We start from the raw sequence: 288,358 nt of genomic DNA, 5'->3' as shown, positions 1-288,358 counted from the left end.
TTGCGATGATGTGGATGGAACTAGAGGGTATTATGTTAAGTGAAATATGTCAGTCAGAGAAAGACAATTATCATACGATCTCACTGATATGGGGAATTTGAGAAACAAGAGAGAGGATCATAGGGGAAGGGAGGGAAAAATGAAACAAGATGAAACCAGAGAGGGAGACAAACCGTAAGTGACTCTTAATCTCAGGAAACTAAGGGTTGCTGGAGGGGAAGGGAGTGGGTGATGGACACTGGGGCGGGTATGCGCTATGTTGAGTGCTGTGACCTAAGACTGATGAATCACAGACCTGTACTCATGAAACAAATAATACATTACATGTTAATAAAAGAAAAAAATTCACTTTTCCAGTAAAACCAGATTTTTTTTTAAAGTCGGCTCCACACCCAGCCCAATGTGGGGATGGAATTCAGGACTTTGGGATCCAGACCTGAGCTGAATCAAGAGTTGGACACTTAACCGAGCTATTCAGATGACCCTAGATTCCCTTTTTGATTTCCATTTACTGATACTTAATCTTTGGTATCGGGGTTAAGAATTCAATCACCCAGGGCGCCTGGGTGGCTCAGTGGATTAAAGCCTCTGCCTTCAGCTCAGGTCATGATTCCGGGGTCCGGGGATAGAGCCGCGCATCGGATTCTGCTTGGCGGGGAGCCTGCTTGCCCCTCTCTCTCTGCCTGCCTCTTGTGATCTATCAAATAAATAAATAAAATCTTTAAAAAAAAAAAAAGAATTCAGTCACCCGATTTCTTCTCTATTTTCCCCATAAAAGTTACCATTATATCCCATGTTTTTCTTTTGTAATGTCTCTCGAATCTACCTGACTTGAGCACTTGGGTTTGGGTTACTGTGGTGGCCTCCTAGTCTACTTTTAGTTTCTCCCTGCTCCAGTCCATCCTGCATTTATTAATTCGCTTGCAAAGCAAGGCCCAGAACAGAGCTTAATCATGTCTCTTCCTTTCTTTGCTATCTACAGAATAAAAAGACTTGTGAAGCGATGTTCATAATGTGGCCTCAGCCTGCCTTTCCAAGCCCTCTCCTACTCTTCCTTAAATAAAACTTTACATTTCAGCCAGAATAAGCCACTGTGACTTCCTTCCTACACACCTACACAATGCACTGGCTTCTTTTCTAACACTGTATTGTCAGTTTTCTCCTTCTCTTTGTAAAAGTGCTCGAAATTTCATTAAAATTCCCTGGAGAATTTATAAAATCCCATATAATGAGATATCCTCATGAGGGAAACCATGCAGACCTGATTTCAACAAAGTGGAGGTGCTGATGCAAGGACTCACTGCTTCCTGGAGAATCCACAAACCATGAAAATGGGTTTATTTGCTACTACCAAGCCTACTCAAAGACAGAATACCAACTAATTAATTAGTTCACTGCCAAAAACGTGCAAACAAGATTTACTTTTTCTAGACTGCCTGCCTTCAGTCCTCACTTGCAAATCCTTTCTGTCCTTTGTTCCTTAATTCTGCCGAGGATTCCCTCTTGTGACAATAATTTATGTAAAAATAACTGAAGGCCCAGTTTTTAAAAGAGGCACAGAGACAATTTTGTTTACATTTACAAATGTTTTATTGATTCATAAAATAAATCCATTTTCTTCTTATATTAAAGAATCCAACTGTTCATTTTATGGAATTAATGTATAAGTACTCTTGCCATTGGTGAGTATCAGAGCACTTTTGTATTAATCCATTTCCTTCTATGAGGTCCTAAGCCACAGTAGGCTATCATTTTGATTTCTCAGTGATACAATTCACTTCTGACTCTTCAACTCACCTGCATATAAATGACTCAACCAATTTCTACCACTTTATATGGGTTTCAATGCTAGCGAGACACACATTTCTGCCACATAAGATGGAGATTTCCCCAAAGGTTTCTACTAATTTAAATGGTAACCTTCAATGAGTCAGTCTCTAGAACCACAGGTCCATGTACCTCAAAAATAAGAAATACATTATTTCAGAAGATCGCCAACCAAAATCATTATTTTTTTCAGATTTCTGGCTTCCCAAGTATCTGCCTGATCACTGGGTTATTTTCAACTCAGTTCTGAGTAGGACTGAACACAGAAACTCTTTACTAATGACGAGTTAATGCAGCCCATCACGTTCTTTAGAAACAAACAAAAACCTCTAGTTTATTTCATCCTCCCAAATTATTTAGTCTATAGGCATTACTAAGCCAAGTGTTAACTATAATGTTTTGTCTATAAGTACTTTATATCTATGTTTATATATTAGTTAGCTACAACTGCTATAACAAAGTACCACAGACTGGAAGGCTTAATCAACAAATCTATTTTCTCACAGTCTGGAGGTCAGAAGTCCAAGATCGAGGTTTTTGGAGGTCTGTTTCCTTCTGAGGCCTTTCTCTTGGGCTTGCAGATGGCTGCGCTCTGCTCTTTCTTCAATCTCTCCTCCAAGCATATGCATCCCTCAGACCTCTGCACGTCTTAATTTCCTCTTATACAGTATAGCAGTCAGTTTGGATTAGGACTTACCCTAAAGGACTCATTTAATCACCTCTTTAAAGGCTCTCCAAAAATATACATATTCCAAAGTACTGGAGTTAGGGCTTCAACAAATGGATTTAGGGAAAAGAAAATCAGCTCTTTAACAGTTTCCTAACAAAGAGAGCCAAACTGGGTGCCTGAGTGGCTCAGTCGGTTAAGCGTTTGCCTTTGGCTCAGGTCATGACCCTGGGGTCCTGAGATGGAGCCCCACATTGGGCTCCCTGCTCAATGGGGAGTCTGTTTCTCCCTCTACCCTTCCCCACCATTTGTGCTCTCTCTCTGCTCTCATTCTCTTAAATAAATAAAATCTTAAGGAAAAAAAAAAAAAAAGACAGCCAAACTTGTAATTTATGATGTCTTAAAAGATTTTGGCTCTATCTTTTGGCTCTATACTTGACAAAGCTATCAAGTAGCTTTGTCAATAAGTGAGGCTCCTATAGATCAAATGAGGAAAAAGCATCCAAGTGCAAAGTTTGCCTGGAAATCAGACATTTGTTCATGAGCACCTAGTTTGCTTGACTATCCTAGTTTTATGCCTAATTCTTAAATAGCCCTTCCTCTTGGCCCAATGGAAGGTGTGGGCAAAAATAAGCATTTAATGTTTCAGGTCCTGGGTAAAGTATTTTCCATACATAGTCTGTGAATCAGGGATGATTCCCCATCTTCCAGAGAAGGACAATGAATCTCAGTAGTAACTTGCCCCAAATCGTTGAGGCAGAACCAGAGCCTGGCTACTTAGCAGTGTGGTCTCCTGGCTCCTGTGCTTTTCTCAGGTGCAACCGTGAGAACCACAATTCCACTTCTGGGTACATACCAAAAGGCAGTAAAAGCAGGCACTTGAACAGGTATTTATACATCAATATTAAAAGCAGCATTATTCACAATAGCCAAAAAAGACAGAAACAACCCAAATATTCACTGGGTGAATGGATCAACAAAACGTGGAAAATACATGTTATGGAATATTATTCAGCTCTAAAAAGGAATAAAATTCTGATACATGTTATAATATGGACAAATCCTGAAGACATGTTAAGTGAAAAAAGAGGCACTAAAGGACAAGTACTGTAACATGATTCTACTTACATGAAGTACCTAGAACAGTAAAATTCTTAGAAACAGAAAACAGAAAAACATTTACCTAGAAAAATGGGCTAAAGGAAGAGAGAGTGGGGAATCACTGCATAATGGCTAGTTTGTTTGGAGGATGTAAAGTTCTAGATAGTAGTGATGGTAGTGTAACAGTGTGAATGTTGTTACTCATCTGCACAACTTAAAAATGGTTAAGACAGCAAATTTTCTGTTGTATATATTTTACAATAAAAAAATGTGGCTAGTGTGAAGAACTGAATTTTTAAGTTTAATTAAAGTATGTTTAAAATCCAATACTTGGGGCACCTGGGTGGCTCAGTGGGTTAAAGCCTCTGCCTTCGGCTCAGGTCATGATCCCAAGGTCCTGGGATCGAGCCCCACATTGGGCTCTCTGCTCTACAGGGAGCCTGCTTCCTCCTCTCTCTCTCTGCCTGCCCCTCTGCCTACTTGTGATCTCTGTCAAATAAATAAATAAAATATTTTTTAAAAAATTAAAAAAAAATAAAAACTAATACTTGATTCAGTTATTAGAAAATGTTTAAGTGGGGCGCCTGGGTGGCTCAGTGGGTTGGGGCCTCTGCCTTCGGCTCAGGTCATGATCCCAGGGTCCTGGGATCGAGCCCCATATTGGGCTCTCTGCTCCCTGGGGAGCCTGCTTCCTCCTCTCTCTCTCTGCCTGCCTCTCTGCCTACTTGTGATCTCTGCTGTCAAATAAATAAATAAAATCTTAAAAAAAAAAACCAAAAACACTAAAGTATGCTTGATACATGTATGAAATTTTGTAGTCTCCCACTATGTAAAGAATCTGTTACTTGAAGTAAAGGAAAATATAACCTCACATATATTTGAAATGCCAGCTGCTTCCAAGACTGGGGCAATGTTAATGTAGCGTTCTCCTTTCACTACCAGGAGAAAAGCATATTTTACACCTCAAGCCTAATTTTACATTGTAAATTATAGAGCCTTTAAATAATCCTAAGTATTTATCTAAATACAGAATACCTACAGAAACGAGTTATGTTCATAAAGTATATATTAAATCAAAAGTACATGTCAATACTACCAAAATGGTTTTATTTTTGTCACTGACAACATGCATAATGGTATCATCAACTGCCAATTGTATCATCACAATTTGTTTTGATTTTTTTAAATAGTACTGAAGTATGCATTAAAAATATATGTTTACATTTAACACTTAAAGAAACTCTCTGTAAACATAATGCCTTCTCAATATATTTTCCTGCTTTGTATCATACATAAATAACCTACAAAATAATAAATAAAACTATTAACTCTTGTGGCCTAAGAGTATATATCAATTCTGGAGCTTGACAAAAATGTTCTCTTTATGATTTTCTGGGTAACAACATACAGAACTTACAGTGTTTACTACCAAATAAATGACTTACCACAAGTCATTATTGTCTCCCAACTGAGTCTGCCAATAATACACCTTCCAGGGTCCTTGGTAAAGATGCTAGGCGCTTACAAAGTCTAAATAATCACGACTAGATTTTACAACAGAAGGCTGTCACTTAATTACTAATACTAAGCCTTACTTTGTCTGAAGTACAAAAATGCTGCTAAAGAGTAAAAACTTGTACTATCATTTAAATGGAAGCTAACAAAATCTAAAATAAAACCAGATTAAAATCCTATCACTCTTGGATAAAATATTCTATCGAGATTTTGCTACAGAACAGAATTAACACTATCCTTCATTTTCCAAAATTCATTTTGAACCATCGCTTTATCTAAAACTTTCAGGGAAAAAATAATGACACAAAACGTGACCTTGGAAAGGAATACTTATAATTCCTGATACACAACACTTGATTATATAGTTTTTGTTTAATGAACAGACTCTTTATTCCTTCAGAAAATATTATTTGTTGACAGATTCTTCCTATTTAGTGATTATTAGGTAATAATATATTAGGTATATTAGGATATATTAGGTAACTACTCAAACTATTTTTATGTAATAAAATTAAAGAATTATGCATATTGGAAATATTTCATTATGCATTGTTTTTTAGGCCATCATTTACAGAGTATAGAACTTAGAAAGAAAAATATTACCAATTAATATTTTCATTAAATTTAAATGGTTCAAATGACAATAATGAGCACTATCATTACTTTTAAAATCTAAGTTTCTAAGTTTTATTTTTCAGTCAATACAAAAAATGATCTGGTTCTTATTGTTAAGGGCCAGGAAAACTTTCATGTTTAAAAAACTAAATATTCTTTAAGGAGAACAGGTTAAAACAAATGATTTCTGTGCTCTTATAAAAAAGATTCTGATATACGCTGTAAATCTAAATCAAATTTCACAAATGGTGGCTGAAATTCTGTCAACTTTTAGCCCAATACAACACAAATCCACAGTTATTTTGCATAAACAATTCAAAATTAAATTTTATAATGGAAATGTCAACAAGTCATAACTACTACATTACTTCTGATGGGTTCCACTATACTTTAACCAGGCACAGCAGATGTGCACATCTGATAGACAGACTGCTTAGAAAATTAAAGCTATCAGAGCTATAAATAAGGAATACATAAATATGAATACAGCGATGCCAACGCATTAGAGCTGTTAAAAAAAAGTAGGATGTGATATAAACACATCTGATAGTTCTCTCTGTAAGCCATTTTCCACTGATTTATAAAGCTATGGTTTTATAATTCTTTTAAAAAGGAAAATGTTTCTACAATGCTACATGCAGTAATTTCATTGTACATTCCTGACTACAATGCAATCTTCAAATTCTCTTGAAGAGCTTGACGTATCTCATCAGGATTTCTCCAGAAAGTCAGCTTGTCATATTTTCAGCAGCCTAGAACAAGAAAGTAAGTTTCATTATAATAAAACCACGAAAAAAGAGAAACCATGGAGATATATTTGTCAATACTGCACTGTCATTAACAAACGATGCCTCCTCCACATATCCACTTTTAGGAGGATAATGCAGTGAGGTTTTCACTTTTTGCAGTACATCAGAACTACCTCTTGAACTGACTGCTAGGCTAACAGTGGAAAATTGTTGCATCGTATTAAATAATACAATTAATATAAAAATACACTGCTATCTGAAAAACTGACCCAAGCAGACCTTCTCCACACACTGTATCCACCTTATCCAGTCTTTATTGGCTTGTCTGTTTCTGCATGTTTCATTATAGCGTGAAAAGGGGATTAAGAATGAAAAAAACCTGTTAGAAAGTAGAGGAAAAAAGGGGAAAAGGGAATAATGGGCACAGGGCTAACCCTGGTTTACCTATACCATGAACTATTATACTTTCTCTGATTATTCTGCAGAAATTTTCAGACACCATGTAAGTCATCGGTAAATGATTTGAGACATTTCTTTTCCCTCTTAAAAGATTTATTTATTGATTTTAAAGAGACAAGAGTGACTGCACACATATGCGCTCAGGGAGGGACAGAGGGAGAGAAGCAGACTCCCTGCGTGGCTTAGTTAGCCTGGTAAGGAGCCCAGTGGAGGCTTGATCTCACAACACTGAGATCATGAGCTGAGCTGAAATCAAGAGTCAGATGCTCAACTGACTGAGCCTACCCAGGCGCCCCTTGATACATATTTCTAAAAGATAAGGATTTAAACAAGTAATTTCCTAATGCCAAATATGAATATGATGGTTTTAGCTAAGTTTAATTTTAGAGATACACAGTAAACTTTTAATTCATTTACATTTCAACTTTTTTTTTTTTAAGATTTTATTTATTTATTTGACAGAGAGAGATTACAATTAGGCAGAGAGGCAGGCAGAGAGGAGGAAGCAGGCTCCCTGCTGAGCAGGGAGCGTGATGCGGGGGGCTCGATCCCAGGATACTGGGATCATGACCTGAGCCAAAGGCAGAGGCTTTAAGCCACTGAGCCACCCAGGCGCCCTACATTTCAACTTCTTAATTAAAACTTTTAAGTTAATACTTTTAAGTTTAGCCTAAATTCAGAGCCCTTTCATGAAAATCCCTTAACATGCTGGGAAAATTGTAGTTAACTCAATCTGAAACATTCTCTTTGCAATCAGCAGAACCTACCTTGTTTGCCCATATAGTTGGCTACTCCAATTAGCCTTTTGCTTCTTTGGGTTTATTATTTACAAGGATTAGAAACTAGTTTGGAGAAAATCTCCCTCTTTCCAAAGGCTTCTTATTTCTTTCTACCCTTAAAGGTTCTTACATTAGCTTTAGCTGCAAACCTTTAGTCTCCTTCCTAACCCCATTCTCAGTATTACTTACTTCAAAGAAGACTTGAAATAATATAAACAATTTTAGAATGTTTTAAAAATTAAAATACCTTAATTCTAATGCAATTTAATTTGTCTGGTCCCATTCCATTTTCATACTAATTTTAGAGATTCTCCTCCAAGAAACAGACAATGAAACAAGTATTTTCACCTAAACTAAGAAAGCCATCAACCTTGTACAGCATTCCTCTTATAGGAATATAGCACTCCTCTGTTTGAAAGGAAAGCAAGGGCTTCCTAAAGAGCTCCAGTTACCATTAGACTCCAAAATTTCATAAGCATCGGCCCTGGGAAAAACCAACTTTAGCAGTCTTCCCACACTTTGCTTTCCTGTAGAAGTTTATTCCCTCCTATGGGAGGATGGGTAGGAACACAAGACTTATTAAATCCCTTATTTCTCTCCCAACTCCAAATTGTACAGCTCCAGTGTCCTCACACCATTCAAACCTTCCTACAGCGAGGAGATGCATCACTGCCCCTAGGAACAGTGATCATACAGGACAGCTCCAAGAGAAAGGGCAAGGCTTATTAGTGTAAAGTGTATCAATAATAGTCCATTTCAAGGCACCTTGGTACTAAAGTAGAAGATACATGAAGAAGGTTTTGCCCAAAATTTCTGAAGCCACAATATGTAAATGATTGCCTATACATAAATATTAGCCTTGAGAAGGCAATACTAAAGTTCAGTGTTTGATAGAATCATTCATAAAAATAAAGCCTATTTTACCTGTAAATGTATTCATTAAAAGACATGGAAACCGAAAAAAAGATAGTCTATTTTTAAGAACTGTACCTCAATTAACAGTCCTACTTATGCTGTGGGAGATACATACAATGTGACACATCTACTGATGCAAAGAAACTGACGCATGTGACACACAATCAGCTTCTTTTAGTATAAATGATTTAACAATATCAATATACAAACTGTGAGGAAGACAAAACAATTAATGAAAAACTGTTGCAATTTTCTACATAGTTAACTAAAGAACAAAGGAAAAACTGGATATTTTAGAACAATAGCCCCTTGCAATATTTCAGGATGTCCTTGAATTATTCTATTTATTTGACAGACAGAGATCACAAGTAGGCAGAGAGGCAGACAGAGAGAGGAGGAAGCAGGCTCCCTGCTGAGCAGAGAGCCCGATGCGGGGCTCAATCCCAGGACTCTGGGATCATGACCTGAGCCAAAGGCAGAGGCTTTAACCCACCGAGCCACCCGGATGCCCCTATTTTACACATTCTAAAAGAGAGGTTAAGTACCATGTAAGGAAATTCTAATCACTAGGATTTCTAGGCAAAGGCAGTAGAACACAACAGGGACAGTTTTTCCTTACTCTATTATTAGTTCTGAAAGAACCAGACAAAAAATAAAGTGAGAAATTAATTAGCAGCATACCCAAAAAGGAGAAAACCACCATCTGCTTTAAAAGTCTAAAGGGTGGCCAAGAAAAGCTAGGTATGGTTCACAGTGCAGCTCAGAGCTAACCAGCTCCCAATCCCAACCTACCAGTAGCAAGTAAGAGAAAATAAGCACATGTGAAAGGTTATTCCTTAATCCATGAAGTGTATTATTTTTTATTTTTAAAGTAGCATGACAGAATGGTGTTCACCAAATGTTGCTGATTATCTCTTGGGTGGTTCTGAATTATTTATTTCCTTCTTTATATTTTGGTATTTAAATACTTTAAAATTATGAGCACTTTTAAATAAAAATTATAAACAGATTTCAAAAATTCCTTTAAAGAAAAAAGTTCTAAATTAACAGATTTTTCTTCTTTGCTAGGCACTTTTCAGAATTCTCCTCCCCATCTAGTTTTAATGAGAAACTGGCATACTGGCTGCTGTTTATGGAGAAATATGTTTGTGTGTGTCTGTGAGACTAATCTTCCATTCAACGGGTAATGTGTTCTGATTTTGTTTATCTTAATTATTGATTTTGCCTCCTGTACCTCACTAAAGTCCACTATTCTCACTATGGTCCACTATTCTCACTATGGAGTAACTAGCATGTTCAAAGCTAAAAAAGCTATGTCAAGTAAGTAAATTCTGAATCTCCTATCCTAAAATCTTGAGTTTATTTTGAGGAAGGAAGTGCTATGCCAAAGCACTTGTCAGTTTCTCTTTTATCCCATCAGCTAGGTTATTTATCTCTGGTTCCTGTATGGCACTGAAAATGCATTATAATATGAAAACTTCATGCTCTTTTGCCTCCCTCTGCTCTGACAAATTCCAACATAAACAACAAAAATTCAAGCAGTTGTGTGAGATGTTTATTAAATAAATTATTTTCCAATAGCATTTCAGAAATTTACTGATCAAACACTATGACGTTGCATTTTATTTTGAATAGCAGGATTATGAGAGAATACTAAACCAGGGAGTGTTCCCATATATCAGTCCATTATTCTAATCACATTTTACCCTTTTTCAAAAAGCAGGCTTAGATATTTTTTTAGAACTTATTGTAGGTAAAAACTTAGTAGTTAACAGCTCTGAAGTCAGAGTCCAAGTTCAAATCTCAGCTCAACTCCTTCTCAGTAAGTCCTTGGGAGAAGCTGGCCACCACAAGCTTCAGTTTCCTCAGCAGTAAACTACTAACAGCAGTAGCAGTACACTATCATTGCTGTGACTCAAAGTACCCAGAAACGTTATTTATTCTTATAGTATTCAGCTATTTTTCTTTCTGTCATATGAAAGCACAGTTGGGTTTAAAAAGAAACAAAGTTTGAATAGTTCCTATAAAGATTTAAAAATATTACTAAAAGAAATTAGCAACCTATATGCACATTTAACAAAGGGTTCACATTCAGAATATTTAAGACTACCAATACAAAAGAAAAAACAGACAACCCAGAAAAAAATGGAAAAACTACTTGAAAAGTATCTCGTAAGAGAAAATGGCCAAAAAACATGTAAAAAAACACATTCAACCTCAGGGCCCTGGGATCCAGCCCTGTGTCAGTCTCCCTGCTCTACAGAATTGCCTTTAATGTCCCGAGTTCTACCAACACTTTCTTCAATGAAATCTGGGTCCTTTCTATTAAGTATGTAAAATTTTCCAACTTCTACTCAACACTTAACTCCAAAGCCACTTCCTGACTTGTAGATACCTGTTACAACAGCACCTCACTTGCTAATAGTGAAACCTGTACTAGCTTTCTAGGGCTGCCATTACCAACTGCCATAAACTGGGTGACTTAAAACAACAGAAATTTATTTTCTCGCAGTTCTAAAGGCCAGAAGTTCCAAATTACAGAGTCAGAAGGCTCTAGCAGAAGATCCTTGCCTCTTCGTAGCTTCTGATGGCTGTCAACAATCCTAGGCCACTACTGCAATCTCTGCCTCCACTGTCACGAGGCTGTGTCTGTGTCTGGGTCTCCACATGGTGCTCTCTTGGGTGTATCTGTCCAAATTTCCCTTGTCGTATAAGGACATCCGTTATCCATTATGATCTTATCTTAACTTGATTATACTTGCTGATAAACAATTTCCAAATTAGGTCACATTCACAGGTACTAGCCTTGTACAAATCGTTTTGGGCACAGACACAATTTTACTCACAAGGAAAATTCTAAACATACCTGGAGACTTCTGTGAAGAGAAAATGTGGTCCATGATAGTAGCAATTTTTGTAACTGAACATCTGCTACTAAGTTCTGTTTTCAGAATTTCTGATGGTGACAAAAGCTAGTTTAATAGTATTTGAGTAGGATCTTTCACATAAACTCATTAACCACCTTCTAAACAAAAGAATCTTTCTTTAGAATGAACTAACACACAAACTCTAACCTTTAGTGCTTCAGTGGCCTTGCGAAGTTCCTTAATAACCGACGATAAAGCTTCTGGATTAATTCCTTGTTCACAAAGCCGTACACAAATAGACAGAGTTTCCATATCTAAGCCAGTATTCAAAATTCTTGAAATTTCCAGCAGAACTGAAAAAGACACAGAAGAAACTTCAAAAAAAATTACAGTAAAAAAATGTATACAACAATACGTTGGTTTTAGTTCATAGAATACTGCACAGTACCAAAGAACTAGCACAACATCACTAGATTTTGAAATTGTCATGTAATACAGAAATACACTTAAACCCTACCTCCACATAACTGCTCTTTTACACTTTGATTTACAGTCTACCATTTACTACTTAAATATATGCATCATAATCAGGATTATTCTGAACATTTCTCCATTTTTAGTACGCTTTTACAATGTAATTTAGTTTCATAACATCCCGTTTTATGAAAACACATACATTACTTAACTATCCTATTTTAAGAGTTAAGTGGGTCTCATTTTTCCCCACTGAAATAATCCTATGATAAGCATCTGTACATGATAACTTCATTTTATTTCATTAGGATAAATTCCTAAAAGTGGAACTGCTCAGTAATATACATATTTAAGCCTTTAAGAGTACTTAGAATCTTCTACAATTTGACAAAGTAACCATGTCCATTAAAATCTAATAGTAAAAAATGAAAGCTTATTTTTTAACTTCATTTTTTATAATACTTCATTTTACTATAGTTTATAAAAATAATTGACATAAGAAACACTAGCAAAGAGAAGCACAGAATATAAATACATCGGCTTCATTAAATTTTGTTTTATGGTGGTTGGTCCCCAGAGCATGTTTAGAATTTGTTAAAGTCAATGGTCAACATGTTATCTATGGCTTCCTGTAATATTTTCCCTTGGCATTATACTTAGAAAGTTATTCTCCATGCAAAGATTATATAATTATCCACCAGTATTCCCTTCCATCACTTCAAAGTTTATTTCCTGCCTGCCTATAAACATTTAACTCCCTGGAGTTTGGGTAGAAGATAGGATCTAACCTCACCTCCCAAAAATAAGCCAATTTCCTCAACATTATTTATTGAGTGATCTCTCCTTCTACTACTTGGTTAAGATGTCACTTTTATTACATAGTAAATTCCAATTTATCTATGGATCTGTTGCATCTCTATCTTATGTCAGAACCATGATTGTAATTACAAACATTTATCAACATACAGAAGGTTAAACATTCTTTGTTATCTTTCCTTTCACAAGCTTCTTTATTCTTTCAGCGAACTTAAAAGATCTTGATCAAGGGGCACCTGGGTGGCTCAGGTGGTTATGCATCAGACTCTTGATTTCAGTTTACGTTATGATCTCAGTGTTGTGAGATCCAGCCCCGCATTTCGGCATTTCCTCCCTGGGCGCGGAGCCTTCTTAAGATTCTCTTTCTCCCTCTCGCTCTCTGCTCCTCCCCCTGCCTCTTTCCCTCTCTAAAAATCTTAATCAATTCCAAGCACGAAGTCCATTTGGATTCTGACTTGAATTGCATAAAAACTATGTTATTTTGAGATGAATGGGAAAGTTAACAATTTTGAAGGATACATGAAGTCCAACTCCTTCAAAAAACTAACATCCAAGAAAAACAAAAAACAAAAACCATCCCATGATGTTTATGGGATGGGTCCTTCTCACTTCTTCATATCAGACATTTATTTTCATCTCCAGAATCTCAAGGTTTTTTTTTATTTTAAATGTCTTCTGTGCCTATACTTAACTTTTTGAATACATGGGAATACAGTTTTAATGCCCTTGTCCATCTAATTCTAATATCTGTGTAAGTTTCAGGTCTGTTTCAACTGACTGATTTTTCTATCATGGCTTGTATTTTCCAGCTTTGCATACTTAATAATTTTTAATTAGATGCTTGACATTGTAAATTTTACCTTGCTGGTTGCTATTTTTATATTTCTATATTCTTTTTTTTTTTTTTTTAGAAAATTTTTTTTTTTTAAAGATTTTATTTATTTATTTGTTAGAGAGAGAGAGAGAGAGAGAGTGAGTACAGGCAGACAGAGTGGCAGGCAGAGTCAGAGGGAGAAGCAGGCTCCCTGCAGAGCAAGGAGTCCGATGTGGGACTCGATCCCAGGACGCTGGGATCATGACCTGAGCTGAAGGCAGCAGCTTAACCAACTGAGCCACCCAGGCATCCCTCTATATTCTTTTTTAGAATATTTTCAAACATATTCTTGAGCTTTGTAATGAGATGCAGTTATCTCATTATTTCATGACGTTTGATACTTTTGAGTCTCTTATGATTTATATAGTCAGGATCAGAGCTCTGTTTAGCATACAGCTAATTGTTTCTCATCACTGAGGCAACACCCTCCTGAGTGCTCTACTAAATGCCTCATGAATTACGAAGTCTTTCATTCTGGCTGGTAGATACAAGCAGTTTTCAGCCTTTGGTGAGCACTGTGTACTGTTCCCTCTAATTCTTCCGGATGCCTTTCCTAGCTTTGTAGGTACTTTCCTCACACACATGTGCTAATCAAAAGCTCTGCTCAGTATTTGAGGGGGACCCTCCGACTGGTCTCCAGAATTCTCTCTCTGTAAGCTCTTTCCTCTCAGGTATTCTGTCCTACAAACTCTACCTGCTTTGGTCTTCCTGGATTCTGAACTCCTTCTGCTAACCCTGGGGGTCCACACCACTCCCCAACTGCGCTAAGGCCTGGAAACTTTCTGAAGGTACCAAGAGCAGGCAACGATTGGGCTCTCTTCATTTACTGTCTCTGGGATCACTGCCCTTTACCATCTGATGTCCAGTGCCCTGAAAATCATTATTTTGTCTGGGTTTTTGTTTTTGTTTTTTCCAGGTAGAAGTGTAAATCCAGTTTTGTTACTCCATCTTGGCTGGAAGCTGACAGTCCTTTCTGTTTCATTTCTTCAGTTTTGACAAGCCGACATATCAATACTGCTCTTCAGCTATATGCAGGTGGTCATTCATGTTATCTGCTGAATTTATTTCAATAACTCTATTTTAAGATTTCTAATCCTCCCCCATTAATTTCTTGTCCTTATTTCAGTTAAATGCTTTTTTATAACCACTTATTTTGTGGCTATTGTTTCTGCCTTTACTTACTGAAGCTATATTCTTATCTTTGGCCATTTCTGAGATCTGTGTTTTCTGTTTCTTCAAGTTCAAGCAAGCACCAAAAGAGTGGTAAGGGTCTGCTCTCTACAGCACCTGACTTCAAATTTCACCTTCATTACTTGGTAGGCAAGGCTACCTTTCTTTTATTTATTTTTTTAAAGCTTTACATAGGAAGAAAGAAAGAGAGCAGCCAGCAGAGGGAGAAGCAGACTCCTGGCTAAGCAAGGAGCCCGATTTGAGATTCAATCCCAGGACCCTGGGATCATGACCCGAACTGAAGGCAGACACTTAGCCAACTGAGCCACCTGGGTGTCTCAAAAGGTAACCTTTCTGTGCCTTTACTTTATCATACTGTGAAATAGGGCTAATAGTACTTCTTTTACAGGATCATTGTGAGGATTATAAGACATACTCAGAATGCTGTGTCCACTGGCATCTAGTGCACAAAGAAACAGCTATTATTACTACCTTCTCTTTTTTCAGTTCTCATGCGAGTTGTTTGTTTTTCAACTACCTTAGGTACTTAGTGATTTCTGCCTGGAAGCTCCTCTTCAACAGGAGATTCTTCTTGCTGTTCTGAACAGGTGAAGCATCCTTGGATGGGCAGTCTCACACTGGTCTCAGGCCTCTGGCACAGACCTAGCGGAAGCACACTGGCTCCAGAGCCACAGACATGCGGACGGTACTTCCCAATTCCTGGCCATGGCAGATGGTACATTTCTGGCCCCAGCTTCACTCAGGCAGGGCAAGTGGTTTGTCAGGTTCCATTCCCAGTCTCCTACTGTGGTTCCCATCTGCTCCTCTTTGGGGGAAAACCTCTCCCCTTCTAACCAGGAGATTTCCCTTTCTTGTTTTTGAACATGGCTGCGACAATAACTGCATTTTTGTATTGTTTCCTGTCATTTTTATATGCTTCGAGCAGAAGGTTTTAGCCAAGTGCTCCATCATCATCAATTCTGGTAGTGAACCACCGATTTCTTTAATTTTGAGTTCTGTCTTCACAAATGCATTCTACCTTGCTTTGGTATATTCTAGGTGATTAGTGTAAATGTTCTAGAATATGACTTATTTTTATTTTGTAACCAGCCACCTTAACAAATTCTACTGAAGTTTTTCAGTTAATTCTCGTTTTCTAATTAGATAATCATTTTACCTATAAATAATAGTTTCATACCCTTCCTAACAGTCTTTTCCTTTTATAATCCTGCATTATTTGCTTAAACTTTCATATCAGTGGTTAGAAAAAATTCAGTGAAAGTAAGCATTTCTAATTTTATTTGGAATGCTTTCAACACTAACATTAAGGATGATGGTAATTTCATACAGCTATCCTCTGGCGTGTTAACAATGTACTATTGTCTTTTGCTAACACTTTAAAATTAGAGAAAAAGTACCGAGTCTTATGAATACCTTTTCATCAAACACTGAAATAACCAGGTAGCTTTTTCCCTTTGACAGGAATGAAAGAACACATTACACTGACAGACTGTATTCACAGCTGAAGAACAGTGAGCATGGGAAATCCCTACTTTTAAAGTCAGCAGTTAGCAAACTTGCTCTTTATATGGAAGTAGCTGTTACCTTATCCCTCAAGTTGTTCACTGTAAATAGACTGCTGAGAAAGAGAAGGAAGAAAGAGAAGCCAGGGCCTTGCCTTTTTGGCCTGCTGAGCAAGAACGTAGGGGTATGACCAGGGCTCAAGCTGCATCTCCCAACAGTGACACTGCAGGACTTCTGACACTTAAAGAGGCGATAGAGCTTCCGTTGAGGCACTCTCCCTTGCAACCCAGCCACCAAGTGGGAGGAAACCCACATGTTCCAGACAACAGCCCCTGCTGCAGGCATGTCAACTAGAAGACTGTGAGGGAGGAAGATTCAGCATTAACTGCAATGCATTAGAAGCCCTCTATGAGAATTACCCTGGTAAGCCTAGTCAACCCAGAACCATGAGAGACAAGTAATTGTTGCTTTATACAAGTCTGGGATGGTTTGTTATGCAGCAGCAAACGAAAACATGTACTCTCTGACCCTACTCCAGGTCTCCAACATTATCACCATCATCAGCATCACCATTATCTGTTGCTAAAATTCTCCTTTCCAGTTTTCTCTTCATGGTAGACCCCATCTATCAATGCTCTGCTTATTCCTGACTTCATGCCTTAGTTCATGCTTTTCTCCTGTGTCTTTTCTCTTTTCTCCATGTAACTCCATGCTCTCTTTCAGGTCCATCTCAGGACTAGTATTTCCTTCCTTTAAGCTTTCTTGTAAAATGTATGTAGATCTTTGCCTCCTAACTTCATAAGCCATCTATAATAAGTACTTCTGCAGTGCCTACTGTATAATTGGCCCTTACGTGTATTCTGTGCCTACTACACTACTGCTGGGAATATAGTAGTGGAAAAGACAGATACAGTCCCAATCAATCCTCATGGAATTACATTCTATGAAAGAGAGATACTAAATAATAACTGATCCTATTTAAATGGGAAAGAGGGATAAGAAAAGCACACCTCCAAAACAAATTAGAAGGGTGTCTTACATAGTTGTGAAAGATAGTGTTTAGGCAAGACTTGTGTGAAGAAGTGACAAGTAAGTTTACACTTCAAGAGTGACAAGAAATCAACCTACCTAATGCAGAGGTAGGAAGAAGTGCTAGAAGAGTGAGAGGGAAAAAAACAGTTTGTGCAAAAGTTCCCTGACTAAAAAGAACTTGGTAAAGAACCTTTCATAGATCCAAAAGGTTCTTCATGTAAAGGCAATGTAATTACAGGAGCAGCGTAAGTGTAAAATATGAGAAAAGACAAGACACAAACACCCACTAAGGCTCTACTAAAGATTTTAGAACTTCAGGAAGCTATTAATGAACATAAAAATGGGAGTATGACAATCAGATTTTCATTTTTAAAAGACTCTGGTTGCATAATAGGGTATGGATCTTGAAAAGAGACAGAAAACCCACGGAGAGGGAGTCGTTAAGTTACTGCCATCTTGGGGACAGATAAGTAGATGGCATGGACAGGAGAGATTAGGACAAGTGGTCAAATCTGAGATGAAGCAAGAACTGAAAGGGCTTAGTGAGAAACAGAAGGTAGGGGAGGTAAAAGAAAGCAATAAAGATTCCTAGCTTTCCTTCCCCCATGAGTAACTAGACTGACAGCCTAGGGACCATACATTTGTTTCACCGACACCACCGTATACACTGTGAACTCTCTTAACTCCTTCTTCTAGTTTACTACCTGATCTATAATAAAGTAGCCCTACACTGAAACCCTCTGGTAAGGAAGAGGTTCATTTTTATTATAATTATAAAGAACATGATTACTAGTAGTAATTGGAGGCACAAGGAAAATTTTAAAATATACAAAAATAACAAAGTATGAAACTATTAATATAGTATCTAAAATTTCAAAACTTTGAAAAACAAGAGGCAAGTGAGTACACTGGAGAACAGAGAGAGAGGTAGTAGAAAAGACCAACATTTTAAAGAAGGAATCTGGAAGAGAATGTTGAGGACTAAAAAATGAGAGCAGGGGATTGATACAAGAGCTTATACTAAATCAGGGCTAGGATGAGTCAGGTTCCTTTCAGACTGAGCCACACAGATATATTAAAAAGTCTACCTATTTTTGAAATATCATTATCAAAATGCTTTCATTTCACAACAAAAATATAAGTGTTTATAGCTGAGTTTTACAACCCTGAAATCATTCAGATCCATTAAAAGATTAAATTACGGGGGCACCTGGGTGGCTCAGTCAGTTAAGCATCTGCCTGCGGCTTCGGTCATGACTGGGATGGAGCCCCGCATCGAGTTCCCAGCTCAGCGGGCTGTCTGCTTCTCCCTCTGCCATTCACCCCACTTATGCTTGTGTTTACCCACTCTTTCTCTTCCTCTGAAGTAAATAAAAATCTTTTAAAACCAAAAAGATTAAACTACTGTTAGCCGACTCTAGTACTGATGGGAGAGAAGTAGTGAGGAAGATGAGAATATACTAAATCTTGAAAGTGCAGAGTCAGACTCAAACTTCTGACTCTCATGGCTAGATTTAAGTAGAGTGAAACCCCGCATTGACAAAATTTCAAATAATAATGTTATTTAGGTAGTTCTGTCTAGCCCCTTGGCTGCGCTAAAGTTTTATTTCTGGGAATGAATGTGGAGGAACTTGGGACTATAAAATGATAACATGGGGACACCTGGGTAGCTCAGTCGGGTAAGCATCTGACTTAGGCTCAGGTCATGATCTCAGGATTCTGGGGTTCCCCGGAGAAGGGAATCCATTCCCAACAGAGAGTCTGCCTCTCCCTCTGGGCACCACTCCACTAGTGCATGGCTGTGCATGTGCTAATAAATAAATAAAATCTTCAAAAATAAAATAAAATGACAACATGTAGAATTTTTCCAGTTCAGTGTATGGTCAATTATTTACAGTGTGCTTCTGTGTCTACCTTTGGGCTTCAATTATTATAGACAACATGGAACATCCATTAACTTTGGAGTAATTCAACTTCTCATTTTATGAGACTCTCCTGGACTTCAATTATGGCATGACAGCAGGGATTTTCTAGAAGTTCAGAATTCTAATGGACATGATAGTCCCTAGCTGCCACATTTAACAAATGATGATTCACTGCCAACTGGGGTCTTCCCATCTTGAGGTTTGTAGGTGAACTGTGTGTTAGAGGAGCAGTGTTCTCTAAGAAACACACTCTCATTGAATTTTGTTTTAAATCTGTTATTTCTTCACTTTGTCATGTTCTTACACTCAATAATCTTCATTTTACATATACTTCTCTCAGTAAAAATCCTGATCCAACCAATACAATCAGTCCTCATTTGTACATCAATAGTTCCACCAGAGATTAAAATGGGAGTTTCCATCCAAATGGGATCCTATGGCCATATAATAAGGAAGCTGACATAGCTAATAAAACCTGACAGAAGTGAGGCCTCATACTCTCCATTCGTTTAAAACAAACACTGACTTCCAAGCAAAGGTGTAAGTCAATACAACCATCACCCACTTTTTGAAAGTTTGTCTTACTCCACTCTGCTTGTACAGAAGATTTATATTAGTAGATATTTTTGCTCCAAAAGCAATCCGAGTTTTCACTTTTATGAAAAAAGGCAAAAATGAAAATAGTGTTCAGTGTTTATTTGTGGTAAGCCATCACAGGGCATGACCGTAGCACTTAGAGTGTCACTGCCAAGCTCCTTCCCCAGGAACTACATTGAACATCTCACCATCAAGCTGCCAGAGCTCTGAACTGTGTCTGGGAGCATCTGTGCTTTATCTGTATTTATTTTGTGCATCTGTTAACAAGATATGTCCTAAGATATCAGAAAAACCTAAGAAAGGTTATTTTTTTGGTCTGAGAACACTCAAAAAATTTTTTTCCATATGAATCAATACTAACTGCTTCACTCTACACCATTTTGGCTTTAGGAAAGATTTCATGGAAATGCTCTGCTTTCAGACACTGGGGAAACGTATAATGTGGTACATCAAGAAGGAAGAGAAACAGGATTAATATGGTGTTAAGAATAAAATCTGCGGCGCCTTGGTGGTTCAGTCAGTTGAGCGTCCAACTCCTGATTTCAGCTCAGGTCGTATCTCAGGGAGGTGGGATGAAGCTCCGCCCCCCAAGAGCGGAGTCCACTTGTACCTCTCCCTCTGTTCCTCACCCCTTCTAAAACTAATGAATAAAATAAACAATTAAATTCTACTTTTGGAGAAACAGCAAAATAGATATTTGGTATGTAAAAAATGAGATGCAAATGTTCCAATAATATAAGTAGGTCTGGAAAAAGAAAGCACCAACCCTTGCAGAAAAAGCCTAAAGTCTTACTGGAAGCCCCATAAGGAGTGGCTGAATCAGTAAGTGGAGCCTACAGTGAAACAGACCGGGAGACAGAGCCGGGAGGCCGACACTACCGAGTGAGAATTGCAGTTACGTTTCAATAGAGATGGAGACTAATGTCAATATCCCCTGGAAAATGAAAAAAAAAAAAAAAAAAAAAAAGGCAATATTTAACACCCATCAAAACCATCTAAGTGGATGTGAATAATATGGAGACAAAGGAGTCTGCAAGTGGGACGTACATGTAATATAACACAAAGGTAATAATAACTATCTTTTGATTCATTATCTTCGATATGCCTTTACCTGGTCTATGGGTATTTAATATCCACAAGAACCTTAGGAGGAAGTGACCTCATTTTATAGAAAAGAGAGACCCAGGCTCACTGGAGTAGTCGTAGTAGCTTGTCCAAACTCACCCCCAGGAGTAGAAAGTGGCGGAACCAGCATCAGAGAGTAGAGAGAGGGTAACTCCAGGACACTCCATCTTCTAGCACGTGTGCGCGGGCTTGACACCCGCGACCCTTGGGGCGCGACCACAAGTAAATACACCTACAGCCTCGGACACCGGCGTCGCGGGCTCCAAGACGAAACGGAGCAATTCCGCAGATGGGGCGACCTGCTCACTCGCCCCTTATTTAAGAAGAGCCTAGTTTAGGGCCAGAGACAAAGGACAGCGGCGACGAAACACACGAGGCTACGGTCCGCACGAGGCTTACAGTCTTGAAGAGGGGTTCCCGCTCGGGATAGAGAGAGACAAGGGCGCTCTCCGCACCCCGCGCCGCGCCGCACCTGAAGCCGGGCCCCCAGGAAAGCACGCCCGGCCTCCGCCGCGGCCGAGGGGCGTGGCGCGCGGGGAGCGGGAGACGCGCGAGTTCCGCGCGGGAGGCACGAGGCGCGCGCCCGGCTGACGTGAGGGCTGGAACGTCGTGCGCGCGACAAACTACGCAAGAGCGAAGAGACAACTCTCAAAGGATGGCATCATCCGCACTACGGTCCTGGCGGGTCCCGTGGGAGGACCCCCAAGGATGCCCCTTGGGGCAGGAAGTGTACCCCAAGTCATTCTTGGCTTACCGCCGCCTGGGCGCCCTGGCTGCGGGACACGGAGACAAGGTAAAGGGGGAGAAAGAGGCACTCACCGTCCATGGTCTCCCTCACCGCGTTCAGATTCGCCGCCGCTGCCGCCGCCGCCCCGGCACCGCTGCTACTCGCCATGGCGGAGGCCGAGGGAGGCGGGAGAAGGGCCTGACCCGGAACTGGAGCGCCTTCCTTTCTCCTGGGCAATCACACCACGCGTCCCCCGCTCACGCCGGGCAGGCTCCGCCCCTCGCGCTCGTCGCCGGCGTGAGGCTGCGTTGATTTAAATTTGGAGCCTCGTTACTCTGCGCGGAATGCGAAGCGAGGAGTTGCCATTCGAACTTACTACGCGGCCTCGATGTCATTGGTTGGTTCGCGGACAGCGGCTCGACGCGATTGGCCAGTTCCCCTCAGGGCCCGTGCCCTGGTTGGCCTAAGACAGCGCGGAAGCGGGGAGTTAAAGAGTCTATGCCTGTCGTGGAAGCTGGACTGGCCCCTCGGGAGCGCCCAGGAGTCGCCTGTTTGGGGGGCTGCCTTTTTATACACAACACTAGGTACGTTCTTTGTCGTCCCTGGCCTTTCCTCCTGTTTTGAACCGGAGAGCCCACTTTTCCTTTCTCCCGACCCACCTGCCCGCTGTCCCCGGGGTGAATGGGAGCAGCGAGGGAATAGGTGCGGAAGGGGATGGGGTGGGGGGCGCCGAGCAGTGATCGTGTGGGCTTGGGAGTGACACTGGCGTGAGTGTCCACCTCTTCTCTTCTCCCAAGGAAGCCAGCTGCTTCAGCCTTCCAAGAAGTAGATTCTTTCTCCCTAGTCTTGTCCCCCTTTGACTGAAAGTAAGTGCAGTCTCGCATGCTACCCTGGGTTTTTAGCGGAAAAGAGGAGGTTTGAGGAGAGGCAACCAAAGGAGGCGGTTAATTTCCCTGCTCTAATCAGTCACACTTCTTGAAGCGGGGCTGAAGTGGAAGTGGAGGACACACGCGCGTGCACAAGCTTCCTCGTCACGTATTTGCTTGCTACCAGTCATTGTTGTTTAGCAACTGTAGTTTAAGAGGTAATTGTTGGGATATCCGAAGGATGTTTAGAGTCTTTAGAGACTTGCAGTAATGAATAAAGAAACTATAGGTAGAAGTCTTTTCGTTGAAGAGTTTTGTGTCTGCTCCTTGAGTTGCCTCGAAAGCAGACCTGAGCTTATTCATATGTGGTTGACTGCTGCCTGTGTGCCACTTAACTTTCTGAGCCTAAGTCTTCTGCAAAATGATATCACAAGTAGCGTACGTCTCTAGCTTTTAAGATTATTTCAAGGGTCGCTTTAGAAAATGTATGTGAGGCCTCTTTGTGAACTGTAAAAATAATAATAATAACAATAAGACCCCCAAAGCGTTAGATTTTGAGGATTTTTTTTTTTTTTTGCGAAGTATGTTTCTTGAATACATTTTAGTTGTCAAAAATCAATGTGGAACCTTGTGGTTTTATTGTTCATAATTATTTCTTTTTAGTTTTCTCTCTCTGCTATGGGAGATGTCAAAGAATCAAGGATGCAGATAACACCGGAAACTCCAGGAAGGATCCCAGTTTTGAATCCTTTTGAAAGCCCTGGTGATTATTCTAATCTCCATGAACAAACTCTCTCCAGCCCTTCTGTTTTTAAATCAAGGAAATTACCAGTAAGTTATTCTTGACTAGTGTATACGAATTATTTTAAATGTAAACATCTTTCTTCGGAAGTTAAGGGAAAAACTTCCCCTGGAGCACATATGTTTGAAATGTGCTCTTTTAGCTGTAATGTTCACTATAGTGTGTGATTGGGCTAAATATAAGTTAAGTAGATTTTTTTTTTTTTTGAGTTAGAATTTTTCTTTTTTTTTCTTTCAGTGGATAACGTGTTGACTTCCTGAAACTGGGTGTAGCTAGATACTATGATTGGTGATATGTTTATTAATACTATATTTGAGAAGAAGCTGTGTCATCTAATTATCTATTCTCATTTATTCAGCAAATCTATTTGAATGCTGTTGTGTTAGATAAAGTACTAGGCATAGAGAAGTAGTGAGGGTCATTAGACACAAACTCTCAAGGAGCTTGTATTCTAATGCAGGAATCAGCAAGCTTCTTCTGTTAAGCGCCACAAAGTAAATATTTCAGGCTTCGCAGGTCATCTTGTTGCTGTTACAACTAGTCACCTCTGCCTTGTATCACAAAAGCAGCCATAGGCAATAGGAAAAGCATGAAACCTGGCTGTGTTTCAATAAGCTTTCTTTATGGACATTTGAATTTCATGTAATTTTCACATGTCATAAAATAATAATTTTTTAATTTTTCTTTTTTTAAACTTTATTTTATTTTTTTTCAGTGTTCCAAAATTAATTGTTTATGCACCACACCCAGTGCTCCATGCAATATGTACCCTCCGTTATACCCACTACCAGGCTCACCCAACCCCCCACCCCCCTCTCCTCCAAAACCCTCAGTCCGTTTCTTAGAGTCCACAGTCTGTCAAGGTTTGTCTCCCCCTCTGATTTCCCCCAACTCTAGCTTGCAGTTGTATAAAAAGAAGCCAACATATACTCTAAAGGAAAAGACATAACTAATCTAGCAACTTCAAAACAATGTATGTGGTATTAGTGGTTAGGGCGATCAAGGGTGATATGGAAAGGAAAGTGCTCTTTTGTAGATTAGGGAAGACTTTGTAGCTTTAGCTTATTTTTATTGTTATTTGCTACACTGGAGTTCTTTTGAAGTATGATCTTTTAACCTAGTAAATTACCTGGAAAAACTGCCAAGTGCATTGCTGTTTATGCTATGCTTTCATATCTGTTAAACTAAGAGCAAGTAAAGTTTTACAGTTACAGACTTTATATTGTCATAAATCTGACCTCATGATTTTTGATTGAACTGTATTAAATTTTAGTTATCTGGTAATCTAGAATAAGTAGATTAGCTGCAAAATAATCCTCAAAGCCAGAATGTGTGGAATGTTGGATTTTTAAGCCTGATTTTATTAAAAATGCATTAGGAATTACAGATTAGGATTTGGGTAAATTTTTGGTTCAGTTGGATAGTTGAATGCAGAAAAGCAGCTGTGATTACCATTTTCATAATTATTTTAAGTATCAACTGTTTTATGAGTTTTTGCAGGCACTTCTGTACTTAGGACTTCATTCAGTTCATTCTTAGTGAGAGTAAAGAACTTTGATAACTCTATAAGAGATTTTTACTTTTACTTTGGTATGTTGCGTCACTGATGAGCAATTTCTCATTAACTGATGAGGAATTTCTATACCTTTATACTCTCCTGTGATTTTTTTTTCCCCATTATTACATGATTTTAAAAATCACCCAGTTGGGGGGCGCCTGGGTGACTCAGTGGGTTAAGCCGCTGCCTTCGGCTCAGGTCATGATCCCAGGGTCCTGGGATCAAGCCCCGCATCGGGCTCTCTGCTCAGCAGGGAGCCTGCTTCCTCCTCTCTCTCTGCCTGCCTCTCTGCCTGCTTGTCATCTCTCTCCGTCAAAAAAAAAAAAAAAATCACCCAGTTGGGACACCTGGGTGGCTCAGTTGGTTAAACATCTGCCTTTGGCTCAGATCAAGTCCCACACTGGGCTCCTTGCTCAGCAGGGAGCCTTCTTCTCCCTTTGCCTGCCACTCCCTGCTTGTGCACATGCGCTTGTGTGCGCACGCTCTCTGTCTCTCTGACAAATAAATCTTAAAAAAAATAGTTTAAAAAAAAACAAAAATCACCCAGATGGAAGATTTGGATATTTTAAAATACAGTCCTGTAAGTTGATTTAGTGTGATTTGATTACCATTTACCATTTAATTTAGTGGTAAAGACAAATTTTAAAATACAAGGTTTGAAATACTTTTGCATTATAACCAGTCACGTTATTTCCGAAGCTGACATCTGTTAGCATTTTGATGAACTATTTTAGTTTGCTTTTACTCATAAGTTCACTTTCTTTTGTTAAGACTCCAGGGAAATTTAGATGGTCTATTGATCAACTAGCTGTAATAAATCCTGTAGAAATAGACCCAGAAGACATTCATCGTCAAGCTTTATACTTAAGTCATTCTCGGTAAGTTTTCCTTTTTTGTATCTAAGTATAATAAGATATTCTTAAGTGAAGAGAGATGGGAAATTCCAAAGGTTGGATATATTTATATGTAAAGATATCAGGGAGGAAAAATTCTGAGACAGATTTATTGTATCTAAATGAAGAGTGAGTTCAAAGAGCTCTATCCAGAAAGAGATTTCCTTGCAAACCTTAGTAGGAATTTTTTTTTTTTTTAAGAGATAACTTTCCTCTGCTACTTATGGGATTATGGGATAGCTGTGCTTTCCAGTACTTGGTAGAGGGAAGAATATTTTGAAATTTGTACCTTTCTACATGATTGTGGCTTCTCCCACTGAATTTTTTTATTTTTCTTTATGGTGGTATGGGGTAAAGCAAAATGCTCTTTCATTGCCATCTATGTTTGGGGAAGCCTAAAATCTCAAAAGCACATTGAATGAAAGGGTATTCATTAGCAACAGAGAGAGCTTTTCTAGATATCACCCAACTTTGATATAACACCCTTAGGAAATCTAAACTACATTGTATTGAAGTCAATCTATTAATCAGAGCAGCCTTAACTTTTTGATGTGTTACGTAGATTTCCAAGCACTGGTGTGCCTCAGACTGGTGGCAGTCTGCTTGATGATGTCCAGTGTAGGGAGAACTTGCACTTCTTCAGTGGAACAGACCTAGCTTTTGATTACATATTACTGTAATTTATAATTATAAGTAATAGTGTTTGTTAATAGTTTGGGGAATTCTTGTTGATGTCATTTGTATAGTCTGATGTTTTAAATATTTGAAATAATTGAACACTGGTGTGACCAGCTTTTAATTTTTATCCCAAGGTACATGTTGTCAGTCCAAAATAATGGGTGATTGGTGTATTTCAGTAGGTAGATTTGTAATACAAAAGAGGAGAAAAGAGTGAGAAAGATCCTAATTTTAATTAACTAATGTAATTCAGTAAATGATTACGGCTTCCCCAGTGGATAGTGAGTACATTCTCAACAAAACATTCTGATTCATTCTTAGAAACAAGCAGTGACTTCTAGTGTCTCTTCCTATCTAATCCGAGTTTCCAATTTCAGTGCTTCCCACTCTTTATTACTGCTCCACATAAAAAAATGATAACTGTAAGGCAGATGGGTGTAAACAAATGAGTCCATCCATACGGAAGGTGAGCGATCCTGAAAAGGCCCTCCCCTACTCAGGATCCATTCAGGGTATTCCTGTAATGGGTATGCGTCATGCTGGTGTTCTTGGATGTAATGGTCGGGGTACTCTGTCCTCCTTGACTTCTGAGAACCCTCAGTGATCAGGTTCTATAATATTTGTCTAAACTAATTTTCAGGGCTGCTAGCAATTGCCTGAATATTTCAGGTTCTTAAAGTCCCTCTGATGAAGCAGAAAATGTTTCTGAATGAGGTGATACTAAATCAGAGCTTAGTAAATATTATAGGCTATTATTATTATGCACTGTTATTTTGACCTGGCTTATGTACATGAGATACAACTGAGTTATTTGTCCCCAAAATGGCTGTTGTTCAAGCTGAGATATATGGATTATCATTGTAACGTATTTTCTCATCATTCCTTTACTTGAAAAATTCATTTGATTTTAATTTGTGAAACATACATTCTTAGATAAGGTTTGTTAAAGCCACAAATACATATGTGAAACATTTTGAGTGACAATCATTTGAATTGTGAGAAGAAGTATTTTACCAATTTATTAACAGAAAGCAAATAATCTTCCTTGGGATAGATTGAAGTGGTCCTCCAAGGCTAGCTGCTTAGTCCTTGGCAAATCTATGCCTTGTGCTCGAGACCCAACATTTTATGTTAAATCTTGTAGCTAATAAGTTTGTGTTGTTATAATTGCAAATTGTATCAAAGTGGGAAAAAAATCATTTGGACAGAATTCTATATTGTCATTATTTCATAATTAATATTTTTTCATCTTTATTCAGAACTGTAAGGGTGATAGTTTCTTTTCTTCTATTTCAGAGTAAGAGTTGATTCTAAAATTATAGCTATGATAAGCTTGCTATAACTGAAGAAAGAGAATCCGGACAATTTTTAGATTTCTGTGGAATGAAATACTTCTTAATTTACGATGGTTAAAGGACAAAGTTCATTCAAATTACTTTATGTTGTTAATAGTAATTTAAAAATTTTATCAATGTAAGCCCTTTAACAGAAAATACTATTCCATTCAAACTGAATGGGAAAGAGGGAGGTAAGCCTAACAGCACAATGTCAAATACCTAAATACTGTCATTTACTGAATGTGATAAGATACCAATTTTGCTCTTAAAATAAGACTAACATTTGCCAGTTTTCAACAGAATGAAATTATTTCTTTGAAAGCTTATTATTTTAAATGTTCAATCAGCTGAAGTAATGGCATGGTTATGTTTCTTCTTTATCTCTGTATAGAATAGATAAAGATGTGGAAGACAAAAGACAAAAAGCCATTGAAGAGGTAACTTAAAACTGTTACTGATCATAAAGCCAGTTAAGCATCAATTCTGCGTGCACATCACCTCTTTTAGGAAGACTTCCTTCAAATCCTTTACTCTTCCGGATCGCCACCAGCCTGGCCTGTCCCCAGCTGTGTCTGGTTCCCTTCTGTGCTCCCATAAAACCGATGTTCAGCTATGCCAGCGCCTGTCATAGTGCTCTTGTGATACTGTAATGATTTGGTTTAGTGCTTCTTTCCCCTAGGCTACATTCTTTTTTTTGGCCAGTGTTACGCTTTATTTATCTTTTCATTTTCAGGGTTTAGCCAGTTTGTCTCTTCCTTGTGCCTTCAGCATACAGATGAGCACAAACTTCTGTTTCATCTTGGAGTTTATATGTAGAGAAAGTTGAATCTTTTTAGACCTTGAAAATCGAGATTGGCTTTGGCAGCAATGTTGTTGTTAATGCTTTGAATTTTTAAGGCATAGAATATATTTCATGAAATAAAATACCTTACTAAAACATAGTAAAAAGTTTATTTCAAATGTAGGGTTTTTTTTAAATAAAAAATAATAAATTAAGTTTTTCACTTTTTGCTCCTTTGATAATCTCCTCTTAGAGTGCAAGCCAGGCTTATTTATCTAATTATTGCCCAGAAAATCTTTATGTCATGGCAACATCTGTTTTTCCTTTTTCCCTTGCTAGCCCCCTCTACCCATCTCTATTCCTTAGCTATATTTGGCTCTTCTACATGCCAGAAGACTTCCACTATGGACTATGTAGAGATTAAATGATGCTCTGGCCCCTCCTGCACTTATTTTTCTAGTGTTGGCTTGGGTTGCAGATACAGCATATTTCTTCAAAAACCACTGCATGTGCTTTACTCCTCTCAAACATTGTACTTCTTTATATAGTAACTTCAGAATTTTCATTCTGATGTAATCACATGTTTCCACCACAGTTGAATATTCTCAGACTGGATCGCATTTCCCAACATTTTAGAAAATATGCTTTCCCTTTAGAATCCTCAACTTTAAAGGGAAATTCAGCAGAAAATTTAAGAAAATGAAGTCAGAGGGAAAATTAGGGTCAGTCTCAGTGTATCAGAAACAAGTCAATGATCAGAAACAAATATTTTCAAATATATAAATTTTTGAAAGAATAATTATGTGCATAGTCAAAAGAAAACAAAATTTACACTTCAAAGAAAAATTACAAAATGAAAATGAAGAACTTCTTGTTTCCCCTTACTTACTAAAAGTAACTATGTGACTTTTATACTTTCAGATTAATTTTATGTATATAACAATAAATGATCTTTAACAAATAGGATTATCATTCTCATATTGTTTTGCATCTCACTTTTTTGCTTAATAACGTTTCATAGGGTTTTTTTTTATTATTATTAACACATACTGATTTTTAGTAACAGCATAGTATTCCTTTGAATGACTGTGTTATAACCTAACTCAGCCCCTACTGATAGATACATAGCTTGTGTTTGGTGTTTTGCTATCACAAATAATGCTTCAGTGAACACACTTGTGCATATATCTTTGTGTAATGGCAACATACTTGCTAAGTCAGGAGGTTTGTGTTCTCAGTTTTGGTAAATTTTGCCATACCGCCCTCCCAAAAGGTTATAGCAGTTTTTACTCCTGGCTGTGTTCTGATACATGCTGTTTTTTCATGCCTACAATAATGGTTATTATTCAGCTTCTTAATTTATATTCTTATCACTTTAAAAATTTCATCTTGTTAATTTGGATTTATATGTTTTTCATTTTGAGTGAACTAAACATATTGCTTTGTTAGTTGGTGGGTCCTTTATATTTTTTTCTGGAAATTGTACTTATCGTAATCTCTGCCGCTCCCCCCTTTTTCTTTTACATCTTTCCTTGTGTCAAGGAAATTGTTCTTTACCACATGTATAGCGAAATATAAAGAAAATGTTTTGGGGATGCCTGGCTGGTTCAGTCCTTAGAACAGATGACTCTTGATCTTGGAATTGTGTGTTCAAGCCCCACATTTCCAAAAAAAAAAGGAAAGGGAAGGGAAGAAAAAAAGAATTGTTTTGAGTTCCTTCCAAAACAGAGAGAGGAAAGGGAAAAATACTGTGTTAGACTTTATTTTATACTGGAATGCAAAAAGGAAAGACCTGTATCCAAATGCTCTTTTCTCCATTTGAGTATACTGGTGTACTGGTTTAACAGCTAGCCCTCTGCAGGAGGAGTATGATTTCTAGCGATTGCTGTTATCTCTAATGTAAATACCCAGCCATGGCCAGTTTCAAATGAGTGCTGGGACGTTACCCAATGGTAAAGGAAGTGCCACAGCCCACAGTATATGTGGGAGTCCCACCATGCTGTTGCAAAAGCCACTATGAATCTCAAGAGCATGGATACTGGGAAGTGTTCAGTAATTAGTGAATAATGAGTTAGGGCGTTTGTTACCTTTTTGTTTTATATATTGTAAGTTTACAAGTTTTTAGCATTGACTTTAACAAGTGATGCACAAAATTCCTGAAAATTTAATAATTAGATCTTGAGAGCCAGGATAAGCCTTTTCCAGCACACCATTCATACCTGCTTGTATACATCTATTTCCATTTATTGCTGCTTTCTTCATCCTCTCTTTTGTTATCTTCACCACCCTCCCCAAATTGGGAGGGATTAAAAATATTTCTCTATGATCAATGCCCTTAGATTAATTTGCAAGTTTTAAGTTCCAATGGTTGAAGTATTAACAATTCTCTTTATCTATACTTTACATTTCTTCTATTTTACTTTTGGTCATTTGTGCTTTTAAGTATTAAAATTTTTAAATGTTACTATAAAGTCTATGTAACATGTTTAATGATTTTTTTGAAAATAACATGGGTACTTGTTTGTATTTGGGGGGAAATTATGCCTAATTGTATGACTTTAATTTTTCTAGTTTTTCACAAAAGATGTCATTGTACCCTCTCCTTGGACTGATCATGAAGGGAAACAGCTTTCAGAGTATCATTCCAGTAAATGTGAGTGTACTAAAAATCATATGAATAAAAATCGTAAAAATCATATAGTCGTAAAACTTAGTGAATGTAAAGCAATATATAGTGAAGTGTCAGCTTCTCTGCTTTGATAAGGATACATGCTAGATTTCTGGATACCAGAAGATGTAACCTTTTAAGGGTCTGGTTTTCAAGTATGAACAAGTCGTGAGTATAAAAGGCACAGCATAGAGAATATAGTCAGTGATATTGTAATAGTGCTGTATGGTGACAGAGGGTAGCTACACTTGTAAGCAGAGCATAACATACAGAGTGGTATAGAGTCGTCAAATTACTATTTTGTACACATAAAATTAATATAACATTGTGCATCAACAACAAAAAACTGCTTAGAGGTTACAACTGAAAATGTGAATAAAATGTACAGAATTCTTACTTTTGGGTGTTTTATTCTGAATTTAATTTTTTCTTCATGACATTTGTGAATATCAGTTATGATGGTGATAGAGGATCCACTGATGCAGAAATAGTTGGTACTGAATCAAGAACTGAGTTGTTGGTGATTTCTGCCTAATTTTCAAGGTTAATATTTAAAATGAAGTTCTTAAATTGCTTTTTGCTAATTTGCTGATTTCTTATAAAGGCAGAGGAAATGTGGACACTTGACCTCTAGGGCAGTATAATATAGCTGATTATATACAAAATTAATAAGGAAATTGAAGGACAAACCAGTAATCTTTTATTTTTTTGACTTCAGGAAATAGTTATCTTTTATTTGCTCTCATTGTCCCTTGAGTTGTGAGCAGTGTTCAAGTATCACTTGTGTATTTCACTTGTACATTTCAGTGAAATTGCCCACTTTCCTATATAGTATACATTAATTATGCTCTCAGCATAAGAAGGACTGTTCCATTCTTTATCAAAAATACAGTTAATTGGTAAAATGGATTGAGCCCTTGCCATATGCCAGACAGTGCTAAGTGCTTTCAGTAATTCCTTATAATAGCTTACCTGAGGGAGGTACTCTTATGGGCCTCACTTGATGAGAAAATCTAGTTTTAGAAAGGTTGAAGCACTTGTTCAGGATGACGAAGAATAAAAGTGGTAGAACCTGGATTCACAGCTAGACGTTCTCAGCTGGAGTCTGTTCTCAGCCACAACAAACTGAAGGTAGCATGCAGTAGTGGATGGAGACCAGAACTGGAGACCTCCTGCTCCTCCCAATCTATCTCTCCCTCTCTCTCTCTATCTCTCTCTCTCTATATATATGCTTTATATGTATACTTTATATATATCACCTATAGGGGTTATCTTGATCAAATTATTCAGTCTCTTTTTAGACCTCAGCTTGTAAAATAAAGGAGGTGAACTATGTAGTTGTCTCTCCTAGATCTAAAATTTCTATCCAGGGTGACATTTTCATTGACACTGGTTTTTTTCCCCCAACTCCTTTCACGTTGATTTTTGAACAGGTGAATCTACCTTCTGATGTGGTCTTTTTACTGGTAGGCAAAGGCAGAAATGCTTTGGTTTATTCACAGTGGCTTATGCTGTTAACTTTTACTATTATTAATACTTGTGCAGCAAGGTGCTTCAGTGAATATCCTCACGTGTTTCTATTTATGGACATGAATGAGAATTGCTTTGGCATATACACATAGACTGAGAATTCCTAGCACATAGACTGTGTGTTTACCTGTTTTGACTATGCAGTGGCCCCCTTCTCCAGAATGACTGCACAGTCTACGTGACCACCAGCAGTGTCTAGGATTCCTACATCCCCACATCCCTGCCAGCACTTGGCATTATCCAGCTTTCAAATGCTTGCCTTTCCTTTTTTAAAATTAATTTTACTTACATTCAATTAATTAACATACAGTGTATTATTTAGTATCAGGAGTAGAGTTCAGTGATTCACCTGTTGTATATAACACCCAGTGCTCATTAATGCCCAACATCCAATTACCTCATCCCCCTACCTACCTCCCCTCCAGTGACCCTCAATTTGTTTCTCAAGATTAAGAGTCTTTTTTAGTTTGTCTCCGCTGATATTGTCTTGTTTTATTTTTCTCTCCCTTCCTCTATGCTTCTGTGTTTTGTTTCTTCAATTCCAAATATGAGTGATATCATATGATAATTGTCTTTCTCCGATTGACTTATTTCACTTAGCCTAATACCCTCTAGTTCTATCCACATCGTTGCAAATGGCAAGATTTCATTTTTTGGTGACTGAGTAATATTCCATTGTGCATATATACCACATCTTCCTTATCCATTCATCTGTCATTGAACATTGGACCCTTTGCATAGTTTGGCTATTGTGGACGTTACTGCTATGAACATTGTATGCTTGAATCACTGCATTTGTATCTTCAGGGTCAATACCTAGTAGTGCAATTGCTGGTCATAGGGTAGCTCTGTTTTTAACTTTTTGAGGAATCCCCATGCTGTTTTCCAGAGTGGCTGCACCAGCTTGCATTCCCACCCGCAATGTAAGAGGGTTCCCCTTTCTCCACATCCTTACCAGCATCTGTTGTTTCCTGACTTGTTAATTTTAGCCATTCTGACTGGTGTGAGGTGGTATCTCATTGTGGTTTTGATGTTGAGCATTTTTGCATGTGTCTGTTGTACATTTGTATATCTTCTTTGGAGAAATGTCTGTTCATGTCTTCTGCCCATTTCTTGACTGGATTTACTGCTTTTTTAAGATCTTTAAGATTTTGGATACTAGCCCTTTATCTGATAAGTTCCTGATGGGTTGTTTAACAGTCTAAATGATTGTTGAAGTTTTCATTTCTTTATATACTAATGGTCTTTGAAATTTCCTTTCTTGTAAAATAGCTATTTATAATTTATCGGTTATATTTTTATTGGAGTTGCTGTCTTTTTTTTTTCTTGGTAATTTCTAAGATACCTTGTTTAACAAAGTTCTATTGGTTCTAAACATTTCATATACCATCTCCCATTCTGTCATAGGTATGCCATTTTTGTTCTTGATGCTGTTGATTGCAAAGAAATTTTTATTTTGATGTACTCAAGTGCATAATTTTTTTTTCTCATTTGATTGTGTTTTAAGCTTATTTAAGTCCTTCCAGGAGGAAACAACCAAGGAAACACTTGCAATAGAGTTAAAAAGCATAGTAATGTTGCAGTTGGTGTCTTTCTGATCTAAGGAGGTGAGGGAAGGCATGCTGGTAGAAGATAATTTCAGCTGAGACCTAATTAACCAGACTAAGCAAATAAGGGAGAAAAGTCAAAATAGTATGAGAAATAGCTAAATGTGAGAGAGAACCTGGTTTCTTTATGGTGCTCAAATAAATAGTGTTTAGTTGGAGAACAACTGTACTAGAGACAGACAAGGTTTTGAAGGGCTTTCTGCGATGCTGAGGTGTTTGGACTCTATCCTGAAGATCAAGGACATTGTAGGGTTTTCTGCAGCAGAGTGCCTTGGTTATATTTGCTTTATAGGTCACACTGCTTACAGCAAAGAAAGCATTCAAATGTAGGATTTTTATTTATTTATTTTTTATTCATTCTGACATTATTTACTAGGATACTCTAATTTATTTACCCACCACCCACTTACTCATTCACCCATTTACTTATTTCAGTTTATTAGGTTACTAGACTTTATTCTATAATGTTCTTTAAGCCTTCTGGCATTTTTTTTTGTTTTTTGTCTCCTTGCCTTTTCCTTCCTTTAATTTTGTTTATATTAGTCATTTTAGTCATTGTGGTTTTTTTTAATCTCATGATTTTCAAGTTATAAAACTTAGTAGTCATTAATTTTCAATTAAAAAAAATATTTGCAGGGGCGCCTGGGTGGCTGTCATTAAGCTTCTGCCTTCAGCTCAGGTCATGATCCTAGGGTCCTGGGATCGAGCCCTGCATCAGCCCTCCCTGCTCTGTGGGAAGCCTCTCCCACTCCCCCTGCTTGTGTTCCCTCTCTCACTGTCTCTCTCTGTCAAATAAATAAAATCTTCAAAAAAATTATTAAAAAAAAATTGCAGCCCTACCTTTGATTCCTGCTATGAAAATAAACTGAACATAGTTTTACCAAACTTTAGGTTTTGTTGAAATGATCTGGCATTTTAATTCAGACAATTTATATAACCCATTTTGCAAAAGCATTAAGCAACAGAGATCTGTCTGAGGACTTTGAGGTTTGACTAACGTGCATCCTCAGTCTTTTAAGATTGACATAAATACAGAGTAACCATACTTTCCTTAAAAAGAGTTATTTGTTTCTCTTTATTTGCTGTGGTAGTTCTTCAAGTTTTATCTTTGTGCTTCTTCAAAATTTAAAAAACTAATAGAAGCATGCCAAATTATTTTATGTTCAGATACTTATTTTAAAACTGTTATAAAATGAAAGTTTTCACCTTTTTTTTTGTTTTTTTACTCTGGAAAAGGTCACCCTTAAAGTATATGGAGAATATGAAATGTAAGATTTGACACTTAAAATGTTTTATAGGTATTAATATAACTAGTGAATCTCCAGTTGGACGAAAACTGACCATCCATTCTGAGAAAAACAATGGTGAGTGTGAATATAATCTGAAATGAAGAATGTTCCACATTAAGCTACATTTGATTTTAAATTCAGTTTTTGTGATAACACTTTACTCTGAAATCAAAATTATTTAATTATGAATGAGCCATAGGAGAGCTAATGTTTTTTTTTAAAAATTAGAATACATATGTTCCTCCATGTTTTAGAAATAGCAGTAGTGTGTGTGTGTGTTACTGTTATTTGAAGCATGTGAGTCGATTTCTGGTGTTGGAAAGCATTTTTCTGAATATTTGTGAATAATTAGGATATCTGTACCCAATACACTTGATCCTTGAACAACATGGGGGGCAAGGGTACCAGCCCCTATGCACTCAAAAATCCATATATAACTTTTTTACTCCCACAGAATTTAACTGCTAGTAGTCTACTGTTGACTGAAAGCCTTACTAATAACATAGTCAAGTAACAGGTATTTTGTACGTCATGTATTATGTAGTGTATTCTTACAATAAAGTAAGTTAGAAGAAACCGTTAAGAAAATCGTCAGGAAGATAAACTACATTTATATAGTACTGTACTGTATTTATTGAAAAACATGGACATTTCAGTAAACCCATGCAGTTTAAATCCATGTTCTTTGGGGGTCAGCTATGGAGATGGGCTTCTTTTCAGAGCCAGCAGTACAACCAGAAATTAACTCTTACCACTAACACGTTTATGTCAGAGCTTGAAGGGGTGGCAAACTGCTTATAGAAGGGTGGCATGTTTTTAATAGAATGCATAAATGAAATAATTCAATTTGGCTGGAACATCATGGGGAGATGGTTGATTGGGAAGCACATGGTAAATTGCATGTAATATGCTTGCATTGATTTATCCATGTTTGTATTTATTTATCTGCTTACTTCCAGCTGCTTGTCAGACATTGCTGTCTCTTCCTGTGGATTTTAATTTAGAAAATGTATTAGGTAAGTATTGTATTTGTTTAAACCTTTAATAACTTAGACAGAAGGTTTTGTTTTGATGGCTTTTTGTAAATGGAAGTAGGTGGCAGTGTGTCTTTCTAAAGAAGTGGGGATATAGTCCTAAACTTTCTTTTTCTTTAACTTGGCCTGATTAGCCTTTTTGTCATAATGAATTTTGCTGTAGACATAAACTATTCATCAGCACATCTTATTGGTTTACTTACACTAATAATGAAGTATTCAAAAAAGAAGGAGTAATTTCATATTTCAAATGTCACCTATGCAATTAAACTTTGCCCTCTTTTTTGAACAAAATTCAAATAAATAGTACATGCTGGGTTTTTTGTTTTGTTTTCAAAGATTTTATTTATTTATTTGACAGAGATCCTAAGTAGGTAGAGAGGCAGGCAGAGACAGAGAGAGGGGAAGCAGGCCCCCACCAAGCAGAGAACCCGATGTGGGGCTCAATCCCAGGACCCCGGGACCACGCCTGAGCCAAAGACAGAGACCCCAACCCACTGAACCACCCAGGCGCCCCTACATGCTCTTTTTTAAAAAAATCACGTAACTGAAGAATAATTGCTCTTTAAAATGACTACTTTTGTCTTTACTTCTGCTATTATTAAATATAGGTGACTATTTTAGAGCTGATGAATTTTCAGATCAGTCTCCTGGAAACCTCAGTTCTTCATCCCTCAGAAGAAAGCTGTTTTTAGATGGCAACGGAAGTATTTCTGACTCCTTAACTCCAGCTTCTCCCAGAAGTCCTTGTGGTGCTCAAGCCTCACTGGAGGTTTTTTATTCGATAGATTTATCTCCTGTACGGTGTAGGAGCCCTGTGCAGACACCAAGTTCGGTAAGACGTCGTGCTTGAAGTGTGCTGTGTAGTTGGCTATAGATGGACCTGGACACTCATTTTGTGCTCAGGGACCGAATGGTTGCCTTTGGACTTTATATCTCATGAGGGTTAGCCTAGTTCACATTTTGTCATTAGTCAGGAATGTTTTGGTGAGACTCCATTTTTATATTTAGGTGTATACAGGATCAGATTAGTCATGAGTCTCAAGGAATTTCAGTGTAAGTTGTTTTCAGTACAGGTAAGGTTTTCAGTACACCACAACTGGATTGACATTAATTGAGTAATCTAATTTAAAGGTGCTCATAAGTAGCTGCTCCTATGAAATAGAATGGTTTGTTTAAAACATGGCATTTATATTTTATTTTAACCAACATACTCTATTTCAAAATGTTTCTAACAGTCTTCTTAATTGTTCTCATTATAAGATGCTTTGCCTTTTGGTGAATGACCAAAGTTTTTAATGACCTACTTTGTAAACGTGTTTTGAAGATGAAAGTAAATAGCATATGGTATAACAAATTGAGAAAGAGAATAGTATAATTTTATTTTTATCACAGGGGCAGTTTTCTTCCAGCCCTATTCAGGACAGTGCAAAGAAATACAGCTTGGGAAGTATAACCAGCCCTTCACCTCTTACTTCACCCACTTTCTCACCAATTGCATTTCAAATAGGAAAGACTCCACTCTCAGGTATGTCTCATAAGAAAATCCCTAATTTCAATTTTTACGTTTACCAACATTTGTTATTAAAGACACTCTTCTTTAACTTGTTCTAACTGTAGAGCTTCTAAATGATTACTAATCTTCAAAAATTTAAAAACTGGTGTTTTTTTGTTTGTTTGTTTGTTTTTTACAAAAGGAACAGTTTACCTTCAAAACCTGGATTCTCAACAAAGTTCTACTCTAGTATTAAACTAGAGTAGTTTAATACGGCCATCTGATTAGCAGTATTTATTATCAAGTGTTCTTGTAAAGGGAATCAAAGAAAGATGGCAAATTTAGAGTTAAGTTGATTTCTGTGTGCCTTCTGACCTGTACTTTCAGAATTTGGTAATCAGGTATTCATATTTTGTAAAGATATATTTGTTTGAGTCAGACTTTTAAGGTAAATATAGTGTGTGGAAATTTACGTGTTTCTCTTTGCAATGTGTTAGTTTCTCAGAAAAAAAAAAATTGTAACTCCTTTTGAAAAAGTTAAGAGTTATTCATAATAAAATTGGAAACCTGAAAACTACTTTTGTTAGTGTATGTATGTATATATTTTTTTGCATAAATACATGTGTACTTTTATGAGGAGATAGACACCCCATAGTTCTATGATTTGTTTTTTATTTTGTTTTGTTTTTGTTTTGTTTTTAATTTATTTATTTGACAGAGATCACAAGTAGGCAGAGAGGCAGGCAGAGAGAGAGATGGGGGAAGCAGGCTTCCCGTTAAGCGTAGAGCCCGATGCGGGGCCCGATCCCAGAACCCCAGGATCATGACCCGAGCGGAAGGCAGAGTCTTTAACCCCGTGAACCACCCAGGTGCCCCAAGTGGTCTGTTTTTTTTCACAAAGAATTGTACTGTGAACATTTTCATAGGTCTTTCAAATCATTTATTATTGTATGAAACAGTGATTTTTAATCATTGATCATGGATATCTCATTTGTTTTCAACCACTGATGAACCTTACTTCTAATTTTTTATTAAAATAATTATTTTTGTTTATACACTGTATTTAAATTCTCAGTAGATTTGGTCAAAGGAGGTGAACGTTTTTAAGGATCTTGATGAATTTTGTCAAATTTTCTTCATAAAAGGTTGCATCAATTGAAATTTTTATCAATAGTATGTAAGAAAGCCAGTTTCTCCCATTTAGAAGTACTGGTATTACCATTCTTTGTGATGTTTCTTAATTTGTTGTATTACAAAAGAGTTTCTTACTGCTTTAATTTTTGTGTCTTTGATTATGATGCTTTTGAACTCTTTCCAAATACTTTCCTTTATTTGAGGGGAGGGATTCTTAGTTCATACTTCACAGTTCATTTGTTTTGTTAAACAAATGCTTTCTTATTGCTTTAACTTCTGTATTTTTTTATTGTTTGTGTGGCTGACCATTTCATGTTTATTTGCCATTGGGAGGATTGTTTCTGGGCCCTTGCCCTTTTTTTTAAACTTCTGTTTTTGTTAAGCCAGTGAAGTTATAAGAAGCATTATATTTTAAAGCACCTTTACCATTTTGATTATTATTGTTAAGCTCTTTCTTATTGCAAATATTATTTTACAATTTTTTGCATGCCTTTTAACATTGCTTATACTGTTTTTGCAAGGTATTTACCTGCTTCATTTACCAGGTATAGCTATTAACTTGTAGCTCTCTGCTGATTTGTCCAGTATCTTCTTTGTATATGAGCACTATTACTATAGGAGCAATGTGTTTATGAGGAAATAATTCTCAGAGAATAAATTATTTTTTTTAATTAAATGGAAGTGCCAGAGGAATTCATTTTGAAGAGTCTTATCCTACTTATTGAGACACAATCATTTGTGCTGTTCTTTTTTAACCCTAAAACTTCACTTCAGTAAACAGTACACTCTTCTAGAAATCCAGTTTTTCGGGCATTAAAACCTTAGTAATGTCTTTTCCATTTGCATGTTCTTATGATGGAATTTTTCCCTTTCAATCTTTTAGAACAAAGAAAGTTTACTTTTCATTCCCCTGATAATTCGTCTGGAACAACACATTCTAATGGAATTACTAATCCATGCATCAGAAGTCCTTATATAGATGGCTGCTCACCAATTAAGAATTGGTCTCCCATGAGACTCGAGATGTGCACAGGTGGTACACAGTGTCGGACGTCCCTGATTCAGATACCTTTTGCTCTTGAAGCTCACGGGGAAGACGAAGAAGATCAGCTGAATCTTCCTTGCGCAGATGCCTCGTCACCAGCCATGGACACGGGTGGAGTACCCCTGCGGCAGGTGAAGAGTGACACTGCTGCCCATGGCGCACATTTGGTAGTGACCGCCATGTCTATTACACAGAATCAGTCCAGCACTTCTGAGAAAGAATTAGCACTGTTGCAGGATATTGAAAGTGAGAAAGAGAACAACACTGTGGATATGGTTGATCCCATAGAAATAGCAGATGAGAACACTTGGATTAAGGAGCCAGTTGATAATGGGAGTATGCCCATCACTGATTTTGTGAATGGGATTGCCTTCAGTATTGAAAACTCTCATATATGCATGTCACCTCTTGCGGAGAGCAGTGTCATTCCTTGTGAAAACAGTAACATTCAGGTAAGAAATTTTAATACTCTGGAGTCCTTTACTTTCTCCCTTATTCTTTCTTTTTCTGAGGTTATACTAAGAAAATGGGTTAAATGTAAGGACTAGAGTATTATACAACTTTTTAGAAGTATCAATACACGATGATACTAAGAGGGTTAGTTTCTTTTAATTGGGACTGATGGTGTATATTTAATAGTCACATTCACTGGTATTTTTGTTGTTGTTCTTAAATATTTATTTGACAGAGAGATCATAAGTAGGCAGAGAGGCAGGCAGGTGGGGGGGAAAGCAGACTCCCTGCTGAGCAGAGTGCACAATGCGGGGCTCGATCCCAGGACCCTGAGATCATGACCTGAACTGAAGGCAGAGGCTTAACCCACTGAGCCACCCAGGCGCCCCACATTCACTGTACTTTACATGTGTTAATTTATTGAATCTTCACAACGCTCTTGTGAAATAGGTGGACAGTTATCCCCATTTTACAGATGAGGAAACTGAGGGTCAGAGAGGTTAAGTAAATTACCTTCATTGGTAGCAAGTAGTGGTGCCAAGATTTGAATCCTGCAGTATGTATGGCTTTAGAGCTCAAGTTCCTGAATCTGAGTTTGTACTGACTCATGGTAATAGCTGACATGAACGTGGTGTTCAGTGTGTCAGGTGCTTTTCCGACCACATTATAGTAGTCAGTCATTTAATTTTCCCATCATAATTCTCCCACCTTTTCAGAATGCTAAAATTTGAAACTCACAGGAGGATTCTAAATGACCCAAAATTAAATATAATCATCTGCTCATGTTTTTATGTCTATATTGTCTCTCCTGACTTCCAAGATCGTTGCTCAGAAAAATACACTAGAATTGCTTTTATATCTGTTAGCTTCTAAATTTGGTTCCTAAGTGAAAGAGCACTTACATCAAACTTAGCCTTCAAGGTATTAACTTTTCCTCACTACTTTTTTTTTTTTTCCAGAACATTTATAAAAGAATCAAAATGCTTTCATTGAAATACACTTTAATCATCTAACTCAACTACCCATCAGAAGCCTATATCACTACTAAATTGTCATCCTCTCTATGCTTGAGTGCCTGCAGGGGAATATAATCCATTTTGGGGTTTCTCTTACCATTACAGGCCTCTGCCTTATATTGAGCTAAAATATGCTGTCTGGGATATCTACCAGTCAGTTTCAGTTTGACGCTTTGGGCCATATCGTAATAATATTTACCATTGGTAGAGCATTTGATAGTTTAGAAACTTCAGACATTCTTATTTTCCTACCACAAAGGCTACTTGAAGACACTTGAAGATAGCCATATTTTCTCAGGGCCTTTTGACTTGCTTTATTGTGGGCTGGTTAGCTTCCAACTGCGGTACAAGCTGTCATCCCAGAATGTCCCTTCACAATGGGAATTCTCTTCACCTTTCCTATGTTCTGTCTTCTGTTTTCTGCATTCCATTCTTCTCTTTCCTGGTTTACCTCTTACTTTACTGGAACACATTTTCTGGAAGCTGTGTGAAAAGGAGTACATATTTTAGATACTGCATGTCTGATCATGTATTCTTCATTCTCTCACATGAGAGTTTGGAAATAATTGTCCTTCAGACTTTGAAGGCATTGTTTCATTGATTCTATTTCATTATTGCTGGTGAGGGATCTGAAACCAATACTTAATCTTTTGTATCTGGTCTCTTTTTACCCACCCCTGGACATGTATAAAATCTTCTCTTTGTCTACAGTGTTCAGAAATTTCAGCGATTCTTCGGCGTGGGTATCTTTTTGTCCACAGTACTGGGCATTTAGCAGAGCCTAACGATCTGTAAACTCATGCCCTTCACCTCTTCAATCTTTTTTTTTTTTTTTAATAATATCTTGGATTTCTCCTCTCTCACTTTCACTTTTCTTTCTGGAATTTCCTTGTACTTCTCCAATTTTTAAAAATCCTTCCGCTATATTTTTTATCTCATTTTTGTTTGTGCATCATTAACTTCTAAGGCCTTTTGTGGGTGGAGGGGGTTGTTTTGTTTTTGCTTTTGGTATTAATTTAAAAATCTGTAGCATGGCTAGCAAAGCATCTAATAGTCTGACCTTTACCTTACTCGTCAGCTTCATTTTGTTTCCTTTTATTCTCTTCGTTCAGTCACATTAGCTTTCCAGAGTTTTAAACAAAGAGCCTTTCCCCTCCACAGCTTAGAATTCCTGTCTCTCCCACTTTACCTAGTTAACTCCTATTAGTTTTTTAGTTCACAACTTAATAATCACTTCCTCAAAGGAGCCCTCCGTGATCACACTAGCCAAGCTAGATCCCATTATATGCTTTCATAATTCCATGTACACTTTGCCTTCTTTCCATTCAGACCATTTATCGAGCAGTCATATATGTTTTTGTTTATCCCAGAACTTATGTGTAATAGCTATTTGTTAAATGTTTGGAATGAAAACAGAATAAATGTATAGGTAAGTTCAACCAGAAGGACTGTATAAAGTGAGAACACAAGCCATTTGATGTTTGGAACCCTGAGGAGACGTCAGGGGTTTGTTAAAGGAAGCAGAGCCCCCAAAGGAAACTGAGAGGGACCAGCCAGAGAGAGGGACATGAGGAAAAGCATAGTGTTAATATAACATCTTAACCAAAGAATGGTTATTGCTGTGAAAGTAAGAGCAAGGGATATGGGGCTTAAAAAGTGGCTGTTGAGTTAATAACGGAAGTAATTTGGTGAGTGAACGACGCCAGGGTAGAGTGATGAAAAGTGAGTGGAAGGAGGGTAAAGGAGGTGAAGTAGTGAAGAATTATGTGTAGAAAACTGAAGAAACTGTGTTGTGAGGGGAAGGGGTATCATAGTCAGAAAAGAACGTTCAAATCCAAGATCTTTTTGTAGTTTTTTAACTTTGTTTTTACTTTAGATGGGAGAAACTAGCATATTTAAGTTGAGAGGGAGAAGAGTAAAAAGAACAAAGAAAACTAGAAATTGGGCAGGATAATTAATAATAATAGGTATCAACTATGTATCCTTTTCATGTACCAGAGATCAGGGCAAGTATTTTAGTTAGAATCTTTTTTTTTTAATTAACATATAATGTGTTATTAGCCTCAGGGGTACAGGTCTGTGAATCGTCAGGCTTACACACTTCACAGCACCCATCATAGCACATAGCCTCCCCAGTGTCCATAACCCCACCACCCTCTCCCTACCCTCCTACCCCCAGCAACCCTCAGGTTTGTTTTGTGAGATTAAGAGTCTTTTATGGTTTTACAGTTAGAATCTAATCCTCATGATGCCTTACAGCAGATGGAATAAATATAATATATAAAATAGTAATGAATTTTATACATAGGAAACTGAGGTCTGTGAGATGGGATAGAATCTAGAGTTCTGGTAAGAGGTAAGAGGATTAACACAAGTAACCCTTCCACTTTTATAGGGGACCAAGAGGTGACAGATGGACATGGGTGTATATATTCGTAGCTGGGGTCTAGCGTGGTTTAGGGAGCTTGGGCTTGGGAAAGTGAAGTGGCAGATTTCCATTTATTTCCTAGCTCAGTTAGTTTTATCAATTTCGGGAATTGAGAGCTTCTTTGAGTTTTATTGTAATCCTCACTTTTATCTAACGGTTGTGAAAGTAACAGGAAAGCAAGTTCATAGTGGCTCGTTCACAGATTACAAAGGACACTACAAGATGTATTTTATCAAAAGGAATAGTTTAATACAGTGACAACCTTGAAGAACAACCAGTTCTGTATAGAATTACCTTTTATAGTTCTATATTTTAAATTTCATTATAATCAATATTAAATAGTATTATTAAATATGACCAGTATTAAATAGTACATTGTATTGTTTACTTGCAAATGGTAGTATTCACTTAAATATTCACTTAAATATTTTATATATTTTTATATATATTTTTATATATATAACTCTACTTATTTTATATATATACCTGTTAACTGGTATTTTATGTGAGTATATAATTCAGAAATACATTTTATATAAATATTTTTAATTTTACTTAGACATAAGAGTTCCTCTAATTTTGTGGCTGAGTTAGTTTGCAGTGTTATCCTTAGTGTTTTTTCCTCTTCCCTGGCAGATGGATAGTGGCTATAACACACAGAATTGTGGGAGCAATATTATGGATACGGTTGGAGCAGATAGTGATGCACAAAGCTTGGAAGTTGAGAGTAAATCTCAAGTTTTTAATAAGGTATGGAAAAGACAGAGAAAGCTTGATATGGTTGTGTAAGTATTTATTATATATTACTTTTTTCAGGGGCACCAGTTGGTGGAGCATGTGACTTGATCTCAGAGTTGTGAGTTAGAGCTCCACCTTGGGTGTAAAGATTACTTAAAAATAAAATCTTTTAAAATAAAAAAATTTTTTCAGTGTATTTTCCACCCATTTTGCTTAAAACTTTGTTAATCATCATCTGTTTATGCCTCATCCTAGTTTGGTTCATTTAACAGAGTATGGTGGTTTTTTTTTTTAAGATTTATTTATTTGACAGAGATCACAAGTAGGCAGAGAGGCAGGCAGAGGGAGAGAGAGGGAAGCAGGCTCCCCACCGAGCAGAGAGCCCAACACAGGGCCCAATCCCATGACCCCCAGACCATGACCTGAGCCGAAGGCAGAGGCTTAACCCACTCAGCCACCCAGGTGCCCCAGTATGGTGGTTTTTAAATCAAAACAGTTCATTTTCCAAAATAACTCTTTGGCTATGGGAGAGGTTAAGAGGTTGGAGAGGGAGAGCTAGTCCTACTTTGGAGCAGGCACCTGAATTCCTTTTCTTAAAACTAAAGAGGAATGGGAATAAGGGGTGCCAAGACAGTTTTTTTGGCCTCTAACATTATTTCAAAGTTAAACATAAAGAATTTCGATCATTAAGAAAATGATACAACTGAGAGACCACACATCAAAATAAGAACTCTCAAAAGTAAGGGCTCTTTAAAATCCAAAAGCCTTTCAAGACTATAAATAACATACCTTACCTACTAAGTATTTGTACAGAGGTATGCTTTTGATTAGGACATTTACTGTACCTTCTTGATAGGATGGTTGTAACTATATTTGCATATTTGAGGAAAAGCCATCATAATTATAGGCACTGATCAGGAGAATCTTTCATTTTTATGTCAACTTGTTCATAAACACAATAAACACCAGCAACTGTGCAACTGAACATAATTCTCTCCCAATGAATATTAAGATATAATATGGAGGCTACCTTAATTTCCTTTTCCTCCATTTTCTTGAGGTGTTTGGTTGTAGTTGTTCATTTAGAAGCAAGCAGGTAGGGTACAGGAAAAGGACTTTTTGATGCAGAACACTGATTTATAGAAATCCCTATCTTCACTGTGCTTTTAGAATTCATAAGGAAATCTGCATTTAGGTTTTAAAACATGGTAGTTGTGCCCCGCACCCTTGAATGGTCCTATTCATGCAGCAAATAAGGTATTTTCTGCTTTTTCCCCACCCCACAGGAAGACCGTGTAACACAGAGGTGTTGAATGAACACAGAAACTTCCCATCAAGGCAGCAGTCCATAGAATACCTCTCAAAGCCGAGGTCCATCACTCAGTGGCTCCTCACATAATTTTTATGCAGAGGATCAATAATGGGATCGTGACTGGGAAAAAGGTGCTTCAACTAACATGCTTAGTTAGCTTTTTTTCTTCCCCCCCTTAATGTGAAAAATCAAGGGCTTAGTGACATGGGAACAGAAAAGCTCCTGGAACTTTCAACTCATCGAAGTACAACTGTATTTTTTTTAATAAATATTTTTGTACTTACCTTGATTGATGTGTTTAACAGTAAAAAAAAAAATTTGAGAACAAGGACTTTGCTCCTATCCCACAGGGTTAGTGAACTGCCTAATAGTAAACCTTACCAACAGGACAGAATTTAGCAGTAGTTTTAAGAACATGTAGAATTGTGAGGGTACGGTTTTATTTTACATAAAAATATGTGACTATACAGATGAATTTACATTTATAATCTTTGTGAAAGAAATAAAATCTTAGATATAAAACGAACTTGAAGAGTACGAAGGAGATTAAGCATTTTCCCAGAATTTTTTAATTCTTGATTCGTTCATTTGTGTACAAATTCTGTTCTAGTTACTACTTCATTTTTTTTTTTTTAAGATTTTTATTTATTTATTTGGCAGAGAGAGGGAGAGAGATCACAAGTAGGCAGAACAGCAGGCGGAGAGAGAGAGGGGAAGCAGGCTCCCTCCTGAGCAGAGAGCCTGATGCGGGGACCTCAGGGTCTCAGGACCCTGAGAGCAAGACCCAAGCCCAAGGCAGTGGCTTAACCCACTTAACAACCCAGGCACCCCCCAACAGGGCTTTTTGAATGTAATATTCCATGTGCTGCTTAGCATAAAAACTGGCATTAGAAGCCTTTTAAATTACTGAAGACAAGGCTTTGGATGAAAATAATGATTCTGGTCATCTTGACCTATCCAATAAGAACTAATGCCTGAATTAGGCTTTCCTCCTAAATGAAACCAAGAAAACAAACATGGGAAGACCAAAGATTAGCCATTGCCTTGTTTAACCAAGAAGCCTCCCTTTCCTTCTGTTGCAAGTAAACTATGGGCTGTCAGCAAAGGATTTTTAATTGGTGGAGAGGTGGAAGTCAAATGGGTTTTGTGACACATTCAAGTTAGGAAATGTAAATTTTTGTGGGAACATAGCTGCGCTTGCTTACATCCTGTCTGCGGCTGCTTTCACGCTGTTCGAGGAGAGTTGAGTGCGACGGTTGTAACCGAGAATGCATGGCTCGCGGAGTCTAACATGGCTGTCCTTCACAGAAAAGGTGTGCGGACACTCTTGCACGTGAGCCCGCTACTTGGTACCGAGACCAAAGCCATCTTCGTTCAACTAAAACAAGTCCTGGCTCAACATGGGGGAAACTGGAACAGTCACTCAGCAATTGCTGGGGGCCTAAATGACTGTACACCGGGTCATTATTCCCATTTAGTAGACCTGTTGATTCACTTGCTGGTCCTTCTCACTGGACTGCAAGCTCCTTCAAGGCAGAGACAGTTCACTTGACTCTGCGGAGCCTGGTACGTTTTAAGTACTTTAGAAATTGAATAAGCAAAGTAAAGAGTTTTAAGATAACTATCTCAAAACATTCTTAAAAAAACAAAATAATTACTAATCTTTGTGATGAACAAGGCACACCAAGTTGTAATATTTACTTAAGACTGTTCCCTTTAATATGTTCTTACACAATCCCCCCTTTTCCTATAGAACCTGATACATACACAGTTTAAAAGCCATTCATGACCTGTGTTTTATAAGTAACATGATGCAGATGTTCAAAGTGCCATCTCTATTTGCTCTTTGAGCCCTAATGCTTTATTTTGGGTGAGATGTGAGCTAACGGTCAAGGATGATGATCACCATACTTATTATCTGGTATAAAAAAAAAAAAAAACTTATTCTAGGCAGCTCCAAATATCCTTCTTGCCTTCCTACAACATTCATCCCAAACACAGCTGTTCAGGACCACTAATAAAAATGCAGGAAGCTTTTAACAGTAAGGGAACACTTCATATAAATTAGGTACATTAAAGATGGCAAAGGACTGAATTCCTTGACAAATCTTGATGTCATTGTCTTGAAATCTAAAAACTACTATATCAAACATGGACATCTTTCAAGACTTAGAAAGAACAGATTGTTCCTGACTTCTGAAAATGTTCTATTTTCCTCCATAGGAAAATGATAGGGTTTTTTTTTTCTATCAATATTAATCAAATTACTTATATAAAATTAATCTGTTCTTTAGTGAGCAGACGAATGCTCCATTTAAATGATCTTTACAGATCCCTGAGGTTGCTATCTTGTCACTATTTAAGTGATGGATATTCAATTGAATTTTTATGCATAAATAGTTCAGTTCAATCTAGAAATGAAGTAGCAAGCATGATGGGCCAGACACAGTCAACAAACAGTTCAATAAAAATGCAAATTTTTAAAACCATTATAATGTATTTAAAAGTAACAAACTGTATCACACACTTCCGAGGTATAAAAGTGTTCTCTCAAGGTTTTTTTGTTTTTTTTTTTTTTTTTTTTTTTTTTTTTTTAAGAAAACCAGTCTTTGAAGTTTTTTTGTTGAGGGTAGCTATTTCTCACGTTTCTTCTTCTTTCTCTCTGGTTCATCAATGTCCATGTTTGGAGTATCAGCCGAAATGCTTATTCCTGGTATCTAAAGTAATGCAAAGAGAAAAAATAAGGTGAGAAAAAGCATAAAATAAGGAATAAATCTCATTCTCATCATCTCCTTCCCCACTGACACTTCAAGTTTAAAAGGATGTCTGAGAGAGGGCGAAAGGAGGTCAGCAGAGGTCTTCCACACCAGGTATACATATTTCACACACAAATATTGGCTCAAAAACGTGAATGACAGACACCATCTCAACGGGGGGAGAAAACATGTCATGTGGAGAGTGACTTAAAGAGAACAGATCCAGTCTATCCTGGCTGAGCCACTACGGCAGGCAGTATCAGAGGCCTCTGGTGATACTGAGCAAGGTTAAGAAGTAGTATCTCAGAGTGATACATACTTTATCCTCATCTTTAAAAGTGCAGATTTTAAAACTCATACAAATGAAAAGGGACCAGGCAGGCGATCTCAGACAGCTCTCTGCCTTTGGCACTGAGGACATTTTGGATCCCACAGCGTAAGGAAATCAGTGAGAAAATAGAATTTGCTACGTTAAGTATCTGGCTCCCACACTGCTTGTAAGATTTCTCTATTGAACAGAAATAACTTAAAATTGTATCGTTCTCTTTCACACAATATGTACCTTTTATACCATCACAACATAGACACTGAAGTTCAGTCTTACCTGCGGTTCTACTAGGGACATTCGGATTTTCTGATGCTGAAGATTGGATGAGTCTAGCATGATTTTCACTTTAACTTTATCAAATATATGGAACACTGTATCCTCTATTTTAAGGGAAGGTATCTAAACAAAACACATTTTATAATTTTAAATTGCTATCTAATACTTAATGTTTGTTTTAGTTTTTTACTATTCCCATTAATTTAAAAGTCTACATTTAAAAAATTATTTCCATATTTAATACACATCTAAGTGTGTATTAATATAACAATGCAATATAACAATATAACAGCTTCACATACATATGACCTATTTATGGGTATACTTCCCCCTTTCAGTAAGATGGTCTGATATATGTGTTAATTAATCTCAGGATTCTCACCCCATTAATTAGCAAATTGTTGGTCTACCAGAGGAGAAGGTACTGTGGGCAAAGTTTGCTGTTTTGTAGTTCTATTAAAGTTAGGGAAGTAGACAGTTTATCAGAAAAGAGACACTGGAAATAACTCTAAAAAATTCTGAGCTAAAAGCAGCCATGTATTCCTTTACTTTAATGCATCTGTCCAACTGTGCAAAGCATAATTTAAGTTTTCCTTAGGGGGGAAACTACATGGTGTAAAACAAATCAAGGACAACATCTGTATGTGGGAAGATATACTGAAATGAGAAATTACAAATAGAATAAGCTTATTAAATATATCTGCACATCTGCAGGATACAAAAATAATTTTATCCTTTCTAGGTACCATTGAAGAAAACCCCCTCCAAAAAACCCCAAAATCAAAACATTAGAAATACTATACCTCATCATCATAAATAAGCCTTGGCTTTGGTTTGTCCTTTTCTTCAAAAAAGACGGTACCTTCTAAACCATACTTTGGAATTAACACCACAATAGCATTCTTTCTTACAAACAGAATATAGGCTTCTTCACTTACTATTCCTTTGCTTTTGAAAAACAACTGTAAAATAACATACAGCCTTATTAAGGATTATCTTAAAATATTTTTGAAATTAACAAAAAGTATTCTGAAATTAAATTGAAAGTGAACAAAACTTCATCTCCCCTAATATTACTGACAGAAGGCAAATACCTGGGTATGAAAAGCCACTGATGCACGCTGGGCATACTGAGCCATTTTGTGCCGGAAATTGAGATTCTTACATAAATCTGCAAGTTTGTGTTTGTCTGTCAACTCTGGATAAGTACAGTCAGCCCCAATAGCCACAGCCAACAATCGATGGACGATGATGTCTGCATATCTAGAAACATGAAGGAGAAATAACAATCATGGTATGTTAACATTAAAATATCTTTTTACAATCCAAAATTAACTATTTTCTATCCCCTATAATTTTACAAGGAAAAAATACCTTCTGATGGGTGAAGTAAAATGTGTGTATATCGGCGATGCTAAGCCATAGTGATGAAAATCGTTATCCATTCCAGAGCAGAAGTACACAGCCTGCATCATACAGCGAGTGGCTAAGATCCTTAAGAGAGTGTTGAGATACGGAAAAGTCGGAGAATCCGCCCGGTCCAAAGAGTCAGCCAAAGACTTGGCTGTATCAGTTTTAATTTCCAAATTCTGAGAGTAAAGAAGAGGGGAAGTGCACCCTATTAAACGTTTTAAAATCAGTACTATCATGTCTTCAAAATACAAGTCAGAACATTTATGATGTTTTTGACCAGATAATAAGTATTTATATCTTTTGTCCTTAATCTAGGAGAACCAAAAAGAGCTTGTAAAAAGTCATGATTGTTTTATGCAACATCGAAGCTTAAAATTTTATGAATACATTTAAAGGTACTGAAGTATCAACATTCTGAAGAAGTTTCAAAGGAGAAAGGGACTGCGGTAGCAATAGCACCGATTCTCAGGGGGCGCCTGGGTGGCTCAGTGGGTTAAGCCTCTGCCTTCAGCCCAGGTCATGACCTTAGGGTCCTGGGATCAAGCTCGGCATTGGGCTCTCTGCTCAGCGGGGAGCCTGCTTCCTCCTCTCTCTCTGCCTGCCTCTCTGTCTACTTGTGATCTCTGTCAAACAAATAAATCTTTAAAAAAAAAAGCACTATTCTCAAAGCCCAATTTGTGCTTGCCTATTCTTTGGTGGGGTAGGAAAAAAAAACCAAATCAAAGCAGATCTGGATTCTTTCTAGTATGCCTGGATTTCTTCTGTAGGTATTCTTTCCCTTCCATTCAAGGTAGAAGTAAAGGCCAGAGGCAAATTAACACTGTACTAGTCACTACAGTTCAATATGCTGACACGTCAAACTAACTGCTGTCTTCTGTTTTGGGAGAGGAGGCAAAAATACTGAGATCCTCCTTCCTTTATCCAGGTCTTAGAAAGAAATAAGACAGTAGGAAAAAATTGCCCAATTTACAGTGTAAGCTTAGAGAAGAAGTTGATTCTGTTCTGATGGATAGGGATAGTAGGCCCACCATAAAGATCTGAAAAATCAAAACCGACATCATTCTGTTAGAAAAATACCTTGAGATACAACACTACTTCCAGCTGTCTTCTGGACAGGAGAGATGGGAACCGAACAAGTGATCCAAAGAAACCAATGTAAGCCATAGTCACAAGGGTAAAGGTAATTATGCCTAAATGAAGTCGAGGATATGAACCCCCTTCCTATGTTTTTCCTTTTCCTCTGTGTATGCAGTAAATGGATTTCTCTCTTAGGGACATGATACAAAGGGGGCCTAACTGAGTTGAAGATAAGAGGGAAAACAATTATTTCTAAGTCTCTGAAGTTAGGCATCTCAGAGGAGGCATGAAATAATATAGGCATAAAGAACAGGTATAAAGGCAAAGAGATATGGAAGAGCTTCATATGTTCGGGATATTGCAAATAACTTAGTCTGGAACTTCTGGCTATAGCAAACAGTGCTCTTTAAAGACATTAAAGGATTTTATTCAGCAAATGATTTCAATGTGAGAAAAGATGACTGTATCCAAGTTAGATGGTTTTTTTCCTTAATCAAAAGTACTACTAGACTATTTTTGCATCAAAAAACAATGCAACTTTCATGCAGATGTGAATACAGATTATTTAGTACAATGGACAGATCACAACTCAAATACTGATGATTTTGCAAACTATGTGACCTCACCTTGGATTTAGCTGCCTTAACAAGAATTTCATAATTTGATGGAGGAGGAGCTGGGTGTTTTCGAAGCAAGGCATGTTCTGAAAATTCTTCATGAATTTTTTTTGCAACAGAGATATTGGCCAGTAACATAAATTCTTCCACCATGGAATTTGTTTCCCTGCCAATGGAGAAATCATTAAACAATGAAAAAAGAATCTGAGGCTTTTATATATCACATTTATTCCCAGGCTACCTTTTCCACCACTGAGACAATAGAAGTATTTCCTACGTAAATATCTGTATGCCTGTGTGCACATGCGTATTTTTTATAACCTAACTCTTTCATTTCTCAGGTGCTACGCTGACAGTCTCTTACTCTGCATCTACTGCATGAGTAAATCTCATGCAAGAGACTTTTAAACTGCATTTAAATAACAGAAGCTTTACTCTTATATAAAATCTATACCATAAGCATTTTCTTCACCTTCTTTTACTAAGTCTAAAGAGATTTTTATTTAACTACAAATCCATAAAAATAAAAATAAAAATAAAGTTTACTAATATGAATTAAAAGCTATTTAGGTCATATAAATTTGGGCTAAAAATTAAAATTTTCACCAATAAATCACCAAGATGAAGAAATTATATTTGTAATAGCTCTTCTGGGTACTTATTATTGACTGGCATTGCACTATGTTGTTAAATATTGATCTATCTGTATCCATATAGAGAGAGAGATAGGTTAGTCTTGTTTTGCAGATGAGAAAACTAACGATCTGTAATATTCTCTTGCTAAGAGTCGAAGTTAGTAGTATCAAGACCCAAACTCATATAACTAAATTCAAACTCTTAACCAATTTGATATTGCTCTTCATTCTCTATAGTCTGTGTCTATTTAAAACTTAGGTTAGTAAATGATCTGTATTCTGTGTACGATGTACTATTTTCTTACCCCCAAGTCACTGAATTGGTATCATATTAATCTTTTATTCATGTTTCCATTTTTAACATCTTATAAACTTCTTGACTAGATTCTTAAAGCATATTAATTTTTTAAATATTAGGAAGATCCCCAGTCATACCTTTAAGACAAGAGACAACGTCTTAGAAATATGTTGTCTTCTTGGTAAGAAGGGGTAATGTTTTACTTTGGCAGAGTTAGATTTGACATTTTCCTCAAAAAACCTCTTCATATTAGGCTCATTGTTCACATTAGCATTAGTTTTAGTTGTACAAAGTTTTCCCAAAAGTATTTTTAAAATTTTATCTCTAATAGTATAAAGCACACACTTCCTAACAAAGAAATGAGTATATTTTCATTTTTAATCTTTGATCATCTACTAGAAAAGTATAAATGCACATTCATTTCAGAATTACCTTATAGAAGGCATAGAAAAGAGGCCCGATTTAACCAAAAATAATCTTGCTTTCTAAATCTCAACCAAATCAATTACAATGGTACCAAAAATAACATCTGAGCACTCTTCATAAAACCCAGTGAGGTAGGTACCATAATCAGCCCTGCTTCATCAACAAACAAAGGCATAAAAAGGTCAGATCACTTGTCTGGAGTTACTGGAAAGGGGATCCAAACCAAGGCAGTCTGGCTTTAAAGCACAAGGTCTAGTACATATTTGTACACCACGCTCTTCTTAATTAAATACTTAAGAAATTAACTAGGGCAATCTCTTACTTACCACACTATTACTAGTCACATTCCCACACACCACATATCAAAACCAATTTGAATTGGAAATTCTTCTATTATAATACTTACCTTAGTTTTATATAAGAAAAAAAAAAGCAAAGTCACATTTACTTCTATCTATCTGAAGTCAAAAAGATCTAGAGAAATCATTATCCTACTAGAAATAGGTATTTGGGGTACAAATAAGTTTTGTTTATTAATACAGATACTAGATATTACATTTAAAATAAAAATCCTATCTATTGCCCAGGAAAAATTTACATACCTAAGTTCCTTGGTCTGCAGATCTATAGGATCATGAGTTTCACTGTCCATGTGGAATCGAACTTCCGGAGAAGAGAGAGTCAAAGCCCTAAATAAAAATTACAGATGTAAATTTAGTAAAGTGAGCCAATAACATAAAATTCTGGAAGTGATGCTTTTAAATTAGAAAATGATCACAGCAAGTGAGTAATAGTTTTTCTTCTGAAGGCTTTAAGACCATCTGCTAAGCTTTATGCTCTATTTTCATTGACAGCTTCGCCTCTTACGGATCTAAAATGCATTTAAAAAGAGAGGATAACAGAGGCACCTGGGTGTCTCAGCTGGTTAAGCCTCTGTCTTGGGCTCAAGTCACAATCTCTGGCTCCTGAAATTGAGACCTACACCAAGTTCTCTGTTCAGTGCGGGGAGGCTGCTTGTCCCTCTCCTTCTGCCTCTCCCCTCCACTCGTGCTCTCTCTCACAAATAAATTTTAAAATCTTTAAAAAGGAGAGAGAGAGGACAACAGTAACACAACAAAATATGAGTCCTTGTGCTTCTGCAAATCTGCACCCAAACTGAGTCTTCACTAAGCTACATGGGTTTATAATTACTTTTATTTTATTTTTTTTAAGATTTTGTTCATTCATTTGACAGACAGAGATCATAAGTAGGCAGAGAACCAGGCAGAGAGAGGAGGAAGCAGGCTCCCTGCTGAGCAGAGAGCCCGATGTGGGGCTCAATCCCAGGACTCTGGGATCATGACCTGAGCCACTGAACCACCCAGGTACCCCATGTAATTACTTTTATAAATAAAGAAGGTAACTGGCAGTATTTTATTTATTACAGAAAACAATGTATTGGGGTGAGGGATGATGAAAAGGCAAAAGGGAAGCTGCCACACATAGATTAAGTACCATCAGAAGATCCACAGTTCAAAAGTATGCCCACATTCGCTGAGCCAATGTAGAGACTGATAAACTCCTACCCTGATATGTACACACACTGACGGCTGCTGATATGGAGGGCTGCGTACCAGCTAACACACTAGACCAAGGCTTTTATGGAACGGTTCACTTCATGAGGTGGAAAGTTCCCCTGTGATAAGTAAATTCCAACAAGGCGAGTCTTATGTTTCCTCACACCCTTTTTTTTTTTTTAAAGATTTTATCCATTTATTTGACAGATGGAGATCACAAGTAGGCAGAGAAGCAGGCAGAGAGAGAGGAGGAAGCAGGCTCCCCGCTGAGCAGAGAGCCCAATGTGGGGCCCGATCCTAGGACCCTGGGATCATGTCCTGAGCCGAAGGCAGAGGTTTTAACCCATTGAGCCACCCAGGCACCCTGTTTCCTCACACCTTGGTGCTATTTTCATCAGTTTAGCTTCAAACCAACTTAAAGAATTTCAGTGAAGTTGGGTAACCCTAAACAATCATGGAGGAGGCAGGAAAGTGGAAGAAAAATGATGAGACGGTACAAGCTAATTCTTCATCTTTTCCCTCAACTCTTCAGCTTTGTTAGAACTACCAAAGGAATACTAGACAGAGAATCTTGACAAATATTCTTTCTTGCCATGCAGTCTTTACAAGACTCTACACTAGACTTAGTCTGTTTATCAATACATCTGACCTAAAAAGCAAGGTATAGTAATCACATTTTGATCATTTTTTTCTTCATAAAACACCTGAAATGTTATGTCTACCATGACTTAACACTTATCCTTTAAAAAAGACATAAAATAGGGGCGCCTGGGTGGCTCATTGGGTTAAACCTCTGCCTTCAGCTCAGGTGACGATCCCAGGGTCCTGGGATCGAGCCTCATATCAGACTCTCTGCTCAGCATGGAGCCCGCTTCCCCCTCTCTCTCTGCCTGCCTTTCTGCCTACTTGTGATCTCTGTGTCAAATAAATAAAATCTTAAAAGAAAAAAACATAAAATATAAAACAAAACACAGTCTTTAGGAAGGTAAAAAATACCAATTTTTTTTACTGATTGTTTTCTTAATTTCCACCTAAGACTAAGAAGACTCAAATGACCTGTTTTTACCAGTAGATGACTCTGGTTACAAAAGGTACAGTTTTTGAAGTTAAAAATAATCTTTCCTATACTAAATAGGAGAAGCTAGTTACTAATTCTATTTTCTCTTACTGTAAAACTATCAAAATGAATTTGGGTATTTTATTCATTTATTTTTGCATTTTATTCATTTATTTTTAAAACAAACTTTCTAGGGAAGCATGAGTGGCTCAGTTGGTTCAGCATGTTTTTGGCTCAGGTCATGATCTCAGGCTCCCGGGACTGAGTCCCACATGAGGCCTCCTGCTCAGCAGGGAACCTGCTTCTCCCTCTGCCTCTGCTGCTCCCCCTGCTTGTGCTCGTTCTTTCTCTACCTCTCTAATAAATAAAATCTTAAAAAAAAAATACAAATAAAACAAACTTTCTAAAAATTATCTTCAAACTTTCTTCTGATGTCTTGCATACTGTAAACCTTTGATGAACATGTGTTGTTTTGTGTCCTTTTAAGTTTCTTTGGGTTTAACATACCCAAATTATCCTTACATAGTTGCAAGTTTTACATTTAGGATCGCACTAAATATTCCAGAAAATTGACCCATGAGTAGAGATAGAGATGGCTCAGTGTAACTACATGGAAGGGCGCTATCCAGTGGAACTTTCTGCAGCAATGGAAATGTTCTCTGTCTACACTGTCCAATATGGCAGTCACTAGCCTTAAGTGGCTACTAAACACTCGAAATGTGGCTGGTGTGACTCAGGAACTGAATTCTTAATTTTCTTTAATTTAAATCGGCATATCTTATGAAACAGCGCAGATCTAGAGTTCATACTCCGCAACAAAAGTACTTTTAGTGACCATCTGTGACCCTTCCCTGGATGGGCGTCGGAACCCAAGCCCAACATCGGAAAGGTTCATGCACTTGCTTTACTCGGACAGTTGATTATGTCTTTATAAAACAAATTTCTTTTAACTACTTTACTTCAACAAGTCTGGGGACTTGGGATACTCCTTTTTATCTTACACTATTGCAGTTAGGCAAATCCCATGATATAATAGCTGAAAGAGACACATCTGCTACTAGCTATCACATCTTTGGGAAGACTGCTTCTGTGTAACTTCGAATCATTTAAGAAATGAAGGTGTTGGATTAAACAATCTCTAAAATTGCTTCAAACTCTCAAGTGCAAGAAGTTCATCTATTTATTTAAATATGTGAAAACCAATGTTCAGTATGGAAACTCATTTCTAACTGCAATTAGAAACAACTGATAGAAAAGTCTTAAGGAGCTCTTCTTGCCTCCCTCGAAATTATCTCTAAGATCTTCGACTCTTTGGCATAATATATTACAAAGACAGAGCTAAAAGAAAAAGAATGTCTCTACCTTTCTATTCAGCTAATTAAATAATGTCAATTGTCCATGATAAAACACTTGGAAGAGTTCACAGGTTATCTTATTACCAAGATAAATAAATTAAGACACTTCTTAATAAATATTTTTGAAATGTACCCTTTTTCAATTCTTCTTTTTTTCAAAATTTTAGCTAGTTTGTTTAGTCCACGGAGACTAGTGGTAATCTCATCATTCATGGCTGCAGAATCAATTCTCATCTGAGCTTCAGCATATGTAAGGGAAGCCTAAAAGGAAAACCACATGTTAATATAATTCTTATAAAAACTGGTTTCTAGGGTACCTGGGGGGCTCAGTTGGTTAAGTGACCCACTCTTAATTTCGGCTCAGGTCATTATCTTAGGATTGTGAGCTCAAGCCCCACATGGGGCTCCATGCTAGGTGTAGAGGCTACCTAAGACTCTTTTTCCTTCTCTCTTTGTCCCTCCCTGCCCCCCAACTCTTGCACTCTCTAAAAAAAATTAAAAATCAAAAAATCTTTTTAAAATGTAAAAACAAAACAAACAACCAAAAAAATGGTTTACTATATTTGCATAGTTGTACTACATTCAATTTATTATTTTGGAAAATCTAAAATCAGTAACAAAAGAGAGATTCCTAGCTATAATATTTATACTGCAGACCTATGGTTTTTGGTTCATTAATTTGTATCTGATAAGTTACATAACATCAAAAAGCTTATGTTAAAACAAAACAAAATGGGGTGCCTGGGCGGCCGAGTCTGTTGAGCATCTAACTCTGGGTGGGCTCAGAGCATGATCTCAGGGTCATGGGATCCAGCTCTGCACTCAGCAGGAGGTCTACTTGGGATTCTCTTTCCATCTCCCTCTGTTTCTCCCCCACACTCACGTTCTCCCTCTAAAAATAAATCTTTTAAAACAAAACAAAATGGCAGTATTTATTGGTAAATTTGCTTAAACTTTACTTTCATAGTTAACAAATAAATACTTCAGTAACACTAAAACAAAGTAAAAAGGAAAGTTATTTTCCAACAATGACCGTAAAGTGAAATCCTCGCCAGATGATCATTACTTCCTTACTCAATGACAAATAAGAATACTATAATAGCCTAAACATCATGTCTTACAGAAAAACCTATGAAATATCCCAAATTAAGTATCTAAAAAAGAGACCAATCACAGTAAAAAAGATCTCAAGTAATTTCCAATTATAATCCAAACATACAAATAATGCTTCTGTTCCTATTTTGCACCTCATGGAAAACGACCATTTTTTTAGTTTATCAAAAAAAAAAAAAAAGGAGAGGCGCCTAGGTGGTACAGTTGATTAAGCATTAGGAGTCAGCTCAGGTCATGATCTCTGGATCATGGGATCAAGCTTCACGTCCAGCTCTAGGCTCAGCACTGACTCTGCTTGAGACTCACTCCCCCCTCTCTCTGCCTTCCTCCTTGCTCTCTCTCTCTCAAACAAATAAATAAATAAATAGTTTAACTAGTTAAAATCAGGAAAAGGATAAGAGGCTTAGATGATGCAGGAGGCCAGGTCAGATTCTTAGGAGAGCTAAGTTATCTACTAGGGACTGAGAGCTCCCCTTCCAAAAATGTTTTCTGTTTTATGTTCACTGAATTTTTCTTCATATGACCTGGTTACACTGAACAAATGTGGGAGAAAAATAAACTCATCCTTTTTAAAAATACAAATGAAAGAATGCTTAAGTCATTCATATATCGCTATACATCACGGTCGGTCCAACACTGCTGTCTTTTCCAAACATTAGTTCATCCGAAACTGCTGAAAGCCAACTAGATGACGCCAAACCTCAGAGAAAGGCCAAGGGCAAAGTGAGAACATAAGGGGACCCAGGGAGCTTTCCAAAAGAGAGAAGGATGAGAAGTAAGCCTGGCTCCATGCTGTCTGATGTGAAACCTCAGGCTAGTTCTGCTGAAATCCAACGATAATTTATGACATCATTTCTCTGAAAACTCGTGAATATTACAAGATGGCATACATGCCAACTTTGAAAATACTGACCACCTTATATACTGGAATAATTTCAAATAGTAGTGTTTCTGTATTAGGGCAGTAAGTCATCTATTGAGTCTTCTCAAGTATTCAGGCTTTGTGAGTTTCTGAATACAAGGCAACTACATCAAAAATTAAGCAGATAATGGAAAAAGCTAGATCCTGCTACGACACTGGGGAAAAATTTAATTTAGTAAACCTGACTTTTTCAAAACCGTCTAGTAACACTGTTAAAACAGAGTACCAAAGATTTTAAGCATTTTATATTAACCATGAAACCAACCTTTGAATTAATGGCACTTTTGGTAAACCTCACTTTCAAGATCTCAGCATTGTGATTCATTTCCCAAATACACGAAAATGCCAACCTATGGGGGAAAACAGATAGTGTTTGTTAATGGGAATCTGTTAAAATAATAAATACTATGTCCTTATGACAAAACATGCATCAATACCTGTCAACGTTACATCTTAAGGAACATAAATTAGAGCTAAGCAACTCTGGAACCATGTCAATCCTCTGGAACAGAAAAAAGAGAGTGACAGATTACTTAACTATATCCGTACATTTATTTGACATTTCATTCTCAATAGCATTAATTTAATAAGGGAGGAAAGGTGTCTGTGAACAGAACTGGGAAAAGAAGAAACAAATCTATTTCTAGAAAAGTATTTCCACACAACTGTTACCAACAGCACCCGAGAGGAAACCAGACTTCATGTCAGTGGATCTAAGACTAAGTCCCCTCCACAGCCCCCGAGCTGTCCTCCAAGTCTGCAATCTCTGCTCAAGCCTCAACGGCTCTATGACTGGATCTTTCTCCAATGCCTAACACAAACTACATGGTGTTTTAGACATACTGAAAAAGACAGCCACGGTATTTTTACAGAAAAAAGCTACATGGAAGAACTCTGACAATGAATTCATAATAGACTAAGTTTAACTTTCTCTTCTACTGTCACAACTTTTCTCTTTAAGTTTATGGGAGATTCTAAAAGAAGAAATGGTACATCATGACAAAATGGATTCATGACTAAACTTTTGAAGCAACAGAAAATATACTAGTTATTCAGAGCTAGTAAGTTAAATGCTACACAACAATTTATATCAACCAAATCTACTTGTTAATTGGGCCACTCAATAACCAAACACTCTGCATTATTTTCACTGATTTATTGCCACCTTCTTCTACCTAAGTCTTTTGGCTAATTCATGTGCTATTCCAGACTGTGCAAGAATTCAAAAGTTCTCACGGTTTTTACAAACTAACAATGCACACTCACATGATACTTATTCCTCATATTTCACTAAATACTGAGGCTGAAAACACCTTTCTCAGAAAACACCTCAGATGATTTTATTATTAGAAATAAAACAGATGATGAAAAAGTTACAAGCACGTGTCAAAATTCCATTTTAAATATAACCCATTTACCTTTTCACAAAGATAAACAGTTGTTCCCCTTCTGGCTGACTCTTGATCCAAAGCATTTCCTGGCCTAATAAAATGGCTAACATCTGCAATATGAACACCAACCTGAAAAAGATAAAAATGAAAGGATGTCAACATGCTCAATTGGGTAAATGTCCTAACAGAGATCGGAGAAGAAACTGAGCAAAACTGAAAAAGGATGGCCACACTTCCCATTTCAATTTCTGTCACAATGTCCATTAGTCTCTGTACCTGCAACTGACTAGGCATGAATAATTCACGAATTCTAAAATGGGTCAAAAGAAAATAAACTCAAAAACAGAACTACATATTTGGATAAGAATGTCACTACACCAAGAATACCTCCAAATTTCCATTTTCCAGTTCTCTACAATGTAGAGCATCATCTATGTCAGTACATCCTGGAGGGTCCACACTACAAACACACAGATGTCGCAGGTCTTCTCGGTTTTTCATGTCCTAGAAAATGCCACATTGTTAAGAAATAAAAAACTATTTCAGTAGTTTAAATAAAATACAGCTCTTATGAAAATCAACAATTTCTCTCTATATATCTTAAAATAAACTTTGTTTTATTTGTTCATAGTAACCACACGTTATGATTTGTAAATTGTGGTTTTTTTCACCTTTGAATAATTTGACATAAGCTAGTGTTGGTTCCCCAGAAAAAGGTATCTTTCAGTAAAACAAAGGATTTTTGTAAGACCTAACAGTTCTGTAACAAACTTAAATGCAGAGGACTAAAGTGGGGACTATGGTTTCTACTTATTTAATTAATTATTTGTAGACTCCATGCCCAATGTGGAGCCCATTGAGGAGTCCATGAACTCACATGAACTCACATGACCTCACATGAAGGAGGGCATGAACTCCCAAACTGAGATCAAGACCTGAGTTACAGATCTAAGAGTCAGATGCTTAACTGACCGAGCCACCCAGGCGCCCCAGGTTCTACATATTTAAAAACACATACAGAAACCAAGTTAGCTCAGATATAGGAATTTCTACATTGTTTTCAAATTACCTTTTCAGTAATGCTCCAGGGCATCTTTGGAAGAAAGCTAAGAACAGCCTGTGAAAAAGGCTGATGGGGAACGTCATGCTCAAGCAACAAAACTTCTGTTTCAGTCTCTTTATCTCCAACGTCACCTAAGTTTTTTACAAAATGTCCCTAAAACCGAAAGGTTTTATTAGAAAGGTGAATTCTATAGATTTTTGTTTAGTGTATGTTATTATGACACTATATTCTTGAACATTTATATATCGCTTCAGTATTTGTTAATGCTTCCAATGCTGCTTCTTAAAAATGAGTCCATAAATCTTAAGTGATTTATGATGGAGACTTCCTGAGGGCTCAGTTCCTACACAGCAAAGTGTTGTCTATCTCCTATGATCTCTCAAATTTAAAATGTTACTTCAAACACAGTAGCTTCAGAACTTATTACAATCTATTTAGGTTTCAAACACTATTTTTAACCACTATCGAAACTTATGTCTTAGGAAACGAGTAAAAATAAACAATTTGCACCGGAATTTCATAAGATTAATTTTCAAATAAGATATACTACTTATTAGGTAATTGTGAAACAGTCCTATATTTCAATATAAATTTTATTTCAAAATCAGATTCTGTTTTTACCAAAAGAAGAAATTTTATACTCAATTCTTAATTTAATATTCTAAAACAAAATAAATCATTCAAGCTTACGTTTGGATATCTGGAATTTCTGGGCCAACCATCAATGGCAACAATAATCCTCCTTCCTTCTAATGCAGAAGCCTGTCTGGTTTCTATTCGAATTCTAGGGATTCTCCTATCAGCAGGGGTAAAGAGATGTCTTCTTGACTAAAGAAAATTAGGACAGAAGATTTTATACACAGACAACAAATCTGAGGTTGGGGTATGGGGAGGGCTCTAAGTTCTATTTAACGGCTACCATTTTTTAATTACATAGCAACATGTGCTTTACTTACCTCTTTAATATCAGACTTGGAAAGCATGCCACAGTATGGTCTCCAATTTCTTTTTATTATTCCTACAACTCTACCTGTGGGCTTTAACATTTTTTCATTTGCAGCAGTCTTAAGCTGAGATTTAAAAAGAAAGTCTTCAGTTATTCTTCCTTTAAGTATAATGAGACAATTTCTCTTTAAAATCAGAATATGAATATGGATACTAATATTTCCACGTAGTTAATTATGACACAGTTACAGAATCTTGATGCTTTCAAAATTCTAGGTCAGAATATGCCAAAGCAAGCCATGGAAATAGTTCCATAGTAATACACTACAGAAACTTATAATCAAAAAACAGAAAAAATATAAATATAACTGAATAAATATGTCAGAATTCAACTGTTTAGTTTTAAGATGAGGATTTACACTCACACACACAGACACACGTGTGTGTCTGGGAATTAGTAGACTAGGATTTTAGCAGCAGCTTGCACTTAAATAGCCATGTGGCATTTATTAATTCACTAAAAAGACTTGTATCTTAGAAGTTATTCCTTATCCAAAATAAAAACCCATATAAAAAGAGTATTTATTAGAAATAGCTTAAAGACTTCATGCTATTTGACGTCAACACTCTCCTATGGCCTAGCCTCTGTAAGGATGATATGATAGTAAGACTCCAGAGCACTGAACAGAATTCTTTTTTATATAAAAAGGAGAACTACTAATGTCTGAATTCCAACTATTTTTGTTATTCTCATAATCCTAAAATACAGAAATAAATGGGTCATATCAGACAGACTTTAGATTATAAGAAATCTGAAAGGATAATAAATATGGTGGAAGAGAAGGAATTAAACAGACTTTTATGTAAGGGCCTCAAAGTATATCTATTATGCTGATGGGATTTTAGCATTACATAAAAACAATGCAGAAAATTTCCAATTTGTATTTACTTAAACCTCACTGATTCAGACAAACCTAATTCAGACAGATCATGTACCTGAACATCAGAATTCGAGTTTCATATTCAAGTTCCAGTCTTTTTATATTTAAACCTGTTTATTGAGCAAAATAAGATAATTCAAAAGAAAACTATTTAGATATTTAAGAGGGAAAATAATCAACTATGTATGAAATATATTAAACCCACAACTATAGTCTTATTCAGTAAACCTGAAAGCAGTGAAATTTGTTTAATTTTCTCTGAAGCCAAAACATTAATGAATTCTACAAAGCTACACAGACAAAAGATAAACCTGCTTGGTTTCATACAAGGCATTCTCTTTCCTCTTCTTTTTCCACATCATCTTCATTTTGACCTTCATCGTGTAAAACCACAGAAGATGGGGCCACCCACTGATTCTTGGGAAGAAGTTCTACAGCAACAATATCTTCATGAACAGCTCGGTTTAAATTCTTAAGTCCCTGTAAGATTATCTGGGTACAACAGCAAACAGCAGGTGCTCAGATATTTTTAATGGCAATATAATAATGGGAAGGTTCCTAACAGAAGGAAAGCTATATTGAGAGTTTCTATGTATCTCTAGTTCTCTTTTATATTTTTTCTTCTTCTCTAGTGTCCCGCCCCTTAATTTCTCAATAGCAAGTAGAGAAAACAAATTAGAAAATATGGTTGTATACATGGCTCCACCACAACTCTTACATTAGCATCAAAAGACCTTGGGAAAACTTCTCTCTAAATTTCAGGGTCCTGGGGCGCCTGGGTGGGCTCAGTGAGTTAAGCCTCTGCCTTTGGCTCAGGTCATCTCAGGGTCCTGGGATCCAGCCCCACCTTGGGCTCTCTGCTCAGCAGGGAGCCTGCTCCCTACCATCTCTGTCTGCCTCTCTGCCCACTTGTGATCTCTCTCTCTGTCAAATAAATAAAATCTTAAAAAAAAAGTGGGAAAAGCTTTAAAAAAAATAAAATAAAATAAAAAATAAATCTCAGGGTCCTGACTGGGTAGAATGAAAAAAGAGTACCCACTTTCACAGGCTGAAGGTTAAATGAAATGCAGCATTCAAAGCAGTCAGAAGAGTATCTGGCAAACAGTGAGCACCCAAAAATGATTCCTATTTGCTAAAGTGTGTGAAGCCCTCTGGAGCATTTGTATGTTATATAAACAGCATTTTTCATAACTAGGCATAATACAGAAAATAGAAACATCCTATTATTTTTTTAATTGTTGAAGATTTTTATTCTCTTAAAAGTGGGGTAAATAAAAAGTTCTCTTCTTCCATCAGCAGCTCTCAAAGAAAGTGATTCATTCTATTATCTATGACCTCTCACATAACTGCCTTTAAGCTGGGGTAGAGTAAGTTCAAATTCTACAAAATTTTAAACACTCGTGAAAGAAAATTATGAAAAGAAAATCAAGAAGAGAAAGTGTTTTACTGTACATGGAATTTATGTACACAAAACTTACCTCTTTATCGTCTTCTGTGTCTCCATGAACCCATACTGTAGCTTCTAAGTAATTTTCCCTACTTGCTCTAAATGTTCCTTGAAGGTATGTACCAGATTTTATGCCTTGCTGTAGCTTACTTAAAGGAAGATGCTCTGAAAATATTATTCTTCCACTTTCTATTTCATTCTGTGAAATGAGCAAACCACAAGATGTCATTAGTACATAAACCTTCCGTACACTCAATAAACAACTGTGATTATCTTTATCAGGTATTAAAAAAAACAAAAACAAAAAACAAAAAACAAAAAAAAATCCATGGGGTATCTGAAATAACTGTTCAACTCTTGATTTCGGCCATGATCTTGGGGTCGTGGGATGGAGCTCCACATTGGGCTTTACACTCAGTGGGGAATCTGCTTAAGATTCTCTCTCCCTCTCCCTCTGTCCCTTCCCACCCCTGCGCACAAACATGCTCTCTCTCATAAAAACAAAACAAGGGCGCCTGGGTGGCTCAGCGAGTTAAAGCCTCTGCTTTCGGCTAAGGTCATGATCCCAGGGTTCTGGGATCGAGTCCCACATCGGGCACTTTGCTCAGCAGGGAGTCTGCTTCTCTGTCTCTCTCTGCCTGCCTCTCTGTCTACTTGTGATCTCTGTCTGTCAAATAAATAAAGGAAATCTTTAAAAAACAAAACAGGGATGCCTGGGTGGCTCAGTTGGTTAAGCAGCTGCCTTCGGCTCAGGTCATGATCCCAGCGTCCTGGGATCAAGTCCCACATCGGGCTCCTTGCCCTGCAGGGAGCCTGCTTCTCCCTCTGACTCTGCCTTCCACTGTGTCTGCCTGTGCTCGTTCTCGCTCGCTCTCTCTCTGACAAATAAATAAAATCTTAAAAAAAAAAAAAAACCCAAAAGACAAATACCATATGATTATACTCATATGGAATTTAAGAAACAAAACAGATGAATATGGGGAAGGAACGAAAAAATAAAGTAAGAAACTCTTCACTACAGGAAACACTGAAGGGGAGATGGGTCAGGGTATGCAGTAATTGGGTGATGGGCATTAAGGAGGGCACTTGAAGTAATGAGCACTGGGTGTTGTATGCAACTGATGAATCACTAAATTCTACCTCTGAAACTAACAATATAGTATATACTAATTAAATTGAATTTGAATAAAAAAAATTTTTAAAAACCATCCACGTTATGATATATACAACTCTTTGAGTTTGAGAATATGGCACAGTAAAAAAAAGCACTTTCTATTCTTAGGGCAACTTATACAAATATTTCAATTTCATTACATTTCAGCATTTAGCCATAGATATGTCTCTAATAAACTCTGTACACCCCCTCTTCCCACCCCGGGCCTTTCATAATGAAGGTGTGTAGTTAAGGAGGTCAGGTGAGCAGGTGGGTAGGTAAGTGAAGGGTATTTTGAAATTTCAATTCCATGGAAAGAGTGTAGCTACTAAAGTACAAGAAAATCTATTTTCATTTTGGGTATATTACACAGTTCAGAATATGAGATAGAAGTAGGAAAGGAACTGCTTTAGGTCTACCACAGGTCTTAGAGACCTCAACATCCAAAATCCTTACTGCTTGGCTCCTTTAATTGCCTTTTTCATTTACCACAACCTTCCACAGAGATTAGTCCTTTTTTTCCTTAACTCTCCCATTTCCCTGTCCCTGCCTCCCTCTCAGATGAGTGACCGCAATCTCCATACTGAGATGCAAAAGCAGTCACTGGAGACCTGCTTCATCTTCCTGACCCTGAATCTGCCCTCCTCCCCGCATCTGTATCAAAACCTCAGCCTGGGGCACCTAGATGGCTCATTGGGTTAAGCCTCTGCCTTTGGCTCAGGTCATGATCTCAGGATGCTGGGATCAAGCCCCACATCGGGCTCTCTGCTCAGCAGGGAGCCTGCCTCCCCTGTCTCTGCCTGCCTCTCTGCCTATTTGTGATCTCTGTCTGTCAAATAAATAAAATCTTAAAAAATAAAAAAACAAAAACACCTCAGCCTTCTGCTGAGCTCTCATGCAACAACGAAGACAATGTTTCTGTTCTTTCCAGTGGGCACTACCTACCATCTCTTCTCCTCCATTCAAGAACTTGTCCTATAATCATCTCCTCTCTCCAGATACAATCTCCCTACTTCCCCTTACTACAACATTCACACCATCATATAAATTTGCAATAACATGACCTATTAAAAGAAATAAATACAGTTAATTAACTTTGGGTCTCCTGGCTGATCCTCTGTTCTGCTTCACACCAACAGGCCACAAAAATAATATCTGTAATTGCTATGTGTCTACACACAGCACTACGCACTCTCTCAGGAATAGCTGTAAGCAAGTTTCATTGTCAGTCACCAAAGCCACTGTCGTTGAAGTCGCTAATATTATCTTCGCTATTTCAGTGCTCCATTCTCTGTCTTATCAGGATTTTTTTTAATGACCTTTCCTTCCCTGAGACACTTTTGAGTCCAAATCATCATCCCGTGGGTTTCTGTCCTACTTCACCGTAGCCCCTCCTTATGTTCCTCTGCCCATATTCCTTTTCCCGATCTCTAACTACTGGAGTATCCCAAGAGTGGTTATAGGCCCTTTTCTTTACCTACCACGGTTTCTTTACCTTACCCACGTTTACTCTCGTGTCATTTTCTCCCACTTGAAACAACAAAACCTCTTGATCCCTCTTGCTTTCTGACAAACACCTCATTTCTCTCCTTTCCCACCGCAGCAACGGGAAGTGTTACCATACTATACTTTTTCTCTTCCTATTTTTCACCTATTCTATTCAGATTTCTGCCTCCCTACCATCAAAACTACTCTGGATAGTACCCACCCCCTGCAAATGTCATAATGCTAAATCCAACGATCAGTTCTCATTACTCTGACTTAGCAACATTTGACCCGCATGATCGGCCCTTCCTTCCTGAAACATTTTCTGTACTTGGATTCCAAGAACTTTACACCTGCTTTTCCTTTTACATTTCATTTGCCGGTTCCCCTCATGTTTCTGACATCTACTGGAGTATCCATGGGCTGAGCCCTTGGACCTTTACTCTTTTCTATCTATATTCAATTCCCTAAATCAGGGCTAGGCAAACTAAGGTCCATGCACCAAGTTCAACATGCTGCCTGTATTTGGAAAATTAAGTTTTATGTTCCATGCTCTTTCATTTATCTATTGTTGATGGTTGTTTTCATGCTACAACAGCAGAGGCGAGTACTTGTGTTAAGACTATAAAGCCTGCAGGGCCGCCTGGGTGGCTCAGTGGGTTATAGCCTCTGCCTTCAGCTCAGGTCATGATCCCAGGGTCCTAGGATCAGGCCTCCACATCGGGCTCTCCGCTCAGCAGGGAGCCTGCTTCCTCCTCTCTCTCTGCCTGTTTCTCTGCCTACTTGTGATCTCTCTCTGTCAAATAAATAAATAAAATCTTTAAAAAAAAAAAAAAAAGACCATAAATCCTGCACAACTTAAAAAAAAAAATTACACTCTGATTCCTCACAAAGTTTGTTTAGGAGAAAATATTTGCAAATCATTTATCTGATAAGGAACTTGAATCCAGAATATAAAAAGAACTCTCATAACTCAATAATAAAAAGACAACCCAACTAGAAACCAGTCAAAGGATCTGAAAAGACATATGCACACATATGCACAAGTTACAATATACAGGTATATATTACATATAATATACACGTGGCCAATAAGCTCATGAATAAATGCTCAACACCATTAGCCGTTAGGGAAATGCAAATCACATCAAAACCACACTGAGGTATCACCTGACACTCATTAAAATGGTTACAATGAAAAAGACAGACAAGCATGTATTGGTGAGAAACTGGGACCCTCATACATTGCTGGGAGGAATGTAAACTCCTGCACACACTTTGGGAAATAGTCTGGCAGTTCCTTAAAAAGTTAAATATAAAATTACCATATGATGGAGCAAGTCCTCTCAGACATGACTAAGTATGTACCAAAGAAAAATGAAAGCAGTCAAAAAGACCACATATTACATGATCACATTTATACGAAACATGCAGAATAGGCAAGTTTACAAAGACAGAAAGATCAGTAGTTGCTTAGGGCTAAAGCAAGAGCATTGCAGGGACAGACTGGGATTGAGTGGTAATGGATATGGGTTTATTTTGAAAGGGAAGAAAATGTTCTAAAATTAGATTTGGTGATGACTGCATAATCCTGTGACTATACAAAAAACTGTATATTTTAAATGGCTCGGTTGTATGATATGTGAATTATACCTCAATAAAACTTAAAAAAAAAAAAGTCTATCAATCCCTGCCTCACATATTCTCATTTGGTCTTACGGCTTTACATACCACCTATATGTTGATGAGATCCAAATTGTTATCTCTAGTATACCAACATCTCTAGTCCTAAGCTCCCTCATGAGCTACAGATTTGCATATCCAACTAACTGCTCATACCACAAAGCCACTGAGAGCTTTAACAGTTATCTCAAACTTAAATGTCTAAAATCATACTTGTGATTTCCACTCAGTCCTGCTCCCTGTCTTCATCCCGTGTAAATGAAGGGATACCACTCACATGGTCACTCAGGCAAGACACCGAAGGTCATCCATACTCCTCACAGCCCCTTCCAATCTATCACCATGCCTTAAAACATTGACACCCCCATGTCTGATTACTTCCGACTATCTTAACTGGTCCTACCATGGTCTGGTCCATTTTTCTGTCTTGTCTCCCATGGAGTTCTAAAATATCTTCCTAACTAGAGGACCCTGCTTCTAATCTATTCTCTTAGAGCAGCCAGATGGATCTTATTGTCTTCCCACTCAACATCTGCCCAGCACTCATGGACTAAAATCCAATTTTTTCACCCTATCTCATTAGGTCCTATATGATCTGGTGGTCTCTGTATTTCTGACTTCCTGTGTGTAATGTTTTCTCCCTTGCTTACTCCCTCCCGGGCACTCTTCCAGCTGTTCCATGATCTCGCCAACTTATTCTAATCTCAGAGCCTTTACCTGCTGATTCCCTCCGTGTAAAATGCTCTTCCCCTAGTTATTACGACGGTTAACTCCCTCACAAAATCTGGCTAAAATGTCCTTGTCTTGAAGCATATTTGCTTGGTTAACATCCTTCACATCTCTGCCTTGACATCCCAAATCTGGGTTAGGGGCTAAGTCCTCCCATAATGCTTGTTTTGAAAACATGAATTTGTTCTAATCCAAATGCTATATTAAAAAATACTAGGTGGGGGCGCCTGAGTGCCTCAGTGGGTTAAGGCCTCTGCCTTTGGCTCAGGTCATGATCTCAGGGTCCTGGGATCGAGCCCCGCATCGGGCTCTCTGCTCAGCAGGGAACCTGCTTCCCCCTCTCTCTCTACCTGCCTCTCTGCCACTTGTGATCTCTCTCTCTCAAATAAATAAATAAATAACTTAAAAAAAAAAATACTAGGTGAACGCAGAAAACTGCATCTAGCTGAACCAAAGCTACAGAGGAACCCTCAAAACAAAGTCACCTCTCAAACATCTGTCACCCCAGACTACCATGTGTTTCATGAGCCACACCAATCTTCAACTTCTATAACTTTTTGTCCAAATTTAGATAACCCAATTTCTACCACTTCACAAAGCTTCTCAGTGTGTCCCACCACATTTTCCCATTAGCTCTGCGGCTTTCATTATGAGATTTTGCAGGTCACAGTGAATCTGAAGACCATATGTGTCGTATTAGAACAGCACCACCTGTAATTTCGTCACGTCTTACACTTACCCTACCCACCACAGTCCTCAATCAAATATATACTACCAACGTTAGATTTCTTCTCTTCTCTTCTAAACCAGTGCTATCCAAAACAACTTTGTGATCATGGGAATATTGTTTTTATGGTCTCTAATATGGTAACCACTGGGTACAAGCAACTCTAAAGCACTTGAAAGATGAATAATGCAACTGAGAAACTGAATTTTTCATCTGAATTAAATCAAAACAGCCAGAGGCAACTAGTGACTGCCTGTTAGAACAGTCCCTAAATCTCTATTCTGAAAGTCAAGCCCAGTTCTTATTTTCTCACTTCCTTTTAATTTTGTAGTTGATTGAAGATAAGCAAGGATGAAGAAAATTTTGTAAAGACTGGGTATGTGTCTAATGTTCTATCCCATAAAACCTGTTTCTATAATAACGATAGGTGCCGTTTACACATACTATACATTTACTGTAGGTATGAGCAAGGCACTGAGTAAGCATTTTATTAATACTACTGTCGTTATTTCATTTGATCCTCATAACAATGCTATGAAGTCAATATTGTTAAATACATTTCACATGTAGGGAACGAATGCCCAAGGTTTATAGACTCACTTAGCAAGCCCTCTCTTCTCTACTACTGTATGGATCCCTTTACTCCTCCTTCTGCCCCTAACTTTGCCCTTGATAAAATGCATCAACTCACAAACTGACATTAAAGTGGTCTTTCAAATAAACATTTCTCATCGTTCTCCCTCATTCCTCCCAGGCCCACTCTCATCCACCCTTTATTTCTTGTAGCGTGCCATTATAAGGTATGGAGCCCAGAATCCTACCTGCTACCTTCTCTTCATAGCATGTCTTTGGAATAAGATTAAAAATTACTGACCAATAGAGTAAATTCTAGATCTTCGTTAGCTGGCCCCTACCCTTCTTGCTCTACCTTTAATGACTCCCTCCTTTCTTCCTTCAGGATTAATGCTACAGCTTTATGCTATCTCCAATGCCCACCAAGTCTTTTTTTGTCAAATACTTACACCTTATTCACAAACCAGCCACAGATTCCTTTATTCAGTCATCAAACAAATGGTGCCACCATGTGGCAGGCCCAACTCAGGCTGCTGAGGGTCTCTGAGTGAACACTGTTATTTTAGTCAAGTCTTTTAGGAATGGCATTTTGATAAGCCTATTACAGCCACTCTTGTTGCTTATAACCCAAGTCCTATTCAATTCCAGCTTACCTACCAATATTCCAATTTTTAAATTGGATTAACTATAAACAAGATCCCAAAGTGGCAATTTAATATTTTCAAGTTTCAAAAACAAAATAAAACAATTCAAACATACCCCTTCTTCAGACAAACAAGCAAGACGATCTATGAGCTCCGGGTTAGCAGTTAGGCTCTTTACATACTCTTCACCTGAAAAATAAGTTTTGTTCTTGATAAAGTTAAGTGTTTTCTTTTCTTTTTTCTTTTTTTTAAACCTGCATTTGTTGATATGGTCATATCAAAGCAGAAGTATTGAAATTAAAAAATATTTTTAAAAAAAGCAGAAGTATTGGATCAAGCATATCTATGAGTTGTTTTTTTTAAAGATTTATTTGTTTAACAGAGAGAGAGAGAGCGCACACGAGCATGAGCGTAAGCAGGGGAAGGAAGCAGGCAGAAGGAGAAGCAGACTCCCCACTCACCAATATAGGACTCAATCCCAGGACCTAGGATCATGACCTGACCTGAAGGCAGACACTTAACTGTCTGAGCCACCCAGGCTTCCCTCTAGGAGATTTTATTCCTCAGCCGATTTCGAAGGGTGATGAGGAAATTAAGAGCCACTGGGCACCACAACTTACTTGGCTGAGAAATGCTAACATCAGATGGAGTTACATAGGAATATGAAACTGTTAAATGTTCAAGTAAACATCTGATCAAGGACCTGATGGTAGTTCCTATTTGGAAATGCTTATAAAAATTAACAGCTTCTACATTTAGACTTACAGGTGAAAGCTGGTATTCCTTCTTCTATGGCTTTTTCTTTGTTTTTCTTGTCATTTGTTATAAAGATAACTTGTAGATGATTTTCTGCTGATATTTTCTTCAAATGTTCATTGTACCATTTTGCTGCTACTCGAATGGCTCTATCATTCCTGTCATTAGCATTTTCTCCCTGTTCTTGTTCTACATAAGTTTCTCTAAATATTGAAAAGAAAGTAATAAGTAAAAAAATCAATAGAAATAAGAATATATAAAAAGTCTTAGAACATAAGTGCTTAATAACCACTGAACTATAATAAAGCTTCGCAGATTTGATAAATTTTATTTGAACCGTAGATTAAGGGTAATTCCCAAAAGCTACAAATAGGATGATGCTTAATGATATGATTCTGTAGTCATTAAATACACAATACATGTAAATCATGAGTGGTAAATGCTCAAGACTGAAAGACCAAAAACAAATAATGACTGCATATTCCTTCATAGTCTATCCACACTAAAGTCCTGAATATGTCAGCATACTTTACTTTCTTAAATCTATTTTTCCATAGCCAAATTTAAGTAAAATAACAGAATTCAGTACAAAAACTCTCAACGCTTAAGAGATTCAACTTTAGAATCCTAAGCTTATTAGAAGTTTTTTGAACGGCTTCATTCCTCGCCATTAAATGCCCCTGCTAAAGCTTTAAGCTTATCAGTCGGACACTTATCATTAAACTGTGAGTTAGTTGTGGCGTGACTTGAGTAATACAATCTGGGAGGAGATGTATGCAAGTGTCCTTCAATATCAGTATTGATAAGCTCTATTCACTGCATTTAAGCAGAAAAATTGCTAACCTCTCATTAAGAATCTGATGGTAAGGCTCCACAAAAACTTGCGTCTTCCTGCACTGAAAAACAACTTTCTACTTCTGAATCTCATGAAGGTAAAGAAAAAGATGACATGACCAATGATTTTTCTAAGAATAATATTTAAATTGGGGCTACAGAAATAATGAGAAAATTGAAAAATTAAATATTTTTAAATACGCATATTTCAATGAAATTTCATTACCAGAATTCTACTGTCTAATCCACTGATGGTGATTTGCTGCCCAGGTACATTTGACAATGACTGGAGACATTTTGGATTGTTACAACTCTGTGGAAAGGGGAAGATGGGGTTGCTACGGGCATGTAGTGAGTAGAGAACCACAAGATGCTGCTAAACATCCTATGACATATAAGACAGTACATCATATGACGTATTTGTTGCCCACAACAAACAACTATTCAATCCAAAATGTCAACAGTACCAAAGTTGAGAAGCCGCAATTTAATAAAAGTATATAGAACTGGTCACAGATCATTTATGTAACATAAGAAATAGCACTATATTTTCTAAGAACACACGTTATGTTCAAAGGGCATCAATCTGAAACACAACAAAGAAGTGTTTCTTAACCCTATCTTCTTCAACGTGATCAGTTAAAAAGTATTAGTTTAACTTTTGAAAGCCCATTAATAATAAATCTGCTTTACAGTTTTAAACCTCTTTCATAAACTCTTACATTTTATCAATTTATGTCGGCTATCAAATAATACGGTATTCCAGGAACTTAGGGAAACCTCACCTACCAAGCTTTTACTGCTTAACTCATGCTGAAACCAATTCAAAATGAAAACATTTTGACATCTTCTGACAATGTCACAATTACTGCCAGGAACCCTTCCCCCAATTTAGCTAATTCTATGGTTTCCTGGTAATTAACATAATCTTCCCCCTACCTATGGTGCTCATTAGTGAACGTATAGAAATGCTTCTCCTGGTTATTAGTCACATCTCTGATTCGCTTATATACCGGAGCACTCCGATTTCGCACTTCCTGCAGAACTGTTTGTAGTACAATCACATTCCTGATGGCAGGGTCCTCAAGAACATCGATCTTAAAAAATAATAATAAAATAAAATAAGGAAAGAAAACTTAAGCTTTCCCATATTCACTGATAAACGGTCTCTGCCAAACATAAAACCCTGCCCATTTTTTTTTTTTTTTTAAATCAAAGCAGCACGTATACATTAAACTAAGGCGCTCTTATGCTACAGAAAACCTTTCAGGTCTATTAGAGAACATTACATATAAACAGACTAATTACATAACTTCGTACAATTAAGCCCACTAATAATGAAGTATGCTGGCCCACAAAGTTTTCATTCGTAGGCACTTACAAGCTGCCTGGGAGTCGCAGGCTGGAGGCCACAGAAGCCCAGGTCCCCGGCCTCCAGACACTTAAAATCTAAGGCAGAAGAGACACCAGGAGTTAGAAAATTAATCTAAAATTCTTATGACTCCAATAACTCAAAAAAAAAAATTTTTTTTTTTTCCAAAGAAGATAAATTCGGCCTGGAAGACAGGAGGCAAGGGTCCCGAGATGGGGTCTGCCTCTCCCTAAGTACGTCCAAGACTCTCCTCCTTGGGCCTCAGTTTTCCTAGTCTGTCACACCCTGCCTTCTCCTGGTAACGCCGAGACGACCACAGACAGCCCGTCGGCCGACGCACCTGGTGCAGTAGCACGTTGGTGTCCGGAAGCAAGTAGTGTGGTCGGGGGCACAGGCTGCTCGCCGGATCCAGGGGCTGCGGCTCGAGGACTGGCCCCTCATGAGCACCGTCGCACGCCGCGCACCCGGGCGCGCCGCAGCCGATGTCGTCCCGCAGGTAATGCTCGCGCACGATCTTCATCACGCCGCCCGCCCGCGTCTTTTTTAAGAAAGTCTTGGACTTGAGCATCTTGCTTGTAGCACGGAATCCTGACCCCGACGTCGCTCTTCCGGTGAAAAGTGCCAAGTAGAAGCCCTGCGGTACAACTATACTTTAACCCGAAGTTCAGCCCTTCCCGCTCCAGGGTATTAATAAATAGCTCTCGCGGGAAAACGTCGAGGCTGACGTTTGTTGGCTCTCTGAGGGCTCCGAGAATTGGGCGAAAAGGAGGAGGATGGGCGGAGCCCGGAGCTATTTCCCACAGAACCAGGGCGGGGCTGGTCTCTCGACTACAACTTCCAGCATGCACTGCTTCCCGCGTTGGGGTGGATCCAGGCTGAGTTCCGGCGGCGAGGGCGCTTGCGCGCAGTCTCTTCCTTGGTCCTCCTAGGGGCGCGGGAGTAGTTGTCTTGGTTACGGGTCTTAACGGTCCCCAATCTGAAATTCCTTCTGGAGGAGCTGCAACCTGAGTTTCTGTGTGGGGGACACTTTCAGCTCCTTGAAGAGGCGGCGGTAGTGGCTGGTCCAGCCTTGGACGTGGAGTAGTTGAATCTTTCCAGGTAGCTCGCGCCTATCCCTTCCTTTCAACGCGGGGCAGGGAATCATCCTACATTGCCAAGTTTGGCTTTTCTTCTTCGCTCCGCACATAGGGGCTTGCCCCAGCCCCCGATCCTTTATAACCAAGATGTTGCCTCTCTCAGATTTCACCTTTCTTTACCCTTTTTCCCTTTAGGAGGGATGCTGTTTGCCCTCCACACGCTTTTCTAATCATTTAGTTTAGAAAAGCTGATGTCTGCAATACCGTATATAATTTATTATGTCACGTAGTGTTGAAACGAGAATTGCTAAAATTCTTGTCGAAGGGTAAGAAGTTCGATTTAGAATACTTGAGTTTATCTTTTCTACGTTCCTGTGCTCATTTTCTCTGGAAGTCTATTAGAATGTTTTTGTCTCACTGTTTCCCTTTTTAAAACATCGTAAGTGACGCCTCATTGCCTGCAGAATAAATTGCGAACACATTTTGACATTCAAAGCTCTCGCGGTCTTGATTATTAAAGTTATATGGGTGTTTGGGTATGGGAGATAGGGCGAGTCCTACTCAATATCACAAAGGCTTGGCGCTAGCAAGGCTATCATTATCTTCTGCTATTGTGCATTTTCGCCACTTCTGTACCAACATTACTTCTTGCATGCTTTTCTCTTGTTGCTGCTCTAAATCCTTCAAGATTCTACATAGACATGACATTCTCCTGATCAACTCAGTAGTGATTTCCCTAACCTTGAACACGTGCTGCTTTTATTAGTAGCTTTCCTGGATACTACTGACTGGAGCTTTTATCCTTAATCTCGAACATTTCTTTATTTCTTACAAGTAAGATTCCTGTCCTCAGGAACCGGGCTTTTTATTCATCAAGAGCAAATTCATAGTAGGATTTAATGAGCTTGGCTTAATATGTTTGATTTGAGCAGTAATTTACTAATCTGTCCTAGATGAGGGGTCCTCTAGATTGTCTAATAACTACTGAGGCATTCATTAGTATCTCTTTAATATACTTAAGCTTTCCATAGAGAATGTTTGAATACATTTAATATTTTTAACCCGCAGAAAATTGAAATTGAATTGGAGAAGAAAACTGAGCCATAAAAAAAAAAAAAAATGTCTCGAAAAATTGCCAGGGCATCAAAAAAAGTGAACATCTCTAGCTCTCTGGAATCTGAAGATATTAGTTTAGAAACAACAGTTCCTACAGATGATATTTCATCATCAGAAGAGCGAGATGGTAAAATCAAAATCACCCAGCAACTAATCGAACGCAAGGAATTACTTCATAATATTCAGTTACTGAAAATAGAGCTGTCCCAGAAAAATATGATGATAGACAACTTGAAAGTGGATTATCTTACGAAGGTAAGATTAAGTGTAATTTTTGTTACCTTTATGCGTTATTGTCTTCAAACTGAAGATAAATAAAATTTTATGTATGTAATCTGAACTCGAAATGATACATTTATCATTTCAAAAAGAAAATTGTATTTTCTTGGATAGTTAAAAAAAACTTTTTAGAAGGAGAGGGAGAGTGAATTATACTTCTGGGTATTAAATAAAATATCTTGAAAGGGGATGATTTGAAGTTGGGACAAGGATGAATTGCTTCTGTAGGCCCAATTTTTAAAATATAGCATGGGTGAGGTATATCTTTTTAGGTGTCTTTTTCTAGCCAAGATGTTTTCTGCTTCATTGGGAATTACTCTTGTTATGACTAATTTGATAGGGAGAATCAAGATCATAATTATATTATTGAGTTAGTGTAGGCCTCTGCCCTGGAGATTCAGTGTCTTTGGTATCTCTGCCAAATAGGAAGGAATGTCCTGGTCCTTGGTTTTTTGTTTTGTTTTGTTTTGTCTGTTTTTGCCTTGTGTGGTTATACTTAAGAGTATTTTATATAAGATCTGGTAGAGTCACTAACTCTGAGAAATTTATAGTGATTTCAGAAAGACAGGAGACAAGGGGTGCTTGGGTGGCCGAGTCAGTTGAGTGGTTAAGTGTCTGCCTTAGGCTCAGGTCATGATCCCAGCATCCTTCCCTGCTCGGTGGGGAGACTGCCTCTTCTCTGTCTGCCTGCCGCTCCTCCTGCTTGGGCACAACTCTCTCTGTCTGTGAAATAAACAAATAAAATCTTAAAAAAAAAGAGAGAGAGAGAGAGAACAGGAGACACTTCTTAACTCTTACTACTTCTGTCTCTGAGAAATTTTTTTCTTTCCAATACTAGATTCTCCACTTTTGCTCTTGATCCCACCTCTTCCAACCCCTGCCTTTTGTTGTTTCAGTTATACTTTCTCTCTTAAGTCAGTCTCCTATTTTAGCTTTTGCCAGTCATAGAAATATACTTTACTATTTTGCCACTAGAAGAAAATCATTGACCATGTCTCTCTAAGAAAATGAAGTGTCCTAAGTCCTAAGTGTTCAAGGTCTTAATGAAGTAAAGAAATAATTTGGATAAAGTTATTAGAAATATTAATGGTTAACATTTATTGAATGCTTACAGCTAGACACTGTTCCATGAGCTTTTCATGTGTTCTCACATTAAACTTCACAACAACTCTGTGAAGTATAAGTGCTTTTAGTGGGATTTTCTCTACCCTTTAACATTGAATGAATCAATAGAAGTAAGAGTAGTTCCTGACATTTAGTAAGCACACAATATGAATTATCGCTGCTGCTGTCTACTAAAATATTATCCTTATTTTTCATTCCTTTTATTCTCTGTGCCTTATATACGTGTTCATAGGACTACCTGACTTTGTTGTGGTATTTGTCCCACTCAGCAGACTGTGAGGTTCATGAGGGTTTCTTTGTGGTTATACTTCTTGTATCTCCAGCACTCAGGACAGTTCCTGGCACATTGTAAGTGCTCAAATACCTTAAATAAGGGACTGAACCATATTTTGCTCTTGATGAAACAAAATCACAAGTGGTTAATAGCATACCAAGGCCATTTAGATGGGAGTGATGGAGCCAGGTAGGATTCAGACTGAGAGATCTGAAGCCCATACTCTACGCAAGTGAAATTGAAACGTTTGTGTGAGTTGCCCTAAGAATAGGAAGTGTTTTTTCTTACTGTGCCATATTCTCAAACTCTATATATCATAACGTGGATGGTTTTTTAAAAATTTTTATTTAAATTCAATTTAATTAACAAATATTATTAGTTTCAGAGGTAGAATTTAGTGATTCATCAGTTGCATATAACAGCCAGTGCTCATTACTTCAGTGCCCTCCTTAATGTCCATCACCCACTTACTGCATCCCCTACCTACCTTGCCTTTAGCAATGCTTAGTTTCCTATAGTTAGAGTCTCTTATGGTTTGCCTCCCTCTCTGTTTTTGTCTTATTTTATTTTTCTCTCCCTTCCCTTATGATCCTCTGTTTTGTTTCTTAAATTCCACATATAAGTGAAATCATTTGATAATTTTCTTCTCTGATGGACTTGTTTCACTTAGTATAATAATTACCCTGTAGTTCTACCCACATCATTGCAAATGACAAGATTTCATTTTTTGATGGCCCAGTAATATTCCATCATATATATGTGCTACATCTGACATTATTAAAAATAAATTTCCCTCACTAGACTATAGATAATAAAAGTCACAGGAAGAGTAGATTTCTGCTGACTATAAATCTATTCTTGCAATTAACATTTAAATGGCTTGATTTAAGTTAATGAGCTTCCTATCATTGGAAGCATTAAAGTCGTCCTGATTGATCAAGTGTCATGATTTAGGTATTTTTGCTGTGGAAAGTGGCTGAACCAGCTGTGCAGTGTTCTGGACATGAAGTTCAGCTGCTAGGACCAGAGGCTTAGAAGGTGGTGGCTGCTTGTGTAACACAGGAGAAGGATTTTGTTTCTCTGGTTTAATGGAAATCTGAAAGTAGGTAATTTAGATTTGGGGTGGTTACTCCTTGATATTGTTAGAAACCCAGGCCCCTTTTAACCTTCTGCACACAGTTGTTTTAAGCATGTGCTTTTCACCTCAAAGTCACAGATGGCTGATCTCCCTCCAGTATTGTATCAATATTACAGGCAAAGATAAGTAGAACAGTAATGGGAAAATGGAGCACATGCCAAAGTACTCATTCTCTCTTTTTTTTTTTTAAAGACTTTATTTATTTATTTAAGATATTACTTGTTTATTTATTTGAAGGAGAGAGTAAGCCTGTGCTACAAGGTGGAGGGCCAGAGGGGGAAGGAGCGCAAGACAAGAGAGAATCTGAAGCAGACTACCAGCTAAACACACAGCTCCATGCGGGGCTAGATCTCCCTATCACGAGATCCAGACCTGGGCCAACACCAAGAGTCAGGCTCTTAACCAGAGGAGCCACCCAGAAGCCCCATGACTCATTCCCTTTTAAAAAGCTTTCCCAGGGGACGCCTGGGTGGCTCAGTTGGTTGGGCGGCTCAGGTCATGATCCCGGTGTCCTGGGATCGAGTCCCACATCGGGCTCCTTGCTCGGCGGGGAGCCTGCTTCTCCCTCTGCCTCTGCCTGCCATTCTGTCTGCCTGTGCTCGCTCGCTCTCCCTCTCTCTGACAAATGAATAAATAAAATCTTTAAACAACAACAAAAAAGCTTTCCCAGAAGTTCAAGCCAGTGACCTCAATAAACTACAACTATATAGCATGAGCACTCTAGCTGCAAGGAGTGGGAAGGGAAGCTGAGAAATGTATATATTTAACTGGATACATTATTGTCACTTCAGAGTTACATTAGAAAGAAGAGAAGAGTTGGGTGTTGGCAGACAAGTAGCAGGTTTTTTTCCTATTCATCACAGTCTTTTTAAGTTAGGAAGTCTGTGAACCTATGAAATCTAAGGTCTTTTCCACAACAGCATGGTGGCAATACAATTTTCACATTTGTTAAAGTTTATTAGTAATGTTAGAGTTTTTTACTGTGAATGTCTTGATCCATGTTGATTTGATTTCGCCATATTTAAAAATAAGAACACATTTCTCCAAGGGAACTCAAAAGCGTTGAGTCCCACTTCCCTCTTGCTCACTGAGAGAATTTAACAGGTTAACAGCTTAGGCCAAGCGTCCTGATTGTAGAGAATTGTTAGCTTTCCATTTTTACCCCTGCCCATCGATGCCTAAATCTCCTTCCTTGCTTTACTTCTTCATTCCTTTCCTCTTCAGTCTTCATGCCTGTTAATTTTTAAATGCCAGAAAGTCTTTTTATCTTTCGCTTGAGATCTATTGGTTCCTTATTACTGAAGTAAATAGAGGGGTGCATCTTCCCAGCTTGATTATCTCTGAGTTAAGGAGCCTAAGTTAGAAGCCAGTTCAAATTGTGAAAGTTGTAACCCTGGAAAGAGTAGAAGTTTCTGTCCTTTTGGTAAGAGCATTCTTGAGATGCAAAATAATAATTATGAGGAATGTGGTTGTCTTTTGTTGATTTAAGACATTTATTGAAGCATGTTGCTGGGAATATAACTGGATATGGCAGGGTCCCTTTTTTATGTAGATGAACTTCAACTGAGATTTATGATCCCAAAACAAATCTTCAAGATCTTCAAGGTCATGTGACACAGCATCACTTAGCAATGGGATTTTTCTACTTTAGATAAGGAGTCAGCAAATTTTTTCTCTAAAGACCCAGACAGTAAAGATTTTATGCTTTGCAGGAAACATGTGGCCTATCACATATTCTTTGTTTTTTTAACCCTTTACAAACACAAAATCTATTTGCTTATGGCCTGTAGAGGAACAGGATGTAGGCTTGATTTGGCCCATTGCCATTGTTTATTATCCCTTGCTTTAGACTGTGTAATCAGAGAAGCCCACTAGCAGATTTTAGGCAATTAGAGTTACATGTTCTAGTATTTGTATTCAAAATGGCACTGAAGTAATAGACCAAGGACAGATAAGGTAGAAGTAGAAGACAGTTAATTAGGTTATTGTCTTATGTAAGACCTAAGTTTTTGGCTTCACCTACTGGAGCCATTTATTGAGAAATGGAAGGCTGGGAGAAGACTGATCTGGGAGGTAAGATGTAAGTTATGCTTTGAACATGTCAAATTTTAGATTCCTATTAGACTCCTAAATGGAATTGTCAGAGTTTAGGGGTGAGTCTATGACTCTGTATGTGTGTTTGAATGTGTCTGTGTGGTGTGGTGCATATAGATGGCACTAAAAGCTATAAGATTAGATGACATTATCTAGTGAGAGCAGAAGGCCCCAAACCACATGAAGTGGAGTCCAACATTAATAAATAGAATAGAGGAAGAGCCTGAGAAGCCTACAAGTGGCCAGTGGGTTAGGAGGAAAACCGAAGAAAAATAACATGGAATCCAAAATAGGATAGAGTCGTCTACTGTGTCAAATCATGCTGTCAAGTTAGATAAATATGCTGAAATTACGAGTGGACTGAGTATTAAAAGAGGTGATGCAGAATACTTTTACTAGAATATTACGGGAAAAAATATTGAAGTTTTGCTCTGATGGTGAGCAGAGAAATGGTACATTAGCAAAGGGAGTGGTTCGTGATCAAGGGAGTATTGTTTGTTAGTCTTTTCAGTGGTTGATAGAAGTAGTTTACTTAATGATAGGAATGATCCAGTAGAGACGGGGAATTTATTGATGTAAGAGGAATCCACTTGAATGTATTAAAGATTGGCTGTTAAATTTTAAAAGATGAGTAAGAATTACCTGGGTTGAAAGGAAAAGAAAAGAATTTTTTAATTAGACTAAGAACAAAACCCAAGTCCATGGGGGCTTAAGAGAGACCACATCATATTTGAAGAATAGCAAACACTTATTTTTCCTGGAACAGAGTATTCTTTTAAGCTAGCGACCAGAGAAGGAAGGAGCTGGCAAGGGCCAGATCAAGAAGTACTGGTACATTATGCCATGAAGTTCAAATTTATTTTGAAAACAGTGAAGATCCTCTGAAGGATTTAAAACTGGGGAAATAAATTTTTGATAACATTTTTTTAAAAGGAAATTAAGGAAGATAAATTTGGAGGTTGACAAAACTGCACACAAGGAAACAACTCTGGTGAGAGATGGTAGGGGTCTAACTGAAGACTTATCAGTGGATCACAAAGGGGATGGAGCCATTTTGACAGCTATTTATGAAGTGGACTTGACAACAACAACCACAACAAAATGGTGTCTGATCAGAATAAGCTCTGAGGGAGAAGTGGACATCAACCATGACTTGGGTATTTTTTGCGTCAGAGACTAGGGAGGTGCAAGGAGCATACGATTAGGTGAGGCTGAGGGCTAGTGTTTCTTGGACATTTGTGACATCACTCATGGAGTAGTCATTTGCAGATGTATGGATCAAGAGGACAAACGCAGGGTCTAACAAGGAAGTAATTACCTGAGTAAGGCACCAAAATAAAATCCCAGTTGTTAGTGGGCTTCTCAGTGAGTGGGCTATGAGGAAAAGCAGTCTTAATGACAGCCTGGCAAAAAACCCTTGTATGTGGCAGCAGTTTAAACCATTTGTATGAACAGACTGTAATTTGTTAATACAACCATTGCAGAGGAACCATATCCATTTTAACCCGTTGCTTTTAAGCGCTTTCTTTTTTTTTATTTAACGTTTAGTATTTTTCAGACATCTTGTAGTGATAAATTTGAAAGTTGACCATATAATTGACCTCATTCCCTTTGTTAAGATTGAAGAATTAGAAGAGAAACTTAATGATGCACTTCACCAGAAGCAGCTACTAACATTGAGATTAGACAGTCAATTGACTTTTCAACAAAAGGATGCCAGGTAAGAAAGTTTTATAAAAACAGCAATACCTATTTAGCCATTAAAAGTAATTTTGTTACCTATTTATGCATACAATTGTAAGCTAAAATAGAGCAATTTTAAGTCAGCGATGGTAATAATTTTTATATCCAAACCAACAAAAAAGGTTATTTGATACAATATACAAAATATAAAAATTTGGGGCACCTGGTGGCTCAGTGGGTTAAAGCCTCTGCCTTTGGCTCAGTTCATGATCCCAGGGTCCTGGGATCAAGCCCCATGTCGGGCTCTCTGCTCAGCAGGGAGCCTGCTTTCCACTCTCTCTGCCTGCCTCTCTGCCTATTTGTGATCTCTCTCTCTCAAATAAATAAATAAAATCTTTAAAATAAATAAATAAATTCATATATTATATATAATATATATATATAAAGTCAAAATTCAACATTCATTCAGGAAACATTGCTGATGTAAGTGATCCATAAATGACAATGGAAATTCTCTAAATTCACCACCACTTAACCTGTTGTCTGGATTTACCTTTCTTCATTTCCTTTGTAAAGCACACTAAATCTCATGGCCCGTTTTAACTCTGCATGTTTAAATTATCTTCTATTTTGCTTGCATTCTTTCTCCCAGCTCAGTTGATTATTTACAGAGACTTCATTTTGTTTACTGTCAAATGTGCCTATGATAGTCATCCTTACTGAACTATGTAAACAAAGAAATATGAGTGAAAAAAAAGATGTGCTCCTTCTATGAAATCTATAAGGAATTCTTTGAAACAATGTAATAAAAGTGAGTGACTAAAAAAAATAAACCCATCAAATTAAGTTAAAGCAAGACAGATTTGAAAGTTGGGAACAAAAAAACAAACAAATCCATAGAAAAGCATCCTCTCAGATTTCTTCCCAAGTGTCTTTTTTAAGTAAATAAATTGAATTTGGCAGCCAGGAACAATGATTTACACAAAAAGAAAGCATACCTTTGTATTTAAAAAATCTGAACCCTGTGTAGAAAATCTGACAAGTGATTGCTTCTTTCTGTGTGCTAATTAGAAGTAAATGTGTGAAGTGCTTATCTTTTCTCTTTGTAAGATTTCACTATTTAACTGATACTTAAAAAAATTATCTAACCATTGACCAAGAACTATAACATTAGACCGTCAGTTCTGAAACTTTAGTATGTATCAGAACCACGTGGAGGTCTTGTTAAAAAGGATTGTTGGGTCCCACCCTCTGATATTCTGATTTGGGGTGATCCCAAAAAATCTGTGTTTCTACCAGTTCTCAGGTGATGCTGATGCCAGTGGTCTGGGGACAATACTTTGGGAACCAGTGCATTCAGTGGTAGGGCTTCTACTGTAATTCTTAAGGCAGTTTTCAGATTAAATGATGCTGAGAAGGCAGTTGAGATGATATTGCAATAATACCCTTGATATCGATGTTAGTAAAAAGTGGTTGTTGGATTTTTAATATAATATGAAGGTTGCGCTGATGTCTTATATGTGGGGTTCAAGAGGAAAAAAGGGGTGCCTGGGTGGCTCAGTGGGTTAAAGCCTCTGCCTTCGGCTCAGGTCATGATCTCAGGGTCCTGGGATCGAGCCCTGCATCAGGCTCTCTGCTCGGCGAGGAGCCTGCTTCCCCCTCTCTCTCTGCCTGCCTCTCTGCCTATTTGTGATGTCTCTCTCTGTCAAATAAATAAATAAAATCTTTAAAAAAGAGAGAGAGAGAAAGGAATCAAGGATTGTGGCAACATTTTTGGTTCAAATAAATGGAAGGGTGGAATTGCTGTCAACTAAGATAAGGAAACCACAGGGGGAAAGGTTTGTGAGTGAAGAGCAAGAGTTCAGTTTCGGACACGTTCAGTTCAAGTTGTCATATTAGATATCTGCATGTAGGTGTTGGAAGAGTTTGGTCTAGAGATACAAGTCCGGGGGGCATTATATACAGGCATTATATAGGCATTATATACAGAGAGTATATATTTAAGTCATATGACTGGATGACTTGGCCAAGGTAGTAAATACAGAGAGAAAAGAGAGCCAAGTACTAATATTAAGACAAATCAGAAAAGGAGACTGAGAAAACACCACTGGAAAAATGGGAGAAGAATGACAAGAGTATAATGACTTGGAAGTCCGGTGAAGAAAGTGTGTAAAGGGAGAGATCAGTTGTGTTAAATAATCATAAGGTCAAGGATGAAAAGAACTGAGAATTGATCATTAGCAATCTGGATGTCATTGGCCATCTTGAGATTTCAGTAGAAAGATAAAAACCTAATTGGCATGGGTTTAAGAGGAAGGGCATCAGATGGTGAGTCTAGACAACTTTTGAGAAGTTTTGCTGTGTGGAGGAGCAGGGAGGGGGCAGTGAAATAGGGTCAATTTTTTTTTTTTTTAAGGTAGAAAAAGTAACATGTTCATATGTTGATGGATGTGATACAGTAGGAAGGGGAGAGAATCAGTTGTCCCTTCCTGCTCAAAATCTTCAAATAGGCAACTAATGATAGCAATGTCTGCTACATGTATTCGTTAAGAATGATTATGTACAGATTACTCCTTTCATCACCTCATTGGTTGAATGAATACTTTTTACAGTGGTTCAGTGTTGCCGTCTTCAAGCAGTATACCTTAAAGTATCTGGATAGAAAGAAATGAAAGTTATTTCGATGAGTAGGGTCCAAGATAGATGTATAAAATTTAAATCTTAAGAGGGGAAATGTATGATTTTATAATTTGAATTTTGGAAAAATTACTCTTTAAGAATATCAATTTTCTATTTAACAATTTATGTGGTTGCACATTTAGTAATGAGTATAGAATCATTTTGTTTTTAACTGCTTACATAAATAAGCATTTACCTGGAGCCAAAAACACTAGAGAGTTGCTTATTTCATGTTTTTATGTTAATATAAAAGGTAATTTTGAGAAAATAAATCTCAAAGATGTTTTTAAGTTTGTCATAAATTCTTTCCTAATGTAGAAAATATCAAGAACTAATGAAACAAGAAATGGAAACTATTTTATTGAGACAGAAGCAACTAGAAGAGACAAATACTCAGCTAAGAGAGAAGGCGGGACATATTCGCCGAAACTTGCGTGACCTTGAATTGACAGAAGAGCAATATGTGAAACTAAAAGATTTTCCTGAAGACCAGCTTTCTATTCCCGAATATGTATCTGTAAGTGTGTTGCATCATTTAAAAAGCTGTGTGTATTTTCAAATTAGATTTGTTAATTATGTAATAGCCATAATCTTCAAAGTACCCAGTTAATAAATTATTTTGTTATTTTCTGGCCCTGATCTGGAAATGGTGAATGGTATTCAGATCACCAAATTTTAAAGGGTCTTGACCTTTGATCTCCAAAGTCAAGCAATAAATAGGGCTACATAGTCCATAGAAATGAATCATTTTATCATAAACTGATAGTTTACATTGTTTTCAAAATTAAATTGTAGAGATAACAGATAAGTGGTTGCCGAGGGGTGGGGATAGTAGAGGAGAGAGGAGTTGGTGTGATGGAAAAGGAGTTAATGAAGGAGATCTTTGTGGTCTACTTCAGGATCTGTCACGTGTTGGTTATACAGCTACACATAGGAGTTATCTATGGCCTTAGTCTCAAATTTTTTGATGTCAGCATCCCTTTACATTCACAAAATTACTGAGGAACCCAAGGAGCTTCTAAACAGAAGAAAAGTATATTTGGGCTATATCTGTTAGTATTTACCGTATTAGAAATTAACACTGAGGGGCGCCTGGGTGGCTCAGTGGGTTAAAGCCTCTGCCTTCAGCTCAGGTCATGATCCCAGGGTCCTGGGATCAAGCTCTGCATTGGGCTCTTTGCTCAGCAGGGAGCCTGCTTTTCCCTCTCTCTCTCTGCCTGCCTCTCTGTCTACTTGTGATCTCTGTCAAATAAATAAATTAAAAATCTTAAAAAAAAAATTAGCACTGAGACATTTTTAAAACACAAGAATATATAAGCACTCATTCCATTAGCCTTAAAGGCGATGATCTCATCACATATCAGATAGCCACTGGCAAATACCACTGAACAGCATAAGAGAAGGAGAGCAAGACAGACAAAAAAAAAATTCTTAGTTATTAGGAAAATAGTTTTAATCTTATGAATTCCCTCAGAGGATCTCACATGAAAACTGCTGATTTGTGATATATTGATGTCATTTCACCCTTAAAGGCTTGAACTTTTTCATATGTAAAAGGATTGATAATAATAATAGTACCTCAAATAGCTCAAATATATTTGTTTCTGTCTAAAGTGCATTGTTCAAGACAAATGAGATGTCTCACATGCTGTCGTTGTGACTTTATCCATAGTAGGTACCAAGTAGCCTACAAATTACAGTTACACAGTTCTCTGGTTTGTTAAGGTTTTTTGTTACCTTTTGTTTTTACAGACGGTATTATCCTAACTAGTCAGTCATATACAAATTCATTGTATTGAGGACTACCTCTTACCAGATGTGGTACTTTTGCTGCTCAGCAATGTATTAAGGAATTGCAGACTGCATACCTTTATAATAAATAGACATAATTACCCTCTCCTAATTTGTTCATGGCTTCTTAATTTTATAGGAATTTGTCAGATGGAACACTTTACTAGATTAGGACAGACAGATTCCTCTGAGAGAATTATGAGTGAGAAGGAGAGATCTGAACTGAATGGAAGTAGTGATATGAAAGATCCCTTCTGATTATCCCTTATACAGCAATGATAGCCACAGGGCTTCAGCAGGAGCCCAGGATGTAGGCTTATCATATGTTTCAGCAAAAGAGATAGAGCAGGGTACAAACCAGGCAAAAATTCTGGCCTTCGTGAGCTTACATTCAAGTGGAGCAAGACAGACAATAAATTAAAAGTAAATGTAGAATGTCATAAATCCTATGGAGAAAATCCTGTGGGAGTGAAACTAGGAACTGCCTTCAGGTGGGGGTGCTATTTCTAATCAGAGGAATTAGGCCTTTACTGATAGGGTGACATTTGATCAGAGACCTAAAGGTAGTGAAAACATGAGCCATTCATTTGTATGTGGGAAGAATTCTTCTGTCAGAGGAAATACAAGCAAAACTCAAGCACTTAATGTGTTCAGGAAGTAACAAGAAGCTAGGATGGAATGGGCAGTGGTGGAAGACGGGAAGTAAGTAGTAAATGGAGTATAGATGGGAAGAAAGAGACTGTGTCAAGGGTGAAGTATAGATAATCTGGGCTTTGAGCAAACTTAATGAACATTAAGCCTTAATAAAGTATTAGTAGTCAGGGTCAGTTAATTACAAACCAAACTTGATTATACAGGCATATAATGTAAAACTTAATGCTTTCCTTTTGTTTCCTTAATATTTTTATTACTCATAATTGAAGGTACTGTAAATTAGTAAACTTTAATTGCAACTTGGGATTCTAAAACTGCTTATTAATTTGATTTTTGTTTTTAAAGATGAGGTTCTATGAACTAGTGAATCCATTAAGAAAGGAAATCTCTGAACTGCAAGTGAAAAAGCATGAACTATCAGAGGAATTAAGTGAAAACAAAGGCCACTTGAAACAACTAACAGAGGTTTGTATGATTTTGATCACTGGTGGGAAGAAGCTCCATGTTTTATTCTAGGGAGTTCCTCAAGATTTGTGAGCAGGAATATAAAAGTCAGTGATAACAAAATGGGACTGGGGGATGCTGACTACACTATTATTCAGGCAGTGTGAAGGTTAAATTGGAAATAGTCATCTTAAAGATTGACAGGGTAGATCTGTGATATTGTCCTCTAACCCATGGTTGAGCATTTTGTTGTAACTCCTTCATTCTTGGTTCTTCATTACAGATTAGCCTTGTTTGTGATATGAACGGGGAGCTACTGTCCATTTGCCATTTTGCCTCTTCATTAAGTACATTAGTTTTCCTAATGTTTGTTTGAAGCATGAGTACTGATGTAAGTAAGCATCAGCCTCAGTGATGTGCATGGTGCCGTGCCCTGTGCTGGCAGCAGTGAGGGAGGGAGAGGGGGAGGGAGTGTCTGCCCTTCTAGAGTTCAAACTCCCATAGATTAGGCTCAGAACCTTAGATGATGTCTTGACACTCATTTTTCTGTGTGATATTGAACAAGTCATTTAATGTTTCCTGCTCTGTCAAATAGAGGAACTAATTCTGCTTGTCTATTCATTTTATTGAATTGCTCATGTTTCTGTTTCAAAGTAAAAATGTCATTTGTAGCAAAGTTGCATGTAAATACTGTTATGTCATATTGCAAGGGCAGCTTTTACCGAAGATCTAATTTCCAAAAATAAATAATTATAATTTAATTTACATTTCGATGCCCTAATTTGCTACTCTGTTAGTGCTGGACAAAATCTATTTAGGTCATTAATGTAGAGCCAATATTAAAAGCAAATGAAGGCTCATCTTCCTTCCTCTCCTCATAGGAGTGATGAAATCACCAGGAGTGATGCCAAAGAGGCAGATGTGCCGATATGAACCCTTCTACAAAGTTCTGTTGTGGGTTTTTATTTCTTCTGCTAACCTGCCACATTGTGCAGGTAAAGTGTTTTGCATATTTTAGAAAGATAACTTTTAATTTTTATAAAATTTGCAAAAAAATGTAAGGGACAAACTTAGAAGGCCTCAGTGTAACTAGTAGCTAATTTTATAGCCTTGGCCAAATCATTTACTCTCTGTTTCTGCAAAGTGCCCAGGATGGTGGTAGTCGTGGTGACGTGTTCATTGGGTTTATTGAGGACAAGGCAATTAAATGAGTTTTCAGACTTGGTTCTGTAGCATCTCATGGTACCTTAGCTTCCCTCAAGGATTTCTTATTTTTTAGGAGGAGGACTGGAAAAGTTTCCTAACCTTGTTTATATCAAACTACCTCTTTTTTAATGACTTTAATAATTGGGAATTCTAAGACTGGTTTCTCTTAAACAAAGGATTCCTGGGGCCAAAGAGAAAAAAACTTTTGTAATTCTAGAATTATCATTAGTATGTGATATAGTTTTACTGTGCAGTAGAGCAAATCTCTCAACTCTGAAGGGTCAGTAATGACATTGTATTCCAGATTTTTGTTGTTTCAGCCTTGCTCATAACATTTTTAGTATTTTATTGATAAGAAAACATAGATAGGTAACACTGGTTTGACTCACTGGGTTCCTGAGTGTTTTTAGTGACTAATAACTTTTTTTTTTAACTAATTACTCTTGAACAAAGAAGCAGCTTTGTTTGTAAACCTGTACTAGGATTCTTCAGAGAAACAGAACCAATAGGATATCTGGAGAGAGAGAGAGATCTGTTTTAAGGAGTTGGCTCACAAGATTGTGGAGGCTTGATGAGTCCAAAATCTGATGGGATAGGCTGGAAGGCTGGAGATTCAGGGGAGAGTTGTAGTTGAAGTACAAAGACAGTCTGCTGACAGAATTCTTGCTCGGACGAGGTCAGTCTTTGGTTTAGTATGGCTTTCAGCTGATTAGATGTGACCCTCACAATATGGAGGGTAATTGACTTTACTCAAAGTCTATTGATTTAAATGTTATTTGTTTTTTTGTTTCGAGTTTTTATTTCTAGTTAACATAACAGTGCAATATTGGTTTCAGGAGTAGAATTTAATGATTCATTACCTTACATGTAAGGCTTATACCCTGTGCTCATCACATATGCTCTCCTTAATGCCCCTTCCCCACCCATCACCCCTCCACTTTAGTTTCTGTCATTAATAATTTTCTGTCTCTTAAGGTTTGCCTCCCCCCTGACTTTTTTTAATTTAGTGTTAATCTCTGAATTAACTGGATGGCTCAGTTGGTTAAGAATCTGCCTTCTGCTCAGGTCATGATCCCAGGGTCCTGGGATTGAGTCCCACAGTGGGCTCCCTGCCCAGTAGGGCGACTGCTTCTCCCTCTCCCCACTGCTTGTGTGCTCTCTCTCTCTCAAATAAATAAAGTCTTCTTTAAAAGGTGTTAATCTCATCTAAAAAATACCTTTGCAGAAAGATCTAAATAGTTCTCAACCAAAATAAAAATAAAGTAAAATAGTATTTGACCAATATAGCTAGTTGACATATGAAGTTAACCAGCACAGGGGCACCTGGGTTTCTCAATTTTGGGTAAGCGTCTGACTCTTGATTTTGCCTCAGGTCATGATGTCAGGGTCATGAGATTGATCTCCGCCTTGGGCTCCTTGCTCTGCAGAGATTCTGCTTCTCTTCCTCTCCTCTTACCTGCCCCTCCCCCAGCTCACCTGCATGTGCTCTGTCTCTCTCAAATAAATAAATCTTTTTATTTTTTTAAAGATTGTATTTATTTATTTGACAGAGGGGGATCACAGGTAGGCAGAGCAGCAAGCAGAGAGAGAGGGGGAAGCAGGCTGCACGCCAAGCAGAGAGCCCGAGGCCGGCTCAATCCCAGGACCCGGAGATCATGACCAGAGCCAAAGGCAGAGGCTTAACTCACTGAGCTACCTGGGTACTCCTAAATAAATAAATATTTAAAAACAAAACAAAATTAACCATCACTGAACCTTTCCCATGTGCAAGTTTGTTTCTTAAAGGTTTATCACCTCTCAGCTGAAAATACAATTCTCTGTCTTAAACCTTTCCATAATTTATTAATAAACAGAGAATTGAACCACAATCAGGAAAAAAGAAATTAAGAAATTAAGCAGTGTGTTGTCTACGTAATAATAGGTCTTAGAAATTCAGAGAATATGATATAGACAGAATAGAATTACTTTTATATTAAAGTCTCCTGTAAAGTTTGATTCCTCTGGTCTGTCAAGGGCTAATTCAGGTCAGCTTGCCCAACACTGAGGAATATTTTTAAATTAAAAGACTTCCTTATAAGGATATAGTGAACAATAAGTATAATATTTAATAGTAAAAGAAATTTTGCTTAACTGTGTACTATGAGGATTTTTGTCGGGGGGATTTTTTTTAAATGGTTTATTATTACTGCTCTGATATTTGGAAAATTCACCTGTCATCAAGTTTTATCTGTGCATTTGACAGTGGCATGATGATATTGGATGGAAAACTTATTCTTTACCCACTCAGCCCCTAGTCTTCCTTACTTTCTCTGCCCCAACTCCTCCATCTACAAAATAGGATGAGAATATATAACACCCTCCTAATACAGTCATTATTAGAATGAAATTCATGGAGTAAATATTTGTTGTACATCTGTTATGTGGCAGGCATTGTTCTAGGTAACTTGGGATACTACAGCAAACAAAACAATGATTCCTGACCTCTTGGAGATTCTGTTTTTGAAAAGAGTACAGGGAGGGGCACCTGGGTAGCTCAGTTTTAAGTGTCCAATTCAGGATTTCAGCTTAGGCCATGATCTCAGGATCTCATGGGCTCCACACTCAGTGGGGAGTCTGCTTGAAAATTGTCTCTCCCTCTGCCTCTTCCCTACACTCGTGGACGAGCACTCTTTCTCTCTCTCTCTAGAATAAATAAATCTTTTAAAAAAAGAGTACGGGGAAACAAATAGTAAGCGTTATAGATAAGTGTATCATAGAGGAAGAAGTTGATAACTGCAAAGGATAAAAGAGAAAATATCAGTGCTGCATGGAGAGCAGGGAAGAAATCATATTCAGAATTGTATAGGGTCAGCCAGTAGGCCTCACTGAGGAGGTTAGAAGTTTAGAAAGACTTGGAGCTGAGGGAGACAATGAAGTTTTCAAGGAAGAAGTCCCAGGCAGAGGAACGGTCGTGCAAAGGTTAAGCGGGTTCCCTCTTTGTGGAGTGATGTTTGTGGAGCAACGAGGAAGCCAATATGACTGGAACGACTGAAGTGAGAGAACAGTTAGGTAAGATCAGAGAGGTAAAGGGTTTTTGAAGTCACTGTAAGGACTTTGATTTTTAACCCTAAGTGAAAGGAAGTATTGCAGGATTTAGGGAAGTGATGTGACATGATCTGACATATTGTAGAAGGATCATTCTGGCTGGTACATAGTAGACCCTTAAAGAGTATTAAAGAACTTTGTTAATGTCTCAGAATATGTTTTTTTCTTTTCTTTTCTTTTTTTTTTTTTTTTTTTTTTGCTGAGAATAGGCTATAGAGCTATAAAGATGGAAGCAGAGGGACTTGTTACGCGTCTTGTAGTAATCTAGGTGAGAGCTGATAGTGCTTTGTATCAGGGTGATAGAAGTGTATGGGCTATGAACTGGTTGGATCCTGGATGTATTTTAAAAGTAGAACCATTGGAGGCAACCTTCTAGGGTCCCCTCCCTCCTCGGGAGCTTTGTATTATCACTTAGCTCAAAAAACCTTTCTCTCCTTCCTACCAGTCTGTCTGGCCTACCTCTTTATTCTTTGAAGCACATGACCGAGAACCATGGGCACTAATGGAGAAAAAAATCCTGTAAGACCAGGGGAGGGGAGTGAGAGGACAAGACTGATGTTGTTTAAGGGTACAAACTTACAATGAGTAGTAAATAAGTCATAGAGATCTCACAGTATAATAAATATAAACAATACTGTACTACATTATCAGGCTTACTAAGAGACAAAAATGTAGTTACCCCAAAGACTTAAAGGAATGGGTAATTATGTAATGTGGTATAGGTGCTAATTATAGCTGCAAAAGCAGTCATATTATAATACAAATATGTCAAGTTAGCACATTGTACATCTTAAATATACACAATGTTATATGTCAAATATATACAATTTTTAAAAATCAGGGCTTTTGATGATTCCCTGTTGGTGCTCATCCTAAATTCATATGCTCTTCCTGATGCCAAACTTTGCCTTCGTAAGAATGACAGAAAGGGGGCGCCTGGGTGGCTCAGTGGGTTAAGCCTCTGCCTTGGGCTCAGGTCATGATCCCAGGGTTCTGGGATTGAGCCCCACATCGGGCTCTCTGCTCTGCTGAGAGCCTGCTTCCTCCTCTCTCACTGTCTGCCTCTCTGCCTACTTGTGATCTCTGTCAAATAAATAAATAAGATTTAAAAAAAAAAAAAGAATGACAGGAGGGGTGCCTGGGTGGTTCAGTTGTTAAGCATCTACCTTCAGCTCAGGTCATGATCCCAAGGTCCTGTGATCCACTAAGATCAAGCCTGCTCAGTGGAGAGCCTGCTTCTTCCTCTTCCTCTGCTTGTATTCCCTCTCTGGTGTTCATGCGCGTGCTCTCTCTCTCTGTCAAGTAAATAAATGAAAATCTTTAAATAAATAAATAAATAAAATCATTGGATGGATGGATGAATATTGGGATTCCTGAACTGGATGGAGAACATGAAAGAAAGATAAGAGTCAAATTAACTCCAAGGTTTTGGGACTGAATAACTAGAAGGATGGATTTGCATTCAGTTGAAATGGGTAGGTTGTGGATGAGGCAGATTTAGGGTTAAAAGAGAGTTCAAATTTTAGCCACACTGAGTTTTAGAAATCTATTGGATTTACATTTGGAAATACTTGGATATACAAGTCTGAACTTTGGAAGCTATATATTTGGAAGTTGTTAACATAAAGATAGTATTTAAAACCAGGATGAGATTACCAGAAGAGAGTGAATACAGAGAAGAGGGCCAAAGCCTGAGCTCCAGAGCACTTCAGTATTAAACCAGTGGGATGAGGGAGGGGGATTTATCACCGAGATAAGAAAACCAAGAGAATTTCAATGTCCCAGAAGCCAAAGGAGAAAACTGTCAAGAAAGAGAGTCCAAAGTCATTTCAAATGCTATCAACAGGTATAGTAAGATGAAGTCTGAGAAATCACATATTTAACAGAGTCATTGATAACCTTGTCAGGAGTAGTTTTGTTGGAGTTGGTGAGATCAAAAGTTTGATTACAAGAGTGTGTTTAAGAGTAAATGGAAGAAAAGGAATTGGAAACAATTCTAGGCAGCTCTTTCTCTGGGATTTTGATTGAATAGGGAAACGAAGGGCTAGGGCTGAAGATGACAGGGAAAGCAGGGTGAAGGGAAAGAGTTTTCGTTTTGTTTTAAAGATTTATTTATTTATTTGAGAGGAAGAGAAAGAGGGAGTGAGCACACAAAGGGAGAGGGAGAAGCAGACTTCCCACTGAGAGGGAGCCTGACGCGATGCGGGGCTCCATCCCAGGACCCTGGGATCGTGACCTGAGCCCAAGGCAGCCGCTTAACCCACTGAGCCACCCAAGCTGCCCCAGGGTTTGTTTTGTTTTTAAGGTGAGAGAAATCACAACTAATATACATAAAATTACATTGTAAACCACAGAAAGTTTTTCATTGTCAAGAACATTAGAAAGACATTCATCTAATTGCTAACCAGCAGCATAAGCAGTGCTATTGGACACCAGATGTACTTGTGTTTAAGGCTTACCGCTTCAGTGTGCTCCATATGATAAAAAGAGCCATCTGTGTTTGGGGCATAGCCCATAATCTAGGCTTCTGTAATTATATATTTGAGAATAAGTATTAGAACACAGAGGTGTTTGTTGGTTTAATTACTCCTGGTGAGTTTTAAAGAACTTTATCTTCATATCGCACAAAATGGCTTTTAAAATAATAATTATTTTATCTGTAAGTGCGATCATTTATCTCTCAATGGTTTGAGTGGTTTATATGATCTTTTTACCAAAAGGCAGAACTCAATTTAAAAAACAGCTGAAGAACATGATTATAAACATGTATAAGGAAGAGAGAGAAAATTATGATTGTTAAAGGAAGGTTTATAAAAAAGAAGTTGATCAAAAATTTATTGAATTAGAAGGTGGGTTGTTGGTGGCCAAAAGCAGGCAATGAGAAACTCAAAAATGCCCATCACATACAAATGGAGTGGGCGATTTTTTTTTTTAACTTTTCTAATGGTGTCCTTAATTTAAATCCGTTCAAAAATATAAATATTCTTTTGGACTATTGTGAGAGAAAACTTGGATTCCTTCCTAAGGGGAATAAATATTTTGGTTTTTAGTGGACAGGTTGAAAACGCATCCAATGAAATATGCCCATTGGTTCTAAACTGTCCTAAATTTGACAAAGAAAGGCACTGTTATTTCATTCAATAAGCATACGATACAGTGCCACAGTAAGCCTTGGGACAAGGTCATGGTATTAATGGCTGCAATCACTATGAAGTTACTGATACTCAATAAGTCATAATTCAGAATTTTTATACTATTTGAATGATATCTTCATATAGTAATCAGCAAACATCTTAGTCTTTATATATTTAAAGTTGGATTTTTAAGGGAGGTAAATGGGTCTTATACACAGTGCTGTGCAATTTTGAAGAGGAATAAAATGTGAAAAAAAAAAAAAAACCTTACTAGGCAGTATTCACCCAAGAATTTTAAAAAGACCTCAAGGATGTATTTCACAGTGCAGCAAATGTATTCTCTTGTTATCCAAATAGAGAAGTTAGAGTACATTTAATTGCTTGAGAGATGGTAAATTGTCTACCTGTCCTTAGAAACTAAGGACCTTGATAACTACGAACTGATCAACCACACTGCTCTTCTTACTGAGCTTTTGGAATGCATGAAGATTAGGATACTGAATATTTATGCAAGTATAAACCTATAGGAGATGGTCGAAACAACAATTTTATAAATGAATATAAATGAACAAATTGTGTATTATAATATTTCACTTGGGTGATAACTGCAAATGTGTATAAGGAGGAAATAGGAAATGGAATATGTAGACTTCTAAAAAGCCATTCGCAGACTTCCAAATTTTAGTTTAAAACAATTTTTTTAAGATTTTTAAAATTTATTTGACAGAGATCACAAGTAGGCAGAGAGAGAGGGGTAAGCAGGCTCCCTGTCGAGCCTCCCATGTGGGGCTAGATCCCAGCACCCTGAGATCATGACCTGAGCCAAAGGCAGAGGCTTAACCCACTGAGCCACCTAGATGCTCCAGTTTTAAAAATTTTGACAGACTTCTTAAGAATTATTATCATGAGCTCTTGGGGGAATTGCTTTCTCTTCAGTGTTTGAAAGATGAAAGCCAGAAAGTAGGAATAAAAGAAACTTTCTGAAAAATGAAAAAAGAAGTATTGTCCAGAGATAACTATTAAGTCCAATCTTATTCAGTACTTAAGATTTTAAGATTTTATTTGTTTATTTTAGAGAGAGAGAAAGCATGCACCCAAGGGAGGGCTGGGCTGAGAGAGAGGGAGACGGAAGGGAAAAGAATCCCAAGCAGACTCCCTCACTGAGCACAGACTCTGGCATGGGGTTTGATCTCATGACACTGGGATCATGACTGAGCCAAAACCAAGAGTTGAAGAACGGTTAACCAACTCTGCCATCCAGGTGCCCCTCAGTACTTAACCTTTTAAAACATATTAGAGGGGCACCTCAGTGGTTCAGCCTGTTGGGTGTCAGACTGTTGATTTCAGTTCAGGCCATAATCTCAGGGTTGTGGGGTCAGGCCCCGTGTTGGACTCTGTGCTCAGCATGGAGTCTGCTTGATTCTCTCTCTCTAAAATAAATAAATAAAATCTTAAAAACAACAACAACAACAATAAAAACTTACTCCTTAAACAAAACAAAACAAAAAACACGTTATATTAGAAAGGAAGCCTAGAGGAGAACCTTGAGTTTGGAGATAGTGAAATTTTTCTTAGTAGTAGAATACAAAACTAAAAAAAAAAGGGGGGGGGGGGAAGACGAATACAAAACTAATAAGGCAAATCGGAGGATGATCCCAAAAAATAAAAAGACTAATTATAACCTATGTGTTTTCTATAACCTCCTAGCTTATATTTCCCAAATTAGCACATTCAGAATTGGTCACCAGCCCTAAAGAGTGTATTTCTAGTTCATTATAAAAATTTTCAAGCAAAGATAACTTCAAAGAATTTTACAATGAACACCAGTATATCAATGACCTAATTTTACCATTAACATTTTATTATACTTGTTCTAATCACATATCTATCCATCCAGTCACCAGTCATACTTAAGTTTTATGAGAAATTGCCAGACCATTTTTTTCCATGTATCAATGGTTTGTTTCTTTTTATTGCTGAATAATATTCTATTGTATGGATATATTCATCAACCAGTTGGTGGGCATTTGAGTTATTTCCATTTTGGAGACATTATAAACAAAGGTGCTGCAAAAATTTAACATGGGTTTTTGTGTGGGCTTGTTTTCTTTCTCTTTAGTAAATGCTTAAAAGTGAAATTTTTCAGGGTGCCTGGGTGGCTCAGTCATTTAAGTGTCAGACTCGTGATTTCGGCTCAGGTCATAATCTCAGGGTCGTGGGATTGAGCCCCGAGTTGGGCGGGGTGGAAAGTCTGCTTGGGATTCTCACTTCTTCTCCCTCTGCCGCTCCCCCCAACTTGTGTGTGTACATGTGCTCTTTTTCTCAAATAAATAAATTTTTAAAAATGAAAGTGGAATTTTTCACTTCTAGATTTCCCTTCAGTTTATTATAGTTTTTATTTCTCTGCTATTTGTGTATTCATTGTGAGGATATTTTCCTTTACACCATTGAGAATAGTTAAATTGCTGCTTCATTTGAAGCATTGTTGCTAATTCCAAAATCTGGGTCATCTCAAAGTTGATCTCTGTTAGTTGCCTTTTATTTATTTTTTAATTTTTTTGAAGATTTTATTTATTTATTTGTCAGAGATAGAACAGAAGCAAGGAGAGCAGCAGGCAGAGGGAGAAGCAGACTCCCCAACATGGGACTCAGTCCCAGGACCCTGGGATGGTGACCTGAGCTGAAGGCAGATGCTTAATTGATTGAGCCACCCAGGTGTCCCTCTGTTAGTTGTCTTTTAAAAATGGGTCACATTTTCCTGCTTCTTAAGATGTCAAGTAATTTTAAATTGTTTATTTAAAACATAGAGTAAACTTAGATTCTAACATGATTTTATGTTCCCCTAGACAGTTCCATTGTTTTTGCTTTAGCAGGAAATTAACTTGGTTGTACTCAAAGTGCATACTCTTTTTCTTGGGCAGCATTGCAAATTTCAGTTCAGTATTTTTGGCATTAGTATATGGCTTCTTGGGTCTCTCCTAACATGTGTGTTGTTTAGAGGTCAGCCAGAGATTGGCAGAGATTATCCATGGAAGTCAAGGTTACCTTCTCTACTTGTCTGGAATTCTCTTCTTACATTAGGTTGGCCCAATCTGTGTCTTCTGGTTCTTCAAGCTAAAAAGGCGAAGGATTTTCTGTTACATGTTTATACATCCAACTTGGCATAGAGTAGGCCTACCCTCAAGCTAAAAGCCATAAAAACAAAACAAACAAAAAGAAGTAAGATCAGGAGACTAATCCAGTGCTATTCCCTCCTTCTTTGTGCAAACGGGCTCCCCCTCCAGAATCTGCCTGACTTGGGTCACTCTCCTGTACTACTTGAAGAAGTAGTTGTTTTAAATTTTGTCCAGAACTTATGGTTGTTCTCTGTACTTAACAGAGCCATTACCAGAAGCAGAACCACCTTACAATTTTGTTTTAAGCATAAGTGAGGAAAGAGAAAATCTAGTTTGTGAATGTAGAATATTTGACTTCGAGATCCCCTTACTCCTTAAAAAAAGAAGTAGCTCCATGGGAGACTCTTTTTTTCACCATATTTGTCTGTGTACTGACATGGATGATGATGTGTCAGGCACTATTAAAATATTAAGAAAAATATTAAAAGCAGAATAAAACATATTGCTGGGCCTTTAACAAAATGTGCAGTTTTGAACACTGTTACTTTGGTTGTTTGTACTTTTTATTTATTAGTAATTATTGAATTCCTGATAAAGTCACCAACAGTTAGGAAAAAATGTGACTGAAATTTATAAAATGACAATACAGATGAGGATTGAGTTGCAAGAATATAAACTTGAGACAAATGCAAGAAAGTATTATGTCATAGAACAAGTAGTGAATTAATGGAAACTTAAAAAAGAAAACAGCAGCCAACAAATATAGCTTCAAAATGACTGCAATAATGACAACCCCACTGTGGTTTTCTTTTAAGAGAAACTAAGATACTTGTTATGTCTCTGAATTGAGACTGATAGCTCAGAAGACGTTTTGTACTTAACTAAGACTTTTCCTGGATTGGGTTAGTTTTTTCGAAAATGATCTTAATTTTTTTCACCACACGGTGGCAGCATATATCCATCTATGTCTTTAACCAGTTTTCCTCTGCTCAAAGTCTTGCCATTTTTGACCTGAAGGCCAAAGTGTTACATTGTTACCTTATTTTCATTTATATTCCTTACTTCATATCCACTGCCTAAAACCAATCAAATACTATTTTAACTAATAAAATTCATATTTGTAACTGAAAGAAAGAATTTTAAAAACAAACTTTCTTGGCATAACCTGTATTCTTCAGATCAAGGATATCTCAATTATTACACTGATTTCATAATTATACCTAACAAAAATATTCAGAGATGTTAAAGCCCCATAAATATGCAGTTAACTCTGTTTTTGTTTATATAATCTATTCAGGCAGATATGATGTGAAAACTACTTTAGAAATTTAGTAGAAAGAGATTTTCTATCTTTAAAAAAGAAGTCACTCTTCCTGATATGCCAGGAAGTGGATTTCTGAGACCTTTTTTCATAATTTTTTTTCACATCTGCAATTAAATTTATAAACAATATTGAGATACTAACATTAGAAAATAGGCCTTATCTTCTCCAAGTTTAGTTTGTTTATAAGTATAAATAATTAGTCTAATTTTAGCATATTTTCAGCTGTATTATATGTATAAACTTGTGTACAGTACTTAGTGTTTTCATATGTACTGTACTTTTACATTCTATTTATGAAATCTCTTCATAGCAGGTCAGAATTTTGGTCTAATGTATATAGCTAAACTGTGTGAGCTGTTTTGCTATTATAGAATTATTTCAATATGTTTCTTTAATTTCAAAAGAAAAAAATGTTAACAGTACTATGAGGGCATTAGTGAGTTTGCCCTTAATGAAGCTATAAAGTTTCATGAGGAAATGGTGAAATATTTTTTTCTTATGAGAACTTTGGTAACTAGGAAGCAAGAAGAGTGTTTTGTTTAAGATAACTTCCTTGTTTAGAAACTTAGTTACTTTTGTTGAGAAAAATTCTGCAAGATTACCTTGAGGCTCATTTTAGGTATTCATGTGTGAGTAATTCGGTTGATTTTAGCTGTACGAAAATGAGGTATGACACATATTTGTTACTCAGGTTTTTACTCAGGGATGTTAATTATTTTCTGAAATTTCTTTTTTATCCTACTTAACTGGTGAGTTTTAAGTTCCTCTTAAAAGTACATGTTTATGATGATATTTATCAGTTATAATTATCCTAGAATATCTCACAAATTCATTAGTAAACAATAATTTTGTCTCTTTATATTAAATTTAAAGTATATAAGCACTTCTTAAAATTTAGATTTATGGATACTTCCATAGGTTATTTTGGTCCAAGACAGAACTAAGAAACTCAGTTTTAATAAGCATCCTAAGATTCTAGTATTTGAGCTTCATGTATTTGAAATACAATTTTGAACCCAGTGGCCAAGATGGTGTATCATCATATCACGCATGAGAGACCTTACCTTAGCTTATTTCCAGATACAGTCACCAACTTTTGCACATCAAACAATGGTAGTTGTAAAGAAATAATTTTAGAAAAACAAGAAGAACTTAATGAAATTATAATGATCCTGGGGAAGTTTATAATCTAATTCCTTCAGAACTGGATGGATTTAATAGATAAAGAAAGTAAATACTGGAAGAATTAACTCAGTAAATAATTTTGATTTAGTTTCCATATACAAAGTTTAACGTTCTTTAACCAGAGAATATTTTTACATGTCAGTGGGAAGTTTCCAAAACAATCATGTATAAACTTGACCACTTAGTAAAATAGTAATTTATTTTATTTATTTATTTACTTATTTATTTTTGTGGGTGGCATGCAAGTTACGTAGGATGGGTAGAGGGAGAGGGAGAGAGAGACTCTTAAGTAGGCTCCATACTCCGCGCAAAGCCTGATGTGGGCTTGATCTCATGACGCTGAGATCATAACTTAAGCAGAAATCAAGACTCTGATTACTTCACCAACTGAGCCAACCAGATGCTCCATAATAAATTTTTAAGTACAGATTTTATAGTTACTTTTTTGTTATAATTTAGTAGATCTAGAGATAATTTAAAGTTGAGGGAAATAAACTTACTGTGAAATTAAGAAATACATCTTTTAGATCAAAGAGAGACAAAAATAAACAAGAAAGCAATGAACATAAGAATATTTTATACCAAAATCCTTGAGACATTTAAAGCTGTGCCAGAGGAAAATGTATGGTCTTAAAAATGGCTTTACTAAAAAATCAAGACATGTAGTAATTATTTTAAGAAAGCAGGAAAAGAAACAATAAAAATGAGTATGGAATAATTAGATCTTAAGGAAATATAGCTCTGTGGTAACAAGCTTGAAAACTGAAAGAAAAATGAAATGTCCTGACAAAGTGTAGATGAGTAAATTTTAGAGAAGTGAAGAACCTGAATAGAGTAATAACCATAGGGGTATTATAAAGTGAATAAAGATGTACTACTGATGAAGTTATTAGGTTCACAGACGGATTACCCAGATGAGTTCATAGCTGATTTCCACAAGGAGAGCTGATTACAGTTAATTAAACTGCACCAAACTATTGAAAAAGATGGAAAGCTGTGAAAAAGATAGTGCAAAACCAAAACAAAAGAAATTCTATGGGTCAGTTTTACTTATTACTACATATGCAAAAATTCTAGCCAAAATGTTCAAAAATGAATTGTAGCATTGTAGCAAAAGAATACGTTATGATTAAAGCATATTCTAGAATAGAGAAAATAATCTGTTATATCAGCAAGTTAAAGGAGAGAAACTGTATGTTTGTATCAGTAGATGATAAAAGATGATAAAATAATATTTGGCAACTCTTCCTATTAAAGACATTTAAATATATACAAGTATAATATTAACCAAAATTATCCTAAATGGGAAAAAAATAAAACCTTTTTCTGTTAAAATAAGTAACCAGACACGGACTGGGTCACTCATTTTTACCCAGCATGGTCTTGGAGGGTCTTAGCAGATACACTGAGAAAAAAACTGTCCATATAAAAATTTGAAAGATTTTTAAATTTTTTCTATGCTAATTTTGAAAAGCAGCTAAAATTAATGCAATAATTTGATATTGTGCCTGAATACAAGATAAATACATAATGAGTAGCATTTCTCTAGGCTGAGAGAAATAACTGCTCACTATCTGCTGTAGATGGACTTTGGGATAAAAATATTTCATTCATAAGGAAGGTAATGGACTTCTGTGAAGAAAACTCTAAAATCTTAGTGTTGAACTTGGAAACACCATATTTTAGGAGGGAGACAAGAAAGAAAACTAGTGATTTTCTCTATATTAATATATTAATCAAATACAGTTATTTTATATTCCCCATAATTTTCTTTTTTGTTTTTTGTTTTTTGGTGAAGAGGAGAAGTTGTATACAAGGATTGTGATTGGATAAATAAAGTTGAAAAAATAAATGTCTCAAAATTGCCAAGAAAAATGTGGGGATAAAGAAAAGATATGAGGTGGGGAAAGTTGAGGTACTGGTCCAACCAAGATCCCATTGTATACTTCAAAATTAATAAATCAACTAATGTGATACTGGCATAGAAACAAACATCAATGGAACAGAATGTAAAACCAGATCTAATTATGTACCACAATAGTGGTAGTTCAGTTCAGGTGAAAAAGAATAGTTATTTACTGTAAGGGTCCTAGCACAATTGGATATTATTCTGTTTTTAAAAAAAAAAAAAAAAAGTTTGTCCTCACATTTTATACCATACACAAATACTAATTCTATTGGATTAAAATTTTTAGAGGAAAATCTAGGCCATTATTTGAACAATAACACAGATTCTTAGGGTCAAGATATCTCTAGGTGGTATGGGAAAAAAATTACTTTCACTTCTAAATAATATTTAACACTTTCTTCAATAACAGATGTAAGGAAACACCACAGTAGGACTGCCACTACCTATGACTGCCTTGTCAACATTAGAATTGTGCCCATCACTACTTCCAAGGTCACTGTAGTTACTGGCCCCTTGCTGAGTTTATCTTTAGTGCATTCATAAAGAAGGACATGTATCGCTCTTTAAAATATTTTGATAGTTTTATTTCAGTATAATTTGTTTTTTTCATAATTCTGTATATTAAATTTTTGCTTTTAGAAATATTAGTTTCAGAAATGGTTCATAGGCATCACTAGATTGCCAGTGGAGTCCATGGCACAAAAAAATTTACTAATTTAAATGATTATTAACAGTCCTTCTCAAACTTTAATGTGAATACAAATCACATGGGGACCTTGTTAAAATGAAATGACACAGTAGTTTGGTATAAGGCCTAAGACTGTTCACAGCACATTCCCAGGTGTCACTAGTGCTCTTTGGCCTGTGCCAGTTTATAGACTGAACTGGGAGTAGCTAAACTCTAGAAGTGACTTGTCCAGTTTAGTAGTCACAGTCACATGTGGCTATTTCAGTTTAAGTTAATTAAAATTTAGTTCCTCACTCTTAATAGTTATAGGTGGTTAGTGACTACCATATTGGACAGTAGAGATATAGAAAATTTTCATCATTGCAGAGGAGTTCTATTGAATAGGACAGTGCTGTCCTAGAGGTTGGGTAATCTCAGCCAAGACAGGGAAAGAAAAAGACAAAAAAAAAAAAAAAAAACACAGGCAAAGTTTAATATATAAAGAATGCATTTAGGGGGAAAAAATTGGAGAACAGATGATCAGAAGTTAATACTAGCACTGTTTGAATCTCTTATAAATTAACAGGAAAAAGACAACCTCAAGGAAACATGGGCAAAGACTATATAAATAGGCATTTCACAAAAAATATAAATCCAAATAGCCAGATGCTCTAACTAACTAGCATTTGGGAAATACAGAGCAACAGTGAGAACTCAGGTTGACAAAAATAGAAAAGATCTAATAATGAATGATTTTCTAAAGAAAAAGATACTTATTGCTGATGGAAAAATGAACTGTGGCCTTTTGGAAAGAAATCCAGTGCAGCACCTGGGTGGCTCAGTCAGTTAAGCGTCTCACTTGGTTGGGCTCAGATCATGATCTCAGGGTCCTGGGATTGGGCCAAATCAAGGTCTGCACTCTGCAGGGAGTCTGCTTGCCTGTCCCCCTCTCCCTCTACTCCTCCCCTCTCATGCTCTCTCTCTCTCTCTCAAAAATAAACAAAATCTTTAAAAAGAAAGAAATCTAGCAACATCATTTAAAACGGAATGTATGCATCCTTCAATACAGCAACTTCACTACTGAGACTCTAAGCCAGTAGAGTAAAATCCTAGCACATCTGGTTATTCGTAGAAGGTTTACAGCAGCAGTTTCTGGCAACAGGCTCTGAAAGGGGAAAGGGTGGACTGGAAACAAAGTAAATGCCCATTGGTACAAAGGCAGGGAAATGGTTGCATAAACCATGGTACAAGCTACACCATGGTACAAGCTACACCATGGAATATTTGGGAGGCATTTATAGGATGAATTGGATAATATCAGTTAATTTAGGATTTCCACAAGATAAATTGCTAAGTGAGTAAAACAATACAAGAAAGAATATTTAATATGACTTTTTTTTTTTGAGAGAGAGAGAGAGTGTGTGTGTTTATGTGTGTGCGTGCATGCCCATGCATGTGGTGGAGGAGGGGCCAATGGGGGAGAGGTAGAGAATATAAGCTGACTCTGAGCTGAGTGCAGGTTCTGACATGGGGCTTAGTCTCATCCCTGAAATCACAATCTGAGCAGAAACCAAAAGTCAGTTGCTTAATCAACTGAGCCACCCAGGTACCCTGAGTCCTTTTTTTTTTTTTTTTTTAATCAGGAAAAAGAATGACCAACAACCCCTTCTACCATTTGTGTATGTACTATAGTATATCAATTCCATATGGAGAAGTATATGGAGAAGAGTAAAGATAGGTATCACTTAATATGAGTTACATGGCTGTTTCAAAGAGGGTGGAAAGAGATCAAAAATTATAAAAATCCTGCTCTTAAATCTGTGTATGATAATTCCAGTATATATTTATATGCAGACATATACCTGTATATTTTTTATTTATATAAAATTGTGCTTATGTGTGTTTAAAGCATAAAAACATTTTAAATACTATCAAATTAGAATAATTTACCAGTTAGAAAAAAAATGACATTCTTTTGCCATTAATAAGTCACTTGTTGTTCACCATACATCCTTGTTTCTTCAAGAGCTGAAACAGTTATTTGAACAGGACTATAAATTGGGTGAATCTATTTTAATCTTTTATCCTTCTTATCCACATTTGTTCATACTTTTAAAGCATATCTATATCACCTGAAGGGCATGGGAAGCCATATTTTCTTACATTGATAAACTTAAATTCTTTGAATAGTAAGTGAGATTTTAAAGATAATTTAGCAATCTGGTCTCATTGAAAATGTTAGGATTTAAACTTGTTTATGTTCAGTTGTATTTGGGTCAATACCTATAGAAAGACCAATATTTCAAATTTATTTCAGTAGTTTTCTAAATAAAATGTAAGCTACAAAAATTGCTTCCCACCACAACATATTATTCAGCGGTGGAGGGTTCTGCTAGATCCATGAACTAGTTATCAATAATAGTAATATAAGGTGTACTACAGTAGTAGGCACATAAAAATAAAGGAGCCATTGAATGAGTTAGTGTACTCACTTTGCAGAGGCAACAGTTAAGATTCAGAGAAGCTGAATTGCTTTAAAAGTTCAGAGCAGAGACAGATTTGAACCAATATGTCTTTATCCCAGTCTGATGTCTTCCATACTTTTTTTTTTTAGATTTTATTTAAATTCAAGTTAGTTAGCATATGGTACATTATTAGTTTCAGGGGCAGAATTCAGTTATTCATCAACTGCTTATAACAGCCAGTGCTTACTACATCAGGTGCCCAGCTTTAATGCCCATCAACCAGTTACCCCATACCCCCAACCATCTCCCCTCCAGCCATTCTCAGTTTGTTTCCTATAGTTAAGAGTTTCTTATGGTATGCCTTTCTCTCTCTCTCTCTGTTTTTATCTTATTTCATTTTTCCTTCCTTTCCTCTCTGTGTTCATGCTTTATTTCTTAGGTTCCACACATGAGTGAAATCGTATGTTATTTGTATTTCTCTGACTTATTTCGCTTAGCATAATACACTCTAGTTCCATTCATATCATTGCAAATGGCCAGATTTCATTCTTTTTGTTGGCTGAGCAACCTATTGTATACATATACCACATCTTCTTTATCCATCTGTCAGTGAACATCTGGGCTCTTTCTGTATTTTGACTATCATGGATATTGCTCCTATAAACATTGGTGTGCATGTGCCCCTTCAAATCACTCTTTTGTATCTTTTGGATAAGTATCTAGTAGTGCCATTGCTGGGTCATAGGGTGGTTCTGTTTTTAACTTCTTGTGGAAACTTCATGTTTTCCAGAGTGGCTGCACCAGCTTGCAACTCCCACCGGCAATGTAGGAGGGTTCTGCATTCTCTACATCCTCACCAACATCTGTTGATTCCTAACTTGTTAATTTTAGCCATCCTGACTGGTATGAGATGGTATCTTACTGTGATTTTGATTTGTATTTTCCTGATAATAAGTGATGTTGAGCATTTTTTCATGTGTCTGTTGGCCCTTTGTATGTCTTCTTTGGGGAAGTGTCTGTTCACGTCTTCTGCCCATTTCTTGACTAGATTTATTCTTTTTTGGATATTGAGTTTGATAAGTTCTTTATAGATTTTGGATACTAGCCCTTTATCTGATGTCATTTGCAGATATCTTCTGCCATTCCTTTGGGTGCTTTTTAGTTTTGTTGATTGTTTCCTTTGCTGTGCAGAAGGTTTTTATCTTGATGAAGTCCCAATAGTTTGTTTTTGCTTTTGTGTTCTTTGCCTCTGGAGATGTGTCTAGTAAGAAATTGCTTTGGCCAAGGACAAAGAGGTTGCTGCCTGTGTTCTCTTCTAGGATTTTGTTGGATTCCTGTCTCACATTTAAGTCTTTGATCCATTTTGAATATATATTTTATGTATGGTATTAGAAAGTGGTCCAGTTTCATTCTTCTGCATGTGGCTCTCCACTTTTCCCAACACCATTTGTTGAAGAGACTCTTTTCCTTTGGATATTCTTCCCGGCTTTGTCAAAGATTAGTTGACCATGTAGTTGAGGGCCCATTTCTGGGTTCTCTAATGTCGACCAAACTTAATGAAAAGTTCTTCATAACTCTAAATTTTTTTTTCATTCCTCTAAATTTTTTAGTTTTTCCTTTTAGAAAGGGTTAAATTTTTATGTTTGAATTCACATTAACTAACTAGAATAGGTATTTTTGAAAATTATCATGTAATGCAAAAAATATAAATTTCCTTGTTTCTTTTTAACTAATAGTAGTAGACTTCTAATACTTCAGTTTTATTAAGTCTTTAAAAGAAATTTTTAAAAAATTAATATTTCTTTTTTTTAAAGATTTTGTATTTACTTGAGAGCGAGAGCAGAACTAGTAAGAGAGAACATGAGGTAGGGAGGGGCAGAGGGAGAGGGAGAAGCAGACCCCCTACTGAGCAAGGAGCCTGATGGGGAGCTCTATCCCAGGACCCTGAGATCGTGACCTGAGCTGAAGGCAGACGCTCAACTGACTGAGCCACCAGGCGCCCCTTAAATAATATTTCTTAAGGATCTTAACGATGAAGATTGGTCTTTGGCAGCAAAACAGACTCTCTTATTACTTAAAGGTCAGTGTGTAGCAATTAAAGGTTCCTTAGGTTTCTTATTCTTTTCTGGATTTAGTTGCTTGCACTAGATTATAGATAAGGTGAAACTTGTGAGAATTCTGAGGAGTGAATTCTCACTTTCCCAGAATAGCTAACCATGCCATTTCTTATCATTCACTGAACTGCTATCCAATATAAACGGCTTCTGATTTGAACCATTGACCTTAGGTAAATGTCACTATATCACCTTTCCAATTTCCTTAGCTGCTCTATCTCCCCACAGGCAGGAGATCGCCTCATTTATTAAAGATTTATTTTGACACATAGGTTACCACTCTCTTCTCAGTTTACATGGTGTGAGAGACGAAAGATTTAAATGATGCTTAGAAATTCATTATACCTAAAGTAATTGCCTTTTGGTTTACACAGCTGCTGACTATTTAAAATGTGCCTATTTAATTGCATCTTTGAAAACTTTTTAACTTTTTGTAGGAAACACTTAGATTTGATGTTATTTTCTCAAATTGTTTTTCTTATGATGCATTTAAGGAATAACTTTAGTAATTGTTTTAAAGGAAAGGAGTCCAAAATTAACTGTGATTTATGCTTGTGGCATACTTAAACCCATAAAATTTGTAATTAATATGCTCTTAACATGCTGGATTTGAGGAGTAAATAATATTACTAACTTCCAACAATGGTTTTATAATTTCCACTGAATTGATTCTTCAAAAAAGAGGAACTTGAAATTAAGAAAAGCATGAACTATGTATGAATTCGAGAACCTAGATTCTGGTTCTATCTCTGCTAGCCCTGGAATCCTGGACACATCACTGAAACCCTCTAGGCTTTAAGGTTCTTATCTTAAAAATAAGAAGATCATAGTCGATTATCTCCAGGATATCTTTCGTCTCTGAAATTCTATAAATCTAAAACATTTAGACTGCTATGTTTGGAAACAAGGAGCTTAAAGGAAAAAGGACAACTATAAATGTGAAAGTTCTAATAGTTGATAACTTTGCCAAAACAGTGTGTAATATGAAATTTCCAGTTTCTTAAGTCGAACAGTCAAACTGTAGAGAAATATAGAGTAAAAAAGTGTCTCTTCGCTACCCACTTTCATCCTGCTGTCCTTCCATTTTGATGTGATTATCACATCTCCCACTTTCTGTTCCTATTATAAGCATCCCTGCAGAACTTCTGCCCAGTTAGCATTTTCCTGGTTGAAACCTCTTGTTTCATTTTTTATAAGTGTGTAACATACATAAAGATGTCTTAACTGAATTTTCACGAAGTGAACACACCCATACCCAAAACAAGAAGAATAAACCGCTTTCATGCTGTCTTTCTCAAAATCTTTGAGAAAATTATGTATGTATGTTACACAAATATCACTGTTTCAGATGATATGTTTTATTTACAGATTTATGATAGTAATCTTTAATTTCAGTTGGAAAACTGATAATGTATAAAATACTTAATTTTTAAAGTCACTTTTTCTATACCTGGAGCTAGTTATAGTTTAAATGCTAGTGCTGCATGGTCGATTTATATTTCAATAGTAGTTCCTTTTGCAGACGTTTCCAGTGCAACCACTGGGTAAGGGTTACTGGGTATACAGAGATAAATCAAATCTTCAAGGAGCTCTGGGCCTCAAGTGGGTATGGGGAAAGATGAGGGTTATAGGCAAGACAAGAAAACATGAAATTACAATAACAGATTTACTTTTTTCAGACTGGAGATAGCCTTCTGTTATTCCCTGATGTGAATAATTTAGGAGATGGAAAAGATACCAGTAACACTGGCAGTCAGTCATGTCCATTCTAGATATGTAGAAAATTGGCAAATAGTTGAAATCTTCTCAATGACTTGTTTTCCCTATGTAATTTTTTTCTTTATTATAAAAGAATATTGAGACTTGCTGTGGACCTGTTTACTGTTAATGTAGAAATTTTCTGTTAGGGCTGGTGACTGGAAATTTTGTGTGTGTCCCTGTCTTTATGTTTGAAAAGATTATGTTTACTACTTTTGTTTTAGTCCATTTAATATCCTGTTTTGCTCCTCCTTTTCCACAGGCATTAACTGCAAACCTTTATATAATAGGCAGGGTACTAGCTAGGACCTAGGGTTATAGAAAACCTTCTTAAGTTTTTTTCTTGTGGTGTAGGAGGCAAGTAATGGTTGCTCAAAGCACATGTATGATATGTTTTCTGACAGAAAGAACCAGGTGCTATGGCAAATTATAAGACAAATGCCAAATTCAGATTTCGACCTTGAGTCTTCCCAGATAAGTTGATTTTGAGTTCAAAACAGAAGGATGTATAGGGATAATACAAATATAGGGATAATCTTTTCTATTCTCTTCAGCCTTAACCCAGTAGTTCTACACAGTCATGAGGTTTCAGTCATTTTGAAGGAAGATGCTACTTTTCCTGTTTTCCAGTACTATACCTCAACCTATTTTAGTTGTTAATCATAAGGGAAGTATATTGTTTCAAAATATAAACTATTAATTTTGGTTAAGGGGAAATTTTTCAATTGAAAAGTCCTAAGGAAAATGTTGGTAGAATATATACATTTCTATCCTGAACTTCTGCTTATTCTTGGTCATATGGTATTTATATTTAAACAAAGTTTTTTATTGCACCCATGGAATTGCTCTCTGGACCAGGAGTCTTTGCTCCGTATATTTCAGGGCCAGTTGCTGATGTTCTCTAGAGCTTCAGATTTTAGATCTTAGCATTTCCACTCACAAAAACCCCTGCTTCTTTGGCCACCATGTTATCTGAGCACCACACCTCATAACTTTCCTCATTTGCAAACCATTAAGGAGATTCTTCCTTTTTTAGTGAAAACGTTGCTCCTGCCTGGGTTACTTCTGTGATTTATCCATAACCTTGGCCTTGACATTTTATTAATTTTCTCATCTTTAGTGATTAACTCTTTTCCACTTTAGCACTCACTCTCATAGCCCACATTCTGTTCCTTGTCACCCAGAACTCATTACTTCTGCAGTTATCAGTTCAGGTTGATCACTGAACATACTACTTCCTCTATTTTGTGTTTCTTAATCCTCTGCTTCGGATTCATATAATTTATCAATCCCTTCCTAAATTTATTTTTTTGCCTCAACAGAATTTCCAATTCATATAATTTCTTTATCAATCCCTTCCTAAATTTATATTTTTGCATCTTCATCATGGTATCAGTCTTAAACATTTCTCTTGCCAAGATTCTCTTAATTCTTACCAACTGTCTTTTTATCAAACCCACAGGACAAAATCTTAACTCGGCATTTTCTAAGCACTACTGGATTAAAAAAAAAAAAATCACATAGGCAGTAACAACTGTACAAGTTTATTGTTAACCAACCTCAAATGGGCCCACACAGTTATGCTGTAATTCTATTTTTTCTGGTCCTCTCATTTTTTACACAGTTATTTTAGACATTCACCACTCATGAGTTGGTATTTCATTTCACAGAGATATTGGAAACCTCAAATGAGAACCCCACAATTCCTGCCACGAAACATACAAACTTATTTACATCTGCACTCACTCTGTTTTGTTTATTTGTTCTTACTGTTCATAGCAGGAGGAGTCTTGCTTTCAAGGAATGGAAAAAACACATGCCTTTAGAAATCAAGTGGATAATATATAAACATATGAAGCAGTAGGGTAAGGAGTAATTCTGTGGATTGTAACAAATTCATCAGAGCTATCTAAGGACATCAAATTTAAGTTTTTAGTATAACCCTATCAGCTGGAGAAAAGCCTGCCACAATGAACGTGTCTGGTGACCCAAGACTAATGTCCACATTCGAGCTCTGGATCCTGTTCCCTTTGGCCTTTATAGGGCTTTCCCTGCCAGAATATGCCTGTTTTCTCCGGTGTCCATCCCTCTTTTGCTAGTCTTTCTTCCCCACCAACATTTGAACATTTTCAAGCTTGTCCTGTATTTTGAAACCTTCATTTATCCCTATTTTCTTTTCTAGCTACTATCCTTTCTCACTCTTACATTTTAACTAAAGAGAGGGTTGCCTGCAGGTTTGATGTTTGACAAAAGTTTGATCAGAGGCCTTACGCTAATGTTGATGAGCTTTAAAACTTCTGCCATCTGTCTCTAAGCCTCAGTTTCCTCCTCTGTAAAAATGTGGGTAACATTTATACCCAGTCATAAGAGTAAGTATTAAGGGAGAGAATGCATAAAAAACAGCACAAAACAAGAACATGCTTAGACGAGTATTCAGATATATTTGCTTCGGTCTGTGGCAGTCTTTTCTGTCCCTATCCCTGAATACTTAATGCATTTGTTTACTAGGTTTTTTTCTCAATAGTACTCAATACCACGGACTACTTAGTCTGCCCAGGGCACTCTCTTCAGCAGTTGTTTCTGACACACCCCCCGCTTACCCTTGTTTCTGTGAGTGCTCCCTCCGGTGCCTTATGCACTTTGTCCTGTGGCCACCCTTTAAATATTTATATTCCTCAGGATTCTGTCTTGGTCTTTATGCAGTTATTAAAGTTGATCTATCAATTTGCCTCTAATCTCTCAAGAAGCCAAAGTAAAGAAGAAGTATTATGACACTAATTTACAGTTAATGATTATTTACAATGTCTTAGGCATTTTTTATATGCACTTTACAGATATTACTTGATACAGTCAACACTGTGAGGTAGATGAGTACTGAATACTGAGAGGTAAACCTGCCCAAAGTCTTACTGCAGACAATTTAATTCTAGACCATTGAATTCTGGAGCTTGCCTTCCTAACTATAACACTGTACATTGTTCCAAATCTGCTCCGTGATTAGTAGTATTTAGAAGGGTAAAGCATTTTTTAGGGGAGCGAAAGGGTCTTCTGGGACTTAGGCCTGAAATGATATATATGATGATCCTTTAGGGAGATGCTAGAGTATCCTGTTATGATCCTATAATAAATACCATAGTAACATTGCATTCTTAGGAGGAACTTCTCAGTAGGAGAGCATAACATTATACCAAAACAAGACACACCGTATGTGCGTGTGTGTGTGTGTGTGTGTAATATGTATAGTTTTTCCATAATTGCATTTCTCAAACAACCCTTGGATAGAAATTTGGGAGCTAACATTTCAAAGTTATGTTTAATAGTTTAAAAAGGACAAAATCAGGATGCCTGGGTGGCTCAGTTAAGCAGCTGCCTTCGGTCAGGTCATGATCCCAGTGTCCTGGGATGGAGTCCCGCATCAGGCTCCTTGCTCGGCAGGGAGCCTGTTTCCCCCTCTGCCTCTGCTGCCACTCTGCCTGCCTGTGCTTGCTCTCTCTCTCTCTCTCTCTCTAACAAATAAATAAGTAAAATAGTTTTTTAAATAAATAAATAAATAAATAAACAAAAATAAAAAATAAAAAGGACAAAATCAGTATCTTACTCATCTTTGTATCTATAGTTTCTAATCCAGGGCCAGTCACTTAGAAATAATTCAGTCAGTATCTGTGGAATGAGTGTGGCCACACTTACCTGGTCTGTTACTAAAGAATGAACGACTTGGAACAAGATGTATTTAACATGACAGGTTCTGAGGGTGAAGTTGACAGTTGCTTGCAAAATCTGATGAGTTCAAAAGGCAAAAATAAGAGGAACTCTGTCCCCGTGTCCTGTTTTTCCTATTTCCATATTTACTGACTCCTTAATTTATGCAAAAGCATTTATTTGATTCTTCCTATGTATACCAAGTACTCCGCAAAGTGATAGAGATCCAATGGTGAATAAGACAAAGTCCCTGTCCTTAATATGTTTAGACTCTCGTGAGGTATATAGAAAACTAATCTGATGGTAAGCAAATATTCCGATAATACACAGCTATTTAGGCAGTGAGAACAAGATAGAGGAAGTATGGTATGTTCAAGAACTTTAGATCTTGTTTAGGGTTGCAGGGTGTATGTGAATATGAGAAATGGTGAGAAATGAGGTTTGTGGTAAGCCAAGCTAGGTTGTGGTTTTTGACCGTTTTCCCTTCTACACACACCCCCCCCCCCGCCCATTATCTCTGTAATTCCTTTCTGTTGGTCTGGTGAGTACAAAGAAGATCAGTGGAGAAATATGTTCCAAGTGCCACAAAATTCCTTTATTTATTCATTTATTTATGCTGAATACCATAACTGAAACTGCATGATTAATCTCTTCAGTAACTATTTTTTCACTGTGGATATTTGATATTCAGATGGCCCTTCATCTCTAAGTTGTGAATTCCTCAAGAACAGGGGCTGTGTTTTGTTCATCTCTGTGTCTTTAGCATCTAATAGTTTCTCAAACAAAAAAGCTGTTTAACATTGATAGTCATTTTATGTGTCAATTCTAGTAACCAAAGCATAGTTGCCCTATTTTTTCTATGAAAAACAGAGCTCAAGTTTTAAACAAATGAACTTACAAACTACTGTCAGTTTAAGATCATCTCTCTTGGATTAGGGAAAATTACTACCCAAAAGAGTTGAAGTTTTGTTTTGTTTGTTTTTTAATTACAAGGATATTCACAGCATAACAGAAGAACACAATAAAAAATTTGTTCAACTTTGTTTACCTTGAAATGTTTATTATTGTTTTGATTTTAGACTTATGAGGAAGATCGAAGAAATTACTCCAACCTTCAAATTAGATGTCAACGTTTGGCTTTAGAATTAGCAGACACAAAACAGTTAGTTCAGCAAGGGGATTACCGTCAAGAAAACTATGATAGAGTCAAAAGGTAAGCTGTGAAGATGGCTGCTGTAGTTCTCCTTGTTCACATGCATCAAAGTCCTCTGAATTCTTACTGTTGACATCATTCATTTCACTTTGTGTCTTATTCTTTTTCTGTGTCTGTAGTTTTAACTTTTCCAGAATGTCATATAGTTGGAATCACACAGTATGGGACCTTTTTAAGATTGGTGTCTTTGACTTAGCGATGTACATTTAAGCTTTCTTTATGTCTTTTCATGGCTTGATAGCTCATTTCTTTCTGTTGCTGAATACTATTTCATTGTCTTGGTGTACCACCATTCATGTATCCATTCACCTGATGAAGGACATCTTGGTTGCTTTCAAGTTTTGGTAATTCTGTGTAAGGCTGCTGAAAACATCCATGTGCAGATTTTTGTTGGACATAAGTTTTTAACTCCTTCGGGTAAATACTAAGGAGCACGATTGTTTATGATAAGAGTATTTTTAGTTTTGTAGGAAGCCACCAAACTTTCTGTCCCAAAGTGGCTATACCATTTTGTATTTCCACCGACAATGATTGAGAATTCCTTTTGTTCCATGTCTTTGCCAGTATTTGGCACTCTGGATTTTGGCCATTCTGATAGGTGTGTGAGGATATCTCATTCTTTTTTTTAATTTGCATTTTTCTGATGACATGATGTGGAACATCTTTTATGTGTTTATTTTCAATTTGTATATCTTCTTTGGTCAGGGTCTGTTAAGTCTTTGGTCCATTTTTAATTGGGTTATTTGTTTTCTTATTGTTGAGTTATAAGATTCTTTGTATATTTTGGGTAACAGTCCTTATCAGATATGTCTTTAGCAAATACTTTCTCCCAGTGTATGGCTTGTCTTTTCATTCTCTTGACATATACCTTAATCTGCATTGCACAAAAAGCATGTGGCTTTGGCAGTTTGTTGGGTTTAGATTGTATTTTTATATAGGTTTTTATTTTATTTGGAAGTTGCTGCTGTATTTTAAAATGTAGTATCTTAGAAGATAGAGACCCAGTAAAGTCCCATGAGTGTAAATATTTTTTACATCACACTTGGTGATTATTTTTGTTTTATGGAATCAATTTAAATACTTATTTTATCTCAAGTATTTTTTAGCTATTCCTTTCTGACAAAGAGTGTACACACAGGGGCGCCTGGGTGGCTCAGTGGGTTAAAGCCTCTGCCTTTGGCTCAGGTCATGATCCCAGGGTGTTGGGATCAAGCCCCACATCGGGCTCTCTGCTCAGCAGGGAACCTGCTTCCTCTTCTCTCTCTGCCTACCTCTCTGCCTACTTGTGATCTCTGTCTGTCAAATAAATAAATAAAATCTTAAAAAAAAAAAATACTTTCTGAGAAGGTTTCCCATGGCTACTAAATAGCTATTGCAAAGAATTTTCCTTTTACTGGAATATACTTTTCTCTTGTTTGTACATTACTTCTCTCTTGTTTGTCAAGGCACTGCTTAACTTACAGCTCTTACTATCCTGAGCCAAAATTTTGTCAGCCATGAGAGGGCGCTGATACCAATAAATGTTCTATAAAAACAAACAAAAAAAAATCAAATAAAGGAATGTTTATGAAAGTATTTATAGATAGGACATTGTACTAATTGTTCACTGCTGTCTCTACCTGCACCTGAAATAATTCTTGAAATATAGTAGTCACTTAATGAATATATATTAAATGAATGGGCATTTTCAAAATTATATAACAACATAAGTAAATTTCAAGAAACAGATTGGTACTCCTACTCCAGCATGACTGACATGCAGTATATGTTATTTTGCATGTATTAATGTCAAACTATGGTAATTATTGGAGCTTGAAATCCGTGGCTCTTAAATAAAGCTAGATTTCAAAAGAATCATTTCAAAAGTAGACTGGGATAGTAAGATAATGTTTTGAATTGGTGTTTTGATGTCCTCTCTACCATTATAAATCTGTAGCAATAATAGCTAAAACTTGAAAAGAGAAAACTAAAAAGCCTAATCATTAGAATAACCAGCATGGCCATGAATGAAGGATAAATGAACCAAGATGAGTCATGAGTTGGTAGTTATTAAAGCTGGGTGATGAGAACAAAGGGTTCAGTATATCATCTCTATTTATATATATGTTTTATTTTCTATAATAAAAACCTTGGAATGAAAAACATAGCCCTAATCAAAAACATGATAAACAACTTTATGTGCTAGATACAGAACAGAAAAACAAATAAGCAAGAGGGCTCAGACTGAACCTTTGGCTCACTCAATAGAATAGTTTTAAGAAATGTTCTGGTTACTAACATATAAGATAAATGGTTGGGGGGGAATCACTTTTACATCCCTAATAAAGTCTTATAAATGTGCAAAAAGGAAACAGGTATGTGGACGTTAATCATACCATTATTAGAAAGATTTCAGATGCTTTTCAACAGCGGAATGGGAAATCAGTTAGAATTTATTTCTACAGAGTAATTCAATGTGGCAGTTAAAATCATTAAATTAGATCTGAATTGTATCTATATGAATAAGTCAGACATGTTATACTTTAAAAAGTGTGTCCAACTTTAAAATTTTTTTTTATTTTAGAAAGATGTGTCCATCTTTTTTTTAAGCAGTTCATTAATTTCTGCTTACATAATTTTCTCAGGTTTATTTTCTATTTTCATTGCTTAGCCCCTTCTCTAATGAGTCCTGCTCCCTTTTAGTGGGGAATACTATTTAGAAATTAATATTTGGATGCTGGTAATTGATACATTGGTCATCGTTTCTAGGCCCTTTCAGTAAAGAGAGATAATGGAGAGAGAATAGGAATGATGGCTTAACACACTCTGGGTAAGATCATACTGTTACCTCTAATTCTAATTCAGTGCCATAGTAGCTGGTTGAAGGGGATTCCAACTGTCCAAATATGGTACAATTTGATTATCAAAATGAATAATAATAACGAGTTATAATCTGTTGACTAGAATGAGAACTCTGAATGCATGCTAATAATAAAGAGGATTTTTACGGAAGAATGCCAACCAATAAATATATATGCATAATGCAGTTACCCTTTTATAACCTTTTAATATTATTTGATTCATAATTATCGATGGAAGCTAAAACCATTGGATAAAAGGATATTAGGGAACAACATACTTATATAGTCTCAAAGTATGTTTCCCATAGATTACTTTCTAATTGTGGAGGGCAAAAAGGTACTTTTGTATTTGAATTTTTGGAGATATCAGCTTAACCAGGTGACCAGGGTTATTTTCACCAGTCATGGGAGATAGTGACATTATGTGCCTTTTTGTGTACTGAGACTATATACTACTTTATGGGACGTACTACGGACACATTATCACTTGATATCTCTGCCCCGAATGCTTAACCTCAATCCAATTACAAGAAGACATCAGACAAATGAAAATTGAGTGACATTCCATAAAAGAGTTGGCCAGTACTCTACAAAGAGACTCCCCCTCCCCCTGCCGCCCCACAAATAGCCTTTCTATATCTTTTACAGAGTGGACTGAGGAAGCGCTCTGAGTTAAAGAAGGCTAAAGATACATGATATCGAAATGCAATGCATGATAATACATTGGATCCTAAACCGGGCGGGAAAAATGACAACTGGAACAATTGACAAAATTGGAAAATGAATTATATGTTAGATACTGTATTAGGGCTAATAGTACTGTGATTATGTAAGAGAATACCTTTAATCTTAGAAAATTCACACCGAACTATTTAGGATAAAGGGACTTAATGTCTGTATATATCTCTTAAATAATTAAGGAGAAAAACTGCACGTGTGTGTGTATGTGTGTGTGTGTATATATTCATTCACCTATATGAACAACAGAGAGGGAAGGAACAAATATGACACTGTATTATTTACTAAATATTAAAGTAAATATGACAAAATGTAAAGACTTGGTGAATAAAATATTTTAAAAAGCAATATGGAAACACTAAATTCATTGTTATACCTAGAGGATGATACAGGAACAGTAAGGAAAATATTGGCAACTTTAAGTTTACCTGTAGTTTCTTATCTTTTTGAAAAGCAAAATAAAACTTTAATGTACATATAGACCAATGTTAACTCTTGTCAACTGTGGATAACAAGATCATGAATGTTTTGCTATATCGTGATTTATATGGATTTCTTTTTACATAAGAAAAATCATAGTAAAAGTTGCATGATTATTACCATTTGAGAATACAAACATTTACATATAAACACACAAAACACATAAAATAATATGTACCAAAATATTGTTACTGTCAGTCATCTTTAGTTAGAGGGTTTATAGGTGATTGTTATTTTATAATTTGTGCTTTGCTCACGTTTCTTCAATAAACATAACTTTGTTAACCAGAAGAAAAATATTTTTCTAAACCAGTTACTGAAAATCTAACTAAAAGATAAACAATTCTTAACAGCCATCAGCATGGAAACATCAGGTAGGTAGATGACATAAAGTACCAAGAAAAAGAAACTGATTCTGACTGGACAGGATAAATTTAGTTAGTAAGTCTATTTCTCTGATCACTTTTTAAGATACCTGTTGTAGGTTTGTTCCAATTCTTAGTTTCCCTGTTTTGGGTTTAAGAGCTTATCTGCAAATGGAAACTAGAATCTCTGGGTAATCATAAACAATTTGTGAATGAAATAGTCACAAGAATGCCTCCTTGTGTATCTGCTGTGCAATCTGAGTGATGAGTTAAGGGCTTTTTGACGCTAACTGAAAGCCTAGAGCCATATATAAATTCTTTAAAAGTTTTGGCTTCAAGATAAGATGGATGATGATTAGTGAAAAGATACCAGAGTGTACCTTGGAAGGTTTTATTAAGTATTTTACTGGCCAATGTAGTTTACATACTTATTTTTTAAAGATAATAAATTTATATTTATGTAGCTGAACAGTCTTCAACAGAGAGTCTCCTAAATTTGAAAAGCAGATACTTTATTGTTCGTAGAATGACACTAAAGCCCCACTGCTGGTTATCTCTGTTAAGTTTCCTGAAACATAGTCAGTGCATTTTAAATGTTCATTGTAAAATTGGATATAAAAAAATAAAATGGGATATAAAATATATATGTATTTGAATTTTATTTTAGTAAAAATAAACAATATATTTGAATTTTATAGTGAGCGTGATGCACTTGAACAGGAAGTAATTGAGTTACGGAGAAAACATGAAATACTTGAAGCCTCTCACATAACTCAAGCTAAAGAAAGAAGTGAATTATCAAAAGAGGTAAGCTTATGGAGTCTCATGCATTTTATCTACAATGATTGTGGACATAGTCCAGGGCAAAATTTTGGGAGGAACAGTTTTCCTTTTTGATGTAGTTAACAAAAAAAGGGACTTGAGTAGGGGTTTGGATGGAAAATTGCAAAATAAGAATGAGCGCATTTTATGTGATAAGTAAGAGCCCAAATGAAAGAAAATAATACAGTAAACCTTGAAGAGTCAGAGGAAGTTGCTTTGGACACTGTCTGTCTCTGTACCTACGTAGGTAACCACCTTACAGCAGACTGTTACTTTGCTGCAAAAAGATAAAGACTATCTCAATCGCCAAAACATGGAGCTTAGTGTTCGCTGTGCCCATGAAGAAGGTCGCCTTGAAAGACTTCAGGTTCAACTTGAAGAAGCCAAAAAGGCTAGAGAAGAGATGTATGAAAAATATGTAACATCCAGGCAAGATTTATGTTATTTTTCACATAAAGATATAAGATATAAATTAGGTATAAATTAACACCAGCTTCTTTGAGGGAAAAACAGGTTTTTTTTTAAAGGTAAATAGGACTGTATTTTTTTTTAATAGGACTGTATTAAGGTAATAATTTATTTTATTTCCTTGTACTATATTCTTATCCTAGTTGATTTTTTTCTTAAGACATAGTGGGTTTTTTTTCCCAATAATGAAAAGCCTATTTCTTTTAGGTCAGCATATAAATGCTATAACTACTGTGTTTTCTTATGACATAATCTTTTTAATTCCCTACAACTAAGGTCTCTATACAAATATATTTTGAAAGAAAGCACATAAGTATCTCTATAGAAGTATCTTTTTGAAAAAACCTGATTGTGGAGCCTAGCTAAGCTGACCTTTCCCTGACTGTAAAACATTAAGAGAAGAATGAGGAGACGGCGCTGCATACAAGCTCTGAAATGAGACTCCTGCATTTCAGTCCTGTCTTCTCTCTTCGACTAGGTGCTTAAGCTATTAGAGTTCTTTTATACCAATACCCCTTATAATCCTTGAGATACTCATTTTTATCAGCACGTCAGAAACTAAAATTTAAAATGTTATCCTTTAACCCTTCACACATTTGTAACTTTTTCCCTAGGCTATGGCATTTTTCATCAGTTTGTGCTCCTGCTAATATTTTGTGACTTTGCTAAGAGATTGCAGTGGTTATGGTCATTGTGCTTAGAAGGAAAGATTTTATAAGGAGTCTATTAGAGTCATTTTGCTTTTGTTTTTAATTTTATTTGTATCTCAACATATAACACACCACATTATTTTTAAATGGTGGGCATTCCATATGCATCAGTTTTCAAGTCTCTGGTCATATGCATTAAAGACTAGTAAAATATTTTTGAAAATTCATGGTTATTCAACATTAATTAACATTTTATATAGTAATTAAGCCTTAATTAAGCCTTTTGGGCAATATATCTAACAGCTATGTTTTTCAAATAACATTGAATATATTGAATATTCAACATAAGATAATAAATCTTACATGAAGGGCAAACAAAAGCAAAATTCATGGATATTACTTTTGACTCCTTGCAGAGATCATTATAAAACAGAATATGAAAATAAGCTACATAATGAATTGGAACAAATCAGGTTGAAAACTAATCAAGAAATTGATCAACTTCGAAGTGCCTCTCGGGAAATGTATGAACGGGAAAACAGGTATTTAAAAAAAAGGAAACTTGTAGGTAAAAGTAGGAAATTTATTTCTCTTTGTTTGAAAGTGTATTTTATTGAAATTAAAGTACTTCTATGACACTCTCTTCTTTAATTCATTAAAGAAAATTTGTCAAATCTAAATTAAAATATAATGAAACATTAAAGTTCTAAGATCTTTGGTAACTAGCTCAGAACAAGGTTCATCAGACCTTAAGTTAAGCCTTTTCACTCTGGTATTCCCGTTATCTCTTTATTACCCTGGTAACTTTTCTTTTTGCCTTTATGGCAGTTCAGATTGAAAACAGAGATGAGGGGCGCCTGGGTGGCTCAGTGGGTTAAAAGCCTCTGCGGCTCAGGTCATGATCCCAGGGTCCTGGGATCGAGCCCTGCATCGGGTTCAGCAGGGAGCCTGCTTCCTCCTCTCTCTCTCTCTGCCTGCCTGCCTCTCTGCCTACTTGTGATCTCTGTCTATCAAATAAATAAATAAAATATTTATTAAAAAAAAAGAAAAAAAAGGAAGTAAGATATATCAGTAGTTCTTCCCAAAACATATAAATGATTTCTCCAAGAAGTTTTTTTAAAACTAGAATAATAATATGAAGTATTACATATACGTCATTTATCTGCTGTCCCTGACAGGTGTTATATTAGATAATCATGAAAATGATCAATTTTATTCATTTTAATCACTTTTAGATTAGTACATATTGGGGTGCCTGGGTGGCTCAGTGGATTAAGCCTCTGCCTTCGGTTCAGGTCATGGTCTCAGGGTCCTGGGATCTAGCCCAGCATCGGGCTCTCTGCTCAGCAGGGCGCCTGCTTCCCCTTCTCTCTCTGCCTGCTTCTCTGCCTACTTGTGATCTCTCTCTCTGTGTCAAATAAATAAATAAAATCTATTAAAAAAAAAAGATTAGTATATATTAGGTTTCCTTAGTTGGTGACTGGTAGTATTAGGGGCAAATAAATACTACTTATTTCGATAGCATCTATTTTTATATACTATCATGCTTCATATGACTTTTGAAAGTTTATATTTTAGGGGGAAAATTATTTTGAAATTTATTATTTTGAAATTATAGTTTGTCAGCACAGATTTGAGTATATAAAATTTTGAAGTTTGTCATCAAGCAAGACTTTAAATCAGACTTAATTCTATAATTATCACTGTAACATGTTATTCTATTAGAAGTACAATAGCAAAAAGTCTGAGAGTTCCGCCCCTCAGTTTTAGGGGTGGGGAATCTCTACTAATGTAGTTGGTCTCTACTGAGGAAAATATGTAATAACTACATGTGCAGAATTATCCTTTGGGTAGAAAACCAACAAAGATCACTTTTTTTAAATTACTGTTAGGGGCGCCTGGGTGGCTCAGTGGGTTAAGTCACTGCCTTCGGCTCGGATCATGATCTCAGGGTCCTGGGATCGAGCCCCGCACCGGGCTCTCTGCTCAGTGCAAAGCATGCTTTCCCCCCCCTGCCCGCCTGCCTCTCTGCCTACTTCTGATCTCTCTCTCTGTGTCAAATAAATAAATAAATAAAATCTTTTTAAAAAAATCACTGTTAAATTGTTATTTTAATAAAACAGATTGAGAGATTTTTATGATAATGATGAAATAACTTTTGAGAAGTTAAATAACTGGACAACCACATGGAAAAAAAATGAAATTAGACCACTTACACTGTACCTAAAAATTAACTCAAAATAAAGACTTGAATGTAAGATCTAAAACTATAAAACTTCTAGAAGAAAACATCAGCAGTAAGGTCCTCAACATCAGTCTTGGCAATCATTTTTTTAATCTGACACCAAAAGCATAGGCAACAAAAGCAAAAATGGCTGTCCAGTTTTCTCAACACCATTTACTGAAAAGATTCCTTTATTTCTGGGCTTTCCATTCTGTTCCATTTATCTGTGTTTATTTTTATGCCAGTGCCGATACTATTCTAATTACTTTAGCTTTGTAATATTTGAAATCAGGCCTTTAGCCCTGTTCCTCTTTCTCAAGATTTCTTTGGTTATTCAGGGACTTTTGTGGCTCCATACAAATTTAGGATTTTTTGTTGTAGTTCTGTGAAAAATGCTGTTGGAATTTTTATAGGGATTGCATTGACTCTCTGGATTGCTTTGGGTAGTATGGATACATCACCAGTCTTTCTAATCCATGATCATGGAATATCTTTCCATTCATTTGTATATTTATTTTCTCCTGTCAATTAAGGAAGAGAGAAAAGTATATATTTAATTGTATATTTATAAATGATTACAAATTAAATACCTGTTTAACCACCATCCAAATTAAGAAGTCAGTGTCAGCACAGAAATGTCCTCGAGAGCTTCCTGCTTAACTTCTTCCTTTCATAAAGAGAACTACTATTCTGATTTTTATGCTAATAACTTTCTTGCTTTTCCTTATACTTTTATTATCTAAATTACCAGTAAATATATAACTCTGAGAAATGTAGTTTAGTTTTTCATATTACACGTGTCACATAAATGGGATCATGCTGCATATATTCTTTTGTGGCTTTATGTGATTCTTCCTATAGCCTTATGATTTTAAGATTCATATGCTATTACATTTTGCACTTCACTGTCATAACTGAAGTACACCATTTTTATGAATTCATGCTTAGGACAGCAGGGACATTAGGAGATTAGAGAGATATGCATAAAGAGAGATTAAAGAATGACAAATTCTTCCATCTTTCAAAATTTTGGTTAGCTCCAACCTGTATTAGGTAAGAATTTAGGACCCTGTACTCATTTCGAAACTTGCTCTTAAGGTTCAAAATGCAGACCAAAAGAAGAGGAATAAGCCTACTATATATACTAAGGTTGATGTTTGAAAAGTTTACATTTGAGCTCTCCAAGCCGCAAATCCACTTATTTTTTTTAATGATTTTTTTTTTTTTTGTATTATTTGACAGACAGAGATCACAAATAGGCAGAGAGGCAGGCAGGGGTGGGGAAAGCAGGCTCCCTGTTGAGCAAAGAGCCTGATGTGGGGCTCGTTCCCAGGACTCTGGGATCATGACCTGAGCTGAAGGCAGAGGCTTAACCCACTGAGCCACCCAGGCACCCCAGCATATCCACTTACTGAGTAAAGATTTATTGTGATCCACCATATGCTAGATACATGCCATAGATATAGCAGTGACCTCTATCTTCACAAAGTTGGTTGTCTAATAGACGTAGTAAAGATAATAAAGAAACAGTAATTATAAGTATGATGATAATAGAGAAGATGACAGGAAACACAGGATGAGACCATATAGAACCAGGGAAGAGTTCTTGACAGAAGAAATACCCATGCTGAGACCTGCGTGATGACTAAGAGTAAGACTGAGTTAGGGGAGGGAAGGGAATTAGGGGAATGAATGTCCAGCATGGATAAAAGCTGGAGATTAATCTGACAATATGAAACTTTTTGAACAAACTGAAAATAATACAGTATGGCTAGAGTGTAGACTGAGAGGCAGAGAGTTCTACAGATTAAAAAGGGAAACAGAGGCACAGATCATACATTTGGACCATTGTCTAGGTAAGACCAGTGGGAAACAACTGAAAGATTTTAAGAATATGTGTTATATGATTTGATTTTATATAAAAAAAGAGACTGCTAGGGGTGCCTGGGTGGCTCAGTTAATTAAACATCTGACTCTTGATCTTGGCTTAGGTCATGATCGAGCTCTGCATCAGACTCCATGCTTGGTGTGGCGCCTGCTTGAGATTCTCTCTCTACTGTTCCTCTGCCCCTGCCCTACACACACAATCATGCCTTGCATGCTCTCTCCTTTTTTTAGAGAGAGAGCGACTGCAGTGTGGAGAGATTAGAGAAGTGGAGCATATGGCTAGAGACATAGAGACTATTCTTTGAGGTTGTTTCTGTTATCAGAATGAAAAGTGATGATAAAATTGGGTTAGTAGCAATAGAGATGGAGAGTAATGGGCCAGATTGGAAACCAGTGTAGGAGGTGGAACCAGCAGGAGAATTCAGTGACTAGACTGGGTTAGGGAATGAGAAGATATTGTCCTCAGGTTTTTGGATTGGGTAGCTAATGTGGATGGTGATGCCATTTTTAAAACATTAGAGAAAAACAAGGCTTTAATAAGAAACCATGATAGAATTAGCTTTATTTGAAGTTTCTGTATAATAGGCAAGCAGAAAAATTGTATAAGGTTCTAAATCTGAAGAGAAAGTTTTGGACATAAGATAGACCTGTGGCATAAGGGTTATTATTTCTATTTTACAAGTAAGTACTTTTAGTCCTGTGACCCGATTCTGTTAGGGCTTTTATAGGCTTTTATTGACTGACTTAATAATCTTAAAATTCATGGGATTATTTCTATGATAACATGCATAATTACTTCCAAACAATCCACATAGCCACATAAACTTTGATATTATAATCAACTTGAGAATTTCCTGATTTTTTAGCTTTTGTTCTTTAAAAAAAAATCCTTTAAAATGCATAGTAATACAGATTTAGACAAATTAGCCCTTTTTCTGTAGGATGCTTGATGCAGATCAATTGAGAAACAGCAGACAGAATCATTACTGGAAGCAGGGAAACTGAAAGCAGATTTCCTTCTCTCCAGTATTGTTCTAACTCCATATGTACATCAAAATGGATACCACCTAACCAGGAAATTTCTGGAACTGGGGCTGCTGTCCTGGAAGCCTCAGCCAGGCCCTGGATGCAGAATGACCCCATGGATATTGACATTAAGATGGGCAGTTGCCACCAGGTGGTGCCAAACTGCAGCCCAGATCCAGAGGGATTTGTGTTGCTCAGAGACCCCAAGCCAGCTAGTTGCATAGGCTCACCTTTGCCATTTATTAACCTCACAGTAATCCAACCCTGTATTTTTTATGGCTGAAACTCTTTGAATCACATTTTCTTCATTATGGCAAGAGGTAACTGTTCTTAGAGCTTGTATCTCACTGGTCTTTGATAGAGTAAAAATTATAGATTATTTTAAAATTTCACAGTATGAGCTAATAAAATAGATGAAGTATTTACACTTGCGTATTTGTACTCAGTCTCCTTACCCCTCCCCCAATTAATATTTTTAGAAGAAAATTAAATGAGATTAGAAAAACATGTTATACCTTTGGTTGGCTTTCTATACACTGGAGGGGGGGATATTAAGAGAGTACTTTTTATTTTCTCTTCTTAGATGTGGAAAAGAAAGATGGAACTCGTGCCTTCTGATCTTGGCATTTGCCCTTGTAATCATACCAGCAGTTTGTGAAGTTAGGAGGTTGAGAGGAAGGGGAAGAGAGTGGAAGAGATAAAAGACTTTAGAAAAGGCAGAGATCAGCAAAGAAAGAACTTCGGTATTTGGGTATATCACAGATACTCTAGTTGGGGTTATAACATGTATGTATGCTTTTTTTTTTTTTTTAAGATTTATTTATTTATTTATTTGACAGAGATCACAAGTAGAGCGGCAGGCAGAGAGAAGGGGGAGGGGGAGGCAGGCTTCCCAATGAGCAGAGAGCCTGATGCGGAGCTCCATCCCAGGCCCCTGGGATCATGACCTGAGCCAAAGGCACAGACTTTAACCCACTGAGCCACCCAGGCGCCCCGTATTTATGCTTTTGCTCAATTTATGAGTTAACGTTTCTTCTCTTCTTCTGTACTTTATATTTGCTTTAAAATCCAGTTTGGAGCTGTGGGAAAGAATGAGTGAAATTCACTCTGTTGGTGAGATTTGTCATATAAATAACTTCTTGCTTAGTAGGTATTTTGTGACTGAAACTTACAGACTCTCTTACACATTTGGAAGAAGAGCATTATTACCTGAACAGGGAGTATATTATGAAAGAGATTAAAAGACTAAATTTAAATTCTGCCTCTGCCACTAAATTAGCTGAGTGAATATCTCACTTAATATCCCTGAAGTTTGATTTCCTCTTCTAGAAAATGAGCTAATACTATTGCACGAGGTGTTCTGTAAGGTCTAAATGAGATCATGTATGTGAAAAATAGATTATATATTATCAAGCTATATATAAATGGTAGTCATTTGATAACCTTTTACCTTTATGCAGTATTTTAAAAATTACAGTATAAACATGAAGGATCAGAATGTCGTTTGTGTCAGTCTAAATTTCTACATAAAATGCTGACTTACTTGTTTCTGGTATCTTTCCTGACCACCCTATTTAAAATGGTGAAATTGCCATGCTTGCTGCCCACTAGCCCCTTCTTTGCTTTATTCTTCTCCAGAGCACTTAGCACCTGCTAACATACTTTGGGTTCTTTTGTATTGGAATGTAATCTCCATGTAAGTAGAAATTTCATCTGTTTTTCAGTGATGGATTCCCAGGTACCAATACCTGGTACATAGTAAGTGCTCAGTAAATATTTGTTGAATGAGAGAATTAGTTGGAACTGCTTTTGAGAAATCAGGTAACTGTTGGTTTAGGTGAAAACGTGTGAGATGGATTTATGAGATGGATTTAATGAAGTAGTCACTCAGTTAACCATCCACCAGATTCGCCCAGTTTTAAACTGAAGGTTGCTGGAGGAGAGGTGGATAGAGGCATAGAATAACTGGGTGATGGACATTAAGGAGGGCATGTGATATAATGAGCAGTGCATATTATATAAGACTGATGAAGAACAGACCTGTACCTCTTAAACCAATAATGCATTATATGTTAATTAATTGAATTAAAATAAAAAAGTAAAAAAAAGGATTTATCCTATTACATTCTAATATATTACATTGTGTTTTATCAGCTTTAAACCTCAACACATGAATGATTTTAAATAAGTTTTTGCATTTTAATGCTTAAACTTTTCATAACTGGTTTTAAACCATGGTTTGGTTAGATACCTCCTCTGGCATAAAGTTTTCACATCTATAAAATGAAAAAATATCTGCCTGACCACCAACTAAAATAAAATGATAGGAAAATATAGTATGTTTAGGCAACAGTAATCTCAAAAAGTTTCTCCTCTGAAAATGCATAGCTTCTCCCAAGAAATTGTGTTACATAAAATTTCCACTTTGCCTTTTTTGCTACGTCATATTCATTCATTTTCAACAATAATTGTTCCTTAATTAAAGGAACAATTACTAGTCACTTAATTATAAGCAGTAGATAATCCACTTGTAGCCCTTCTTGTCTATGCCATTTTTAGAACGAAGGCATCAGGCGTGGAAATGAGCAGTTTTATGTGTTGTCCCGGAAAATAATGTAGAGGTAGGTGATTAATTCAAACACTTTCCCTATAAATAAGCTTGTCATATAAACAGCCTTTTTCAGTCTCTTTTCGTTCCAACTGGAAAGGATGTATTCACTTTTATTAACCAAAAATATTTTTATATAGAGGAAGAAGGAAGATGGGTTGGTTAGTTTTATGCCTGTTGAGCTCTTTTGACAACCATGGTTTTTCACTTTTTATTCCTGGTAAATTTCAAGTTCTGAGTTGTTAGTGATGTTTATTCCAGCTAAGCATGCCATTGGCGTTCGCAAGCTCTGATTTGTTCCTGTTAGAATTTCAGAGGTTCTCAAGGTTTTCTCATTCTTCCAACATTTTTCTTGCCACTTTTCAGGTATAAATTTAGATTTGGCATACTGGTACCATGAAATTTATCTTCTAGTTGTAGGAAGATACATTCCATGTACAGAAATCTGTTGTTAGGTTTGTACTGAGGCTTCAGGTTTTGGTTGTAAGATACTTCTGGCTAAACTTTATATACATGAAATCATCTCTGCACAGATACACTAGTTTGCATATGAAATACATCTATTTTATTATAATATTAAAATCCTTTTACCTAGAGAAATAAACTTTTTAAGTTTCTTGTTTGAATGTTATAATTTAAATGACATTGTCTCCCAGTTGTTTGTCCCCTGAAGTCCTGGTTTATGCCTGTTTCTCTAGCATGATTATTAATAACACCCTCTTTCACTCAAAAATGCCTCAAGTTGAAAAATATGTTATTTGGATACGAGTTATAATATATACTAGGTCACTTTACTTTTGCACTTTCCATAGGATTGATCAGATTTCTTTTTCCTTTTCTGCCATCTTTCCTCTCTACCTTCCATGCACAAATATAGGATGGATAGGAGAGATAAGTATGTGTATGTGGGGGATGAAGTTTGTAGGAAGCAACATGAAAGAATCATGAAAAATGGTTTTGAAATCAAATGCTAGCTTTTTAAAGATCTATTTGAGAGAGAGAAAGAGATTGAAAGAGCATGAGCAGGGAGGGTGAGGAGCAGAGGGTGAGGAACAAGCAGACTTAGTGCAGAGCCCAGCACAGGGCTCAACCTCATGACCCTGAGATCATGACCTGAACCAAAAATCAGGAGTCGGGCACTTAATTGACTGAACCACCCAGGCACCCCTCAAATGTTAAGCCTTTTTAAAAGCATTTTAAAGGATGAAATATTTTAATTTTGTATTTAAAACATTTGTTATAATGCTGACCAGTTGGCCAACTCTCAGCATCTCTCTTTATTATTGTAATTACATTTGATTATACAGTCAATTTGGACTTTTAAAACATTAGATTCATTACCTTCTACATGCTGTGGATAGTCTATCAATTTTTTGAGTTTGTTCTTTTGAAGAACATTAGAATTCCTGCTCTTCCATAATTGTATGTTGTTACATTTTCTAATGTATTTAACATTTGAAATGGATAATTTATTAGTTATATGGCAGTTAGGGTTTTATCTGTGGCCAGAATATAATCCATCTGGTATTCTAGCAAACCAGTCTAATTGGATCTGAAGGAGCATGGACTATAAAAACAATTGTATATATAATATAATCACAGTTCTTTCAAGACTTATTTTTGATTTAACATTTGTGCTGTGAAATTGATGAAGGATAATTGGAAGGCACACAGGCAGGGATGAGGGGCTGACGCCCTAAGAGGAAACAACCCTTAAAAGGATTTTATACGGCCTTGGAAGGAGCCTTCCACCCTCTCCCATATGACAAAAACCTAATAGGATGACAGGTGTGGGAAGGGTTAATCAGATTAAAGCAGCCCACCAACAAGCCCCTAGACTTAGAAAACTCCAGTGGCAACGCCTTCGGGTCCCCTCCCTCCTGGGCAGCTTTGTACTACCACTTTGCTATCACTCAATAAACCTTGCTTTGCTGCCCACCATTCTACCTCTTCATTCTTCAAAGCGGCATGACCTAGAACCACGGGCACCAAGGGAGGAAAAAAGTCCTGCAAGGGAGACAAAAAGTCCTCGATTTCAAGGAGAAACGGTGCCCTTAAGAAAAGCAGCATAATTTGACAAGGAGCCTGGACTCCAGAACCAGACAATTTGGACACCATAGCTTATTTACTTCTGACCTTAGATAAATACTTAACTTCTCTGTGTTTCAGTCTTCTCCTTTGTAAAAAGGAAATAATGATGCAACCTATTTTGTGGGGTTGTTGTGAAGATTAAATGAATTATTATATGCAAAATGCCTAAAATAGTTCCTAGCACATGGCAAGCACTTTATATGTTTGTTACTACTATTATTGTCAGTGAAATAGATTCAGTTCATATCCGATTTAATTTGAAACCTTAAAGGTTAATTAATAATATTAAAGAAAGTATATCTTTCTGTTAAAAGGAATTGTATGGCTTCTTGTATGCAAGGTTGTAGTGGAGATGTGAAAGATATGGTAACTGATAAGGAAATTAGGTTCATACAGAAATCCTACCAGCAGACATCTGTGGGAGGACCTGTTGATAGAAACCTCAACTTCTAGCACTTTCTCGGATTCATTTTAGTTTTCTTTTTTTGAATTACCTTTACTTATTTGCCCTTCAAGATCCAACATACATATCTTCCCTTCATTCACTCATCTTTCTTCCTCCAGTTAAAAAATAATCAACTCCTCTTCTTTGTGGCCTTGAAATTTTGTTATGCCTTAATATAGCACTAATTATAGTTAACTGGATGATATAGATTGTGGCATCTTGAATCCATTATAACCTTCTAATCATACCTCCACTCAAGCCCTATTATTAGTTTATTCTGGGTTTCATTTTATTCTCTATGACTTACTTTTATTTCTAATGCCCATTATTGCCAGAAACGAAATATTGTTAGGGACTGAACTTCTCTACCTACTAAAGAAGCATTGATTAATAGTACTATAATTGCAGTCTGCTTGGAATTTTACTGTTGAAATAACTCAGAGAATAATGAAGCTATCTTTGAGAAATGAAAATTACAACCATTTTGTGATGATTTACTGACTAAAATTTATAGATCATCTAGGAATGAAAAATATATAAATATTTAATATGCTTAAAGAATTTAATTCTATGTATAAAACTAAATTTTCATGTTTCAGTTTGATAGAATAGTTTTAGAAGGTCATTACAATCAGGATAATATCAGAAAATAATGACATGACATTTTGTGATATCTATTTTAAAATGCACTTCCATTTGGATAATATTTACAAAAGCTGTTTCCTTTTTAGTGTTATCTGTACTACAGTTTTTTTTTAACTATTTTATTTCTGCCTCATAAACCATTTGACTGATGAATCTCCATTGGTTGATGTGTTTCCAATTTTAATTTTGTTGTTAGCATCACAGTGTAAAAGATGACATTTCATAGTGGCACAGCAAGTAAGCATTCCTATCCAATAGTTATTACATAGATTTATTCAAATGATGTGGGTTTTCATGGCTTTCTACTGACATTCTCCATGAATAATAAACACAAAATCCTAATACCCAATCCACTTCTTAATGGGGGATGTGATGATATGATGTAAAAAACCATTTGCTTTGCAGTAGAGACATCCTTGGGCTCAAATTATGGCTTTAACATGGGATTTGACTTTGAAGTAGGTACTTGAGCTCTTGAACTCCAGTTTACTCCACTAGGAAACAGGTTAGAAAATAAAACATAAGGAATTTGTAGAAATTGGGTGTGCACAATCATTTATGTTACACTCTACATTTATTTACAACTATGTTAGGGAAGAGGATTTTTTAAAAATTAAGTGGCTCTCTGAAAGAAGCTTCCTGTTGATCTTTTTCTTGATCCAGACTTCCGCTTTGATTAAAAAAACAAAGGAGATTTGATCTTTAAAGGCTCATATCTTGCTGTGGCACTCTTGTTACCTTCTGCCTTTTGGACATTATCCTTAACTGTCACTAAATTTATCTTTCTCTCAATTTCAGTTCCTGCTGTCATCAGTATTATAAGTGAAGGACTTAACCTAATGCTCTGGCTTCATGCTTTCTTGACCCCTACCTGAATATTGACCTTTATCTCATCTCTCCTTCACTTAGCTACTTTACTGGTCACACCCTGGATCTTGGGATCAACTAAAATGATGTCACTGAAAGTACTGTTCTGCCTCCACATTACCATCCTTTAACAGCAATCTCTAATCTTCCATCTTGCTTGTACACTATTTACATTTATCTGTTTGTCATCTTAACAGGACTCCATGTCCTTTGCCCCTTCTACTTTGTCCTAACCTATCAGCTCTCTTGAGTTCTTGAGTTCTCTTCTTTTCCATTCCTCTATAAGTGAGATCCCAGGGCCATCACTTCAATTTACTCATATCCCAAACTTTGTTCCCATTTTGACACTTGCGATCTCTATATTATACTTTTCATTTAAAATGTTTTAGAGAACATTTATTAACTTCTCAAGAGCTCGGTTTCTTCCGGATATTTTATAATCATACCTACTTCACTAGATTATGGTAAGGTTTAAACAAGTTACTGTATATATAAATTGTTGAGCCTACCTTCACCCCATGTGGAGATAAGTTATGGAGAAAGATAATGTGAGATATAGAGATAGACCATGTTTGCACCTGCATTACTGTCCTGCTACAGAAAAACACCAAGGCAGGCAAATTCATATAATATGCACCTTGGGTCACCACCCTTCAGTGGGTCCTTAAAAGTGTCAGATAATTCTAAGCAAACACATTTGTGAAACTTTAAAAGATAGATATTTTGTTTTTGGAACAAATGAGTATATGTTTAAATTTTAGAAATCTCCGAGAAGCGAGGGACAATGCTGTGGCAGAAAAGGACCGAGCAGTGATGGCTGAAAAGGATGCTTTAGAAAAACATGATCAGCTCTTAGACAGGTAAGCATTCTAAAAATCTGGAAATGTTAAAAACTCTTTTTTTATTTTCGTTGCTTTAACTTTTTCTTCTAAGGAAAAATATTTTTAATAGAAGTATAATATTTAATTCCATTGAACTATAGTTACATGCATTGTTTTTGTAATATGTAATTATTGCATATACTAAAACAAGATATAGCACATTACAGTCACCCTACAGAGTTTCCTTGTATGCCTTTTATCCATCTCAACCACTATTCCTCAAAAGGTAAACACTGTCTCATTTCTGTCACCATGGCTTAGTTTTGCTCGTATTGGATTGAAAATGAATGGAATTGTATAGTATATACTTTTTTGTGTCTAGCTTCTTTCATTCAACATTATATTTTCATCCATTTTGTTGTTATATCAGTAGCTCATTCCTTAGTGTTGCTGGGTATGAATATACCACAGTTTGTTTTATTTACTCACCTATCAGTGGACATTTAGGTTGTTTCCATTAGGTTGTTTCCGTTTTGTAGCTATCATGAATGAAGCTACTGTGAACTTTTTTATAAAGTCTTGTTTGGGTATATGGTTTTTTATTGATCTTTGGTAAATTTTCGCTAGGAGTTGAATTGCTAATCATAAAGTGGAAGGAGTTTTACTTTAAAAGAACCTACTGAACTTGAGTCCAAAGTGTTAATAACATTATATGTCCCCAGATCATTTCTTAAAAATCTGTATGCTCTGGCTCATATGTGTTGGAGAAAGGGAAAGAAAGAAAATGATTTGTCTTTAATTTATCAATAGAAAAGTGTATTTATTTTTAGTAATCTAGCTAATAGGAAAATCATTGATGAGTATTAAGGTAAATACTGTTGAACACTCTAGATTATCAGTGGTTTGACTACATACAGAGTAAACAGAATCATTACCCTTTTTTTTTTTTTTTTTTTTTTTTAAAGATTTTTATTTATTTATTTGACAGAGAGAAATCACAAGTAGATGGAGAGGCAGGCAGAGAGAGAGAGAGAGAGGGAAGCAGGCTCCCTGCTGAGCAGAGAGCCCGATGCGGGACTCGATCCCAGGACCCTGAGATCATGACCCGAGCCGAAGGCAGCGGCTTAACCCACTGAGCCACCCAGGCGCCCCGAATCATTACCCTTTTATTTCAACTTTTATTTTGAAAATAATTTCAGAGAGAAAAGTTGCTAAACTAGTTCGTCAAGTTTCCATATACCTTTCACATACTGATAAACTTTGAAAATAACTCAGTGAAGCTTTTAATGATTAAATGAAGACTTACAGATTCATTTGTGATTTAAGCAATATCTGACACTAAAAGTTGAGGTAAGTCTTCATATAATTAAACTATTACTGAGATCTTCTAGAAGTGGCTCAAATTGTTATACTTCTGAATTCACATCAACTTTATAAACTTGGCACATTAATAAAAATAATATTAGAGGAGTCTCTTCTGTAATGTGAACGTATATCTAAATCCAAATATTTTAATATAAAATACATTTATAAATCAACAGTTTTTATTGGATTGCTGTTATAACCTACCATAAGATCTTTTATTATGTATAACCCTTGCATTTATGAAACTATATGTTATACATGAAAGATTTATTTGGCTTTTTGTTGATGTTGTTTTTTAATGTGACTTTTTAGGAATGGTCTAGAATAACACTGATGGACAAACTAACAAACTTCAAAAGAAAGTACAAGTTTTTAGCCAGTAAAACAGAACTGTTATATTCGGGCAGAATTTTATAACTTACTAGCATTTCATTTTTGTGAATTTGGAGAAAAGAGAATAGTAAATATGACCTTAACATTGGCTTTTTTATATTTTTCTCACCTCTCTTTTGTTCTAAACTCTGGTTCTCTAAAATCCTTCTTACCTTACTTGCCCATATACTAGCAACTGGTATTTATCCTAAAGGCCGTGGGATGCTTTAGTCCTTAAAGGGATCTTTTGAATTATTGAGAATTCAATCATTTAAAGTTTGTAAAGCATGTAGAACAGTGTCTTGCACATAACTAGTAATATAGGAATGTTTGTTTTTATTATTATAAAATAATTGTTCAATTAGTTCTGAACTCTTGCTATTTAAAAGTTGATCTTTTAAAATAATTTTCCACTAGAATTTTGAATAAACTGGAACAGCTCATTTTTCCCATTAAGGTTTAATTGATACACAGTATTATATTTTATTTCAGGTGTACAACATAGTGACTCAGTATTTATACAAATTATAAAAGGATCACTACAATAAGTTACTATCTGTCACCATGTAAAGTTTTTAAAATGTTATTGACTGTATTCCTTATGTTGTACATTACATCCCCATATATTATTTATTTTATAACTAGAAGGCTGTACCTCTTAATCCCCTTCAACTATTTCTTCCATCCCTCCATCTGCTCTCTCCTCTGGCAACCATCAGTGTATTTGAGTCTGTTTCTGCTTTTGTTTGTTCGTTTGTTTTGCTTCTTAGATTCCACATGTAAATGAAATCATAAGGTATTTGTCTTTCTCTGATTTATTTCACTTACCATAATATGCTCGAAGTCTACCCATGCTGTTGTAAATAACAAGATTCCATTCTTTATTAGAACTAATATTCTTGGGGGGGTGTACACACATACTTACATACATTTACACACATACACACACAACACATCTTCTTTATCCATTCATCTGTCTGTGGGCACTTGGGTTGCTTTGATACTTTGGCTGTTGTAAATGATGCTTTGATTAGCATAGGAGTGCTTGTATCTTTTCAAATTAGCGTTTTTGTTTTCTATGGATAACAGAATTATAGTTATCTATAGCTATAGAATTGCTGGATCATATGGTCATTCTATTTTTAACTTTTTAAAGGAACCTCCAAATTATTTTCCATAGTTGCTATATCAATTTTCATTTGCACCAAAAGTGCACAAGAGTTCCTTTTCTCAAGTGCTCCACATCACTTGTCATCAAGGAAATACAAATCAAAACCACAGTGAGATACCACCTCACGCCAGTCAGAATGGCTAAAACAAGTCAGGAAACAACAGATACTGGCGAGAATGCGGAGAAAAGGGAACCCTCCTTCACTGTTGGTGGGAATGCAAGCTGGTGCAGCCACTCTGGAAAACAGCATGGAGGTTCCTCAAAAAGTTGAAAATAGAGCTACCCTACAACCCAGCATTTGCAGTACTGGGTATTTACGCTAAAGATAAGAATGTAGTGATCCAAAGGGGCACGTGCATCCAAATGTTTATAGCAGCAATGTCCACAAGAGCCAAACTATGGAAAGAACCTAGATGTTCATCAACAGGTGAATGGATAAAGAAGAGGTGGTATATCTATACCATGGAATACTGTGCAGCCATCAAAAGAAATGAAATCTTGCCATTTGTAACAATGAGGATGGAACTAGAGGGTATTATGCTGAGCGAAATAAGTCAATCAGAGAAAGACAATTATTGTATGATCTCCCTGATAGAGGAATTGGAGAGGTAAAATGGGGAGTTTCACGAGTAGGGAAGCAAAAAATGAAATAAGATGGGATTGGGAGGGAGACAAACTGTAAGAGACTCTTAATCTCACAAAACAAACAGGGTTGCTGCAGGGAGGGGGGTATGGAGAGGTTTGGTTGGGTTATATGGACATTGGGGAGGGTATGTGCTGTAGTGAGTGCTGTGAAGTATGTAAGCCTGATGATTCACAGACCTGTAACCCTAGGGCAAATAACACATTATATGTTAATTTTAAAAATAATAATTTGGAAAATTTTTTTTTTAAAAAAGAGTTCTCTTTTCTCTACATCCTCACCAACATTTGATATTTCTTGGCTTTTCAGTAATAGCCATCCTGACAGCTATTAGGTAATACCTCTTTGTGGTTTTGATTTGTGTTTCCCTGATAATTAGTGATGTTGAACATTTTTTTCATGTGCCTTTTGGCAATCTGTATGTCTTTGGAAAAATGTCTATTCCGGTCCTCTGCGCATTCTGTAATCAGATTGTTTTTTAACCTTAACCTGTGTGAGTTCTTTTTCTAATTAGATACTAATCTCTATTTATATATATCATCTGCAAATATCTGCTCCTATTCCGTATGTTGTGTTTTTGTTTTGTTGATAATTTTCTTTGCTGTAAAAAAACTTTTTAGTTTGATGGAGTCCCATTTGTTTATTTTTCTGCTGTTGTCTTTGTCTGAGGGGACAGATCCAAAATAATAATGCTAAGATCAATGTCAAAGAATTACTGCCTGTGTTTTTTTCAAGGAGTTGTGGTTTCAGGTCTTATGTTTAGGTCTTTAATCTGTTTTTGAGTTTATTTTTGTTTATGGTATAAGAAGGTAGTCCAGTATAGGTGGCTTTCCAGTTTTCCCCAATACCATTTACTAAGAGATTCTTTTTTTCCAGTATATATCCTTGCTTCCTTTGTCATACATAGATTAATTGACCATTTAAGTATGGGTGTATTTCTGTGCTCTCTAGTCTGTTCATTGATCTATGTCGGCTTTTGTGCCAGTACCATACTGTTTGATTACTTTAGATTTATGGTATAGTTTGAAAAACGGTTGTGATAATTGAGCTTTACTCTTCTTTCTCAAGATTGCTTTGGGTATTCAGGGCCTTTCATGGTTCCATACAAATTCTAGTATTATTTGTTCTAGTTCTATGAAACTGCCCTTAATATTTTGATAGGGATTGCATTAAATTTGTAGATTGCCTTAAGTTAGATATTTTACCAACATTAGTTCTTCCAATTCTTCAATGTTGTATATCTTTCCACTTAGTTGTTCTTAGTTTCTTTCATCAATGTGTTACAATTTTCAGAGTACAGGTCTTTAACCCCTTGGTTAAATTTATTCCTAGATATCTTACTCTTTTTGATGGAATTTTAGATAGAATAGTCTTCTTAATTTCTCCTTCTGAGAGTTTGTTATTAGTGTACAGAAATGCAACAAATTCATGTGTATTAATTTTGTATCCTCCAGGTTTACTGAATTTATTTGTTAGTTCTGTTAGTTTGGTGGAGTCTTTAGGGTTTTCTATATATAGTATCCCATCATCTGCAGATAATGACAGTTTTATTTCTTCCTTTCCAGTATGGATGCCATTTTTTTTTTTTCAGTCTAACTGCTGTAGCTAAGGACTTCTAGTAGATGTTGAATAAAAGTGGTGAGAGTGGGCATCCTTATCTTGTTCTTGATCTTAGAGAAAATGCTTTTAGCTTTTCACCATTGAGTATATTAGGTGTGGCTTTGTCATCCATGGTCTTTATTATATCTAAGTACGTTACCTCTATACTCATTCTGTTGAGGGTTTTTATCATAAATGGATGTTGAATTTTGTTGAATGGTTTTTCTCTATCAAGATGATTGTAGGATTTTTATTCTTCATTATGTTGATATGGTATATCATGTTGAATGATTTGTGGGTGTTGAACCATCTTTGTATTCCTAAAATAAATCCTTATTCATGGTGTATGATCCTTTTAATGCCTTGCTGAATTTGGTTTGCTAATATTTTTTGAGGATTTTTGCATCTGTGTTCATCAGGGATTTTGACCCATAATTTTATTCTATGGTGTCTTTGTCTGGTTTTGGTATCAGGTTAATACTGACCTCATAAAATGAGTTTGGGAACATCCTTCCTCTTCAATTTCCTGGAATAATTTGAGAAAGATAAGTATTAATTGTTCTAAATGTTTGGTAGAATTTACCTAAGGAGCCATCTGGCCCTGGTCTTCTGTTAGGAGTTTCTTTTATTACTAATTTAGTTTCATTTCTAGTAAACCAGTCTATTTAGTTTTCTATTTCTTCATGATTTAATCTTGGAAATTGTGTGTTTTTATGAATTTATCCATTTCTTCTAGGTTGTCCAATTTGTTAGTGTATGCTTGTTCATAGTTGTCTCCTGTGATCCTTTGTATTTCTGTGGTGTTGGTTGTAATTTTATTTTATTTTATTTATTTGGACCCTCTCTCTGTTTCTGGATGAGTCTGTCTAAAGGTTTATCTGTTTTGTTTATCTTTTAAGAAACTGCTTTTAATTTCATTGATCTTTTTCTTTTTTGGGGGGGTGGGAGAGGTCTCTGTTTCATTTATTTTCACTCTGATCTTTATTACTTACTTCCTTCTTAAACTTTGGACTTTGTTCTTAATTTTCTAGTTCATTTAAATCCTGGTTTGCTGCTGCTGCTGTTGTTGTTGTTGTTTGTTTTTGTTTTGTTTTGTTTTATTTCCTTTTGCCACCCTGTGTCTTTTGATTGGAGAAGTAGGTCTATTTACATTTAAAGCAGTTGTTAGTAGGTTTTGTTCATTGTTTTCTGCTTGGTTTTGTAGTTCATCTCCATTTCTTTCTTCTTTTCTTACTCTTTTTCCTTTATGGTGTGATGCCTTCATTTGGTGTCATGTTTATAAGTCCTTTCACTATTTTTCTTGTATATATTATAAGTTTTTGGTTTGTGGTTACCATCTCTCTCTCTACATATATTTATAACAATCTATTTTAAGTCAATGGCTGCCTAAGTTCAAATGCATTCTAAAAGCACATTTTTACTCTGCCCCTTACCATGTTTTATATTTTGATGTTATATTTTACATCTTTTTATTTTGTATATTCTTCAACTAATCATTATAGTTATACTTGATTTTACTTCTTCTTAATCTTCATACTAGCTTTATAACTCATTAATTTACTATCTTTATAATTACCTTTAATAGTGAGAATTTTTTCTTTCATTTATTTCCCTATTTCTAGTTACAGCCTTTCCTACTTAAAGACATCTGAATCTTCAACATTTCTTATAAGGCTGGTCAAGTGGTGGGAAACTCCTTTAGTTTTGCTTGTCTAGAAAACTATCTCTCCTTCAATTCTGAATGATAACCTTACTGGGTGGAGTGTTCTTCATTCTGAGTTTTTTCCTTCCAACACTTTGAATATATCATGCCCCTCTCTTCTGACCTGTGAAGTTTCTGCTGAAAAATCAGCTGATAGTCTTACAGAGGTTCCCTTGTATGTGACTAGCTGTTTTTCTCTTGCTGCTTTTAAGATTATCTCCTTATCTAATATTTGGCATTTTAATTATAATGTGTCTTGGTGTAGATCTCTTTGGGTTCATCTTGTTTTGGACTGTCTGTGCTTCATGGACTTTAGTATTTGTTTCCTTCCTTAGGTTGGAAAAATATTCAGATATTATTTCTTCAAATAAGCTTTCTGCATCTTTCTCTCTTTTCTCTTTCTGGAATTCCTGTGATGCAAATGTTAGTACATTTGATTTTGTCCCAGAGGTCCCTTTAACAATTCCCATTTTTAAGAATTCTTTTTTTTTTTTTCTTTTCTGATGGGGTGATTTGTACCACTAGTCTATTTTTCTGTATCATCTGATCTCCCTTGATTCCCTCTTGTATTTTTCATTGGAAAACTAGGTCCATTTACATTTAAAACAGTTGTTAGTAGGTAGGTATTTATTGCCATTTTGTTCATTGTTTTCTGGTTGTTTTTATATAAACCAGCTCTGGTTGCTATATTCTTGTGTTTTTTCTTTGTTAAAGTTCATCCATTCTTCTCCCAGGTTTGGTGATCATCTCTATGACCATCCCTTTGAGCTCTTTATCAGATAGATTATTTATCTCTCTTTCATTAAGGTCTTTTTCTGGGTTTTTATCTTGTTTTTTTCATTTGGAATTATGTTTTTCTGTCTTCTCATTTTGCCTGATTTTTGTGTTTGTTTCTGTGTATTAGGCAAATTGGCTACCTCTCCTTGTCTTCAGGAGTGACTTTTTATAGATGTCCCCTGGGATCCAGAACTGTAGTCCCGCCTGCTCACCAAGCCAGGTGCTCATGGGGTTTCCCATATGTAAGCTGTGTTCACCCAGCCGTTGTGGCACAGTAACAGCTGGAAAAAAATCCCCCTGCAAAGGGATATAATGTTGCTGAATAAAGTCAGAAAAGTAGGATTTTTGATGTCCCTGCAATTTAATTCTTACTTAATTAATCTGTAAATTGAGTATAATTCATGGCAAAAATTTCCAAAAAAATTATTAGTGAAACTTGACAAAACGACTAGGATTCTTCTTCAGAGTTGTTGTGGTTATTCTTGTACCTGCCTATCCTTGTACCTTCATTTTTTCCATGTGAATTTTTATAGTTATATTTTTCACATTATACCTTTTATGATCCCAAGTTCATTTTGGGTATGGTATAGATAGAAAACTAATCTATTTTTCATGAAAATGTCAGTTTCTTTTTTTTTTTTTTTAAGATTTTATTTATTAATTTGACAGAGAGAGATCACAAGTAGATGGAGAGGCAGGTAGAGAGAGAGAGAGAGGGAAGCAGGCTCCTTGCTGAGCAGAGAGCCCGATGCGGGACTCGATCCCAGGACCCTGAGATCATGACCTGAGCCGAAGGCAGCAGCTTAACCCACTGAGCCACCCAGGCGCCCCGAAAATGTCAGTTTCTTTAAGTTAAACTATACATTTAATGGGATCCAAGTAGAAATATCAGCAAGTTTGTTTGTGTTTTGTTTTTAAGTCTAACTTCCTCTTGTGTTGGTTGGTGTTAGAAAGCACAAGCTTTTGGGATCTTAATAAGGGGAAGTGAGTTAGGGATGCATTTAGATTAAGTGCTTTACAGTAATTTCTGTTTATAGTAAAATTATTGCCAGCCGTTTCTTACTAGCAGTGACTTCAGGACTATTCTTTTTTTTTTTTTTTTTTTTTAGATTTTATTTATTTATTTGACAGAGATTTCAAGTAGACAGAGGCAGGCAGAGAGAGAGGAGGAAGCAGGCTCCCTGCTGAGCAGAGAGCCTGACGTGGGGCTTGATTCCAGGACCCTGGGATCATGACCCAAGCCAAAGGCAGAGGCTTTAACCCACTGAGCCACCCAGGCGCCCCACTTCAGGATTATCCTTTCCATCTATCCAACCCCCGTAAGTGTTGAGAACCAGGAATATGTCTTAGGTAACCATTACTGGAATGAGGCCTTCTTTCTTTATGGAGGATATGCAAGATGCAATAATATCTTGTTTTGGAGGAGATGCCCTGGAGTTTGTCAGACATTGGGTTACTGATGTGATGTGTTCCTGAATCTTCGTAATTTTTTTCTTTCCAGCTTTATTGAAGTATAATTGGCAAATAAAACTATAAGATATTGAAAGTATGTAAACTGATGGTTTGTTATAGGTATACATTTTGGAAAGATCAAGTTAACACATTTCTTACCTCACATGTTACCTTTTTATTTTTCTCTCGGTGAGAACATTTAAATTTTACTCTCTTAGCAAATTTCAATTACACAATATAGTGTTAGCAACTATAGTAACGATATTATACATTAGATCCTCGGACTTTTTTCATCTTACAGCAAAAATTTTTTAACCAGACATTAAATCTATGATTTATATGGAAAAATTAAATAAATGAGTTTCTGAATCAGAAATTTAACAAATTTTAAGATTAAGGTTAAGAGTCTCTTGTGGTTTGTCTCCCTCTCTGGTTTCATCTTGTTTTATTTTTCCCTTTCTTCCTATATGAGCCTCTTTTTTTTTTCTTAAATTCCAGATATGAATAATATCATATGATAATTGTCTTTCTCTGATTGACTTACTTCACTTAACAGTATACCCTCTAGTTCCATCCACATCGTGGCAAATGGCAAGATTCCAATTTTTTGATGCCTGAGTAGTATTCCATTGGCTGTATCCATTCATGTGTCACTGGACATCTGGGCTCGTTCCATAGTTTGTCTATTATGGACATTGCTGCTATAAACATCGGAGTGCATTATATTTGTATCCTTTGCATAAATACCTAGTAATACAATTGCTGGGTCATAGGGTAGCTCTGTTTTCAATCTTAAGGAACCGCCATCCTGTTGTATAGAGTGGTTGTACCAGCTTGCATTCCCACCAACAGTGTAACAGGGTTACCCTTTCTCTGCATCCTCACCAACATCTGTTGTTTCCTGACATTCAGAGTAACTACTAAAAGATTTGAATTTAGTGCTATTGTATTTCCTATAAAATTACTGTTTCTGCATATTGTCTCTGTTCCTTTCTGGTATGTGTTACTTTTAAGCTCTCTTTTTCCTTAGAGGACCCTTTAATATTTTTTGTAGGGCTGGTTTAGTGATCACAAATTCTTTTAGTTTCTGTTTGTCCTGGCAGCTTTTTATCTCTCCTGTTTTTTTTTTTTTTTAAAGATTTTATTTGTTTATTTGACAGAGAGAGACAGAGAGGTCACAAGTAGGCAGAGAGGCAGGCAGAGAGAGAGAGAGAGGGAGAAGCAGGCTCCCCGCCAAGGAGAGACCCTGGGATCATGACCTGGGCCGAAGGCAGAGGCTTAACCCACTGAGCCACCCAGGCGCCCCTATCTCTCCTGTTTTGAATGACATCCTTGCTGGTTAAAGTATTCTTGGCTGCATATTTTTCTCATTTAGCACCCTGAATATATCATGCCTCTTTGTTCTGACCTGCCAGGTCTCTGTGGCTATGTCTTCTGCCAGTCTAATGTTTCTACCCTTGTAGGTTAAGGACATCTTGTCCCCAGACTGCTTTCAAGATTTTCTATTTGTCTCAGATTTACAAGTTTCACTGTAATATATCAAGGTGTTGACCTATTTTTATGGATTTTGAGGTGCGTTCTTTGTGCCTCTTGGACTTGAATGCCTGAGTTCTCCACTATAATTTGCTCTGATAAACCTTCTGCCTCTCTCAATCTCTCTCTCCTCTTCTTCTGGGATCCCAATTATTCTAATATTGTTTTGCTTTGTGGTATCACTTGTCTCTTGAATTTTACCCTCCTGATCCAATAGTTATCTCTCCTTTTGTCAGCTTCTTTAATCTCCATCATTTTGTCTTTTGCCTCATTTATCCTAGCAGCTAGAACCTCCTTTTTTGATTGCTTCTCATTAAAGCCTTTTTTATTCCAACCTGATTAGATTTTAGTTCTTTATTTCTCTAGAAAGGGATTCTCTATGTCTTTTATGCTTTTTTCAAGCCTAGCTAGTATCTTTATAATCTTACTTATTATTCATTTTGACATCTTACTTATGTCCATACTGATTAGATTCATGGCAGTCAGTACTGCCTATTGTTCTCTTTCATGAGGTGAGTTTTTCCTGTCTTGTCATTCTGTCCAAAGAAGGATAGATGAACAAAAGAACAAAATACTAAAATGGCAACAATGACCCCTGAGAAATATACCCTAAACAAATCAGAAGAGACCCAAAACCAGAAAAAAAAAAAAAGAATATTATCAGACAGGTGAACAGAATAGAGCAATGTGTGTGTATTTGGTCTATTTGTTAGAAAACTAGATCCCAGCCATAAAAAAAGGAAAACTTACTTATGTACAAAAATAAAATTAAGTACAATGAGAGGATAGACTATAACTGCAAAAATGAAAATTAAAAGGCAAAAAAAAAAAAAGAAAGAAAGAAAAGCAAAGAAGGAATAAACAGACAGGTGAGCAGATCAGAGCAATACACTGTGTCCTGGTCTGTTTCCTAGAAGAAACTGCAACCCAAAATTGTAAAGAAAGAAATATATATATATATACAAAATAAAATTAAATACATTAAAAGGATAGATGCAACTGTAAAGATGAAAATTTAAGAAGACTTTAGAAAAAAAAGAAAAAAGAGAATATGATCAGAAAGGTGAAGAGAATAGAGCAATACAATATATCGTGGGTTGTATTTTGTTCTGTTTATTAGAGGAAACTGCATCCCAAAATTGTAAAGAAAGCAAAACTTAGGTATATGTAAAAATAAATACAATGAAAGATAGAATGTAATTGTAAAAATGACAATTTAAAAAGATTTTTAAAAAAGAGTTGATAAAATAAGAAATTGGTTGAAAAAGGAAAGAGAAAAACATTAAAATTGAAATATTAAAGAAACATGTAAAAAAAAAAAAGCATGAATTCTGTATACTATTTTCCCCTGGCACTGCAGTTTTGCAGTTCTGTGTGGTCAGTAAACTTGGTCTTATCTCGATCTTGCTGCTGATCTTCTGGGGGAGGGGAATGTTGTGCTGATTCTTAGGTGTCTTCTCCCCAGGTAGAATTGCACTGCCCTTACTAGGGGTCCAGGCTAAGTAATCTGCTCTGGATTGCTCTATGTGACTTTCAGCCCCTGAAGGCTTTCCACACCACTCTGGAGGATGAGAATGAAAATGGCTGCTTCCCAATCTCCAGCACCAGAGCTGAAAGCTCACACCTCCCAACTCCTCACTACACTCTCGGGGAAAGTCAATCAGTTACTCTTGTCTCTCTGGTCCACCCTCTGTGCTCAAGCATTTGAGCATCTGTGATCAAGCATTTCTGTCTCTTCCATGCAATTCAGTTTCAAGTTTCCAAACCCTGACGACTCCTGCAACATGCACCCGTGTTATTCCTCCCAGGGTTGGGATAGGGGTCTTGCCATGGCTCTGCCATTTGCTGGGACCTAGCTCAGAGAGTGGTCACTTCATCATGCCATGGTTCATGGTTTATGGCAACACCAAACTGGCTCACTGATTGCAACTGGCGTCCCCATTCCAACTCCTGAGAGCTCTGCCATACTCAGGCACCCTGGGCCTTCATGAAACCAGAGATTAGAGACCACACTGTCTCACCTAGGATTTTGTCCCACTTTGCCACCGAGCGACTTTCAGGCTTGGAATTCCCTCACCAGAGCAGACTTTTAAAAGTTCTGATTTTTGCTCTGCTGCTATTTCACTTTCCTGTAGCCAGCTGATGGAGGTTCCCTCCCTGCAAGGTTTATCTCCCCATATATTGCCTCAGATTTACTCCACACGACCTACCTTGCAGAAAAGTAGTCACTTTTCTACTTACAGAGTTTCAGCTATTCTTTTCTGATTTCTGGTTGAGTTTGCTTTTAATATGGACTTCCAATTGAAACATGCAAATAACTTGAAAGATTTCAATATGGAGATACTATCCTACACTAATAGAAGTTATACACACATGCCTCCTTTTATTGTACTTTACTTTATTGCACTTCACAAATACTGTGTTTTTTTCCAAACTGGAGGTTTGTGGCAGCCCGACATCAAGCATTTCTATCAGCACCATCTTTTCAACAGCATTTCTTCACTTGTGTCTCTGTGTCACAATTTGGTAACTCTTGCAGTATTTCAAACTTTTTCATTATTAATGTATTTTTCATGGTATCTGTGATCAGTGGTCTTTGATGTTACTATTGTAATTATTTGGGGGCACCATGAACAGCACCCATAAAGGACAGCAAACTTAACTGATAAATGTCACTTATGTTCTGACTCCTCTAACCAGCCATTCCCTTGTCTCTTGCCCTTGGGCTTCCCTATTCCCTAAGATACAACAGTACTAGAATTAGGCTAGTTGATAACCTGTAATGGCCTCCAAGTCTTCAAGTGAAGGAAGAGAGTCTTATGGTTTCTCAGTTTAAATCAAAAGCTAGAAATGAGTAAGCTTGGTGAGGAAGAAATATCTAAGGCTGAGATAGGTTGAAAGTTGGCCTTTTACAATGAATAGCCAAATTGTGAAAGCTAAGGAAAAGTTCTTGAAAGAAGTAAAAATGCTACTCCAGTGAACATGCAAATGGTAAGAAAGCAAATAGCCTTATTGCTTTTATGGGGCGAGTTTGAGTGGTCTATATAGAAGATCAAACCAGCCATAACATTTTCTTAAGCTGAAGCCTGATCTACAACAGGGCCCTAACTCTCGTCAATTCTCCAAAGGCTGGAAGAGGTGAGGAACCTGCAAAAAAAAAGGGTTTGAAGCTCGTAGAGGTTGGTTTATGAGGTATAAAGAAAGAAGCTGTCTTTATGACATGAAAGTGCAATATGAAGCAGTAAGTGCTGATGTAGAAGCTACAGCAAGTTCTCCAGAAGATCTGGCTAAGATCATTAATGAAGATGGTTCCACTAAGCAACAGATTTTTTATGTAGATGATAGCCTCTATTGGAAGAAGGTGCCATCTGGGACTTTAATAGCTAGAGAAGAGAAGTCACTGTCTGCCTTCAGAGTTTCAAAGGATAGGCTCTTGTTAGGAGCTCATGCAGCTGTGATTTTAAATTTGAAGCCAGTGCTCATTTACCATCCCAAAAATCCTAACACTCTAAAGAATTAAGCTAAATCTACTCTGTGCTCTATAAATGGAACAACACAGCTGGATTATAGCACATCTATTTACAACATAGTTTACTGGTATTTTAACCCCACTCTACAAACCTACTGCTCAGGAAAAAATAATTGCTTTCAAAATATTATTGTTCACTGACAGTGCCCCTGGCACTTCACAAATGTCCCTGGCCTATACACATACACACACACACACACACACACCCCTCCTTTGATGGAGCCGCACAATGAGATTGATGCTATTTTCATGCCTGCTAACACAAGATCCATTCTGCAGCCCATGGATCAAGGAGTCATTTTGACTTGAGAATCTTCTGATTTAAGAAATACATTTGTAAAGCTTATAGCTGCTATAAGTAGTGGTTCGTCTGATGGGTCTGGGTAAAGTAAATTGAAAACCTGGAAAGAATTCAGCATCCTAGATGCCATTAGGGACACTCGTCATTCATGGGAAGAGGTAAAAATATCAACATTCACAGGAGTTTGGAAAAACTTGAGTATCTCTCGTGGAAGACGTAGAGGTGTTCAAGGAAGTCATTTCAGTGGTAAAATACCAAGAGAACAAGAAAATTAAACCAGAGCCAGAAGATGTGACTGAATTGCTGCCATCTCATGGTAAAATTTTCCAGATGAGAAGTTTTTGTGGCCATCAAAGAAGTGGTTTCTTCAGAAGGACTCTACTCCTGCTGAAGATACTGTGAAGATTGTAAACAAAAAGATTTTAGAATTTTTCATCAACGTGATAAAGCAGTGGTGGGGTTTGGGAGGATTGACTCCAATTTTGAAAAGTCCTACTATGGGTGAAATGATATCAAACAGTATCACATACTACAGAGAATCATTCATGAAAGACAGTCAATCAATGCAGCAGACTTGTCTTATTGTAACAGATTGCCATAGTCACCCCAGGTTTTAGCAACCACCAGCCTGCTCAGTCAGCAACCATCAACTTTGAGGAAAGACCTTCCACCAGCAAAAAATTACCACTCAGTGAAAGTGCAGATGATGGTTAGCATTTTTTTAGCAATAAATTATTTTCTAATTAAGGTACGCACATTGTGGTTTTTTAGTCATAATGCTATTGAACCCTTTGTAGGTTACAGTATAGTATAAACTTTGATGTGCACTGGGAAATCAAAAATTTCACTTGGCTTGCTTTATTCTGATACATTATTGCTGCAGTCTGGAACTGAACCCACAATGTCTCCAAGGTATGCCTGTAACTAGAATGTGGTCTGTGATTACCTTATCTATAAAATCATGCTGGGCACTGGGCACCCAAGCTTTAAACCCAAGGGCTTAAGAAGAAAATGACCAGAATGGTGGAAATTTTTTTAAATTCCTTTTAGTGCTATAATTGTTTACAAGTATTTGAACGTTTCTCATATGAATGATCTGATTTTCTTACTTGGGAAGACCTAATGTAGTAGAATGGGACATCTGGATAAATGTTACAAAAAGGAGTAAAATTAAACTTTCTAATAGGACTCTTCAGAATACCTTAGCATCTAATAATGTTCTCCATCAGAAGTAGTTAAGCATTAAAAAAAAGTGTTTAGGTGTCAGCTGGCCAAGTATTCAGCAGTAATATGCCCATAAGTATTGAAACGTCAAATGGGTAGCTTGATGAGTTTGAAGTCTGTTTGGGTTCTGAAATTATCTGTTACAGCCCCTCAGAAGAGTTAATACATTGGTTTTGTTACCTTACAAAAGGAATGGTGAACCCAAGGTATTTTTGAGAGTTATATTAATATCTCTGCCGTTCCTGTTTTTTTCAAAATTAAAGCCTAGTGTTTAGGATACTGTTTGAAAAAGGACTATATATATCTTATATCCACTAAAATTCTTTCGAGTGCAAATTGTCTAGGAATATTTGAACTCATATATTATGAGAGTATCATATTTATTTTTTGTATATAATGAAACCCAAGGAAAAATTCCTTTATTTTTCAGAGGTTAAGTTTTTAATACTCAAATACATGATTCTGACTTCCTTTGTATCAAAAATTAGAATAAATGTGTTTCAGTCCTTACATGGATTGTGATTTCCCTGAGTCATGCTTAATCAGCTAAAGCTTCAGACATGCCTATACACAGTTTTCTAGTCAGGCGTAATTATATCAACTTCATTTATGGTAAAAGTTTTTCTTTGTGAAATTCCTTCTTTTATGGTTAAATGTCCTATGTTATTATAAAGAAAATGTATGGAAGTAGTATGCTACTTTCAAACATGAATGAAAAAAAGGGTTTTTACTCAAGGACTTTAATTTTTCTACAAAAAAAATACTTTTCTCAGGCATATATAAGACCTTTGTGTCTAGCAATTCAAGTTCACCAGTTTAATAATAAATAACAAATGTCCATCTTTCAAATACATAAACAGTTATTATCTCATGTTCTGTTGCTTCTGAATCTGCACACACTTTGGGGATTCTTTCTACCAAAATGAGGAAGTTTTATTAAAACTCAATGGGAACAGAAGAACAAGTTGAATATACTGTTGATTTTGGGAGCCTACATGAGAGGTCTATATATGAATCTAAATAGAAAGCTTGCAACCCAGAATTAATGTTAATAGTATTTTTTTTTTTTTTTGACAGAGAGAAATCACAAGTAGATGGAGAGGCAGGCAGAGAGAGAGGGAGGGAAGCAGGCTCTCCGCTGAGCAGAGAGCCCGATGCGGGACTCGATCCCAGGACTCTGAGATCATGACCTGAGCCGAAGGCAGCGGCTTAACCCACTGAGCCACCCAGGCGCCCCGTTAATAGTATTTTTTAAGTTATGGTCATTTTAACTGTTTTAAAATATATATTCCATGTTTTGAAATATATTTGGAATCATTTTCAGTCCATAAACATTTTTAAATGAATATTACTTGAAATTATTTTCAGACCCTACAATTTCTCTGGTAGTAGCAGGATTTTGTCCTCACTCTTACTCATAGAAGGTAAGAGAGCGAATAGGGGATCTGGTGAGTAGAGCTTGTGATTTTTGTGTCATACTGGGCTAGTTTAAAGCTTCATGTGTAGCAGCTGTCCAGAATATCCATTCAGTGCTTTATTTCCAAGAGTAGAACAGTTTTTGACATGTCTCCCTTATTCTACCTTTTTTCATATTCCTATATTATATCTTTATCTGCCTTTTATCTCCTGTTGGCTTCTTCAGCAGGCAAGTAAATGAGTCATTTGCAAAACAAACTTAATGAAGTAAAGATACTAAGTTTGAAATAAAAGCTTTGGTATTGCAGTTAAACTCTTTTTCTTATAAATTACAATAACTTTATTCATAATATTCTTAGTTTTCATGGTTACACAAAGTAATCCGCATCATTCATACATACATCAAATTTGAGTGGAAATATTCTAACTCAGTCCTAAAATAAGTTAGCTCTTTTGTCTTACTTCTTTATGGAAGAAAGAATAATACAGTTAAGTTTCTTTCTTTCTTTTTTTTTTTTTTTTAATGTTAGGCTCCATGCCCTGCATTGGGCTCTGTGCTCTGTTTGGAGTCTCTTTGAAGTTCTCTTTCTCCCTTTCCCTCTGCCCATACACACATACACACACACACATATACACACACTCCCTCCTTGATATAAATCAATAAAATCTTAAAAAAAGAGAAAGAGTCGGAGGCATGAGCCACCTAGGCGCACCAGGTTTCTACTTTGTAAGTGAAATTTTTTAGTATCTGATTTTTTTTTTGTTTGATAATTTACAGAATACTCTCATTAATGGACCTCTCTAATAACTTCCAAAATTTAAAAAATTATCTTTTCTTTGTTACCTAATTTCTTTTATTCTTTGCAGAATTCTTTTTGCCCATAGGTTCGCTTTGTTTATACTGAAATAGTCTAGCCTTATGTTGTTCTAAAATTTTCTCTTTGCCTCTGAGCTGCTATTCCATCTAACATATATCCGTCCATTTGCATAGGATTATATCTCAAGCGGGACTCATTACATCTTAGCTTTGTTTTGTTTTGTTTTGTTTTTTTCCAGTAAAGGCTTTGGAATTAGTGGTAATATAGTGTTCATGAAAGCTTTAAGGAATTTATTGTGGAGATGTAAAATATCTATTCCTTTTTAGTCTAGACTAAAGGCTCTGAAAGGAACTGATAAGAAACTCTCATATTGACATCACAGTGTATGAATTTTATTTTATGCCACCTTTCCTCAGTCTTCCTTTTTCTTTATTAGGTATTAGTCTGATCTGACATTCCTTCTCCCACTAGGAACAGTGCCCAGGGAATCCTTGAGCCATTCATGGATAATTCATTGCTTATAAAGGTACTGGTTCTAAAATGATATGCCAATTCTTCACCTCAAAAGAACGTATCTTGAATATTTTTGTGCAGCTCGTCAAAACATAGACACACACACACACACACACACACACACACACACACACACTGAGCAATTTGATACTGTTTTCTGTCAGTCTTTTTTCCTAAAGAACCAAGCACTTCTGTGGTTAAAAAAAGGATATGCAAGTCTATATCAAGAGAATTAATGATGAGTGCCAATGTTGTTATCTGAAATTTTGTGGGACAAAACATCTTTATATAATAATGAACTAGAATTGTCAGCATATTTTGTTGGTAAATGGAAGAATTGCTATAGAGAAGTGCTCTTTCCATACCTGCCAACATAAACCTCTTCTCAATCCTGAATAATTGAATGATTGTCACTTTCAGAGCATCAGTTCCCTTTGTATCTTATAAAATCAGCAGTGTTCTCATATTCTGTCTTGGTTCATATTCTTTTTTAGCTTCTTCCAGATTTCATACATGCACAGAATCTACAAGAATGGTACAAAGAAATTCTATACAGTTGGCCCTTGAACAACAAGGTTTGAGCTGCAGGAGCCAATTTATATGCTGTTTTCTGGTAAATACAGTACAGTACTGTAAATGTATTTACTCTACCTTATGAAGTTTTTAATAACATGTTCTTTAGCTTACTTTATTGTAGGAATACAGTACATAATACATAAAACACGCAAAATAATGTGTTACTCAACTGTTTGTTATCAGTAAGGCTTCCAGTAATAGTAGCCTATTAGTAGTTAAGTTTTTGGGGAGTCAAAACATACATGCAGATTTTCAACTGCACAGCAGAACAACCTCTGTGTTGTTCAAAGGTCAACTGCATTTCCTTTATCTAGATTCACCCTTTTTTTTTTTTTTTAGATTCACCCTTTTTTAATATTTTGCTACATTTATTTATCTTTCTTATTCTTTCTCTTCTCCCACCCGAGCACATACACACACACACAGAGACATGTAAATTTTTTTTTCTGAATGGTTTAAGAAATTGAATGGATGATAGGCTTTCACTTCAGAGTTTATTTCCTAGGAATAAGAATATTCTTATATATAACCACAGTACACTTACCAAATGCAGCACAACATTGATAGCAATACTTTCATCCATTTTTTGTCAGTTTTCCTGGTAATATCTCTTTATAACAGTTTTTTTCTGGCACAGGATCTGATTCAGATTCATGTATTGTGTTTAATTATGTCTTTTCTTTCTTCTTTAATCTGAAACAGCCTTTAGAGGTTGGTTTTTTTTTTCTATTTCATTTTGATGACATTTGGTTCTCTTAATTTTATATACACAACCCCCATACACACAGATGACCCTAAAACAACACGAGTTTGAACTACACAGGTCCACTTACATGCAGATTTTTTTCAATAAATATAGTATAGTTCTTTAAGTGTATTTTCTCTTCTTTATGGTTTTCTTAATAACATTTGCTTTTCTCTGGCTTTATTAGTAAGAATGCACTGTATAATACATATAACATACAGAATATGTCTTAATTAGTTGTGCCTGTTATCAGTAAGCTTTCCAGTCAACAGTAGGCTATTTGTAGTTATGGTTTGGGGGAGTCAGAAGTTACACACGGGTTTTCAATACAGGGGATGAGCAGCCCAGACCTCCACGTTGTTCAGGGATCCACCATATATCGCTTCCTTTTGAGATCTCATCTTCTGCTCAACTCAGACTGTAACTTTAGGAAATGACCACCCGTGTTTCTCAGCTCAAACCATACCTTTTTTGCGTCTCAGATTTCTAGCTACCTGTTGACAATTTTATCTAAATGTCTTTCTGGAACTTTAAACTCAGTGTTTTTGAAACAGACTCAACTCCCTCCCACACTCATTCCTCCCAAAACAAAAATTTGCTTCAGCTGTCTTCACATCTGTGATTGCACCACCATTTTAAAGCCCTTTCTGTTTGAGCCTTCAAAATAATCCTTTCCCCTTGCTCCTATGGGTAATCGTTTGTCTTCCTACCCCCTACTACATTCTGTTCCCAATTGTATCTCTAAAATGCTCTTCACTTTTGTTGCCACCATCCTGAATCAGCTTCTTATTACTTCTTGACTGGTGTCATGTTGAAATTGCGTACACTAAACTCCTAATTGGTTGCTCCATCCCTCCCCACTCAGTTAATCCTCTTGCCCAGACCTGTTCCTCCTCCCATAATTTTGCATTCTGACTAACATCATCATTTGCCCAGGCACTTGAACAAGAAAGCTGGTGATTCACAACTACTTTTTCCCCTCATCTCACCCCACTTCCCATATATTCAACTAATAAACATTTTTTTTTGTAACTAGCATATATGGTTATGCTGGTATATGTGGTAGATGCTGGTATACATTAGTAAATAGAGATCGCCCTTGCTGACAGTCAACTGAGAAAGACTGAAAGTAAACAAGTGATTAGATATTAATTATTAAAATTATGCTTTCATGATTTTTAGGAACTAGGTATTGTGAGGAAATATAATGGCGTAGGCAGGGCGTACTATGGTACAAGAATCAAGAAAGGACTCTCTGACACTTAATATACGCAAATGTCGTATCATTTTCCATTTCTTTTTTCTTTTAAGATTTATTTATTTATTTATTTTTTAGAGAGAGCGCACAGTGAGGGGGGTAGAGGGAAAAGAAGAGAGTCTTAAGCAGACTCCACACTAAGCATGGACCCCAACATGAGGCTCGATCCCACGATCCTGAGAGAACAACCTTAGCCAAGACAAAAAGTCCAACGTGCAATCAACTGTGCCACCGAGGCATCCCTATTATTTTCCATTTCTAAATATATCGAATCATTTCCCTCCTTTTAATCCCAGGTGCCGCCGCTTTAGTCCAGTCTGTATTTTCTCTGCCTGAACTCTTTCTGATAGTCTCAGAACTCTCTCTCTGCTTTTGGTTTAGTTCTCTTTGTTTTATCACTCTCTTTTCCAGAGTAATTATTGTAGAACTGAGAACTCTGACCCTATCATTCAACAGTGTGCCATCCAGACTGCACAGCTTAACATTTAAAGTTATTCACAGACATGCTGCCTATCTTCCCAGACTCAGATCTTTTTCTTATTCTCCTCCATACTTAAGACAAATCGATCTCTTGTAGATTTGTAAGTATATGGTGCTTTCTCTCTTACTCCTTTTTATGTGTCCTTTGCTAGGAATGGCCTTTCCTCTTCCCTTGTTCATGTGTCTTACCATTCATCTACTGGGTAGATACCCGTTCATTTGGTAGGACTGAACTCAGTGATTGTGTCTTCTGAGCAACTTTCAGAAATATTGAAGTTTCTTCTCTCTGCTTTCCACCCACTATATTACAATTTTGTGTTTTTACAAATCTCTACCTGTGAAGTACTGGGTTTTTTTGAGGCCAGAGATTTTGTTTTTCTTCCCCATCCTTGCTTCTCTTGAAAAGCCTCTACTCAGTGTCTTTGATAAACAGTTCTCAATAAATATCTATCAGCTAGAATTGATTAGTGTTTTCTAATCATTTTGAGTCATTTTGACAAAATGACAAAATGACAAGAGTCATTTTGACTTAAAATTTTCCAATGTAAAAGCAGTTTGAATGCTGAAAAAAGTGCCCAGTGTGTTTCCTCATTTTACTACATCTGTGGTTCCCCAATATAGATGAATTTCAGTCACCTACAGAATTTGGTTTTTTTCCTTCCCTCTGCTCTTCCTTTTTTTTTTTCCTTCCCTCTGCTCTTAGTAAATAAATATCTCTGTAGGGGCGCCTAGGTGGTGTGGTTGGTTAAGTGTCTGGCTCTTGGCTTTGGCTCAGATCGTGATCTCAGGATCCTGAGATTGAGCCCCTCATCAGGCTCTCTGCTGGGCATGGAGTTTGCTTCAGATTCTCTCCCACTGCCTCTCCCATACCCCACTTGCCCTCATGCACTTTCTCTTTCTCAAATAAATAAATCTTTAAAAAATAAATAAATAAAAATAAACTTCTCTGGAGGTTTAAATTCCCTTCGTGAGAATTTATACATCTGATGAAGTTCACTAAATGATCCTGATGTATCCTTTCTTCAAACACATGTTTGGGGAACACCACGCTGTAGTAGCCTCTGAAAACACTTTGTAAACTGTAAATAGTAAAGAAATGTTAGTTATGAACATTGATCATTGTGCCCTTCTCTGTGCCTTAACCACAAATCTCAAAAGAATGTGTTAACTTTTTCTCAAAGACTAATGCTTTAGTACCCTTGGGTTTGAAAGAACTTGATGAAGTGTTGGTTGTCTTGTGCAAATATTGTTATCAGACTGAGTTCCAGAAGTCTGAAAACAAGCAAATGTCTTTATTCTCTGAATGGCTGAGGAGGAAAAATTTCAGAAACTATACACCAATAAACATGAATACAATTTACCATTAACATTCTAAAAAAATTGAAAAGATCGCATTTAGAAAAGGAGATGGTGAAAATCAGAAGCCACCATTAGTTAACTGTTAAAGTCTTGACAAACTACTTTTATTTCTTTCTTGAGGTATTTACTAGAACCTCTAGAGGAGAATGTCAGTGATAGAAGGTATTGTATTCCAATTTCAGCAAAACATTTTATCAAGATTAAAAATATCTCTGTAAACACATGGAAAAAAGTGAAAATAATAACACTGTAAATAAATGAGGATTGAAAGTAGTTTGAATATCCGTTTCAAAGAATGTTGATTGTAGATCAGCCTAGGGGGACATTACAGATTAAATGCTTTCAGACTTTTTATTTATTTTTTAACTAGTTATTGGTTAAGTCATATTGGTTAAACCTGGATTTCACATTGAGCCCAGTGGGTAATTCTTTACAATTTTGACACTTTAAACACACCTTCATTTAGTTAATAAATGTAAGAAATTGAGTATCTTGTACCTGTCACATACCCTGTTTTGATGTTCCTCCTCCTATTCCCAGTGATTAACAGGGGAATGCTAAGTTAGCTAGTTTTGTATAAAATCATAGTCTAAGAAACTCTGACCTATGATCTAAAGAGTGATTTGCCTTTAAAAGAATTCAAAAGCGGGGGCACCTGGGTGGCTCAGTGGGTTAAGCCGCTGCCTTCGGCTCAGGTCATGATCTCAGAGTCCTGGGATCGAGTCCCGCATCGGGCTCTCTGCTCAGCGGAGAAGCCTGCTTCCCTCTCTCTCTCTGCCTGCCTCTCCATCTACTTGTGATTTCTCTCTGTCAAATAAATAAATAAAATCTTTAAAAAAAAAAAAAAAAAAGAATTCAAAAGCGTTCTGCAATGTTAAATTAATGGAGGACTTCTAAAACTGAAGAGTTTGTAAAAGCATTTTTGTGACATTCTGCAAGACAAGGGGGTCTTCATTTCAATAGAAAGTACATTCCTCTGGCAACAAGAAAGCACAGACTTTTTTTTTTTTAAAGATTTAATTTATTTGACAGAAAGAGACACCGCGCGAGAGGGAACACAAGCAGGGGGAGTGGGATGAGAGAGGGAGAAGCAGGCTTCCCACCAAGCAGGGAGCCCAGTGCAGGGCTTGAACCCAGGAGCCTGGGATTATTACCTGAGCCGAAGCTTAACGACTGAGCCACCCAGGCGCCCCAAGAAAGCACAGACCTTATAACAAAAGATAGTTGACAAAGCAAACAGAGGAGCAAAAAAAAAAAAGTAAGATAGCAGAAGATTGAAATATATGTTTTCTAACAATAATTATAAATGTAATAAACACTGTTGTATAAGAAAAATACATTTTGGGTCAAAATCATATCAGTAAGTGATTAAGGATCTTTAAAGATGAAAAAGATAAAAAAAGAAAAATAACACAGAATCTTAAAACTATTCTACAATAGATTTATTGAATTTTTTTAAAATAAGAATTCATCTTGAGAATAAATCTTTAATGACAATGTGTACACAATGAAGATATGCTCAAGAGCCTTTATGTATCGAATTTCCCAAAGGGAAAGTACTGTTTCCCAATTTGGGTTACATGTTCATGCCCAGACTGCTCTATTGTTGCCAGAGGTGATGGTCACCTTTCAAAACCATGGTGTGTAGGGTAGTTTCTAGATAAAATTCCTAAATAAAAGGGTGCTGAACAGATAACTACAATAAATTATTTTCTATAGTAATCAATAAATAATTGCTGAAATAAGGAAACAGAGCTTGGAAAATTTAAACTGCTATTCATAAGCACTTCTTCATTGAATCCATCTTAAGGGCACATTAAAGTTAATGATCAAAGATATATTTACGTATGTATCTCGTTAACTAGCTTAAAGAGAATGTTGGTAGTAAGACCAAGATTTCAGGTTTATTCATCTTACAGACCTTTGGTAAGGTGGCAGGGGTGGATGGACTGGTGAACTCCATGGCCTTTTTTTTTAGCTAACCAGCTGCCTCTTACACATATGAAAAGTGGAAAGAGTAGATAGAATCAGTACAAATATGTAAGTACTACTACAAAGAAACTCAAGCACATGCCCTCCTGGTGACTTATCGATAACATCATGTTTATGAATGAAGGAAAGCACATTAATACATGTTTACACAATTTTTAGGATGCTTTCTTAGAAGTCTAGAGTCATAGTTGGTCATTATGCACGTCAATTAGACCAGAGGACCAGAGAGAGGGAGAGAGAGAGAGTGTGTGTGTTTGTGTGTGTGTGTGTGTGTGTGTGTGTGTGTTTATACAGCTTTATTTTTTTTTTTCTTTTAATAGGCTGCTGCTCTGTTGCTTTGGGGGAAATTTTCATAGATTTACATTTGGTAAATATATCCATGTCCAAAAAAAGATATGTATAAAAATTGGAATGCCAGCTAACTAAATCAACTCATAAAAACTTCAGTTAAAAGTAAGATATTTTCCACGATTATTTTAAAATATGATGTTTACTGGAAGGAAAGTCCAGAGAATTACCACAGATGAAGTGTGAGTGTATTTCTCCCACTTGTAAATGAGCTCTTATTTCCTACAGTGTATATTCTGGTCCACAATGAGTCATTTTCAACATGTTTCAATTTAACTCCTAATACATTTTTAAACTTGGCAGGCATATTTAGATGAACATTACTTCCAGTTTTAGAGACTGCTTCTAAATTATACTTCAGTATTGCAGTCATCATGAAAAGTTCTTTCAGTAAAAAGGAAACAGGATTGATTGGAAGTATGTGTTTTAGAGGAGCAAAAAATGGTTACCACTGAATAAAAGTCAGATAGTTAAGCTTTTAAAAATTTTGTTACTACATAAACTCTTTTAACATTACCTTAAAAAGTTGTAGTTATGAGAACCTTTTTATGGATAGAAGATACTTAAAAGAAGAAAAAAATAACTTTTATCCCAGACAGTAAAATGAGTATTTACCAGATCTCTTAGTATGCCTAGCACTATTTAAGTATTTTACATGTATTAACTTTTTTAATGCCCAGATAATAAGTATTGTTTACTTTCTATAAACCTTTCAGGTTTTGTTTCTATTATAATACATGGAGCTTAGCACATTTCTGGACTTAAAACTAGAGCTATATGACTATTTCTAAAAGCTAATGACTTCATGGAGAATTTTACATGTTGCCAACTCTTGATAAGTATTTAACAATACTTATCAATACCATTTATAAATTTGTACAGACCTGTGAATCTGGCAGATTTCAGTTAACCAACCTGTCCATTGTTACTATTTTAATATTCTTTATTTCTGTTGTGATTTTTATACTGTGCCTTATTACTTTTAACACTTTGAAAGTTCCCAAAAGTTTAAAGTTGGGAAAAACTTTGTGATCATTGAAAACATTCAACATTTTGCAAAATACAAAGAGGTTTTATAAAATATCCTCAGGTAGGTGTCTGCACGGCCTGACACCCTCTAGAAGCTCTAGGAGCAATCAGTTCCTTACTTCTTCCATCTTCTAGGGGGACCAGGAGTTCCGTGGCTTCATTGGCTTCCTTGGCTTGTGGCCACACCACTCCCATCTCTGCCTCTGTCTTAACATTATCTTCTCTGAGGGTCTCATGTGTATGCGTATGATTACATGTAGGGCCCATCCAGGTAATCCACAGTCTTCCACTCAAGATGCTTAACTTAATCACATCTGCAAAACTCCTTCCAAATAACATAATATTCACAGGTTCTAGAGACTACTAACTACATGGACATGTATCTTGGGGAGGGGCTACCATTCTACCCACTACATTTTTTTAAAAAATGCTTTTAAGTCACTTAATTTAGTATTTACTCAGGTTTCTTAATGGGAGTAACATTTCATTTTTTACATTTTCCAACCAGAATTTTATAAGGTGTTAGCTAATTTTAGAAGTTGTTAAAATTCTATAAAGTTGGATTACTATTTTAACTTTCTAATGTGACATTAAGCAAATTACCAGCTCTTGAACAAATAGTTCCTTAGAGATTCTAGACTCTGTACCATATGATATATGACACATATTATAAATAAAAGTCATTCGACATGATTTTTAGTAAGATTTTTTAGGAACATCATGGCAGTGACACAGAGTTGAAGAAACAGAGTTGGACATTTTTAAGACACTGTGTAAAAATACAGCTCTAAGGTAAACTGTATTAACTTCATTTAGACTATTGTTTTTTATATAGCAATTAAATTTTGCTTTATTGTCTTTGAGATTTATTAAATAAGACCTCGAGTGCTTCAATAAGGACTATTTCATATTTTATCTTTGTTCCACTTACTTTTTTCATTCAGCAAACTTTTAGCCCTTTCTGGTTTTAATAAATGTTTATGTGAATGTTTATGTGTATTTCTATGGTATGTGCCAGATATGTCATCATTTAGTTTCTCCTGTAGAAGTCATTATTATTAGATATACAGATAGTCTCAATTCCTTTTAGCCATCAAAGTGTGTTACTGTAAAAGAAGGACCATAACCAATATATAATGCCTTGCTTTATAGAATAAACTGAAATCTCATATACAATTTTAAGTTCTCAATAAATGCTAACTATTATTTATTGTCATCATCCAGTTAGTTGATTTTTAAGTTGATATATTGATTTTTAAGTTGATATATCTGTGTTCTCTTTCAGCTTGGTAAAGATAAATGGTTAGGAGCAGGCTCTGACCAGACTTGGTAAAACAAATTTCATGCAAATAGATAATCTTCACTGTTAAAAAGCTCTCTAAAGAAAGAGGACCCTTTCTTCAACTTACTGTTTAATTATTAGTAATTTATACTATTAATATTTCCTTTGCATTTTTTTAAGTTTAAAAAATATATATACATGCATTTTTAAATGGATGTGGTGTTTTTTTTTTTTAAACTTAAAGGCAGTGTTTTTTCCCCTTTTTTAAAGTTTATTTATTTATTTGAAAGAGAGAGAGCGTATGCTCCATGCTAGTGCAAGGGAATGGACAGAGGAGGAGGGGGAGGGAGAGACGCTTAGCAGATTCCGGGCTGAGTGGGAGTCTGAGCTCCAGGGCTCAGTCTCACCACCCTGAGATTGTGACCCTAGCGGAAACTGAGGATCGGATGCTTAACTGACAGAGACAACCATGCACCCTTGTTTTTTCCTTTTTTAAAAGGGAAGTCTATATATTTGTAAAAGGTAAGAAATGAATTAATGCATCTTTAAACAGCAAAACTTAACTGACATTCACGTATCTATTATTAGAACTCGAATGTTTTCTTTTAATTCACTGGGCCCCGAAATGCGAATTTCTATGGCTAGATTATTTATAGGTACTCCAAATGTAATGATGGCTGTCATTTCTAAAATTCTTTTTGTCCAGTTATGGAAAATGACCAAAAGAATACAACTCCCTGCCTCCAGGCAAGAGTACACCCAGATCATTCTAGTCAGATAGGCTGTTCATATGTAAACCTGTAAAAGAGCTTATGTACCTGTAAATGACAATGAAATGTTAGCTTTCACATAATTTTTTAAAGTAGTTTACAGGAAAATCAAGGTATGGTTTATGAGAATGGAATGTTCTGTATGCTTGTGCCACAAACACATCTATTCCTACTCATTTGTCATCTTTTGCCATTGGTTACACTGTGCATTTGATCCAGAAATAAGTCAACAGATGTTTAAATGAGAAATATGTGTTGTGAAATTCAATCATTCATATATAGTAAACACAGATTTTGTTAGTCCAAAGTTATAACATTCGTAAAATAAATTAGATTCTGTAACTAAAGCACGAATGTCTACCTTTTTAAAATGAAAAGTATTAACGGGATGCTTCTAAAGGAAAATAATTTGTTAGCCAGTTTTCCATATCTCTTGCTGCTATATTCTTCCACTTGGGATTCAGTATAGCCAATAATGCCTCTCTTCATTATAGAAAGCCCCCCCCCTTCCCATCACTATCAGTAGACCCCCTGGGCAATTTGTAAGCTCTGATTGCCTTTCTGCAGGCTTCTGTATTTATCTTACAAATTTTAGATAATATTGCATTTACAAACTATAATTTATAGCAAAGTATAGCTAAAGTTTATGGCTTCTTAAGCCATACATATTTTTTTAATGGTGGTGCTAGAGCAGTGTTAAATGGCCCAAACTTCTCATGATTTTTCAATAAAAAGAATAACAGTAGTACTTCTTGGGGCTCATTTGGATAGAACTATGAAAAAGATACCTAACTTTTTTTCTTCTTATGATTTTTATTTATTTCTTTTTGGTTTTTAAGTAATCTTTACACCCAGTGTGGCTGGGGCTCAAACTCACAATCGTGAGGTCAGGGGTCACAGTCTCCACTGACTGAGCCAGCCAGGAATCCTTTATGAATATTATTTTTAAAAATTATAATTTAATTTTATAAACACTTAGGAATTTTTAACTGCAGATACCATCTGAATATAGATTTGTAACTACATAATTGTACATAAAGTAAAATTCCATATAGATAAGCTCATTTTCCTTTATCGTTTTATAACTGAACCTAACAGAAATCAATTGCTATGACTGACTTCCCTGTCAGAATTGACTCTATAGCTCAATTCTATGACCCATTCCCTGCTTTCCCTAATTCATTAATGTGTGATCGAACCTAAGGTTTTCTCCCTGTGAGTTCCAAATGTTTAACATTGCTTGCCTTACTTCCTTTTATTATAAATGAGAACTCGGCACTTTACGAAATACATCAAAAGGCAACAGAGAAACCTATCTCTCCCCACAGTTTCAGAGGGTATAGAGAAAAATATGTGTTGTGTTCAGATTTCTCCTTGATGGAGGGTGGACTGTATTAAGAGTAACAGGAACTAAAATCTCTCTCTAAATTTTCCCTATCATGAGCTAGAAGTTACTCAGCTCAATATGCATTGAACCTTTGTGCATGACATGACTTTTAGAAGAATAAAAAAAAAAAAGCATGATTTCTATTTCCAAAGAGCTGAAAGAATAAACATGTATACATATTTGTATTTTAAATCAAAATATTATATATCTTGCAGTGTCCATACTGGTCTATAAATGTCTCTATGTTGAGAGTATCAGGAAGGACCTTTTAGAGCAGATGGTATATGATACAAGCATTTGAGGTATGAATTTTATTAAGTTGTATGATTAACATACAGTGTTATATTTCAGGTATACAGCAGAATGATTCAACAATTCTATATATTACTCAGTGCTCATCACGATAAGTGAACTCTTTAATTCCCTTTATCTGTTTCGCCCATTTGATACCCAGATCTGAGAGAAGGGCATTCCAAAAACTTCGTAAACCTAAATATAGGGGGCAAAAAATTAAAGGATTGTCAGGAAACAGCAGATAATTCAGTTAGCTCATTTGGAATGTACAAGTAGGGAGGTGTTTTCATATTTTGGTACACCTGGCATATCGGGAAAAAAGAGCTTATATTTATTCCAGTGAGAACTAAGAGGTGACATGATAAAAATCATGTCAAAAGTCACAGAGGGCTATCTTGGTAGTAATATATGATGTAGATTGAGAGTAATATAAGATACCCTGAATAGGAGTTCCTAACGTCTGGATGAGAGTTAAGTAAGAATAGCCTCAATTGGTGTGATGTCATAGGGAATAGATGGGAGATTTGGTTTCAGAAATACAACTGTGGGATGATGAATGGTGTGGATCTTGCCCTCTCTCTATTTACCTACCCCCTCCTACAGGAAAAAAAAAAAATGTTTGATATATTTGGGCCATATTCCAAGACATAGTTTGGGCCACGTTTCTAGTTGGGTAGTCTCTAACTGAATGGTGACAGTCATGAGTATACCTTCCTGTACTCATGAAGGTTGGAGCTCACTTGTTTTCTGCAATATGTATACTCTAATGTACTCTCCAGGAGTCAGCTGGGGTTAAAATGGGATTGGGGCTTAACAGGCCCTTTTAGACCTATCACATTCTCTGTCCCTCTCTACCAGACTTGGGGTTTTCACTATAAGCCCAGCTATTAACATAATCATATTTCCTGTTTACTACTGACCCCTTTCTACCTGTCTTTTCAGGAACATCTTGGTGAGATCTCTTATTTTAATGAAGCATTAGACATTTCGTGGATTTCCCTAAATATCACTTAATAGCACACAATCCCACTATCATCACAAACAAGAGGAATCTGCAGTCTGCATGCATTAGAGGCAATATAGTTTAAGATTACTTTTCCTGTGGGTGCCTGGGTGGCTCAGTCGGTTGACCATCTGCCTTCGGCTCAGATCATGATCCTAGGGTCCTCGGATCAAGCCCACATTGGGCTCCCTGCTCAGCAGGGAACCTGCGTCTCCCTCTCTCTCTGCCTGCTACTCCACCTGCTTGTGCTCATGCCCTCTCTCTGTGTCTCTTGGTCAACTAAATAAATAAATCTTAAAAAAAAAAAAAAAAGATTACTCTTCCTGGCAGTAGATTGCCTAGGTTATGATACCGGCTCTTTTGTTACCAGGTGCTTGACTTTGGGAAGGTTTTTTAGCTGCTATGTGCCTCAGTTTCGTCATGTATAAAATAAAGATAATAATAGTAACTAATATAATTGTTGTGAAGACCAAATGAGTGTTTGGCATAGTGCTTGTCCCATAAGCATTAAATATTAGCTATTGTGGTTATTGCAAGATACTAGATTTGAGTGTATGTTTGGAGAGTTATTAGTGATTGTGATTCCTACAGAATTTACTAAGTAGTTGAGATGACAACTCAGAAGAAGAATCATTCCTCCAGAAAGCAGAAGTGATTCATGGGTGAAAGAAGGTTATGATTTTGATTTAGGACTTGAATTTTAAAGCACCACTCACATATAAAAATATAGTTGATAAATGCAAATAAGGATCTCAAGCCTGGTAGAAGAGCAGGCCTGAACAAAAAGATTTGGGAAGGAATAATGAGTACTGAATATTTGCAGTGGGTCAGATTCTGTGCTAATGTTTTGAGGGTTTTTTTTTTCCCCTTCTTTGAGTAATTTTATTCTATTCTCCAACTTTATTTTTCACAAGGTACTTTTTTTTTTTAATGAGGAAATTAAGGCTAGAGGGGTTGTTTTCTTAAAATATCTTTGCTGGAACCTATAAACATACTACTAAAACTGATAAATGACTTCAGAAAGGTTGCAGGATATAGGGTCATTATGAAAGACGCCAGTTGTATTTCTGTATACTAGCAATAAGCAGTTGAGAATTATAAAGTAAAAGTTCTTAAAAATATCATTCGTAATAGTATCAAAAATATTAAATACTTGAAGACAAAATTAACAAATAAGAAGCAAGCACAGGTTACACACTGAACATTGCTGAGAAAAAGTAAAGCCAACCTAAATAAGTAGAGAGAGAAATTGTGTTTATAGATTGGAACGCTCAGTATTGGTAAAGTATCAATTGTGCCCAAACTGATTAACAGATTTAGTGCAATCCTGTTGAAAAACTCCACAAGTGTTTTTGTTTGTTTTGTTTTGTTGTTGTTGTTTTGCAGAATTGACAAACTAACCTAAAATATGCATGGAAATTCACAGGACCCAGAATATCCAAAACAATCTTTAAGAATGAAAGTGCCAAGATAATGCAACAGGAATTATTGATTCTAACATGCTGGAGTACTTTTATATCCATATGCAAGAAATTGAACCTCAACCCTTCCCTCACACAAAATATAAAAATTAATTTGTAATCATTTATAGATCTAAATATACGAAATAACACTAGAAAACTAGAAAAGGCATACAAGAAAATCTTTGTAACCTTCGGTCAATTAAAGATTACGTAAATAGGACACAAAGCGCAAGAACCATAAAGAAAAAACTTGTTACACTGGACTTCATGAAAATAAGAAAATTTTGTTCTTCTGATCAGAAAGGCAAGGCAAGGCACAGACTTAAAAATATCTGCCAAACACAAATAATAACTATCCAGAACTCTTACAACATAAGTCAAACTGCCTGCTTTTAAAAAAAAAAAAAAAAAAATTTTACTGGTCAAGGGTTTGAATAGATACTTTACAAAAGAAAAAATGCCCAACATCACTATTAATCAACAGGAAAGTGAAACTAAAATCACAATTAGATACCACTACAACCACTAGAATGGCTAGATTTTAGAAGACTGATATACCAGATGTTGGGAAGATTGCAGGTCAACTGGGGTCATCATCCATTGCTGGTGTAGATGTGTAATTTATACAGTCACTTCAGAAAGCAGTTTGGTAATTTTTTATAAACAGACACTTACTGTATGACCCAGCAATTCTGCTTCAAGTTATTTACCCAGGAGAAAAACATGTCCATAAAGCAACTGTATAAAACTGCATTAGCAGCTTTATTCGTAATGGCTCAAAACTGAAAACAACCCAATGTATATCAGCTAGTGAATGAATGAAAAATCTTGGCACATACACATCACCATGGACTACTACTCAGCAATAAAGAATGAACTACTCCTATGTGCAACAACATGGATAGGTCTTTTCAAAAGCAGTTTGTTAAATGAATGCAGGCAGACACAAAAGACTACATACTATTTGATTCCATTTATGTGACATTCTAGAAAAGGCAAAAACTAATGACAAAGCAGATCAGAGGTTGTCAGGAGCAAGAGGTAGGATGACAGAATTGACTTAAGAGGAGCACAGAAAATTAGGGGGCATGGTGGAAATGCTGTGTTTCATGCTGATGGCTATCGTTACATGACTGTAGATATTTGGCAAAATTCATAGACCTGCACCCCTAAAAATAGTGAATTTTGCATGTGTACCTCATGTCCCAATAAAGCTTCTAAGTGGGGGATGGGAGGTGATAGTGGATGGTTGTACCAATATTCAAGTCTACTTCTCTACTTTTATGGCAGTGGTTGGAGGGCCAGACCAAAAAGTCATTGAAAATTTAAGATTTCTATTTTCAGATGATGTTTGGAAGTGGAAACTAGCTTCTAAGAGGTTGAGTTGTGAAGGTACAGAAGCAGCAGCTGTAAACAAATGGGAAAGGGGGAGGAACTATTAGCTTAAGGGGATAACAGAGTTAGGTAAAAGTTGAGTTTTTTTCCCTTCTTTGGGTCACAAGGGCACTAAGCATGTTTGTGAGCAGAAGAGAGGCACTTTGAAAGGAAAGGTTTGAAAATGCAATCAAGAAATGATCACTGAGCTAGTTAAAGTCTTTTAGCATCAAGAGGTTAAATGGAGAACTGCGATCCTTGAACCAGAGAAGGAACATTATCAGATAGGAGTGTTGGAAAAGAAAGAAAATTAGGGTAAGATGAACTTTTGAGGTAGAGATGAGGGAACCTCATCTTAATAAAGAGAAAGTCATCAAATGAGACTGAAGGTGGCCCGGAGAGCCTTAACAATACACAACTTTTGGAACAATCACTACAGAGAATATAATGGTCTGGTAGATTTGAACAAGTTTATTCTAAACAGCAGTAAGAGCCAGGTCATGGCCTTGGTCCGCATGCTATCACTGATGTTCTACAGCTTCTCTTAATTCAAAACATAAGTTCACAATTCAAACGAGAGGCAGACCAAATCCAGCCTGCCATCTGTTTTTCTGCAACCTACAAGCTAAGAATGGTTTTTATATTTTTTTAATTATTAGGGAAAAAATCAAAAGAAGAATAATAATGTCATAGCACATGAAAATTACATTAAAATCAAATGTTAGTGTCCATAAATAAAGTTTTATTGGAACACAACTATACCCATTGGTTTATATATATACATGGCTGCTTTTGTGCTAACACCTGCTCAGGTGGGTTGTTGCAACTGAAACCATATGGTCTGCAAAGCCTAAAATTTTTACTCTCTGACCCTTTACGGAAAAAGCTTGCTGACCCATTTATGTAAAACCAGCTTTCTTTATCTATACCAGCTTTTCAGCAGCTTAAATTAAGTAGCAGTGGTCCCTAACCAGTTACCCATCTCTTTCTCTATAGAGATTCAAAAACTTGAGGAGGTAGGTCAACATTTATAGATTCCTTCCTGGATATCAGCAGTGATTTTCTCATTCTCCTTAGCTGAGCAAATGGGAAATTATTTGACTTTGAAGACATAGTTCTATTTCTCTGTAAGGTTTTAAGTTGTTAACATTCCATTGACTGGAAGAAAAACAAAACTCTGTGCTTCCAAAATGTTCATATTTTAAACAATTAGAGCATGTCACTGTTCATAGGAAAAATAAGAAATATGATGAGACCTCTTGTAGGGTGAAAATGGAACAGCTCGGTCAGAAGAGCATGTAAGATCACCTATCATTTTGTCCACAAAAGGCTTTTTTTTTTTTTCTTTAAAGATTTGGCAGTCTTGAATATTTATTTTTATTTAGCAACCACTAATGTAGTACATACTATACCAGCAGTTTTAAGCATTTTACTAATATTAATTCATTTAATCTTTGTATGATGAGATTGTTATTATTCCTATAGATAAGGAAACTGAGGCAGACAGGTAGTAGGGGGCAGGTATAGAATTTAAACCCATACATCTGGCTTCAGAATCCTTGCTTAATATAGTCATATGTAAACATCTAAAATTAAAAAAAAAAAGTAAACATCTAAAATTACATTATGTAAACAAATACTCTTCAGTCTCATCACATGAGCCTTCAAGATCACCAGAGGCACTTTCTGAATTATCCTACATACAGTTTTCCAGAACACATCACTTTTACTGCTTTTTCAATTTTTTCACTGTTTGAATCCCTTAATAATACGGCCACTGGATTTTTATCTTTAGCCACAAGTATCCATTTAAATAATTGGGGGCAAAAAATTTTTTCTTTCTTTTGGCATGTTTGTGATTTTCAAAAAGTGATTGATTTAGATGTCTTTTTAAAATAATCTCTAAGCCTCTTTTCAGTGTAGTTGTGAAGCTGATTCCTAGAAATATTTATTAAATCTGTGTTAAATGTTTTGTTTTCATGCTGATAGATCCCTTCAAATGAACAATATCAGCATTCAAAATCTGCACTGATGGTGGTTTTGGCAAGCCAATTTGTCTTCCCCAAATAGGATTTTATGCTTCAAAATAAAGTAGTTGAAAGAATGCTCAGTGAAAGAGATTCTATAAGAACTCAAAAAAGTGACACCCTTTTTGTCTTCAGGATAATTTTGAAGGAAAGGCCTTATCTTCTGCTCACTCCCAACTCTACATATCAGTAAGATACAGAGTCAAAGCAAAGGGAAGTAACGTCTCTCAACTTCCTTCTGTGAGAACCATAACACCCTTAATGACCTTCAACCCTCCTTAAGCCTCTGCTGACATAAAACACAGCTTTTCCTCTGCCCATGAAGAGCCTTTGAGTGTTTTATTCTTTTTGTGGACCTGTGGAGCCTGGACCTGTTTTCCTCTTCTTTGTTCACCTTTCATTCTTGTTCTTTGTCTCTAATCTTTTTCTCTTTTCAGTTGTCTCTGTCCACATTTACCTACCACATTTACCTTCAGTGTGTTGCTGAACATTGTATGTGTGTTTTTGGCTCACATATTTTATTCTGACTTTTTAAAAATGTTTTTAACTTTTTATTTTAACTTTTAACTTTTTAAGAAGTTTTATTTAACTTTTCAAACTTTTTTTTTTAAGATATTTATTTATTTATTTATTTATTTATCTGACAGAGAGAGGGGGAGAGCGAGCACAGGCAGACAGAATGGCAGGCAGAGGCAGAGGGAGAAGCAGGCTCCCTGCTGAGCAAGGAGCCCGATGTGGGACTCCATCCCAGGACGCTGGGATCATGACCTGAGCTGAAGGCAGCTGCTTAACCAACTGAGCCACCCAGGCGTCCCTAACTTTTCAAACTTTTATTTTAACTTTATTTTATTTAACTTTTTAAAAATGCTTTATTTTAACTCATAAAAATTTTTCTCTCTTGGATACAGTATGTTGAAGTGTAAGAGCCCAGAAATTTGAGTCAGTCTTGGATGTAGATTCCATCACTTTTACTTACTTGGGCACGTCATTAACTTTTCTGAGTCTCTGTTTATCTCTAAAAATTTCACATAATGCGAAATTCTGTGTTAGAGTTTTGGTGATGGTTAAATAAAAAGTAAACATAGATGGAAAGCAGATATAAACCGAAGGTTCCAAAATATTAGGCTCTGTTCCTTTGTGTTGGTCTCTATGCATGCTGACAAGTCATGCCAATTCATGTTTCTCTTCGTAAATGGCTCTAGGGTTCATCTCTGATGTTTGATCACAAGCCTCTCACAACTACTTCTTTGGGTCTTGGTTACAAAAGCCAAGTGAGAGAAAAGAAAGAGGAAGCAGGGCAATAATAAAAGCACCAAATTTCCACCAGCCTGAAGAGAAGGAGTAATGCCTTCTGGGATGGGAAAACATAGGGATAATATAGGGAGAAGAGTGAAGGCTAAGAAAATATTTAAGAAGAAAAGGCATTTCTTCAAAATAATAGTCGGAAGTTCTTAAAATGTTTTTTTTTTCATTCAATTAGTATTTATTGGGTGTCTTTGATTATATTGAGTACTTTGTTATTTCATTTTTATTCTGAATAAAATTAAAAGCAATAAACAGATTGTTAAATAGGTATCTAGGGATATAGACATTTTCTGGAATTTTATAAGCTTTCTCAATTGATAAATGGCTGTAGAAAATGAAAATCTGTTTATAACATGATATGTTAGCTATAAACTGGCATAGTATTACATTTTATATATGCTTGTTTGAAAACCCCAAGGTAGTGATTTACAGAAAACTGGCAAGTAGATATTTAAAAATTTAAAGATGAGGAAGTACACCTAACAAAGTGATTTTGTTCTTCTCATTATTATCTTATGTTTCTCTTCTTCATTTCTGTTTTATTTACATGCCCTCATACTAGACTTCATTACATTCTTGTGGGCAGGCTAGTGAACTGCACTTACATTCCTAAAATTATGTGTACATTTTGCAACTACTTTAACTCATTACAGAGCTTAAGTATTGCACATCATATCATACTAACTTTGCTTCTTCTTTGGCATTTCTGTATTCAAAATGTTTTTAGATGTTGTCATGTCTCCTTCTACACCTTAGTCATTAACCAAACTGTACCTTTTTAGAAACTTAATCTTTTTTGTAGCTCAGCCATACCTATCCTATAATCATTTTGGTTTCTTTTTCCTTCACTCCCTATAATTTGTTTTCATCTTATGCTGACAGCTAATCATGGAAGTAATCATGTTAATTCACTAGTTTTGTCATAGAACGGAAAAGACTGCTCCTTGTTAAATTAATTTATGATACTTAAGTGTTTTTACTCTGGCTTGAACCTATTTGGTAACTTAAATTTTATAACATCTAAAAATGGCTAATAGGAATCTATTTTTTTTATTTTTTAGGAATCTATTCTTTAATTCAGTAAATATTCATTAAAAGCTTATGATAGGGACTCCTGGGTGACCTAGTCAGTTAAGCGTCAGCCCTCAGCTCAGGTCATGATCCCAGCGTTCCGGGATCGAGTCCCACATCAGGCTCCTTGCTCTTCAGGGAGCCTGCTTCTCTGCCCGCTGCTCCCCTGCTTGTGCTCACTCATGCTCTCTCTCTCTCTCTGACAAATAAATAGCTTTTATTTATTTATTTGATAGAGTGACAGGGAGAGAGGGAATACAAGCAGGGGGGGGGTGGGAGAGGGAGAAGCAGGCTTCCTGCTGAGCAGGGAGCCCCATGAGGAGCTCTATCCTAGAACCCTGGGATCATGACCTGAGCCAGAGTCAGTTGCTTAATGATTGCACCACCCAGGTGCCCCAATAAATAAAATCTTAAAAAAAAAAAAAAAGTTTATGCTGTACCAGGTGATATATAGATCCTAAGAAACCAAAGACGTGTTAAACAACATACTAGCACCCAAGCAACTTCTATTTTTTTAACTGTACAAGGCACTGTGTAAGCATTTTACATACATGAGCCCATTTAATCACTCAGAACTCAACATCCCCAGGTATGTCCTCGGGGATTTTGATTGAGCAGGTCTAAAGTGGAGCCATCACATCTAGAGATCTTAGAAGTGTCACAAGGGGTTCTGATGGTTTTCCTGGTTGGGCTAGATAAATTACGCTTGGGGGTCCTACTGACCCTTAGAAAAGAAAAAAAATCTTGCTAATGGTCCAGTTCTATTACCAACTATCTGGGTTTGAAGACCTAGGACTCTGGTTTCTAGATCCCTATTCAGTAGAGTTTATCCTAGAGTCCTTGTGGAATTCTATAGCCCATTCTCAGAATTCTTTGTTAAGATTTATCACATTTGCCTGCTAATAGGAAGTTGGTCTAAATAAATATCTTTTACATCCCTTTTTATCTTATTCAGTACTTTGTGTGTGAACCATAGTAAATTGATTTCCTTTCTTTGAGCTATATGTTGTGGAAAAATAAGACAAAACTATGATTAGCCTCCTTCCCACTACTGTTCATACTTGACATTACTCCATAAAAACATCCTCTAAAAGTGCTTTTTTCTTACAACTTTTTTTTCTAAGAGCAGTTTTTAGGTTCACAGCAAAATCGAGAGGAAAATACAGAGTCTTATAACTATTTTAGATTCAGTTTTATATATTTTGATTTTTTAAATGTATCCTAACACTCCGCAGTACATATATTAAAGGCAGCAGGAAATAGTTTGAGTGCTGTAAAGCGCTGATATAATAAATACTCTTGGATCAGAGGATGATTCAAGCTGAATTTTAAGTGTTTGCTGTCACGTTGCCACATAAGGGAAAATAGCTATCCATTCAAGCACTATTATAAAATATTTCACTCTAATTTTATCTCATGCATGCTTTGATTTATTTTAAGGCAACATTCTTCTCATTTATTCCACTTAAGTACTTTTATCCCCACATACCTGCAGCACCTATTTTTGCCTTTATAAGATGGCCAAATATTACTACATATTATTTATTAATGACATTACATATTTTATTTGATCATAATATGATAGATGCATTGAATTACTCTAAATGGATGCTTGAAATTCTTATAAATCCATGGTGCAGTTGTTAAACATACTCAGCGTTTTTAACCCAGCAAAAAAAGATTTCTCACATTCATTTAAGAATTAGCCTGTAAGCCAAAAATGACAGATGTAGTCTTACAGCTGAGAAGTGAACTTGTTGAAGAAATTGAAATGGCAGAAATATTTGGAGAAATAACCCTAGTACCTTTTAAATTCCTTTCTCTTGTCCTGTAGTAACCATTGTTGCAACATTGATGGTTGTTTTTATAAGTCTTCTCTATCTGGTTTCTCTTCGATTTAGAAAATTTCACAACTGAAAGGAAAGGATCAAAATCCTGATTCTCTGTAATTTTATATTCATATTTTTGAACTTAAGTAATTGCTCTCCTAATTTTCATTATAGTTTTCATTCAATATCAAGCTGTATATTTTAAAATACAGTAATATCAAGATTATAAAAACAGAGAAAACATTTGGCAGAACCAACATGTAACAATGCAAAAAAATAAATTCTCTAAAATAACGTTTTTTTAATTTTAATGACAGTGAAAAGAAAGAAATTTCAGATATATACTCTAATATATATTAATTGTTCTAGGGTTTGTTTTCTCTTTGGGGTTTTTTTGTTTTGTTTTTTTTGTCTGCTTCAGAAGTTTAGGGGAGGTTGGTTTTTTGGCTTTTGTTTTGTTTTTGCTTTTTGAAGTACCGATTAGAAATTGTAGATTGGGTATGGTAGAACCTCAGTGCTTATTCTTGGATTCAGGATCTTTCAAACATTTTCAGAATATTAAGAAACTAACCAACCAAGATTTGCTCTACTAGACATTGACAATATGTACTTCGTCCCTTATTTGGCTAATAACACTTTATTGTGTGAAGTAAAATATGTTTGAGCCAGAATTATTTATATTGAAACTAATGTTTCCTTTTTTAAATTGCCTATTTCAAAGACTTTGAGTTGCCTTTAGGAAGATTACTTTTTTTTAAAAAAAGATTTTATTTATTTATTTGACAGAAATCACAAGTAGGCAGAGAGGTAGGCAGAGAGAGGGGGGAGGAAGCAGGCTCCCCACAGAGCAGAGAGCCCGATGCGGGGCTCAATCCCAGGACCCTGGGACCATGACCTGAGCCAAAGGCAGAGGCTTTAACCCACTGAGCCACCCAGGTGCCCAGGAAGATTACTTTTAAGTCAAATCATATAACATGAAAACAACTAACTTTTTTCTCCAGCTTCTCTCTTCCCAGATAGATTACCTGTAGTGATACCATTTTTTTAAGATTTACACATTTTCTTTTCTTTTTTCTTTTTATATTAATGTAAATATCTTTATATGATTTTAGATATATCCATAATCATGTCTATATATGTACATCAGTAATGAGTCAAGTTTATACTTGTATTTTTTTATTTTTTATATGTTTTTAAAGAAACATCTTTTTTATATTTTTTTGTTTATATTTTTTTTTGAAAGAGATCACAAGTAGATGGAGAGGCAGAGAGAGAGAGAGAGGGAAGCAGGCTCCCTGCTGAGCAGAGAGCCCCATGCGGAACTCGATCCCAGGACCCTGAGATCATGACCTGAGCCGAAGGCAGCGGCTTAACCCACTGAGCCACCCAGGCGCTCTGTTTATATTTTTTTAAAGAAACATCAGAATATATGGATCCGACTAAGGATACCTCACAGACTTCTCCCTACCATCTCAGCAGTGCTTAGCAGGATTGCGTCATAGCAGTCCTTGGGGCAGCCGTCAATTGTAAAGGCCTTATGCCCTCAAAGATATATTTGGTTTGGAAATTCAGACTTTATTTAGAGTAAAACCCATGTTGCATTGTGTGGGTGAATAAACTGGCTGCTGCTATTTGGTGTGAAAATGAGGTTAAGAAATTGGGGAGAGGCAAAATGTCTAACAATAGAGAAATACTTAATGGAAAATTACAGGGCCAATAATAATACTTATGAAAGGGATTTAACAGTGTAAGAGCTTTTTAAGTTAAATTAGCAAAAACAAGGATAGCAAATTCTATATGAAGTATGATTTACGTACATAATGTTCATAGTAAGCATTTCATATATAATATCAAAGATTGGTAAGGAGTAGAGAAACCATATTTCATATACTTCTGGTAGGTAATATTTTAAATTTATATTGCTATTTAGGAGGAATATGCACAGAATCTACCAAAATTTAAAGTCTTTTGACCCAACAGTTCCATTTCATATCTCTCTGAGAAACATTCAGTTGTACATGGGAGGCATTATTTGGGGTGGTCTTGAAAACACCGTATGTAATAAAAAATTGGAAATAATCTGAATATTCTTCAGCTTTGAATTAAATAAATGGACTGAAATTAATTAAATAATTCTGTTTGCATTGTGATCTCCTGGGTAGCAAATGAAAGATACGAGGTACAGACAGGGAAATATCCCAAAACATACTCGTAAGTGGGGGGAAAAAAAGAATTTAGAGTATTTGAGACATGGTGGTTTTTTTTGTTTTTTGTTTTTTTTAAATAAAGAAAAAGAACAGGCGCCTGGGTGGCTCAGTGGGTTAAAGCCTCTGCCTTAGGCTCAGGTCATGGTCCCAGGGTCCTGGGATCGAGCCCTGCATCAGGCTCTCTGCTTGGTGGGGAGCCTGCTTTTTCCTCTCTTTCTCTCTCTGCCTGCTTCTCTGCCTACTTGTGATCTCTGTCAAATAAACAAATCTTCAAAAAAATAAATAAATAAACAAAAAGAAAGAAACAAGAAAAAAGGAGAATAATATATTCTTCTGTATATAATATGTACACATTGTTTAAAAAATAATCTAGAAACATACACAGAAAATTAATAAGTGTTTTTCTCTAAAAGGAGAAATAAAGTTGAGAGTGGTGATGAAGAGATTTTCAATCTTTATTTGTAATATTTGAAATTTTTACCCTAAGAATGGAATTGATAAATTTCTTACAGAATTGAAAGCAAATATGAAAATGTTTAATTGTGTAGAGAAGACAAGAAGGAAATATATAAAGATATAAACAGCAGCTGTCACTATGAGCTTATGAATGATATTTTTCTTCTTTTATTATATAATCAGTACAAACATTCAAAGGACTTTTTTAAAAAGACTTCAATTTTAAATGGTGAAAAGAGAATTCTTATGTGATTTATTGTTTATGTCAGTATAAAAATGAATCAAAATTATTTTATTTTTTTTTTAAAGATTTGTTTATTTGAGCATGAGAGAGTGGGTACAAGTGGGAGGAGGAGGGGAGGGAGAGAAACTTCAAGCAGACTCCCCACTGAGCAGAGAGTCTGACATGTCACAAGGATCTATCTCAGGACCCACGAGATTATGACCTGAGCTGAAACCAAGAGTCAGACACTTAACCAGCTGAGCCATCCAGGCGCCCCCTTTAAATTATTTTTTAAATAATAACAGAATTATTTGTTCAAATAAGTATCTATTTCCCAGTCTGTAAAATACTTGCACTTATCCTGATACCACTAGTGCATTTGTTAAAAATTCAGTCCTCTTTGTCCTAGTTGCAATTCCTGTAGATTAGACTCTCTAGTAAATCCATTAGTATAGTTTTGGCACATAATTTTAAATACTGGTTTAAGGTACCAAGTCTCAAGTAAGTGTGAAGGACTTCTTTTGCCTTTCTAGGTTTGATACTGTATCTCTTTAAACAGAAAATGTCTATATTATATAAATCTTAAATATGATACATGGCCCACAAGTGTTTTCTTACTAATCAGTTAAGTTCTAAAATACAAGTTTTAGTAAACACTCATATACTTGTCTTTGCTCAAATACCACCTTAAAAGAAATGCCTTCCCTGCCCAACGTCTTTAAAATAGCACCACCATCTCTCTCATTCTCTATTCCCTTACTCTGTGTGATTATTATTAGAATTTATTAGCATTATCACCTTACATTTGTTTATCTCCCACATCAGATGTGAGTTCCTTGAAGAGTAGTGATGCTATTTGTGTTTGACCAGTATCTGATAAGTAATACCTAACACAGGTATGCAGTAAGTATTTTTAAATGAATTAGATGTTGATGAATGAAATGTTTTGGTTAATGGAAAGTTAGCTCTATAGAAAAATAGCAATTTTAAAAGAAGAAAGTACATTACTTTTGTAAAAAGTATTTTGTCTTCTAGTGCCTCACTCTCAGTATGCTTTAAATATGTAGTTGGGGGTGCCTGGGTGGCTCAGTGGGTTAAGCCTCTGCCTTCGGCTTGGGTCATGATCTCAGGGTCCTATGATCGAGTTGCATGTTGGGCTCTCTGCTCAACGGGGAAGCTACTTCCTTCTCTCTCTCTGCCTGCCTCTCTGCCTACTTGTGATCTCTGTCAAACAAATAAATAAAATCTTTTTAAAATAAATAAATATATCATTGGTAGAATACTAGTTAATGTACTAGTTAATATACAGGTAAATACATACTATTGAGAACCAGAAAAAAAGCTTTAGACATAATTAAAAACTCAGTGGTTTTGTTTCTTTAACCTAAGAGACAGCTTTTTCTCAGCCACAGAAACAGAAAATCCAAACAAACAATTTTTTTTTCTCATTTCTTTATTGGAATAAGTGAATCTTAGGCTTTGGTTAATTATTCAGTAATCTATCCAGAGGCATTCTGATCATGTGATACAAGTTTAGAAATACATACATAGGTCTAGAAACACAACCAGAATTCTCTGTACACAAAATGAAACTAAGTCTTATCCCCTGGGAATTAGAAATAGCAGGCACAAAGATTAGTTAAGCTATAGATCATTTATTAGCTCAACCAAAATGAATAATGTGAAAAGGAACATCAACTCAGTGAGGCCTTATTAAAAGAATAGTGAAGAAGGGGCCCCTGGGCAGCACAGTCAGTTGAGCAACTGACTCTTGGTTTCGGCTCAGGTGGTGATCTCGGGGTCACAGGATTGGCACCCCTCTTCTCCCACCCCCTCCCCATTCCCTCCCCTATTCCCCAGTCCCCTGCCCCATGTTGTGCTTCAAGTTCAGTATGAGTCTGCTGGGGTTTCTCTCTTTCTTGAACAGATAAATCTTAAAAAAAAAAAAAAAAAAAAAAAAGGAGGGAGAGGAGTCAGAGATAGCAAAGTAAAATGGGATTGATAGCCGATCTATGTAAGATTGATTCTCAGTTGATAAGAAATGTCAGCGCTTGTCAACTCCAATTTCCCACAGCAAAATCTACCAAAGGCTTCCTATCTGGAGACCCAGATGCATCTCTGTCTCAAAGCACGCCTTTTATATGTGGCAGGTTTATCAGCTGCCTCTGCCCCATTGATTTTGAAATTTAGAATTAGATTATCCTCCTCACACAAAGGATGTAGTGGTCCAGCCATGACTGTCTGTTCCTTTGTATTTTTCTGAGTCCCACAGTGTTTTCTCTGTATTGAGCCAGAATACCTTTCAGTCCTTACTCTCAGTTACTCTGCCTAATGCCTGACTACTAAAATTCCTTCCCTGAATCCTTGCCAATCACTGGAAATCCTGTTACTCTGGTTAGCTTCTTTTGCCAGTCTTCCTTGTGCAGATTTTACTTCCTGTGCTCTCTCTACACGCAGCTCTCCTCTGGCGCACGAACGCCCAACCTCCACTGCTGCGGGCCTATCTTCCAGAGTGGACCAGCTCTTAAAGTTTGTTAGTGGAGGGACCACTTCCTGGTCCTGGTGATTACAGGAACTTCACTACTGAGTATAATCTGTTCTGGGTATTTTACCTTAGAATGGCTTTCTACCAAATGAGATTATATACAATATCCAATTTTAATATTGGGATAACCATGAACATTTTGTGGACAAAATTCAAAGATCAGTTGCTGTTTCTTATTGCCATAAAAAAAAACTGAGATTAAATAAAAGACTAATAAGTATATAGGTCCTTCACCTTTTTACCCAATGATAACCTTGTTGATAGAGTTGGGAATAAGCCGTACACATTTCTTGGCTTAATAATCAGAGTGTCTTGAGGAAAACTTTCACCACAGTGTATATATTGTGACTGCTCATATAAATATTGTTAAAAAACCTGTTGTCTTTGAGGCACAGTTGGTTAAGCATCCGACTCTTGGTTCCCATTCAGGTCATTGATTCCAGGATCATGATATCGAGCCCAGCTTCCAGCTCCATGCTCGGTGCAGAGTTTGCTTAAGAGTCTCTCCTTCTCCCTCTATTCCTCCACTCATGCTCTGGCTCTCTAAAATAAATATATCTTATTTATTAAAAAAACTAAACATCTGTTGTTATTTAGTGTTTTATGCAGTGCTTTTGTTCAAATGAGTTCTACCATTTCTGAGAATTGAATGCCACGTTGATCTTTCCCCTGCAGTTATTTCTTAGCATTGCAGAACGTGCGATGCTACTTGGATTTAATTCGCCATAGCCTGAGAGCATTTCTTATGGTCAGCATGTCTGTAGCTCCCTATTTAATAGGTGGTTTTCACCTTTTAACCTGTCTCCTTATATCTCCAGCTTTAAAAATTTGTTGTAATGTATTCCTTACAAGGAAACGATTAATTCTAGAATTTTGTATTACTATTTTTAAAGCACTATTGTGATATATGGGTGAATCTTAAGAAAACTAAAAACCCAGTTACAAATGTAGCATAATCTAGCTAAATTGGGACCTGGGATGAGATCACTGTAAGGATAGTTGGAGATTCTGATTATCCTTCTAACTTTATAGGAAATTTCGCCTCTTAGTGTTTTATGCTGAATTAGAATGTGAAACATAAAGTTGTTAACAGATGGCTAATAATAGCTTCATTCAAATAAGATGTTCACATGATGAGAATAAGACGAGAAGTCAGAATCAACAAAGTAAAATGTGACAGATTCTATTAGCAAAACAAGCAAGCAGGAATTACTTGAGTCTGTGGCACTCGCTCTTGTCATCTTCCGGTCGTCCTGGCAGTACTGCTTTTGCAGCTCTAACGCTCTTCAGCATTGTCACAGCTCACTGTAACAAATTCAGAATGATCACACAGGCTTCATGACTGGAGGCAGATTCTTTAATTGTATCAACAATGCAAGAATAGATTAGTCCTTTAGATTTATCATTTGACTTCTAGAAGTGTCAGTTTATTAAACTTAGTGTTCTCAAATTTCTAGGAGATAACTTGTTATTTAACTTTTCAATATAGGGGAATAGTATAACGCTAAAAGTAACTTTCAAGTGCTGTATAATGCATAAGAACAGGTGGCGCTAAAAGCTGAGCCTGTAATTTCCTATTTGGAGTTGGCATTGATTACCCACAATGTCTTGAATCCATAGGAAGGCAAACTTCGCAGTTTAATCTTTTCAAAGCAATTTTAAAGATCAATATCACATTCTGAATGACTTACTAGAATTTATTTGGCTAATGCAGTCTAGAGTGTTCCCTGGGTTTAGCATACAAAATAGATATTGATCTCACACATGTTTTATACATTTATATTTATAAAACAACCTAACTCAGGGACACGTTCAGGTCAGTAAAACATTGAATTAATAAATGTTTGAGTAAAAGAATTTTTTTTGCCACTTCACACCCATGGGAATGGCTACAATAAAAGAAAAACAGTGATGATAAGGATGTGGAGAAATCAGCACCCTCATAACTGCTGGTGGGAAAGTAAAGTAATCCAACCACATTGGAAAGCAGTTTGGCAGTTTCTCGGAAAGTTAAAAAATAGAGTGCCCATTTGACCTAGCAATTCTTTTCCTAGGTATAAAACCAAGAAAAACAAAAACATGTTTACATAAAAACTTCTACATAAATGTTCATAGTAGCATTATTCATAATAGCCAAAAAGGTGGGAATGACCCATACGTCTAAGAGCTAATGAACAGATAAATAAATTATGGTATATCCGTGCAATGGAATATTATTCAGCCGTAAAAAGGAATGGAGTACTCATACGTGGTACAACATGGATGAACCTTGAAAACATCAAAAAGCCCCGTATTATATGATTCCATTTATATGAAATGTCCAGAGTAAGCAAATCCATACAGTAAAAAAGTAGAATAGTGGTTGCAGGGGCCTGGCAGGAGAGGGGAATGGGGAGTAATTGCTAAATGAAGGTGAGTTTCTTATTTGGGGTGATAGAAACATTTTGTAATTAGATAGTGGTGATGCACAATTTTGTGATTATACCAAAAACTATAAAAAGTGAATTATACACTTTTAAGGGTTAATTTTACAGTGTATATATTATGTCTCAATAAAAAATATTTTCAGTGTTTCTTTTTCTGTATAAAAAGATGTTTTTTTAACAAAATTGTAAAAGATTTTACAGATACATATGTCGTGTCCTACTGGCAGGACTTTCCAGAAAGTTAAACACACAAGCTGGCATTTACCTGAAAGCCTTGCTTTATCTTAAATCGTGTATACCAGTATCCACTGAACTTCCACCAATCTGAACGTGGAATGTTTTTATCAAAGACAAAAAAAGTGTCAAGAGTGAAGGAGCCAAGAACTAATACCTAATGCATATCTTCTTTGATTATACTTTGAATGTTACTGTTACTGTCACATAGTGAAATGACTTTTAAAAATCTTATCTGAGGTGCGCCTGGGTGGCTCAGTGGGTTAAGCCGCTGCCTTCGGCTCAGGTCATGATCTCAGGGTCCTGGGATTGAGTCCCACATCAGACTCTCTGCTCAGCAGGGAGTCTGCTTCCTCCTCTCTCTCTCTCTCTCTCTTCCTGCCTCTCTGCCTACTTGTGATCTCTCTCTGTCGAATAAATAAATAAAATCTTAAAAAAAAAAATCTTATCTGAGGGGCACCTGGGTGGCTCAGTGGGTAAAGCCTCTGACTTCGGCTCAGGTCATGATCTCGGGGTCCTGGGATCGAGCCCCACATCGGGCTCTCTGCTCAGCGGGGAGCCTGCTTCCCCCAGACTCTCTGCCTGCCTCTCTGTCTACTTGTGATCTCTCTCTCTCTCTCTGTCGCATAAATAAATAAAATCTTAAAAAAAAAATGCTTATCTGACCTCAGAAATGTCAGTTAAGAATATCATAATAGTCATGGAAACATCATTTGCTATAGAGTCAAATATAGCTGGATTTGAGACCCAACCTGAAATTTACTAGCAGATTCTTCTTGTTAAGGAAATTCTCTGACATCTCTGAGCCTTTGGGTCTTCATCTGCAAAATCCCTCATAGAGTTGTCGTAAGGATTCCATGAGATACCCTGAATGAAATAAGACTGTTCTCTCTGCTTCCCTGCTGTACACATACTCTCGTTTCTTCTCTCTACAGCACTTCCCACCCCAAACCTCCTTGTACATTGCCCACCGCACACATATCCATACAAACCAAATTATGTCTCCTTCCTCTGTGTTCCCATGGTACCTAGGGATTACCCTACTGAAGCACTTGCCATACTCTGTTGAATTTTCATGTTTATTTGCCTATCTTTTCCAGGAAACTAACTTGTTTAAGAGGAGGGAAACCATTTTGTCTACCGTTATATATACATTTATCTAGCATAGTGACTAGCTGAATAAATATTTGAATAAATGAATTTTAATAACATAATCTAGCATTATACTGGGTTCATAATAGCTCCCTCAAACAGTATAATGTTCCTATGTTTTCCTCTCTAGAACATAATCATCCTGAAGCATTTTCAAATTTATAATAGGTGGTGATGTATATATGGAAAGGGTTTTATTACAGGTTAGCCCTATGGAATGAAGAAAATGTTCCTTATCTGTGTTATAATAGACTACTTGTTACTTATTTATCTTGGTAATTTGTGCATGATGTTTTCTTGTAATATCCATCTATACATATTTACTAACTTAAAATTTTATTTTACAAAATTCCTAAGAATGTGCAGTCCAATGTGCATATTTCCTGCCATCTTCCATCTGACGTTACTTACACTCAGAAAGAAACAGCAGGCTTGGAATCAATTTTGCTGTAGATTTAAGTCAGCCTTTGAAATGTATAGAAATTAAATCATTTTAAGCAATAAAACTGAAACTTGCTCTTACAATTTTTTATTTTAAATGTCTTACGAAATAATAATAATCGGCAATAATTATTTGGGGACAAAAGGAATTCATTGCTAAGGGAACAATAGAGGTAGTTTAGTTAGTATGTTTTGTTCTCCAGACTTTGTGTATTTCCATACATATGCCTATCTAAATTATTTACAGAAGCTTTGCTATATAAATATGTTATTAACTACATAATAATATGGGGGTGTGGAAAAAGTACAAGTAATGTTTGTGTTAATAGAAATCATTGAGATTTTTGTAGAGTCTCATAACCATTCTGTTTCTTTCAGGTACAGAGAACTGCAACTTAGTACAGAAAGCAAAGTAACAGAATATCTCTATCAGAGTAAATTAAAATCTTTTGAAAGTGAGCGTGTTCAACTTATCCAAGAGGAAACTGCAAGAAATCTCACACAGTGTCAGTTGGAATGTGAAAAATATCAGAAAAAAATAGAGGTACATATACAGACTTTTCTTTTAAAATTAGCATAACAGGGGTGCCTGGGTTGCTCCATAGGCTAAGCGTCCAGCTCTTGGTTTTGGCTCAGGTCCCGATCTCAGGGTGGTGAGATTGAGCTCCATGTTGGACTTAAAGCTCAGCACAGAGTCTGCTTGAGATTCTTTCCCGCCCTCTCTACCCCTTTTGTTACCCACACCCACTCACACTTTCCTTCCCTCCCTCTCTCTGTCTGTCTCTCATAAAAAAAAAAAAAAAAAAAAAAAATCTTAAAAAAAAAATAAAATTAGCATAACATGGGACTCCTGGCTGGCTCAGTCAGTAGAACATGCAACTCTTGATCTCAGGGTCAGGAGTTAGAGCCCCACTTTGGGCATAGAATTTAATTTTTAAAAAATAATTTAAAAATAGAATAAAATTAGCATAGCATATACTTTTAATAAGTAGAAAGTCCATATTATATTGAGCTTTATTTTTATTTTACCTGTAGGACCTAGCACTGCCCTGCATATGTACATGTGCACACACACACAAGATATGTATATGTCAGAAAGATATGTTAATAAAAAGGACTGGAATTGTCAGGGGAAAAAAAGAAAGAAACAAAAAGATCTCATTCACAATAGCAACTAAAATATATATAATTACTTGCAATATTTTTAATAGGAATAGTACAGAGCCTGTATCAAGAAAAGCATACAACTTGATAATATATAAGCAACACCATCTTTCTGGTAATATGCAGCATTACAAATTTTTCTGTTTTTATCAAGTGATATTACATATTTTTAATCAAATGTTAGCATGCTCTAAGTAATTAGAACATTAGAACAAAGTAATTCTGTCGTATAACTAGAAGAAAAAAACAAGGAATAAGCAATTTTTAAAATTTATTTATTATAGAGAGAGAGAGTACGTGTGTGAATGGTTGGGGGGGGCAAAGGGTGAGGATCTTCAAGCAGACTCCCCGCTGAGCCTGGGGCTCAATCTACAAACCCATAAGGTGATCACTGAGATCATGATCTGAGCTGAAACCAAGAGTTGGACATTCAACTGACTGAGTCACCCAGGTGCCCCAAGAATAATAAATATTTCAAGAAGATTGTTAAAAAGAAATAATAAGGGAGTGCCTGGGTGGCTCAGTGGGTTAAGGCCTCTGCCTTCGGCTCAGGTCATGATCCCAGGGTCCTGGGATGGAGCCCCACATGGGGCTCTCTGCTCAGCAGGGAGCCTGCTTCCTCCTCTCTCTCTCTGTCTGCCTGTCTGCCTACTTATGATCTGTCTGTCAAATAAATAAAATCTTTAAAAAAAAAAAAAGGAAAAAAGGAAATAATAATAAGGAGAAATATGTATCACATTTTAAAATTCATTCTGAGGTAAGAACGTTAAAACCCACCCAAAAAAAATCCACAAGTAGTATCAAGTATGAACTCAAGACCCATAATTACATAAATTTAAGAATGTATTCATTGTAAAGGTTATATTACAAATCAGGTGAGAAGGGTGAATTGGACAACAAATAGTGCTGTGAAAATCATTTGAGTATTCAGAGAAGATACTTACATACTTCTCACTCTATACCAAAGTAAAACTGAAATGGATCCTAGCTAAATGTAAATACAGAACTATAAAACCATTAAAACTACATACAGATGAAGTTTTGTGTTATGTAACTTTGGGGATTAATTCTGATGATCTGTTGATTAAAAGCAGGGAAAGAAATCATATAGGAAAAATAAAATTTTTAATTCTTCCCTGTTTTAAAAAAAAGTCTGAGTAATATTAAAGGGCAAAATAAAGACTGAAAAATAATATTCATGTTATATAAGAGAAAAGGCTTGTCTCCTTCCTTTTAAAAGATCTCTTATCAAAAGGACCTATGTTCCTCTTCTAGAGAATAGGTGGAAAGAAGGAATGAACTGTTTCCCAAGAAAAGACATACAAATTGCCAAGAAATAAACAAAAACATGTATTTTCCCTAATAATTACAGAAATGTAAATTTAAACTCTTTTCTACTTTTACTTAGGTCTTTTTGTTGTTTTGAAACTGCTGGCAGGAGTACCCTTAAAAGGGAAATCTCATGCAGTTAGAAAATAGAACATCTTTTCTGGAGTATAATATGGTGACCTGTATTAAAGTCCTTAAAAAATTGATCCCATGGGGTGCCTGGAAGGCTCAGTCCATTAAGCATCTGCCCCACTTGTGCGCTCTATCTTAAATACATAAATAAAATCTTTTAAAAAAGTGATCCAGTAATTTTAAAGGAATTTTACCTGAGGAAATAATAAGAAATGCTCATAAAGGTTTATCTTAATGGAATGTATCACAGCATTATTTTTTATATTAAAAATTGGAGTTTATTTAAATAGTTGATAATTAAACAATTTTCAGTTAGTATATTATAAACTGTATTTTTTGCTACATTCATGGTTTCTGTGGTTCCATGTAGTCATGTTCCTGAATATCTTAGATTTTTGGGAAGTGCTCATTTGAAAAATTGAAAAATGTAGCAATGTCATTAACATGGTTAATTAGCTAATGATGTAAGTTTCATTATAGTACTTTCTCAGAGATTACATTTCTGAAAAGTACTCTGATAGGTAAAACTAAGATAAACAAGATAAAGGTTCTCACAGAAAATAAAGACTTAGGAAAAATATAAAAACGATATTAAATACATATAAGAAATAGAAGCGAAAATTATAGATAGTGTATATTTCTAAACCAGTATTTGGCATTTAAAAACTTTTTAAAATACCTTCTTCGGGAGCCTAGTGCAGTTATAATCTGCAACGGCAGATTTTACTACACATGTTCAATTAGATCGTATTTGATCAGCTCTAATTTGGAATTCATCTTTTGCAAGTTATATTTTCCATGGTTTAAATTTCAGAATTCCTAGCAAAATGCCTTTTTTTTTCTCCCCTTCGCTTTGGTTGACTGTGCTTGAGGATGTGTCTTGGCGGCAGGTGGAAGGGGGATGGGAGGTATATACAGGAAGACCCAGAAGCACTTCCCTCTCTGTACTTCTGAAACCAACATTTCACTCCATATTAGTTTACAACACATGCATGCTGATGTTTCCTGAACCATTCTATTTTATTATTTTTAGCTGGTTGCAGTCCATATGCAGTATATATCTATATACTGCATATGCATATGCAGTCATGACCTCTTAGGTAACAACTTGCAGTGTGAAAACCACTCTCCCATAGACCTACTCACTTGGTCAGTGAATGCAGTTGACTAGCAATTATCGTGTTATTTTGTGTAAAGGTTGTGGAGAAACCTTTATAAAACATATTATGATTCTGAAAACTGGTTGATAAAACTAAGGCTTTAGGGGAATTTCTTTACATTTTTTCCTCCATTAAACTGGGAGCCTTGGCGGGGGACAGGGACTATTCATTTACCTAACACAGTGCTTTGCTCATGGTGGCTGCTCAATAAATAACGAGTGCATGAATGGTTTGATGAACATTACTACAGTACTATTGTTCAAATCCATTTTTCTGAAATACTGGAAGGTATTTCTAAGACAATTCTTATTTATAATGAATTTGGAGAGAAGTAAATTTGCAAAGGATAAAGATTGTCATATGTACATACTTTTCTTTGGCTTTTACCTAATATTTTCCTCGATTTATAGCTTGGAGACAACTTGTTGTACTTTTAATTATCAATTGGCAAAGGCTCCCAAACACTGGCTTTATATTTTTATCTCTTTTTAAAGCTATTATTGACCTATAGTTTTGTATTTTCATCCACTTTATATGTAATTGCATATATATAATTTTATATAACTTCGTGTTATCATTCTGTTATTTAAAGGAAGGAAACAGCTACTGTGAAAGTTTAATATCTAATGGATTTCTGAAAACAGCTGATCTATTTTATGCATTCATGTTCAAATTCAAATGTTCATATATTGGTTTTTCCTAAAAAATCTTTAATATAATAGCCTTCCGTAGGTCCTGTAAACAAGATCTTCTTCGGCTTTTCAGAAACAGTAATGAATGTATTTATAGCAACCACTGAGATAAATCTATAGTAAAAGGAATTCTCTACCATAGAGTACAGAGTTGTTACGGGTTTCTGGGCATCTTTCCTTTGTGTTATGAAGAGAGAATTTTAAATTGTATCTCTCAATTTAATACCACTTATTAAATCTCTTATTAAAATAATACTTTACAAAATATCCCATCTTCTACATTTTGATTGTTTATCTCTTTAGATATCCACTTCTACAGTCTTTCATTCTGGTTCACTGTGTTCATTGTGTGGTGTTTTTATTGAGGGATGTAGAGTACAGATGAAAAGTATCAGCTGTGCTGTGAGAATAGTTATTTAGCACTATCCTTACTGATCCCTTTTTTTGACTGTGGAATTAGTAAGTGTCATCAGCCACCAGAGTCTTAATGAATTATACGTCAATATAATAAATTCTATGAAAGCTCTACATCACTTCACTGACTAGCAATTTAGTTATGATGAATAAATAAGTCTCTGGAAAACATATTCCCAGCTGGCAAGAGTAAAGAAGAAATAATACTGAAAGATGAATTTCTTTTTTCTGATCCAATCAGGGACACTAAAACCATCCCATCATTATCACCATCATTATAATAGTCATCATCATAATCATCGATATTCCTGTGTTATTCTTTCTTTATCCTCCAATAGAATAAATTTGGAAGGTGAGGGAATAATGTTTATTTTGGGGAGAAGTTTTGATGGAAATAATTGAAGGAAAATAAGATAAAATATGTTAAGGAAAATGTCATTTCTCTTTGTAAAAACTGGAAATAGATCTGCATCTTTTCCTTTTTCCACATCACAGAAAGCGTACAATCACATATTTGTTAAGGTGAACTTTATGTTATGAGAGAAAATAATTATGTTAAAAATTATTTATCATTATAGAAAATTCAGAGTAATTAAGGAAGGATCTCTACTTCTACAAGCCATTTAATAAAATATTCTCATAATTCTTATAGTTGTAATAGTATTTTTCAGACACATTCCAACTTGTATTCTAGGCACCGTGCTAAGCACTGTGAGCATATCATCTTCTGACATTCCTTCCAACAGTGTCTTGACGTAGGCCTAGAAAAAGTAATTGCCTACCATCTACAACTAATGAGTTTCAAAGCCAGCATTGAAATCCAAATCTTTCTGGCTACAAACCCATATTCTTAGCCATAATATTCTGTTGCTTCTAAGGAAATAGTAATTTGCTTATGCTGTACTGGGAAGCACGTGTAATACCACTGCATAATTTAGCCTGTTCTAGTTAGTAGACTTTCTAGATAATTGGAATGTAATTTAAGTATTAAAAACATTTCTTTTGCCACTAGAAATGTCTCCTTTTTTTAGTGAATTCATCATCTTAGTGATTCCCTCAACGTGTCACCACTGGAGAATGTAGGATTTTTTTATGATTACACAAAATAACTCAAATTTCCATATCTGTTTTTTATAATTTTTTAAAATCCTTCCTTTCTATACAAAGGCATTTTCTGTTACTGCCCCAAGTGGGACTTCATATTTATCATTGTGATTTGTTGCTTTGAATTTATGATTGTTCAAGAAACCAGAAATCTCATTAAAACCATGGTCAGCATGGATGAAATAAGCTCTGTTGGAAAGCTGGAGGATGGGTATATCATTTTTACACAGAGCTTTATAAGCCTGTGAGCCTTTCTCCAATAGCTATAGTTGCCAAATAAATGACCTTCTGGTAAGTATGGCACTCTTGCATTTTCTTAGTTCCAATAAATAAATGCTAATCTTACTCCGGTAACTATTTCCAAGTTTTAATTTTGTTGTTTATTCACTTCTTACAGTATTGTGCTTCGTAATTTTCAGTTACAGACAAATGAATTATTTACTTTAGAGATAATCTATCTTACCTGCTCAGTCATCTCAATTGAGCTACTTTCTCCTCATATTAAAATCATTAGAAAGAGGGGGGAAAGAAGTCAGAGTATTTTTGTGTCCCATACTTGTCTTAACTGTTAACCTTGTTTAATCCTGCCTTTGCAATTTTTTTTTCTTCTACTATTAGGTTTTAACTAAAGAATTTTATAGTCTCCAAGCCTCTTCTGAAAAACGCATTACTGAACTTCAATCACAGAACTCTGAGCATCAGGCAAGGCTAGACATTTATGAGAAATTGGAAAAAGAGCTCGATGAAATAATAATGCAAACTGCAGAAAGTAAGTCGCCCACTACCTCACATACACAGCTCTTTTTTCTGGCAGCACAGGAAACCTGATACCATTTCTAAAACTGCATTTGTCTGTTTCTTTAAAATCCAGTTGGTGACTTTCAAAAAATATATATCTTATATTTTAAAAATTAGTTATTCCTTTTTTTTTTTTAAGATTTTATTTATTTATTTGACAGAGAGATAGAGAGCACCAGTAAGCAGAGCGGCAGGGAGAGGGAGAGCAGGCCCTCTGCAGAGCGGAGATCCCGATGCAGGACCCAATCCCAGGTCCCTGGGATCATGACCCTAGTTGCAGGCAGCCACTTAAACGACTGAGCCATCCAGGCGCCCAAAAAATTAGTTAATCTTAATTTCAGTAGTTGGCACTTAAAAAATAGGTTAACCATGATAGATTTTATCTTTTCATGTATTCAGTTCCTCATGGAGCGGTTAAATGTTTCCAGTGCCAGGATCCGGGCATGGGGAGTTCCTGTGATAATACTTGCTGATTAGACTTCCTTACCTACACCGCTGGAAGAAGCAAACATATTAAAGATAATTAAAGTAGTGAGATACGTGCTAGTAGCAAGAAATAGGCATTTCTCAGTGGAAATACACAAGTGATGATAAGTTATTTCCACCTTGGAGGTGAGGAATACAATACCTAGGAGAGGAGGTGACACTTTGAATGAGTCTTAAAAAACAAAAATTCCTTGGCTCTACCTGGTAATAATGCTGGACCTTCAATTTCTACCTCTTCTGTTTCCTCTCAATATGCTCTCTTTTCTATGTTATCCTAGGTGTTACGGGAATATTTTAAATTAACTTTCACCATTCATTATTTTTGTTTGAAAGTCAGAAATATCAGAAAGGGACATTCTTATAAAGTGGGTTTAAACTCCAGTTGAAGCTGAAATTGAATTTGAATTTGTTTTATGCACATTTTCTTATACTCTGTTGTATTTGTAGGCCCATTTAAGGAAAACTTTCATTTAATTCCTATAGTTATCTTCTTCCGTATCTAGTGTCAGTATCCAATAACTGCAAGTTTCCAAATTTGCCAGTGTCTTGACTGGAGTCAGAGGAATCTTTATAAAATACAGATTTGATTGTACCATACACCTGCTTTAATGCCTGTCATCTTAAGACAGCATAAAGTCACATTCCTTAGCATGACTTTTTTCATTATACTTTCCTTTGTCTTTCATGCCTTGCCATTCCCTGTCATATCATCTTATTTTACTCCTTCTTATCCTCAGAATTTTGTGCATGTCCCTCTGTCTAAATAAATCAGGAGTAGAACAGAACTTCCTCAATCTAATAAAGGATATCTACAAAGAACCTACAGCTAATATGATACCTAATGATGAAGTAGTAAATGCTTTTTCTTTAAGAGAGAGTGAGTACAAGGCAAAGATTTCTATTTTTATAACATATGTGACATTTTAATGCAGTTTAAAATACTTTTCATATTCCATTTATATGGAAATGCAAAGACCTATTAAAAGGCCCACATTCAGTAATACTAGTACACACCTACGAAAATGGCTGAAATTAGAAAGACTGGTTATAGCAATGTTAGTGAGAATACAGAACAACCGCAATTTGTTATAAAACCAAACAACCTATCTGATAATACAGCAATTCTATTCCTATGTATTTTGTCCAAGAGAAAAGAAAGCATATGCACACAAAAAGAGTTCTACCTGATATTCTTAGGAGCTGCATTCATGATAGTCAAAAACTGGCAACAACCCAGGTGACTATCACAGGAAAATGGCTAATCAAACCATAATACATTTTATATTCTAGAATACTACCCCATAGTAAAAAGAAACAGTTACAAACTACTGATTCTTCAACAACATGGGTGAATCTGAAAAATTTTATGCTTATCTAAGAAGCCTTAAATGTAAAAATGTAAAAGTCTAGGGGTGCCTATGTGGCTCAGTGGGTTACAGCCTCTGCCTTTGGCTCCAATCATGATCCCAAGGTCCTGGTATCCAGCCCCACATCGGGCTCTCTTCTCGGCGGGGAGCCTGCTTCCAATCTCTCTCTGCCTGCCCTCTGCCTACTTGTGATCTCTGTCTGTCAAGTAAATAAATGAAATCTTAAAAAAAAAAAAATGTAAAAATCTAGAAGAGGAAAAATTAATCTATAGTGAAAAAATGCACTACAGTGTTTGCCTCTAAGGATGGTTGTCTCCAAAAATCAACTGGGAAAAGAGGTATTAGGGAACTTTCCAGGGTGTTGTAATTCTGTATCTTAATAGGGTTTGTGTTACACATATGGGTATATTCTCAGAACTCACCAAATGGTAGATTTAAGATTTGTACCCCTTACCATATGTAAATTTAATTTTTTTAAGAAGAACTAAAATAAATATTGAACTATAGTTGATAATTTACATGTTGAACTGTTAAAAGGTGAAGGACAGATGTCTACAACTTACTTGAAAATAACATCAGAAATGTAAGATACATCCATAAACGTATGAAGTGATAGATGTATAATAAATTATGTAAAGTGCAATGTTTAACTTAGAATCCAGATGTTGAGCTATATGGGTGTACACTATAAACATCCTTCAGCTTTTCCGTATGTGTAAATATTTTCTGAATAAAATCTTTTTTTTTTTTTTTTTTTAAGAGAGAGTTAGCAGACATGCAACCCAAGAGAAATGGGAGTGGGGTGCTGGCAGAGGGAGAGGGATAGAGAGAATCCTAAGCAGGCTCTATGCCCAGCACAGAGCTAGATGCAGGGCTCAATCTCACCACCCTGAGATCATGACCTGAGCCAAAATCAAGAGTCAGACTCTTAACTCACGGAGCCACTCAGGCATCCCTCTTAATAAAATCTTTAGGAAAAATGCAGAAATAAATTTTTGCTTTGCTTTTGTTTAAATTATATTAAAATCATCTTAGAATAAAATATATTTATACTTGGAAGATCTAGAAACTAGGGTCATCTCTATCCATTCACAATGGAAATTAGAATATTCTTATCTTTAAAAAAAAAAAGAATATTTATATTCTTAAAGACTACTTAGTAACAAAAATTTCAAAGATGTAGTACCAAACATTCTTTTTTAGGGGGCTCCTGGGTGGCTCAGTGGGTTAAAGCCTCTGCCTCTGGCTCCGGTCATGATCCCCAGGTCCTGTGATGGAGCTCCGCATTGGGCTCTCTCCTCAGCGGGGAGCCTGCTTCCTCCTCTCTCTCTCTGCCTGCCTCTCCACCTACTTGTGATCTCTCTCTCTCTGTCAAATAAATAAATAAACTTTAAAGAATAAAAAAACATTCTTTTTTAGTACTACATTGTGTACAATTTTCAAAGGATCACCATCTAATACAGGAAATTTCAGCTGAGATGAAGATGGTTAGACTTCATTTATTAGGTGCAGTACATAGCAAAGTTGTGTTTGAAAGACTTTGAGCTTTTAAAGAAGATTATAGAATTGAAGTTTACCTGTGGCTCTTAAATCCTTAAGTTTGGACACTTAACTGACCTTCTATTTTAACATGGGTCTAATTTATTTGATGTTCCATTTTCCATAAAATTCAGTTGATTTAAAAGTTCATTTCTTATACTGTGCACCAAAATAAAAATTTGAACAATTAAAAAAAACCCTCAAATTTAAGATGTCCATTAATATCTAACTGATGGGTTTTTGAGATTTTAACTACATTTACCTTCTTCCTTCTGAATTTAGAGACAAGAGTCAGATAGGTATCAAAATGCCAACTTTCAAGGGGGTGCCTGGGTGGTTCAGTGGGTTAAAGGCTCTGCCTTCTGCTCAGATGGTGATCCTAGGATCCTGGGATCAAGACCTGCATCCGGCTCTCTGCTCAGCGGGGAGCCTGCTTCCTTCTCTCTCTCTCTCTCTCTCTCTGCCTTCCTCTCTGCCTGCTTGTGATCTCTGTCTGTCAAATAAATAAACAGAATCTTTTAAATAAATAAATAAAGTAAATACCAGCTCTTGGAGAGCCATTCTACCATTCTGATAGAGCCAAATTGAAGAACTCATCTTGGATCTGGAGCCATGACAGCTGATAATAGTATTGGCAATGGCATATGTCATCTCTTGCTTCCACATTTACCTGAAAACTAATAAATCTACCTCTGAAGATGGACTCTGGCTCACCATGAAAAATAGGAATAAAGTTAAAGGAAAACAGGGAAAATTTATTTAAAATTCTTATTATGCCATAAAAAGATCAGTCAACAAATATATGCATATTACAGTAATGGACCTGCAAATAGCTTCATTCACTAATGTGAACTCTGTGGCTTTGTTTTAAATCTGGAACACTTCTGAAAGGTCTTTGGGGGCGCCTGGATGGCTCAGTCGGTTAAGTGTCTGCCGTCAGCTCAGGTCATGACCCCAGGGCCCTCGGCAGTGATCAGAATCTGGCTCCTTGCTCAGCAGGGAGCTTGCTTCTCCCTCTGCGTACTCTGCCTGCCACTCCCTGCTTGTGCTCTCTCTCTCTGACAAATAAATAAATAAAATCTTCTAAAAAAGAAAGAGAAAGGTTTCTCTTTTTAATATTAAAATAATGGTTGTTGTTGAATAATGTTATAAAAATTGTTATATATCACTGACTGCCTTAATTTGAGCTAGTAAACCTTTAGTTTTGGGGACTTTATTTTTTAATCCCAACCTACAATAAAGTTGCCATTGCCTTCAAACTTTTTAACAATGAAATGCTAACCTGTCAGTTAAAATTCCTCCTGAAAAAGAGTGGTGTGACAGTGGCGGGATTTAGAAGTAAACAGTTAAACTGAATTTTTTTCTACTTAAAAAAAAAGGCCGTCAATACATTGTTCATAGTGTGCGTTTTTTATCACAGAGTAACCTACTTAAATGTACAATATTATGATTGCAAGTTAAGATAAAGTTGTTCTGATAAAATAATGGACATCTTTCCTAATTAAAAATAATCATTTGTTTTATCAAGAAGAGAAGTAATGAAATTGATGTTATCATTACTTATTTATAATTACATAACACACATTCCACAAAAAAAGCCTTAGAATCATTCAGAATAACACAGCATCTATATTATTATGCTTTATAAGAAGAAACTTTAACTATGATGCAAGCCCTTACACCTTTTAAAAATAAATGGAACAAATTTAAGCGACCCTATACTTGAAGAAATACGCTTCTACTTACAAATGGACTGTTTGAGATTATGCATTAGCCCTTTTTAATGCTCTTATGCTCCCTGATTCATTAGTATGACCTCTTTTATTTTCACTTCTGCCGTGCTTTTTAAGGAAAAAAAAAACTTATTTTACATCATACACTTTAATATTTTCCAGTTGAAAATGAAGATGAGGCGGAAAGGGTTCTTTTTTCCTATGGCTATGGTGCTAATGTTCCCACAACAGCCAAAAGGCGACTAAAGCAAAGGTAAAATCAATATATATTTGTTTTACTTATCTACTCAAGCTAAATGTAATTACATTATGCTTTTTTGATAATGTGCAAAGTAAAGTTACTTTATTCTTAGTATGCATAAATATTAAATTGCTCACAGAATAAAGCACAGTAAGTTATAATCATGCATTTCATGTATTTTTAAGTGAGCTTAATGGTCAATAAAACGAAGTGTATGTTAGAACTTTCCTAGAATTAGATTTAGTGATAATGACACCATTTTAGTTTTATTTTCATGTTAATTTCAAGTGAGTTACAAATGCTTTTGTACCAACAGTTTTCAGGTTAAAATTAATTGATTATGCTTCCTTTTTTTCCTCTTGTTTTTAATTCAGCTGTGTATATTCCTTGACATATATTTGAGAAAAAGAAAAAGAGAGGCAGGGAGAGAAAGAGATGAGACTGAACGTGTATTATAATTTAAAGTATAGAAGACTGTGAAGCCCAGAAAACTTGGGGGGAGATCCATTCGTGATTTCGTGAGATACTTCTTAAAGTACACTAATAAAAAAATTGTATCTATTTTAATCAGTTTTCTAATTGACCTAGCTGATTTTTTTTTTTTTTACCTAATTCCTTTCTCCACTTTAGTTCATCCTTCTGTGCAAAAACATCTCACTGCCCTGTTTGCTACTCTATCAAACCTAAATATTTCTGCCAGACCTCCAGGCCTCTCCACGTGGTCCCACCTCTCCAGCCTCCTTTGCTTCTCTACCCAAAATGAGGGCAGTATATCTTTATGCCTATAAACATCTATTTTCTCCATACTACACAATAGAGCATCTCTCTTATCTCATTAACTCTTGTTTCCCATGTCATTTCCCCAGCCAGATGGAAGGTTTCTCAGGGTCAGCAACTGTATCTTACTCTTGTTTATTCTCTTTCTCTTTGTAGCATGATGTGAGATACCTAGTAGAATTGTCTCTTCTCTGAGTGAGGATTCAGAGCTGCCTATCTTTTATCTTTGTATGAGTTGATTGAAACATTTAGAGACATTACACATTAAGTAAGAAATACAATTTATCTGAATTCTAATACTTTCATAGAAACTTTGAGGTGATGGCTCAGAGAATAAAATGTCTTTAAGGCCATGATGTAAGATATAGACCATTTTATAACAAAACAAATGGATACTTTATTTCCCTTACTGGTTAAAGAAAATATTTGGAAAAATTTTAGATCAAGGATGAATGACTGTCAAGTGTCATTTTTTAGCTGGAATGGTTAATTCTGTCTGGTGAAGATGCACGTATTTCTAAATTAAGTATTATTTGAAAAATCAGTTATAGCCCTGTCCCATTCCCATTCTCTGCCCACTCTCTTCACAGGTCACTAAGGGTGACCTCGGCTATTTTGTAATTATCATCATATCACTGTTTTGGAGCATTCTATTGCTTAGGGAGGAATAGAAAGTACTTTTGTGGGTAAAACTTCTTTGTCAATGGTAAATGATTGGTAAATACTAAAAATTGAAATTTGACGGGAAAGGCCTATTCTCTTCTTTTTTTAGCAATATGAATCCTTCAAAAGAATCTTTGTCACAAGGGGGAAAAAGAATTTTGCTGTTGCAAGCTTTTTTCTTTAGCCCTAAATGCTGAGTTCCTCTAAAATTGAAAGTAATTATTGCTGTTACCTTACTTTTTTTTAAGAATTTCCCAAAACAGATGTTGATTTCTTAATAATTTTAGAGTGAAGATTTAAGGAACCACAACTGATTCATATTCTGAATAATCTTACCTATCCAAATATTTCTAAAGATTTTATCACTGAGCTATCTATGTGCCTTGAACAAGTGCCTAATGGGCATACTATTAATATCTCCTACCAGCTGGTGCCAGGCATTCGTCTCATGGTGAACCAGAGGGTTATTTTGAGGAAGTGCTTCTCAGGTCATCTAAACTAAGTGAAGGGAAAGTAAGTCTACATATCCAAAGAGGACATTTATGCATTCCTTCATCCATTCATTCAACATCTTTTATTGAGTGCCTGCTGTATGCATGAAATTGAGCAGTAGCAAAGAGGGTCCCTCTTTCAGGGTCTGAGACATTTCCAAAGTTTACAAAGTCTGTATTTCATTTTTTAGTAGATATTTGCAAAGAAGTCAATGGCTTCATGCTCTGTTTAAGTTTAACTTATTTAAGATGAAAGCAATGTAGCTTTTAAGAGAATCTGTATTGAATTCTTCACATTTAAAATTAAAGCAATGGAAACTGAAGGTACATTATAAAACAACTCAGTCAACCGCACATGAAATGTTTGCGTAATAAAGTTTTCATTACGTGTTAGTCTATACCAAACTATATTAAAATTTCAAAGGAACTTATTTTCAACTGCTACACTATACATTCCATTCATACTGTGTTTGATATAAAATCTTATACATTCAACAATCAGATTTAGGTACATTAGAGTAATGCTTAATTGAAGTAAATTTCTGATTATAAAAATAATATGTTTACTTTAGAAAATTGCTGGTAATCCTACCATCCAAAGATAACTATTCAGAATTTATATAGATACATGTATTTTCTTGCATAGTTAGGGTATTATTATATGTAACATGGAAGCTTAATTTTTTATCTTACAATTCCATCTTGAACATTTTCTTATGTCATGGAATAGTCTTCAAAAAGATTTTTTTTTTTAAGATTCTATTTATTTATTTATTTGACAGAGAAAGACACGGGGAGAGAGGGAGCACAAGTAGGGTCAAGTGGGAGAGGGAGAGCAGCCTCCCCGCTGAGCAGAGAGCCCAATGTCGGACTCGATCCCAGGACCCTGGGATCATGACCTGAGCTGAAGGCAGATGCTCAACAACTGAGCCACCCAGATGCCCCATAGTTTTTAATGGTTATCCAAAAATTTAATTTTTAGACCTTTGGTTTTTGAGTTTCATGTTAATAAATTCGATAGTCACTGAAAATTTTCACAGGTTGCCTGTTGCTACTCAAGGTATGTTATGAAACGAAAGTGAGAACATGAATGCAGAGCTCATCACACAGCACCTGGCATGTAGCGGGTCATTCAGTAAAGGCTCGTTTGTTAGACTGATTAATATTTCTTAGAGTACATTACATAGTTGATTTGAAAGGAAAAGCTAGTGTTCCAAAAACTTTAGTCCCAGTTTAAGTTTTCACTTAAAACAATTTTGTTTGAGAATTTTAATGAGACTTCTTAATTAGTCAAGACACTCCCCTGGACATGAAACCGGTTTTGAGATGCACTTTCTTTGCTACTAGTATTAAGACATATTGTAATGCCAATTTCCTATAAAAAAGTAGCAAAGTTAATTTTTGTGCTTTGAAAAGTAACTCCTCAAAATGTCTCTTAAACACATTATAATTCTCAAATCAGCTTATTTATATTTCAGAGTTTCAGTGGAGATAATCAACAATAAGGAAATATCACATCAAACTCTTTCTGGGACAAAGTTACAGTAGGTGAAAAGGGCTTACATAATGAAAGTAAATTAAAATGAAATGGGCTCTTCTTGACTTGATGAAACTTGAAAATCTGAAGTAATGTTTTTGTTTCGGTCATGACTGTTTTGAAAATAGCAAACAAGATTTTCTGGTTACATATTTTGGTTATGCTCTTTAACCTGCAACTTAAATGGGTAACACCCAGGCAGTAACATGGTCTCAGTGTGTGCTTCTCTGTTTGCTTTGGCAGATCTGAATGGGTAGCCTTTTCTGAAGGTTCTTAAACCTTTCGAACTGCAAGATTTACTGCATACTATAGACCTTTTGTTTTAGTTTCCGTCTAGTTTTATAAAGAGTTGAAAGTTGAAAGTCTCACAGTAGACGGAGCTTTATAATAAAGGAAAAAATTAAAGCAGAAGAAACTTGTTTTTCCTTTAGTAAACTTTGGTGCATAATGAAAATTTGCTTTTCTCTTGTTATTCTCATGGAGATGAAGTATCATTTTGTCCTTGGGGAAAGTTGTACTGATTTCATTTGGGTTGGTTTTAGGAATAGCCCTTTAAAAAGTTACTGATGTTCTATTCGTGGTCAACTCGAAAGTTGAAACCTATAGAAGAAACTAGGGCAAGTTTCATATGACTATAGGTCATCAGCATGAGACCATTATTTGGTTCTCAAGAATTACCAACAGAGGGGCGCCTGGGTGGCTCAGTGGATTAAGCCGCTGCCTTCGGCTCAGGTCATGATCTCAGGGTCTTGGGATCGAGTCCCGCATCGGGCTCTCTGCTCAGCAGGGAGCCTGCTTCCCCCTCTCTCTCTCTCTGGCTGCCTCTCTGTCTACTTGTGATTTCTCTCTGTCAAATAAATAAATCTTTAAAAAAAAAAAAAGAATTACCAACAGAACAGGCAGTACAGGCATCACCAACCTGAAGAGCTCTGAAGCCAGAATCATTCTGGCACTAGTGCCCTTTTTTTGGAACAATTTATTTTTTATGCCATACTAATAGAGACAGACCTCTGAACTGCTAAAATTGATAAAGATCGAAAAGCCAAATGTCATTTCAAACAGGTAACTAATTAGCAAGTCACTAAGTAAATATTTACTTATAAGAAGTTTTGATAGTACTTAGAAAATCATACCCAAGATTGAAGGAATTGGGACAGAACATCACTTCTCCATTCTGCTTTGACATCTCCAATAGAGATGGAAATCTCTCATGTCCACATTGGTGGGGCTATACTATTATGAAGTTATATGTAAGAATGAGCAGTGCTACTTCCATCGACAGATCTAAGAGAATAACTTTTATCTGGAGTCGAGAAGTTGTTGAGGGAACTAAGAGAAAACTCAGATGGGAAAATTTTACCAGCTAACAGGTGAAATTTTTATTTAATATTTAGATACAAAACTGCACTCCTGTAGTAGTAGTTTCTAGTTGATGTTGAACTTAATCTTGGTGCAGGTAAAAATCACATGGCAATAAATATAATTACAAAGAAATATTGTTGTACCTACCTTAATGTCCAACAGATAGCCAGTAAAAGCAGTGCTTTCTTGAGTTCAGTACAAAAAATAATAATAATAACCTTTAGCAGGAGTCATTTTTCCTGACTATAGTCATAGTTGCGCTTTATAGAGAACTCGGGAAGGACTTGTTTTCATTCTATGTGCATTGTGCTTAAAGAGACAGAAACTCAGCAACATCGATGAGAAATTCTTCATTCGTCTTGCTTTGGATTTCAGTTAAAGTGAATTTCTTTCTTCCCACTTCTAACACCCCAGATTTCTACACAGAATCCACTTATGACACCCACTCATGCACCACAATATGCCACATTTAAAGATACAGAAGGGGAGATGAATGGGTATCTGTAATATTTGCCTTCCTTTACTAACTTCATGCACGTTTTTATTACAAGTTCAGTGCTTAGATTCTGAGCATTGTCACGCTTTAATATTGAAACTCTGCGAGCTAAGAATATGGTTTCTACCAGTGTGTTTATAGGAACAAAATTCACTTAAAACAAAATCAAAGAAGGATTTATTAAGTGTCTACTCTGTTTAGCATACACCACAGGGGGTAATATCGGGTCTCCATGTAAGTTCCATCTCTCGTTAAAGAAACGATTAACACATGTGAAAGAATATCAAAAAAGATCAAAAAGTATGTAATTTAGTGCCATATTGTATGCCAGACTGTATCAGTCAGAGGAATAGAGATCAGTGAAGACTGGAATGGTCAGAAATGGAAGAAGCGGATCTTGAAGAGAGACTTTGAGAAAAAGTTGGGTCTGGGTTGCCTGAGCGGCTCAGTTAGGCATCTGGTTCTTGATCTCAGCTCAGGTCTTCGGTCTTGAGTTTGAGTCCCACATTGGTGGAGCCTACTTCAAAAAAAAAAAAAAGAAGAAGAAGAAGAAGTTGAATCTGTCAAGCAAGGAAGTAACCTGTCTTCTTCAGACTGGGGGACCAACAGAGGTATAGAGGAAGAAATATACAAAGCATCTTCATTGGACATTAAGTAGAGTAGACTGGTGGAAAATAAGGTTGGTTCAGTTGAGATTACAGAAGACCTTGATATTTTTAAATAATTTAGACACAGTAGAATTACCCATGTAGTTATGATTTGAAGTAGATAAGAAAAGAAAATAAACATCACTGCATTAAATAAGAAATACAAATGTGGGGCACCTGGTTGGCTCAGTGGGTTAAGCCTCTGACTTTGGCTCAGGTCATGATCTCAGGGTCCTGGGATCGAGCCCCGCACAGGGCTATCTGCTCAGTGGGGAGCCTGCTTCCCCCTTTCCCTCTGCCTGCCTCTCTGCCTACTTGTGATCTCTGTCAAATAAATAAATAAAATCTTTTAAAAAAATACAAATGTCTGACAGACATATGAAAATATGTTTAACCTCACAAATGAAAAAATTTAAAGTAAGATTCTATTGTTTAAAAAAGGTAATATTAGCAAAACTTTTAAAGATTGATTATGCCCATGGTGAGCTAGGGTATGAAGAAACAGGAGGTCTTTTCTTTTCTTTTTTCTTTAAGATTTTATTTATTTATTTGACAGAGAGAGAGAGATCACAAGTAGGCAGAGAGGCAGGCAGAGAGGCAGGCAGAGAGAGATGGGGAAGCAGGCTCCCTGCTGAGCACAGAGCATGATTCGGGGCTTGATTCCAAGACCCTGAGATCATGACCTGAGCCAAAGGCAGAGGCTTAACCCACTGAGGCACCCAGGTGCCCCAAAACAGGAGGTCTTATATAAAGTTCAGTCTTTCAGTGGTTTATTACTGAGCACCTCCTTTGTACCGGGTATTACTCAATGTACTTTGACTACATTCAAGAAGAAAATAAATAAAAATCCTAGTCTTTGGAGGACTTTCATTCTAGTTCATGAGAATTAAAATTTGTACCAACCTTTCAAGAGGAATATCTGAAAATCTGTGATATATATGTGTCTGACCCTATCATTATGCTTTCAGAGGACATGGAAGTACAAGGAGTACAAAGATACATTTATGTAATCACTTAGAATTTTCTGTAGCATAAGGCACTGTTGTAAATGCTGTAATTGGATTGTCTTTTTATAACTGAGTTGTAAGAGTTCTTAAGGGGTACCTGGAGTGGCTCAGTTGGTTAAGCTTGTGCCTTCAGCTCAGATCACTATCCCAGTGTCCTGGGATCAAGTCTGGCATCAGGCTCCCTATTCAGTAAGGAGCCTCTTCTCCCTCTACTTCTGCCACTCCCCCTCAATCTCACTTGTGCTCTCTCACTCTCGCTGTCTCTGAAATAAATAAATAAAACCTTTTTTTTTTTTTTAAGAATACTTTATATTTTCTAAATACAAGTCCCTTATCAGATACATATTTTGGAAAGTTCTCTTCTGTTTCATGTATTGTCTTTTCACTTTCCTGATGGTGTCTTTTGAGGCACAAAACTGTTTAATTTTGATGCAGTGCAGTTTATCTAATTTTTCTTCTGTTGCTTGTGCTTTTCACGCCATATCTAAGAATCCTTTGCCAAATTCCAAGGTCAGGAAGATTTACTCCTGTGTTTTCTTCTAAGAGTTTATATTTTAGCTTTTACATTTAGGTCATTTAGGTCTTTTATCCATTTTGAGTTAATTTTTGATATCATGTGAGGTAAGTGTTTTGTAATATTTTTAATGTGGCCCCTAAAATTTTTAAATTACATGTGTGGCTTGCATTATATTTCTATTGGAAAAAACTGGCCTAGACCAATGGTCTCCAGACTTTTTAATGACTCCCTATTGGGAAAAAAACATGAGCATTCACCTACCAATCCATGTACATGTATTTATTTATCAATTACATATATGTACTATCATATGAATAACATATTATGTACATTGAAATAGAAAACCTATATAGAAAATTAACATTTTAAAGACACTTGCAACTCTTGGGTGGCTCAGTCGACTAGTTTAGTGTTTGCGTTGTTTGGCTCAGGTCATAATCCCAGGGATCCTGGGATCAAGCCCTATGTTGGGCTTCCTGCTTGGTGGAGAGCCTGCTTCTGCCACTTCTGCCCTGCTTGTGCTCTCTTTCTATTTCTACCCCCCGTCTCTGTCAAATGAATAAAATCTTAAAACAATAATAAAATTTTAAAGACATTTAATATTAAAATAAATGTCAGTAAAATTTCTCATACTTCAATGGATTATTTTGCCCATAATTGCTTTTTGAGACCACCACTGTAGACTGTGATCTTAACTTTATAATTGGCTCAAGTCTTCTTCCTTCTCCACAGTGTTGACAGAGAACTCTCCCAAGTGCAAATCTGATCATGTCATGCCTAACCAATTTACGGGTAAAATCCAAACTCAGCTTAACCTTTAAGGCTTTTCATCATATATCCCTGCCTTTGTCTCTAGCTTCAGCTCTCACCACGCGCCATGTGCTTTATCAGACCATATCACACTCCCACACATCATGCTGTTCCCTCTACCCAGAATGCTCTTTCTCTGCTTCCTCATCAGGTTCATCAGTTTCAGTTTTCATCCTTCGGTGTGCTCCTTAGCATTCAGCACACTGCGTGGTAATTTACTTGCTCATCTTCTTCCGCGGACTATTAGATCCTCCAGGTAGAAACTGTGTGTTCCCAGTGCCTATATAGATTATGGGCTTTTTATAAATTCTGTTAAAAGAAAATGTTCTTGGATGTCTTGTTGAATGAATTAATAAATAATGTTTCTTCTAATTCATCCTGCTTTTCTAGTAGTCACTGATATTTATGATGAAGAAAAAAATGCTAATATTATAATCATTTTCGTTTAATTACAATATGATAATGATGAAAAATTATATGTCCTGTTTTTCCTGTGTGTTCTAGACTTCACAATATTTTTAATTTTTCTTTCTTTTTCCCCTTTTTCTCTGTAACATCTATAATCCATGGGCTGAATGGGTCATTTAGGGCAACCCGAGGATCTTAATACTATTTCTGAAATGTCTATGAAGAGATGTGTTTTGCTGTCTGTACAGTGACTTTAGGAATAAAAATGCATCAATTGAAGACCGACTGTACGGCAGTGTCTTCTACATTATAAGCATCATGTATCATAAATGAGATCAACATTCATAATAAAAGTCAGTCATTTTTGTCAGCGTCAGTTCCTAGACAGTTCTTCTCAGTAAAATGCTCCGAAATACTAGTAATTAGAACACCATAAAACACATTATGAGCATTTCAAGGCATCATAAGATAACTTCCTTCTATGTAGAGTTGATCTTCCTTTCTTAGAATCCTCAACTAAAATCAGGGCAATTCTTAGAAGGAGGTAACCCTGGTATTAGGGCATAAGCACCAACATACCAAGAATGTATTGAATTCACTAGTTTATGTCATGTGATATTTGGCATTGATAAGTGGTAGCACACCATATCTGCCTAAGAGCGTTATGCAATTGCCAAACAAAACAAAAGCACCCAAATCAGATGAGCTACTTACTTTCATTAAACATGCTGTCTTCAAGCCATTATCTTCCTCAAAATGTTGGTAATGGGTGACCTTTGCATCTGATTATTTTCTTGCATCTCCTTTTCTTCCATATTGTATCATTTGCAACTGTTTTCAGTGTAATAGCATTTGACTGTGTTCATTGTTCCATACTGAGCATTACACAGACATGGTCTGTACCTTCAACATACACTTACTGAGAAATTACTGTGTACACAGAAGACCCTTGTGCTGAGTTCTGTGAGAGAAAGATGAAAAGACTTACTCCTAACATATATGAAGGATGAGAAAGAAAATGAAAATATGAGTGAATATAACTCAAAGGATTTTATATTAACTTCATAAAAAAGAGTTCATGAAATAAAATATTACTGTTTACAAATATACAATAAATCCAGCGGGTTAAAACTGTAAACATAACATAAAATTAGTATTAAAACTTATTTGTAGTGATCTTATTTTAGGGTCAAATTTGAGAGAACTTAGCATTAATCTTAGATTGGGAGACAGAAAATGGGGTAGCCATAACTGTAAATATCTTAAAAATCTATAGAAGAAAGTAGATAAGTGATTCCCAACAGCTGGGCAGAAAGATGAGGAACAATGCTAATGGAGAAAGATTTTTTGGAATGAAAATATTCTAAAATTAGAGTATTCGTTGCATAATTCTAAACATACTAAAAATCACTTAATTGGACACTTCAAATGGGTGGACTTTGTGCTATATAAATGACATAGCAATAAAATTCTGTACCATTAAAGCTGTTTTTTACAAAAAATGTCAAAAAATAAAGTATCTTTTCCATCTCTTATTTCAGCTGATTATTAAGGTAAAATCTTATGCCAGTAGAAATGTAGATATGAGCATATCTACACCAGCTGAGCAATTCACTACATAAACTTTTACCAGAACTCCTCTTTTTCATTTGGGATAACAAGTTCTTAGAAATGGATGTGTAGGGGGAACCTGGGTGGCTCAGTGGGTTAAGCCTCTGCCTTTAGCTCAGGTCATGATCTCAGGGTCCTGGGATCGAGTCCCGCATCGGGCTCTCTGCTCGGCAGGGAGCCCGCTTCCTCCTCTCTCTCTCTTTCTGCTTGCCTCTCTGCCTACTTGTGATCTCTCTCTGTCAAATAAATAAAATTAAAAAAAAAAAAAAGAAAGAAAGAAATGGATGTGTAGGATGATATTTAGCATTACTTCCTGAGTTTTATCTGCATTCCTTTATCCACTGTTAGGAAATATTAAAAATATAATGGAATTATTCCTGCTCCATAAACAAATAAAGTAATTTTATTTAAAGTGAAAATATTTTACTCCATGTCATTATATAACATCTTGTCTCCCCCGATTCCACAGATTTTGCAACTCAGTAATAGATTAACTCCTTCAAACATGAAGATATTATAAATAGGGAAGTTTTAGTTTTTTGGAATCACAAAGAAGGTCTTTGGAACATCATGTCTTCCCAACATTATTAGCAGTGCTTTAAAGAATTATACCATGTTTCTTTCCCTAGTAGATAGGAGGAATGATTTTTATAGCTGAGTCTTTTTTTGTGTGTGTGTGTGTCTTTAAAGTGGAATTGGGCTATTTCACATTTAATGTGATGTTAAATACTGGAGGTTACACTCAATACAAGTCGTGATCATCATTAGATGGTCCAAGTGTGATTGTTTAGTACTGAAGCTGACTTTACTATAGACTTTCCCACTCTTCATGCATCTTTTCCAGCATGACTTTCAACAGAAAATGTATTCAGTTGTTTTTTGCCTTATAAAATGCATTTTGTTGTCTGAGGCAAACATTGAAGCTTTTCTAAGTGCAGGCTTATTATTATTTCAACTAATTGCCTGATTTGTTTGTAAATGGGAAATTTCTATAAAAATGGAGAAAAACTGTAAATTGCTATCTTGTGGTCTTTTCAAGCAAGTAATAATGTAACTCTCTACTTTTATAGCAAGGGCTAGAAACCATTACTGTAGTAATCAATATATCACGGTTATATTATTGAGGAGATTTTAATGTTACTTTCAAAATTCTGAGCTGTTGGGATATTGGTCTTCCACGTTGACACCTGAAAATATTTGACTCCATATTTTTTCTGTAAATATTGCAGTATTACTAGGAAACGGTAAGTCAGTTTTAAGGCATACAAACACATTATTAATATTTTAGAAAGCATTCCTCTTTTTTAAGCATTCATTTTCTTATTTCACTTACCTAGTGTCCACTTGGCAAGAAGAGTGCTTCAGTTAGAAAAACAAAACTCGTTGGTTTTAAAAGACCTGGAACATCAAAAGGAGCAAGTAACACAGCTTTCACAAGAGGTAAATAACTTAAACAAAAGAAACTCAAATAAAGAATCACAGTGTTCATTTTAGTTCTTTGTCACTCCTTTGTATATTTTCTGAGCAGTTCTAAAATAAGCTGTTTGCTAGTACAAAATGATTTTACAACTTACGAAACTAACTTAATGTTAAAGCCTTATAAAACAGCTCTTAGTGTATGGCAAAACTAAGATCAAAAAAAGAGATTAAATACCCAGACTAAATATAAATGCAGACTAGACAGGCAAAGCTTTGATTTCTGAGAATATCAACTGGCAAAACAAGTTTGGCAATTTTAGATGGCATTTTGAGTTTTTAAATAAAACCTCATTTTTAATTTTTTTTTAATTCCAGCATTGTTGACATACAGTATTATGTTAGTTTCAGGTGTACAATATAGTAATTCAACAATTCCTTATGTTACTCAGCATTCATCATGGTAGGTGTACTCTTAATGCCCATCACCTGTTTCACCCATCCTCCCGCCCACCTCCCCTCTGGTAACCATGAGTTTAAAATCTCGGGTTTGTTTTGTTTTGTTTTAAAGATTTTATTTATTTATTTGACAGAAATCACAAGTAGGCAGAAAGGCAGGCAGAGAGTGAGGAGGAAGCAGGCTCCTCCCGCCAAGCAGAGAGCCCGATGCGGGGCTCAATCCCAGGACCCTGGGATCATGACCTGAGCCGAAGGCAGAGGCTTTAACCCACTGAGCCACCCAGGCAACCCTAAAACCTCAGGGTTTTTTTGTTTTTTGTTTTATTTTGTTTTGTTATTAAATTTATTTATTTTTTTAATAAAGATATAATGTATTTTTATCCCCAGGGGTACAGGTCTATGAATCGCCAGGTTTACACATTTCACAGCACTCACCAAAGCACATACCCTCCCCAATGTCCGTATCCCCACCACCCTCTCCTGTTCCCCCTCCCCCCAGCAACCCTCAGTCTGTTTTTTGAGATTGAGTCTTTTATGGTTTGTCTCCCTCCCAATCCCACCTTCTTTCATTTTTTCTTTTCCTACTCCCCAACCCCCCCCACATTGCATCTCCACTTCTTCATACCAGGGAGATCATATGATAGTTGTCTTTCTCCGATTGACTTATTTCGCTAAGCATAGTACCCTCTAGTTCCATCCACGTCGTTGCAAATGGCAAGATTACATTTCTTTTGATGGCTGCATAGTATTCCATTGTGTTTATATACCACCTCTTTTTGATCCATTCATCTGTTGATGGACATCTAGGTTCTTTCCATAATTTGGCTATTGTGGACATTGCTGCTATAAACATTCGGGTGCACGTGCCCCTTCAGAGCACCATGTAAAACCTCAGTTTTAAATAGGTTAAATTACTTTTCTATTAAACATACTTAAGTTGCTGTTCTCAAGCTCTCACATTATATGCTACATGATAGTTCCCAAATTATCTTCTAAAATTCAGATTCATATTTCTTACTTCCCTCAGTCTTATATTACATCATTTAAAAAACAAATACATTTTTACATGGTGGTTTTAATCCTTTTATTTAACCTGATTACATTTTTTTGTACTTCTGAAATTCAAGTAACAAAACAATTCAAACCAAAGATGCCAACTCATTAGGATTCCTTTTATTTCCTGAGTTTCAGAATAACAGCTTTTTTATGTTAATATTTTAAAACTTGGATCTTATAAATAAAGGAATTTTTAAAGACGTATATTAAAAACTATTAATATATATCATGTATTCTTTGTGTTCTGAAGAACCTGTTCATATTTATCATATTAAAACACTTTTAATAGTGTGACATTAGGAGGATTTTTATGCTTAAATTCCCAAAGACCCAAAATATTACCTGTCACTCCAGTGCCTGACATGTAGTTACACTCAGGATGGAAGCAGTGTGGCGCTGGCGGATGTTAACCACCAGCTCTCCAGGCAGGAGCGTGAGAGACAGCCCTGATTGGCTGCATTGGCTTTTGTCAGTGGGATAACTATGGCCCCTGTGACTAACTCTGAGCTGCCAGCATATGGTACTGAACACAAAGTAAAGATGCTCAGTAACACACCATTACATAAAATTTCCACTGCACAAGTATGACAGATGTGGATAAACTCAAGAGCATAGCTAATAGTAAAATAACTAAAAATCAGTGAGTTTGAGTACTTGTTCCCTTTTTTAAATAAAATTGATTTTATTGTGCATTTAAATAATTTTTCATAATGGTTGTGTTTAACATCCGGCTCACGAAATTCCTAAAAATTGGCCGGTTAGCCATCACTAACTGTGGTAAGCCAGCTCCAGCACACTATGGAAGGATAAATAGTTAGAGAAACAAATGAGAGGTTAAAGAAATATCTGTTGCTAATATTTTATAGATCCCTCATATCCCTCATATTTCTTTTAATGACATATCAAAAATATTTCTAAAAAAAATCCTTAACTATATATAGACCTGTGTTGGATGTGTGTGTCTGTGTATCATAATATTATTTAAAAAAAATAAAACCACCTTCCTGAGCACATCAGCTAATTGAAATAGGAATTTCTTTTCCTTTGAAACAGGAGTTTCTAAATGGCACACAGCCCCGTAAAAATTGTGCAGGTAAATGTAAGAAATTAAATTAAGTGTTCTTGTAATGAAATATAATTTAACTTTTTGACTTTTTATGAAACAATTTTAAAATAAGCTGTTGGCTTATATTGAAAAAAAAGATTTAAAAACTGAAATATGGAGGTGCCTGGGTGGCTCAGTGGTTAAGGGTCTGCCTTCAGCTCAGGTCATGATCCTAGAGTTCCAGGATGAGCCCCACACTGGACTCCGTGCTCAGCAGAGAGCCTGCTTCTCTCTCTGCCCCTCTCCCTGCTCACGCGCGCTCTCTGTCTCTCTCTCACACTCTCTGTCTCTCAAATAGATAAATAAAATCTTTTTTAAAAAATAAATACTGAAATATGTGTGATATGAAATGATGCAATGCCTAGAATTTGCTTTTAAATATTCCATAAAAAGTGGGGGGATAGGGCTCATAGATAAAAGAAGAATTTCAAAGTATTGATCATGTTTGAAGCTGTGTAAAGGTTACGTATAGGTTTGTTATTCAGTTCTGTACTTTTGTGTATGTTTGAAAATCTTTCATAAGAATTGGGATAAAAAAATCAGTAACCGTATATTGAAATTTTTATTGCTATAATAGTATATAACTTTTCCCTTAAGATTGAAAATAAAGTATTATCATTTGAAATAGTCCATGGATTTAAAAATCTGTTTTCTGCCCATGAAAGTTATGTTGCTTAAATTGAAAATAATTATATAAACTAATTAGCTGAAAGATGATAGTATTAGAATGCTTCTATAACAACTGACTATTCATGATACATGGTAAAAAAAAAAAAAAGAGAGAGAGAGAGATTGAGAGAAGGAAATTTCCTTAAGATCTATAGTCTTTAAGTAGTTTATTTAACGCAGCTTGGAGTTTTGAGGGGCAGCTCAATCAGTTAAGGGTCGTCCAACTCTTGATTTCAGCTTAGGTCATGATCTCAGGGTGGTGAAATCAAGCCCCATATGCTCAGTGCAGAGTCTGCTTGAGATTCTCTCTCCTCCTCCCTCTGCACCTCCCCCCACTCATGCTCTCTAAATGAATTAATTAGTTAAAATCTTTAGAAAATTAAAAATAAACTAGCTTGGAGTTTTAAGAATATAATACACAGATGAAACAAATTACTAGAGGTATAACCATTGAGTTATATATGTTATTGAGAATATATCTAAAACTAAACATAAATGAAGTGCCAAAATGAGAATGATAAAAAATATTCAAAATATTTCTTTTATACTAGCTTTATTGAAATATAATTGACATACAGTAACCTGCACATACTTAAAGTGTCTAATATGATAATTTTTGACACATATGTATACCTATGAAACCATTACCAAATATATATACACGTACATACATATACATATATGTGTATATATATATATGTACTCTCTTTTTCATCTGACTTCTTTTACTCTGCATAATTATTTCAAGATTCATCCATAGTTCTTTCCTTCCCATTGCTGAGGAACATTCCATTTATGGAAATACCACTGTTGTTCATTCATTCACCTGTTGATGGACATTTGGGTAGCTTTCCGTTTTTGCCTATTACAAGTAAAGGTGATCTGACTATCCATGTACAGTCCTTTTATGAACAGGTGCTTTTTGTTTCTTTGGGGTAAATACCTGGGAGTGAACCAGGTGGATCATATCCATATGGTTAGGTGTCTACTTAACATTTTGGAAACTGCCAAACTGTTTTCTGAACGTTTGTGCCATTTTACATTTCTATTAGCAGCGTATGAAAGTTCTAGTTCTTCTACCACCTTGCAAAAGACTTGATATAGGGGCCCCTGGGTGGCTCAGTGGGTTGAGCCTCTGCCTTTGGCTCAGGTCAGGATCTCAGGGTCCTGGGATGGAGCCCTGCATCAGGCTGTCTACTCAGTGGGGAGCCTGCTCCCCCTCCTCTCTCTGACTGCTTCTCTGCCTACTTCTGATCTCTCTCTCTCTCTCTGTAAAATAAATAAATAAATAAATAAATAAATAAATAAAAAGACTTGACATAGTGTTTTTAATTTTAACCAGTCTACTGGGTGTGTATAGTGATCTCTCATTATGGTTTTAATTTGCATTTCCCTAATGACTAGTGATATTTAGCATCTTTTCATGTGCTCCTTTGCCCTCCGCTCTTCTTATTGCTGGGACGTCTTCAAATTTTTTCCCATTTCATCACATTGTTTTCCTGTTATTGAGTTTTGAGTATTATTTATATATTCTAGATACAAGTCCCTTACCAGATATGATTTGCAAATACTTTCTCCCACTCTTTGGCTTGTTTTCCCATCTCTTCGCAGTGTTTGGAGAGCAGTTTTTATCAAATCCAGTGTTATCAGTTCGTTCTTTTATGGTTTTCATTGATAGTATTGAATCTAAAATATCTTTGCCTGACCCAAAGTCACAGGATTTTTGTCTTGATGTTTCATAGTTTCAAGTCTATAATCTGTTTTTAGTTAATTTGTATATTGTGTGCAAGGTATAGATTGAAATTCATTTATTTGCATATTAAAATCAAATAATTTGTGCACTATTTATTGAAAAGACCCTGTTGAAAATCAGTCATAAATGTGTGAATCTGTTTCTGGATTCTGTTTCCAGTTATCTAACTTGTTTATCTTTATGCCAATACTATACTCTCTTGATTACTGAAACTACAATGTCTTAAAATTAGATACTAGTGGTCCTCCAACCCTATTTATTTTCAAATTTGGCTATTTTGTGTCCTTTGCACTTCTGTATGAATTCTGTAATTATTTCTACAAATAATTTTTAAAAGCTGCTGTGATTTTGATTTAGATTGCATTGAATCTATAGATCAAGATGGAAAATTGGGAATATTTTATTTTTAAAGAAATCTTTTAAAAAAGGATCTTAAGCAAGCTCCCTGCTGAGCATGGACACCCTCCAGGGGCTCAGTCTCACAACCCTGAGATCATGACTTGACCTGAATTTGAGAGTCGGATGCTTAACAGACTGAGCCACCCAGGCACCCCAGCAATAGACAGTTTTTTAAATAGATAAAAAAATATGAAGAAAAGATACTATATTTAACTAGTTACCGTGCCTGGTGTTCTTAACTCCTTTGTGTAGGTCTGAATCTCCATCTGCTATCTTATAGTTTCTGGTTAATGCACTTCTTTTAACTGTGCCTACAGAACAGGTCTGCAGGTGATGATGTCTTTTTGCTTCTATATATTTTTTTTAAAGATTTTATTTATTTATTTGTAAGAGAGAGAGAGTGAGAGCGAGCACAGGCAGACAGAGTGGAAGGCAGAGTCAGAGGGAGAAGCAGGCTCCCTGCGGAGCAAGTAGCCCGATGTGGGACTCGATCCCAGGACGCTGGGATCATGACCTGAGCCGAAGGCAGCTGCTTAACCAACTGAGCCACCCAGGCGTCCCTTTTTGCTTCTATATGTTGCAAAAAGTTATTTCATCTCTTTTTGGGTTTTTTTTTTTTTACATTTTACATTTATTTTTTACATTTTACATTTTTTACATTTCTTATAATTCTTAGCTGAATTTAAGATATGTTTTAAATTTAAGAATTTGAAATATATTTCTGACAGGCCAAAGAAACTGGAAGTATACACTTAAGGGTTCACTCTTCTATGACAGTAAAATTTACATAACATAAAACACACAATTGTACAATTCAGTGGTTTTTGGTGTGTTTAAAATATTGTACTACTATCACCACTATCTAGTTACAGAACATTTTCATTACCCAGAAGGAAACTCTGCCCATTAAGCTGTCATTCCCCATTCTCCCTGCACCCAATCCCTGGCAATCACTCTGTGCTTTCTGTCTCTGTGAATTTGCCTTTTCAGCACACTTCATAAAAAATGGAATCATGCAGTATGTGACCTTTTATATCTGGCTGCTTTCACTTAGCATAATGTTTTCAAGATTTTCCTGTTATACCACCTGTCAGTATTTAATTCCTTTTTATGACTAAATAATATTCCGTAGTACAGATGCATCATGTGTTGTTTATGCGTTCATCCATTGATGGGTGTTTGGATTCTTTCCACGTTTTGTGAATAGTGCTGCTATGAATATTCAAGTACAAGCGTTAGGTTTAACTACCTCTTTCAGTTCTGTGGAGTGAACACCTAAGAGTGGAATTGCTGAGTTCACATTTGTTTTACAAAGAGAATTTTCCCAGGGCAGAAAAGTAAAGGCTGACTCTTTTCTTCCTCTCTCTCTTTTTCAGTACTTGAAAGATGTTGCTCCACTCTCTTCTAGTTTGCATTGTTTCTGTCAAGAAATATGCTGTCATATTTATCTTTGTGTCTCTCTAGGTAATGTGTCTTATTTCTCTAGGAGCTTTTAAGATTTTTTTTTTTTAATAGTTTTAAGCAATTTATAATGTGGCTTGTTATGGTTTTCTTCATGTTTCCTGTTAGGTTTTGTCAAGCTTCTTACATATATGTAAGATCATCAGATCTGGAAATTTTTCAGCCTTTATGTCTTTATAGGTGTTTCTGTCCTACTTCTCTTTCCTTTGGAGACTCCATTAGACATGTATTTTACTGTTTGAAGTTGCCCTACAACAGAACAAACATTCTTCTCTTCATTGTTTTCAGTCTTTTTCTGCTGAGGCTTTTGAATAATTTCTCTTACTAAGTCTTCAAGCCCACTAATCTTTTCTTCTCCAGTGTATTATCTGCCTGTAATCCAGTCTAGTATGGTTTACATCTCAGATATTGTAGTTATCATTTCTAGTTCGGTTCGGGTCTCTTTTCTATCTTCCAGGTCTACCTAACCTTTTCAAACTTTATTTTCCTGAGCATATGAAATACAATTTCAATAGCTATTTTAACATTCTTGACTACTAATTTTATTATTGTTTTACATTCTGATTGGTTTCAGTTAAATTGATCGATCTCCTTTTGTATCATATTGTCCTATGTTTCTGCATGCTTACTAATTTTTTACTAGATGCCAGATATGAATTTTATCTTACTGCTAAATTTTTTTTTTAAAGATTTTATTTATTTGACAGAGAACACAAGTAGGCCGAGAGGCAGGCAGAGAGAGCTGCAGAGAGAGCAGGGCTCCATCCCAGGACCCCGGGATCATGACCTGAGCCAAAGGTAGAGGCTTTAACCCACTGAGCCACCCAAGTACCCCCTAAATATTTTTGAATTACTTTTAGTTTTTGTTAGCTTTCTTCTCAGACATGGTTAAGTTTCTGGGAAAAGTTTTCATTCTTTCAAGTCTTGCTTTTAGCTTTTATAAGTAAAGAAGGGCTCATCCTAAGGTCACTTTTCCCCTCCCCTACCGGAACCAATGCCTTTTTAATAATCTACCCCCTGTCCTATGAATTACTAAGTTTTCTACTTTGGCTTGTGGCAATAGGTAAATTCCTGGTCCATGTGATCTTCAGAGATTGTTCTTTCTAATCTTTTCAGTGGTTCGATCTCTGTCTTGGTAATTTCTTTACATACATGCGCTGTTCAGTGCCCTGGTGCATACTAAAGGAGGAATTCTGAGAGTTTTGTCTGTGTACAACTCTTTTCTTCAGTACTCTGCCATAACAACTATAGTTTCTATTTGGTTTCTACTTCTACAGATCCTTAACTCAGGGAGCTTGGCAGACTGGGCCACAATTCCCCCTTCCTGAACTAGTGCCTGAAAACTCTTTCCATACAGTCAACTAGGGCACTTATAGGGTTGGGCTCACTTTGTTTGTTTCCTGGGCCTCAGGGTTAACTGTTCTTTATTGTTTGATGTACAGTGTCTTCAGACTGTAGTTTCTTTAGTTGGTTCAATATAAAAGAGTAAAATTACTGACTTTCTTTTTTGTATGTGTGTACCACCTAATTCTCAAGAAACCACCAATGGGTTAAGAATGGAGTATTCAAACATAGGCAGTAAGCTCCTTGATACCAGTCTTGGTGATGTTTTTTTGGATCTGACTCCAAAAGCATAAAAAAACAAGTGGGACTACAAACTAAAAGCTTCTGCACAGCAAAGGAAACCATCAACAAAATAGAAATTCAACCTACTAAAGGAGGAAGAGTATTTGGAAATCATATATCCAATAAGAGGTGATATCCAAAATATTTAGAGAATTCCTATAGCTCCAATACCAAAAAAAAAAAAAAAAAATTTTTTTTAAATGGGCAGAGGATCTGAATAGATATTTTTCCAAAGAAGACTACAGCTAGCCTAGAGGCACATGAAAAGATGCTCAACATCACTAATCATCAGGGAAATGCAAATCAAAACCACAATGAGATATCACTTCACACCTGTCAGAATGGCTAGAATCAAAAGACAAGAAATAACAAGTATTGGCAAGGTGTGGAGAAAAGGAAACCCTCATTCACTGTTGGTAATTGGTACAGCCACTATGGAAAACAGTATGGAGTTTATTCAGAGTATTAAAAATAGAACTACCATGTGATTCAACAGTTCTTCAGGATATTTAGTCAAAGAAAATGAAAACACTAATTCAAAAAGGGTTGCAATATTCCTTGTAGCATTATTTATAATAGCCAAGATATAGAAACAACCTAAGTGTTGATCAATGGATGAATGGTTAAAGAAGATAGGATATGTATACAATGGAATATGACTCCACCATAAGAAAGAATGAAATCTTGCCATTTGCAACAACATGGTTGGAGCTAGAGGGTATTGTGCTACTTGAAATAAATCAGGCAGAGAAAGACAAATACCATATGATCTCACTAACATGTGGAATCTAAAAAACAAAACAAAACAAATGAACAAACAAAACAAAAATACATCGTATGGGAAAGAGTGTTAGTTGGCAGCAGAAGGGAGGTTGGGGGTGGGTGAAATGGGTGAAGGAGGTCAGGGGGTGCAGACTTCTAGTTACAAAATGAGTAGGTCATGGGGATGTGGTGTGCAACATGGTGACTGTAGTCTGGTATTGCTGTGCATATCTGAAGGTTGCCAGAATAATGAATCTTGAAAATTCTCATCACAAAAGAAAACAATTTTTAACCTTTTGGGCTAAAGGATTAGCCCAGTGGTGGCTCAGTGGATTAAGCCTCCGCCTTCGACTCAGGTCATGATCCCAGGGTCCTAGGATCAAGCCCCACATCAGGCTCTCTGCTCAGCTGGGTGCCTGCTTCCCCCTCTCACTCTGCCTACTTCTCTGCCTATTCTCTTTCTGATCTCTCTCTCTCTCTCTGTCAAATAAATAAATAAAATCTTTTTTAAAAAAAATTTTTTAACCTTTTATGGTAACAGATGGATAACTAGACTTACTGTGATGATTATTTCAAAGTCTATACCAGTTTCAAAGCATCACATTGTACACCTAAAGCTAATATAACATTGTATGTCAATTATATCTCAATTTTTAAAAAGAAAAAGAGGGGAAGGAGTGTTGATTTGGGGTAAAAAATCCAAGCTACATCATGAAGCATACCATGTTACCACCAGAATTGCTATGTCTTAGCTATCTTGAATCTTGGTGTTTGCTCTTTCTATTTATAGCCATTCAGTAAATATTAATCAGACTTATACTGTCTTTAACCACTGATGAACAAAGAGGCATGCTTTTGCCCTTTTAACATGGACACCTTGTTCACAAAGGCCTTGTCTTCTAGTATAAGCATTTAGAGATTTATCTGTTAAAACTTAATTTTAGAAAACTTATCTAGAAAATGAGGTATGCACAATCTCAAGTGACCATGTGGCAAGGTTTTAGTTACATGAAATTCTCTAGCTAGGAGGCATTTAGCAGAGTCCAGGTAATTTGTTACAAAACTTTAGATTGCCAGATTTGATAGAGACTATAAGATGCATGGGTAGAATAAAGTAGAATTCTGTGTACTAACCTTAAAAGACACCCATACGATGTTGATAGATTTTTTTCTAAAAAGGAAAATTGCAGGATAATTTGTATTGTATTTCTCAATTTTGGCTTTGAGAGAGAGAGAAAGATAGAAAATGTGTGTGTCTGTGTGTGTGTGTGTCTGTCTGTCTTTCTAGAGTTGGGATTGTGTTTCTAAGCATAGAGAAAAAAGTTTACATAATGTGCAACTGTCATGGCAAGGGCACACAAATACCACTAGTATTTGTCACATGAGTATAAACACATTTGACTGGAGTAAACTTACAGACAAAGAATTATCAGAGTATATACCAACCCCAAGTTCTTTTTCCTCAGAAAGGTGTGCTTAGGCCTGGCATAGGCACTCTGGATGTGCCAAGGAAAGGGATCTGGTAGAGGGAGGGACTCTACACCAAAACATTGTACGCATTGAAAGAGAAGGTTTAGGAACATCTGGTTGCCTAAGTCGTAATGGGAACAGGAGCCTTTGGAGGTTTTAATCTCTATGAGCTTGTTCTAGAAAATAGGAAATGAGCCCCCAGGACCATCCATATTTATCTAACAGCAAACTGCTTACCTCTGAGATTGGGAGTAGAGAAGAACAGAATGACTAATTTTTGCCTTAATGCATTTTTTAGTTGCTTAAGTTTATTCCAACTCACATGAGATTTCTTTTTAAAGGCATAGATTTGGTGATCAACACAGTATCTGATTCATTAGATAAATCATTGACCTAGCCACTCCACCAAACTTAGGTCGATTTTTAAAGATGGAAATAAGTGGCAAAATGGTATTTTTTAAAATATATCTATAAACAGAGATTACATTCCAGCAATATTTATTGTACCCAAAATTTTATTGCCAAGGAAATATAGACATATATATACATGGATACCCATGCATAGATCTATTATGTATGCTTCGATGTATGCATAGAGATGACTGGAATAATAAAAGACAAGAAATCATCACTGTTGATGATTATCATTGTGGAGGGGACACTGAAGTTCTAGATGGAAGAGATCCTTTCAGCGTATGTTCTCTCTCTATAGTTTAGATTACCTAGTATGTGATGTGCTATTCCCTTCGCCCCTCCCTTTCTTCTTCATTGCCTTCCTTCCATTTCATTATCAGGAGCGGGTATTTAAAAGAATATGGAAGTGTTCCAGAATATCAGAGAAAGGATTTGCTATGGGAAAAATTCAGAAGCCTCTGAAAACATAACATGCGTTTGAAAGTTTTAGGACTGAGAAAGCAAACAGGAGGCAATATACATAGCCAAGGAGAAAAGATGGGGCGGGACTTTCTGCTTGATGGAGTCTTTGAAATACTTGCCAGTATGTTCTACTGTATACAGTGATATTGGGATACATGATTTCTGCAATCATAGTAGAAGTATCTAGATGAGTTAAACGTGTGCCTTTGTCCTTTGACTTACCTGACCTGAACAAGTGTATCCAGTCTCTGGGAAGGAATCTATAGCCCACAATACCTACAACTCCATCTCAGTATTTTATTTTATTTTATTTTATTTTATTTTATTTTATTTTATTTTATTTTATTTTTTTCATCTCGGTATTTTAAATAGAGACTCACTTGCCAGCCACAAACCCTAAAAGAACTAAATCTTTTTCAACTTCAAAGCCAATCTTCCTTTCCATATTTCTAAGCCTTCATTGATGTGGAAAAAAAATCCACTATTGGTGTGCCACCAAGGAATAGAAGAATAGGAATGCTTCCAATTAAACTTTGCTGTGGTGCTTTATTATCACTTTAATTTTTTTAGTTTTAAGCACACATTCCTTTAGACCTTAGGCAATGATTTTTATCATTTATTACTTAACTCCGTTTCTATCCTTCTAACACAAACTGTGCTGAATGTGCCAAATCCCATTGGAGTTTTTTTGGAGACATTTTAAATGGCACTTAAACTTAACTTATGACAGATTAGCCATACTCAGAACCCAATTGAAATCAGAATAGAAACAGCTAAGATCAAATTTACATGTGCAAACTTGATCAACAGCAATTGTAAGATGCATCCATTTTCATGGAAAAGATGAAAAATGGTATGATTTATGGGGTCCCTTTGCCTTCCAAAGTATTTTCCTAAAAGTTTGTTGATGCTTGAATTCTTTTAATAAAGAACAGTGCTTTTATTTCACCATTAAAAATACAAGGCTTAAAACATAAACACATAGGGTACTACTATGCTGCCTAATATTTTTGAAATTTGGCAAGTGAAGTTTATCAGTCCATCACAATTCTTTCTTCTAGCACAAACTGTCCTCCATAATGTGGATCATGATTTCATTTTAAAAGGTCTGCTGCCTACCAGACAGTGCCCATATTCTTTGGCATGGCAGAGAAGGCCAGTTTGATCCTAACCCACTTCTTGTCCTCATCTTCCACCTCCCCTCTCCCCAGGTCCTCACTTGCAACCCCTCCTACACCAAGTAGTGTGTCTTTTGCTCCTGCTCCACCACTTTGTTATCCCCCCCTATTCTCAGTCTCCATTGTTGAGTTGTTGATTGTTCCATCAGTGTGGACATGCCCATCTATCTTGGCACTGTTCTCTTCTTACTGTGTATTACTTCATCTTGTCCCATAGCTTCAACTACCAGCTACAGTAGCTTCTCGTGGTAGCCTTTCTTGAGTAAGTCCGAGATTTACATGGTAAGCAGTAAGCATGTCTATCATCAGAATTCAAAGAGGGCAAAAGGAGTGTTCAGCAAGTACCAGGTGCTCCCTACTGTCTTCATACCACCTTCTGAGCATCTCTCCTCAGTCTCCTGCCTTAGTGGTACTGACTTGGTACAGCTTCTTATCTATCACGTGAAATAAATTAGGAACCAGCTGATTGACATCATCTCTATTTAATCCTCCTTGTTGCCCAAATAACCTTTCCAAATACAAATCTGTTTTTGTTTCTCCCACAGTTAGCCTTATCTCTTTTTGCTAAGAATAATAATATATAAGACCTTCTATTACCATACTACTGCCTGCATATCCAGTTCCGTCTTACATTATGCGCCGTGCGCGCGCGCACACACATACACACGGCCATGTATACAACTACTTGTGCTTCTCTCTCACATACATAACTTCTTGTGCATTACTTGAATTCTCCGAGCACTCTGTGCTATTTCATGCCTCTGTGCTTCTGCACACTCCGATATTTTTGCCCAGTGTGCCCATGTTTGCATCAGAGGTACTTGTCTTTTTAATATCAAGTGTCATTTACTCTATTAAGGCTTTTATGAACCCCAGGCAAAAAAATGACTTCTTTATCCCCATGATACCATATATACCAAGATATATTTAGAGAGAGATGTTTGTTGGCATAGCTATTTAGATGCTTCTTAGGAACAAGAATTCTTTTTTATTGGTCTTTTTTATCTTCACTGCTTAGCACAGTGCCTGTTTCTAGTACACAGTAAATAGATGTTAGTTGAAGGAATAACTTCTGTTTGTGATAGGTCAAAGTATATGAGAAGTGGGGGATACTAGAATGAACCTGAAGCAAATTGAAAGTCACAACTAAGAGGAGCTGAGGATGAGGAGGAAATCAGACCCGCTAATTAGAAAGAAAGCTTTAGTTTCTTTCTAAGTGTCAGAGACTCAATCATATGCTTTAGGTCACATGTGGAACCAGCTCAGGGAACGTGTTAGCGCCACTTGCCACCACCATGAAAAAAAAAAATTCTAGTTACATGGAATTAGTAGGATCCATCAGCCTTTCCCAGAAATACTTGAATTATTTTTTTTATTTGATTTTATTTTAGTGTAAAGGAAAACCCTAAGAACAAAGTTGAGTAGTAAAAGGAGATAATAAAGGTAAGAATACATGTGTGTAGCACTTAATCATATGTTATTATAGTCATTAACCGCTGGGATCTGAAACTGGATTTTCAAGTTAGGCAGACTGGCTCGTATGACTTTTTAGGCAAGTTCTTTACCCTTTGTAGGCCTCAATTTTTCAACCTTTGAAGTGGGAGTAATAGTATTATATACCTGTTTGCCTCAGGAATTAGAGATGACTTAATCTAAGAAAAGCACTTACTGTACTAACTGGCAGAAACTAATCACTCAATAAATGCAGATAGATTTTTTGGTCTTACATTTCATTTATTTTTCTGCTAATGGCAATAGTATCATAAGTATTTTTTATTAACAAACTCGGCATGTTAAAGAAAGTAGTTTCAGAATTGGAATAAATGATGCTTATTTTGCTTATGTGGAAATTTTCAGAATGAACTACCCAAATGAATTTTAGCACAATATAGTAAGATTTTATAATAGCAATTTAAGTGATTTTTCTAAAAAGGAACTCCATAGTCAAACTGCAGTTCTGGAGAGTAGTCACCTGCTGTTTTCAAATGTAAAAGTATGTTTAATTGCATACAAACTAAGCATTTTAGGAAAAGTGTGGAAACCTGGATATCTTAAGATGAATAAAAACTTCAAATTAACCAGAATTATTATATTTAAATTAGAGAACGGGACGCCTGGGTGGCTCAGTTGGTTAAGCAGCTGCCTTCGGCTCAGGTCATGATCCCAGCGTCCTGGGATCGAGTCCCACATCGGGCTCCTTGCTCCGCAGAGAGCCTGCTTCTCCCTCTGACTCTGCCTTCCACTCTGTCTGCCTGTGCTCGCTCTCACTCTCTCTCTCTTACAAATAAATAAATAAAATCTTTAAAAAAAAAATTAGAGAACATGAATTACTGATAAAATTCAACTAATTTGTTGAATCTGTATTGAAAAGCAAAAGGTAAGCAATAATAATATGCAATAAGATAACAAAGATAAACATTATTTAACATCAATGATAACATAGTCTCAAATTTTTGAGTAAATATTTCATTAAAATCAAAATTATGTGGATAAATGACATTAATAATAGCTAGCAGTTTTGAGTGCTTACTTAATTACCGGTCATACAACTTTATGAAACTATAGGAATGTTGCTAGGGCTAACTGGGCTCTTAAAAGTGTGAGTTCCCTGAGTTTACCAGCTGCCCAGGCTTCCTGAGGCCTAAAGGAAGCTCTTTTGTTTGAGTGGGCTTCCATTAGATTGGCATGTTTATCAGGGAAGAATCAAAGGGAAAAAAAATGACTCAGATGCAAATTCTGCTCAGTCTGCTCTTAAGTTTTTGATGGATGTACTATTGGCATAGTTAATATATTGAAAACTATAATAAAGGATACCCCCACCCTTCAGATCTGAAATTTTCAGCAGGTGATAAACCCCACAGAAAAATTGCCACAAAATTGACCTGAGGCTGATTTGAATACGGACTGCTTTGAATGTAAATTTTGTCCCTTATAATTAAAAATGTTAACTTCACCTGGACAAACAGGTTTTATGTTTGTTTGTTTGTTTGTTTACCACTACCTACAATAAGAAGTACACCTTACGTAGTAACTGAGTATATACATGTGTGTATATTTGTGTGTGTGTAGATCTATGGGGGGGTGTGTTTGAAGTAATTTTCACAGGAATGAATACCCTTATGACATATAGCATATTCTCTTAGTTATGACATGTGGCATATTTTTTTTTAATACTGCTTGCAACCCACAGTGTGGAAACACTCAGCTGGACAAAGAGGTAACATGTTTTCTTCTCCTTACGGAAGCCTTCTTGAGAAATCAGCATAGAGATTGAAAAGAGAAAAGTCATACCGGTCCTCTGGTATGACTATCATGGGAAAACCTGTAATGCTTCCCAGTTGTGTCTACCATATATAGAAGCAATGTTAATCCTACCTCTTTATCATTCTGAATTAACACAGTGTGCTGCTGAAGCAAATGTTATTATTTTCCCATATTTTTTGTCGTGCTTCTTTTCTGCTCCACTGAACAATTCTGAACAAATTTACTGTGGTTTCTCCCATTGTTTGGAATTAGTACCATTACAGATCTGCATAATTTTAGTCTGTAACTCTGATCCTGCAAATTATTTATAATATGTATCTATATATGAGTAAGAGTCTGAGAACTCTACTATTTTCTTCTTCATCTATAGAAAGCGTTTTAGGCCTCATCTTCACAAAAATCCCTCTAGTTCTATAGTGATTCCTTTTTGTTTTAGTTCTCATTTATTTACTTATTTGAGAGAGTGTGCACAAGGTGCAGGAGGGGCAACGGGAGAGGGAATGAGAGAATCTCAAGCAGATTCCAGGCCGAGCATGGAACCCAATGTAGAGCTCATTCTCACGACCCTGCGGTCATGACGTGAGCTAAAATTAAGAGGCAGTCACTTAACTGACTGAACCACCCAGGTGCCCCTGTAGTGATTCCTTTTTTTAAGGAAATCTTGTTTTCAACTGTATTGAGTTTCTTTGAAATCTCTGGGTTAATATTTTTATCACTTCATTACATGGACATTTTTTTTTTAAGATTTTATTTATTTATTTGACAGACAGAGATCACAAGTAGGCAGAGAAGCAGGCAGAGAGAAAGGAGGAAGCAGGCTACCTGCTAAGCAGAGAGACCCTGGGATCATGACCTGAGCAGAAGGCAGAGGCTTTAACCCACTGAGCCACCCAGGCGCCCCGACATGGACATATTCTTGAGGAACTCCAGTAAATAGCAAGATTTCCCATTGTAGAAACGATGTCACTTTTCCCAAATAAATTTTATTTCCTTATTGGCTCTTCATACAGAAAGAACTTGGGTAAGAACAGTCTATAAAATCTTAGTTCTAGTCCATGCTGTATCATTTAACTCAGCATAAGGAATAAATTATACTTAGAAAATAAATTTTGTGAAGTGTTAGGTAGTACTGATATGAAATTCAGTGTTTGAGTCAATATTTATTCGGGACCAGTGTGGCAGGTGTTGTTCTAGGTTTTTGGGATAATCATTGAATAACACAGCCATAAATTCCTACCTACCCTTTGGAGCTTATATTCTAATTAGAGGGAAAAAAAGGTGGGTTTTTTTTTTCCCCAAGTAAGATATATACTCAATTAGAACTTGATAAGTTTTAAGAAAGAAGTAAAGCAGGGCAGAGGATAACAACCAATTATCACTGCCTGTAATTCCCAGCCAAATGAGCCCACAGAAGGTGCAGAGTGAGCACCATTGTTCTTACATCTCCTCTGAAAGTAACCAAAGCAGCAAGGGAAGGGCTGTAGAACCCGTAAGTCCCACAGGAACACAGCACCTCAGTAGGTACAGTTAGATAGCTTTAATACAGAAGAAGATCCATGAGGCATTTTTCTGTGTAGATAAGTGGTCCCGTTTCTTTAGTGTTTGTGTGTTGTCATGTACACCCATGCCTTTAGTGCACATTGATTATTGTGAGGGGAGAGGAATTCTTAGCTCTTCACATTTTGTGCTACTCTTACATATTGTTGCTTTCTTTCCTGTTACTGAGAGGCGGTAATGAATATTGGCTATTAAGCACGTGATTCTGGAGCCAGACATGCCATTTCTGGTAATTACTTGCTGTGTAAACTTGGATAAGTTGTTTAACCTCTCTGTGCCTCAGTGTTCTCAGTTGTAAAAAGTTCCAAATAAAATAATTGCATCGAAATATTTTCCAACCAAATGAGCAGATTACTTTTAGTTTTTAAAACAGAGTATGTTCGGGGCGCCTGGGTGGCGAGGTCAGTTAAGCATTTGGCTCGGGTCATGATCTCAGGGTTATGAGATCAATCCCTGGGAGTCAGACTCTGCCCTCAGCAGGGCAGAGTTCTCTCTTTCCCTCTGCCCCTCCCGCTTGTGTGCACACACAAAATAAATAAATAAATTCATTCATTCATTCATTCATTCATTCATTTTAAAAACAATATGTTTTATATTTGGTAGAAAAAACAGAAAAGCAAAGCAGAAGGTGAAAAAATAGCTTTTATAAACAGGCAATGACAATCTGAAAAGGTTACATATTGTATGACTCTAGCTATATGATATTCTGGAAAAGGCAAAATGGAGACGGTAGGAAGATCAGCAGTTGCAGGGGCTAGGAGGGAGGAACGGATGAATAAATAGAGCAAAGGGACTTTTAGGGTCGACTTTTGCTTGTGATATTGTAACTGTGGACACGTGTCCTTATCCATTTGTCCAAACGCAGAGAATGTACAGCACTAAGAGTGGACCGTCATGTAAACACTGGACTCTGGGTGACAACAGGGTGTCAGTGTAGGCTCATCAATTGTCACAAACGCTGACGCTGGGGGAGATTGTGGGATGGGGAAGCTGGAAGTATATGCGATCTCCCTGTGTTTCCAGTCAGTTTTGCTGCAAACCTAAAATTGCTATAACAGAGTCTTAAAAACCAAGATGAGAAAGGGAATGAAATCTGAATACCACGGAGAAGAAATAGATGAAAAGGAAAAGGAGGGAGACGATGTCAGTGGCTCCTTTTCTCTGCAGATAACTCGGGCCACCTTTTGCCACTGGTACAGTTTGGCAGTCCATGCAGCTGGTTTTGTTGGGAGCAGGAAAATACCCCCCCGGAAAGTAACTTGGTCTAGTGAGAAGTCAACTTTTTGAAATAGGTAACAACTTGCTTTTTTGTAATGTTGAAAAATTGGGCATAGACTTCATTTTCTCTGTGCTACTGTGTATTTCATGTGGCGCTTCACCCCTTGGGAAGTTAGTAGAAGTTCTCATGTATTTTGTGGAGGCTCGAGATATCCTGTAACTGGATGTGAGGGAAAATTAAATTGAAAGTTCGTGAAGAAGACCTACTGTGAAGAGGCTAATTATTGCCATTCTGTCTCTTAGTTTTCGAGGTTCTGATGTGGAATCCTATAAGGTTTAAACTTTTTATTTTAGTGAAGAGCATATATTTATCTACCATATGAATGACCAAAATGTTTTATGGACAAAACACTCACTTTCATTTTTCTAACAGCTCTGTGTCTAACCTTGCCAAGTGCTTCAGCCAAGAAGTCTTTGTATGGTTCATTCTGGAAAAAACTCAATTACATGGATTCAAGACAATATACTAGAATTTGTTCTGTAAGCCTGCACTTTATAGGTTCACATACCAGTTCATGTGAGAGAGAGAGAGTGTGTGTGTGTGTGTGTGTGTGTGTATAGGTACCAAATGCCGGCCACCACCAAAGTAAAGGAAAACAGTGATTTATCTATAAATTGTATCCTATTTACACATCAAACAAATTGTTTAAACTTTTTACCTTACTGGTTTGCCTTGATAACTCATGAATGACTACACTTTTTTTTAAGAGCTATTACAACTCACACAGCAACACCCTCCCCACTGCTGTCAGGACTGTTATACAATTGAACCACATTAAAATGAATTTCTCAGGGGCAAGAAATTTAAAACACTTGAACTTGAAAATTCCATTCTCTGACTCTAATCTCCTGTCCGTCCAGCTCTCCCAGTCCTTTCATTCCCACTAACTCTGCGCTTTATTTGCACTCATTGTGTGTTCCACATTCATAAACACTTCGTATTTTCCGATCAAACCCCTCTTGGCTTCACTTTTCTTCCTCCCCAGCCTTATCAACCATCGAATCACAACATTCACCAGTACCCCAGATTGGTTGGTCACTAAATTCATCCATCAGGCTTTTCTTGACGTTCCCTACCTTTCACGTATTACCTTACAATCTGATAGTTACCCTATAAATGCTTAATGGAAAGAAGGAGAGAGGGAGAGAAAATTCTTTGGTGTTGTGGTCATGTGCTGAAAATTTCTTGTGGAAACCTATTACTTTTGCTGCTTGAAAGCATTACAAATTCATGTTGTTGAACATCAACCAGGCCTTCATTCCTATGGCCCAGTGTTTTTATTTCTCTGTATTTGTCCTATTTCTCATTATCCCTACTGCAGGTCACTTTCACTCCTCAAAACCATCAGGTCCATCATCTGCTATCATCTTCATAGCTTCATTGTTACAACTAGGTCATCTAAATTTCTTTTCCTTTAATCTCATTCACCCAGGGATTCTTTAGTATCTTCACTTCCTCTTCCTGCCCCCTGCCCACCCTTTTTGGTCCCTCTTCAAAAAAAAAAATGAGAGAGACTATGTGTGGGTGTTGTCTTTGGGTGGGTGGACATCAGTAACTTTCTAAAGTAAACCCCTCTCTTTTGTACCTAATTCCTTCTGCTATCCTCCCTTATCATCTGTTCCGTGATCACTAATGTCATCTATCCTCAGTGATCACCATTGACTTCCTAATTGTCAGTATTCTCTTTTTGGTCTCCTGATCTGTGGCATGACATTATAGATTTTATAGATAATCTAGAAATTCTGTTTTCTCTTTGAATGACGACACCATTCTCCCTCAGATGTCTTCATCTTACAACCCTGGTTTATAGGTGTTCCTCGTGTATCTGCTGCTTTGCACTGTTCATACACATCACTAGGGATTCTCAAACGGTAGTGACTATAAGAATCACCAAAGATTCTTGTTTTATATGTAGGTTTCTAGATCCTGCCCTCAGAGATTGTGATGAAGTAGGTCTGGAATGAAACTCATGAACCCACATTTTTAACTAGCTCTTCTTGTGACTCTAATAAAAGTGATGCATGGCCACACTTTGAAAAAAATAATACACTACAGTCTTGTGTACTCTGTGACTTATGAGTAAATAGTCTGTCACAGCCATGCTGATTACTCTGAAATATTTAACATTCTACTCAAGAATTTCCTCTTATTATCTATTATTTCTCCTTTTATCTTGTTAATATCACCTTATTACCATACTTTGATAGTCTCAGGATCAGAGCAGGGCTGGTGATCAGTTAGCATGCCCTTGCTGTTGGTTATTAAAACAAGAAAATATTTGGGGGTGCCTGGGTGGCTTAGTTGGTTGAGCGTCCAGCTCTTAGTTTCAGGTCATGATCTTGGAGTCCTGGGATCGAACCCTGCATCAGGTTCCACACTCATTGCACAGTCTGCTTGTCTCTTTCCCAACCTATCTGCTCCCCACCCACTTGCCCAAGCACGTGCTTGCTCTCTCTCTCTCTCAAATAAATAAATAAAACCTAAAAAAAATAAAATAAAATATTTGCAAGAACACCGTACACGGCTGTTGCCCTAAGCCCCTGCATATCATTCCTGTCTGTCCTTGTGCCTCTCCTGAAAGCCCCTGGATCTCCTCACCATCCACCAACAAAGAGATACCTGTGGACCACAGTTTCTCCAGGAACCTGCTCCAGTGCAAACCTGGCATCTTAATTGGTTGATTTGTGTCACTTAAATATCACTCCTCTTAAAGATGATGATGTTATTCACCATGTGAGACATGGGATAAGAAAGTGGTTTTAACGGGAAGGATGGTAAATTCAGGAGATGAGATGATTTATGTGTAGTGTTAAGTCTGCTAAAATAGTTGGATGGAGTGTCCTGCAGCATGTCCAAGATTGCAACAGCTGTCCTTTCCAAATTTGACTGATTACCAGAATCTAAGACTAGCCCTGAGACATTTTGATTCATTGGGACTGGGGTGGGGCCCAGAAATCACTGGTTTTAACATTTTCCCCAGTGATCTGATGATTTAACTAGGTGTGAGAACTACTCCTACAGATTGAGAACACAGAGAATTAGTACCAAAGTGTTGCTCCATATTGGACCTCAAATAGACATTTTACATTCTGTGGCACAATCAAAAAGATTAGAGAATGATATGTGGAATTTTCTTCACAAAAACCACCACCAGCGGTGCCTGTGTGCTCAGTCGTTAAGCATCTGCCTTTCACTCAGGTCATGGACCCAGGGTCCTGGGATCAAGTCCCACCTCCCCGCTAAGCGGGGAGCCTGCTTCTCCCTCTCCCTCTGCTTGCTGCTCCCCTTGCTTGTATACTTGCTCTCTCTCTCTTGCTTACTCTCTATCGGATAAACAAATGAAATCTTTAAAAAAAAGAAAAAAATCAGGACCAGTACTAGAAAATATCACTTGTATATATTTTATCCACAGAAACTAACTCAATGTTAAATTCTATTCAACAAAATGCATTTTTGTCTCTAGCAAGAAAGAGCTCCTTTTCTAGGAGTTTCTTTAAAAATAATCTCCACTAGAAAAAAAAAAAATCCCACATTTAGGAAAATTACAACGAAATATGGTCACCTGTATATATATTTTTTAATTTTAAGAGAAAATATATCATTTTAGATTATCATCCAAGAGTAAGTTAAAATTTGAATCAAAATATGTAATTATGTTTTAGTCAGGTGTTGCATTTCTCTGAATCATATGTACAATTTATTGAAACAAAGGATAACAATTCTGTAAAATGTAGTGTCATGGGTTTACTCCTGAGTCATTTATTACGTATATGATTCTTGAGTCACTAATTACTAAGGCTTTCCTATAAGGAAAAGATTACTAACAATAGGCAAAGGGAATGATTGCGTAACCTTTTGAATACTAAGTATTATAGTTACAGAAAGACTTTTTAAAACCATACGTGGGAATTAAATTATGTCAAATTACAGTTATTTCAAGAATCAGTATTAGCATTACTTTTCATTGACAGACATGTATTTTCCCTAAAAAATAAAAATAAATTTTGGGATTTAAAATCTTGCAGGTTTATAGAGAAATAGGTTCATAAGACTGGCATTACTATAGTAAGCCCTTATTATCCAGAGAGGGAGGAGTTTGTAGGTTGTGTATTAGAGGTACCTTTTGAAAGTAAGGCTGTGGGGGCCCCTAATTTTGTTTATAATACTAAAACCTAACATATGTAATTGCTGTGAGGATAAAAATGGAACCAAAATAATTAATACTAATGACTGCTGTTACGCTTTTTATGCAGTTGAATTTAGATCTGATAAGTTTCAAGCATAGCTCATCCTAGACTACAGCTAACTACAATTTCTAAATGCCTTTAGTGCTTCCCTGAAGTTGTACCCCAAGCAACACCAGCCCACCACGGCTCTCCCCACCCTACCCCCACTATTCTGCACTTTGAAACACAAAGCAACTTGTCAGTTCAGTTTATTCAGTTAAGGTCAGTTCCGTGAAAACAAAGTCAAGGCAATTATTTGATTTAATTGACTAGTGAAACTGGTTATACAGGTAAGTAGAACTTAGTTTTATTTTTATCCAGCTGCATATTTGAATGTTCATAAAGTAACTTAGTAGAGTAAGTAATAAGATTCCGGTGACATTGTAATAGATTTAAAAGAATGATTACCAAAGCAAGGAAAAAAGACACTAAAACCCAAACTATAGAAAATATTTGTGGTATTTTTTTTCTTTATGGCTTTGCTTTTGCTGTAATGAATCATGTCCAAAAAATGAAGTCGTCTTTTCTTTCACTGTTCATTTCCTTTTCTTTGAGGAATTTTTTTCTTGGGCTAATGTAACCAAAAGGAAGTGTTCTAATATAATTTAGTTGAATCATTTGAGTAACTTAAAATGTAGTCCTCAATCAGCAAGCAGATATTCTTTAACAGCTAGCTGGTCAATCACCTTTTGGATTCCCTTTTTTCCTTGCCCACCTAGATCTCATGGCCGATGATTTTAACAATGATTCTTTCTGCCTTTGATTCTTCCTGCCTTCCACTGTACCTTCCACTATACCCTTCCTACTGTTCTCTACACCTTCAGCTTCTAGGTTGCTAATCGTTCATTTCTTCTATGTGAGTAGAACACCAAAAAATTGCAGTAACAAAATAAGTTCTATGTATAGATCTTAATAATATCTATATATATAGGTATTATATAGATATTATTATCTATATATATAGATATTATTAAGATCTTATAATATAGATATTTATAATATCTATCTATCTATATATATATATATATCATAAATGTAATTCACTTGAAAAAAAAAATAGAAATCATTTCTTGTCCCAGAAAAAAAGAGCAAATCTTTTTTAGCCTCCACTGAACTTGTTAGTGACTATGAAGGAAAGAAGAAAAAAATATTTAAACATATAAAAGGCTAGAATTTTATTGTCAAAGACCATGTTAAGGTCATAAAGTAGGAATTTTGTAGTATTTTTGTTCTGTGTTAAAATACTCCCTTCTCTACCCCCCAGTTTTAAAATAGGTATCCACCACTTTCATAGAGATTATTCAGTTTTCACATATCAAACTTCAGAATACTTTTACTGAGAACAGATTAGGTACCAAAGTATGGGCTTACGGATACTGACAGTGCTGTGTTTAGTCCTATACTGACCTACATTTTATATTTGCTTAGGAAAAGAGCAAACACAATAAAAAAAAATTTAAAGAACTAAGGTTGGTTGGGTATAGAAGTTAATAAAATCCTTAAGGGGGGGTACCTGGGTGGCTCAGTCAGTTAAGTGTCTGCCTAAGGCTCAGGTCATGATCCCAGGGCCCTGGGGTCGAGCCCCACATCAGGCTTCCTGCTCATCAGGGAGCCTGCTTCTCCCTCTCCCTCTCTGCCCTTCTCCCCTGCTAATGTGCTCTCTCTCTCTCTGTTAAACAAATAAATAAAATCTTTAAAAAATAAATAAAATCCTTAGGGAAAGAATTTTGGTCTTACATATTGAGAGCATTACATAGTCCTTAACCTTAGTGCAACTTATGTCTGAAAAAACTTGACAAGGAAAACTTAAATAAAAAAATTAATTTTGAAGTCTGTTACAATATTAAACTAGTCAAAAATGGATAACATCCTAAATGTTTATTACTATAAGCAATATAATTATGGGACCTTGGCTTCCTAGACAGTTTTGTCACCATGAAAATCATATATTAAGGTACTCTCAGAGCTTAGGAGAATAATTATATAAGGTAAAGTGAAAAGACATAATATAAAGTTATACATAATACACTAGCAATAAGCAATCCAAAAAGAAATTAAGAAGACAGTTCCATTTGTAATAGCATCCAAAAGAGAAAAATGCTTAGGAATAAATTTAATCAAACAGGAGAAATATTTGTACACTGAAAACTACAAAACATTCCTGAAGAAATTTAAATGTAAAAAGACCCAATAAAAGGGGGGCCCCTGGGTGGCTCAGTGGGTTAAGCCTCTGCCTTCGCTTAGGTCATTATATCAGGGTCCTGGGATAGAGTGCCACATCGGGCTGTCTGCTCAGCAGGAAGCCTGCTTCCCCCCACCCTTCTCTCTGTGCCTGCGTCTCTGCCTACTTGTGATCTCTCTCTCTGTCAAATAAATAAATAAAATCTTTAAAAAAAAAAAAAAGACCTAATAAATGGAAGACATCCCACATTCACAGAATAGAAGACCCAGTGACAATACCACCTGAAACAATTTACAGATTCCATGCAATCCCTAACAACATCCTAACAACATCTTTTGCAAAAATAGAAAAACCCATCCAAAAATTCATATACAACTTCAAGGGACAATGAATGGCTAAAACAGTCTTGAAAAGGAAAAATGAAGTTGGAGGACTCACACTTCCAGATTCTAAAATTTACTACAAAACTTCAGTAGTCAAAACAGTGTGGTACTAGCATAAGAATAGATAGATACAACTAATGGAATAGAATAGAGCCTAGAAATAAACCTTCATGTATATGGTCAATGGTTTTTCAACAAGATTGCCAAGACCGTTTAATGAGAAAAAAGTCTTTTCAAGAAATGATAAAACTGGATATCTACATGTAAGACATTGAAATTGAACCCATACCTTACACTATATACAAAAATTAATTCCAAGTGGATCAAAGACCTAAATTTCAGAGCTGAGAATATAAAACTCAAAGAAGAAAACACAGGAGGAAATCATGATCTTGAGTTTCGTAATTGTTTCTTTAAAACTGACATCAAAAGGGGCACCTGGGTGGATCAGTCAGTTGAGCTTCTGCCTCCCGCTCAGGTATCAAGTCTCACCTCAGGCTCCCTGCTTCCCTCTCCCTCTGCCCTTCTCCACTGCTCATGTTCTCTCTTCTCTCAAATTAATGAGTAAGATCTTAAAAAAAAAAAAAAAGACACCAAAATTACAGGCAACAAAAGAAAAACTAGGAAAGTTGGACTTCATGAAAATTAAAGAGTTTTGTGATCAAAAGACCCACAGAATGGGAAAAGATATTTGCAAATCATATGTCAAATAAGGAATATCCAGAACATAAAAGAGCTACTACAACCCAACAACAAAAAAGCAGACAACCTAATTAAAATATAGGTGAAATACTTGAATAGATATTTCTCCAAATAAGCTATACAACAGCCAATAGGCACATGAAATAACAGTGTTGGTGAGGATGTGAAGAAAGTAGAACCAAGTGCATTGTTAATAGGAATGTAAAATGAGGCAGCCTCTGTAGAAAACAGTTGCCAGTTCCTCAGAAAGTAAAATATAGAAAAAAATATATAATTACCATAGAACCTGGCAGTTTCATTGCATTCCTGAGTAGAACACCAAAGGAATTAAAGTGGGAACTCAAAATATTTATACAACACTATTTGTAGCAACGTTAGTTACAATACCCAAAAAGTGAAAACAACCCAAATATTCATCAACAGGTGAAAAAACACACAATGGAATATTATTTAACCATAGAAAGGAATGAAATTCTGACACATGGTACAGAATGGATGAATCTTGAAAACATTACATTAATGAAATAAGCAGACAAAATGACAAATATTATATGATCCCCCTTATATATCTAGAATAAGCAAACTCATAGAGACAGATAGTAGAATGGGGGGGCATGTTTTTACTTAATGGATACTTTTGTTGCAACTGATAAAAATATTCCAGAAATAGATACTGGTGATGGTTACACAACATTGTGAATGTACTTAATGCCACTGAAGGTGTACACTAAAATGGTTAAAATGCTAAATTTTATATTATTTATATTTTAACTATAATTTCTTAGAAAATTCATTATACATAATGATTTAGCTACAGTTCTTCAATTTTATAAATAAAGATGGAAGGAAATATGAAGACATGAGAAAAATGCTAAATTATAATGTCATGTTATTTTTAATAAAGAAAGTTCAAATAAAAGATTTTTATTTTAGCTAAAGAATATTTATTAAAAGAGAGAAATTTTATGTTACATATCTTCTCACACCAAAAAATGGCAAAACATTGAGGTGACCCACCCCTAAAATTGGTAATAATTCATATTTTATTTAAAATTTTTCTTTCCTGGGGCGCTTGGGTGGCTCAGTGGGTTAAAGCCTCTGCCTTCGGCTCGGGTCATGATCCCAGAGTCCTGGGATCGAGCCCCGCATCGGGCTCTCTGCTCAGCAGGGAGCCTGCTTCCTCCTCTCTCTCTTTCTGCCTGCCTCTCTGCCTACTTGTGACCTCTGTCTGTCAAATAAATAAAATCTTTAAAAAAATAAAATAAAATAAAATTTTTCTTTCCTATTAATTTATTACTTGTTATTATCATAAAGAATAGTTATATTGATTAATAAGTTTTAAAACCTTCAAAGTTACATAGGAAACACTTTTCTGAGTAATTTGTGTAAGGGAGTTTTGGAGTACTGTGTCCATGCTACAGCATTTTGGATAACCTTAGTTTCTTGTAAAAATTTTTTAGATTTTCATGAAATCTGTTTTTCTTTAGCTTAACAGGGCCAATTCTCTGTTAAACCAGACTCAACAGCCTTACAGATACCTCATTGAATCAGTGCGTCAGAGAGATTCTAAGATTGATTCCCTGAAGGAGTGTATTACACAACTTGAGAAGGATGTCAGGTAAATCGTTTATAAATCTTTTATTTGAATTATAAAGGCAATGTAAGCATAATACTGCTATCCATGAATTAAGTTTGTAAATTATGAAGAAAAAATGTAAATAGTGAACATGGTCTTCAATGTAATTTATCTTCGAGAAACTGGGTCACATTAGTTATTCACATTCCACCTTGTGATCAGAAGTCTTAGCCTGGAAATAATAATGCGCTTATTAACAAAGCACTCCACCAGCCCTCAAATATAAGCAGCTATTCTGTCCTCGTTTCCCTAGAATTCTTGACCAAAGGAAGAAGAGGAATATAATCAGATACCATTTGTGGAGTCAAAATGACTTTTTTCTTTTTTCAGTAGGGTCCATGCCCAGTGTGGAGCCCATCACAGGGCTCAAACTCATGACCCTGAAATCAAGATCTGAGCTGAGTTTATAAGTCAGAAACTTAATTGACTGAGCCATCCAGGCACCCCAAAAATAACCTTTTTTTTTTTTAAGATTTGTATAGTTGAGAGAGAAAGAGCGCGCACATTGGGTGGGGGAGATGCAGAGGGAAGATACATCAGGATCATTTAGGGAACTTTATAGGAAGTAAAAATTCCTGAGTCTTCTCTACAGAGACATTTATTTTTATTTTTTAAGATTTATTTATTTATTTTAGAGAGAGAGAGAAAGCAGGAGGAAATAGCAGAGAAAGAGGGGGAAAGAGAGTCTCAAGCAAACTCCACATTGAACAGGGACCCCGAGATCATGACCTTAGCCAGACCAAGAGTTGGACACTTAACCAACTAGGCCTCCCAGGCACCCCCCCCAAAAAATGACTTTTTTTTTTTTTTAAGGTTTTATTTATTTATTTGACAGAGAGAAAGATCACAAGTAGGCAGAGAGGCCGGCAGAGAGAGAGAAGGAAGCAGGCTCCCAGCTGAGCAGAGAGCCCGATGTGGGGCTCTATCCCAGAACCCTGGGATCATGACCCGAGCCGAAGGCAGAGGCTTTAACCCACTGAGCCACCCAGGCGCCCCCAAAAATGACTTTTTAAACACACAAAATATACACATTTGCTTAGATTCTGTTGACTTCGCCAAGCAATTTTTTAGGCCTTTCTTCCCCTGACTCTACATGAGGTAGCCCATGAATTACCTAAATGTAAATAAATCCCTTTCACTTCCTTCAACTGAAATTGTTTTCTTACATGACCCCTTACCCAAAAGACTTGTTCCATTTAATAGTCATTCAGATTCCTTACCTGTTCACCTATATAATCATTTTAGTCTTTTTAAGTTGAAGTGAAAGAATGATGTTATACAGAAAGATGTTTTAACTCATGGGTTGTTGATTAATTGGCTCAGTTATTGGATTTTAAGATTGTTAGAATAACTTAGATAAATTATTAACCAATTCATAAATGTAGAAGCAGAGAAATAGATGGGAATAGAAACTGTTAAATTAAGGAACTGAAAAATAATTAGGAGACTATAGTTATTAAATTCAGATTTCCTAAGGTATATAACCATGTATGAGTGGGTGTTCTCTCTGAAGAATCAGAATAATTACCTTCTCTTGTTTCCACCCAACCAAAATAATTGATTCAAAACTTTACTCCTAATTTTTAATTTCAGGATGATATGATAAAATAATTTTAAATCATATTTCTGCAAATGTCAATATAAATAATAATTTACTCCTGGATTAATTTTAAAGTTAAAAATTAGATTTAGAATATATATAACCTACATTAATTAAATTTATTAAATAGTAAATAAACCAAATTAAGAAATTAATTAAAATAATTCAGTGAATCACTTAAGCAGTTCTTCTGTAAGTAGCTATTGGGGGCAATAGAAATTATGTTTTATCACTCATTAGACACTTGGTTATCTTAAGGAAATTGAGGGAAGAACCCTAAATAGAAATTTTGCTTCCTATATTATGTATTTCTTCCTATAATATATTTGAAATTTTGGATAGAATCTCCTTTTACTTTTTTAATCTTGGAGCAGGAACATTAAAGTCCTGTGATAAAATTACCTTTTCACAGTTACCTTCAAATAAATTTGAGTATTTATTTTACTAAGACTTAAGAGTTGAAAAGATTTAATATAGAGAAAAATAATACCTATAGGAGGAAACAAGATGAAGTTCAGCCCTAAAGAAATTAAGCAACTTGTTATCTAAGAATGTACATACAGCTTTGTGGTAGGGTCAAAATTTGAATCCAGGTCTGTCTGCTTCCTAATTCTATACTCCTAACCATTATGTTATACTGCCTCCCTATGTTCTATTCTGAATAAGGGAGAATTTTTCATTAACTCATATGATTAAGGAAGAGAAGTAAAAAAAAAAAAAATAGTGTAGAAGAGTGCCTTAAGTGGAGCTTTAATGAATTGATAATTGCTAAAGGTAGGTGGTAGATAATTGTGGGTTTGTTATATTTTCCTTCTTCTTTCGAAATATTCCAAATAAAGTTGTTTTTAAAAAACAGATTTTAAAAGGGAGTACAGGCTCTATAGATAGGTTACATGGGTTTAAATCTAGCTCAATACTTAGTTTTGAGTTAAAGCCAGTCCATTAAACTCCCTAAACCTCCATTGTTCAATAGAACTTTCTGTAATAGTAAAAATACTCCATGTCTTCTGCACTGTCCAGTATGGCCACTACCCATATGAGTAACTAAATTTTTTATTTTAATTAAGTTAATTTTAATTGCCACCTGTGGCCAGTTAATGGCTCTGTTATTGGACAGTAGAGCCAGTTTTCTTATCTGTGAAATGCGAGTGATACTCTAGTACTAGCAGCACTTAATTCATATAGTTATTCTGAGGATTAAACAATGTAATCTTTGTAATATGTATAGCACTGTGCCTACACATTGTGAATGCTGTGTAAATGTTTGCTATTATTAGTATTTATCTTACATGAAACAAATGTTTATGTTGAAAGTTATCTTAAAAATGAGAAATTACATTTCTCAAAATATTTTGAATTTTGACAAAAATTAAGACTCCCTTAATAACAGCAACATCATCATGAAAGCTATGTCAGTTACAAAAGTAACTATAAAAAATATTTTTGTGCTAAAATCTGGATCCTTTAAAGCTACGTTTCATGAACTCGCTATATAAATATTTTAATCGATTCTGAACTAGTATGTCACAGGATATGAAATCTTGCTCTTAATTGAATCAACTACCTTTTAATGTGAAAAATTAAGGTGCTTTTAGTAGTTTAATTATGGCCCTAGAGATGCTGTTAAACATACCCACATGACATGAATGAAATAGCCCAGTCCACAAGTCAGTCTACCTGACAGTCCACAGTCTGTCTACCATCTCTCTTACTTGGAGCCAATGACATTTCAAATGTAGAGGAATTATCCTGGACTTTGAATACACATCAGCCAGTTTCTATTCTCATGGTAGATGTGCCTGTAAATTACAGCTACTGGTATGAACATCAAGGGTTAGATGTGAAATTTAAATGAAATAACATATGCAAAACTTCTGGTGCATGGGAGAAACTCAGTAAATATTACTTCCTTTCCTTTTGCCCTTCATTAATTTGAAATTTAAACATCAGATGTCCCATTCAAAACAATTACCAAGTAATCATGTCTTAAAAAGGCCTATCCTTCTTGCTAGGTGTTGATTTTAATTGTAAGGAATATTTACATGAATTGATTACCTTTTAAATTGAAGTATAATTGACATGCCATATTATATTAATTTCAGGTGTGCAACACAGGGATTAAACATTTATATATGTTATGAAATGCTCACCCCAGTGTGGTTACCATCTGTCACCATACAAACTTATTACAGTATTATTGATTGTATTCCCCATGCTGTACTTTTCATCCCCATGACTTATTTATTTTATAGCTGGAAGTTTGCACCACTTTATCCCCTTCACCTGTTTTGTCCAAACCACCCACCCTTCCCTCTGGCACCCACCAGTTCTCTGTATTTATGAGTCTTTCTGTTTTGTTTTGTTTGTTCATTTGTTTTGTTTTGGAGATTGCATGTGAAAGTGAAATCCTGAGGTATTTGTCCTTCTCTATCTTACTAAATTTATTTAGTATAATACCTCTAGGTCCACCCATCTTCTTGCAAATGGCAAGATTTCATTCTTTTTTATAGCAGACTAATATTCCCGTGTGTGTGTGTGTGTGTGTGTATGTACACACTACATCTTTATCCATTCATCTATCTATAGGTTGCCTTTTTGTTTTGTCGAAGGTTTCATTCACTATTTCAAAGCTTTTTAGTTTGATATAGTTCCAGTTATTTATGTCTGTTTTTGCTCCCCTTATATGAGGAGACAGATCCAAAAAAAAAACCGGTGTCCCAGAGTTTATTGCCTATGTTTTCTCTTAGGAGTTTTATGGTTTCAGTTAAATGATTACTCTTTAAAATATGTCTCTAGCTTATACAATAGAAGCTCTTTAAGGAACTGAATAATTTTATCATTGTCTTAGAAAATAAAACAATGCCACTATACCAACCCCCAACTTGCAAATTTACCTATTTATATTCAGTGTCTAGAAAGGTTAGAGTAAATAGGTACCAAAATGAAATCATTATGAACACATTAAAAGCTAGCATTTGAGTTATCACTATGAAGTACTTTAAATTTCCCTATCATTAAAGTAATAATCCATTCTAAAGGTAGTACTGTTAAACTCTCCTCTACCGAGCCACCAGAGACCGTCTGAGTTATGTAGTTTGATCTATGGCCCAGAACTGAAGGAAGCACAGAAAGAGAATACTTAGCATAAATTTCCTTTTCCCATTGTCAGTTCTCAGTTTATTCTTAACTAGTAGTTTAAGAAGAAAAGACTACTTAGCCTTGTGAGGCTAAGCCAGGGTATATTGATCCAGGAAGTTAAAGTACATTATATCAGGAATATGTTTTCATATAGCAGGTGACACAGAGCCATAAAGACGAATTTCTGAGTAATAATTAACAGTGAATTGAACAGTTATGGGTGTAATATACCATTCACGGTAGATGTGCTTATAAGGAGATTTGTTTTGTAGTTGCTTTATGAGTCACGCATGGAAGCTTTGTATTTTTAAAGGTAAATTTCCACTGTTATGAAATACGTCTTAAGGAGACTAAACTTCAATTGAATAATTACATACACACTGGAAGAACACAGAGTATAATAATCATCATATGCAGTTTTAGAGACCCGCGTGCTGAAGATGGTCTCCCTTGTGGTTTAAGAGTGTATTATAGAGAAGGCTGAGACTTTGAAAATATATACCCAAGTATTGTCTGAGGCGTCTGTACTGTTTGCAATAAACCCACGTCTTACAGATAGAACAGAGTTGCTCTGTGAACCAGTTTATCCACCCACCTTATATTCTGTATTGTACAGATATTTTTGCTATTTAAATATGGAATACTTCCTTTATCCTGGAAAAAATTAAGCACTACATATGAAGCATTTCTAACAGATTACCTAGTCAGATCCTTTATTTCATCAACATTCTGTTCCTATTGCACACATTTTCTTTTTTTTTTCTCAGATTTTATTTCTTTATTTGACAGAGACATAGTGAGAGAGGGAACACAAGTAGGGGAAGTAGGAGAGGGAGAAGTAGGCTTGCCACTGAGCAAAGAGCCCAATGTGAGGCTCGATCCCAGGACCTGGGGATCACCAGCTGAAGGCAGACACTTAATGACTGAGCCACCCAGAAGCCCCTGCACACATTTTCTTTACGGTCCTGTTGGTATTTGAGAGAAAGAGAGAGTGTGTGTGTGTACTGCCTGTGAGTGTATGTTTACGTAGTATATGTATGTAACATGTATATGAGCATTAACATGTATACATGCATATTGTTAATACATTTCTGTTCCTCAAAAATCCTATTCCTCTGTTCTGGATGTTTAATTTAATTTTAAAAAATATTTGAATGCTACAGTTCAGAAACATCTGATCTTTACCATACTTTGCAGTGCTCTGGCAGAATCTGATACTCAGTTACCTTTATGTCATTTAGTTCTTTTCAAGTCCAAGGCTCAGTAGGCTCTCTGATGCCTAGTTCTGAAAGTCAGTCTGTTTTTCTGCTGAGCTGCTAACCTATGTGGCATTTAATTACTGTTTTTCTCCAATACCTGTATTTCATCTAAATTAGTAATACCATATGGCATTTATGTTGTGTTTTATATGTTTGATTCTTTATTTACTCATTCATTAGGTAATTCATATATCCCTTTGACATACATGAGTATTGTTTTCCACTTTTACAGATGTGAAAACTGAGGCTTAGTAGGGTGGTTGTGTGCTGTGCTTTATAGCACACACTTGAGTCAATGTCACAGTTGGAAGCAGAAGTCAGAACTGCATCTTGTTTTTCTCTCAGAGGACAAATTATGGTGCTTCCTTGGGGAAGTTCAGTTACTAGGAAAAAGGAGAATGTGAGTTTTTTCCTCTTAAGTCCATAGAATTATCAGTTCTTTCAGAATACTTAATACTGTTCTTGAATATTTAAAAAAACTGCCTGATATTTTAAAAATTGGTGGCTTTCCATTTTCTTAAAGAATAATTTAAAACATCTTACCTATTCAACAAAACAATCCTCACTAATTTTACCTTCACAGATTTTGTTTTGATATTTATGAAATTATGTTGTTTTGATTCATTGTTGCTTTTCTTAAGTCTTGATGTGGTGCTGAGGAGATTCATTCCAGTGACTTTCAAAGAGTATTTCATTCAGTGGTTCTAATTAATTTTTATATGTTGAATAATAAAACTCCAGACAGTACAAAACAGGCCTCAAATATTTCTCTCTTAAAATCCTAATGTGTTCTTCTGTTTAGGCTTCTTACCCTTTCCTATCAGAAAATCGGTCCTGTCAAAGGCAAACTCTTGACACAGACTTAGAAATTAAAGATAGAGCTAAGAATTTGGAGGCAAAAATTGTTAATCACAGACTGAATATCTGATTCATTTGTCTAACTTAATTATATGCCTTGTAATTTAGTGCATGGTCAATTATAAAATGCTACTTTTTGTTTTAAGGATAAATGTTTTAATTTGACTTCCAGTGTCTTGAGTTTTAATATTTTCCCCAAACATACTTTTTAGCTTTTGTATAAATCCCACTTCATCATTTTTACATTTCAGGAGTAAATAATCATCTTTAAAACACCAATTTTTATGCCCTTACCAGGCAGGAAAGGATTCTCAGAACATATCTCATTTGCACTGTCAAATGATTATTAAAAGAAAAAGTCTTCTTAGAAAATAATTAGCTGTTGATGAAATCAAACATTATGGTGGCTGGTCTGCTATCTTTATGGACTATAAATTTAATTTCTCTTTAATTCAAACAGATTTGTTAGATTTGTCTTTAGCCTTTTGCTATTTACTATTTACTAATGAAATTTACACCAATATGATGACTTCTTAAAAACTTGGTGGTTTTTTTTTTTCAGCAATTTAAATAAAGAAAAGTCAGCTCTATTACAGATGAAGAACCAAATGGCATTAGATTTAGAACAACTTCTAAATCATCGTGAGGTACTTTTTTCATTTTGTCATAATTTTTACTTTCAGCTTTTTCAGAGTCCATATTGCATTAAGGTTACTAGATCCCAGTTGTCCGTGTGCATTAATGACTTCTCATGTTTGCATCTCACTGTCATCTGGTCCTTTATATTGAATATGTGATATGCTTCATTATTCTTTATGAATTAATTTATACTTTATTCTTTGGGTTAATTCTTACTCCTGGAATGCCCCTTCTTGTTGCCCCCTTATTGCCTTGTTCAATTTCTGTCACTGAATTTCCATATTACTTAATAATGATTTGTTTTACCTCCTTATCTCACTAGACAGTAAATTTCTTTAGTGTATCTCTGTCTTATTCATCATTGTATTGCCCATATGTTCTATGTATGCTTAGAGTCCATGAAGCATTTTTTTCTTATTTCTCCTAGAAATCTTTTAGAGCTAATATAAAATTCCTCATTTTATAAAAGGTGAAATGTGTTTCAAGTGGCTTGAGTAAAGCCAGTTAGTTAGTAAATAGGAGATAACCCCAGTTTTCTTATTTTTTGAAGCGGACTTACTGAAATATGATACACATACAGTAAAATTCATGCCCTGTTTAGCATACATTTCTATGATTTTTTTACCAACACACCCAGTTTGTAACCATCACCACAGTCAATATGTAAAATAGTTATATCACTTCAGAAAATTCCTTTATGCCCATTTTATTTATTTTATTTTAAAGATTTTTTTTTAAAGATTTTATTTATTTATCTGACAGAGAGAGATCACAAGTAGGCAGAGAGGCAGGCAGAGAGAGAGAGAGGAAAGCAGGCTCCCCGCTGAGCAGAGAGACCCATGCGGGACTCGATCCCAGGACCCTGAGATCATGACCCGAGCCGAAGGCAGTGGCCTAACCCACTGAGCCACCCAGGTGCCCCTAAAGAGTTTTTTTTTAAAGATTTTATTTATTTATTTGACAGAGAGAAATCACAAGTAAGCAGAGAGGCAGGCAGAGAGAGGAGGAAGCAGGTTCCCCGCAAAGCAGAGAGCCCAATGCAGGGCTTAATCCCAGGACCCTGGAATTATGACCTGAGCTGAAGGCAGAGGCTTTAACCCACTGAGCCACCCAGGTGCCCCTAAAGATTTTCTTTATTTGACAGAGAGATAGCAAGAGGGAACACAAGCAGGGGGAGTGGGAGAGGGAGAAGCAGGCTTCCCGCTGAGCAGGGAGCCTGATGTGGGCCTCAATCCCAGGACCCTGAGATCATGACCTGAGCCAAAGGCAGATGCTTAATGACTGAGCCACCCAGGTGCCCCTCATGCCCCTTTAATATTGACTCTTTTCCCCAACTCCAGTCCTAGAAACCACTGATCTGTTTTCTATCCCTTTAGTTTTGCCTTTTCCAACAAACCATATTACATTTTCCCAGAGTGTTGTATAAATGAAATTACCAGTCTTTTCAGACTCAACTTTTTTCACTTACCATAAAAAAGATTCACCCATATTGTTGCAAATATTAGTCATTTATTCCTTTTTGTTGCTGAGTAATATTCTATTGTATGGATGTACCAGAGTTCTTTAATCCATTCACCAGTTGATGGATATTTGAGTTGTTTCCATTTGGAGACCTCTATAAATAATAAAGCTGTATAAATGATTGTGTGCATGTTTTGGTGTAAATATAAGTTTCCTGGGGCGCCTGGGTGGCTTAGTCATTGGGCGTCTCCCGTTGGCTCAGGTCATGATCCTAGGGTCCTGGGATGGAGCCCCACATGGGGCTCCCTGCTCAGCAGGAGGCCTGCTTCTCCCTCTCCCCCTCCCCCTGCTTGTGTTCCCTCTTACGCTGTCAACTAAATAAAATCTTTAAAGTATATCTATATCACTATCTATATAGATAGAGATGTAGATGTTTCCTTTTCTCTTGGTAAATACCCCAGAAGCAGGATTTCTGGGTCCTATGGAGAGTGTATATTTAACTTTATAAGAAGCTGCCGAACTGTTCTCCAAAATGACTATACATTATGCGTTCCCGTCAGCAGTGAATGAATGTTCCAGCTGTTCAGCATCCTCGCCAGCAGTTGGTATTGTGAAGCCTAGTTTTTTAGTCTCGTGCATTTTTACGCCTTGTCTTGGCAATGTTTTTACCATTTTGCTATCCTAACAGAGAAAGAAATGCTCGAAACAGATCATTTGTTTATGAGTATCCTGAAGACACTGTTTCCTAGACTGGGAAAGATATATCGGGAATTTGGGAAGAAATTATTGGAAGGATATTATTGAGAGAAACGAACTGGGGAATATTACTAGAAGCAGTTCAAAGGTGCATATCCTAGAAATGGTGTCAAGGGAATTGTAGGGTTGTCTCTGTCTTAGAAATTGCCTTTGAAGTAGGTTCTCTTAAAGGTGTATTTTATATGACAGGCAAAAGGGATAAGAAGGTGTCCCTGGACTAGATTTGAGAGATGACTTTTGCATAGATAACCAGATCTAACAACAGGTGATACAAACTAGGAAGAGCTTCTCTGAAGATACTTATTCTTTTTCTCTGACTTTCAGGCCTTATCTGCTACCACTTGGACCCTAAGATTCTGCCCTCAAATAATTATTTCTTCACTGGGGAAGCCTGATTCATTCACTATGTGGATTTTCACAAATGCTTTAAAAATTGAATATTTAAGAAACAGTAATCACAGGAGCGTCTAGGTGGCTCAGTCAATTAAGTCTCTGACTCTTGATTTCAGCTGAGGTCATGATCTCAGAGTCAAGAGAGCTAGCCCCATCTTGGACTCCACCCTGAGTGAGGAGCCTGCTTAAGATTCTCTCTCTTGGGGCACCTGGGTGGCTCAGGGGGTGAAAGCCTCTGCCTGCAGCTTGGGCCATGGTTCCAGGGTCCTGGGATTGAGCCCCGCATCAGGGTCTCTGCTCAGCAGGGAGCCTGTTTCCTCCTCTTTCTCTGCCTGCCTCTCTGCCTACTTGTGATCTCTGTCTGCCAAATAAATAAATAAAATCTTTTTAATAAATAAATAAATAAAATCTTAAAAAAATAAAAGATTCTATTTCTCCCTCTGCCTCTCCCCCGTCCCCTCCACTTGCACGCATACTCACGCACACTCTCAGAGAAGAAAGATACAGAGAGAGAAAGCAAGAGAGAGAGTGAGAGAAAGAGAAAGAGATAGATAGATAGATAGATAGATAGATAGATAGAAAGAAAGAAACTTCTGATGTCCATTCAGGCATACCAACTTTTTTCTAAAGCTGCGTAACAAGTATTTTTTTAGAGTGGCAATTCTCATTTGTTTTTAGAAGATTGTGCTAGACTCTGAAAAATATATGAGCAACTTTCTATATTTTGTGCATCATGCTTGGAATCACATTATTCATGAGTCCAAATAAAAACTAAAAGTTCTATTTAGTAGGCTGAGAATTACATGAGTTTAGAAGGAAGTATGTTTAAACATGGAAATTAAGTACTAGCAAGATAAATCTACTGAATGACATCAATGAAATTTGCAAGGATGCATATCTAATTATCAGTTAATTTTCATATATTTGATAGTATCTTCATTTTGACAATTATATTTTAATAATCTAACATTGTGATTTTTCTTAATGCCGTACATCTAAGAAAAGGAGCTTTTTTATTTTCAAAGCAAAATAAAAATTAAAGTCTAATAAAACAAACTTAATACAAATTTTTTATCTTTTTCCAAGAAACAGTTTAAAGCCAACTTAAATAGAACATGCAGCTACAAAAGCAAGTGTAAACTGCTTTTATGGAAAAAGAATGGTAGATGACCCAGGACAATGCTTGACTATTCACTTAAATACTGACCTGAAACGGAGAGTCTGGGTGCCTGAGTGGCTCAGTTGGTTGACCATCTGACTTTGGCTCAGGTCATGAGGAGGAGAAGGAGGAGTCTGCAAAATTAATTTATTCATTTTATGGCTCTGAAAGTCAAATGCTTAAAATAGCCAATAACAGTTGAATAAGAATACCTCTGATAAATATAATTTTTTTAAAAGTGAAAATCAGGGCTGAGACTAAGCTGAGGCAAGCAAACACCTAGGGCACAAAATGTAGGAGAGGCCCATTCTCAGAGTCATGCACAGTGCACGTGAGAGCTTGCCCCACACTAGGCAGGTCCCTGGGAAAATTGTCTAATATGAGTCACTGCTTTAATCAGCTAAATTTTTCTGAGTTTAAATCCACATGTGATCAAATGCAAAATTTTGAATTTTTTATTGTCTTCTTTGCACTGGACACCACTGTCTCTACCTTTTTAAGCAGTGTCATCTAGTTCTGATAAGACTTTAGGTGGTCATGTAATAGGAAATGAGATCATCCACTCATTTACATAGTTATCAAGTATGTGTTAAATAAAAAAAAAAAAAAACAGGAGATAATTCTAAGTTGACAGTTCTAGGACATTAAGGCATGGCCTTAAAGGGTTTTATTTTCTATATTAGTGCTTAATTACTCACTTTAAAAGTAGCAAAGTTAAATATCACAAAATTAAATCTTATTGTCCCCATTCTTACAGATGAAACTGAAGCTGATAAGAGTTAAGGAGCTCAACCATGATTACATACTTACTGTCAAAACTAAAAGCAAATGCTTTTTTTTTTTTCTGAAGCAGAAGTTTATGATTTTTTTCCTTAGTCCCATTTAGACAAGAATTTCATGATGAATTATTGCTTGCATTAGTTCCAGGAAAGTTTTTGCCTCTGTAGATGAAGGTTATATGCTTTCTTTTTGTCAGAAAGTGAAAACTATGTAATTTAATGTGTTTCCTTTTTATCTTAATTGCCAAAAAACCTCAGAGCTGAATATCTTATCCAGGTGTTATAGTCTATTTTATTCCTTTCATTTTTTTGATGCCTCCAAATAACTTTTTCGGTTTCCTTTAAGCAGGTTGTGATCTTTTTTACCCTTACATATTTTCACTTATGCTAAGACCCCTTAGGTATAAAAATATAAAATAATATAAATCTTAAATAATAAGGTAAAAAGGAGGTAAAGCCAAAGAGCAACTGATAGGATCTTGCTCTTGGAGAACAGCAGCAGAGCTTCAAGTTCAGCATTCAGTTTTGAATATAAGAAATGTAATTCCTTAAAATGTCTTCTTTCTTGTTGAGTGTACCTCTCAAGAATCTTCTTAAGTGGCTATCATTTTTCATCCATTTTTATCCACTCATCTTTGCTTTTTTGAAGTAAGATTTGCTGATTTGGAAATTCTCTTTCTGCTTTTCTGTGTATATATTTCATCATGTGCCTTCAGAATATAAGTTTTCAAGAGTAGGAAAAGGATCTTTAATCAGCCAAATGTCTACTAGAATACTGTGCTTAATTTTAAGAAGCTAATGTAAAAGCCCTTTTGTGATTTCTTTTGAAACTGTATTAAGGGTAATTGTTAGAGCCCCGATTAGGAAGCCGTTCCAGTATTTCAGTGAGTTATGATGGTGTCTTGAACCAGACTGGTGATGATGGTGCCCACCAAGAATGGACTAATTTGAAAGCTGTTTAGAAAACAGAATCAGGGACACCTGGGTGGCTCAGTCAGTTAAGCATCTGCCTTCGGCTCAGGTCATGATCCCATGGTCCTGGGATCAAGCCCACATCAGGCTCTCTGCTTAGTGGGGAGTCTGCCTCTCCCTCTGCCTCTGTGAGCTCTTGCTCTCTCTCACTCTCTCTCAAATAAATAAATCCAAAAAAAAAAAAAAGAAAGAAAGAAAGAAAGAGAGGAGAATCATGGGGCTTGGTGACTGGACCTAGGGAATGCTGAAAAGAGTAGTAGGTATGAGGATTGATGCCCAAGGTTTCGGCTTTCATCCTGGGTTTCTGGTGGTGCCACAAAGCATGTGGGAGAAATAGAGTTGGAGAAGAAAAGCTCAAAAAAATATCTAAGTGGATATATCCAGTAAAGATAGTGCTTTATGTGGAAGGAATTAAATGAACTGGTAAATGAACTACATAGAATGAGAGCAGAAAAAGGTCTAGGGCAGAATCTTGATGAACACCAACATTTAAGGGATGGGCAGAGGAAAAATTTTACACAGATTAGAAGGTGCCATAACCAGAGAAGTGGCAAGAACATCAGAATGAGAGTAGAATCTGACCAGTGACAGTGGTCTGTCAAGGGGCCAAATCAAACAAAGATGAAAAAGGAAGTGTCAACTGAACTTAACGAGATGGTACATCAGTTTTCCTGGAGCCAAAAAGCAGACTGCAGTGAATTAATGAATGAATAGAAGTTGAAAAGTGGTCATAGGAAAGATAGATAAACCTTAAGTTATTTAAATCAGAGACTATAGGATGATGGGGGGAGGGGCATGAGGTCAAGAGCTTTAACCTCTCACCATTAGGGAGTATCCAATTTAAACAGTGATGGGAAGGAGCCAGGTGGAGAGAGACATTGTAGGGACAAGCAAGAGAAAGATACCAATTGAGCAAAGTGTTGGGGGAGGAGGAGATCCAGAGTGCAAGTTATGGGATTTAATTTTAGACAGGAGGGCGCCTTTTCCATTTTGAAGATAGAAATAAAGATTATGTAAAGATAAAAATGAGTTTCTAGGTTTGGTGGTAAGAATTTAGGCAGTTCCCATCCAATGGCTGTGCTCTAATGACAGATTTGCTAGCATCAGAATTTTGAAGAAAATAGAATTTTGAAACAGCTTCACAGTGGGATGCCTGGGTGGCTCAGTGGGCTAAAGCCTCTGCCTTTGTTTGGCTCAAGTCATGATCCCAGGGTTCTGGGATCCAGCCCGCATCAGGTTCTCTGCTCAGCAGGGAGCCTGCTTCCCTTCCTCTCTCTCTGCCTGCTTGTGAACTCTGCCTGTCAAATAAATAAATAAATAAAATCTTTAAAAAAAAAAAACAGCTTCACAGTAAATGAGTGATATGTATTATGGAAATATCCAATAACAACCAAGTTGAAACACCATGTGTTTATAGTCATACCATTTTGAGCAATTTTTCTCCAGTAGCATTCAGTGTGCTATGTATAAACATGGAGAAGATGGACAATGGGATTGATCCAGAATTACATTCTACCTTCTAGTATATATGTGTATGTATGTGTTCAGGGCACTTGTTAAATTGTAAGGTTGGAATAATTTTTATATTCTTTATGTCACCTCCATATTAAATACTGTGAGAAAAGCCAAAGTCAGACAAGAAGACTATCACAGCTGTCCTATCACAGCTCTACTACTTCGTAGCTATGGATTCTTGTGACAATAATTTACCCCCTCTAAACCCCATTTCCTTGTGTGTAAAGGTAATGTCTACTCTGCAGGACTATATGAGAATTAAATACTATAGTAACATTCCTGGTGTGTAACAACACATAACTTAATGGTCGTGGTTCCTTTTTCTCTTTTCCTTCTGTGTCAAGAGTCAATTCAAATGTTATGTATTCTTTGAAGTTCTCTCAAAGTTCGACAAAGAAAAATTCATCCCTTTTTTCTACTTCTTTCCAATAATTTTTAAAATATTTGTTAATGTTCACATCACTATATAATTATGCATATGACTTGGCCAGTAAAGTGCCTCATTTTTCATATTAGCCGTTAGCCCAGTATTTAGCACGTAGTAAGTACTCAGTTGAATGATTGTTATGGTCCTTTACCATCTTCAATTATAACTGCACCTGAAACTGTCAAATAGAATAGTCAAATAGAAAACTTGAGGAACTAACCTTTAGTATAGCCTAATCCCCTTCCCTCAGATAGTAAAATACCCTCTGACAACTGATATCATTTTAACTAAAGACACTCTTTATACCCAAGAACAGTTTCATTTTATCTAAAACAAACCACTAGGAAGTCAAGTTTCTCTAAAACAAAGCTTCTTCCAAAACCCTGGACATGGTACCTGTACCCACAAGCAACCTCTATGGGTAGCGAGCCTCTCAAAAATAATACACATTTGTGAGAGATATCTATTTCTAAGACCTGAGATTCTTCTACCCTTTTACTTAGTGCTTCTGATAATATCTTTCAGGGTCTACAGGCATTTCAGTTAGTATGTAACCAGAATTAACTAACTGCTCCTACTAAGGTTTCTAGACTATGCAAAGCCCCATTTTTTGCCTGAATGTTGGGCTCCCATTAGCCCAGAATACTTGCCTTGTACTGCACTGTGTATCACAAACATGCGGTTAGCCAGGTTTCCTAAAAGTGAAGTCACAGTATAATTATCATTCTTTTATGGTATGTTTATGTTCCCAGATCCTAACTTGTATGTTCTTTGTGATTTCTCGGAAAGTTTCAGGACGTTTCAGCACCACAAGTGCCCCTTAGGCAATCCACTTCATAAAGAGTTCAAACAAATTACATATTTCTATATGTGTGTCATTCCTTTTGGTTCATACTTAACTGTTTTGACATTTTCTTAAGGATACCTTTTACATGTTTTTCTTATATACCTATGTAGTTAAATTTTACATCAGCATGACTAAAAAAAAAAATAGTGATGGCCTAAGTTAATTTTTCTTTAGATGAAGATGTAATTGTTTCTTAGATTTATACATTTCTCACCTTAGTGATGCTCTTCCAGTTAAAATTTGTTTTGATTTAGTGAGTTTAGGTGAATTTTTAAAAAAGATTTATTTACTTATGTGAGAGTCCCCGCTCGTGTGGGTTGTCGGGGGGTGGTGGCAGAGGGAGAGAGAGAAGACCAAGGAGACTCTGCACTGAGCATGAGCCCAACACAAGGCTCAATCTCATGACTCTGAGATCAGGGCCTTAAGATCAAAACCCTAAAATCATAACCTGAGCCAAAACCAAGATTTGGACGCTTAACTGACTGTGCCACCCAGGCGCCCCTTAAGACAATTATTAGATGGGATTGGGATGGAAACAAACCATAAGAGACTCTTAATCTCATGAAACAAACTGAGGGTTGCTAGGGGGAATCGGGGGATAGGGAGAGGGTGGCTGGGTTATGGACATTAGGGAGGGTATGTGCTATGGTGAGTGCGATGAAATGTGTAAGCCTGATAATTTACAGACCTGTACCCCTGGGGCAAATAATATATTATTATGTCAATAAAATAATTTTTAAAAAGTCATTCTCAAGTAAAAAAGAAGAAAGAAAAAAAAAGACAGTTATTGTAATGAAAACCTAAAATGCACATACAAGAGAAGTCATATTTTCTCTATAAAGTTTTAGAATGCTTATTTTTGCCATATAAAGGTAAGTGAATTCAAGTCCAAGGAAATTCAGGGAGTAAAATATTGCAAAAAATAACTCATTGCTAATGTCGAATTTACATATACTTTTAAAAGTATGCCAGAACCAGGGGTGCTTGGGTGGCTCAGTGGGTTAAGTGTCTGCCTTCAGCTCAGGTCATGATCCCAGGGTCTTGACATAGAGCCCCTTGTTGGGCTCCCTACTCAGCGGGGACTCTGCCTCTCCCTTTCCTTCTGCCTCTCCCCTACCACCCCAACTTGTGCTCTTTCTCAATGACTCTCTCTCTCTCAAATAAATAAAATCTTTCTAAGAAAACTTTTTAATAAGAAAGTGTGCCAAAACCAAGCCAATTATATATCAGTAATAATAGTATCTTGAGTTTTTATGGCTTCTTTCTTCCCTAATATTTAAAAATTTTCAGATCAATTATGTTATACTAACATACTTACAAATCAGTTATAGATTGCTTTCAACCAAGTATATTTAGGAACTAAGAAATCAAAGAAAGGAAAAGCTTTAAATTATTCCTCCATGCTTGTGCCATCTAGAGTTTTCAGTTAATAATAAGAATGTTTAATATTTATGTATGACTTTGGAATTTTTTTAATTTTACTTCTTTATTTTGACAGAGAGAGATCACAAGTAAGCAGAGAGGCAGGCAGAGAGAGAAGGGGAAGCAGGCTCCCTGCTGAGCAGAGAGCACCCCGACTTTGGAATTTTTTAATACTCATTTCTTTAGGGCTCCTGTTTGGCTCAGTGGGTTAAGCCTCTGCCTTCTGCTCAGGTCATGATCCCAGGGTCCTGGGATCAAGCCTGGCAAAAGGCTCTCTGCTCAGCGGGGAGCCCGTTTCCTCCTCTCTCTCTCTCTCTGCCTCTCTTGTGATCTCTGTCAAATAAATAAATAGAATTTTTAATTAAAAAAAAATACTGATTTCTTTAAGCCTCACAGGAACTGGTGATGATCTTATACCCATTTCACAGAAGGAGCAGCTAAATCTCAGTTGTCCATCTTGTGGAATGTTAACTCTCCTCGATTTTGAGTTGCATAAAAGACACATGAATTTCTTTTAGATTGTACTCTGTGGGCCTCTATGTTTATGTGGACTTGTATAGCACTTAGTACAACTAGGTTAAATTATTTTGATTTTCATAAGTGTTTTGGTTTAGTTCGTCTTTCTCATCATCTTTAAAATTACAAATATCTTTGTGGTACCTGGCAAATAAAACTCTTATTTGAAGCAATAAAATATCTCATCATAATATTTTAGATGTGTATGTATGTCCTTTTAACTTTTTTTACATCTCTTAGGTATCATATAGGCCTATTATTATCTAATTTCTTGAATTTGTATTTTAGAATGAAATATGTACTTTTTCCCACTATATTTTAGAAGTCTGGCATATTTTCTTTTAAATAGTAAGTACATTTCTCTGACCTTTTTTTTTTTTTTTTTACCAATAAGGAACAAGTAAAGACCTCTTGCTATCATATCTATCCCTCTGTTTTTATGATTCTCTTGGAATCATAGAAGTTTATAACAAACCAAACATTTCTAGAACATGAGGAGACACACAAAACTGCATAGCTATAAAATAAGTCTCTGGAAATGTGTGGTGGCCAGGAGAAATTGTTAGATATGAGGTAATTATATCATAATCCTGTCAGGTACTGTACTGGCAGTATTTTGATATAAACTAAAGTCACTGATTACGCATCAGGGAGCTACCACTGCGGGAAGGCTGGGAATACAACATGGCAAGAAAGTACAGACAGTGGAGTGAGCCGCTCTCTGGAAACCAGTCCTCAAAGTAGATAGAGCACAGTGTTTCGTCTGATGGCTATCATGGAAATCAGCTAGAATATGCATCAAAACCTATCAGGTTATACTGAGATAGTAAAGGCCAGAATCTAGACAGCAGCTAAACAAATACTGCTACAGAAGGGGAGCAGGGCACCAAGAGAGAATGCCTATGGGAAGGCAGAGCAGTCAGAATAGATACACTATCCAGCAATCAGACTACGTAAAGGGTGTGTACAAGCCAATCAGAACAGAATCAAAGGGCCCACACTTCTGTTTTGTCAACCACGGCAGTGATTTCAACTCAGGGGCCTACTTTATTATGTTAATACTAGCCTCTTTCTGTACTTAGATCACTGTTGAGCATGACCTTAAGATTATATCCAAGTTCAGGAAAGAATGTACCAGGTGACTAGTTATGTCCCTTAGGCTATGACAGCACAGTTGTCTCTCTTTCATGTATATACTAGAGCTCTCGCTAAGCTTTCAGTTGTGGATAAGGTAGGGTTCCAAAAACGTGAATGTCATCTTCCGTGCATTAGAATAAGGAGTAGCTAGTCTTACTCTGCTCTGCTCTGGCCAAGACTTCTCTGTTCTGTTCTAGGTTCCAAACTTTCCGATACTAGAAGGTAATGTGAGAAAAACCATCAGGATGGTGAAAGAACTCAAGAATTCTTTTCAGTCATAAAAGGAATGAATGAACTGGGGATGTTTACAGAAGAAATGATTTAGAGAGATGTAAGAAATTCAAAGCAAGCATGGGAAGGAGGCAGTAATAGACTTGTTATACATGTCTCCAAAGGCTGGAATTAAAGCCTAAGAGTAGAAATAGAAATTATAAGGAGACATGTTTTATTTTGTTTTGCTCTGGTTTTTTGTTGTTGTTATTGTTGTTTTGTTTTGTTTTGTATAGAGGCCTAGTTAAATATCTTGAAGATCCCTTCCAAACCTGAAATTGTGTGTGTGTATCAGAACCTTTGACAGAAGATAGATGAACTATTTTATAAATAATGACAGCTTTGAACACAGAATGATCTACATTTAAAAACGGGTTTCACTTTTTAGTAACTAATGGACTTGGCTAAATTTCTTATAACCTTCTAAGCTTATTTTTCATCTTCGAAATTAAAGTAATATTTACCTTTTGGTATTTAGAAGAGGATTAAATTACTATTTTTTTAAAGGTTTATTTGAGAGAGAGCGTGCAGGGGACGAGAGGGGCAGAGAGAGAGAGGGCTTTAAGCAGCCGACAGCAACATGAGGCTTTATCTCATGACCCTGAAACTAAGAGTCAGACACCCAACTAGCTGCACCACCCAGGCACCCCAGAAGAGGATTAAATTAGCATATAAGATACATAACACAAAGCTTAGCACATAGTAGATATTCAGTGAACGTTAGCTCTTTTCCTCACTCTTTCTCTCTCCAAACCTAAAAACTTTATATTCTCACCTTGAGGCAAAGGAACAAACCCAGGGAAAGGTTAGCCTACAAATGAAACGAGTGTTTAGACAGGAAGACTGAGGGAGGGGCTGGAAAATAGGAGTTGGCAGTTGTAGTTACTGAGGCTATTCTCCAACAGTTCTGCCATACATAGGGTGTAGTAGCATTGACATTCAAAGTATATTTTAACTTCCTCAAAAATCATGTATTAAAAATCTCTACTAAAGTGTTTGTAAGTGAAATGATCAGGAGGTCTGTAATCTGCTTTGAAATATTTCAGAAAAACTGGTAAAGAAACAGATAAAACATTGTTGGCAGAACAGTCTGGCAGTGCTGCAAACAACTAAACACAGAGTTACCATATGACCCAGCAATCCACTCCTAGGTATATACCCAAAAGAAATGAAACATGAGCATACACACACACACACACACACACACACACACACAAAGCTTGTGCATGAATGTTTATGAAAGCATTATTCACAACAGCCAAGAAGTGGAAACAACCCAGATGTCTATCAGCTGATGAATGAATAAACAAAATATGGTATAACCATACAGTAGAATATTATTTGGCCATAAAAAGAAATGAGATGCTGATATATGTTATAACATGGATAAACCTTGAAAACATTATGCTAAGTTAAAGAAGTCAGTAACAAAAGACTACATACATCATGATTCTGTTCATATGAGATGTCGGGAACAGGGAAGTCTAAGGAGGGAGAGAATAGATTAGTGGTTGCTTCAGGCTGGGAAGTCGAGAGGAAGGTGGGATCGAGGAGTAATTTCTAAAGGAATCCCGGTTTCTTTCTGAGGTAATAAAGTTTTAAAATTGACTTTGCTAATGTGCACATATCCATGAATATACTAAAAACCATTGCATTATACAGTTTAAATGGATGACCGTGTGGTTGTGAATTATATCTCACTAAAGCTGTTTTAAAAAACAATATTGGCGGGACGCCTGGGTGGCTCGGTTGGTTGAGCAGCTGCCTTTGGCTCAGGTCATGATCCCAGCGTCCTGGGATCGAGTCCCACATCGGGCTCCTTGCTCCGCAGGGAGCCTGCTTCTCCCTCTGACTCTGCCTGCCACTCTGTCTGCCTGTGCTAGCTCTCGCTCGCTCTCTCTCTGACAAATAAATAAATAAATAAATAAAACAATATTGGCAAAACGTTCATCGTTGTTCCTGTGGGGCTGTAGAACTGAGAGCTTCATCTATTCTTTGTATATTGGAAAGTTTCCATAATAGAATGTTTTTTAAATAGCCCTTCTGATGAGGTTTAAATATCCAAAATATGTATGCACTTGGTTTAAAACAAGGAGGTTTTTACCTCCTGTTTACCTCAAGTGGGAAAGATGCACAGAATTCTCTGACTTGTTAGCCATGATACGTTGTTATTTCTATGTAAAAACATTACATTTGACCTCCAGTGGAGCACATACTTTGCATTATACTTGTCAGAGCTATTTTCATCAAGAAATGCCATCTGTGTGTCCCCTTGCCAACATCTTTGCCGAGTTTACAACTTTCAGCAACTTATTGGCATCAGCTCTGCTGTACTGTTACGCAGCTGCTCGGCAGTTGAGCTGTTTTAATACACCACCGCGAGTTTATATTAAATGGCTGAGCTATGTGATTGGGAGTCAAGACAGCAGCCTCTCTCTTATAGAGATTATTTATGCAGTAACAGTTGTCCCCATCCTCATCCTCATCCTCCTCATCACCTTCTCCTCATCATCAAGTTTCGTAAGAACTTGGCCCTTAATTCTTCCTATTCCGAATAGTAATTATTTTACAGCAATGTGGTTTTTATTATTTCATTTTATTTCAGTTGTATCCTAAGTCTCCATTGTATAGCCAGATGCAGTGCTAGAGCTGTTAATTTTAATGAATGGTTCATTCATTCTTGAAGTTATTGTAATTTTTTTATGTATTTGATATACTGGATTATGACATATATACTATTAGTTTTTTGAGAATCAGCATAAAAGTGCCAGAATTAATGACTAATATTATAAATCAGACTCTGTATATAAACAGTATGTAAAATTCTCAAACTAGTAGCTAAAGGGAAAGAGAATTGGGGCATGTCACTTTTACAGCATGTGAATTTTACAATGAATAAGTATTGCTTGTATAATTTTTAAAAATGGGAATTTTAAAAAATATTTTGAGAAATTAACAGAGCATTTGCCAAGATTAGGCTAACACAGCCAGAATAAAGGGCTCCAGATTAGGGAACTCCCCATTCTGTCATTTTGGAGAAGAGAGCCTGCTTGTTGCATGAGCACTACAATGAAGCCTACTAAACAGATTTTCTCATCTACATATGCAGAGGGAAGACTCAGTTGTTCACATGAATGAAATGAAAAACAGAAAGAAAACTTTTAATCTGGTTCTTTGTTCGTAATTTGGAACACACACCAAAGACTGTCAGAAACTGCAAGAAAAGGAATAATTAGCACAAAAATCACAACAAAGAAACTGATCCTGTTCTCCAAAGAAAACAAAAACAAAATTCCATAGCAGAAAAGAATTTACAAGATATTATAATTCTTTTTTTCAGGAAAATTTGAAAAGTAGTATTTCCGTAAAATGAGAAATAGCAAGCAAAAAAAATTGGTGATATTTTATTTTCAGAAATAGCTAAAATACAAATCATGAAATTATTATAAGTAAAAACGTCAGGAGAACGATGTGAGGAAAGGTCAACAAACTCTCCTAAAACTTAGAAAAAGGTAAAAAGATGGAAACTAATGCAGAAAAGGTAAACAATGTAGATCACAGAAAGAAAAAAAAATACCTGCAAAGAAATAATCAGCTTGGCACCATAGTTCTCGGAAATTTGACTTAGGAAACAATGAATAACACCATCAAAGTCCTGAAGGAAAGCACAATACTTTCTTTCACAATACCCTCTCAGAAATTATGGAACTTACCAAGATAGATAAGAAATAAAGTAATAAAAAGAAATTCACAATAATGACTGTGCATCAGTCTTAAAAACAGTCTACAAAATTGAACGCAGCTAATAAATAGCATGATTAAGAAGCTAATCTTAGGTAATATGGGAAAAGGCATATATTATTTCCATCAATGAGAGAAAAAAAGGCAGAACTCTAAGGAGGAGGGAAATCTCTGTAAGAAAATCAGAGTACAAATAGGAACCTAAGTAAATGGCATGATTTTGAGCAATAGATGCAGTATAAGAAAAAGAATTCAATTGAACATGATACTGAAATATTCTCCTTCAAACATCAGAGGATCCCTTTCTTGTGCATCTAATCACACTCTCTGCTCTGCAGTGAACATTATTTGTAAGTCATTAAATACGAGGACAAATAACTCTACTGACCAATCAGAAAAGGATGGTTTAAGGACATGGAAAAGCAGAATCAAAAGCTAGGGAAATGGGACGCCTGGGTTGCTCAGTCTTAAGGTTAAGCTGCTGCCTTGGGCTTAGGTCATGATCCCAGCATCCTGGGATCAAGTCCCGCATCGGGCTCCTTGTCCAGCAGGGAGCCTGCTTCTCTCTCTGCCTCTGCCTGCCACTCTGCCTGCTTGTGCTCTCTCTCTCTCTGACAAATAAATGAATAAAATCTTTAAAAAAAAAAAAAAAGCAAGGGAAATGAAATGCAAAAGTCAAGTCCAAACAATCAGAGCAGAATCTTAAATAGGAGATGGAGCCACCATCAGGAGCCAGACAAGAACATGGTAAAACCCAAACCAGATAGGAACAAACCAGAAGATTTCAAGGTGACTTCATCTGACCAAACGATTCTGTTTTGTAGTAAAAGTAAGTTTTCTAGCTCATATATGTTAATGTTGGTTTATTTATTTTTGTCCGTCTGAGGATTGAAATCTCATAATTACAACCATTTATTTGTAATACTATTACCATTAAGGACATGACAATTTATGCCCAAAATGTCAGTGAAAGATCTATTAAAATATTGTCATGGTTAGAAAGACTCAGTATCATAAAAGTCAGTTCTAAGTTTTTCTTTTAATTTAACCTAAGTCCACCCCTGTCTCTAAGGATAGAATTAAAATGTATGCAAATCATTAAACATAACAGTGTGACAGGGTGCATGAACTGACAGACTATTGGAATTGAGTTGAAAAGTCCAGAAATAAATCATCTACTTATGGAAGTTTAGTGTACGATAAAGATAAGCATCTGAAATAGGTGAGTACATAATGTTATCACAGAATAGTTATGGGGGAAAGATGTCGAATCCACACCCTTCATTAAGCCAGGATAAACTTTAGACAGATCAGAGGTCTAAACATTTGAAAAGGAAAAGAAAAAGAAAGCATAAATGTAACTGGAGGAAAATGAAGAAGACACAGAGAAGGCTGTAAAATGAGAGATTAAGATCTTCAGCCACATCAGAATCAGAAAGTTCAGCATAGCCAAAAATAATAATAATAATAATAAATAAATCATGAACATAGATAAAAGATAAACAGGTAGAGGGGGCAGGGGAGACTGCCACTAATTTTACAAAGGGTCAGATCTCTAACACAAAGCGCTCCTTGAAATGTGTAAGAAAATGACCATCAGCCAGGAGAAAAATGGGCCAAGAATATCAAATACCCTTAAATATATGAAAAGCTGCTCAACCTCACAATAGAAGAAATGCAAAATAAACATACTCGCTTATCACACTGGCAAATATCCAAAAAGGTAACACAAGCATACATTTTATCAATTAGGAAACTGAAGCTCATTGAACCAGAGTAGATTGCCTAAGTTTACACAGTGAGTCAGGAATAGATGTGTCTTTGACTTCTAACCTAATGCTAAAATATTTCCAGTACGTGTGCTTGGCTTTCTGTGTGTTTAGTACATGATGGTATTGTGGATACTCTCTGATGTTAAAGTGGAATTTTCTTTGCCTAGATTTACCACTGATAAAAAAGGAATGGATCATTTATGTGACCAAACATAATAAAACTGAAAAAAAATTCCTACATGTTGTTTTGGGATCCATCGTAGCTATATTTTTTTTAGTAGGCATTTTATAGAACTGTGTTGTTTGTACAGTATTCCTTACCTGCATTTCAGAAACCGTGCTAACATTGTCTAATGCAGCCAGAAGAACGAGAACAGACTGTGACCACACCCTAAATTGAGGGGATCCTAGTCTGGATGAAGCAAAGACTTGTGAATTTCTCTTCTGTCTCCTGACCAGCATCAGGAATGAGCTGTTTCCTGTAACTCCTCCTCTACCGGCAGGAGAAAGAAGGCAAAGAGAGACGCAATGCCGGCCTCCTCCCGGGCACTCAGGAGCCAAAGGCCTCTGCCTGCCTAATGTCCCTGCACCTCCTGCCCGTTCTCCCTCCTCATCCTCATTGCCGCACCTGTCCCCTTCCCCAGCACAGACAATGCCCTTTACCTTACTGATCTGTAGATAAGCAGTATGTTGTGTTAAAGGTCATTTTTTCCTATTATTTTATCTTCATGCCAAGATACAAAACTTACGGCAAGTAAACATAGGTTCATTAAGATAGAAAAACTTTTTGTCAATAGCCTGAGAGACCATCATCTCTCCTTCCCCTTCGACTTAAACAGTTAGTAGAACAGGAGCTGAAGTCTGCCAGAATACCAGCCATGTTTGCCTCAAGTCGGTGATCATGGACTTCACTATGGAGACCACATACATGAAATAACACAATCTTGAAAGCCAAAAGATCCCTCAAAAGGCTCAGATGCTATTCTGTCAGATTGGCCGTGTCTGAAGAGGTCCACATTCTCACGTGCAGCGGCCCAGTCAACCCCAGGACTTCAGAAGGGAGAAGACGGATTCCAGCACCATTTCTCCCAGCTACTCTATTTGCCCTAAGATTTATTAAGGCTTGGTGGCTTGAACTCAACAGCTCTGTTTTAAAATACCCACTCAAGCTAGATGGTTCTAAATAGAACTAATGACAGCCGCGGGGGGAAGGGCGGGGGGAAGGCCTGTAGGAACTTGCTCTGAGCCAGAGCTGATGTCTATAAACAGATTAGTAGAAGGGAGCAGAACATCTATCTGTCACCGTAGCTTTGGTGTCTTGTCATGAAAATGAAATAAAATAATGGGAAAAAATGACTTGCAACATAGCCCACCACTATTCTACAAATACTAAGGTAAAGGAGATAGTTTAGTCTGTCCTCTCTTCATATGCTTCTATTTGATTGAACGAATTTAGCAATTAATCACAAATATCAACTAATTAGTGTTAGAAGGTTTGACTGTGGGGAGAAATAAAAGACAAAACAGACTTAGAAGAGTAAATGCCTGAAAATTGTGATCGGAGCTCTTTAACAAGTTCAACATAATTAACTCTTAGTTCAAACAGCAACTGCTAAAGCCAAGTCTAGTTTTCATTTGTAAAAAAATAGGGAATGGCATGATTAAAGAAATCCTGAAATTGTATTAAACTTAAGGTTTGAGCTGGTGATTAGTAGGCAAGAAGAAATGTTTTGGACTCTTCTTCCCTATCATCTTCTTATAAGACTTCAAAAGGGAATAAGATCGTTGAAGAAGTAGAAGAGAGAAAATTAAGTGCCTAAATCATCTGTTCAACAAACCCGGTATAGAAAAGCTCGGTGGAAAGTAGCTGTGCCAGTGGTTCTCAGGTTTGTCTGTTAGAATCACTTGGAGAGCTTTAGAAAATGCCAAAGCCAAGGCCACCTCCCTGTCCAATTACTCACAATCTCTGCCAGTGGGACACAGACATCAGCAGTTTTTGGAGTGCCACAGGTGATCCCAATATGCAGAAAAATCAGGGACCCACTAGAGCGTGGAATGATATATTTATCACTTACCATCCTAAAAATACTAATGATATGAATCGATAATTATGTGCATCACTGTACATTGACATGTTGTTAGTTTCACAGCTTTCCTCATTCATATAGTGATTGCTTCAAATGTTTCTTCTACTTCAAGAATAAAATTAAATGTTTTTTAACATCCATAATTTTTAGTCTGCTTGCTAAAATCATACTTGCCATTATCTTCTGTTTTCGTCTATCAACAGGAATTGGCAGTAATGAAACAGATTGTCACCAATATGCGTAGTAAGCATTCTGAGGACCAGTTACTTCTTACTAAAACAGATGCAAAAAATATGACAGAGAATCATAAGTCAAAGACTTTAAATGTGCCTAGAGGACACGAAGACAATATATTTATACCCAAACCAACACTCTTTGTAAGTACAACCAAAATTAACTTAGAATTTTAATATCTCTGATTTTCATAAATATATTTTACTTAGTTTCTTATGTCTTATTCATGTTGGTTTTAAACTAATTTTCAGTTTTATTTAAAGGTCTTGAGAGATCTATATTAATCCCTTTCCTGAATGTATGTATTACCTACCTTACAACTGATAGTTGGTTTTTAGTTAACATAATGGACTAGCCCAGAAATGAGTCTTAATCTAGCATTTACTTCCTCTTATCTTCAGGACTACTTGTAGGGGAATCAGATAATTTTTCAACTTATCTAAGAATAAAAAGACATGCAAAATATCTCCGTCCCCTTCTTATTGGTAATTAGTATACTTTGTTCTAAGAGGTTCTTCATAAGTATAGAACCAATCATATTAGCATAAAATTAATATTATTAGCATACAATTAATATTTAATATAATATTAAAATTATATTAGCATAAACAAATACATTTTTATTTTATTTTTTTTAAGATTTTATTTATTTATTTGACAGAGAGAGATCACAAGTAGACGGAGAGGCAGGCAGAGAGAGAGATAGAGGGAAGCAGGCTCCCTGCTGAGCAGAGAGCCCGACGTGGGACTCCATCCCAGGACCCGAGATCATGACCTGAGCCAAAGGCAGTGGCTTAACCCACTGAGCCACCCAGGCGCCCCAAACAAATACATTTTTAGATAGACATGTACATATATAGGAATCACTCAAAAAACTAAATCAGAAAAATTTAGATTAAAAAAGAAAATACTGAAAATGATGTTTTAATTTTGATGCATAATTTTTAATATCATTTTTATGAATAAAAATTAAAAGGCAACAGAATGAAAATAGTAGCAGTATTAAATATTACACTTTAGGGGCACCTGGGTGGCTCAGTGGGTTAAAGCCTCTGCCTTCAGCTCAGGTCATGATCCAAGGGTTCTGGGATCGAGCCCCGCATCGGGCTCTCTGCTCAGCAGGGAGCCTGCTTCCACCTCTCTCTCTATCTGCCTGCCTCTCTGCCTACTTGTGATCTCTGTCAAGTAAATAAATAAAATTAAAAATATATATACTACACTTTAACATGGCTTCCCATCCTTGCATTAATTTCCCAGAAGAAACATAATTTTTACAATTTGAACAGAGACTCAAAACCATACAGATTTTCTTTATGATACTCTGATTTGGTGAGTCCCCAGAATTTTAGGGGTTTTTTTGTTTGTTTGTTTTGGGTTTTTTTTTTTAAAGATTTTATTTATTTATTTGACAGAGAGAGATCACAGAGAGAGAGAGAGGGAGAAGTAGTTCCCCGCTTAGCCAGAGACCCCCAATTCAGGAACTCGATCCCAGGACTCCAGGATCATGACCCGAGCCGAAGGCAGAGGTTTAACCCACTGAGCCACCCAGGCGCCCCAAATTTTAGTTTTTTAAAGCTTCCAAAATGATTATAATAATCAGTCAAGTATGGGAGCGTCTGATCTAAGCTACTTCATTATACATTTGGATAATGCCACTGGAAAGCAACGTGATATGAGAGATTGCTTGGTGACTACATGGTTCAACATCCTTTTTTAAAAAAATGACAGTGAGTTACAATTTAGATGGAATAAGGGATAATTATTGTAAGGATCCATGTGGTGGTAATGGAGACTGAGCTGACAGGAGAGAGAAAACAGGAAGCCTAGATTGACCAGCCAGGAAACAAGACAGCTATACGGATTTCCGGGTTTCCACAGCTGTGTCCTGGGATCTTTTCCTCTGGTGGTACACCAGCTTCTCTTTGTTTCTCTCCCAGTTTCTGCTTACTCACAGTTTCCACTTCCTCATTAATTTGCTCCTGGCCCCTTGTCTTGAGACATGCTTCCTTCCCACATCGACTCTCTTTTAACCTAGTTCTCTGTGTATTTTCCAAACACAGGAATCCAATTGGTGCAGCTTGTTTTTGTTAGGTGATATGCCTTTGTAGCAAGAGTTGTTAAGGTTATTAGCCAGGCCACTGAATGGCCACTCTTATTAGTGAACAGGAATCACATGGTACCAAATAAGCTGCCTAGAGCTATTTATTCCAAAGGACCATAGCTCAGAAACTGGGCTAAGGTGATGGCAGACAATATGATATGTCTGTTATATTATAATCTATCAGAAGAGAGCAGACTGAATACATAGATGTTGATGGGATAAGTAAGGTCAGATGAAAAATCACAAGACACAGCCAAATACTTAAAGCCTGTACACCCTCTGAGCTGCTTTTCTGACCCTTCTCTGTTCCAAGCAGTGAACTGTTCCTTCTGATTCTAACCTCCTGCATTTCTAACTTTGGCTGGTAACCTGATTCTGATATCCAGACTGCAACCAGTATATAATTAACAGTAAAATTTCTCCAGTACCTCAAAATAAGTCTTTGCAGTGAGAATAAAATTAAGAAGATTCAAAATATAAAGTATTAATTGAGTGGTTTTTATATTCTTTTTACCCATATGTGTTTCATGGGGCTTTTTCTATAATAAACTTAATTTCTTTTATAAGGGAAAATTTTTCAAAAGGGGAATGAGCTCAAGAGCACCTAGCTGACTCAACCAGTAGAGCATACAACTCTTAATCTCAGGGCCATGAGTTCAAGTCCCATGTCGGGGGTGCAGCCTACTTTAAAAAAAAAAAAAAAAAAGGTATGAACTCAGCATACACTAATGAAAACTGAGAACTAATACTGGAAACCAGTCAAATCAAGACTATGATCTAATGCAAAATTATTAATGTGAATTGACTGGGTAACCTGGAGGGAGTCACATAAACACTCTGAGCTGGTTCTAATCTGTAAAATGAGGGGGAAGATAGTATGAAATGAGGTCTAGATATTTTTTATACGAACATGCTATTACTCTTTTCAAGCATTATAATTTTTACAGTTACTATTTTGAATATTTTCAATTTTCCATAGCAACATTTTTCTTAACATCTCGTCTGATCTTGTTAACAAGGAATTTATGATGCAAATATGTAAAAATAAGATCTAATTATTTCATAATCTTACAGTTTTATAACTAAAATGGAAACATTTCTAATTTGCTTCCAGATCCTTTGGCTGAAATTATTTGCTATTGATATTTTTCCCTGATAATAAATTTATGCTGAATAGGTGGATGGATGTGTGTATCATATATGCATTGAAAGGATGAGGAAACAACACTACTGTCAGTGGGGCAGTAGGGTAGAAGGAGAGCTGTGATATAGAAGAGAATGAAGGATAAGAGCTTGAGACATTTGTCTTTATGTGCTTTTATATTCAAAAGAAACTTTTATAGGGCCCACATAATATTTATACATGAAGAGGACTCCAAAGGTGCATTTGATAGACACCTTTCTGAAGTTCTGGCCATTGAAATTACAGATAGGGCAGAGTTGTTTTTTAGGCATTCAACATACCAACCCAGTCTTGATTGAGTCACGGAATGAAAGTGCTGTAAGGTTAGGAGCTGTGTTTCCATTCCTTGCACAGCTTCTGAACAAAGTTGATACTCAATAAATATTTGCTAATTGAGGGCTTTAAAAAAAAAAGGTTATTATGTGCCTTCCTGATTTACTTACCTTTTTAGCTGTTAAAACTTTATTGGGTGGGGAACTTGAGTATTACACTAAAGGACAGGAAGAGGGAAAGCAGCAACTCCCCCAGGCTGGGGGTAGTGCCCAAGGCTGTGGTTTGTGCTACTTCTACAACAGCCCGCACCATCTCTTCCCTTTCATTCATAAACACCCGGTACATTCCAGCTCATCCTCTACTTTCTCTCTCAAGGTAGCTTTTAGTTGTCCTAGCCCTTTTCTCTTGCCTGAAGTCGCTCCTTTCTAGAAAAAAAACTGGAGCTGTTCTCATCCTCTTTGGAGCAACTTTCCCTTTTCGTTCCAGAGCTCCATAGGACTAACTACCAGCCTTTTGCAAACCAGCATTTTTACTCAAGATTCATATCATTGTCACCATTTTCTCAATAAGAGTGCAGATGTTAGCAGTCCTGCTCTCAGTCTTTTCTCCAAGCAGATTGTAAGCATTGAAACAAAAAGAGGCTCAAACTCCAGGAGGGCAGGAAACATCGTAAGAATAGTGGCACCAGTACATTGTAAATGAAGCTTCCAAATTCGAGTTGATGGTAGGGTTCAGGCCTTAACTTAGATTGGCTATCTCAATGGCTGTCATCTATTGGACAGGCGTATTACATTTATGTAATTTTTACATAAATGACTTTATGATGACATGACTCTGTGTAGAAGTGATTTAGAACGCTACATGTGGTAATCTGGAAGACAAAAAATGTTCAAATAAGTACAATTTGGTTCAACAAATTTGTCTTGACTACATGCAGGCACTCTTGCTAAACATGATAGAATATTTGATCATTTTGATATAGATGAAATGGGTTGGACTACTTTAAAAATAAAGAAAATGCTAAGTGCCGTAGAAATTTAAAGAAAGAATAGATACTGTGATGTTGATGGGCTCCTGGAGTATTTGAGGCTCAGGCCTTGAAGAAGATTTTAAAGGTGACAATGAGGCTTAGAAAGTGAGAAATTCCAAAGGCAGAAAGAGAACAGTATTCACAGATTATTTTCTAATTTGTGCTTCTTTCCATTATTCAGTAATAGGATGTCTAATATATATTGTTTATATCAAGACTTTATTCCTTTCTTTGTAAGCATGGAGGGAGGGCAGTGAAGGTGGAATGATTTGGGACAGTCTCTCATTTAAATTGGTAGGAGAGCCAGGTTAGCTGTTTTAGACTCACTTAGGTAGGGCTCTGCCTGAGAAGACTCTTTAAATACTTATTTCTGTGATTCCCAGCTTCCATCTTTTTTGGAAAACAAAGTTATTATATCTACTAGACAGTGTCTTTCTTTTCTTTAGAAAAGCGGCTCTTTTCTGGTGGTTGAACACAAATAGATTGTTAATTTCTAGCTCTTTTTCTAGATTCCAGGACTAATCCACCAGGTTTATGATATATGTATTATCATCATTCTTTCTCCTTTCAACATACTTTCTCAATGTGTTAGAATCCCCAAGTAATATATTAATGTTTGAGTTGACTGCTTCTCCAGGACACAAAGGTACCTATCTTATCAGTTCTTTATCTCCAGAATCACATTGTAACCTGGTAGATTAGTCCTGGTCAGTTTCCAGTTAATCCTGTCATTGGTTTCTAACACAGCCCTCAGGGCGCTTCCCTAAATCTGGAATACAGTTTACTTGAGGGTTTGTTAACACAACTGATAATCCAGTTTTTCTCTACTTTGTACTGTTTCTTTATAAAATCACAAATACAGTTAACCTAAACCAGCACATAAGAATTAAAGCTACATGCCATATATACATATAAAAAGGGTTTCATATAATAGAATCTGTAAGAGATCAAATATCTCAAAAGTCAATTTATACAGTGGAAAAGCAGCTAATCCCTGGAAAGAGGCACAATTGATTGGGGCAAATCCGCTTCATTAACACATCTGATAGAGACTGTGTTTGTGAGGGGGGGGGGGGAGGAGGGGAGGTCTGCAGTGAACCAAACACAGATAAAAGGAGTCAGGAAGAATTGTCGGCCACTGAAATTCTTGTCCTGTTTTGTTTGGGTCATAAAATTCCTTTTTAATATCGGAATTTTTATTTCTCTTCTTCCCCATGTACACAGAGAAGGAATATTTTTTGTTATCAGTCGATTGAGAAAACACAAGATGTACAGATTCTCTACGCTTAGCTTTAAGCTTGAAGATCTGTAAATTGGTCTGTAGAAGCTGCTTTCAGATTTTTTGGTCCAGGAGCCACAGTTAAAAAAACCAGTTCACACTGTGACCTCGTGACGATCACACACTTTCTCAAAACAGAATTTACCCCAGTCCTAGGGCAGGTACTCTGATGTTTTCTATTCTATTCTAGTCTGTTGATTTTTTTTCTCCCAATTCTGGTCTTTATCCATTAAATTGATTTTCTCACCCATGGGTGGGGACCTACAGTTTCTTTGTTCTTTCATTTTTATTGCAATTTAATTGACGAGACCTACAGTTTCAAAAACACTGGCATATATGTGCTTCTGAGACTGATTGTGTGAACCTTAGACTTTAGCTGGCTCACCTTTTCCAGTCACCCAAAACCTCTCCATCTGTTTATATGAGAACCATGCAATTTTTCAGTTTTACTGTGACTTCTTATGGTCTGTGACTATTTAAAAAAAGAAAAAGAAAAGAAAGTGTGCTGGTAAAACTAGTAGGCATTCCTGGACAAATGACAACTATATGTCCTATTACAAATTAACATTCTGATCTGTACTTTGGTTTCTTTTAGATTTAGTTAGCCTCTGCCACTTTTTTTTTTTTTAATATTTGTTCATCCATTAGAGAGGGAGAAAGAGTGTGTGCACCCATAGGCACGTGTACATATCACAAACACGGGGTGAAGGTAGAGGGAGAAGCAGACTCTGCACTGAGTAGGGAGCCTGATGTAGCACTCGATCCCAGGACCTTGGGATTATTACCTGAGCTGAAGGCAAGATGCTTAACCAACTGAGCCACCCACATGCCCCATCTTTTTTTTCTCCCCTAAGTAGGCTCCATGCCCAGTATGGGGCTTGAACTCACAACCCTGAGATCAAGCGTTGCATGCTCTACTAACTGAGCCAGCCAAGGCTTCTCTTTTACCTTTAATACAAAGGACTTTGAACTTTCTTTTTTAAGAAGAAAATACTGAGGTGTTTTAATGCAGATTTACATATTAGAAAGACAAGCTTGAAAGAATTGTGGATGATTAATTGAAGAGAGAGCCCGATCAGAATTAGGAAGGTCTTAACAGGAATCAAGCCAGAAAAGATGAAGGCCCAGTGGGGTCAAGATAGGAACAGAATGAGTTACAAAGAGATTTCAATAAAAGCTAAGTTTCAGACTACTTAGAATGAGTGTAGTAAGTAAAAAGAAGAAATCTAGGATGGAGAAGAATCAGATATTTCTGATTTAGATGACTGAATAAAGTATGATGCTATTCACCCAGACAGAGACTATGGAGGATTGGGAGAGTTCATTCGACATACTGAATTTCAGTCACCCATGGAGAGCATCCTGTGAAAGTATCTGTAGCTCAAGTTAGAGCCGTAGTGAAAGACGGGAGTGAAGGAGAGGCTATCAGCTTGGTCAGTGGTGATGAAGCTGGCCACAGCATGAATAAGGTCAAGAGGAGCTGATCATTGCTGTCACTTCCAACAGTTTATACATCAACTATTTACTATAAAACAATATATTAAAAAAGATCAAATTAGGGGCACCTGGGTGGCTCAGTGGGTTAAGCCACTGCCTTCGGCTCAAGTCATGATCTCAGGGTCCTGGGATCGAGTCCCGCATCGGGCTCTCTGCTCAGCAGGGAGCCTGCTTCCTCCTCTCTCTCTCTGCCTGCCTCTCTGCCTACTTGTGATCTCTCTCTGTCAAATAAATAAATAAAATCTTAAAAATAAAAATAAAAATAAATAAAAAAGATCAAATTACTTTTTATCTTTAAATATCATACTTACCTATATGCCTACTCGTATGTATATATATTTAGGAATATGGTCCTTCATAGTTTAAACCAGATCTAAGTGGAAAAGAAGTAAACTGCTTATTTAATTTATTGTAACATATTGTATGAAATAGGACGTTTTGATCTGAATCAGTGCCTTACGTAAGGAGTTCTGAGTGCTTTCTTCCGTCCACCTCCCCTGCTTTTTTGTTACTACTCTGTATAGCAAGGCTCTTTTTAGATTGAAATGACTGAGCAGTAAAGCCAAGAAGGACTCCAGCAAATCCTTAGCCAATTCAGAAGCTCAAAGTCCAGTGATTTGGATCTACTAATTCTTCAGTAAATATCCATTGCGTGAATAAATATCCGTATATAGACTGATAAGACAAAAAGATCCAAGTCCTCAATTTTTTTTATAAGTCTCTTTGAAAATAAAGTCAGTTCAAAAATGCTTACCTGTATGCAATATGTTAAATACAGGCTTTGAGCCAGAAAACAAAGATGTATATTTTTTCTGCAGACATACCAGGTGGGAGATTATTTCTAACAAAAGACAGAATCTTTGCCATAAGTGTCTTTCTGAATTAAGAAAAGCAGTTATTTACTGTAATTTTCATACAAAGCCCCAATACTTAGTACTCTGAACTGCCTCTCTTATTTTCCTTATAAGCATTTTACTTAATTTTTGTGTTGTGTTTTGTTTTGTTTTGTTTTTTTTAACAGACCAAAAAAGAAGCACCAGAGTGGTCTAAGAAAGAAAAGATGAAGACCTAGTGTTTTGGATGGATTTGCTCAATCGTTATTTCTCCTGAAGTTCTTTCTCTGATGAACAAAAAGTTTGTCATAATCATGTACTTGGTGTTTTTTTAAATGACTAAAGTTTATTTTAACTGAATGTTAAATTAACAGATTTTAGCAGGATAATCAAAATGTATGAAGAGCAAACAATAATAGTACACTTTGTATTTGGTTTTATCTGTTTTGTTACAAAATAAATATATACTCTTCTGATTTAAATTTTAGGGTTTTCATAATTCTCAATGCATTTTTAAAGTACAAGACTTATAAATATTTGGCTAAATATTGTCATATTGGTGAGTATATTTTCTAACTATATAAATACTACATTTAAATGTCATAACAGAAATACCAAGACACTGTACATTTTTTAAAACCTAGAATCATTTGTGAAATCTACTAAAGTTACTGCAGATGCCCAGTAATAGTAGTCAGATATCATATACATAGGTGGATATGAATTGCTGATTATTTCTTTGGGCTCTGTTTCTCCTTCTATTTCAGATGATCATTAATTAGTAAAATCTAGTAGAAAATCTGTTATTCCATTGGTCAAGTAAAGATTTGGTGGAAAGTCTATCGTTACATTGAGCAAAACAGTGCTGATTCAGATGCAGGAGGGACCAAATTTCTAGTGAGTGAAGTTAAAGAGATTAGCATTTTTCTCTTTTTCTCAAAATATGTTCCATTTCTCAGAAGACCAGAAGAGGGGAAGAAAGGAAATACAAAAAGAAATGAAATGTATTTTTATATATCAGGTTTTCTCAACCACTATTGAACATAGTGGCTGGGTACTTCTTTGCTTGAGGTGGGAGTTGGGGGGCAGCCCTTGGCATTGTGGGTTGTTTACCAGCATCTCTGGCCTCTACCACTAGATGACAGTAGCACCCCCCCCCCCAGTTGTGATAACCAGAAATGTATCCTGTCCCCTGGGGTAGCAAAATCACCCCCTGCCTCCTAATGAAGAACCAGTGATATCAGTGATTATCCTTGTGGATATGAAATAAGAATACCATCTGTTCAGTGTGTTCTTTGAAAATCACAATAGTACAGAACCATTAGTTGAGTGAGAGAAGAGAAAAAGCCTTTGATAGTAATATATACTTGTAAATCTATCATTGGCCTGAAGACCCTAATCCATTCCCCCTCCTCTATTCATTTAGCTAAACATCTTCTAACATAAGACTTTCTTCAACAAAGGTTTGTGAATATGACCTTTCTTAGGCGTGCATTTAAAATCCAGAAAGCTTATGTATAATTCATTAAAACTAAATTAACTTGTGAACATAAATTGTTTCCTTCTAAAATGATAGAAGAAAATGTCTTATTTTATTTTCAACTCTATTAATCTAAAAGCATTTTATGATTTACTTTAGTCAGTTCATTATTATATGGTATTTTAATATAAAGAAATATGGATTGATTATCCAGGTTAAAGTAATGGTGTGGACAAGGGCGCAGAAGTAAGAAAATTAGGAGCTCGTTTAACAAATAAAAACTACAGTGATGAAGAAAGTCTTCTCCCCCTCTGAATCCTTAATTTTCTTCCCTCTTTCCTTCGTGTCATTTCTAGATGTAATTACTTAAAAAAAAAAAAATCTACTATCGTTTTTTACCGTAATATCTATTAATAAATCTCAAAGTTAGATTGGGTTTTTTTATTGAATTATATTTGACTTATCATAATGTATTAGTTTCAGATGTACAACATAGTCAGTTCATCTTTTTATAAAACATTATGAAATGACCACCACAATAGGGTCTAGTTACCCTCTGTCACCATGTAAAGTTAATACAGCATTATTGACTGTATTTCCTAGTTGTGCATTATATCCCCAGGAGTTATTTTATAACTGTAAATTTGTACCTCTTAATCTTCGTTGACTGTTTCACCTGTCCCTTAATCTTCTGATAGATTGTGATATGAAAGTTTCTTGGAAGGCCTTTGTGGATCTCTAATTCAGATGCCACTCCTTCCAGAAAATCTTGTCTGTTCTACCATAATAATCTGTATTAAGTTCTCTGTATTTTATCTCTCTTTAATTCTGTTTACCATATTTTATAATAATTATTTTATACTTGTCCATTTCCTTGAAGGCAAGAATCGTTTCTTGTGCTTTTTTTGGCCCATAGTATCTAGCACGGTGCCTTGAATTTAAGCAGCAAATGTTTATTGGATGAATTTGGGCATAGTTGTGATGCAGTGATTTAAAGTTTTATTTTATTGTCTTAAAAATTAGAGATTTTTTTTAATAGCTCATTTCTTTTTTTATTTATTTTATTTTTATTTTTATTTTATTATTTTATTTATTTGACAGAGAGAGATCACAAGTAGGCAGAGAGGCAGGAAAAGAGAGAGAGAGAGAGAGAGAGGGAGGAGGAAGCAGGCTCCCTGCCCAGCAGAGAGCCCAATGCGGGACTCGATCCCAGGACCCTGAGATCATGACCTGAGCCAAAGGCAGAGGCTTAACCCACTGAGCCACCCAGGCAGCCCCTAATAGCTCATTTCTTAATGTTACTACAACCTTTGCCTTTTCTCCAGATTTCCAGATCTTTACTTTTTCACTTTTTTTTTTTTTTTTGTTACAGTAAAAAACACAGAACATAAAATTGACTATCTTACCCAGTTTAAAATGTGCGGTTCAGTAGTATTGAGTATGTTCACATAGTTGTGCAGCAAATCTCTATACTTTTTCATCTTTCAAATCTGAAACTACACTCATTAAACAGCTTCACTTTTCCTTTTTTTCCTGGAAAAACTTATATTTCTATGAATTTGACTACTTTAGATTTCATAAAAGTGGAATCATACAGTATTTGTCTTTTGGTGACGGGCTTACTATACTTAGCGTAATGTCCGCAAGGTTCATCCATGTTGTAGCATATGTCAAAATTTCCCTCTTATTTAAGGCTGAATAATATTCCATTGTACGTATATCCTACATTTTGCTTATCCATTCATCCCTTTAGGACATCTGGGTTGCTTCCAGGTCTTAGCTGTGAATCTCCTTGCTTCCTAACTTTATCATTTCCTTTCCTGGCTTTGGCATTTTCTTATTAAAAAATAAATAAAAACAAAATTAGCATAAAATTCTTTTTTTTTCTTGCTAAATGTTTTATGAAATGTTGTCCAAATGTAAGAGTAATAGCTACCATTATCAAGCTCATTCTATCAGCCAGTTGCTGCGTTACATGCTTTCTACTCCTTCATTTACTTAATCTTCACAGTAACTTTGCCAAGTAAGCATTATCTTCATTTCTAAAATGAAGAAACTGAGACTCAGAGTAACTTAATGGCCCAAGATCAGACACATAATAAATAGTGGAAGTGGATCTGAACCAAGACTAATTCTAATGGCTATGCTCTTTCCAGTATTCTCTACTGCTTCTGTCCCCACCCCAGTGAGATGGAAAGGGAGGAAGGGAATCTTGATTTATCAGCTTTCTTTGTGGGCGGGGGGAATACACACACACACACACACACACACACACACATATATTTTTTAATACATATATAGGACTTAGCATAGCTGGATTTTCATACAACTAAAATTCATGGACCTAAGATTTATTCCTAAAGATAATGTTGCAGTGATAAAGGATTCTAACACGAAAGAATTCCTGTTCTTCTAACAGTTCTTACTAAGTTAATAGTATATAGTCAACTTTTCAGAACCAGCTAAATGCTCTATGTGTTAATTAATCCAAGCATTTATTCAACAAGCATGGAAAACCTAGAATGTGTAAGGCATTTAAACTTGGAATTGTTTGTCCTCATCTTTTTCTCAAAGGCCTTTGAAAAAGGAACTCTATGATGTCTCAAACACCAGAGGACACATTGTATACTTATCAACCTTGATATATGAATTTCTAAAAAGAACTATCACAGTGACCCAGAGTCCAGTTCGCTATCTTGCACCAGCTATGGTTGGATAATCACCCATCAGAAAGTTTAAAGCAAGATTCCCACACTTACTAATTTTGGCCATTCTAACTGGTGTAAGGTGGTATCTCGGTGTGGTTTTAATTTGAATCTCCCTGATGGCTAGTGATGATGAATATTTTTTCATGTGTCTGATAGCCATTTGTATGTCTTCACTGGAGAAGTGTCTGTTCATATCTTCTGCCCATTTTTTGATATGATTGTCTGTTTTGTGTGTGTTGAGTTTGAGGAGTTCTTTATAGATCCTGTATACACTGGAGCATTATGCCTGCATCAGAAAGGATGAATACCCGACTTTTGTAGCAACATGGACAGGACTGGAAGAGATTATGCTGAATGAAATAAGTCAAGCAGAGAGAGTCAATTATCATATGGTTTCACTTATTTGTGGAGCATAACAAATAGCATAGAGGACAAGGGGAGTTAGAGAGGAGAAGGGAGTTGGGGGAAATTGGAAAGGGAGGTGAACCATGAGAGAATATGGACTCTGTAAAACAATATGAGGGGTTTGAAGCAGTGGGGGGTGGGAGGTTGGGGGTACCAGGTGGTGGATATTAGAGAGGGCACGGATTGCATGGAGCACTGGGTGTGGTGCAAAAACAATGAATACTGTTATGCTGAAAATAAATAAATTAAAAAAAAAAAAAAAAGATTCCCGCACTTAAAAGTTGAAGCTGTTAATGTGCCACATGCCCTTTTACTCTAAAATCTTGAGAGGCTAAGAATATGCAAAAGAAAAACAAGGGGGGGATATAGTTTAATCTTACTTATTTTAGAAAGTAATAAGTACTATAAATGTTTCAAAGAAAGATTTCCTGAGGCTTGGAGGTCACCGGACAAAGCCAACTGCTTAGCTAGCAAGACTCCTCCCTAGATACTGTTTTCTTTGGTTGATTTACAAGAGTCCTTAGTCTAGGCCTCAGTTCTCCAGACTCGGAAACTTAATTTTTTAGTGTATTGGAGGTGACATCTTTGAAGAGTACGCCCCCACTTACTGGTGTATAAATCATGTATTTTGAGCAAAATGTAAAACTACAGACTGTGACCCTGGGATCAACGCAGATGGAAGATTCTCTCCTTATTCCTCCTTGGCTTCTGCTTTACTGTAGAGTCATCATTTTCCTCCTTCCTCCTCTTCTAGCTGATCATAACACATGAGAATTTTTCCGAGTTTCTTTTTCCCCTTAAACCTTTTTCCTATTCTGAACTTAATGTCTTGATAATTTCTACTCCCTGGCTTTAGTTACTATATGCCAGTATTCCCAAATTTTTACCTCTTAAAGCCAAACTGTTCCTTTTAATTAAATATCTGCTTACTTGACATCTCTACTTGGTTGTTCCATTGTGACCTCAAACCTGACATGTACGAGACTGAACTCAAGTTTCTTCGTCACTCTCTCAGTTTCAATAAATGGTACCAGCACCTAACTCAGGAACTCCCATCATAAACCCAGGAATCATACTAGACCCTTCTCTTATTAACTCTCAAGCAGTCCATCACCAAACCTTATTGATGTGCCTCATAAATATTTCTCCTTTAAAAAATTTTTGATTATGAAAATTTCCAAATATACAAAAGGACAGTGGCAGGTGCAAAGGAAGAGACAGATATGTTCACTGACTGTGATAATGGTTTCATAGGTCTTTACATGTGTTAATGCTTATCAAACTGTACATTTTTTAAATATGCAGTTTATTATATGTCAATTGTACCTTAATAAAGATGTCTAAAAAGAACAAAGAGGGCGCCTGGGTGGCTCAGCTGGTTAAGCATCTAACTCTTGGTTTCTGGTTTTGGCTGAGGTCATGATCTCATCATGGGATCAAGCCACACCAGCTCCGCACTGAGCTAAGCATGGAGCCTGCTTGGAATTCTCCGTCTTCTTGCCCTCTACCCCCTCCCTCCTGACGTGTGAGCTCCCATGTTTAGAGGTCTCTCTCTGAAAAAAAAAAAAAAAAAAAAAACATAAATAAAATGTTCTTTTTTAATTTTAGAAAGAAGAAAGAAAAACAATTGGGAAATCATCACTTAGTAACCCCTGATGAAATAAATGATTCGGGCATCAATCACCAGTGAATCCTAAAGCAACAAGATATAAGGATAATAGAGAATTTTGTATCAGGCCATAACCACCTAAATTCATTCATTCTTTCTTTCTTTCTTTCTTTCTTTCTTTCTTTCTTTCTTTCCTTCCTTCCTTCCTTCCTTCTTTCTTTCTTTCTTCCAAGATTTTATTTATTTATTTGACAGAAAGAGAGGTAGAGAGGCAGGCAGAGAGAGGGGGGAAGCAGACTCCCCGCCGAGCAGAGAGCCCAATGCGGGGCTCAATCCCAAGACCCTGAGATCATGACCTGAGCGGAAGGCAGAGGCTTAACCCAATGAGCCACCCAGGTGCCCCTCTTTCTTTTTTTTTAAGTAGGCACCATACCCATTGTGGGGCTGGAACTCACAACCCTGAGATCAAGAGTCGCATTGTCTACCAACTGAGCCAGCCAGGTACCCCCTAAATTTTCTAATCAACCTTAGCATCACTAAAAGTGGGGTGAGCAGAAATTATGTGCCTCTTAATGTGTTGTCATGTGAAGTAGAAAGCACCACCTATGTAGTATCCTTGGGGGAAAGATAATGTTGTTTGAATCAAATCAAGTCTTCAGATCAAACATTAGTCTACAGACAAAATAAGAAATAGGTCAAACTGAATAACACTATGAAGAAGGAATTGACTAAATCCAAAATGTAGAACATTCTGGGAATTGGAAATGTCTGATGTTTCTAGGCCTTTCTTATTGGTAGGCTATTTTGATTGACAGAGCTGTGAAGTATTCTTAAAAGGAGGGGGGAAATCATGAGTTTTGATATATACACGTTTTAACTTAAGATTTTCTGAAGATTTCAGCTTCTTTTATTTTACACTTTGTATTTAATTTCCTGTATGTGAATTTCTGTCACCACCTTAGTTCAAGCCTTCATGACCTCTTACCTAAATTAGGTCAATAGTCTTCTAACTGATCTCCATATATTTACTCATGCCTCTCTACAAACCACTCTCCACAAAACAAGAATCTTTTGGTTTTTTTACACTGCAATTTTTTATTTAAAATTTAATCCAGGGACACCTGGCTGGCTCAGTCAGGTAAGTGTCTGCCTTCAGCTTAGGCCCTGAGATCCAGTCCCACATCAGGGTCCCTGCTCAGTGGGGACCCTGCTTCCTTCTGCCTGCCATTCCCCGTGCTGTGCTCTCTCTCCCTGACAAATAATAAATAAAATCTTTAAAAAGTATTAAAGAATGTAATCTATAGTTTATATAAGGTATTTGTAAGTCATGAACTTTCAAACCAACAAAATGCAATGAGTTATAAGCTAAGAGCATGGTGCCATGTTTCAATAAATTTAATTCAAAATTTTTAAATTTAAAATTTTAAATGACCAGATAGATAAGCCTTATTTTTTACTAAATCCATGTTAAATATTTATTTCTTATGAGTTAGAGAATTATTTTTTATTTAATGCAATCATGACAGATTTAATGATAAAGTCATACATCATTGGTAAGTTTTTAAATTATTGACTATGTTGATCAATTTAAGTTTTTTTGCAATAGTTGCCAAAGGTATTTCACTTTTGCCTTCACAGATCAGAAGTTCAAAATTTTCTTTTCTTTCTTCCTTTTTTTTTTCCCCTCCAGCAAAATGAGTTTATTCTGGAATAGCAGATAAATTGCAGTTTGGGACTAAAAAACTACAGTGAACCATAGGCAAGTTCCCAGAATTATCAAAAAAAAAAAAAAAAATTTTTTTTTAAGTAAGTTCCTTGCCCTACTTGGAGCCCAATTTGGGACTTGAACTCAGAGATCAAGACCTGAGCTGACATGAAAAGTTGGTTGCTTAACCATCTGAACCACCTCTTTACCCCCTGAGAATTATCTTAACTTGAAAGACCACCATGGGTGAACCTGGGTGGCTCAATCAGTTAAATATGTGCTTTGGCTCAGGTCATGACCCCAGAGTCCTGGGATCAAGCCCCAAATCAGGGTTCCTGCTCTGGAGGAGTCTGCCTTTCCCTCTTTCTCTTCCCCTTCCCCTGCTTGTGTTCTCTCTCTCTCTCTCTCTCAAATAAATAGTATTTAAAAAAATTTTTTTTAATTTTAAAATTGAAAAAAAAAAAAGACTATCGTGTAAGGGGTTAATATCCAGTTTTTGTATAAAGAACTTACATAACTCGGGTTGCCTCATTGACTCAGTCAGTTAAGTGTCCAACTCTTGATCTCAGTTCAGGTCTTTTTTTTTTTTTTAAGATTTTATTTATTTATTTGACAGGCAGAGATCACAAGTAGGCAGAGAGGCAGGCAGAGAGAAGAGGAAGCAGGCTCCCTGCTGAGCAGAGAGCCTGACTAGGGGCTTGATCCCAGGACCCCGGGATCATGACCTGAGCCCCTGAGCCGAAGGCAGAGGCCTCAACCCACTGAGCCACCCAGGTGGCCCTCAGTTCAGGTCTTGATCTGAGGGTCATGAGTTCAAGCTCCGAGTTGGGCTCCAGCTGGATATAGAGCCCACCTAAAAAAATTTTTTTAAATTTAAAAAAATAAAAACTTTGACAACTCAAAACACATAACAAAAAACAAATAAAGCAGAGGACCTGAATACACATTTTTCAAAAAAAGACATAAGATGGCTAACAAACACGTGAAAAGATGCTCAATATCATTAATCATCAGGAAAACACAGATCAAAACCATAATGAGATATCACCTCACACCTGTCAGAACGGCTATCATCAAAAAAGCAAGAAATAACAAGTGTTGACGAGGTTGTGTAGAAGAGGGAACTTTGGTGGGAATATAAATTGGTGCAACCACTGTGGAAAACAGTACAGAGGCTCCTCAAAAAGTTAAAAATAGGAATACCAAAGAATTAATTAATTAATTAAAAACAGATATAGCATTTAATTAGTAACTCTACGATGGGGTTTTTATCCCCCCCAAAAAACAAAAATATTCTGATTCAAAAAGATAAAAGCACCCTTATGGTTATTGCAGAATTATTTACAGTAACCAAGATACGGAAGCAAACCAAATGTCCATTGATAGATGAATGGGTAAAGATGTGGTATATGCATATATAAGGGAATATTACTCAGCCATAAAAAGGAATGAAACTTGTTATTTCCAGCAACATGGATGGACCTGTAGGGTATTATGGTAAGTGAAATAAGTCAGACAGAGAAAGACCAATACCATATGATGTCTCTTATATGTGAAATATAAAAAACAAGACAAATGAACAAACGAAAAACAGACTTTTATTTTTTTTTTAAAGATTTTATTTATTAATTTGACAGAGAGAAATCACAAGTAGACAGAGAGGCAGCCAGAGAAAGAGAGAGAGAGGGAAGCAGGCTCCCTGCTGAGCAGAGAGCCCGATGTGGGACTCGATCTCAGGACCCTGAGATCATGACCTGAGCCGAAGGCAGTGGCTTAACCCACTGAGCCACTCAGGCGCCCCGAAAAACAGACTTTTAAATACAGAAAACAGACCGGTAGTTGCCAGAGAGAAAGTATGTTGAGGGATGGGCAAAATAGGTGAAGGGGTACAAACTTCTGGTTATGAAATAAATAAGTCATGAAGATGAAAAGTACAGCAAAAGAAATCTAGTCACTAATATTGTAATAACATTGTATGGTGACTGATGGTGAACATTGAGTAAGGTATAGAAATGTCAAATCACTGTGTTGTACACCTGAACCTAATATAACATTGTCAATTATAGTTCAATAATAAATAAAAATACATTTAAATTAAAAAGATTGCTGTGTTGACATAACATTATTAAGATAAAGGCTTCTAAATAGATGGGTAAAAAAATATATTTTATTACCCCCTCTATAGATCTTAAAAGTATTCCTAAATTAGCCAGTTCTCTTGTACTAGAAGTATGTCATGCTTCAGAATATCTGTCGTTTAGAAAAATCTTCATAAATTTATTTTAAACAAATATGGATATATTATTTTGTCTTTGGCACTTTACTCTTTGTTTTTCTTATTTGATAGTTAAGCACTTTCCAATTCACATACCTAACACTACCTAATACGTTTCTGTGACTAATGAAACAGGCTCCAAACTGTATTAAGCAGTTTAGAATCTCACATATTGTCCTTAATGGAATGAGGTGGAATGAAATAAAAATGACTGTCCTCTTAACCCAGATACAATATAAAATGTTTCTTATCTTATAATAATGGAAATGCTTATGTATCACTTACTGGGGGAAAAAAGTTTTAAGCTCCGAACATTTTAAATCATCCAATTCCATACCATTTAGCAGTTGTGTTCCTTATTGCAGACAGCTTCATAAAAACAAATAACAGTTTCAAGCACAGAAAAAGAATAAAAGTATTGATATTGTTTTTAATTTTCTAAAATGCCCTCTCATGTGGATAAATGGATTAAGAGCAAAGAAAAAAATTAATTATAATTTATCCTTCAAATAATCAAAACAGGGGCGCCTGGGTGGTTCAGTCATTTAAACATCTGCCTTCAGCTCAGGTCATGATCTCAGGGTCCTGGGATGGACCCCCACATCAGGCTCCTGCTTCTCCCTCTGCCCCTCTGCCTTTGTACTCACTCTCTTTCTCTCTCTCTCTCAAATAAATAAATAATAAACTAAAAAATCTTTTAAAAATTAAAAAAATAAATACAATGGAAATATAGATCATTTTAATCATCATATAAACTTTGTCTTCAAGTAATGGGATTTATTTCTACTGGTATATAGTCCTACTGACATCATTTTCAGGAAAGTACTGTGAAATTCTCCATGGCCACGTACTTAAGTTTTCTCCTCCTCCTCCTTCCCTTCCTCCCCCTCTCCTTCATCTTGCCTTTTGTTTTTTGGGAGTGTTTTTGGGTTTGGGGTTTTTTTTTGCCATTCTTTTTCTTTAAAAAGCTCTCTTTATTGTTTCCTTTAGTTTATTGAATATATATTTTCTATAATCATGCTCTATCCTGTTTAATAACCATAGAACAATTAAAACAGCTACTGAGAATCTAAAATTAAATACCTATCCCCTAAACCTTCAAAGTTCATAGCATTGGTAATTCCTTAAACACTGTGAGTGCTTTTGTTAGCGAACTGTTCATATTATACAGCAGAAATGTCACTGACATTAAAAATTGTGCTCTAAAATGTGTTCACACATTCTATACTACTGATGACTTCTCTCTCATTACTCTCCTCACTTATCTGCAATACTGCACTGAGTTGTAAATATTCTGCTTCTTTTGCTTCCAGTTCCTTCCGTTTATTTCTGCTACGATCATCTTGATTTACTATTACTGGCGTGATTGGATCATTATTATTACTGGTTACTAGTACAGTTCCAGGAACATACTGTCTGCTCTGTGAAATGGTACCTCCACTTTATTTTCTTCCTTTTAGTGTTTTATACATTTTAAAAAGCACTTTCCCCCCACAAGGCCTTCACCTGGAGCTAGAACAAAGCTATGACCTTTCATGACTAAAGAATAAGACACTATGTCCATTACAGCGAACTTGAGGAGAGTAAAAATCTTTACAGTGGCAAGCTTATGGCCGGTACCTTCAGAGCTTTTATCAGCCCCTTCCGTACACAGAAATACTCAACAGAGAATGTTTTTTATCAATGAGTCTGAGGACAAGCAGGGAAAACAGCTATGTCTTTACTCATGTGGTGCTGAATGCCCACAAATAAGTATTTCTTTCTTTTTTTCTTTTTTTTTAAGACTTTATTTCTAAATAATCTCTCTTCCCAATGCGGGGCTTGAACTTATAACCCCAAGATCAAGAGTCACATGCTGTGCTGACTAAGCCAGCCAGATGCCCCAAATATGTATGTATTTTAATTAATTGTAGAATTAACAGTCTGGTTTCTATCAGTTTGATTAAGATGTATACATTGATCAAAATAAATTATACGGCCCAAAACCCCACATCTCCATGTGGGATCCTAAGTCGCAGGCTCATTGGATACCTGTTGTTTCAATAAAGGTGAAATAAAATTTAGCATGTAATCGTTCTAGGAAATATTCATGCAAAATTGAGTGGTTTTTGTTTCTTGGTTTTTTGTTTTTTAAAAGATATTATTTATTTATTTGAGAGAGAGAGAGACACAGCACAAGAAGGAACACAAGCAGGGGGAATGGGAGAGGGAGAAGCTGGCTTCCCTAGTTTCAGGGAGCCGGACGTGGGGCTCGATGCCAGGACCCTGGGATCATGACGTGAACCAAAGGCAGACTCCTAATGACTGAGTGACCCAGGCACCCCAGAACTGAGTGGGTTTTTTGTTTTTTTTTTTTTAAACTGAGGGCGCCTGGGTGGCTCAGTTGGTTAAGCGACTGCCTTCAGGTCAGGTCATGATCCTGGGGTCCCAGAATGGAGTCCCACATCTTGCTCCCTGCTCAGCGGGGAGTCTGCTTCTCCCTCTGACCTTCCCCCTCTCATGCTTGCTCTCTCTGTCTCTCTCAAATAAATGAAACTCTTCAATTAAAAAATAAAAATTAAAAATATATATACTGATTTGTTTTGGTTTTATAAAATCAGGAGTTAGTGACTTCAGCACAACTACACAGATGTTGATATGATCTTTGATCTTGTAAATACTCTTGAATTTAATTTTTAAATACAAGGGTTTTTTTTAAGCTTACACAGTATATAGACTTATAATTTCTTAAATTTGTAATTTTGAAGCTTTGGGTTCAGTCCCTTCCTCATCACATACACATTGGCCATTCTAGATTCCATCTCTGCTTTATTTTATTTAGAGCAATATCTGAAATTCTTAATTATTTTTTATTTGTTCATAGCCTGTCCCTCCTAAATAGAATATACATACCACTAAAACAGACAGTCTGTATACCCAGCACCTAGCACAGTGCCGGGCACAGAAAAATTGCCCCCCAAGATTTTGTTGGATGTTAGGAAGAAAGGAGGGAGAGAAGGTACATGACATTTGCTTCTTGATTTTTTTTTTATTCATATTGCATTTTGTTTGGAAAAATGCCTTAGTCCATTTGGGCTGCTATAACAAAATACCATACACAGTGGCTTATAAATACCAGAAATTTATTTCTCCATTCTGGTGGCTAGGAAGTCCAAGATCAAGGCACCAGCAAATTCAATGTCTGGCGGAGTCCCATTTCCTGGTTCCTGGGTACCTGTATGTTGTTGCTGTGTCTTTGCCTGCAAAAGGGGTTAGGGAGCTCTCTTGGGCTTAAACATATTCATGAGAGCTTGACCCTCATGACCTAGTCACCTCCCCAAAGTCCCACCTCTAAAAATCAATGTATTGGGAATTAGGTTTCAACATATGAATTTTGGGGAAAACACCTGTGGCAGTAAAACATTTATTAACTCATTAGATACCCTTTCTTCCGTGTTACCCAGAAACACAGGTCATTGTTCATCTCTTTATCTTTACATCTTCTTTTTGCCCTGATCTCAAAAGAAGAGGTGTTTCTCCCTTCCAAGCTAACACCATTATACCTGTACTCTTTCCTTTATATTGAGGTCCGTGGGTGGGCACATGAGGGTCCAAGAAGAGTGCAGAGTACAAAATGCAGAGCTCCAGAGGCAAAATACTGACAAATACCCACATGTGCGGATAGGACAAAAGAAGGGAAAAACCAAAAGGAGAACCTCCTTCCCTCTCATTTATCCCTTGCCATCTGTTTTCTGCCTAAATCACCAAATTAAGACTCTCCCTCCCAAAAAGTGTTTACTACACTTCCTATGATTGAATTTCTAAGCTTTTATCTCTTACTACTTCCTGTCTAAACCCTCTGGCCCCTGGGATAGTCATGCTTCAATGTTCACTCAAGAGCCTTGTGTTTTGTTTTGTTTTTCTCCATTCTTTTTTGAGGAAAAAAAGTATCACAAAGAAATAAATGGATCTTCCCTCGCCTTCCTGCCACCTCCTCTCCACATCTTTCACAAGGAGGAATTTCCCCAAATATTCCTGCCTCTTTCCACCTCCTGACTGGTATGTTTTATTTAAGGGAGTGTGCTTTGTATCACTTTCCTCCTCCTCTCCATTTCTTTTTTTTTTTCTTTTCTTTTTTTTTTTTTTAACAAAAGCACCAACCTATTCTATTGTTGGAACGGTTTCCTGTACCTCTTCTAAGTCACAGGCATCACCTTGTGGCAGAGCAGGTAAGTCAGACACAGAGTTAAAAGAGAGGTAAGGGCTGAAGGCCCACTTGACCTTCACATTAAACTACTTCTTCCAATATATTATTTATTAATAAGAAAGATGATATTTCATTTTTTAAGGTTTTTTAAAAATTATTTTCTAGATTAATATATAACGTATTATTTGTTTCAGGGGTACAGGTCTGTGACTCATCAGACTTACACAATTCACAGCACTCACCATAGCACATACCCTCCCCCGTGTCTATCACCCAGGCACCTTATCTCTCACGCCCCCTTCCCCTCCAGCAACCCTCAGTTTGTTTCCTGAGATTGAGTCTTTTATGGTTTGTCTCCCTCTCTGGTTTCATCTTGTTTCATTTTTCCCTCCCTTCCCCTATGATCCTCTGTCTTGTTTCTCAAATTCCCCATATCAGGCAGATCATATAATAATTGTCTTTCTCTGATTGACTTATTTCGCTTAGCATAATAACACCATCTAGTTCCAGCCATGTTCTTGCAAATGGCCAGAATTCATCTTTTTGATGGCTGTATAATATTTCTGGTGTGTGTGTGTGTGTGTGTGTGTGTGTGTGTGTGTGTGTGTGTATACTACCTCTTCTTTATCCATTCATCTGTTGATGGACACCTAGGTTCTTTCCATAGTTTGGCTATTGTAGACATTCCTGCTATAAACATTGTTGTGCAGGTGGCCCTTCGGATCACTACATTTGTATCTTTGGGGTAGATACCTAGTAGTGCGATTGCTGGGTCATAGGGTAGCTCTATTTTCAACTTTTTGGGGAACCTCCATACTGTTTTCCAGAGTGGCTGCACGAGCTTGCATTCCCACCAAAAGTGTAGGAGGGTTCCCCTTTCTCTGCATCCTCACCAGCATCTGTCATTTCCTGACTTGTTAATTTTAGCCATTCTGACTGGTGTGAGGTGGTATCTCACTGTGGTTTTGATTTGTATTTC

General features: G+C 36.3%; 4 protein-coding genes across 10 annotated transcripts; 2 read left to right on the top strand and 2 right to left on the bottom strand.

Moving 5' to 3' along the window:
- Positions 1–4,685: 4,685 nt before the first annotated feature.
- Positions 4,686–22,039, bottom strand: MZT1 (mitotic spindle organizing protein 1). Its single transcript, XM_004775073.3, has 3 exons — positions 21,851–22,039; positions 11,702–11,847; positions 4,686–6,477 (listed from the first exon to the last, which is right to left on the bottom strand). Exons 1-3 carry the CDS (start codon positions 21,924–21,926, stop codon positions 6,454–6,456), a joined length of 246 nt encoding a protein of 81 aa, XP_004775130.1. The 5' UTR covers positions 21,927–22,039; the 3' UTR covers positions 4,686–6,453.
- An 84-nt stretch (positions 22,040–22,123) lies between these two features.
- Positions 22,124–46,711, top strand: BORA (BORA aurora kinase A activator). Of its 2 annotated transcripts, none has more exons than XM_045080636.1 (12): positions 22,124–22,342; positions 23,288–23,455; positions 25,756–25,862; positions 28,284–28,329; positions 31,245–31,326; positions 35,777–35,842; positions 36,727–36,783; positions 37,413–37,636; positions 38,197–38,329; positions 40,314–40,927; positions 45,009–45,120; positions 46,392–46,711. In XM_045080636.1, the coding sequence occupies exons 2-12, from the start codon at positions 23,303–23,305 to the stop codon at positions 46,421–46,423; spliced, it is 1,626 nt and encodes a 541-aa protein (XP_044936571.1). In that variant the 5' UTR covers positions 22,124–22,342; positions 23,288–23,302; the 3' UTR covers positions 46,424–46,711. The 2 variants fall into 2 exon arrangements, with proteins under 2 accessions (XP_044936571.1, XP_004775129.2); XM_004775072.3 differs by having other exon boundaries at positions 45,009–45,122; positions 46,397–46,711.
- A 2,184-nt stretch (positions 46,712–48,895) lies between these two features.
- DIS3 (DIS3 homolog, exosome endoribonuclease and 3'-5' exoribonuclease) lies at positions 48,896–76,767 on the bottom strand. Of its 2 annotated transcripts, none has more exons than XM_004775065.3 (21): positions 76,335–76,767; positions 76,004–76,071; positions 73,798–73,991; positions 73,148–73,221; positions 66,070–66,237; positions 64,919–65,083; positions 63,662–63,775; positions 63,396–63,533; positions 62,712–62,858; positions 62,030–62,146; positions 61,670–61,771; positions 60,689–60,753; positions 60,517–60,601; positions 58,350–58,477; positions 54,851–54,937; positions 52,899–53,055; positions 51,157–51,371; positions 50,877–51,045; positions 50,586–50,744; positions 49,783–49,905; positions 48,896–49,139 (listed from the first exon to the last, which is right to left on the bottom strand). In XM_004775065.3, exons 1-21 carry the CDS (start codon positions 76,560–76,562, stop codon positions 49,056–49,058), a joined length of 2,787 nt encoding a protein of 928 aa, XP_004775122.1. In that variant the 5' UTR covers positions 76,563–76,767; the 3' UTR covers positions 48,896–49,055. The 2 variants fall into 2 exon arrangements, with proteins under 2 accessions (XP_004775122.1, XP_004775121.1); XM_004775064.3 differs by lacking the exon at positions 76,004–76,071 and adding an exon at positions 75,562–75,719 and having other exon boundaries at positions 76,335–76,763.
- A 96-nt stretch (positions 76,768–76,863) lies between these two features.
- Positions 76,864–273,493, top strand: PIBF1 (progesterone immunomodulatory binding factor 1). 5 transcript variants are annotated; one of them, XM_004775066.3, is made up of 18 exons: positions 76,866–77,092; positions 78,139–78,441; positions 84,716–84,816; positions 87,777–87,975; positions 90,249–90,368; positions 117,088–117,221; positions 122,343–122,451; positions 122,714–122,895; positions 124,001–124,126; positions 136,139–136,237; positions 186,268–186,433; positions 192,503–192,653; positions 197,970–198,060; positions 209,712–209,814; positions 237,685–237,815; positions 245,251–245,335; positions 264,785–264,958; positions 273,200–273,493. In XM_004775066.3, the coding sequence occupies exons 2-18, from the start codon at positions 78,190–78,192 to the stop codon at positions 273,248–273,250; spliced, it is 2,274 nt and encodes a 757-aa protein (XP_004775123.1). In that variant the 5' UTR covers positions 76,866–77,092; positions 78,139–78,189; the 3' UTR covers positions 273,251–273,493. The 5 variants fall into 5 exon arrangements, 4 of the variants coding, with proteins under 4 accessions (XP_004775124.1, XP_044936570.1, XP_012902594.1 ...); XM_004775067.3 differs by lacking the exons at positions 264,785–264,958; positions 273,200–273,493 and adding an exon at positions 247,869–248,172 and having other exon boundaries at positions 76,864–77,092; XM_045080635.1 differs by lacking the exon at positions 264,785–264,958 and having other exon boundaries at positions 76,865–77,092.
- The last annotated feature ends 14,865 nt before the right edge of the window (positions 273,494–288,358 follow it).

Source organism: Mustela putorius, unplaced genomic scaffold, assembly GCF_011764305.1.
Source record: "Mustela putorius furo isolate JIRA1106 unplaced genomic scaffold, ASM1176430v1.1 tig00000480_pilon_pilon_pilon, whole genome shotgun sequence".
Lineage (NCBI taxonomy): Eukaryota > Metazoa > Chordata > Mammalia > Carnivora > Mustelidae > Mustela > Mustela putorius.
This window is presented reverse-complemented; position numbering and strand designations above follow the sequence as displayed.

Coding starts and splice junctions, on each gene's coding strand:
- BORA (XM_045080636.1), top strand. CDS start 23,303: ATGGGAGATGTCAAAGAATCAAGGATGCAGATAACACCGGAAACTCCA. Junction 28,330..31,244: donor GACAAAAAGCCATTGAAGAG/GTAACTTAAAAC, acceptor TAATTTTTCTAG/TTTTTCACAAAAGATGTCAT. Junction 45,121..46,391: donor TAAATCTCAAGTTTTTAATA/AGGTATGGAAAA, acceptor TTTTCCCCACCC/CACAGGAAGACCGTGTAACA.
- PIBF1 (XM_004775066.3), top strand. CDS start 78,190: ATGTCTCGAAAAATTGCCAGGGCATCAAAAAAAGTGAACATCTCTAGC. Junction 87,976..90,248: donor CTATTCCCGAATATGTATCT/GTAAGTGTGTTG, acceptor TTGTTTTTAAAG/ATGAGGTTCTATGAACTAGT. Junction 209,815..237,684: donor TAACACAGCTTTCACAAGAG/GTAAATAACTTA, acceptor GTTTTTCTTTAG/CTTAACAGGGCCAATTCTCT.
- DIS3 (XM_004775064.3), bottom strand. CDS start 76,562: ATGCTCAAGTCCAAGACTTTCTTAAAAAAGACGCGGGCGGGCGGCGTG. Junction 62,859..63,395: donor GAAATTCCAGATATCCAAAC/GTAAGCTTGAAT, acceptor TTTCGGTTTTAG/GGACATTTTGTAAAAAACTT. Junction 54,938..58,349: donor AAAAGAAGAATTGAAAAAGG/GTACATTTCAAA, acceptor ATTTTTATTTAG/GGCTTTGACTCTCTCTTCTC.
- MZT1 (XM_004775073.3), bottom strand. CDS start 21,926: ATGGCGAGTAGCAGCGGTGCCGGGGCGGCGGCGGCAGCGGCGGCGAAT. Junction 11,848..21,850: donor GGTGAGGGAGACCATGGACG/GTGAGTGCCTCT, acceptor TGTCTTTTTCAG/TTCTGCTGGAAATTTCAAGA. Junction 6,478..11,701: donor AGGCCACTGAAGCACTAAAG/GTTAGAGTTTGT, acceptor TTCTTGTTCTAG/GCTGCTGAAAATATGACAAG.